At 41.2% G+C, this 278,490-nt stretch overlaps 4 protein-coding genes across 9 annotated transcripts; 2 read left to right on the top strand and 2 right to left on the bottom strand.

The window, feature by feature from the left end:
* The first annotated feature begins 13,495 nt into the window (after window positions 1-13,495).
* On the top strand, window positions 13,496-69,179 carry srpra (SRP receptor subunit alpha). Of its 2 annotated transcripts, none has more exons than XM_059957220.1 (14): window positions 13,496-13,698; window positions 28,152-28,235; window positions 31,779-31,942; window positions 32,668-32,810; window positions 37,339-37,513; window positions 38,280-38,436; window positions 46,951-47,060; window positions 47,153-47,271; window positions 47,417-47,503; window positions 54,433-54,605; window positions 61,510-61,723; window positions 63,102-63,265; window positions 67,119-67,217; window positions 68,691-69,179. In XM_059957220.1, the coding sequence occupies exons 1-14, from the start codon at window positions 13,582-13,584 to the stop codon at window positions 68,817-68,819; spliced, it is 1,935 nt and encodes a 644-aa protein (XP_059813203.1). In that variant the 5' UTR covers window positions 13,496-13,581; the 3' UTR covers window positions 68,820-69,179. The 2 variants fall into 2 exon arrangements, with proteins under 2 accessions (XP_059813203.1, XP_059813204.1); XM_059957221.1 differs by having other exon boundaries at window positions 38,283-38,436.
* Window positions 69,180-90,217: 21,038 nt separating this feature from the next.
* fam118b (family with sequence similarity 118 member B) lies at window positions 90,218-123,703 on the bottom strand. Of its 5 annotated transcripts, none has more exons than XM_059957224.1 (7): window positions 123,621-123,703; window positions 114,643-114,766; window positions 109,995-110,247; window positions 100,857-101,084; window positions 98,079-98,207; window positions 94,507-94,792; window positions 90,218-90,585 (listed from the first exon to the last, which is right to left on the bottom strand). In XM_059957224.1, the coding sequence occupies exons 2-7, from the start codon at window positions 114,711-114,713 to the stop codon at window positions 90,542-90,544; spliced, it is 1,011 nt and encodes a 336-aa protein (XP_059813207.1). In that variant the 5' UTR covers window positions 114,714-114,766; window positions 123,621-123,703; the 3' UTR covers window positions 90,218-90,541. The 5 variants fall into 5 exon arrangements, with proteins under 5 accessions (XP_059813207.1, XP_059813208.1, XP_059813209.1 ...); XM_059957225.1 differs by having other exon boundaries at window positions 114,643-114,720; window positions 123,621-123,699; XM_059957226.1 differs by having other exon boundaries at window positions 94,694-94,792; window positions 118,726-123,695.
* Window positions 123,704-143,840: 20,137 nt separating this feature from the next.
* On the top strand, window positions 143,841-220,676 carry ilvbl (ilvB (bacterial acetolactate synthase)-like). Its single transcript, XM_059957227.1, has 15 exons — window positions 143,841-144,063; window positions 145,417-145,618; window positions 150,307-150,434; window positions 156,795-156,933; window positions 163,933-164,044; window positions 186,753-186,852; window positions 192,590-192,687; window positions 193,881-194,017; window positions 195,000-195,134; window positions 197,746-197,860; window positions 205,518-205,687; window positions 206,368-206,438; window positions 209,863-209,934; window positions 211,287-211,392; window positions 215,963-220,676. Exons 1-15 carry the CDS (start codon window positions 143,947-143,949, stop codon window positions 216,139-216,141), a joined length of 1,881 nt encoding a protein of 626 aa, XP_059813210.1. The 5' UTR covers window positions 143,841-143,946; the 3' UTR covers window positions 216,142-220,676.
* A 3,339-nt stretch (window positions 220,677-224,015) lies between these two features.
* On the bottom strand, window positions 224,016-259,376 carry endou (endonuclease, polyU-specific). Its single transcript, XM_059957330.1, has 9 exons — window positions 259,313-259,376; window positions 249,305-249,424; window positions 247,201-247,320; window positions 243,462-243,627; window positions 242,233-242,435; window positions 240,838-240,951; window positions 226,960-227,066; window positions 225,543-225,685; window positions 224,016-224,130 (listed from the first exon to the last, which is right to left on the bottom strand). Exons 1-9 carry the CDS (start codon window positions 259,374-259,376, stop codon window positions 224,016-224,018), a joined length of 1,152 nt encoding a protein of 383 aa, XP_059813313.1.
* Between the last annotated feature and the right edge of the window lie 19,114 nt (window positions 259,377-278,490).

Here is a 278,490-nt window from a genome sequence, read left to right on the forward strand (position 1 = left end):
CAAGTTTTTTTTGCTCTGTCAAATCCCCTCAAATGAAGGGTCTTCGACCTGAAGCTTTTACTCTGCCCACGTTTGCAGTGTGAACAGTACTTCCAGCATCTTTAGTCTCACACTTCAAAACATTAGCAACACACAAAAATATGTTGGAACAAATCAACAAATTAGGCAGCATCTATGGAGAGGAGTAAATGTTTCCCGCTGAAACCTGAAAAAGAAGGGGGCACACCCAGAATAAGAAGGTAGGTGGATGGAGGGTAAGGGAAAGGAGTACAACCTGTTCTATTTCCCTCAATGCTGCCTGACTTGCTGACTATTTCTTACATATTCTGTTTTTTTTATATATTGGACTTGCAGCGTCTGCATTTTTTGAAACACGTTATTTTTTGTTTTACAAATGCCACCACGAGGCCAAGTTCAGGCTGAAGGAGCAACACCAACCTGATGACATGAAAATTGATTTCTCAACTTCCAGTAATGCCCCCCCCCCCAATCTCCCTCCTTCACAATTCCCCATTCCCAGTTCCCTCTCTCACTTTATATGCCCATCACATCCCTCTGATGCTCCTCCCACTTCCCTTTCTTCCATGCCTTCTGTCCTCTCCTATTAGATTCCCCCTTCTCCAGCCATTTATCTCTTTCACCAATCAACTTTCCAACTCTTTACTTCAACCCTCCCCTCCTCCAGTTTCACCTATCACCTTCTGTTTCTTCTACCCTATCCCCCACCTATCTTTTTCTCCAGTCCTGATGAAGGGTGTCAGCCCAAAATCTCCACTGTGCTCTTTTCCATAGACGCTGCCTGGACTGATGAGTTCCTCCAGCATTTTGTGTGTGTTGCTTGGGTTCCCAGCATCTGCAGATTTTCTCTTGTTTGTGATTTAAACACACATTAGACTTTTAAATTTAATAACATTATGGGAGCTTGTTCTTGTGTAGGGGCCAATCAGAGATCAAGAGCAAAATGAGTGATTCACTCAGCTTGGCGAGTGTGCATTAACAAGCAGCAATTATTAGAATTAGAACAGTTACGAAGTTAATATAGGCCAAAGTCACTTTGCAGTATAGTTTACTGGCAGGGAGAGTGAAGTTTACTGACTTAGGCTCAAGAGGCTTCAGTGAGGAGGCACAGTTGAGTAGCCAGGTAAAGCTTTTGGACTGGTTGAATAAAAATGTCATGCAGGATCAGGTGATGTGCTGTAGCTGTATGATGTGAGAGCTGGTGGACCCCATTGTGGTTCCTGGTGACCACATCTGCGGCAAGTGTTGGCTGCTCGAGGAACTCAGGCTCAAAGTTGATGACCTGGAATCGGAGCTTCAAACACTGTGGCACATCAGGGAGGGGGGAGTTACCTGGATTCTCTGTTTCAGGAGATAGTCACACCCATTAGATTAGCTGCCTCAAATTCAGTCTGTGGTCAGGGTCAAGAGGGTGTGACTGTGAGTGAGGTGGGTAGTGGGATCCAAGAGACAGTGCTGGAGGAGCCTCAGCCCTTGAGTTTGTCCAACAGGTCTGAGATTCCTGCTCCCTGTGTGGATGAGAGTGGGGACTGTAAGCAGGGTGAGTAACCTAACTGGCACTGTAATTTAGAGAGCCATTCAAGAGGAGTGAAAGAAGAGAAATGTAGTGGTAATTGGGGATAGTACAGTCAGGGGAATAAACAAAAGTTCTCTGTCGCAAGGATAGAGTGTCCGGAAGGTTGTGTTGCCTGCCTGGTGCCTGGGTTTGGAACATCTTATCTGACCTGCAAAGGAATTTGCAGTGGAAGGGGAAAGATCCATTTGTCGTGGTCCATGTGGGTACTAATGACATAGATTCTGCTGTGGGAATTTGAGCAGCTAGGGATTAAATTAAAACGCAGAACCAAAAATGTGGTATTCTCTGGATTACTACCTGAGCCACGTGCAAATTGCCTCAGGGTTAAGAAGATCAGAGAGTTAAATGTGTGGCTCAAGATTGGTGTGGGAGAAGTAGGTTTGAATTCATGGGAAACTGGCACCAGTATTGGGGAAGGAAGGAGCTGTTCCATTGAGACAGGCTCCATCAGAACTGTGATGGGACCTGGATCCTGGCGAATCGCATAACTAGGGTTGTGGTTAGGGCTTTAAACTAAATAGCAGGGTGGGGGGATGGGAGGTTCAACAGATTGAAGAAGTATGGATAAAGTAAAAGAGATAAAGCAAAAGTTAAAAAAGAAAAGTAAGGGTGGAGTGCAGAAAAGTCAAGTACATAAGAGACAAAGATTACCAGATTTTAAAGGCACAATGAGTGTAAGGGCACTTTATCTGAATGCCCATAGTATTCGTAACAAGGTCAGTGAACTTGTGGAACAAATTAGTACAAAGGGGTATATTCAGTGGCCATTACAGACACGTGGTTGCAGGATGGAGAGTATTGGGAATTAAATATCCAAGGATATCAGGTAATACGGAAGGATAGGCAGGAAGGTAAGAGAGGTGGGTTGGCGCTCTTAACTAAAGGTAAGATCAGGTTGATAGTGAGAGACAATGTGAGAGCTATGGTGAATCCATCTGGGTAGAGATTAGGAATAGTAAAGGGAAAAAAAATCACTGGTGGGAATTGTCTATCGGTCAACAAATAATAACATTACAGTGGCACAGGCAATAAACTGAAATATCTAAGGCATGTAAGAATAGAACAGCAATTATCATGGGGGATTTTAACTTGCACATAGACTGGGTGAATCAAGTTGGTCACAGCAGTCTTGAGGAAGACTTCATAAAATGCATATGCAAATGTTTTCTTGAACAGCATGTTTCTGAACCTACAAGGGAACATACTATCTTGGATCTGGTCCTGTGCAATGAGATGGGTAAAATTAGCAATCTTGTCGCAATCACTCATGGATTGAGTGATCACAGCATGAATGAGTTTCTCATACAAAAGGGGAGTGCAATAGTTAAATCTAAAACCAGTGTATTATGTGTAAACAAGAGAGATTACAATGAGATAAGGGATGAATTGGATAGGGTAGACTGGGAACACAGGCTATATGCTGAGATGGTTGAGGAACAGTGGAAGACTTACAAAGAGATTTTTCACAGTGCTCAACAAAAGTATATTCCAGTTAAAAGCAAGGACTGTAAGTGGGGGAGAGCCAGCCTTGGATAACTAAGGAAATACATGAAAGCTTCAAACTAAAATCTTGTGTGTACAAAGTCACCAAGAGTAGTGGGAAACTGGAAGATTGGAAAATCTTTTAGAAGTAACAAAGAACCACTAAGTGAGCTATAAAAAAAAGGGAAGATAGATTATGAAAATAAACTGGCACAAAATATAAAAATGGATATTAAAAGCTTTTATAATTATATAAAGCAGAAATGGGTGGCTAAAGTGACTAGGTCCCTTGGAGGACGAGAAGGGGGAATTGATATGGGGTAATAAGGAAATGGCCGAAACGTTGAATGACTATTTTGTGTCTTTTTTTTCACAGCAGAGGACACGCCTAACATGCTGAAGAGAAATGATATGGATGCGATGGGAGGTGAGGACCTCGATACAATAGCTATCACTAAAGAGGTAGTGCTGAGAAAACTTGTGGGCCTGAAGGTAGACAAGTTCCTGATCCTGATGGAATGCATCCCAGGGTACTGAAAGAAATGGCAGAGGTTATAGTAGAAGCTTTGGTGATAATTTACCAAAATTCCCTGGACTCTGAGCAGGTTCTGGTGGATTGGAAAAAAGCGAATGTCACACCACTGTTCAAAAAAGGATGTAGGCAAAAGGCAGGCCAGTTAGTTTAACATCTGTAGTTGGGGAAATGCTTGAATCTATCATTAAAGAAGAAATAGCGAGGCATCAGAAAAGAAGTGGATCCATCAGGCAGACACAACATGGATTCAGCAAAGGCAGGTCCTGGTTGACAAGCTTACTGGAGTTCTTTGAGGATATAACAATCGCAGTGGATAGAGGGGAACAGATGGACGCTACTTACTTGGATTTCCAGAAGGCATTCACTAAGGTGCCACATAAAAGACTTATCAATAAGATAAGGCTGCATAGAGTTGGGGGTGATGTATTAGCATGGATAAAGAATTGGTTAACAAATAGGAAGCAGAGAGTTGAGATACGTGGGTGTTCCTCTGGTTGGCAATCAGTGGTGAGTGGTGTGCTGCAGGGGTCATGCTGGACCTGTAATTGTTCACGATATACATTAACGATCTGGAAGAGGAGACCGAGTGTAGTGTATCTAAGTTTGCTGATGACACTAAATTGAGTGGAAAAGCAAATTGTGTAGAGGATACGGAGAGTCTGCAGAGAAATATAGATAGGTTAATTGAGTGGGCAAGGGTCTGGCAGATGGATTACAACGTTGGTAAATACGAGGTCATCCACTTTGGAAGGAAAAATGATAGGGCAGATTATTATTTAAATGCTGCTGTGCAGAGGGACTCGCCAAAGGTTGGTTTGCAGGTGCATCAGGCTATCAAGAAGGCAAATGGAATGTTGGCCTTCATTGCTGGGGAGAGATGGAATTTAAGAGCAAGGAGGTTATGCTGCAACTGTTCAAAGTACTGGTGAGGCTGCATCTGGAGTATTGTGTGCAGTTCTGGTCTCCTTACTTGAGGAAGGATAGACTGGCTTTGGAGGCGGTGCAGAGGAGGTTCACCAAGTTGTTTCCTGAGATGAGGGGGTTAGACTAAGAGGAGAGATGGAGTCACCTGGGACCGTACTCACTGGAATTCAGAAGGATGAGGGGATCTTATAGAAACATATAAAATTATGAAAAGAATAGATAAGATAGAGGCAGGAAAGTTCTTTCCATTGGTAGGGAACATAGCCTCAAGATTCAGGGGAGTAAATTTAGGATGGAGATGAGGAGTAACTGCTTTTCCCAGAGGGTTGTTAATCTGTGGAATTCTCTGCCCAATGAAGAAGTGGAGGCTACCTCAGTAGATATATTTAAGACAAGGTTGGATAGATTTTTGCATAGTAGAGGTATTAAGGGTTATGGGGAAAAGACAGGTAGGTGGAGATGAGTCCATGGTCAGATCACCCATGATCTTATTGAATGGCGGAACAGGCTCAACAGGCTGGATGGTCTGCTCCTGCTCCTGTTTTTTATGTTCTTGTGCTTGGTAGGAGTTTTGGCATTTGAACAGCGGTCATTGGGATTCATTAGCAAGTGCAAATTAAAATAAAGCAGGGGCAAGCAGAGCGGACTTTGTTGAAGTGGACAGTGTTAGAGTGGGGATTTTGAGGCTTTAGCTCTTCGAGGCTTCAGCAAGGAGAGGCTGGAGTGAGAGAAGGCGAAATGTCGTAGGTAGAAATTTTCAGTTTATTTATTGTTTCCTTCTCTATAATTGCACAATTAGAGCAGTAGTGACATCAGACAGGATAGTTGAATGCTCCTCTTGGAATGTGGGAAGACAGGGAGACCTCCAATGTCCCTGATTACTTTACCTGCATAAAGTACATCCAGCTGCAGTTTTTAACACTCTGTGTTAAGGTGTTGCAGCTGGAACTGGACGAACTCTGGATTATTCAGGAGGCTGAAAGGATAATAGGCAGGACATATAGAGAGGCAGTCACACCCAAGGAGCAGAACACAGGAAACTGGTTGACAGGATGATGAAAGGGGTTAGGGGGCCAGTACAGAGCACTCCTGTGGCCATCCCCCTCAACAACCTCAACAGCAAGTATAGCACTTTGGATACTGTTGGGGGGGGGGGGGGTGACTCAACAGAGGAAAGTCACAGTGGTCAGGTCTCTGGCATTGAGTCTGGCTCTGTGACTCAGAAGGGAAGAGGGGAGAAGTGATGAGTTGTGGTGAAAGGGGGATTCATTGGTTAGGAGAACTTAAAGGAGCTTCTGTAGATGAGAACGAGATTCCCAGACAGTATGTTGTCTCCTGGGTGTCAGGGTGAGAGACATCTCAGATCGAATCCTCAGCATTCTTATGTGGGAGGGTGAACAGCCAGAGGTTATGGTCCATGTAGGTACCAATGACATGGGTTGGAAGAGAGACAAGGTTCTGCAAAGTGAGTTCAGGAAGTTAGGTGCTAAGTTAAAGGGCAGGACCTCCAGGGTTATGATCTCGGGATTGCTACCCATGCCACGTGTGAGTGAGGCTAGGAACAGGAAGATCATACAGTTTAACATATGACTGAGGATTTGGTGTAGGAGGGAGGGCTTCAGATTTTTGAATCATTGGGCTCTCTTCCAGGGAAGTTGGGACTTCTATAGAAGAGATAGATTGCACATAAACTGGAGGGGGACAAATATCCTAATTGGAAGGTTTGCTAGTACTGCATGGGCGTTTAAACTGGAGTTACAGGGGAATGGGAACCAGAGTGCCAGAACAGTTAGTGGAGATGTTGTGAAGACCTCAGACAAAGTCAGGAAGCAAAAGGTGCACATAGTGGAACTAATATTCTGAGTTGTGTATATTTCAATGCAAGAAGTATTGAAGCAAGTGCAGATGAACTCAGGGCATGGATCAACACATAGAATTATGATATTGTAGCCATTAGTGAGACTTGGTTACAGGAGGGGCAGGACTGGCAGCTCAGTGTTCCAATCACAAACAAGAGAAAAGCTGCAGATGCTAGAAATCTGAGCAACACACACAAAATGCTGGAGAAGCTCAGCAGGCCAGGCAGCATCTGTGGAAAGGAGTAAACAGTCGACATTTTGGGCTGAAATCCTTTGGCAGGACTGGAAAAAAAAGTTCAGGAGTAGATTTAAAAGGTGGGGGGGGGAGAGAGAGAAACACAAGTGATAAGTGAAACCTGAAGTGGGAGGGTTGAAGTAAAGAGCTGGGAAGTTAATTGGTGAAAGAGACAGAAGCCACAGAAGAAAGAAAAACAGGGAGGAGTACCAGAGGGAAGCGATGGGCAGGCAAGGAGATAAGGTGAAAGAGGGGAAAGGGGATGGGGAATGGTGGGGTGGGGGAAGCATTAGCAGATGTTTGAGGAATTGATGTTCATGCCATCAGGTTGGAGGCTACCCAAATGAAATATAAGGTGTTGTTCCTCAAGTGTGGCTTCACGACATGGATGGACATATTGGAATGGGAAGTGAAATTAAAATGGGTGGCCATTGCGAGATCCTGCTTTTCCTGGCGGACGGAGCTCAGCGAAGCGGTCTCCCAATCTACATCGGGTCTCACTGATATTCAGGAGGCCACACTGGGAGCACCGGAAACAATAGATGACCCCAGCAGACTCACAGGTGAATGGTAGTGAGGGAGGAGATGTAGGGACAGGTGTAGCACTTGTTCCGCTTGCAAGGATAAGTACCAGGAAGGAGATCAGTGCGGGGTGGGGGGGGGGAATGAGTGGACAAGGGAGTCACATAGGAAGTGATCCCTGCGGAAAGCTGAAAGTAGGGGGGAGGGAAAGATGTGATTGGTGGTGGGATCTTGTTGGACATGGTGGAAGTTTTGGAGAATTATGTGCTGAACATGGAGGCTGGTGAGGTGGTAGGTGAGGTCAAGAGGAACCTTATCCCTGGTGGGGTGGCGGAAGGATGGGGTAGGAGAATACATGTGTGAAATGGAAGAGATATGGTTGAGGGCAGCATTGATGGTGGAAGAAGGGAAGCCTCTCTCTTTGAAAAAGAAGGACACCTCCTTCATTCTGGAATGAAAAGCCTCATTCTGAGAGCAGGTGTAGCGGAATTGAGAGAAGAGATTGGCATTTTTACAAATAACAGGGTGGGATGAGGTGTAGTCCAGGAAGCTGTGAGAGTCTGGATTTATAATAGATATCAGTGGATAAGCGGTTTCTGAAGATAGGGACAGTGAGATCGAGAAAGGGGAGGGAGATGTTGGAAATGGACCAGGTAAATTTGAGGGCAGGGTGGATGTTGGAAGTAAAGTGGATGAAGTCGATGAGTTCAGCATGGGTGCAGGAAGCAGCACCAATGTAGTAATCAATGTAGCGCAGGAAAATTGCGAGACTGTCACCAGTGTAGGCTTGGAACATGGACTGTTCCACGTAGCCGACAAACAGGCAGGCATAGCTGGGACCCATGTGAGTACCCATGGCTACACCTTTTGTTTGAAGTAAGTGGGAGGAGTCAAAGGAGAAATTATTTTGAGTGAGGACAAGTTTCGCTAGGCAGAAGAGAGTGGTGGTGGAGGGGAACTGGTTAGTTCTGGTGTCCAGAAAGAAATGGAGACTTTTGAGGCCTTCCTGGTAGGAGAACAAGGTGTTTAGGGACTGAATATCCATAGTAAAAAATATGATGGGGGCCAGGGAACCTGAGATCATTGAAAAGACCCAGAGCGTGTGAAGTGTCACAGATGTAAGCAGGAAGGGACTGAACTAGAGGGCATAAAACAGAGTTGAGGTATGCAGATAGGAGTTAAGTGGAGCAGGAACAAGCTGAAACAATGGGTCTACCTGGACAAGCAGATTTGTGGATCTTGATTAGGAGGTGGAAATGGGAGGTGGGGGGGGGGGGGGGTTACGAGAACCTTGAGGTTGGTGGCGGTGGATGGGAGATCCCCAGAGTCAATAGGTTGGTGATGGTGTGTGAGACCATGACCTTGTGTTCCTTAGTGGGGTCCTCTTCGAGGGGTAAGTAAGAGGAGGTGTCTGAAAGTTGAGACATGGATACAGGTTGATGATACGCGGCAGTTTAAATAGATCAACATGGACTAGATGGGCCAAAGGACCTGTTTCAGTGTCTTAGTTTTTTCTGGCTCTGTGAGGGATAATAACTGTTCATGAACCTGAGGGTGTAGGTCCTGAGGCTTCTGATGGCAGTGTTTTTAAATCAAAGAATTTTGTCTGTTTCTGAAACTAACTTTATTTCTGATCTGAAAAGAGTTCCAGGTCCTAAGATATCGACTCTCCCTCTCTCCACAGATGCTGTGACCTGCTGAGTGTTTCTACCATTTTCTGATTTTACCCTCAGCATTGGGATGCAGGACTCAGTCATCCAAAGGTGAATTCAGTGGAGACACATGAAAATGCAGATATCAGAATTCAGATTTCAAAGTAAATGTATTATCCAGCAGAAATTACAATAGCACCACCAAGAAATTAACTGAAATTTGACATAGAAATTGCAGCTGCTTTCTCTGTATAGTTTTGAATATAGCTTTTTTCTCCAGTTGATCTAATAAAACAGCACCCCCAATTACCATAGCACCCATGCAGCAAAAGTTATAAACTCTGTGCTTGTCTAAGGTCAGATCCACTTTACACTTCTGCTTATTCATTCGTTGTCAATGTCTTGCCGTTGCTGTCCTCATTCAGATTAGTTAAGCTGATCTAAGATCATTTAAGGTGGTGATATCACTCACCCTCACTCATACGAGAGATTGATAGTATACATACATTGTGCAGGATCCAGGCCCAGATCCATGGTCTCGCGAGACTAATGGATGCCACACACACACATTGTGCTTTCACAAGCTAGCATGGGCCTGGCACGTGCATTATTTTGGCCAGCGTGAAAAATGGATCGATTTTTAGTGAGAAAACTACCTCATCCGGAGGAATCAGTGGTGTCTCAGCCTAAGCCTGTCTTAATTGAAAGTGACATGCAGAAAGAAGTAAGTGGGGATGAGGACGACAGCAGTTCATCGAAGGAGTGTGAGGGCAAAGTAGAGGAACAAGAAATGGAGCGGGATTCAGAAGAGAATGTAGATGAAGCTGCTCTTAGTGCTAGTGGGAATACTGCTAGCGGTATTAGCCAGCAGCCTGAGGAAGGACCCTGTCAGCCAGCATTGACAAAGTACCCTTCGCTACAGTTTGGCAATCAGCAAAGGAGTTTTATTGGTGGCTGGTTTGACCTGTACTGCTGGCTGGGGTATTCTATCACGAAAGATACTACGTTCTGCTTCACGTGCAGGCATTTCCTGTGTGGAGGACACGGGTTCTATTCGGAGTCTACCTTCACCGTCACTGGTTACCACAACTGGCAGAAAACTACAACAGCTTTCAAAACCCACCATGTAAGTGCAGCTCATGAGTTTGCTGTGGAGGCATGGGCGGAATTTAGATTGAGAAAACAAGACGGTTCAAGATTGGGAAATATGCTTGATAAAGGACATGCAAAGATTGTCCAAGAAAATCGTGAATACATGAGAGCAGTGGTTGAGTCTCTACGCTATACTGCATGCCAAGGCATTGCCCAGCGAGGACACCGGGAGGATGACGGATTTGGCAATAGGGGAAACCTTGTTGAGTTGCTCAGTGTAATTGGGCAGTTTGATAAGACCATAGCTAAAAAAATAGAGGACAATCCTGGAAATGCAAAAAACACCCATCACAATATCCAAAATGAAATTATGGGTATTATGGCAGATATGGTCAGACATCTAGTAAGTGCAGAAATCAAGGAGGCTGGACATTTTGCCATCATGGTGGATGAAAGTAAAGACTTGAGTAAAAAGGAGCAAATATCAGTGGTGGTGCAGTATTTGAATAACGAAACAGTGCTTGAAGAATTCTTGCACTTCACTCCAGCAGAAAGGTTGGATGCAGAGTCACTTCTTAAAAGCATTGAACAGACACACGCCCAGGGTGTTATTGATAAGAATGAGTGTATAGGTCAGTGTTATGACGGGGCGGCAGTGAAGTCCGGGTGCAAGAGAGGTTCAGGAAAGAGGTCCCGCAGGCATTGTATATGCACTGCCATGCTCACAGACTTAACCTTGTTTTAGTGGATGTTGTGAGCAATGTACAACAAGCGGGTGAGTTTTTTGAAACTGTGCAGCTGCTTTACAACTTCTTTTCAAACTCTGTTGCCCACGATCTTTTCATGAAGGAACAGAGAGAACTGGAATCAACTGCATACCCTGTGGAGTTGAAGAAATTGTCAGGTACACGCTGGGCATGGCAGTATACAGCTTTGTGGGCTATAAGGGAATTACTCCCTGCCATTCTAGCTACACTACAGGATATTATAAGTCAACCAAATGCACGGAGGAAAACAGAGGCCGGAGCTGTAAATGGACCGATTGACAAGCAGTTTGCTTTATTTCTCACTCTGTTTGAGGAGTCACCAAGTTCATGTCAGCCCAGCTACTCTCTCCCAGTTTGGAGCTTTCATCTGCTGTGGACTTGGCTCGATCTGTTATTGATGCACTCTCAGCAAAACGGGGAGAGGAATCATGGAGTGAAATTCAGGCAAGAGCAAGGGACCTGTGCGTCAAGGCCGGTATACAGAGCAGACCACACGAAAGGAGACAGGCCCAGCCACCCTGCCACCTACATGATTTTGTTGTTGAGGCCCAAACCGAACACACACCTGTCACATCCTCTGATGACCTTTGCAAGCACTGTCTCTATCCAGTTATAGACAGATTTCTGACTCAAATGTAAAGACAGTTCTCAATTGAGACTGGGGTGTTCTGACTGGAGTCTCAGCAGAGTCCCAAACACAAGCTCTCCCTACACAAGAATTGTCTTTGGCCAATGGCCCAATACTATGGAGTGACGTAAGAGAACCTGACTGCAGAGCTACATCAGGTTCGGCATCTGCTGAAAACAAAACAAAAGCAAGGACAGACAGTGAATGGCACAGTGGAATTTTCAGCTCTAATGAGACCCTACCGTGATGCATTTATAGATTTATACAAACTAATCTGCATATCACTTACTCTGCCTGTGACACCTGCCTCATGTGAACGGAGGCCTCAGATGCCTCAAATGCTACCTAAGGAATAGCAGCGGTGATGCCCAGAATAGCAACTTATGCCTGTTGGCCATAAACAGCCAGAGGACCAAGGCACTCGACATCCAGAAAATCACTGATGCTTTTGCCACCGATCACAACAACAGACGGATTGTGCTTCTCTGAAAACATCAATGGTGAGTGCAGTTGATTTTTTTTTTAAATTTGGGGCTAGACTAATGTTGATTATGATTATTATTTTGTGGTGGATACCCCATTGTCCTTATGTTTCCTGAAAATCCTAAAATATTACATTTACTGCTATTAAGCCTACTGGTTTTGCTTGCACTTCCAAGCGGTGATTCTGTTGATTTTTCTTTTAAATTCAGTAGCCAAATTAATTGAGATATTGCATGGTTAGAGTACGATTTGTCCAACTCCTGGTAAAGCCTTGCATCTGTTGTTTGCCTTATTTGACTTTAATAACGGTGTATCTTTTGGCATTGTCTGTCTATGAAATGCGAATAGCAGTGGACATTGTGGGTTAGTGTTGTGTTTTTCAGTTGAAAAGCACGCATTTGACGCTGATTGCAGGATTGGTGCGTGATTCATGTTGTGCGCTGTGGGTCAGATGCTCTGTTGGTTTGTTTGTTTATGCTCTGTGTTGCCTCCGATGCTGTTGACACTGTCACAGTTCATTTCTATATTAGATCTATCAATTGCTGTTGCTTGTGAATCAACAGAGGCATTTATAGTAGGCACATAATGCTTGAAACTGACTTTTGAATGCCACGGGTCTGGCCTTCAGAATACATACTACAGTACATCCCTCAGCACCATCACTGGATAATTCAGCCCCACTGTAGCAACAACAAGAAAAAATATCTGGCACAGCCAGTGGTATTATCATCATGGACAACCCTAAGATTAATTTCCTTGCAGGCATACTCAATAAGTCCACTATGGAATAATAACCATAATAGAATCATTAACTTTTCAATTCAAGAACAGCTTCTTCCCCACTGCCATCTGATTCCTAAATGGCCATTGAACCCGTGAACACTAGCTTACTTTTTAATATGTTATTTCTGTTTTTGCATGATTTAAATCTATTCAATATATGTATACTGTAATTGATTTACTTATTATTATATTTTTACTTCTATATTATGTATTGCATTGAACTGCTACTGCTAAGTTAAAAAATTTCACGACGAATGCCGGTAATAATAAACCCGATTCTGATTCTGAATCAATGAGAGACTGCACCAACTTGGGCATTCAACCAATGTTCAAGAGACAACAAACTGCAAATACAAAAAGAAATAAATAATAATAACAATAAAACAATAAATAACGAGAAGATAAGATGAAGAGTCCTTGAATTTGGAGTCGCAAAGAATCTACTGGAGGAACTCAGCGTCCTGATATTGACTAGAATCGTTGATAACCCTTTCCCCCTACAGATGCTAAATACAAACGCAAGAAAATTTGCAGATGCTGGAAATCCAAGCAACACACACAAAATGCTGGAGGAACTCAGCAGGTCAGGCAGCATCTATGGAATAGTACCGTCAAAATCTCGAGCCAAGACCCTTCGGCAGGACTGCCTGCCCAGTTCCTCCAGCATTTTGTGTATGCCCCCTACAGATGCTACTTGATCCGCAAGGTTTCCTTTCTTGTAAAAACAATGTGGATAATATGTTTTTTTATGACTGCTGCTTAATAATAATAATAATAATAATAATAATAAGTGCCTGTGATGCAAGTAGGTTTTTTCAATGTTATTTGTGCATATGACGATAAACTCGACTTTAGAATGCAGCCAACATTCAGCATTGTGATGGAAGGGGTGGGAATAGCAACGCGGAAGTGACGATACGGCGGACCTTTCTCACTTAACAATTCGGATGTGACGACGGTATCCCTGACGTGTCCCTTGCTTCTGACTTTAATCGGTGGCTCTAGATTGTTCGGCCCGTCACGCGATGTTGGACTTCTTCACCATCTTCAGCAAGGGCGGCATTGTGCTCTGGTGTTTCCAGGGGGTGAGCAGCCCCTTCAGCGGCACAGTCAATGCGCTTATCCGCAGCGTCATCCTCCAGGTGAGGGGCGACGGGGCTTCGGCAATCAGCGCGTTCTTCTCGGCCCTGGGAGAGCAGGGCGCCTGCCGTCGGAAGGCCGACTAGTCGTCTGCGTTCCGGGGGCACCCCGGCCTGAGGTTGCGGGGTGCGCCGGTCAGCGCGTTCCCAGCCCTGCGGGTTGCAGCCTGATGTGTACGGTAGGCAGCTGGTCCATGGTCATAGGAGTTAGTGCTTCTGCCCCGGGCAGTTCCGGCGCAGTGATGGGCTCAATTCAACAGGGAAAGGTGGAGCAGACATCTGTGTTCTGATCTGCAATGTACTGTGCTGGTGCAGCAGCAAAAGTCTCATTTTTATGGTGTTAATGCCCTATGACAACAATGAACTGGAGTTTAGATCTTGAAGCCCAGAGGTTCTGTGACAGTGCAAGCTTGATGCTGTTCTTTTGACTTTAGGGACTGTCTTAGGTGAGCTATGAAGGCTTGCGCCTGTTGTTACAGTTTGTTACAATTTGTTACAGTTCTGTTTCTACTTAAAAGACTTGACGTTTAAGTTTTGGTGATCTGCTTGTTGAAGTTAAAGTGCCCCCTCCCCATTCCATACATCCTTATGAAATAGAGTCCTTTTCTATAAGGGGGTGAGTTTTTCGATACAGGTGGATGTGAGTATATAGAACAAGCTGCCAGAGGGAGAACGGTTACAAAATTTAAAAGGCATTTGGATGGGTTTAACGCGGTCAAATTGTGTTGCCACAGATAACGTCATAATTAGCGTGGTTGAGTTGAGCCAAAAGACTCACTTCTGTGTTATACAGCTGTGACTCTAAATCTACATTAGCTCGCAGATCAATTTCATTAGCCATATAACAATCTGAAGAATCTCAGCGAGTCGAGTAGCATCTGTAGGGAGAAAAACTGTCAATGTTTCTGGTCAAAATGCTGCACCAGGACTGACATCTACTTTTCATGCAGTATCAATTCAATGTTACTGATTGCTGACTTCTTCTAGAAGATCGTTTGGTGCTGCCGATTCCAGCATCTGCAGTCTGTTGTTTCTAGAATTTTCCAGATAATATATTCTCCCCATGTTGCCTCAGCCTCCTGCACACTGTTCCCTTTAAGCAGCATAGGTGTATGGCTGTGCAGTAACTTGGATGACTCAGAGCTCATGGCCTTTGTTAATGCACAGCTGGAATGGTCTTTTATACAATGTTAATATAATTTTGAAATTTGCTGATGTAATTGTGAAATACCCTGTAATTGGGTTAATGAATATCATCCAGAAATCTTCTAAATAATAAATGTATCACAATTTTAACTTTGACATGTTTTAGAGCTTGAACATATTTGCATTAAGTGTTTCAAGTTACAACATTATTACAAATTGTAACAATAAGCACAGAATGGAAGTTGGCAGCTCATTGTTAATAAGCCACTGGCCTTCTGAATGCTGACATTGTTTAGTCAAAACATTTTACTTTTGCCATTGTGCCTGGCAGTTGTTTTCACTGCCTTACATCATTTTCTTGTGTTGAGTTGTGGTTTGTGTTTGTTTGATGTACATATTATATTGTAAAAAAAAAACACACATTTAAAGTGCCATGCAGCTTTCAGGCTGTTTTTTTTTTCAAAGCAATGGTTGGTCCACATAGCTGTAAAACAAGCTAGAGGGAACATTATTCCTGCAATTTCTACCTCTCAAAGTTGATAGAATGCTCGGATTTCCAGCATCTGCAGATTTTCTCTTGTTTGTGATTTGATAGAATGTTGTGTGTTTTTGTGGCACTCAGCTGTTATAATTTGAAAGATCCAGTGCAAGGTGTACCTAATACTTGCCATGAAGGTCCTGTAAATAGGTTGTGTTAATCTGATTCACAGTATTTCTGAAGAGTATTACAGCTATTGATTTTAAGTTTTTAAAATTTACACAGGATATCCAGTTTGGAAATGTTGATTTAAAAATTCAAATCTTCCACTTTTTAATGGGGTTATGCTTTGCTGTGTTTTTGTTTTGAAAATGAGATTTGTACTTTTGCTGTGCTATAATTAGACATATGGATAGGTTGTTTGGCCCTCATTAGTACTCAATTATCACTTTAATGTATAAACTCCATAAGCCTCTGATCTCAAATAATCTAGTGATCTGTGTTGAATTTAAATGCAATTTGCAACTGAGCCTCTGTAGTTCACTTTGTAGACTATTTGAAAAGTTCACTGTCCTCTGTATGCAGAAATGTTCCCTCATCTATTTTGAATGGTTGTCCTTGTGTTTTTAGATTGTTCAACACATTCTGGAAATGTAATACCTATATCCACCTTGTCAAGACTCTTAATAATTTTCTTTATTTTAATTAGATCATTTCTGAATTCAAGGCAGTATGAGCTTGTACTTGAGTGTAATTTTTTAGTGCCTTGTAATACTGCACTATAAATTTTGGTTATGTGCATTCAGTGGACAGATGATGGCCTAAAGAGTCAATATTGTGTTCTGAGTGGATGAAAAATACAAAAGAGAAACATAGAAAACCTACATCACAATACAGGCCCTTCGGCCCACAAAGCTGAGCTCCATGTACTTGTCCAGGAGTCTCTTAAAAGACCTTATCGTATCCACCTCCACCACCATTGCCAGCAGTCCATTCCACGCACTCACCACTCTCTGCTTAAAAAAACTTACCCCTGACATCTCCTCTGTACCTGCTTCCAAGCACCTTAAAACTGTGCCCTCTCATGCTAGCCATTTCAGTCCTGGGATAAAGCCTCAGACTATCCACACAATCAATGCCTCTCATCATCTTATACACCTCTATCAGGTCACCTCTCATCCTCTGTTGCTCCAAGGAGAAAAGGCTGCGTTCACTCAACCTATTCTCATAAGGCATGCTCCACAATCCAGGAAACATCCTTGTAAATCTCCTGTGCACCCTTTCTATGGTTTCCACATCCTTCCTGTAGTGAGGCGACCAGAACTGAGCACAGTACTCCAAGTGGGGTCTGACCAGGGTCCAATATAGCTGCAACATTACCTCTCGGCTCCTAAATTCAATTCCACGACTGATGAAGGCCAGTGCACTGTATGCCTTCTTAACCACAGAGTCAACCTGCACTGCAGCTTTGAGTGTCCTATGGACTCGGACCCCAAGATCCCTCTGATCCTCCACAGTGCCAAGAGTCTTACCATTAATGCTATATTCTGTCATCATATTTGACCTACCAAGATGAACCACCTCAAACTTATCTGGGTTGAACTCCATCTGCCACTTCTCAGTCCAGTCTTACATCCTATCAATGTCCCGCTGTAACCTCTGACAGCCCTCCACATTATCCACAACAACTCCAACCTTTGTGTCATCAACAAATTTCATTACCCATCCCTCCACTTCTTCATCCAGGTCATTCATAAAAATCATGAAGAGTAGGCGTCCCAGAACAGATCCCTGAGGCACTCCACTGGTCACCAGCCTCCATGCAGAATATGACCCATCTACAACCACTCTTTGCCTTCTGTGGGCAAGCCAGTTCTAGATTCACAAAGCAATGTCCCCTTGGATCACATGCCCTTTCTCAATAACCCTTGCATGGGGTACTTTATCAAATGCCTTGCTGAAATCCATATTCACTACATCTACTGCTCTACCTTCATCAATGTGTTTAGTCACATCCTCAAGAAATTCAGTCAGGCTCGTAATGCACGATCTTTTTTTGACAAAGCCGTGCTGAATATTTGTAATCATATTATGTCTCTCCAAATCTTCATAAATCCTGCCTCTCGGGATCTTTTCTATCAACTTACCAACCACTGAAGTAAGTCTTACTGGTCTATAATTTCCTGGGCTATCCCTACTCCCCTTCTTGAATAAAGCAACAACATCCACAACCCTCCAATCCTCTGGAATCTCTCCTGTCCCCATTGATGATGCAAAGAACATCGCCAGAGGCTCAGCAATCTCCTGCCTAGCCTCCCACAGTAGCCTGGGGTACATCCTGTCCAATCCCAGTGATTTATCCAACTTGATGCTTTCCAAAAGCTCCAGCACATCCTCTTTCTTAATATCTACATGCTCAAGCTTTTCGGTCTGCTGCAAGTCATCTCTACAATTACCAAGATCTTTTTTTGTAGTGAATAATGAAGCAAAGTACTCATTAAGTACCTCTGCTATCTCTTCCCAGTTGCATACACACTTTTCCACTGTCACACTTGATTGGTCCTATTCTCTCACGTCTTATCCTCTTGCTCTTCACGTACTTGTAGAATGCCTAGGCGGTTTTCCTTAATCCTGTCCGCCAAGGCCTTCTCATGGCCCCTTCTGGCTCTCCTAATTTCATTCTTAGGCTCCTTCCTGCCAGCCTTATAATCTTCTAGATCTGTATCATTACCTAGTTTTTTTTAACCTTTCGTAAGTTTTCTTTTCTTCTTGATTAGATTTACTGCTTTGTACACACTGGTTCCTGCACCCTACCATCCTTTCCCTGTCTCATTGGAACGTACCTATGCAGAACTCCATGCAAATATCCCCTGAACATTTGCCACATTTCTTACGTACATTTCCCTGAGAACATCTGTTCCCAATTTATGCTTCTAAATTCCTGCCTGATAGCCTCACATTTCCCCTTACTCCAATTAAACACTTTCCTAACTTGTCTGTTCCTAACCCTCTCCAATGCGATGGTAAAGGAGATAGAATTGTGATCACTATCTCCAAAATGCTGTCCCACTGAGAAATCTGACACCTGATCAGGTTAATTTCCCAATACCAGGTCAAGTGTAGCCTCTCCTCTTGTAGGCTTATATAATTATTGTGTCAAGAAACCTTCTTGAACACACCTAACAAACTTCACTCCATCTAAACCTCTCGCTCTCGGGACATACCAATCGATATTTGGGAAATTAAAATCTCCCACCACGACAGCCCTGTTATTATTACACCTTTTCAGAATCTGTCTCCCTATCTGCTCCTCAATGTCCCTGTTACTATTGGGTGGGTGGTCTATAAAAAACACCCAGTAGAGTTATTGACCACTTCCTGTTCCTAATTACCTCCCACAGAGACTCTGTAGACAATCTCTCCATGTCTTCCTGCTTTTCTGCAGCTGTGACACTATCTCTGATCAACAGTGCCATGCCCTCAACTCTTTTGCCTCCTTCCCTGTCCTTTCTGAAACATCTAAAGCCTGGCATTCAAAGTAACCATTCCTGCCCCTGAGCCATTCAAGTCTGTAATAGCCACAACATCATAGCTCCAAGTACTGATCCGTGCTCTAAGCTCATCCGCTTTCTTCATAATACTCCTTGCATTAAAATAGACATCTCTCAAACTATCGGTTTGAGTGTGTCCCTTCTCTTATCACTTGCCTATCCTCCCTCTCACGCTGTCTCCAAGCTTTCTGTATTTGTGAGCCAACTGCCTCTTCCTCCATCTCTTCAGTTTGGTTTCCACCCCCTAACAATCCTAGTTTAAACTCTCCCCAATAGCCTTAGCAAACCTCCCTGCCAGGATATTGGTCCCCCTGGGATTCAAGTGCAACCCATCCTTTTTGTACAGGTCATTCCTGCCTGAAAAGAGGTCTCAATGATCCAGAAATCTGAATCCCTGCCCCCTGCTCCAATCCCTCAGCAACGCATTTATCCTCCAACTCACTCTATTCCTATACTCACTGTCAAGTGACACAGGCAGTAATCCTGAGATTACTACCCTTGTGGTCCTGCTTCTCAACTTCCTTCCTAACTTCCTGCCGAACTTTCAGGACCTCCTCCCTTTTCCTGCCGATGTTGTTGGTACCTACATGTACTATGACCTCTGGCTGTTCTTCCCACTTCAGGATATCGTGGACACGATCGGAACCATCCCCTAGCACCTGGGAGGCAAAATGATTGTGATTTTTCCATATTAACTGGGTAAATATTTTTCTTCATGAAATCCCCATTTAGGTCTAACTTATTTAGAGATCTTGACACCATGATAGTATTTTGTATGTTTTTGTATGAAGGCACAGTCTTTCTCTGTAGGGTACCGTCTGTGAGTAACCTGTTACCAGCAACTATCAGTACTCTGGAGGAGCCTCGGAAATATACATAATCTGAGCAGTTCACAAGTTGGAACTGCAGCTGTGAACCAACTTCCAGGCAGCAAATGATGCCAGCAGCAGCCAGTTGTTCTCCCAAGCAATCATTCATATGTATATACAGTATATTGCAAAAGTCTTTAAACATATATTTCTAGCTCGGGTGCCTTAGACTTTTGCGCTATACTGTAGGAATTTTATTTATTGCACTGTACTGCCACAAAAAAGAAAACAAATTTCATGACGTGAGTGATGATAAACCTGATTTTGATATGGGTCTCTATTGTGAACAGAGAGTGGGAAGGAGGCAGGGAAAAGGGGCTCATGGTTGGGGAAAGTGGAAGGGAAAGGAGATGTAGCAGGAAGCCCCAGAGAGACGTTCTGCAATGATCAATAAACCAATTGTTTGCAATCAAATTTGTCTGGTGTCTCGGGGCTGGGTGTTTCTGCCCCCCACCCCAGTACTACTTCTCTGCCACATGTCCCACACCCTTCCTGCGGGGCTCCACCCTTGCTATTCCTAACGTCCTTTGCTCCCACTAGAATTACAAACTCTCTCTGCTCCACATTGACAAATACAGTACTGTCCAAAAGTCCTAGGCAGCTTACACACACACACACACACACACACACACACACACACACACACACACACACGTGTTTAAGGGGAACATGAGAGGAGGTGTTCTCACTCAGAGGATAGTGTAGCTCGTCAGGCCTAGAGTAGTCTTGAGAATTAGAAGAAAAAATGTCATAGATAAAAAGATTTCTATATATGACTTTTCTGTTGGATGGCAGGGTACAATAAGACCAATGAATTACTTTTGATATGTCAAGAGTCAAGTTTATTTATCACGTGTACATTGGAACATAGAGTGAAATACATTGTTTGTGTTAACAACCAACACATCCTAGGGATGTGCTGGGGGCAGCCTGCAAGTGACGCCACACATTCTGGGGCCAACATAGCAAACCCACAATGTTTTGTTGTGTTTTGTGGAACAACAGCTGTAAAACTAGCCGCATTCTTCTCTCCTACCCATTGCATGTGTACAGTCCTCTAATCCCAGGACAGGCTAGGCTGTCTTATCCAACCTCCAGCAGTCTCAGACTCAGGCTCAGATATTGGCTTTCAATTTCCCCAGTTGAAACACAGAGATTCGTAGACTCAGCTCTGGCCAACAGCATCGAGTTACTGACATCCAATTCAACCCTTGTGCCTCGATCCTCTACATTGACCCCAGGACCTGTCATTCATCGAACAAGGCCTCAAACTTCAGACTTATTGATGATTGGCTTCCTGTATATTCAAACCTTGCATCAATTTGTAAATATCAATATACTTCGGAATAACCATATTGTGTGTTCTCCCTCCCTCCCTTTATTGGCTTTACTGAATAAGATGGGATTTGTAACAATCCAGTAGTTTTATCATTGTATTATTATTTGTTATTTTCCAGAATATCTCAGCTGCCATGTTGGATTTGAATTTTTCTCCATGGAACAATGGTTGCAGAAATATACTGGGCATTAATTCCTGTTCAGCGATCTTAAATAAAGCTTTTTTCACAAATTTCTTCCATTGTTTGATGTGAATACAGTACTAACTTCTGTGCTACCATATCAAATAATACAGCAGGGAAACAGGCCCTTCTGCCTATCTGGTCCATACAGAGCACAAGCCCCTGTTGCCTGCATTTGGCCCTCCAAGTTTCTCACCTCCATGTGCCTATGGAAATGCCTTATTTGATCCAGTTATGCCCACCTTGACCTCGTCTTCTGGCAGCTCCTTCCAGATATTCATTGCCCTCTTAACAAGTTACCACTCGGGTCGCATTTAAATCTCTTCCTTATTACCTTGTATCCATATAGTTTTGGACACCTCAACCCTGGAGAAAACACTATGACTGTTCACTTTATCCATACTCATTATTTTATACACTTTTTTGAGATTACCCTGTATTCTGCACTCCAGGGAATAAAGATCCGTTATAGCCAATCTCTCTCTATAATTCAGACTCTTTAGCCCATGCAGTATCCTCATAAGTCTCTTCTGCATTCTCTCCAGCTTGTCAGTGTCTTTCCTTTATATTTTTAACAATTCTTTTGTTTGGAACATGAACATTTTGCCAGCATTTATTACCCACAGGTGGCACCTTGAACCTTTGCAGTCCTTCTGGTGAAAATACAGTGCTTTTTGGGCAAGGAGTAGTTCCAGGATTTAAATTCAGCGATAAGTGATGTATTTCCAGTTGGAGTGCAGAGTCACTTTGAGAAGTTGCACAAGTAGTGTGAACTGGGGTCTTACTGATTCAGTTAGTGGTTTGTGATTCTTTTTACTTAGAGCTACAAGTCTTTGCTCAATTTTTTTGCTGCCTTGTTTTTCTTCAAGTACCTCAGAAATTTTGTCTTTAGGGGGATTATGTTTTTATTTTTTTCATCTCCAAGGGCCCTCACTCTGCAAGTGGAATATTGATGTTACAGGTGCAGAAGCATTCCCCAGTGAAGCATATTTTCTTCAGTAGCAGTTGTTATTTTATTAGCTTCAGAATCAGAATCAGGTATGTGACATGAAATTGGTTAACTTAGCAGCAGCAATTCTATGCAATAGATAATACAGAAGAAAAAATTATAATAATAGTTAATAAATAACTAAATGAATTACAGTATGCATATATTGAATAGATTAAAAATTATACAAAAAGACTACTATATATTAAAAAAGTGAGATAGTGTCCAAGGGTTCAGTGTCCATTTAGAATCAGGTGGCAGAGGGGAAGAAGTTGTTCCTGAATCACTGAGTGTGTGCCTTCAGGCTTCTGTACCTCCTACCTGATGGTAACAATGAGAAAAGGGCAACACCTGGGTGCTGGAGGTCCTTAATAATGGATGCTGCCTTTCTGAGACACCGTTCCTTGAAGATGTCCTGGGTACTTTGTAGGCTAGTACCCACGATGAAGCTGACTAAATTTACAACCCTCTGCAGCTTGTTTTGGTCCTGTGCAGTAGCAACCCCCCCCACCCCCCCCCCCCCAATACCAGACAGTGATGCAGCCAATCAGAATGCTCTTGATGTTACACCTATAGAAGTTTTTGAATGTATTTGTTGGCATACCAAATCTTTTCAAACTCCTAATGAAGTATAGCCGCAGTCTTGCCTTCTTTATAACTGCATCAAAATGTTGGGACCAAGTTAGATCCTCAGAGATCTTGATACCTAGGAACTTGAAACTGCTTGCTCTCCACTTCTGATCTCTCTATGAGGATTGGTATGTTTCCTTCATCTTACCCTTCCTGAAGACCACAATCAGCTCTTTCATCTGATTGACATTGAGTGCCAGGTTGTTGCTGCGACACCACTCTACTAGTTGGCATATCTCACTCCTGTACGCCCTCTCGACACCATCTAAGATTCTACCAGCAATGGTTGTATCATCAGCAAATTTACAGATGGTATTTGAGCTGTGCCTAGCCACACAGTCACGGTAGAGCAGTGGGCTAAGCACACATCCCTGAGGTGCACCAGTGTTGATCATCAGCGAGGAGGAGTTGTTATCACCAATCCACACAGATTGTGATCTTCCAGTTAGGAAGTAGAGGATCCAGTTGCAGAGGGATGTACAGAGGCCCAGGTTCTGCAACTTCTCAATCAGAGTTGAGGGATGGTATTAAATGCTGAGCTATAGTTGATAAACAGCATCCTGACATGGGTGTTTGTGTTGTCCAGGTGGTCTAAAGCCGTGTGAAGCGCCATTGAGATTGCATCTGCCATTGACCTATTGATATAACAGTGGGAAGGAAGAACAAACTAGCCTTTCATATCAATATATTTTGCTGCATTCATGGTAGCCAGTCTACATACTACAGAGTTCCACAATTGTGACAGAATGGAGTTTCATTGATTCTCAAAGTAAATTTGTTATGAAAGTACATATATGTCACCATATACAAACCCAAGATTCATTTTCTTGCAGGCATACTCAATAAATCCATAATAGAACAATAACTATAATAGAATCAATTAAAGATCGCACCAACTTGTGTTCAACCAGTGTACAAAAGAAAACAAACTGTACAAATAAAAAAGGAAAATAATGAATAAATAAGCAATGAATATTGAGAAAATGAGATAGTCCTTGAAATGATGGGGCAAGTGAAGTTAACCCCTTTGGTTGAAGAACCTGATAGTTGAGGGGTAGTAACTGTTCTTGAACCTGGTGGTGTGAATCCTGAGGCACCTGTACCTTCCTGATGGCAGCAGTGAGATGAGATCATGACCTGAGTGCTGGGGGTCCCAGATGATGGATGCTACTTTCCTACAACACCACTTTGTGTAAATGTGCTCAATGGTTGGGAGGGCTTTATGCACTACATCTTGTAGGATTTTCTGTTCAATAACATTGGTGTTTCCATACCAGGTTATGATGTAGCCAGTCAATATACACTCCTCCACATATCTATAGAAGTTTGTCAAAAGTTCTAGATGTCGATTTTTCTTATACTCCTAAGGAAGTAGAGGTGGAGCCGTGCTTTCTTTGTAATTGCACTTGCGTGCTGGGCCTAGGAAATAATAACACCAAGGAAATTATAGTTGCTGACCCTCTCCATCTCTGATCCTCCGATGAGAACTGGCTCATGGACCTCTGGTTTCTTCATCCTGAAGTCAATAATTAGCCCCTTGGTCTTGAGTAAGATGTTCTTGTTGTGGCACCACTCAGCCAGATTTTCCATCTTCCTCCTATATGCTGCTTCATCACCACCTTTGATTCGGTCTATGACAGTGGGTGGCGGGGGGGGGGGGGTGAAGGTTGTGGAAGGGGGGAGGTAAGCACACTGCCTTGTGGTGCATTTGTGAATGTCCAGAGGAAATGAATCTCAGGGCAGTATACGGTAATGTATATGTATTTTGATAATTAACTTTGAGACAGAGGGTGCATTATGTTGTAGTTTTGATGTGTAGCTATATACAGCTCATGCAATAACAACTTAGATTTACACAGCATATTTAACGTGAGGTATGTCATTTGATTACAGGAGTGAAATGCTATTGGCACAGCACAAAAATCAAGATTATGGGATAAGTTGATGAGAGTATTAAGTTTTAATCTTCCTGCAAGGCTGTTGTCTTTAAGTTTTCATAGTTCTTATTCAATAAGTAAATTTTTCTAGTTGTTCATCATCTGTATATCAATGATGTAGGCCGTACATAATATTTCAGCATTTGAGATGGAAGATTGTGAGCTTCATGGTTGATTGGCTAAATCAATCATTGGCACCACCCAACAGAGGGGCTGGTAGATTAGCACTTCAAGGAACATACTGATTCGGCCCACAGAACGCGTCCTGTGAGGCTGAAATTTTTGTTTGGCCCAAGCAAGATTAAGATGAAATAATTCTCTGCATTCAATTGGTTACATTGGCCTGAGCAGCTGATGTGGACACAGTTGGGTTTATTTGTGTATTGCTGTCGCACCCTTGATCTAACTACTTGATCTTGAAGAAACAGTTGCAATAACTTACCCTAGAATCATAGAATATTTACAGAGGTAGGCTCATTGGCTTATTAAGTCTTGGTGATTGAAAAATAATTTATTCTGTCTAATCCTACCTTGCAGTATTAATGTTTATAATCTGCAAGTCTAGCTTTTTAAATACATACAAGTACTTAATACAATGGGAGGCTCTGCCTCTACTTTTGTCAGTGAATTGTAAATTCACTACTAACCTCTAGGTGAATATATCTTTCTCAAGCTTTCCCCAGATCCTTCTGTAAATTATTTTAAATCTAAACAATTCAGCCTTCTGCTAAGGGAAAATACCTCATTACTACTTTTTTGAGATGCATCTTTATTTACCTTGGTTAATTCTACCCTGAGTCTCAAAGCCCATGAATTCCACAATGCCAGAGTAACGGATCTGTAATTATCTGGTTTATCTCGTCTTCCCCCGTTTTAAAGGGGAGTTTTAGCAATCCTTCAATCCTCTGGTGCCACGTCTTAAAATAAATGATGGTCATTGTTCCGCAATTTCCTTTCTTCTTTTCTCTTTTTCAGAGCAGAGCTACTTAACTTTAGGGATCCCATTCATTTGACTACCCATGCTACATTTTCTAGTAGAAAGCTGACCAGCAATTAGAAGCAAAAACTCTGCTAAGGTTTTATATCAGGTTCCAGCAAATTTGGTATTCAAAAAAAAAATTAAGCCAAATGAAAAGAACTGAGATTGAATTTGACAAGGACAGACTTGCTGTCTGTTGCATTCGTTTCTATCCCAGGCTGTTATTGAATTTCATCATCATATCTTCCAAAAGTGCTTTTTGTGGTGCACTTTCTTTCCTAAAGGAGCCGCCTCAAGAATGCAATTGCAGCAGGGAAAGTTTACATGGGCATTTGAGTCAACACATACAAAATGTTGGAGGAACTCAGCAGACCAGGCAGCATATATGGAAAAGGGTACAGTCAATGTTTCGGGTCGAAACCCTTTGGCGGGACTGGAGAAAAAAAGCTGAGGAGTAGATTTAAAAGGTGGGGAGGGATGAGAGAAACACGAGGTGATAGTTGAAACCTGAAGGGGGAGTGATGAAGTCAAGAGCTGGGAAGTTAAATGTTGAAAGAGGCAGAAGGCTATGGAAGAAAGAAAAGGGGAAAGTACCACCAGAGGGAGGCAATGGCCGGGTGAGGAGATGAGGTGAGAGAGGGAAAAGGGGATGGGGGAATGGTGGGGGGGGGTGGCATTACTGAAGTTTGAGAAATCGATATTCATGCCATCAGGTTGGAGGCTAGCCAAACAGAATTCAAGGTGTTGTTTCTCCAACCCAATGCGGCTTCATCACGACAGTGGAGGAGGCTATGGATGGACGTATCGGAATGGGAAGTAGAACTAAAATGGGTGTCCACCGGGAGATCCCACTTTTTCTGGCGTACGGAGCGTAGGTGCTCAGTGAAACAGTCTCCCAAACTACATCAGGCCCCACCAATGTACAGGAGGCTGCACCGGGAGCACCGGATACAATACATGACCCCAACAGACTCACAGGGGAAATGTCATCTTACCTAGAAGGACTGTTTGGGGCCCTGAATGGAGGTGAGGGAGGAGGTGTAGGGGCAGGTGTAGCACTTGTTCTGCTTGCACGGATGAGTGCCAGGAGGGAGATCAGTGGGGAGGGATGATTGATGGACAAGGGAGCGATCCCTGTGGAAAGCAGAAAGTGGGGAGGGAATGGGGGGTGGGGAGATGTGCTTGATAGTGGGATCCCGTTGGAGGTGGCGGAACAAGAGCTACACCTGCCCCTACACCACTTCCCTCACTACCAATCAGGGCCCTAAGCAGTCCTTCCAGGAGAGGTGACACTTCACCTGTGAATCTGTTGAGGTCATATACTGTGTTCAGTGCTCTCAGTGTGGCCTCTTGTATATCAGTGAGACCAAATGTAGTTTGGGAGACCGCTTCACCGAGCACCTACACTCCATACACCAGAATAAGCAGGATCTCCCAGTGTGCACCCATTTTAATTCCACTTCTCATTCCGATATGTCCACCCATGGCCGCCTCGACTGTTGTGATGAGGCCACACTTGCACTGGAGAAGCAACACCTTATATTCCATTTGGGTAGCCTCCAACCCGATGAGCATCGATTTCTCAAACTTACAGTAATGCTCTCACCTTATCTCCTTGCCCACCCATCATCTCCGTCTGGTGCTCCTCCCCCTTTTTCTTTCTTCCGTGGCCTTCTGTCTCTTTCACCAATCAAATTTCCAGCTCCTTACTTCTTCCTTTCCCCTCCAGGTTTCACCTGTCACATAGAACATAGAAAACCTACAGCATAATACAGGCCCTTTGGCCCACAATGCTGTGCTGAACATGTACTTACTTTAGAAATTACCTAGGATTACCCACAGGCCTCTGTTTTTCTAAGCCCCATGTACCTATCCAGGCGTCTCTTAAAAGATGCTATTGTCACCTTGTGTTTCTCTCACCCTCATCCCCCCCCCCAATCTTTTAAATCTACTCCGTAGCTTTTTTTTTCCAGTTCTGCCAAAGGGTTTTAGCCTGAAACATCAACTGTACCCTTTTCCATAGATGCTGCCTGGCCTGCTGAGTTCCTCCAGCATTTTGTGTGTTGTTCGGATTTGCAGTATCTGCAGAATTTCTCTTGTTTGTGATGAGCATTTGAATTGCAAGTTTGAAAATAACAGTTTATAATGGGTGAAATTCATAGGAAGTGAGTGCACCACATTTTAAGTATGATTGACAGTAAACTGTTGAAAAATGAGTCATCAACATGCTGATGTGGTTATTGTGTGCACTTTGCTAAAAGAAATTGACAATAAATTAATAACTCAGGACCCATTCTCTGAGCATTATTGTTCTTGATTGTCAGAAAAAAATATAAATTTGATTATTCCCTTTTGCAGGAGAGGGGAGGAAGCAACTCATTCACGCATGAAGCCCTCACTCTTAAATACAAGCTGGACAATGAATTTGAATTGTTATTTGTGGTGAGTATTTGGTGGGCCAAATATAAGTCATGATATTCTATAATTGGGATTCAAAGAAGTCCATCCTGATTCAGTGCCTTGTAAAAGTATTCAGCCCCAACCTTCTGTTTACATAGATGAGTATTACAACCAGGGATTTTGATCAGCTTAACGGAGTAATTTTATTTGTGAATCACGTGCTCCTTTTTTCACAGGGGAGCCCAAAATACGGGGAAAATTGTAAAGCATGAAAAACTAAAAATTCAAAAACTGAAATGTCAGCAGTCAAAAACTATTCATCCCCTTTTGCTCAGTACTTGGTTGAACCACCTTTCGCAGTTATTACAGCCAGTAGTCTTTTTGGATAAGTCTAAATTAGCTTTGCACAATCTGATGGAGCCAGATTTGCCCATTCCTCCTTGCTAAGTTACTCAAGTTGTGCTAGGTCAGTTGGAGTGTGCAGTGGACAGCAATCTTGAGGTCTTGCCAGAAATGTTCAATCGTTTTAAGGTCAGGAATCTGACTGGGCCACTCAAGGACATTAATTTTCTTCATTTGAAGCCACTCCAGTCTGGTCTGGGAGCGTGCTTTGGGTCATTGTCCTGCTGAAAGACTAACTTCCTCCCAGTTTAAGCTTTCTAGCAGAGCTAGCAGGTTTTTAATCCAGCATCTCTCTGTATTTAGCAGCAGTCATCTTCCCATCAATCTTCCAAATCCTGCTGGTGAAAAGCATCCCTAAAGCATAATGCTACTTCCACCATTCTTTACAGTGGGAAGGGTGTTACACGGTTGATGTGCGGTATTAGATTTATGCTACGTGTGCCACTGAGTACTGAGGCCAAAAAGTTCTACTTTAGAAACATAGAAAATAGGTGCAAGAGTAGGCCATTCGGCCCTTTGAGCCTGCACCACCATTCAGTATGATCATGGCTGATCATCCAACTCAGAACCCTGTACCTGCTTTCTCTCCATACCCCCGATCCCTTTAGCCACAAGGGCCATATCTAACAGTCTCATCCAACCACAAGACCTTCTTCTACATCTTTACAGTATCTTCTAAGTAACGCTTTACAAAGTCTTTACAGGCAGGATATGTTCTTTTAGAGCCAGGACTTTTTCCGTGCCACTCTTCCATAAATACCCTTTTTGTGTGAGCCATTAGAGATTGTGGAGCCAGGAAATTCATCTTCAGTTGCAGCCACTGACTTCTGCAGCTCACTCAGGGTGACTGTTGGCGTCATAGTAGACTCTCTTACAAGTGTTGTTCTTCTCTGGCGACTAAATTTAGAGGGGCAGCCAGACCTAGGCAGTGTGGGTATGGTTTCATATTTTTTTTCTACTTTTTCACAATGGACTGCACTGAGCTCTGAGGTAATTTATCTATTGAGATAGAACGTGGAATAGACCATTCCGGACTTAGAGCCACACCCTTCAGCAATCACCCGATTTAATCCTAGCCTCATCATGACACAATTTACAATGACTAATTAATGTACCAACTAATATGTCTTCGGACTGTGGCAGGAAACTAGAGCACCTGGAGGAAGCCCATGCAGTCATGGGGAGAACGTACAAACTCCTTACAGGCAGTGGTGGTTCTCTGCCTTTGAGATGATCTTGTACCCTTCCCTAGATTTGTGCTGCTTCGCTATTATCTTTTCCATAACTTGCCTTGAATGTTCTTTTGTCTTAATTTTGGTTTGGTCTGTTGAAAATCTACCATACTGTTGGACCTTATGGACCTTACAGAGAGATGGGGTATATATTCTTATGAATTCATTGAAAACAGGTGATCCTCCAAATTTCTACAGTACCAAATTGGGTAATTTGGTACAGTAGTATACAGTATTGCACTAAGGAAAATTAGTGTAGGAATAACAAAGGGGATGAATACTTAGCTTCAATTTTGCTTTAAACTTTTAGTAAAATGTCAGGGTTTGGAAATTTTTCTTTTGATTTGATATGCAGTATGTGTGTAGATTAGCTCAAAAAACCTGCTTCAATATATTTTAAATTTCAAGAATGAGACAGTAAAATGTGAAAATAGTTGAGGCTGAATACTTTTTTTTCAAAACACTGTAATTGGATCTGTCAGCTATTTGTGGTTAATCTCAGTAGGAGCTTACTATAAAATTGACTGAAGGTGTGTTTTATCTGGAGAAAATCTCATTATTTAGAGCATTCATTGAACTGGAGAGAGAAACTGACTATATTGGAGTGATACTAAAAGGGATGCAAAAATGGGTACCTAGGCAATTCCAATCATCTGTATTTATAATGCAAGGTGCCACTGAAGCCACAGATGTTAGGCAGATTACAATTTATGCTCTCTTTGTGTTAAGTCAATTTGTAGCAGATCATGTCAGGAGCTAATGAAATACATATTCAACGCGTAAAACAGTATCCCTTTTTATCTTGCAAAACATCTTTGGTTAAGGAGGATTCTTTCTGTGTTGAATATTGAACGAAAAGGGTGCTCTACTGAACTTGGAATTACAGCAGAATGAACAAGTTTTTTTTTCCAAATGTAGCCTCTGGATTTTTAATGGATATCTGTATTAAATTTTCCTGTGGTCCTGTGCTGTATAATACCAAGACATTTCTTGTCAGAGATCTGTAAAAGTTCAGTCAGGTGGCATCATAAATCATAAAAATTGATATCTAAGAAAGTGGCCAGTGTAGGATCACCTCACTTTTCAGAGTAATCTGATATGGGAAGGTGAATGCAAAGAGAAGGATGCTTTGAAATATGGGAAAAAATGAAATTGGGATTGTTGTATGAAGGGGGGGGGGAAGTAATAGAATGGGATTGAATGTTAGTAGGTATAAAGTTATGGAATTGTAGATTTGTGTTGTAATATGGAACAGATGAAGAAGTGGAGGAATTAGTTTAAGAACTCTTGCTTCCTGTTTATGGCAGCAAGGATTCTTAAACTAATGGTTATTAATCTGTTCGCTCCTTCAAGAAGTGTAGCTGTAAAGGGTAGAGGCTATGCTGTCTTCATTATTCGAACTTGTACAACAAACATCACAGCAGTAAAAGACTACAAAGATGGCAGAGAAGAGAAACAGACAGAGCTTGAATTATATACAAGTAGAATTTTAGAATGAGTTATCCTATGAGTGTGAAGTAAAATTGAATGTTACATTTTATGTTGCTTATCCAAGGATACATAGCTTGTGAGGTTCATCTGTGTACTTTGAAAACGAAAAAAATGTTAAGGTAAAGGATACCTAATACAGCTGCTTAGATGTGCTTTGAAGTAATTGCAATAATTGTGTTCATTCATTTACTTTATTAATGTGCAGTGCTCATTCTTGTAAAGGACATTTACACAAATGTGATGTTAACCGTAATTGTACGCTATGAATTTTGCTGATGCTTGGACTTTATGCCTGTTAATCTTGCTGCAGTATGTGAAGTGTTCCTTATTTCTGCCAGCGGAAAAAATGTAATTGTTGCTGAATGACTGGACTAGTTTACAGATTTGTAGATGTGTGATTAATGTCAGAGTAAGACTAATTTCACTAAAAGGGATTTTCTTTGTTTATTTTATCCTACAGGTGGGCTACCAAAAAATCCTGACGTTAACCTATATAGACAAGTTTATTGATGATATCCACATGTTATTTCGGGATAAATACAGAAACCAATTACAGCAGCGAGGGGTGCTTGGCCTCCTTAGTGGTTCTTTTGATTTCTTGGATGACTTCAAAGGCCTACTGAGGTAAATTATTCAAATTTTTCACTTTTCAGCTTTTCCTTTTCTCAATATAGTGCCAGTCTCACTTTCCAGTATGAAGTTATGAATCAGGACTTTTTTTTTTACATAACTGCTTTGTTACATTGGATGGGAGTATCAGTGGAACTAACTCCTTCATTTGCTTAGTAGAAAGTACAGTTTATTGTGGGGTGGGATAGTTTAAAAGTTAATGGGGTTGCTGATTTTAGTTGCAGGATGAGAATCAGTCCATATTCCCAGTCCTGATTGTTGTTCTATTATTTTCATCCTGAAAAGTATGTGTTGACCACATATTGTCATTGGCTGGCTGGTGGCGTAGTGGCATCAGCGCTGGACTTCGGAGTGAAGGCTGCTGATTTTGAATCCAGCCGGCTCCCTTGCACGCTTTCCATCTGTGTTGGGTTGAGCGTCGAGCTAAAAAAAACGCCATCACGACGGCGTCCCGATGACTCCACTCAGAGTTAAGGGCTTTCTTCATCTTCTACATATTGTCATTAACCTTGCTTTCCATTGACTCTTGCCTTACAAATGAGCACTCAAATTCCAAAGGATCACTGGGAGCTTTGGAATTCTATCACTTGTTAAGAGTAGGAGCAAGCATATTTATTTTCTTGAAACTGGAAATTCAATGGCAGTGCTGATTTTAAATTTCTGTCTTGCCTACTTGTGATTTTGGGTAATTTTTTTTTCTGTTTCCTGATGGCCTTTAGGGCTGCTGAGGAACGCACCAGAGGAAAAGCACCATCTGTCATGAAAACGTTTGAACAATCTGATAAATCAAAGAAAACTGTGAAATCAATGATAGAAACTCGAGGTGAAAAAGGGAAGGAGAGCAAGAAAAACAAGAAAGAAGGTAGGTTATGGTTCTTTGTCAGAGGAGATATATGATGTTTATCATGGTGAACACCTCAAGTGCACTGGTGGGAGATGAACTGTGTACTGTAATGTAACAAGGAACTAGGAGCAAGATTCTCAAGTGTAACCCAGATTTTTTTTGTCAATCCTCCTCTGTTTCTTTTTCGGTTCTTACATGGTTCCATTCAAGTCTAATGTAAGTTCAAAAAAAAATAACAACTCTTCTTTTGACTTGACACATTACAGGCCTCAAGACTTAGTAAATTCAACAATTGCAGATAACCAGCCTTTTTAATTTGCACCACAACTAGCCAGATCTGTTGAAACTTCTTCAATTTGAAGCATGAACTCTGATACTTGTTTCCAGCATCTACAGTGACTTGCTTCTCCAGTTTGTTTCTCAGTTCCAGCATTACTTTTTGATTATTTTCTTCTACTCTCCTCCTAGCGTTCTTTCATCTTTTTCTAATGACATCTACTCTGGGCAAATCATCTACAATAAACAAGCTTCTACTATCCTCTTTCAACCGATGCCTGCACCAGTTGATATTTCTTCAAAGGATTCATAGTTAACTTATTATCCAAGTATGTATACAGCCCTGAGATTTGTCTTCCTAAAAGACAGGCACGAAACAAAGAAGAACCATGGAACACATTCAATTTTTAAAAACACCAACACCCCCCCCCCCCATGCGCAAAAAAAAACGCGCAAACGGCAACAAAAACGAGCAAAAACACAGAATATAAAACAGAATCAAAAGGCATATTTCAGTTCAGCTAAGTGTTCATTATCTGCAAGCTGCCCTGATTCAAAAGTCACCCAAAAAATAGCAACAAAAAAAGGAGCAACCAAAAAAATAGAACAGGCCATAAACGTGAATTAAAGTCCAATTTACAATCTGTTTTGATTAAACCTTGCTCGAGCATCATCATCCTACAGTACTGAGGAAAAGAGAGATCACAGCGCAAGGACCTTCCCCAGGGAGCAGTAAGCAAGAGATACCACCACACGTAGACACCCTCTTCTGGCAGCAGCGAGCGAGTGGCTAGTAGATGGCGCTAAATGCTCTATTTCAGTCTTCCTTGGCACTTTGATCACACTTTGTTCGCAGCCTCATGGAACCCTCTCAGAGACAGCAAAGTGCCAGATCACTCGGCTTGAAAACACACCGCCAGAATGTAGATTACAGGCTCTAACAGTAGCCTCCAGCCTGTCAGGCAATCCATCCCTTTTCTTCAACTTATTATATGTTTGACATTTTATTGATTAAAGAATAACTCTTGTGTCTCTCTGTACAGATGCTACCTGACCCGTTGGGTATTTCCAGCATTTGCTGTTCAGATCTTTCCACACCTGCAGTTACTTGCATTTACTCAGTATCAGTTAATGGAAACTATTTTGTCTGCAACTCAAGGAGCCTTAGCTCAGATGATAAGATACAAACACTGTGATGCATTAAAGAAGGCAACCTAGATATTTTGTAGGAGGTACTGAGACCCCTTGGACTAAATAGCCCAGAACTGGTCAGCTAAGAGGAATAGGGTAGTGATACTGTGCATGAAGTGGGTATGGCAATCCGGAAAAAGTGTTGAAAGAGTCTTTATATTTGTTCTGTAGGTATGTCTTTTTCCCCCCCCTATCTAGATGAAACCACATCCTCCAAGACAATGAACAATATAATTACAGCCCCTTGGTTTTTGTGCCATTCAAATTGGGAAGAGCAAAGAAATGTATCAGTTGGGGAATGGAGTAGTTAAGAGGATAGATATCATTCTGTATAGCTTAAGAGCAAGTCCTGAATGCTGTGTTGCCTGCTGATGGTGAAATTAAAAAAAACAAATTCTTAATGCTTCTTTGGGGCTTGAGAGAAAGTTGGAGTGGGAAGAGAAGGCAGCAGTTGTTATCATCTATATTGGAGTCAAAAACAGATAGTACAAAGAAAGGGGATTCTGCTGATTTGTACAAGTAGCAGGGGAGCAAATTAAAAACAGCACAGCAGAAGCAATTATCTCTGGATAACCACCTGAGCTCCATACAATTTGTCATTAGTGAGATCAGAGTGTTCAATGAATGGCTGAAAGATTGGTGTGGGAAAAAGAGAGTTTGTTCCTAAGGCGGAGAATAAAAATAGCACCAATGTTAGAGAAAGAGGGAGTTGTTATGTTGGAACAGGCTGGTACCAGTGTCCTAATGATTCAAGTAACTAGGGCTGTAGGTAAGACTTCAAAATGTGCCTGTGCAAGTGCTGTAGTGCCTGGGAAACTTCTTAATAGTTAAAGAGAAAGGATAAAATGATTATACCATTTAATGAAATGTGTAATGATTACCAGAGTCTGTCAATAAGAGACAAAGCATTCAAATATAAGAGGATATATCCAATTAGAGTAAGAGCAGGGAGCTAAATAATGAAAAGGCAAAAATTCAAGTCCAATTATCTGAATACATAAAACATTTGAAGCTACCTGGATCAATTAGTGCACAAATGGAAATTAATAGCTATATGCAGGTGCCCTTTATAGCTGCTGAAATAAAGTGTCTAGGTTGCTTTTTGTCGTTTAGCCATCTCTTTATCAGTGTCCTGATGAAGGGTCTCAGCCCAAAATGTCAACTGTTTATTCCTTTCCGTAGATGCTGCCTGACCTGCTGAATTTCTGCAGCATTTTGAATGTATTTGCCTGGATTTCCAGCATCTGCAGAATCTCAAGTTTATTTCATCATCCTTGATGTATCACTGTCAATATTTCTGACTCTACCTCAGCAACTGTGAGCCAAAGTTTTTTGAGTTGCAGACACTTAGTGCATATGTGGGTCATGATGATTTCCATCAGTTTAAATGAATAAAATAATCAGTACAGAAAGTTCACGGCAAAGTGACAAAGGTTAGGAAGCAAATTTTCCAGGATAATTTTAGAAGAGGTTGTCAAATGGAAAAAGGAGAAGAGATGGCCCTGATGAAGTTAGTGGGAGAATGGATTATAGTTTAACACATCAAGAAGTAGAATCAGTTTGGGTACAACCAAGAAGCTCAAAGGACTGAAAACATTGATAAACAGATGTTGATCTCCGAATAATAGTTACAATGTAAGCCATAAGATGTATCAGGAAAATTAGTCCACATGTAGCCAGGGTAAATAATCAGGACAACTTCAGATATTTATATTCATATTTTTATACTGGGCAAACCAAATTAGCAGTAATGGTGTGAAAAACCAGTTCATGGAGTGTGAGAGCGATGATCTTCTAGATCAGTATGTTGAAGAATCCACAAGAGAATGTACTGTTTTAGATCTAGTATTGTTCAATGAGCAATACCAGATGCTATTATAATTTTATTGCGCACTTAAGAAAGCAATCATAAAATGTTAGCATTTTAGGTAAATATTGAAGTGATTAATTCAAGATCAAGCTGAGTTCTTAACTATAAACAAAGCAAGATACTAAAGATACAGTACTATTCAAAAGTCTTAAGCACATGTATATAACTAGGGAACCTAAGACTTTTGCACAGTACTGTAGTAATTCTGTGCATTGCACTGTACTGCTGCCATAAAAAAATAACTAATTTCATGATGTGAGTGATGATAAACCTGATTCTAATATGGGTCTCTTTTATGGACTGAAAGTGGGAAGAGGGCAGGGAGAAGGGAATCATGGTTAGGAAAAGAGAATGGAAGCACCAGAGAGACATTCTGTAATGATCAATAAACCAATTGTTTGGAATCAAATGACCTTGCCTGGTGTCCTGAGACCCCCGCCCCTGGCACTCCTTTGCTGCCACCTGCCCCACGCCCCTTCTGTGGTGCTCCATCTTTGCCATTCCCAACATCCTTTGCTCCTGCTAGATTTACAAACTCGCTCTCTGCTCCATGTTGGCAAATACAGTACTGTGCAAAAGTCTTGGGCACACTAGATATGTTGTGTATACTTTTGCACAGTTTTGTATGAGGTGTGAATTGGAATTAGTAGATAGGGGAATGATATCAAAAAGAATGACAAAAAGAAACAATGTTTAACTTTGAGTACATAGTTTATCTGTTTTTATGATACAAAAATCCAGCAGGAACAGTAGTCCAACTGTGACTAACAAAAAGTTAAAAATAAAGTTAGTTCAAAGTTGCCAAAAAAGAACAGCAGTCTGGGGAGTGGGAAAAAATTAGACCAAAGAGAAGAGAGGATAGTATCTGACAGTAATCCAGTAAGGAAAAATAAAAACAGGCTGTTAAAAAGTTTCTATAAATTTGTAAAAAGGAAAAAGTAATCAAAGATTATGGTTAGTTAGTACAATTTTCTGACTATGATATCAACTATTCTTAGAATGAAGATTCATTAAGTGGTATGTTAATTTTTTAGCCCTACTTTAGTTATTATTTTGTTTTTAGTTCTCTGCAGTAGGGAGAGATATAGAGGAGCTTTTCCAAATTATTTTACACCTCTTTGCTTTCTTGTGTTTTGTTTCTTTTATCCCCTCACCTTTTACTTTCTCTGTTTTATTTTCTCCCTCTGTCTTTTTCCCCCTCATATCTAGCCCCTGTACCTGAGGCACCTCCAGCAGAAAAGAAACCTACGGTCCCGTTAAAGACTCCTGTAACCTTGGCTGTAGGTGATGCTAACCAAAATGGTTTGACTCAGGAAGAAATCATCCAGAGGAATAGGGAGGAATTTTTCCGTAAAAAACTGGGGAGAGAGAAAAAAGAAAACAGGTGAGGAGTCTGCACATTTGAGGCAACAATTAGTTGGTTGTGTTTTCTAGCTTTTGCCTTGATCTGTAATTCTGGCTGCTGCTCTTGCTCATACCAGAGAGGGCGCTAATGCTGCTTTTGGTTTTTAACAACAACGTTGTTTCAAATGTTTTTTTTGAGATAAAGCGCAGAATAGGCTCTTCAGACCCTTCGAGCCGTGCTGCCCAGCAATCCCTGATTTAATCCTGGCCTAATCACGGGACAGTTTACAATGACCAATTAACCTAGCAACCAGTACGCCTTTGGATTGTGGGAGGAAACTAGAGCACCCAGAGGCAACCCACGCCGTCACCAGGAGAACGTACAACCTCCTTACAGGCAGCGGCGGGAATTGAACCCAGGTTGCCTATACTGTAAAGCATTGTGCTAACCACTACACTATCATGTTTGCTATGTTTAATTGATAGATTCTCTTATATTGCAATGCTTGTGCATATCTTACTCTATATTTTGTATACCTTGTATCTCTTTCATAATTGGTGGCCAAAATCAAAAACCTACTTTTTGTAGTTGACATAATTATGCTTGTGATTTTTCTGATGATTTAATCTTCATGTTTGCTGTGCAAGTTGAAATTATTTTGAAGCCGTACATTAAATGTCACCAAACCATTTTAATGTTTCCTCTATTAACCTTCAGCACTTCAGTTTCTCAAACTAGTGTCTTGCAGGAGGTGAGGGGAAAGTGAAATTTAATACCATATTGTGTTTCTCATGCTGAATTGCAGCAGCAAGTCTCCCAAAACAAGTAAACTGAAAGTTCGTCGTGTCTGGCCTCTGGATTCTAATAATGCTAACTCCAAAGAGCTGGATTACAGTGAGAAACTTTTGAATGGTCAGTCCAATACTGTCGCCAACAGTGGAGATGACGCCAGTGTAGATGTGGTATGTTACAATGTGCATTAACCTTTCAACAACTGTTTATTAGTGCTCTAATTAGAGGAGATACTTCAGTTTTGTGTTGCATCTTTACTAGCGAGTTCTCAAATGGAAGTGGGAACACTTGAAGTGTATGTTTATTAGCTGTAATTGCTAAAATAAATGCTTTTATTATAGAAAATGTACTGTCAAATTGAATCCATATATTGAGCACAAAGGAGGGCTGACTGAATCAAAAATAAAATAGATCTAAAATAGAACGGATAACACTGGAAATAAACAGGAATTGGAAAAGTTAAGAGAGCAAACAATTTAACTTGTTGAGAGAAGTAGAATGGCAAAGAATAGATGTAAAATAAGGTGGAGTACAGAGGAAATTGAATGTTGCAATCAGTGATGGACCTGGCTGAAAGAGATTGATAAACACTAATGAAAAGAAGCAAGTTTGGAATAATAAGAGACAAAAAAGACAAATACAATTTGAAACTTACAGAAGGAAAACAAAATGAACAACTAAAATGAGTGATACAAAGATAGAATGGGTAATCATCTAAAATTGTTGAATGCAAGAGGTTGATTTGTGTCTGGTTAGACGATGTGCCCTTGAATTGTATTGGGCTCAGAAACTGTGCAGGAGGGACTTGGCAGAGAGGTCAAGGAGAGATGGAGAATTAAAATTGACAGAACTAAAGGCTCACAGATAATGGTGTGTTCTGCAAAGTGGACTTTATTTACATTTAGTTTTTTTCAATATGGAGAGAACTATGCCATGAACAGTGTACAATTTCTAAATGTAGTATACCAACTTGGAAAGAGTACATGTGAACAACTTCCTTTAACAATTAGGTGCATGACAAGAGGAGTTGGATTGGTGTACCACAGAATCCTGGTCCCTTGGGATGCTGGAAAACAGTAGAATGATGCATCTAGAATGATATTATGTTGGAGCCATCAGAAATTACCAAGGTGATTCATTGGTGGGATGAAAAGCAGGGCAAAGTGAGGGGGGGGGGGCAATCCAAATTATAAGTGGAGGTGGGGAGATGAAAGAAGCATGGTTGAGATTTATTTCAACTTGTATTGGAAGCACTGGTGTAAAGGTGGTATTGGCAGTAGAGATATATAATATAGAAGAGGAATCTGGAAATAATGAGTTTGAAATTTTGATGCATTTGTTGTAGGGAAGGCTTTGAGTGTTCTGGTCACACTTGCCTCTCAAGTCATTCAGTAATGTCAGATGCAATAAAATAATGACTTGCAGCATTTGAAATCATGAGGCAGGTAAGAAAGGCAAGCTAACTTACAAACAGAAAACAGCGTGGAAATAAAGGGCAAGACTTCAGATGGGGAAGTAAAAATGTACAGTGGTTGATACTGGGACCACTGGGCACAATTTACATTTATTTCACATTGATTTTGTTAGGAATTTAAAGGAAAAATTTGCTAATGGGACCAAATTAGGGATATAAATCTTAACAAAGGAGAAGGATATGTTATATGCAGGATATGTTATTGAGAAAGAAATTCAATTTGCATTGCTGTGGGTTGCTGTATTTTGTTGAAAGAATAGCAATCTTTGCTCAGGTTTGAGGAGTAATTCTAATTTCTTTTGGGCTGAGACCCTTCAGGACTGGGGGAAAGAAAAGTGGGGGGGAGACATAATAAGAAGGTTCAAAGTAAATTTTATTATCAAAGTACATATGTCACTATGTATAACCTTGAGATTCATTTACTTGTAGGCATACTCAGCAAACTTATAGAATAGTAACTATAACAGGATCAATGAAAGATCAACTGGAGTGCAGAAGACAACAAACTGCAAATACAAATAGAAATAAATAGCAGTAAATAATGAAAGCATGGAATAATGACATAGTACTTAAAGGTGAGATCATTGGTTGTGAGGACATTTCAATGGTGGGGAAAGTGAGTGTAGTTATCCCCTTTTATTCAAGAGCCTGATAGTTGAGGGGTAATAACTGTTCTTGAAACTGGTGGTGTGAGTCCTGAGGCTCTTGTGTCTTCTACTTGATGGTAGCAGGGAAAAGAAGGCATGACCTAGGTGGTGGGGATCTCTGATGGATGTTGCTTTCCGATGACAGTGTTTCATGTAGATGTGTTCAGTGGTTGGGACAGTTTTTCCCTGTTATGTACTACATCTTGTAGGATTTTCTGTTCAAAGGCATTGGTGTTTCCATACCAGGCTGTGATGCAGCCAGTCAATACACTCTTCATTACACATCTACAGAAGTTTGTCAATGTTTTAGATGAAATACCATCTATAATTTTGCTGATGATACAACCATTATTGTTAGAATCTCAGCTGGTGACGCAAGGGTGTACAGGTGTGAGATATGCCAACTAGTGGAATGGTGCCACAGCAACAACCTGGCACTCATCGTCAGTAAGACGAAAGAGCTGATTGTGGAGTTCAGGAAGGGTAAGATGAAGGAACACATACCAATCCTCATAGAAGGATCAGAAGTGGAGAGAGTGAGCAGCTTCAAGTACCTGGGTGTCAAGATCTCTGAGAATCTAACCTGGTCAACAAATACACTCAAAAACTTCTATAGTTGTACCATGGAGAGTATTCTGACAGGCTGCATCACTGTCTGGTATGGGGTGAGGGTGCTACTGCACAGGACGGAAAGAAGCTGCAGAAGGTTGTAAATCTAGTCAGCTCCATCTCAGGCACTAGCTAACAAAGTACCCAGGACGTCTTTAGGGAGCGGTGTCTCAGAAAGGCAGCGTCCATTATTAAGGACCTCCAGCACCCAGGGCATGCCCTTTTCTTACAGTTACCATCAGGTAGGAGGTACAGAAGCCTGAAGGCACACATTCAGTGATTCAGGAACAGCTCTTCCTCTTTTCCATCTGATTCCTAAATGAACATTGACTCTTTGGACACTACCTCACTGTTTTTAATATACAATATTTCTGTTTTCGCACATTTTTTTCAATCTATTCAATATACATACCATAAATTCCGGTGTACAAGCCGACCCGGAGTATAAGCCGATCCCCTATTTTCAAGGTTAAAAAGGTGACCTTTTTCATGTTACCTTTATATAAGCCAACCCCTTTTGCAGATGTCTTTGATTTAACCAGAAAAGATCATAAGATCTCACATGCCGATCCTCAGCTTTGCCGGATCTGGAGCCTGGAAACTTTGTGTACTAGTACCTGCTAAGAAAGCAGGCCTACACATTGTAGAGCGTTATAAGCAAATTCTTAATAAATAAATCAGGGAGGGGAATTTTGGATTAGGTTTCCAAAGGAAAAGAATCCTCTGAAATGTAACCCCCATGAAACCATTTAACGCCCATCGTAAGCTCGTTAAAGCATAACACGGGGTAGCGGGATCAGTAAGTGTACTCAGTATTAAGTTTGTGACCACTATGTACAAAAGATGAAAACAAATGTGATATGATGCTGGCTTCAAGCTGAAGGTTGTTGATTTTGCTAAAGGAACGAATAATTCTGAGGCTGCTAAAAAGTTTACTGTAAATGAGAACACAAGTGAGAGAGTGGAGAAAGGCAGAGGACACGCCATAGACGAAATGTACAAACTGTGGGAAAACGTGCCAGTGGCCAGAACTGGAAGAAAAAGGGAATCACCAGTGATCGTCTGGATACATTGTTACCAGAGAAATGATTCGAGTTCAAGCGTTGAAACGGGATGAAAAACACCGAGAGGTCAGCGAAAATTTCAAAGCTACATGAAGTTGGTGCACCCGATTTATGAATAGACTTGATCTTGTGTTGAGACAAAAAGCAAAGTTTGCTCAGAAAATTCCCGCGGGGTGTTGTTGTTTACGTTCAAGAACACTGCTGGATGGACGAAGCGGGTTGCTTGAAGTGGGTTAAAGAGGTGCGGCATCGACGTCGCGAAGGTTTCAGGAAGGAAAAGTCGCTGCTTGTCTGGGACATGTTCAAAGTGCACTTGTCAGGTGAGACAAAAGCAGCATTGAAAGCTCAAAATACAGACATTGCAGATGTAACCCCCTGGGTCGCCTCCGGCTCGCTCAGCTCTTTCTCGTCTAGTGGGAGCAGCCTTCGGCCCCGCCAAACTGGGTAATCAGCTGGTGTGGATGCTGTGTGATGTCCCTGCCTCGCCCAAAAAACAGACAGTACACCATAAGCGATTAAATGAGTACAATTTATAAAGGTTACTATAACTAAGTGATTAATAACGATACAGTATATATGAAGAGAAAAAATAAAGAAAAGGCGCCAAACTTATCAAAGTCCAAACCACTTCGTGTACAACCGTTGGAGCTCAATTACTGAAGTCTTCTGGCCACCATTCGATCCAACTCCAAACTCCTTGACTCGCAGCTCAGGACCCTCCGAGTGGTCAACCAAGCACGTCTAGCTTCATCCCCCCCTCCTCGGAGTACCTCCTGGCCTCGGACCCCCGCTTGGGGTCCGTTCCTCACCCAGTTTACAGCATTGCGTCCTCTCTCTCAACCCCCTTGCGCCGATCTGCCCAAAAGCTTACAGACTCAGAAGAAAGAACATTAATCCCCATTTGGTTTACAAAGGAATACCATTCTCGTTATCAGTAAATTTTAACAAACAAACTTCCAGCACTCTCGCAACAAAGAAATATTCCTGCTTTTAACAAAACAAAGAAACCCTTTCCCAACAGTAACCAAGAAAAAAAGAAGAAACCCCCTTTACACAGTCATCCCTGGTGGTTTGATGCTCATGCTCCAGCCACTAGTTTAAACAAACCATTCAAAGAATTCATTAGTCGACAGTGGAAAGCATTTGACTCAGTAACAGCCAATAAATACGACCTGTCTTCCGTGTATTCATTTTTCCAAAGTTGGCACCCTCTGTATAAGCCGACCCCCTAATTTTAGGGCCAGATTCTTGGCTTATACACTGGAATTTACAGTAATCGATTTACTTGTTTATTTATTTATTTTTTTCTCTCTGCTAGATCATGTATTGCATTGAACTGCTGCTGCTAAGTGAACAAATTTCATGTCACATGCTGGTGATAATAAACCTGATTCTGATTCATGCCGAATCTCCACAGGCTCCTAAGGAAGTAGAGGCATTGCTGTGCTCTCTTTGCATTGCACTTGCATGCTATGTCCAGGACAGGTTCTCTGAAATAGTGACACCCAGGAATTTAAAGTTATTGAGCTGATTCATCACCACCTTTGATTCAGCCCACAGCGGAGGTGTCATCAGCAAACTTGAATATGGCATTAGGGCTGTGCTTAGTCTCAGTCATAGGTGTAAACCGAGTAGAGCGGGGGCTAAGCACACAGCCCTGTGGTGCACCTGTGCTGATGGCGATTGTGGAGAAGATGTTGCCAATCTGAACTGACTGGGGTCAATGAATGAGGAAATCCAGGATCCAATTGCACAAGGATTTATTGAGACCAAAGTCTTGGAACTTATTGATTAGATTTGAGCAGATGATGGTATTGAATGCTGATCTGTAGTTGATAAAGAGCATCCTGATGTAGGTACCTTTGCTATCCACAATTGAGCAAAGAGCCAATGAGATGGCATCAGCTGTGGGCCAGTTGCTCCAGTAGACAAATTGGAGTGGACCCAAGCCATCTCTGATGCAGGAGCTTGTATGTTTAATTACCAACCTCTTAAAACACTTCATCACTGTGGATGAAAGTGCAACTGGGTGATAGTATTGAAACAGGTTACCATGCTCTTCTTGGGCACTGGTGTAATTGAAGCCTACTTAAATCGGATGGGTACCACACAATGAGAGGTTAAAGATTTCAGGGAACACACCAGCCAGCTGGTTAACACAGGTCTTTAATACATGGCCAGGTACCCCATCAGGTCTGTGGATTCACCCTCTTCAAAGCAGCCCACATGTCAACTTCAGATCACCGAAGGATGTGGGGGTACACGATGGTTCCTCCATGTTCTGACGGTCAAAGTGAGCATAGAAGGCATTGAGCTCATCTGGAAGCGAAGCCCTGCCACAGCTGTCGAGCATCCTTTGTTGATTCAAGTTCGGTCTGGAATGTCCACTTTGGATGTGAGATGGCTTTCTGGAGGTCATTCCTGCATCTTTTGTAGCTTTCTTGGTTTCCTGACTTGAATGCCTTCGATCTGGCCTTCAGAAGATTTTGGATCTCAAGGTTCATCCAGGGTTCCTGATTGGGGAAGACTGAATGATTTAGTGGGGACACACTTATATACAGCTGTTTTAATATAATCCATTACAACCATGGTGTATTCATTCAGACCTCTAGATGAATGCTTGAACATGGCTCAGTCCACTGTCTCGAACCAATCCCATAATCGCTCCTCTGCCTCCTGCAACTACCTCTTTGTTGTCCTAATCTTTGGAGCTTTGCACTTTAGCCCCTGCCTGAATGCAGATAGGAGGAGGACCGCCAAGTGATCTGATTTACCAAAATGCAGTCTGGGCAAGGAACTTAACTTAGTATAGCAGTGGCCTAATATGTCGGGACCTCTGGTGCTACAAGTTATATGCTGGTGATAAATTGAGCAGGTTTTTCTTCAAACATGCCCAGTTGAAGTCCTGACTATAATTTGAAATGCATTGGGATGGGCTGTTCCATGCAGCATTATAGATTACTAGATTATAGTTGGAAGTTAGTATTATATAAACTACAGTCAGGATTACACCTGAGAGCTCCCGCGGTAAATAGAATCGACAGTATTTAACCGTTGGGTGTTCCAAATCAGGGAAACATGAGTTCAACAGAACTGCTGTGTTGGAGCACCAACAAGAGTTTACCATAAAACACACACCTTGTCCCTTTTCCTTTCCTGAGTCTGCAGTTCGGCCCATTCTGTAAATCCTTCTGGACTGACTGCTGCATCTGGCGTATCCGGAGAAAGCCAAGTTTTGATAAAGCATACAATTGAGCAGACTCTCTTCTGCCTCTGATGCAGCAGTCTTGCCCTCAGATCATCAATTTCATTCTCCAGCAACTGCACACTTACAGACAAGGTGCAGAGTAGAGGAGGCCTCATCTCTCTGCATTTCATCTTGGCTTGGGTTCCCCCTCTTCTGCCTCACTTTCAGCCATGGCAGTGAGCCTTAAAGGCACTGCACCTGACTAGTCCAGGTTCTTCATTTGATTGTGAGAGCTGAAGATCGTTAAGGTGATTAAAAGTGTTGTTTGGAGGAAAGTTACATGCTGCAGATGTTAGGTTAGTAGGGGAGGGGATGAATTCAGAATGGGCAATGGAAAACGAGAAGGTGGTGTAAGAAATTACTGGAAGGTTGGAGGCTACCCATTTAGACTATGAGGTGTTGCTCCTGCAACCTGAGAGTGTCCTCATAGTGGCAGTAGAGGAGGCTGTGGATTGACATGTTGGAATGGGAATGGGGACTGGAATGAAAATAGTTGGTTTTTTTCAAGAAAAACTGCTTGTTGTGGACAGAGTGAAGGTACTCAACATTTTTTGCATATTTGCTCATCTTTTGCTTATTTATTGTTTGTCTTTGTTTATGTATAGCTTTTCATAAATTCTATTGTATTTTTATTCCCTGTAAATGCTTGCAAGAAAATGAATCTCAAGGTAACTGATAATAAATTTATTTTGAACATTGAATCTTATTAAGTCATTTGTAAAAATGGGATAGATGTATTCAAAGGAAATCAGATATTGACAGGAGAGAAAGAATTGAAACATTGTTTTACTTAAGTGAGGGGCTGTTGGAATGGATATATCATTGGTTATGTTTTGTGGAAAATGTCTAAATATATTTGTATGGGAGTGATCTTCATCAATTCATTGATTTGTTTGTGGACTTTATTGTTCCTGGCAGTCTTGGGTAAGTTTTGTATTTTACTCTGCTTCCTGAATCAGGAGCATGACCTGTTTTCAAGCAATTATTAATGCTTCCTTAAGTAGACAACCTATCAAGTACATTCACATCATCACCTCCTACCAACCATGTGACTTAGTTTTTGCTGCTACTCCTCTGTGCCCCAAGAGATTAAAGAAAAATGTAGCAAGTATTAAATGAACAACTCAATAAATATGAGTAAGACAGGTAAATTAATAGCTGGGAAGAACTTTGTAGGAGAAAGTAGATTATACGCAAGCATATTAGGAAACTAGGCTTTGTGTAATATTGTAACATGGCAAATTTTCAAATTTGTCTGATGTTACTGAACTAGATGGATTAAAGTTAATTGTTTCGTTGTTTCTTTTAATTTGAATATTGACTATACAATTCAAAAAAAGAGTTGTGTGCCCAAAATGCCTCACTTTCTCGATGGATTAATTAGCCACTTATTTCTTCTGGGACATAGCTGTGCATCGGATATTTTCCTTTGCGTTTCCAAACATAAGTCTAGTAAAAGATGCAACTGAACACTCATTTAGAAAAGTTCATTCTTTATGATACCATGTTAAACTACAATAAATACAGGTCAATCAAGTACTTTGAACAAGGCATAATCTGCATTAATGCACCGAAGGCATGCATTGGTAGAAATAGAAAAATAATTTTGATTTATTCACAAATTTGACGATTATTTATTACAGAGCATTTATCGTGGGTCAATGGCAGGAGATCTGAAAACTGTAGATTATGATAGTTGTGATGAGGAGGAAGAGGAGGATGAAGCAGAAGTACAAGAGATTTCTGATACCAGGTATGTTCATACAACGCCATTCATAAAACAGTTAAATGGAATTTTCTAGAAAATTTATTTTTATTTATCACATGCACAATGTTACACCACAGTGTGAAGAAAGGTGGAATTGGTGGCATGTTTGGAATGTTGAAGGGTCTTGTTGGATCTAAAAGCCTTACCCCAGAACTGATGGCTCCTGTACTTGACAAGATGAAGGATCACCTAATTGGTAAGTAATAGGCATGTCCTCTTTTACACTAAACTATGACTCCAAATCATTTTAAGTTTTTTATGTAATTGCACAAGTAATGTGAGATTAAAAGCCGAAGAGGCATTCCTTAACTTGTATTCTTCTCTTCCTTTCTCTCCTGCAGCTAAGAATGTTGCTGCAGATATTGCTCTTCAGCTATGTGAATCAGTGGCAAAAAAATTGGAGGGAAAAATCATGGGAACTTTTAGCAGTAAGTTCTACTTGTGCTGTAATCTAGAATGTCTGCTCATTTGATACCATCTTAGTTTAACATGGCAACGTAAGGAATTATCTTTTCTAACTGAGAGTTAAATTTGCATCTTTCATTCCACTTCTGTTTGTCCATTTTTGTGAATCTTGTTCCAAGTACAGAGAGCCTGATTTGACTTTTCATGTTGGAGGAGAATGTTGTAGAAGTTATTATTTAGGCCCAAGTTACCACTTGCCTTGCAGATTTATATTTGAATGAAAAGGGGATTAAATTTATTGATCTAAAGTCAGGCTTCTAACTTTTCTGTATAGCTTGGCTTCTGACTAACACTTGTTGCTGTATTGGCCATCAAGGTGGATGATGTACTGTATGTATTATGTAGCCTATGTGCAAAGACTGATTAGGGGAAGGATTGGAAAAAGTAAGAGGTGCCACTCTAATGACTGTTACATATGATTAACCCTTGGATGTGTTTAGGTGATGACATTAGTGTTGAGACTGAGTGGAGAAGCCTGAATCATTCTTTCAATTAACCATTTGAGAAAAATTGAAGGTGATTTATAAGTGTATTATTCTTTGGTTATCCATGGCAGTAAAACAGACATCAAGAAATGTTGGAGTATCCACCACAGAAACTGGTTTGAATTTGCTTTATTCATGCATCAGGCTGGTCTAATTACTGGCTCAAGTATCTGCAAGGACTCCCTGCTTCTGACTTTCAGCAATAAGTGAAGCCCTCTCTTTCAGAGCACAGCCAGAATTCCTCAGACAGTATTGTAAAATCCAATGACAGATGCAGTGTTGGGATAAAATTCTATAAATTCACTTAGAGGTGTATAATTGTCACTTGCATGACTGGGAACAGGTGTAATTTTTAGGACTGCATTTAAAAAAACCCTTAATGTTGGTGGAACCTTTGCACCTGGTATTTATGGGATGTGGATAACTAACCTTCCACTTTAAATTTGCTCCCTGCTGTTGTATGATAAATGTACATTAAATTACAGCCAGTGGCCATTTTGTTAGGTACAGGTGTGGAACTACTGCTGTAGCCCAACCACTTCAAGGTTCGATGTGTTTTGTGTTCAGAGATGCCCTTCTGCACACCACTGTTGTAATGTGGTTATTTGAGTTACTGTCACCTTCCTGTTGACTTGAACCAGTCTGGCCATTCTCCTCTGACTGCTCTCATTAACAAGGTGTTTTCACCCACAGAATTGCTGCTCACTGGATTTTTTTTTTGGTCTTTTTTTTTTTGCACCATTCTCTATAAACTCTAGAGACTCACAAACAAGAGAAAATCTGCAGATGCTGGAAATTTGAGCAACACACACTAACTCAACAGGCCAGGCTGAGCAGTCACCCAATCAATGTTGGGTCTCATTGATATACATGAGACCACACTGGGAGAACCGAGCACAGTATATGATCCAAACAGATTCACAAGTGAAGTGTTGTCTCACCCGGAAGGACTATTTGGGGTCCTGAATGGTAGTGAATGAGGAGGTGCAGGGACAGGTAGAGCACTTGTTCTGCTTGTAAGAATAAGTGCCAGGAGGGAGATCAGTGGGGAGGGACAGATGGACTGTGTTTGGTGCTCCCGGTGTGGCGTCCTATATATCGATGAGACCTGACGTAGTTTGGGAGACCACTTCACCAAGCATCTATACTCCGTCCACCAGAACAAGCAAGATCTCCCAGTTGCCATTCATTTTAAATCCACTTCCCATTGCCATTCCAATTATGTTCATTCATGGCCTCCTGCACTGTTATGATCAGGCCACATTTGGGTTGGAGGAACAACACCTTGTATTCTGTTCGGGTAGCCTCCAACCTGATGGCATGAAAATTGATTTCTCAAACTTAAAGTAGTACCTCTCCACCCACCCCCCCCCCCCCCCACCATTTCTCATCCACATTTTCCCCCTCTCATGTTATCTCCTTGCCTGCCCACCGCCTCCCTCTGGTGCTCCTTGCCTCCCGCCCCCCTCTCTTTTTTTCTTTCCTCTATGGCCTTCTGTCTTTTTCACCAACTTCCTAGCTCTTTGCTTCATCCCTCCCTCTCCAAGTTTCACCTGTCACCTAGTGTTTTTTCTCCCCCCCCCCCCCCAAAGATCTTACAAATCCGCTCCTCAGCCTTTTTTCTCCAGTCCTGCTGAAGCGTTTTGGCCCGAAAGTCAACTGTAATTTCCCCCCCCCCCCCCCATAGATGCTGCCTGGCCTGCTGAAACTCTATAGAGATTGTTGTGCATGACTATCCCAGCAGTTACTCAAACCACCCTATCTGGCACCAGCAATCATTCCACAGTCAAAGTCACTTGGATGACATTTCTTTCCCATTCTAATGTTTGATCTGAACAACAACTGAATCTCTTGACTATGTCTGCTTGTTTTTATGCATTGAGTTGCTGACACATGATGGCTGATTAAATGTTTGCATTAATGAGCAGGTGTACCTAATAAAGTGGCCACTTAGTGTATATTTGAGCTCTGATCAAAATGAGAAATGACAGGCAAGTTTTCAGGAACCATCTTGCATTGTTTTTGATAAGTTGCAAACCCATCCCTTCTCTGAAGTCCATGATATGTTAAAATTTAGACTGATGTTAAGCTAGGTCCAATATGCAAACCTAGTGGTCTACTCAGCAAAGCCACAAGAATTTAATGAGGTTCTCAATATAGGGACGTTTGCATTGGAAGAAGACATTATTTTGGTTTGCTTATCAAACTAGTAAATTTGGAGAATTTTGCCAGGTCAGTATTTGTTGTCTCAAAGCATAAAGGAGGTGAGGGTTTACTGTAAACTTGTAGACCAGATGTTCTGTGCCATATTTGATATCTTGGTATTTAGAACATAGAACAGTACAGACCCTTTGGCCCACAATGTTTTGCCGACCTTTTACCCTACTACAAAATTGATCCAACTCCTTTCTCTCATATAGCCCTCCATTTTTCTATCATCCATCTACCTATCTAAGAGTCTCTTAAAATATCCCTGTATCTGCCTCTACCACCACCATTCTGTGTGTGTGTGTATATTTAAAATAACTATCTCTGACGTCTTCACCACCCCCCCCCCCATACTTTCCTCCAATCACGTTAAATTTGTACCCCCTTCCATTTCCCCCTGGAAAAAAAATTCGGGCTGTCCACTCTTTCGTCTTCTATACATCTGTCAAATCACCTCTAATCCTCCTTTGTTCCCAACAAAAAAGCCCAAGTTTACTCAACCTTTCCTCATAAGACATATTCTCTAATTCAGGCAGCATTCAGGTAAATTTCCTCTGCATCCCCTCTAGAGCTTCCATATCCTTCCTATAAAGTGGTGACAGGAACTGAACACAATACTCCAAGTGTGGTCTAACCAGAGTTTTATAGATCTGCAACGTTATCTTATGGTTCTTGAACTTAATCCCCTAATTTATGAAGGTCAATACACTCTGCACACTATACACCTTCTTAACCACTTTATCAACTTGCACAGCAATATTGAGGGATCTATGGATGTGGACCCCAAGATCCTTCTGTTCCTTCACACTGCTAAGAATCCTGCCATTAACTTCATACTCTGCCTTCAAGTTCAACCTTTCAAAGTGTATCACTTCCCACTTTTTCTGGATTGAACTGTATCTGCCACTTCTCAGCCCATCTCTGCCTACACTACCAATAGCACCATCAACTCTTTACTTATAAACTTACCAACACACCCTTACATGTCCTTATCCATTATATCAGAAATCCTTCCTGAACACACCTAACAAATTTTGCTGTATCTAAACCTTTTGCACTAAGGAGCTATCAATCAATATGAGGGAAGTTGAGGTCACCCATGACAATACCGTAATCTTTTTTTTGCACATTTATTTTCTCCTGATCTGCTCCTCAGTGTTCTAATTGCTGGGGGGGGGGGGGGGGGCTTTAGAATATTCAACAGAGTGATTGTTTCTTTCCACCTTCACAGTTTTGCTTTCACCCATCTAAGTTATTTATCAGGAGTGCTGCATAACAAGGCCCTCTGGATTGGCAAGGATCCCTCCCATCTGTCCCAACAATATCTTTGACCCCCTACCATCAGGCAGAAGATACTAAAGTGTTAGGACATGGACTGTTAGGATAGGAAACAGCTTCTTTCCCCAGGCCATGAGACTACTGAACTCCTTGCCGCCGCCACCAAGGTCTCATCATGTATGAAACACCAGTAACATTATACTGTTCACTTTTTAAATTTGTGTTGTAAATGTACCATATGCTAAATGTCAATCTTGAATATATTTTATTATTTGTTATTTATTTGTGGTAATATTACTTTACGTATGTGTGTGAATTATATGTACCAAGTTATGCACCTTGTCCAGAGGAACATTGTTTTGTTTGGCTGTATACATGCATTTAGTTGAATGACAATAAATTTGAACTTGAATAATCGCTCATTAGATGATCCGTCCCTTTCTGAAGCATTTGTTCAATCGACCAATAACTTTGATAATGCATTGAAAACGATGATAAATTTCATCAATGATGCCTGTCTTCACTGAGAAATGGTTCTTGAGATGTTTGAATTAATCCTGTTCTCCTAGGTCTTCCTATAAACTTTTGTTGTCAGAGTGCAGTATCATACAGCAGGGTCAGGTTAGTAGAGGACCTTTTGTTTGTGCAAAGGATGAGTGTAAGGCCCATAATGTTTTAGGTTTCAATGGGTGGGGGGGGGGGGGAGGAGAAAAGGTGACTGGCTTAATGTTTGGCTAGTGAATTCATAAAAATGCAAGTGTCTGAATAGTGCAGCCTGACCAAACCTCAGTAGTTCTTGAGTATACTTGCTGCAAGTTGGACAATTTCAAATTAATTATGAAATTTGGATCCTTTCAAAGGGGAGTTTTGTTGGTGAGGTACATTATTGCAATAAAAATGATTGGGAGATAAACAAGTGTTGAGACAGTGATACAACCTTATTGCCTACCCAATACCATTCTAAAGTAAAAATGGAGATACATTTCAGTGGGAAGCTCTATTTGAGAAGAGTGCTTCAAAATCCTTCCTAGCTGAAGCCAAAGCTTGTGTTGACCTGGCCTGTAAATGGATAGAATCCTTACTGCACGTTTTTATTCATTGAGATACAGAGTGGAATCGGCCCTTCTGTCCCTTCAAGCCAGCAATTCCTGATTTAGCCCTAGCCTAATCACGTGACAATTTACAAAGACCAATTAACCTACCAGCCTTAGCATCTTTGGACTGTGGGAGGAAATCAGAGCACTTGAGGAAACCCACACGGTCACGGGGAGAACATTCAAATTCCTTGCAGGCAGCGGTGAGAATTGAACCCGGGGCACTGTTACTCTGAAGCATTGTGCTAACTACTAAGCTACCATGCTACCTCTTACGGAACAGTTCTTTGGCTGTTGGAAGGATGTGGTTGAGGGAGCACCGTGGTGATGACATTTCTCAAGACAAAGATCAGGGTGACCCCACTGCAGTTGCCAGAGTCGGATTTGACTTCTTTCTTGAAGATGGTGTGAGGATGGCGTCTGAGGTCCCCTGGTATTTTCCTTTCCCAGATGTGGATGAGATAGACAATGGATTGGCAAGTGAAACACTTCACTGATGAATTTTAGAACTTCAAGGGGGTAACTTCTGCTCTCTAGACTTTTCAATTGTGATGTACCCTTTCCTCTACTTGTTGGGATCAAGCATACTAGCTGATATCATGTATCATTTCTGCTGTAGGTGTGTATGTGGTGTTATTAACTGTTGGGTATGATACCAGTGCAGTACAATACCTCTGCATTGGGTGACGCTTTCAAAGAGAATAAATCCTGAAAAAAGTACGGCTGGAATGCATGACATCTACAGCAATTGTAGACTTTAAGAAAAGATTGGGGGGGGGGGGATTTGGATGGGTGGAGCAGGAAATCAGACAGACCTTCTGCTCCTCACTTCTCTCCTTCCACCAACAATAACAGGAATGTTGCTCAGCAACATTTCTCTGGACTTGAGTAAACTGGCAACAAGGTTACTTGTACAACTGGTACTCCTCGCTTCAGAATAAAAGTTTGGAGAAATCTTATGACACAAGTAATTCTGCAGATGCCATAAATCTTGAGCAACACACACAAAATGCTGGGGAACTCAGCAAGTCAAGCAGAATCTATGGAGGGCAATAAACAATCCAGTGTCTGTCTACACTTGATCAGGAGCTTAAGCAGATTTTGTATGTCACCAAAGACTCTCAAATTTCTGCAGCTGTACCGTGGAGAGCCTTCTGACTGGTTGTATCACCACCTGGTGTGGAGGCTTCAATGCAGTGGTTTACAGATTCATCCAGCTCCATCGTGAGCACTAGCCTCACTAACCTCAAGGGCATGTTCAAAAGGCTGTGCCTCAAGAAGGTGGTATCCATTATCAAGGACCCTTACCATCCCAGGCATGTCCTCTTCTCATTACTACCAGTGGGGAGGAGGTATAGAAGTCTGAAAATGCATATTCAATCTTTTAGGAACAGCTTCTTCCCATCTGCCATTAGATTTCTGAATGGTCTGTCAACACTACCTCACTATTTTGCTCTCTTGCACTACTTAATTTTATAATTAGAAATTTTTTATATCTTGCATTGTACTGCTGTCGCAAAATAACAAATTTCACAACATATTTCAATGATAATAAATCTAATTCTGAAACAGTTGGTGTTTCAGCCTGAGAACCTTCATCAGGATTGGAGAAAAGGGGACAGAAGCCTAAACAAGGTGGTGGAGGGAGTGGGAGAAGTACAAGCTGGCAGCTGATATGTGAGAGCAGATGAGGGGAAGGTACTGTCAGAAGCCGGGAGGTAATAAGTGGAAGAATGAATCTGAGGATAAGTTTTTAACTTGTTTAAGTACTTTTTATTGATGGGGAACTTCCTGCTAACTCAGCTTGGTTTCTGTGCCCTCCAACAGCGGTGACCTCAACAGTGAAGCAGGCCTTGCAAGATTCCCTGGTCCAGATTCTGCAGCCCAAGAGACGTGTTGATATCCTGCGAGATGTTTTAGAAGCTCAAAAACAAAGGCGTCCATTTGTCATTGCTTTTTGTGGAGTAAATGGAGTTGGAAAATCTACCAACCTCGCCAAGGTAAGGCATTGATAAAATCAACTGAAGTGCAAATACTATGTTTTTACTTCAGTCCTGAATATCCTCACCATTTTATCCAAACCAAACAGCAGCTAAAACTACTGGAACCTGTTAGCCTTTGGCCAGGTGGATCCGCAGCTTTTTGCTCTGTGACACCAGTATACTATACTGTTCAACACTGGATTTCATTTCCCTTGATCAAAAGAAAACTTGCCTTTCTGCCATAAATAAAAATCCCTAACTAATGTGATCCAAGATTTATTACCCTGTATCCTTAGACAGTGTGACTGCTGGTTTTAAAAAGCCCATTCAAAGGAGATGTCTTATCTTCATTCAGCTTGTCAAAGCTGTGTCAGAATTTTGTACGTTTCTATGAGATCTCCTTGTTCTTCTCAGATCTAGTCAATAGAAGCCTAATCAATCCAATTTCTCTTCCTTGTTGTCAGAAGAACCCATTTGGTGACTCTTTGTTCTCTCTCTCCCCCCCCCCCCCCCAAAACAAGTACAACCGTTCATAGATAAGGAAGCCAAGGGAATCTTGGAGGCATTTGATAAAATTGGCTAAAGTTAGCATTTTTTTCCTTGCTTGATAAATCTATTGGAATCCTTTGAGGAAATGACAGGCAAGATAGACAAAGGAGAATTAGTGGATGTTGTTCACTTGTATTTTCAGGAGGCCTTTGACAAGGTGCCACACATGAGACTATTAATGCATATGAAACTGCACATCACACACAACCTCTCATGGTCCTAGAACACAACCTACACTGTCAGGAAAGCTCACCAATGCCTCGCCTCTACTTTCTGAGGAGGCTGAAGAGAGCTGGACTTTGTGCACATCCATACACACTTTCATTCTGCAGATGCGCAGTAGAAAGCATCCTAACAAGCTGCATCACTGCTTAGTACAGAAATTGGATTGCGGCAGACAGGCTCTACAACAGGTAGTAAAAATGGCCCAATGTATCACTGGCTCCAGCCTACTCGCCATCAAGGACTTGTATATGGAAAGATGGTGAGAGGGCCAGTAACGTGAAGGATCCCATGCTCGTGGATGGTTTGTCCCACTCCCATCAGGCAGGAGGGCACGTAGCATCCATGCCACGATCACCAGACTGGTATTCCACAGGGGTTTGTGTTGGGACTGCTTCTTTTCACATTATATGCCAATAATTTGGATGACAGAAATTAATGGCTTTGTGGTCATGTTTGTGGACAATACGAAAATAGGGGTAGGGGCAGGTAGTGTTGAGGAAGCAGGGAGTCTCCAATAAGACTTGATCAGATTGGGAGAATGGATAACGAAGTGGCAGATGGAACGTAGCGTAGGAAAGTGTATGGTTGTGCACTTTGGTAGAAGGTATAAAGGTGTAGACTATTTTTCTAAATGAGCAAATTCAGAAATCAGAAGTGCAAAGAGACTTGGGAGCCCTTGTGCAGGATTCCCCCAGGGTTAACTTGGAAGTGGCAAGGAAGGCTTATAGAACGTTAGCATTCATTTTAAGAGGACTAGAATTTAAGAGCAAGGATGTAGTACTGAGGCTTTAAAAGGCATTGGTCACACTGCGCTTGGAATATTGTAAGCAGCTCCATGCCCCATATCTAAGAAAGGTTCTGCTGTCATTGGAGAAGGTCCAGAGGACATTCTCAAGAATGATTTTGGGGAATAAAAGGGTTAATGTATGAGGAGAATTTGATGACTCTGGACTTGTACTTGGCTAGATTTTAGAAGAATATGGTGATGGGGGGGATCTTATTGAAACCTATTGAAAGGATAGAATGGATGTGGAGAGGGTGTTTCCTGTAGTGGGGGAAGTCTAGAACTAAAGGACATACTTCAGAATGGAAAGTTGTCCCTTTAGTACAGAGATGAGGAATTTTTTTTTTAGCCAGAGGATGGTGTATCTGTGGAGACCACGTCATTGGGTATTTTTAAAGTAAAGATTGATATATTCTTGATTAGTAAGGACATTAAAGGTTATGGGAAGAAGACAGGAAAATGGATTGAGAAGGATAATAAATCAGCCATGATGGAATGTGGATCAGACTCTATGGGCCTTGTGACTAATTCTGCTGCTATATCTTATGGTCAAAGCTGCACATTTGCCCACTAGGGGTGGTCTCAACAAGGCCCTGTATAATTGTAGTAAAGCATCTTCGTTCTTTTACCCAAAACTTCTTACAGTAATTGGCAACATACTCTTAGCTTTCTTAAGCACCTGCTACACCAGTATGCTTGTGTTTAGTGACTAGCGACAAGGGCAGTCAGATCACTTTGTACGTCCAATTATCAACATTTAACTAATGCTCCATGTTTCTGTGTTTTCTACCAAACTGCATTTAACCATATGATACTGCATCTCCCGCATGTTGGACAAACTGTCATTCACCTTGAAGCTTCTTTGTGTCCCCTGCACATCTTACAATCTCCCCAGTTTTGTATTGTTAACAAATTTAGACATTGTATTCAGATCCTTGATCCAAATATTATATTGTATCTAAGCACTGATTCTTGGAGGAGATGAGTAGTTAACCACCTGTCACCACAATAAGGGCCAATTCCTACCTTTTCTTATCTGTCAAGCAGTTTTTAATCAATTCCAATATATTATTTCTTGTGTACTATAATTTTGTGGACTAACATGTGGGACATTATCAAAGGTCTTTAGGAAATTCAAATCGTTAACATCCACTGGCTTCCCACATTTCTGCTAGTTACATCTTCAGAATAAAAGATTGGTTTCTCAAATGCACATTGGATCTCTCTGATCCTGTGGATGTTTTCATGATATCCTATTATCATATCTTTCACAATAGACTAGCGTTTTCCCTCCTGCTGATAGGCTAATCAACCTCCAGTTCCTTGTTTTTTTTTCCTTCTCTATCCTTTGCCTTCTTCTCTACTGCCTGGGGGAAGCAAAAGTGCAAACTAGATGAACAGCACCTCATATTCCACCTGGGCAGTCTCCAACCCAATGACGTAAACATTGAATTCTCCAATTTCAGGTAAACTGCACACTTTTTCCCATTCCTTTCTTCTGATGTACCGAGTTCTTCCCAATCCCAACCCAGCACACGCCCAGTCCGATTTTTTCCCTCCTTTCCATTTGCCCATCACCCACACACACCTACCACCGGGTTGTAGTGTTCCCATCTGTCAAACCAACTTATTTGATTCCATGCCCCCCCCTTCCTTTCTGATTGGATTCTATCATCACCAGCTCTTTGTTGCCTCCATCTAGTCTCTCAGTATTTGCACACCTCCATCTGCCTATCACCCTGGCTCATCTTGCTTGCCAGTGCTTGCTCCATCCCTTCCCCTCATTTTTCATTTCAGATGAAGGGTCCCCACCCAAAATATTGACTGCCCAAATACCTCCACAGAAGCTACCTGATAACTGACTCCTCCATTTTCTTGTCTGTTCCTGATTCTAGCATCTTCAGTGTCTTGCACCTCTGTGTTTCCCCTCTCCTTTGGGTTGAATTGCAACCTTCCAATCTGCGGGAACCATTTCACAACCTTTAAACTTTTCCCTTAAGTCCTTTTAAAACGCCTTCCTCTTGCCTTAAATTTATGTCGCCTTGCTTTTGAAATCATTACTGTGGGCAAAACTATTCTGATATCTACCATTGCAGATTGGTAAAGCCCCTTGCACCAAAGTAATCCCAGTCTCTGTTGGAAAGTTACATTCCCCCACTGCTATCACTCTTACACTTTTATGTGATTTGCTTACTATCTGTTCCTCTAATTCCCACTAACCATTGTCAGTTTCATAACCTAACACAGCAAAGTGACCACCCTTCTCTTAATTCTAACATCTACCATAGGGCCTCAGTAGACAATCCGAGATCTGGATGTCCCCTCTGCCATTATTAAGCTGACAATCCAGCCCTTCCCTCAAATGTGTGCCCATTATCACAATTCTAAGTGCTGATTCATGCTCTAAATTCCTATGACTTGCCTGTGATTGGGAAAGCTGATTGAATGTCATTATTTATTGCTAGGGGAGGTTGATTTTCAGTTGTGTGGATGGAAGCACATCCGGAATATTGTGTTGAGTGCTAGTCCCCTTATTTAAGAAGGTGGTTCTTGCAATGGAATCAGTTCAGAATAAACTAATACTTGAAATGGGAAGATTGCGTTTGGAGGGAAGGCCACAAGCAGAATTAGGCCATTTGGCCCATTGAGTCTGCTCCAATGTTCAATTATCGCTGATTTATTATCCCACTCAACCCCACTCTCCTGACCCTTGACTAATCAAAAACCTATCAACCTCCACTTTAAATACACCCATTGACTTGGCTTCCACAGCCGTCTGTGGCAATGAATTCCTCAGATTCACCACTCTCTGGCTTAAGAAATTGCTCCTCATCTCTGTTCTAATGGGTTTGTTTTCTATTCTGAGGCTGTGCCTTCTGTCCTAGACTCCCCCCATTATAGGAAAAATTCTCTTCATATTCACTCTATCTAGGCCTTTCAGTATTTGATAGATTTCAATGAGTCCCTCTGCAACTGGATCCTAGACTTCCTGACTGAGAGACCTTAGTCAGTCCGGATCGGGAGCAGCATCTCCAACACCATCACACTGAGCACGGGGCCCCCCAGGGCTGTGTGCTCAGTCCACTGCTGTTCACTCTGCTGACCCACGACTGTGCTGCAACACACAGTTCGAACCATATCATCAAGTTCGCCGATGACACAACCGTGGTGGGTCTCATCAGCAAGAATGACCAGTCAGCTTACAGAGAGGAGGTGCAGTGGCTAACGGACTGGTGCAGTGCCAACAACCTGATTCCTAATGTGAACAAAACAAAAGAGATGGTTGTTGACTTCAGTAGGGCACGGAGCGACCACATCCCGCTGAACATGGACGGCTCCTCAGTAGAGATCATAAAGAGCACCAAATTTCTTGGTGTTCACCTGATGGAGAATCTCACCTGGTCCCTCAACCCCAGCTCCATAGCAAAGAAAGCCCAGCAGCATCTCTACTTTCTGCGAAGGCTGAGGGAAGTCCATCTCCCACACCCCCCCCCATGCTCATCACATTCTACAGTGGTTGTATTGAGACCATCCTGAGCAGCTGCATCACTGCCTGGTTCGGAAATTGCACCATCTCAGATTGCAAGACCCTGCAGCGGATAGTGAGGTCAGCTGAGAAGATCATCGGGGTCTCTCTTCCCGCCATCACGGACATTTACACTACATGCTGCATCCGCAAAGGAAACAGCATTATTAAGGACCCCATGCACCCCTCATACAATCTCTTCTCCCTCTTGCCATCTGGGAAAAGGCTCCGAAGCATTTGGACTCTAACGACCAGACTATGTAACAGTTTCTTCCCCCAAGCTATCAGACTCCTCAATACCCGAAGCCTGGACTGACACCTTGCCCTATTGTCCTGTTTATTATTTATTGTAATGCCTGCACTGTTTTTGTGCACTTTATGCAGTCCTGTGTAGGTCTGTAGTGTAGCTTTCTCTGTTGTTTTTTATTACGTAGTTCAGTCTAGTTTTTGTACTGTGTCATGTAACACCATGGTCCTGAAAAATGTTGTCTCATTTTTACTATGTACTGTACCAGCAGTTATGGTCGAAATGGCAATAAAAGTGACTTGACTTGAGAGATTTCCCCCCACCACCCCATTCTTCTAAACTCCAGTGAGTATAAACCCAGAGCCATCAAACACTCCTCTTTCATTCCCGGTATCATTCTTGTGAACCTCCTCAGGACTCTCTTCAATGCCAGCACATCCTTTCTTAGATATGGCCCCAAAATTGCCCACAATATTCTCAGAGCAGGTTTAGACAATCCGCTAGATTGCGACATGATTAAAATGTTAATCCTGTGGGTTCTTGACACAGTGAATGTGAGAGAATGTTCCCTCCTGTGAAAGAATCCCAAATTTGGGGCTACTATTTTTTTAAAAAATTGTTCCCCATGTAAGACAAGAGTTTTTATTTTCTCCTGAGACTTGACTCTTTGGAACTTCCTCAATGGACAGCAGAAACAGAATGTTGTGGCGACCCACTTCCCAGCGCACTCGAACCGGCTCACAAAGTGGTGCGCGCCGGCATTTAGGCCGGTCCCAAAGAGGGCGCCAAGCCTGCTTCACCAGCAAGGGGAAAGGCCCGCGCGTGGGACGGGACTGTGAATATACAGCATTCCCACCCGGGGAGGGCGGGATCAGGAAGGCTTTAAAGTGAGGCCACGAAGTTTGAATAAACCTCTTTTGCAACTGCAGCTCACCGACTACGTGTCGTTATTTCAGCACTGCGTGTAGCACACCGCTACAATGTCTGAATATTTTAAGGTAAATGGGGGTGGTTTCCTTGAAGGCATGTGAGTAAATGATTACCAGAGGTGTGTGGGAATATCAATCTGAGACTTTCATTAGATTAGCCCCAATATTATGACTGCAGGGTCAGACTCAACATTTTCCCAACATTTTTTATGCCATGGAGCCCTACCATTAACTAAGGGGTCTGCGGACAAAGTTTGGGAACCCTTGCTCTGGAGACTGAGTAACCTGCTCCTGGTTTCATTTTTCATAGTTTAAATCATTTTGGTCTGTTAATATTTTAAACCAGTATGCTGGTACTAAAAAATTCAATCCATGTGCTGAATTCATCATGATCATCATGATGACATGCATCAATTACTTTTTATTCTAGGAATTCATGAAAGGGTATCCTTTATCACATAGTTTTTATTTCTCCTAATACTTCCCTGTTTTCTCTCACTGTTACTACAAAGTTCATTTATATCATCGGTTATTAAGGCAAAAGCATTTTGAAATCTGCAAAAATAAAAACACTCAGTGCTGTTAATCTCCAGCAAAAGTAATCAGTCAGCATCTGAATGGGAAGGTGTTATCGTTTGTGCTCTTTTCTTTGCTTCCTGCAGATCAGCTTCTGGCTGATGGAAAATGGATTTCAGGTTCTTATTGCTGCTTGTGACACTTTCCGTGCTGGAGCTGTAGAGCAGCTCAGAACTCACACTCGCCGCCTGATTGCCCTACACCCTCCAGAGGAACACAATGGTCAAAGCATGGTCCAGCTATTTGAGAGAGGTTATGGGAAGGATGCTGCTGGCATTGCAATGGAGGCTATTGCATTTGGTAATTTTTTTATTATTAAAAATCTATTTTCTATTTTCTTCACTATCTAAACCTGTTTGCACTTTGCCAAACTGTCACTTTGTATTAGTTGTTTTACTTTGTCCGTTTTTTATCTTTCTGCAGTACTGATTGAGTATTATTGTTCAATCAGAGTTGCTATTCTCTAGATGAAATATTTTCAATGTTTGAGGGTCATTCTTATTCTCCTGACCAGACCGGCATTCCACTGTTACCTAGTGATATCAAAAGCTAATTGATTGTTTATGTAGTAAGATATTGTAACAAGCTAAATGGCTTCCACAATGGCAGCTTAATGCACTGAGTGCCCTGTTTTCTGTGAAGCAATTGGAGATGCCATACAAAGAGGCCATTTAGCTTATTTGCATTCTTACTGGCCAAAAATAAGAGCTATGGATCCAATTGCATTTGTCTGTTCTTTGCCCTTAGCACATCAAGTATCTCATTAGCTATTTTTCTGATACTCTTGTACTGTCTGCTCCTTGGTTCCCAAAGAAAACAAATCCAGCCTAGTCAATCATTACTCTTACTAAAATTCTGCAGGACCAACACTACCAGAAATTTTCTCTGCACTCCTTTCCAGTGCTATTACATTTCCTATACTGTAGTGCTTTTGTACAGATCTTACATGAACTTACAGGTCTTAAATTCTGAAGCTGTTAGGACCATGTATCATCTACAAATCTTTCTGGTTTCATATCTCTGAATTAAAAGTAATTTGTTTTTAGTTTTTTGTTTTTAAGTTTCTGACGCATGTTTATAAAATTCTGCAAATCAAAAAAAAGTGTTGAGCAGAATTTTTCCAAAGCTCTCAGAAGCTATTGTAGTTTTTATTGATGCAATAAATCCAATGAACCATAGGTATTTATTTTCCAGACCATTACAAGTACATGAAAGATACTTCCCTGAAAGAAATGGGAATCCTTGGAGAAATAGGGGTTCAGTTTGTTATTCTATTTACAAACCTGGAACTTTTTTAAAATGTGCCTGTACTTAATTGGAGAGTGCTTTTGGAATTGTTACTTAGGCATAACCAAACTGAGGAACAGGCCCCCGTCTAGTAGACAATACAATAATACTCCAGCACAATGAACCAGATTTTCCTAAAGAAAGGTATAAAGTTGACTATGTCAGTACAGACAAACAATTATTGACTTCTGATCTGAAGACTTGTTGGAAACTGATTCTCAAATGACAAAATGAATTAATATTCACATGAATTTTAATTTTAAAATTAAAACAAACATTAGTTCTCTTCAGCTCAGCTTTTTTTTCTGCTATTTGGCCTGATGACTTCTAAATGTAGTTTTCTCATAGACAAGTGTTGGTTTAATGTTTAAAATGTGTATTTCTTTCACAGCTCGAAATCAGAGCTTTGATGTGGTTCTGATAGATACTGCGGGTCGTATGCAGGACAATACTCCCTTAATGACAGCTCTTGCCAAACTCATTGCCATTAATATGCCAGATCTGGTATTATTTGTCGGTGAGGCATTGGTAGGAAATGAGGCGGTGGATCAGTTGGTGAGTATTGCTTGCTCTTTATCACCCACAATAACAATTAGGCTCATTCTCTTTGCATATATCCCCATGCTATTTAATAACCAACTTGTAAACACTAATTCACTGAGTGTTGTTATGTAATTACCTTGAATTCCTTCTCCAACAGCACTTTGGGAGTACTTTCACCAGATCTGCAGTGGTTCAAGAAGGCAGTTCACATCCTTTTAAGGCAATAGGGGTGGGGGGAAAATGATGGACTTGTCAACCACTCCCAGATCCTACAAAAAAAAAGAAAATCTTAACTCTTGTTATTATGAGTAAAGTAGGCCATTTTACTTTGTATGGCTCAAAATATTCTTTCCACTAATAGAAGAGATTATGCAAATGCTAGAAATCAAGTAAAACAAACAAATTGCTGAAGCAACTCATGCCAGGTAGCATCTATAGAAATACAGATAGAGTGAAGATGCTCGACAAAGTAATTTTTTTTCTTCTCTCCCACCCCCACCTACATTGGGTCTCACCAGTGTAGAGGAGGTCACACCGGGAGCACCAGATACAGTATCACTTTTTCTTGCAAGTGGCCAAAATGCTATACCTGCTCATTCACCATCTCCCTTGCCTCCATTCAGGGCTCCAAACAGTCCTTCCAGGTGAGACAATACTCCACCTGTTATGGTTGTCTACTGTATCCAGACCTCCCAATGTGACATTCTCTGGTGAGACCTGACATAGGTCGTTGAGCACTTTCACTCCATTCATAAAAAGCAGGATTTTCCATTGGCCAACCATTTTAATTGCAATCCCCATTCTCAATCCAACATGTCAGTCCTTAGCCTCCTTTATTGCCATAATGAGACCACTCTCAAGTTGGAGGAGCAACACTTTGTATTCCATCTGGGTTACCTCCAATCTGATGGCATGAACACTGATTTCTCTCACTTCTGATAATTTTTTTTCCCCAGCCCTTCCCTCTTCTCCCACTCCCCACTCTGGCTCCCCTCTTAACTCTCCTCTTCTCCTTAACTGCCTATCATCTCCCCTGGGTCCCCTCCTCCCCTTTCTCCCATGGTTCACTCTCCTCTGCTCTCCTATCAGGTTCCTTTTTCTCCAGCCCTTTATCTTTTCCACCTATCATTTCCCAGCTTATTAGTTCATCCCTCCCCAACTCACCTGGCTACACCATAAGACGGAAGAGCAGAACTAAGCCATCAAGTCTACTCTGCTATTTCATCATGGCTGGTTTATTATCCCTCTCAACCCTAGTCGACTGCCTTCTCCCTGTAACCTTATACGCCCTGACTGATTGGGAGCCTATCAACCACTGCCTTAAATACTCTAAATGATATGGTTTCCACAATCGACTATGGCAATGAATTCCATAGATTAACCACCCTCTGGCTGAAGAAATTCCTCCTCACCTCTGTTCTAAATGGACAGCCCTGTGATCCTAAATGCCCCCATCATATGAAACATCCTCTCCAAATCCATTCTATCTAGGCTTTTCAGTATTCAATAGGTTTCAATGTGATTTTCTCCCCCCCCCCACCACCACCACATTCTTCTAAATTCCAATGAGTAAAGGCACAGAGCTATCAATCGCTCCTCATATGATAAGCTTTTCATTCCTGGAACCATTCTAGTCAACCTCCTCTGAACCCTCTTCAGTATCAGCACATCCTTTAGTGACAAGGGCCCCAAAACTCAAAACTGCTCACAATACTTATTGAGGCCTCACCAGTGCCTTATAAAGCCTCAGCATTACAACCTTGCTTTTATATTCTAGTCCTCTCAAAATGAATGCTAACATTACATTTGCATTCCTCACCTTTGACTCAACCGCAAATTAACCTTTAGGGAATCCTGCCCAAGGCCCTTTGCACCTTGGATTTTTGATTTTTTTTTTCCCTCCCTGTTTAGAAAATAGTTAATGCTTATATTCCTTCGACCAAAGTGCATGACCATATATACAGTCGAACACTGTATTCCATCTGCCTCCACCTGCCCCTCCGCCTATCTTTGTATTGTCTGCAAACTTGGTCACAAAGCAATCAACTCTATCGTCCAAATTATTGACATATAAAGTAGAAAGAAGCACTCTCAACACTGACCCCTGCGGAAAACGACTAGTCACCGGCAGCCAATCAAAAAAGACTTCCTTTATTCTCTCTTTTTGCCTCCTGCCAATCAGCCAGTGCTCTATCTGTGCTAGTATCTTTCCTGTAATACCGTGGGCTCTTGTATTGTTAAGCAGCCTCATGTGGCACCTTGTCAAAGTACTTCTGAAAATCCAAGTACACTACATCCACCGACTCTCCTTTTGTCTATCCTTGACATTTCCTCAAAGAATTCCAACATATTTGTCAGGCAAGATTTCCTCTTAAGGAAACCATGATGACTTTGGTTTATTTTATCATGTGCCTCCAAGTACCCTGAAACCACATTCTTAACAATCAAATCCAACATCTTCCCAACCACTTAAGTCAGGCTAAAAGGTCTATAATTTCCTTTCTTCTGCCTCCATCCCTTCTTAAAGAGTGGAATGACATTTGCAATTTTCCAGTCTTCTGAAACCATGCCAGAATCTATTGATTCTTGAAAGATTATTACTAATGCCTCCACAATCTCTTTAGCTACCTCTTTCAGAACTTTGGGGTGTAGTCCATCTGGTCCAGGTTATTTATCTGCCTTCAAATCTTTGTTTCCCAAGCACCTTCTCCTCAGTAATAGCAACTGCCCCCGATGCTCTTGAATTTCTGGTAAACTGTTCATGTCTTCCACAGAGAAAACTGATGCAAAATACTTTGTTCATCTGCCATTTCCTTCTCCCCCATTACTACCTTTTCAACATCATTTTCAAGCAGTCGAGTATCTACTCTTGCCTCTTGTATTCATAATATCTCTGGAAAAACTTTTAGTGTCCGCGTATATTATTGACTAGCTTAGCTCAATATTTCATCCTTTTCTCCCCCCTTATGGCTTCTTAGTTGCCTTCTGTTGGTTTTGGAAAGCATCCCAATCCTCTAACTTCCCACTAATGTTTGTGTATTATATGCCCTCTGTCTTTAGAATACTACAACTTAGGGATCTTTCATCCTGTCCCTTCTGAATCACTCCCAGAAACTCCCGCCATTGCTGCTCTTGTATCTCTGCTAGTGTCCCCTTCCAATCAACGTTGGCTAGCTCCTCTCTTGCACTTCTGTAATTCCCTTTACTCCACTGTAATACTGATACATCTCACTTTAGCTTCCCCCTCTCAAACTGCAGGGTGAATTCTATCATATTATGATCACTGCCTCTGAAGGGTTCATTTACCATAAGCTCCCTAATCAGTTCCGGTTCATTACACAACACCCAATTGAGAAAAGCTGATTCCCTCAGTGGGCTCAACCATAAGCTGCTCTAAAGAGCCTTCTTGTAGGCAGTCTAGAAAGTCCCCCTCTTGAGATCCAACAGCAACCGGATTTTCCCAAACTACCTGCACATTGAAATCCCCCATGACAAATCATTACATTACCCTTTTGACATGTCTTTTCTATCTCACCTATCATCTTTTGAATTTGTACTCCTTTGCTCCGCCAACTTTTTTATTCTGGTTTTTCTTCCCCCTTCCTTTCCAGTCTTGGTGATGGGTCTCGGCTTAAAGTCGATTGTTTATTCAGTTCCACAGATGCCAGCTGAACTGAGTTTCTCCAGCATTTTGTGTGTTATTTTTTCTCCACAATCCAGGTTAAAAAAAATTATCTGTGTTACCTTTTTTAAAAAGATACACATCTTGTACTTTACTGAAATTTGGCAATATTCCTGAGTACTTTAGTTGAACTTGTTAATATTCTGTGTTTATAAATGCTGATTTTTGTCTCTTTCTCTTAAGGTAAAATTTAACCAGGCTCTAGCTGACCATTCGATGGCTGAAAAACCGCGGCTGATTGATGGCATTGTACTGACCAAATTTGATACCATTGATGATAAGGTAATGTTAATGGGCCCATATTCACCCCCTCTAATGATAGACCATAAGATATAGGAGCAGAAGTAGGTCATTCAGCCCATTGAGTCTGCTCTGCCATTCAATCATGGGCTGATCCAATTCTTCCAGTTGTCCACACTCCCCTGCCTTCTGCCCATACCCTTTGATGCCCTGGTTAATCAAGATCCTGCCTTAAATGCACCGAATAACTTTGCCTCCACAGCTGCTCGTGGCAACAAATTCCACAGATTTACCACCCTCTGACCAAAGTAATTTCTCCGCATCTCTGTTCTAAATGGACGCCCTTCAATCCTGAAGTCGTGCCCTCTTTTCGTAGACTCCCCTACCATAGGAAATAACTTTGCCATATCTAACCTGTTCAGGCCTTTTAACATTCGGAATGTTTCTATGAGCTCTCCCCTCATTCTCTTGAACTCCAGGGAATATAGCCGAAGAGCTGCCAGAGGTTCCTCATATGGTAACTCTTTCATTCCTAGAATCATTCTTGTGAATCTTCTCTCAACCCTCTCCAATGTCAGTATATTCTTCTAAAATAAGGAGCCCAAAACTGCACACACTACTCCCAAGTGTTGTCTCACAAGTGCCCTATAGTGCCTCAACATCACATCCCTACTCTTATATTCTATATCTCTAGAAATGAATGCCGACATTGCATTTGCCGCCTTCACCACCAACTCAACCTGGAGATTAACCTTTATGATATCCTGCAAAAGGACTCACAAGTCCCTTTGCATCTCTGCATTTTGAATTCTCTCCCCATCTAAATAATAGTCTGCCTGTTTATTTCTTCCACCAAAGTGCATGACCATACACTTTCCAACATTGTATTTCATTTGCCACTTCTTGGCCCATTCACCTAAACTATCTAAGCCTCTCTGCAGGTTCTCCGTTTCCTCAACACTGAAACATTAACTGAGTTTTTCTGGTCTTTTCTGTATGTAATTGAATCGTTTGCATAAATTGAGGAAAAAATGCTGAAAAACAGCAGAATACCGTCCACACCTATGTCTGAAGGCTTCAACCAAGGCCTTTATAAATGCAACTAGAAATTCTTCATCCACCAATAGTTAGTGTAAGCATAATTATGTTAATTCTGGACTGCCTAAACTTACTGCAGTACTGCATTTTCAACATTGTGCTTATTTCTATTACTAGTAACAAACACAAAGTGACATTCATTTGTTGTAGTCCTCTTTCTCATGATTTTCAGAGTTCTTCCCACATTTTGTTTTCAATATATTTCCCTATAGAAATTGACCTCAAGTTCTGCAATCTTAATACTTTTGAGTAGAATCACATTTTTAAAAAAAGTGATTTGTAACTTAGACGAGGTTGCAGCTATTTGAGAGCTTCATATACAGAAGTCATGGAGGTGATTAGGATGCCTTTTTATTGCTATTTATTACTAAACACGTTTTAATTGACGCTCTTTAACATTTACATTTCCTCATTCAGGTTGGTGCTGCCATTTCAATGACTTACATCACTGGTCAACCAATAGTCTTTGTTGGAACAGGACAGACCTACAATGACTTGCGTAGCCTTAATGCCAAGGCTGTTGTCAGTGCTCTGATGAAGGCTTAACTATCTGCTTTACAACTCTCTTAATGCACCACAGTGCCACCAAACCCTCCAACTTCAGCTTGTCACTTACTTTCTGTGCATAATGGAGGATTATTGAATTATTATTAAGTGGCATACCTGTTAATGTCGCAACTTCTCCAGCATTGTTCAGTCTGCTGCATAACCTTCCCCAATTTTTAAAAAAATAAGAACGTAGAGGATATCATCGCCTCATCACTCAAGGAAAGAGATCCACTGCTATTCCCTTTTTTTTTAAAAAGCTGTCTTTAACTCTTAGTGCAATAAACTTGAGTATTGGCTGACTATGAATTACAGAGAAATTGTAAAGAGAATTTATTAAATAAAGCTGCTATAATTGTTGGCTGTGTTCATGTCATATTGAATTTCAAGGTGTGAATTGAATGGCTGGTCCTGTTTCTCTTATTTACATAACAATTTCTGTCACTCCCAAAAAATTTTATTTATATAGTGTATCTAATCTGGTGGCGCAGTGACATCAGTGCCAGACTCCAGAGCGAAGGTTCCCGAGTGCGAGTCCAGTCGGGCCGCTCCTGGACTCACTTTCCATCTGTGCCGGGTTGAGTGTCGAGCTCACAACTCAGCCTCATTTAAAAAAAACACTGCTGTGAGAAGGGTGGGGGGGGGGGGGGGACCACTAACAGAATCTTCCCTCCAAGACAACCACTTTGAAAAAAGTGGTTGCCCAGGCTCTGGAAGAGTATGGCACACAAAAAGAAAAATACTGTAGAAGTGAAGAGTGCTGGAAAAATGATGATAAGAAAATACTGGAAATCACAGACCAACTACCTGATATGCAGATCATCTGATGCAGCTTAGCTCAGTAGTTGAGACCAATTGGGTTTGTTTAGCTTAGTGTTAGTGCACATCTGCTGTTCTTTGCTCATCCTTGTACAGATCAATAGCATAGCTGATTTTTTTTTATATTCATTTGTGGAAAAAATTATGCAGAAATTAATTTCAGATCACCTGCGATTGAATATAGTTCTTATAGTTCAGGAAACATTGAAATACAATTCTATCAGCATTGTGAAAGAGAGCCCTATACTTAGTATAGCTTACTATTTAGATATTCTTGGATTTCAAGCTGTTAAGTTTCATAGCTTCCACCAAAGTTTTAAGCTCAGTTTGATTTAAGCAGGTTTTCTAGGCACTCGCCGCCTCCTCTGGAATTAACTTTCCTGAAAGTTGCAGTGTTTATTGGTAAGACAATTCCTATACAAGGAGCAATCTGCTATTTTGCATGCAAGTTTGTTTCTGCTATGGATATGGCTGGTCAAAAATAGAGTTGTAGAGCAAGTTTAAGTTTCTGGAGATTTTGTCAACTAATTTAATAGACCAACTTGAAATCCTCAGGTGGTTTAATACAATTAAGTTTGTTGCTGATCAGTACTTGTACCTCCTAGTATCAAAGGAAAATTACAAGGATATAATCATATTAGTGTTTTTGCATTAGAATAAAGCAATTCCAGATATGATAGAGTTTTTACTAAAATCTTTAAAGATCGTTTTGACCTTTGCGTCTATGCCTGGAAGTTAACTGTCTGCCCAGAGCATGAATTTTAAAAAAGCAAGTGCGGCCAGTTGGGACACTTGGCAGGCTTGAAATCATTGGGTAATTATGTACTTGGCAAGGGCCAATAAAAAGAAGTGAAGTTTAAGCCATTGTGAGAGTGACCATTGTTGAGTGGACTGTGTTGGAGTGGAGAGCTTGTGGCTTCGGTGTGAGAGGTGAAGGCCTCTCCTTCATTGTGTAATTAGAGCAGTGGGAATGCCAAGCAGGATAGAAGAATGGTGGTCTTATGGGATGTCAGAAGATGGAAACCTCCAGTGCCTCCGATAACTATACAGTCGACCCTCCTTATCTGCGAATTCAACCAACCGCGAATTGCGTAAACCCGGAAGTGCTCTTCCAGCACTTGTTGTTTGAGCATGTACAGACTTTCTTCTTGTCATTATTCCCTAAACAATGCAGTATAACAATGGGACGATGTGCGTGGGTTATTGTGTATCGGGATCGAAAAAAATCGGAAGTTCTCTTACTAAGTAGGTCAGAACAGGTACATCCAGTATTATTTAGCGTCAGTTAGTCAAACGTTTGTCTTAGTATATAGTATATAATTTACCTTTCTATGCATATAAAACACTTAAGAACATGTGTTTCAGCGCTGGGCTCCAGTTCGATCCAGTGACAGAATGCTCCCGAGTGCATTCTCCACCATGCCGGGTTGATGTGGAGGATCAAAAACCCAAAACCCAATAATTAAACCACTGTGTTGCTTAGTAATAATTGTAGCTTTCATCGGGGCAGAGCCTTTCTCACTTTATCCTTTAAAATTGTTCCGATCGTTGACCGACTATAGCCTAACGCTTTTCCAATGACCGATGGCGTTTCACCTCTTTCCGATTGCTTTATTATTTCCACTTCACTTTCAATCGTGATCGTGATTATTTTCGTCAACAGAAACACTGCAGATTCAGAGCTCTGACACCAGGTCCTAAGGTCCACCACATTCAGACAGGTTGAATAGGGGACTTGAGCATCTGCGTTTTTTGGTATCTGTGAGGGGTCCCAGAACCAATCCCTCACGAATATGGAAGGCAGACTGTACCTGCAAAAGGTGCAGTCAGCTGCAGCTTCTTGGAAACTGCATTAGGGAAACTGAGCTGGATGATCATTTGGGATGCTGAGGGACTGATTGACAGGTAATATGGGGAGGTAGTTGTACCAAGGGTACAGGGCCCAAGTAATTAGGTGATTGTCAGTAGAGGAAAAAGGGATAGGCAGCCAGTGCAGGGTACCCCTGTGGCTGTTCCTTTCAATAACAAATATGCCACCTTGGATATTGTTGTGGGGAGGGGGCGAAATATGAGTTAGCAGGGGAAAGCTACTGCAATCAAGTCTCTGGCACTGTCTGGGTCTGTTCTGAAGGGAAGTGGGGTGTGGGGGGGGGGGGGAGAAGTAACAAGCAGTCGTGATAGAGGATTCATTGCTTAGGCCTAGGCAGGGGAGCAGACAGGATGTTCTTTGAATGAGAATGAGCTTCCTGTATGGTATGTTGCCTGCCAGGTGCCAGGGTCAGGGACTTCTCAGATTGAGTGCTTAGCATTATTAAGTGGAAGGGTGAGCAGCCAGAGGTCATGCTTCATGTTGATACTAATGACTTAGGCAAGAACGGTGATGAAGTCCTGCAAAGTGAGTCCAGGGAGTTGGGTGCTAAGTTAAAACACAGGACATTGAGGGTTGTGATCTCAGAATTGCTACCCATGGCACATACTAGTGAGGCCAGAAATAGGAGCATAATACAGTTTAATACATGGCTAAGGAGGTGGTACAGGAGGGAGGACTTGAGATTTTTGGATCATTGGGCTCTTCTGGAGAAGGAGGGACCTGTATAGAGAGGATGGTTTGCACCTTAACTGAAGGGGATTAATATTCTTATGGGAAGGTTTGCTAATGCTGCTCTGGGGAAGGGTTGCAAACTACAGTTGTAAGAGCAGATGGAGTGGTTGTGGGGAAAGATGTTGTTAAGCCTACACACAAAATCAGGAATCAAAAGGTTGAGCATGATGGGACAAATGTTCTGAGTTGCATCTATTTCAATGCAAGGAGCATTGTCAGTAAGGCAGATGAGCTTAGAGCATGCATCAGCACTTGGAATTATGCCTTGTAGCCATTAGTGAGATTTGGTTACTGGAGGGGCAGGACTAGCTGCTCAATATTCAAGGGCTCTGTTTTAGATGTAATAGAGCAGAGTGATTGAAGGGGAGGGGGTGACATTCCCAGTCAGGGAAATGTCACAGCAGTACTCAGACAGGACAGACTGAAGAGCTCATCTGGTGAAGCTTTATGGGTAGAACTGAGGGATAAGAAAGGTATGATCACGATAATGTGACTTTATTATAGACCACCCAACAGTGAGTAGGATTTAGAGGAGCAAATTTATAGAGAGATACCAGGCAGTTGCAAGAAACAAGGTTGTGATAGGTGATTTTAACTTTCCTCATATTGATTGGGACTCCCAATGCTGTAAAAGGGCTGTATGGGATAGGGAGCTTGTTAAATGTGTTCAGGAATATTCCTTTGATCAATGTATAGACGTCCCAAATAGAGAGGGTACGACACTGGATCAGGTGACATAAGTACATGTAGGAAACACTTTGGATCTACTGATCATAATTCCATTAGTTCGAAGATTTTTATAGAAAAGCATAGCTTTTTATAAGGCTCTCGAGTTGAGATTCAAAATTGGAGAATGGCCAATTTTGATGGCATCGGAAAAGATCTGGCAAGTGTAGACTGGCATAGCTTGTTTGTGACAAAGACATGCTTGGTAAGTGGGAGGCATTCAAAAGTGAAATTTTGAGAGTACATAATTTGTATGTTCCTGTCAGGTTCAGGGAGCCCTGGTTTTTGAGAAGTAGTGAAGGCAAGTTAAGGAGGTGCATAGCAGGTATAGGCAGGTAGGAACAAATGAGGTACTTGTGGAGTATAAGAAATGCAAGAGAACACTTCAAGATATCAGGAGGGCTAAAAGAAGGCCCGAGGTTGCCCTAGCAGATACGGTAAAGGGGAATACCAAGTCCTTCTATGGATATATTAAGAGCAAAGGGATAGCAAGGGACAAAATTGGTCCTCTTGAAGATCAGTGTGGTCATCTTTGCATAGAGCTGAAAGAAATTAGGGAGACTTAAAATTCTTTGCATCTATATTTAATCAGGAGATGGACACAGAAGTGAGGCAAAACAGTGAGATCATGGACTGGATTACTGAGCGAGTGGTGCTTGCTGACTTGAGGCAAATTAGTGTGGATAAATCCCCATGGCCTAATAAGGTGTTCCCTCAACATGTGGAAGGCTAGTGCAGGGGCCCTAGAAAAGGTATTTAAAATGTTCTTGGCCACAGGTGAGGTGCTGGAGGATTCGAGGATAATTAATATTGTTCTGTTGTTTAAGAAAGACTCTGAATAAGACAGGAAATTACAGGCTGGTGAGTCTGGCACCAGTAATGGGTAAATTATTAGACAAGACCTGATTAGGGATAGTCAACATGCTTTGTTTGTGGTAGATCACATCTTAACCAATCTTATAAGAGAATTGGGGAGGTTCTCAGGAAAATTGATGAAAGAAAGGCAGTGGACGTTGTCTACATGGGCTTTAACAAGTACTTTGACAACCTCCCCAATGGGAGGTTAGTCAAGACGATTCAGTTGCTTGGCATTCAGAGTGAGGTAGTAAATTGGATTTGACATTGGCTTCACAGGAGAAGCTCAAGAATGGTAGTAGATAGTTGCCTTTTGGACTGGAGACCTGTGTGCCACAGGGATTGGTGATGGGTGTGTTGTTTGTCATTTCTAAGCTCTGGGTTGAATCAGGGTTTGTCCAATAGTAAACTCTGGTTCAATGCAGAGCTTAGCTGTGTTTGGGGAAGGAGGGCTACAGGAGTGAAGATAGAGAAGTTCAGAAAAGGCTAAATAGAAACTGGAAAAGGCAATCAGAGCTGTCAAATACTGTACAGTCAAACCACACTTTTCTGCAAATGACTGTTCTTAAGTTTGGAAAGGCCTTCAGTCCACGACTTATTTACAAAACCAATATACTCCCATGCCCTGATAACCACCTCCTTCCAAACCAGCTAAACTAGTTCTACTGCAGATTTGACTCATAGAGCACACTTAAAAGACCCCCTCTAGTGCCCATTCAACCAATCACCAATGCCCTACAAATTTTGTTGACAAAGAAAAAGAGGTGAGAAATCTCTACAGGAAACAAAATATCAAGAAGGCTGCTGGCCCTGACTCTGTCTCCCCTGTGATCATTATACACTGCTAAACAGCTGTCTACAGTTTTCACAGACATTTTCAGTCTCTTAAACTATGCACTGTCCCAGCATGTTTCAAAAAATCATCATTATTCCACTCCACAAAAGATCAAAGATCACTGGATTCAATAACAGTTGCACTCAAGTCAGTAATAGTGAAGATGTCATTTCTCAAATCTATAACTCAAAATTTTCTAGGTCTGCTGCAGCACATCTACAGAGCCAACAGATCTGTAGATGATGCAGTTACACACAGTAAATACTGTATGTCAGAATTCTCTTCCTAATTTCACTTCAGCCTTCAATACCATCATCCCTGAGCTTCTGCAAGAGAAACTCTCCAAACTTAATGCACCAGGTCCCATCTGCAGGTCGATCACAAACTTCCTCTTTGACAGGAGGCACATCTCCACATCCTACTCAGTCATCACTGGTACTCCAAAAGGGTGCCTTCACTTGCCCTCTCCTATTTTCTCTATAGACCAATGACTCTGTCTCCAGTGACACATTTGTTAGACTAATAAAGTTTGCGGAGCAGGGCAACCGTGCCCAAGGAAGAGGTACAAGAACAACCTCAAGTCAAACCTTAAGTGGGCCAAACTCCAGCCCCACAATCTCGAACACACTGCTGCTGATCGGTCCAAGTGGCGTAATCTATGCTCCAAGGCAGCAAACAACTTCCAAGCCAACTGGCGTATGCAGCGCCTCAAGGCGAGTCAAGAAAGACACAGGAAGGTGTTCGCTCTTGCCCCAACAGGCGGTGCTCCTTGCCCCATCTGCGACCGTATCTGCACTTCAGACTTCGGCCTCAGAAGTATATGCGTGCCCACAGACGTTGACTGCGCAACACATCTGTCTTCCTCAGACTTCGAGAGACTACTACTAAAGTTTGCAGATGATGCTGCTGTCATTGGACTAATCACCAGAGATGATGAATCTAAGTACGGCTAGGAAGTAAACAAGCCAGTGCAATCACAACAACTTGGAGTTGAATGCTCTCAATTACATGGAGGTGCATATTGACTTCAGGTGAAATGAGTCTCCTCTCCAACCACTCATCATCTATCTACATTTAGCACTGGTCCAACCTTCAGGACCCCTGGCATCATTATTTCATAGGACCTCGTGGGAGAACCACATCTCCTTCATTCACAAGACGTCTCAGCAGAGGATGTACTTCTTTCAGCAGTTGGTAAAATTCCATCTTCCCCAAAACATACTGGTGCAATTCTACCATCAGAGAGAGCATCCTCACGTCAGCCATTTATGTCTGGTTTGGCACAACATCCTCTCACAATATGCAAAAGCTACAGCGAACTGTCAAGTCAGGTGAAAAGGTCATTGGGTGCAGTCTACCATCACTGCAGGACTTGTATGTGTCCAGGGTAAAGAAGTGAGCAGGAAAAAAGTCATTGCACACACTACCCACTGAGCAAACTGCCTTTTCCAAAAGCAGCCTTCTGGAAAGCACTACAGGGTTATTAAAACAAAAGCTTCATACCACTTTAAAAGTTTCTTACCCCAGACAGTTAATCTGATCAACCATACTAGTTAGCCCACCCCTCTATTATGTCAGTCACTGAGTAAACCCCTTAAACCACTTTTTATAATGTTGTTTACATTGTGAACATGTGCTGGTATTTTTGTATTTAGGCACATTTTATTGCATATTCATACTTAACATGGTGAATCAAGTTGATCCTTGAATCTAATGTAAGGGCGTCAGATGGAGAGAGTTGAAAATGACTCTCAGTGTTGTATATGGTGACGTACCTGTATATGTACTGTGGTAATATATTTACTTTGAACTTTAACTCTGTGTTTAGTTCCCAAGGGGATCATCAAATATTCCTACTTAATACTATCACAGCTGAAATCTACAGTCTACTTAGGTACTTCAGTAAGCAACATTATTTCAAGATTTAAAAAAAATCTATCTAACACCCTTCAGGAACAGCACACTCCGGGACTGTAAACCACCCAGGTAGTGAGTGCAGGTAAAACTGAACACAAGGCTCTGAGGCCCCCACTCTTTACTATCCTCCTAGCTAGTCTCTGGAAAATTAAAATGGAAGACCTCAGAGCAAGACTGCAGTACCAGAGGGACACCAGGGGCTTTACTTCACGGAGACGTGGTTCTACACCCCCCTCCACCATTCTGGATACAGCACTTCAGCCTAAGGGCTCCACCTTCCACCACATGGACCAGATGGCAGTGTTTGCTTTATGATTACCTTATCAAAGTGCACCACCATGGCCATTCTGTCTCAGTCCTGCTCTCTGACCTGGAACATCTGGTGGCCAATTGTCATCCATTCAATCTGCTGAGGGGGTTTTCTACCATCATCCTGGTTGCAGTGTACATTCCATCCCTGACCAACATCAGGCTGGCACTGGAGGAGCTGAGTGGGCACTGTGATCAGCAGTCATGAGACAGCGCACCATATCTTCTTGATCATTGTGAGGGATTTCAACCTGACGAGCTTCAAGTCTCTGACCAACTACTATCAACATGTCCCTGTGGAACCAGAGGAGCTAACACATTTGACCACTGTTACACTATCATCAAGAATGCTTAATGTGGCATCCTATGCCTGCAGTTTGTCAAGTCCGATCACCCAGCTGTACTTCTACTCCAGGCATACAGGAGTACCATAGCACCAACGGTAAGGGCCACAAAGGTATCGTTAAGAGAGGTGAGAGAATGCTTACAGGACTGTTGGTGGAATATTCACTGAAGTCTTCACTGAGATCTTTAACCTCTTGCTTCAGCAGTTTGAGGTACCCACTTGCTTCAAGCAGGCTTCATTTATGCCAGTGCTTAAGAAGAACAGGGCACCAATGACTACTGTGCGGCACATCCACTGTGAAGTTTTCTGAGAGGCTGGTGCTGAAACATATCAATTTCTGCCTGAGAAGTGACTTGGATCCACTTCAATTTTCCTACACATTGGACAGCAACAGGTCCACAGCAAGTGCCATTGGCTCTTCACTCAACCCTGGAACATCTGGACAGCCAAGATGCATATATCAGGATGTTCTTTATTGACTACAGCTTGGCACTCAATACCATCATCCCCTCAAACCTAATCAATAAGCTTCAAGACCTTGGCCTCACTACCTCCTTGGGCAATTGGATCCTTGATTTCCTCACTTGCAGATGCCAGATTGGTAAAAATATCTCCTCCACAATCTCCATCAGCACAGGTACAGCACAAGGTTGTGTGCTTAGACCCCTGCTCTGCTCACTTCACGCTTATGACCATATGGCTAAGCACAGCTCCAATGCCATATTCAAGTTTGCTGATGACACCACTGTTGTAGGCTGAATCAAAGGTGGTGAAGAATCAGCATATAGGAGAGAGATTGAAAATCTGGCTGAATGATGCAACAGTAACAACCTCTTATTCAGCGTCAGCAAGACCAAGGAGCTGATTATCGACGTCAGGAGAAAGAAACCAGAGGTCTATCAGCCAGTCATAATCAATGGATCAGAGGTGGAGAGGATGAGCAACTTCAAATTTCCTCAGTGTTATCATTTCGGAGGAACTGTCCTAGGCCCAGTATGTAAGTGCAATTAGGAAGAAAGCATAGCAGCATCTTTACTTCTTTAGAAGTTTGTGACATCTAAAACTTTGACAAACTTCTACAAATATGTGGTGGAGAGTATATTGACTGGCTGCATCATAGCCTGGTATGGAAACACCAATGTCCTTGAATGGAAAATCCTACAAGAAGTAGTAGATATGGACAAGTCCATCACGGGTAAAGCCCTCCCCACCACTGAGCACATCTACATGAAGTGTTGTCGCAGGAAAGCAGCATCCATTGTCAGAGGCTCCCACCACCAAGGTCATGCTCTTTTCTCACTTCTGCCATCAGGTAGAATGTACAAAGTCCTTAGGACTCACATCACCATGTCGAGGAACAGTTATTACTTCTCAACCATCATGCCCTTGAACCAAAGGGGATAACTTTGAAATACTCCCACAACCTATGGACTTACTTTTAAGGACTCAGCTCATGTTCTCGTTATTTATTACTCATTTATTATTATTATTATTTTTCTTTTTGTATTTGCAGTTTATCTTTTGTACACTGAACACTCAAGTTAATGCAGTCTTTCACTGATTCTATTATGGACTTATTGAGTATGCCCACAAGAAAATTAATCTCAGGGTTATATATGGTGACATGTATGTACTTCGATAATACATTTACTCTAAACTCTGACTGGACTATATTCAGGGATTCATCTTTTGGATCTAAACAAATATGCCACAGTTATCACTAACTTTGTCAAGACCTGTGTGGATGAGTGTGTGCCTTTGAGAACATACTGGGTGTACCCAACCAAAAGATTAGGTGAATCAGGAGATTTATAGTCTCCTAAGGGTTAGATCTGTGGCATCTAAGGCCAGCGATCCAGAACTCTACAATTAGTTCAGGTATGACCCATGGAAGGCTATCTTAAAGAGCGAAAATGCAATTCCAACATGGCTATCTGGAGAAGACAAGTATTGTACTTAAATAATTTTATAATAAACTGAACCTTGAAGTTAAGAGGTGCAATCAGTTGAATGTGTCAGCTCTGGCAGGGTTTGCAAACCATTACTTCCTACAAGACGAAACACAATCATTAATAGCTGTGATACTTCACTCCCAGCTGTGCTGAGCACCTTTACTGCTGCCTTAAAAACTGATTGCCAGGTATGATGTTGTGGTCATCACTGCATCGTGGCTGAAAGGATGGTTGTAGTTGGGAGCTGAATGTCCACGGTTACACATTATATCAGAGAGATAGGAAGGTAGGCAAAGGGTGTGGTGTGACTCTACTGGTAAAGAATGGCATCAAATCAGTGGAAAGATGAGACATAGGATCAAAAGATGTTGAATCCTTGTGGGTTGAGTTAAGAAACCGCAAGGGTAAAAGGACCCTGATGGCTGTTCTATATAGGCCTTCCAATAGCGGCTGGGAGGTGGACCACAGGTTACAACAGGAGATAGAAAAGGTGAGTCAAAAGGGCAATGTTATGATAGTCATGGGAGATTTTAATATGCAAGTTGATTGGGAACATCAGGTTGGTAATGGATCTCGAGAGAGTGAGTTTGTTGAATGCCTAAGAGATGGCTTTTTAGAGCAGTTTGCCGTTCAGCCTACCAGCAGATCAGCTATACTGGATTCAACGTTATGTAATGAACCAGAGGCCATTAGGGAGCTTAAGGTAAAAGAACCCTTAGGAACCAGTGATCACAATATGATTGTGTTCAATTTGAAATTTGATAGAGAGAAAGTAAAGTCTGAGGTAGCAGTATTTCAGTGGAGTAAGGGAAATTACAGTGGTATGAGAGAGGAGTTGGCCAAAGTAAATTGGAAGGAGCTGCAGGCGGGGATGACAGCAGAGCAGCAGTGGCATGCATTTCTGGGGAAAATGAGGAAGGTGCAGGACGTGTATTCCAAAAATGATGAAATATTCAAATGGTAAAATAGTACAACCGTGGCTGACAAGGGAAGTCAAGGCTACTGTAAAAGCAAAAGAAAGAGCATACAACAAAGTGAAAATTAGTGGGAAGATAGAGGATTGGAAACATAGAAACATAGAAAATAGGTGCAGGAGTAGGCCATTCGGCCCTTTGAGCCTGCACCACCATTCAGTATGATCATGGCTGATCATCCAACTCAGAACCCTGTACCTGCTTTCTCTCCATACCCCCTGATCCCTTTAGCCACAAGGGCCATATCTAACTTCCTCTTAAATATAGCCAATGAACTGGCCTCAACTGTTTCCTGTGGCAGAGAATTCCACAGATTCACCATGCTCTCTGTAAAGAAGTTTTTCCTCATCTCGGTCCTAAAAGGCTTCCCCTTTATCCTTATACTGTGACCCCTTGTTCTGGACTTCCCCAACATCTGAAACAATCTTCCTGCATCTAGCTTGTCCAATCCCTTTAGAATTTTATACGTTTCAATAAGATCCCCCCTCAATCTTCTAAATTCCAGTGAGTATAAGCCTAGTCGATCCAGTCTTTCTTCATATGAAAGTCCTGCCATCCCAGGAATCAATCTGGTGAACCTTCTCTGTACTCCCTCTATGGCGAGAATGTCTTTCCTCAGATTAGGGGACCAAAACTGCACACAATATTCTAGGTGTGGTCTCACCAAGGCCTTGTACAACTGCAGTAGAACCTCCCTGCTCCTGTACTCAAATTCTTTTGCTATGAATGCCAACATACCATTTGCCTTTTTCACTGCCTGCTGTACCTGCATGCCCATCTTCAATGACCGGTGTACAATGACACCCAGGTCTTGTTGTATCTCCCCTTTTCCTAATTGGCCACTGTTCAGATAATAATCTGTTTTCCCATTCTTGCAACCAAAGTGGATAACCTCACATTTATCCACATTAAATTGCATCTGCCATGAATTTGCCCACTCACCTAACCTATCCAAGTCATCCTGCATCCTCCTCACAGCTAACACCGCCGCCCAGCTTCGTGTCATCTGCAAACTTGGAGATGCTGCATTTAATTCCATCATCTAAATCATTAATATATATTGTAAACAACTGGGGTCCCAGCACTGAGCCTTGCGGTATCCCACTAGTCACTGCCTGCCATTCTGAAAATGTCCTGTTTACTCCCTCTCTTTGCTTCCTGTCTGCCAACCAATTCTCTATCCACATCAATACCATACCCCCAATACTGTGTGCTTTAAGTTTACACACTAATCTCCTGTGTGGGACCTTGTCAAAACCCTTTTGAAAATCTAAATATACCACATCCACTGGCTCTCCCCTATCCACTCTACTAGTTACATCTTCAAAAAATTCTATAAGATTCATCAGACATGATTTTCCTTTCACAAATCCATGCTGACTTTGTCCGATGATTTCACCTCTTTCCAAATGTGCTGTTATCACATCTTTGATAACCGACTCTAGCATTTTCCCCATCACCGATGTCAGACTAACCGGTCTATAATTCCCTGGTTTCTCTCTCCCTCCTTTTTTAAAAAGTGGGGTTACATTAGCCACCCTCCAATCCTCAAGAACTAATCCAGAATCTAAGGAGCTTTGAAAAATTATCACTAATGCATCCACTATTTCTTGGGCTACTTCCTTAAGCACTCTGGGATGCAGACCATCTGGCCCTGGGGATTTATCGGCCTTTAATCCCTTCAATTTACCTAACAGCACTTCCCTACTAACATGTATTTCCCTCAGTTCCTCCATCTCACTAGACCCTCAGTCCCTTACTATTTCCGAAAGATTATTTATGTCCTCCTTAGTGAAGACAGAATCAAAGTAGTTATTCAATTGGTCTGCCATGTCCTTGTTCCCTATGATCAATTCACCTGTTTCTGACTGTAAAGGACCTACATTTATCTTGACCAATCTTTTTCTTTTCACGTATCTATAAAAGCTTTTACAGTCAGTTTTTATGTTCCCTGCCAGCTTTCTCTCATAATCTTTTTTCCCTTTCCTAATTAAGCCCTTTGTCCTCCTCTGCTGGTCTCTGAATTTTTCCCAGTCCTCAGGTGTGCCACTTTTTTTTTGCTAATTTATATGTTTCTTCTTTGGACTTGATACTATCCCTAATTTCCCTTGTCAGTCATGGGTGCACTACCTTCCCTGGTTTATTCTTTTGCCAAACTGGGATGAACAATTGTTGTAGTTCATCCATGCGATCTTTAAATGCTTGCCATTGCATATCCATAGTCAACCCCTTAAGTATCATTTGCCAGGTCTATCTTAGCTAATTCACATCTCATACCTTCAAAGTTACCCTTCTTTAAGTTCAGAACCTTTGTTTCTGTATTAACTATGTCACTCTCCATCTTAATGAAGAATTCCACCATATTATTGTCACTCTTACTCAAGGGGCCTCACATGACAAGATTGCTAACTATCCCTTCCTCATTAATCAATACCCAATCTAGAATGGCCTGCTCTCTAGTTGGTTCCTTGACATGTTGGTTCAGAAAACCATCCTGCATACATTCCAAGAAATCCTCTTCCTCAGCACCCTTACCAATTTGGTTCACTGAATCTATATGTAGATTGAAGTCACCCATTATAACTACTGTTCCTTTATTGCACGCATTTCTAATTTCCTGTTTAATGCCATCCCCAACCTCACTACTACTGTTAGGTGGCCTGTACACAACTTCCACCAGCGTTTTCTCCCCCTTAGTGTTATGCAGCTCTCCCCATATCGATTCCACATCCTCCAGGCTAATGTCCTTCCTTTCTATTGCGTTAATCTCCTCTCTAACCAGCAATGCTACCCCACCTCCTTTTCTTTCCTGTCTATCCCTCCTGAATATTGAATATCCCTGGATGTTGAGCTCCCATCCTTGGTCACCCTGGAGCCATGTCTCTGTGATCCCAACTATATCATATTCATTAATAACTATCTGCACATTCAATTCATCCACCTTGTTACGAATGCTCCTTGCATTGACACATAAAGCCTTCAGGCTTGTTTTCACAACACTCTTAGCCCTTATACAATTATTTTGAAAAGTGGCTCTTTTTGCTTTTTGCCCTGGATTTGCCTGCTTGCCACTTTTACGTTTCACCTTACTACTTATTGCTTCTACCCTCATTTTACACCCCTCTGTCTCTCTGCACTTGTTCCCATCCCCCTGCCACATTAGTTTAAAGCCTCCTGAACAGCAGCAGCAGACGCTCCCCCTAGGACATTGGTTCCAGTCCAGCCCAGGTGCAGACCGTCCTGTTTATACCGGTCCCACCTCCCCCAGAACTGGTTCCAATACCCCAAAAATTTGAATCCCTCCCCCTTGCACCATTTTTCAAGTTACGTATTCATCTGAAATATCCTCCTATTTCTACTCTGACTAGCACGTGGCACTGGTAGTAATCCAGAAATTATTACCTTTGTGGTCCTACTTTTTAGTTTATCTCCTAACTCCCTAAATTCACCTTGTAGGACCTCATCCCGTTTTTTACCTATATCATTGGTACCTATGTGCACCACGACCACTGGCTGTTCACCCTCCCATTCCAGAATGTCCTGCAGCCGCTCAGAGACATCCTTGACCCTTGCACCAGGGAGGCAACATACCATCCTGGAGTCTCATTTGCAGCCACAGAAATGCCTATCTATTCCCTTACAATCGAATCCCCCATCATTGTAACTCTCCCACTCCTCTACCTTCCCTCCTGTGCTGCAGAGCCACCCATGGTGCAATGAACTCGGCTGCTGCTGCCTTCCCCTGATGAGACATCTCCCCCAACAGTATCCAAAACAGTATATCTGTTTAGGAGGGAGATGACCTCAGGGGACTCCTGCACTACCTGCCTACTGCTACACTGTCTAGTGGCCATCCCTTCCCTTTCTGCCTGTGTAGCCTTTACCTGCAGTGTGGCCAACTCACTGAACGTGCTATTCATGACTTTCTCAGCATCGCAGATGCTCCAGTATGAATCCAATCGCAGCTCCAGACGCTCAATGCGGTCTGCCAGAAGCTGCAGTTGGACACACTTCCTGCACACATAGTCGTCAGGGACACTGGAAGTATCCCTGATTTCCCACATGCTGTAGGATGAACAAATCATGGGGCCGATCTCAGCTGCCATGACCTACCCAATACTTGCCTCAACTTTTGAAACTTTCTCCTTTGAAAGGAACTTACCCGGCCTTACCTCACTTGGAGTGAAACTCATCCTCCGCCTCATCTCGTCGAAGCCTCTCAAGTCAAAGCCTCAAATCTTCACTGGCCCATTCACTCACTGGCCGCTTTCCACAGAAAGTTTTTAAAAACCTACAGAGAACAACTAAAAAAAATCATTAGAGGGGAAAAGATGAGATATGAAAACAAACAAGCAAATAATATCAGAGTGGATAGTGTTATGAGTGATGGACAGACCTGATGGACAATGGGGTGCAGAGTTAACCATTTCCCCCCCCCCCCCCGAGAACTATGAACTATTGTTGTTGTTATGCTGCTATTGAGAAAGAGAGATAAAGCCCAGGCAAGAACATCTGCTACAGATAACAAGGGAAGAGAGACACTGTTGATTTACTGTATTATGACTCTTCCTGGATTATTTACCTTCCACTACAAGGACTGTACTTGGCTCGTTAACATTCCTCAGGAGATAGCAGGAGTGCCCTGATTTGATGGACACGGTCATTTGGAGTTGATGGATAGCTGAGACCCCGTGAGTGGGGGTAAAAGACAGGTCTGGAGAGACACCCTTCAGACACACCAGTGGACACTGACTGAGTGTTGGGAACCCACAGAAAGGTGGGGGCTTTGGAGACCGAACCAGGAGATCGGTCAGTAAAGCTCACAGTGTTACAGCAGGGCCGGTGGGGACTTGTGTGTGTGTCCAGAGTGACGAGTCCACCACAGAAGAACAGTCTAGCTGAAGACCAGACCATAACTGAATGACTACAACGATACAATTGATTAAGAAAGCCACAAAAAGGTTTGCCTGCCGCAACTGTTGCTGTTACACCTCGCTCGCTCGCTCTCTCTCTCTCCAACGATTTCAACACAACAACCATAACTACTTCAGCATTTATGAACTGAACTCTATACTTTCCTATGACAATTCATTTACCCCTAGACATTGATAGAGCTTGTTTATTATTGATTATTATTATTCCTACACTTTTAGGTTTATTACTGCTAACTTGTTTTATATGTATATTTGCATTTTTGATGTTGTATTGTGTAGTTTACTAATAAACACCTTTAGTTTGGTACCACCAGACTCCAACGGATCCTTCTTTCTCTGCTGGTCAGACACCCAGTTACGGGGTACGTAACAATAGTAAAAGTTTTTTCAAGTATGCTAAAAATAAAAGAGAAATGATAGTGGATATAGGCCCTCTAGAAACTGAGGCAGGAGAAATAAAAACAGGGAACAAGGAGATGGCTGCTGAACTAAATGAGTATTTTGTGTCAGTCTTCACTGTGGAAGACACGAGCAGCGTGCCTGATGTTGTAGTGTGTGAAGGAAGAGAAGTGAGTGCAGTTACTATTACAAGGGAGAAGATGCTAAAGGTACATAAGACACCTGGACCAGAGGAACTGCACACTAGGGTTCTGAAAGAGGTAGCATTAGAGATTGTGGTGCCGTTAGAAATGATCTTTTAAAAATCACTGGACTCTGTCATGGTGCCAGAGGACTGGAAAATTGCAAATGTTACTCCACGCTTTAAGAAAGGAGGAAAGCAGCAGAAAGGAAATTATAAACCAGTTAGCCTGACCTCAGTGGTTGGGAAGATGTTGGAGTAAATTGTTAAGGATGAAGGGATGAAGTACTTGCTGAGACAGGACAAGATAGCTCAAAGTCAGCATGGTTTCCTTCAGGGAAATTCCTGCCTGGTGAACCTGTTGGAATTCTTTGAGGAGATTACAAGTAGGATAGATAAAGGGGATGTAGTGGGTGTTGTATATTTGGACTTTCAGAAGGCCTTTGACAAGGTGCCACACGAGTCTGCTTACCAAGTTAAGAGCCCATAGTATTACAGGAAAGTTACTAACATGATAAGAACATTGGCTGATTGGTAGGAGGCAGTGAATGGGAATAAAATGATCCTTTTCTGGTTGGCTGCTGATGCACCATCAATAACTCACACTGAGACGTAAGGCGAGATATCGGCTTTTATTGACTGGAAGAAGGAACCAGGAGTGAGTGTCTATCATACTATGTCCTGGAGACTGAGGCCGAGCATCAGGCCTCAGATCACCTTTATACAGGGGCCTGTGGGAGGAGCCACAGGAGCAGTTAGCAGGGGGAGTGTCAAGACAGGCACATAGTTCACCACAGCTGCCAGTGACTAGTGGTGTTCCACAGGGGTCGGTGTTGGGACCACTTCTTTTTATGCTGTATATCAATGATTTAGATGATGGAATAGATGGCTTTGTTGCCAAGTTTGCAGATGATATGAAGATTGGTGGAGTGGCAGGTAGTGTTGAGGAAATGGGTAGGATGCAGAAGGACTTACACAGATTAGAAGAATGGGCAAGAAAGTGGCAAATGAAATACAACGTTGGAAAATGCATGGTCATGCACTGTGGTAGTAAAATGTGCAGATTATTTTCTAAATGGGGAGAAAATCGAGAAATCTGTGATGCAGAGGGACTTGGGAGTCCTTGTACAGAACACCCTGAAGGTTAACTTGCAGGTTGAGTTGGTAGTGGGGAAGGCAAATGCAATGTTAGCATTCATTTCAAGAGGTCTAGAATACAAGAGCAAGGATGTGATACTGAGGCTTTATAAGGCACTGGTGAAGCCTCACCTTGAGTATTGTGAACAGTTTTGAGCCCCTCATCTTAGAAAAGATGTGCTGGCATTGGAGAGGGTCCAGAGGAGGTTCACAAGGATGATTCCATGAATTAAAGGGTTATCATACAAGGAACATTTGTTACTCTGGGTTGGTACTCGCTGGAATTCAGAAGGATGAGGGGGGTTGTAATTGAAGCCTTTTGAATGTTGAAAGGCCAAGAAAGAGTAGCTGTGGAAAGGATGTTTCTCATGGTGGGAGAGTCTAGAACAAGAGGACACAGCCTTAGGATAGAGGGGTGCCCTTTCAAAACAGAGATACAGAAACATAGAAAACCTACAGCACAATACAGGTCCTTCAGCCCACAAAGTCATGCAGCACTTGTCCTTACCTTAGAAATTACCTAGGGTTACCCATAGCCCTCTATTTTTCTAAGCTCCATGTATCTATCCAGGAGTCTCTTAAAAGACCCTATTGTATCTACCTCCACCACTGTCACTGGCAGCCCATTCCATGCCCTCACCACTCTCTGCGTACTACTTCTGAGCACCTTAAAACTGTGCCCTCTCGTGCTAGCCATTTCAGCCCTGGGAAAAAGCCTCTGACTATCCACATGATCAATGCCTCTCATCATCTTATACATCTCTATCAGGTCACCGCTCATCCTTTGGTGCTCCAAGGAGAAAAGGCCGAGTTCACTCAACCTATTCTCATGAGGCATGCCCCCCAATCTAGGAAACATCCTTGTAAATCTCCTCTGCACCCTTCCTATGGTTTCCACATCCTTCCTGTAGTGTGGTGGCCAGAACTGAGCACAGTACTCCAAGTGGGGTCTGACCAGGATCCTATATAGCTGCAACATTACCTCAGCTCCAAAACTCAATCCCGCTATTGATGAAGGCCAATGCACTGTATGCCTTCCTAACCACAGAGTCAACCTGTGCAGCAGCTTCAAATGTCCTATGGACTCTGACCCCAAGATCCCTTTGATTCTCCAAACTGCCAAGAGTCTTACCATTAATACTATATTCTGCCATCATATTTGACCTATCAAAATGAACCACCTAACATCTATCTGGTTTGAACTTCATCTGCCACTTCCCAGCCCAGTTTTGCATCCTATCAATGTCCCACTGTAACCTCTGACAGCCCTCCACACTATCCACAACACCGCCAACCTTTGTGTCATCAGAAAATTTACTAACCCATCCCTCCACTTCCTCATCCAGGTCATTTATAAAAATCACGAACAGAAGGAGTCCCAGAACAGATCCTTGAGGCACACCACTTGTCATCGACCTCCATGCAGAATATGACCCGTCTACAACCACTCTTTGCCTTCTGTGGGCAAGCCAATTCTGGATCCACAAAGCGATATCCTCTTGGATCCCATGCCTGCAAAGGGTACCTTGTCAAATGCCTTACTGAAATCCATATACACTACATCTACTGTTCTACCTTCATCAAAGTGTTTAGTCACGTCCTCAAAAAATTCAATCAGGCTTGTAAGGCATGACCTTGTTTTGACAAAGCCATGCTGACTATTTGTAATCATATTATGTCGCTCCAAACCTTCATAAATCCTACCTGTCAGGATCTTTTCCATCAACTTACCAACCACTATAGTGAAACTCATTGGTCTATAATTTCCAGGGCTATCTCTACTCCCCTCTTTGAATAAGAGAACAACATCCGGACCTCCGGACCTCCAGAACCTCTCCTGTTCCTATTAATGAATAATTGGTTGGAGTGTTCAGGGACATCTTCAATCTCTTACTGCTGCAGTCAGAAGTTCCAAATTGCTTCAAAAGGGCATCAATCTAACCCAATAAGAGCAGAGTGAGCTACCTCGACAACTATTGCCCAGTAGCTCTCACATCTATTGTGATTATGTATTTTGAGGTTGGACATTGCTAGAATTAACTTTTGCCTGAGCACAGACCTGACCCAATGCAGTTTGCATTATTACCACAACAGGTCTACCGTGGATGCAGAATCACTGACTCTCTACTCAGTCTTGGACCACCTGGACAACAACAATACCTATGTCAGGGTGCTGGGTTTATTGCTTACAGCTTAGCATTCAGCACCATCATCTGTTCAGTACTTATCAACAAGCTTCAAGATCTCGGGCTTGTGTACCTCTCTCTGCAACTGGATCTTTGACTTCTTCATTGGGAGACCACAACCAGTGCAGATCAGAAATAACATTTCCTTGCTACACTCAACACTGACACACCTCAAGGATGTGTGCCTAGCCCTCTGCTCTGGACTCATGACTGTGTGGCTAGTCACAGTTCAAATATCAATAAATTTGCCAATTACACAGTTGTTGTTGCCAGAATTTCTGATGGTGCTGGGGAGGCTTGCATGAGTAAGATAGATCAGCTGGTTGAGTGGTGTTGCACAACCTTGCACTCAACAAGTGTAATATCAAGGAATTGTGGACTTCAGGAAGAGAAAATTGGGAGGGGACACAGCAGTTTTGAAGGGATCAGCAGTGGAAAGGGTGAGCAGTCAGAAGTTCCTGGGTGTCAACATCCTTGAGGATCTATCCTGGCCCCAACATGTTAATGCAATTACAAAGAAGGTATGCCAGTGGCTATATTCCATTAGTAGCTTGAGGAAGTTTGATATGTCACCAAAGGCACTCGTAAATTTCTACAGATGAACTGTGGAAAGTATTCTGCCTGGTTGTATCATTCTCGGGTATGGAGGTGCACAGGATTGGAAAAAGTTGCAGAGTTTTAAATTATGCCAGCTCAATCATGAGCACTAGCCTCCCCTCCATCAGAGACATCTTCTAAAAGCAATTGAGGCATCCATAATGAACCCTCACCATCAAGGACATGCCCTTTTCTCATTACTACAATCAAGGAGGTGGTACAGGAGCCGAAGAAGCACACTCATTGTTTTAGGAACTGCTTCTTCCTCTCCACAACCAGATTTCTGAACAGTCCATAAACTTCTTGAGTATGTTTGCTGTCTTTTTGCATTATGTATTTACAAATTCTTATTGTAATTTATAATAATTTTTATGTATCACACTATACTACTACCACAGAACAAACTTCATAGTATGTCAGTGATAATTAACCAGATTCTGAGAATGGATCTGAACAAACACATGTAGGAAGGGGCAGGTTATCCCACAGAATTATGCAATAGATTTGTGTATATTTTCTGGGTAGTGTGCTTGCCCAAAATAAAATCAAGATTTGTAACAGGAAACTACTCCTTCATTCATTGCATTGAGTTTCTTGTCAAACTGTGTTTCAAAATGCCATAGCTGTAATATTATTTATTGACTTTTATTAAAATATTCTGTACAGAAGTCACTTTAACAGTACAAAATTGCTACATCAAAATGAACAGTAGAATTGCAGGAGTTGTCTCAGCTGGTAGAACTCAGTGATGTTATCCAAAAAATCCAACTTATTGAGTGAAAAACAAATTCAAATTGAGGTTTGTGTTATTCAAATTGAGTGTTTTAGTGCAGTTCTGAAGTGGAACATTATGAACCGTATATTTTCCATTTTATTTGTAAGAACAAGTGTTGACCTCTGGGCTGTCAGTTACTGCGTTGTGCTTCAACTATATTATAAAGCTAAGCAAAAGCTTATTTCCTCAGTTTTATTTCGTCACCTGTTTCCATTCGTTGACCTGGGCAAGAGAAAAAAAAAGTGAATAAACACTTCCAACAGAATACAATAGTTGCACCTACATTTAAGCAGGGTGTTACATATAGTTCTTGTTCATATATCACAAAGGTCCTCAATCCCATTCTGATCCCTCTCTGTGACCTGCACTGTTAAAACAAGGGCCAACATGAGATTGAGGAACAGTGCTTCATCTTCTGTCTTGGCATGATGTATCCTTCTGGTCTTTAATGAATTTTACAGTTTTAAGTAACTTGTTTCTCCATTTGTATCAGAACTGGCCAATTCTGTTCTTGGACACTAATCTATAATGTTACTGTTTTCTTCCATTCGCATAGCCTTTTCTACATACAGCTCTGCATTTTGCAGCTTTAGCATTTCTGTGTGTTCTTTCTAACTGTTCTCATTGGTTTGTAAATCAGATGACTTCATTTACATTTCACCCGAATATAGATATTCCATTTGTCCTATCAGTTCCTCTCCCTCTCCATTAGTGGAAAATATTTAACTTTCTCTTTCCAGAGGTGCTGCCTGAGTGGCTGAAAAACTTACATAGCCGGGTAGGATATTGATCTCAGGGCTTCACATTCAAGCCTGTGGGCTTTACAAGTATTTTGGACATACTTCTGAACTTTGCAAACAACATGAAATATAATTATCAATGAGGGCAATGGTAACAGATTTCAGTATGACTTTGATAAGTTGGTCTAAAGGATAAACATGGCAGATCAAATTAAATATACAGAATGTTATTTGCAAGGAAGAATGAACAATTTTAAAGGAGTGCAAGAACACACACTAAAGGAGTTTCTGATCATTTTTAAGACAACATTTATGAAATATAATAGAACAAATGAATGCCAGGGTTTGTATAGGACAAAAACAAGCCAGGAAGTTAACGTACAGCATTGAAACAAACCCTTCAACCCAACTGATCCATGCTAACCAAGATTTACAATCTAAGCTAGTCCCATTTGCTTGTGTTTGGCCCATATCCCTCCAATCTTTTCCAATCTACATACCTGTTCAAGAATTCTTCTAATGTTGTTAATGTTCCTGCCTCAACCACTTCCTCTAGCAGCTCATTCCATATACTGACACCTCTGGGTGAAAACGTTGCCTCTTGGTTGCCTATTAAATCTTTAACCTCTCACCTTTAACCTATGGCCCCCAGTTCTTGAGTCCCCAGTCCTGGGAAAAAGATTTTGCCTTCACCCTCTCCAAAATCCTTCATAATTTTATAAAATCACCCCTTGTATTTGGCATACTTTGTTCAGGTATGGGCACCTCAAATTAGTATATGAAAGCCTTTTTGTATTGGTACAAGAGATTTATTGTTACAGTAAGGGATTTCAATAGATCTGACAAGATGTATTTTTCCCCCTTGGAGCTAAGAATAAAAGCAAATCAGAGGTTGTTAAGTTTTAGAATTATGAAAGGATCTTATAAAATAATTATTTTCAGTAACTCATAACCAAATGATTTGTGAAAGAGGTTGAGACAAAATGGAGATAAAAATGAGAAGTTAGAATTTAACATGAGTAGTTTTAAAGTAGTGCAATACTTTTGGAAGGGAATCAGATGAACATTTAAAGGGACAAAAAAATCCAGAAAAGTACCAGGAATGAGCGAATTTTCTCCTTCAAAGAACTGGTAAAGTCTCAGTGGGCCAAACAGTCTGTGCATTCTGTACTATTAATTCAACCACTGCTTAAACAATGCAACTGTTATCAAGCAGGTTCCGTTTTAAAAGGTGCAACCCTTCCTCCAACATTAATTAGAATCCTGAGAGCAAGTGGCAAATCACAGAAGAGTACAACAATGATAATAGGAATGCCTAGATTATGGAGTGTTTTCCTGACTGACTGCATTTTGCAGTGCCTTGAAACAGAATTCAGCTGCCACAACTATTTTCACATTATATTGTCTCATTTTCTAAACTTAAAATATATTGAAGTAGAATTTTTGAGCTAATCTACAAAACATTGTGCATCATGTCAAATCAAAAGAAAAATTCCAAAACCTGTCAACAACTTACTAAAAATTAAAACCAAAATTGAGGTTGAAAATGTATTCATTGCCTTTGTAATTAATTCCTACACTAACTTTCCTCAGTGCAATACTGTATATTAACTCATCCAATTTGTTGATGTAGAAATTTGGAGGATCACCTGTTTTCAATGAATTTATAAATACCCCCTCTCTCTGTAAGGTCCAACAGTATGGTAGATTTTCAACAGACCAAACCAAAATTAAGACAACAGAGCATTCAAGGCAAGTTATAGAAATGATAATATGAAGCACAAAGCTGGGGAAGGGTACAATATGATCTCAAAGGCACTAAGCATACCTCAGAGCTCAGTGCAGTCCATTGTGGAAAAAGTGGAAAAAATATGAAACCACAGCCACACAGGCCACCTATCTAAACTTAGTCACCAGAGAAGAATGGCATTTGCGAAAGAGGCTGATGTGGCTGCATCAAAGTGTGGATAATGGGGAAGGTTGTCAAAAGAATCAGTGGATACAAAAGGAAACATGGGCAGAGGAATGGCAGATAAAACTTAACTTGCTCAAGTATAAGATGCTGTACTTCTAAGAAGAAAGTATACCACAAATGGAAGGGTCATTAAGAACACTGAACTAAGAATTCTGGGGTACCCATCTATCATCATTATATGCTGTGCTGTACAATGTGGAGGACCATGGTCTTGAGCATGATTATTCTGGGCAAATTTTTCTACCCAAGTGGATTGCTATTTCTCGTCTTCTGGGCAGTGTCTTTACAAGACAGGTGACCACAGCCATTATCAATACACTTCAAAGATTGTCTGCCTGGTGTCAATGGTCATACAACCATCCACCACCTGCTCCCATAGTTAAGCAGGTGCTACACCTTGCCCAAGGGTGACCTGCAGGCTAGCTGAGGGAAAGAGCATCTTACACTTCCTTTGGCAGAGACGTATCTCCACCCCGCCACCCATAGCGTCCATTCCACCCTGAAAATAGCAAAGCAAGTCAATAAAGGTGACATGGTAAAGGAGGCATGTAGCATACTTGCCTGTATTGTTTGAGATGTTGGAATATAAAAGTCAGGAAGTCATGTTGCCGCTGAATAAAGCTTCGGTTAGGTTACACTTGGGAGTATCGTGTGTAGTTTTGGTCACCCACCGCATTACAGGATGGATGCAGAAGCTTTGGAGATGGTGCAGAAGAGGGTCCCTAGCACATTGCCTGAATTAAAGAGCATTACTAAAAGATAATGTTGGAGTAGCAAAAGCTGAGAGGTGACCTGAATTAAGAATATAAAAATTATACTAAGACTTTTCCCAGAATGGAAATGTCAAATACTGCAGTGCATAGCTTTAAGGTAAGAGGGGGAAAGTCTAAAGACTTAGTTTTTGTTTTTCCACAGAGAATGGCAGCTGCCTGGAATGCAACACTAGGGGAGATGATAGAAGTAAATATGATGCTAACTTTTAACCCATGCAGCCAAATGGAATTAGCCGTGATCTCACTGAATGGCAGAGCAAGCATGGGGGACAGATGAACTGACTGTTAATTCCATTTCTTGTGCAATAGACAAATAATGTAGCACTTCATCAATGTTTATTAGCCTTTTACTTTTACCCTGACTATAGCGATTTGGTATAACTTACCTGTTTTTTTTAAGGCAATGGGGCATTATGCATTCCTCACAATGAATTAGCTAGTATTCTTCTAATCTTAAGTTTGTCTAATATTCAGATATTCAGTTTCAGCACATTAATTAAACAATAAGAAATAGCAGCTAGTTCTCCCAAATTAACCCATCTTGAAATGGAACATCTTTCTTGAAAAATCTCACAGCCTTATTACAGTAGCAAACATCAATCCATGTGACCATTTTTTAGAATGCAGTTGAATTCAATCTTCCCCGACAACATACCTTGATTTCCACGATGACAGATGACATTAGTCAGCCGTTCAAAGTATTCTGGGAGATCACAGTAGTTATCCCCGTAAGAGATCACCTTAATACCTTTGTCTAGCATATTTTCACGAAGCTTTTTAAACTCATCCACATTATCTCTACACACCAGCATGAAGTGCTCCAGATCTGACTTATTTCTTACTGCTTCTAGAAAGAGTGACTGGAATGTTGTGTCCTCAACCGTTCGTCCACAGCCAAGGAAGACAAAGGCTTTATTTTCATACAGCTTCTGAATTTCTCTCTGAACAATTAAACACATAAATATTAACAAGAGCACAAACCCTGTGCAGTAAAAAGTAATGTCCATGTACAGAAGTTAATGTGTACTGATGTGGCAGATGTTAAGGGGAAACCTCATAGAAGTTTACAAGATTATGAGAGGTATGACAGAGTTGAAATATCTAATACAGTGGATTCTGGTTAATTGGGACAACATTGGTTAACTGGGGCAGCTGCTTACTTGGGACAACACTTAAAGAACAAAAACTAATTGAGAAAATAGCTGGGACACTCTGCCGCTTAATTGGAGCAGAAGACTGCTGCTGAACAACTTCTAACTAGTCTAAGATGTGTGCACTTGTGTGGCCATGAGACAGTACACCATGCTTAGAGCAAACAGTTTTTAAATAGCGTCAGCTATGTGTGCTGTGTTCACAAATCAGTGATTTATGTCACAGATAGTGGGTGAGAAATAAGCAGTAAGACAATTCAGACATGAGAAAATCTGCAGACAGTGGAAATCCAAGCAACACACACAAAATGCTGGAGGAACTCAGCAGGCCAGGCAATACCTAGTGAAAAGAGTACACAATCAATGTTTTGTGGCAAGACCCTTTATCAGGACAATTCAGAACTGCTTTGCTCATGGTGGTTTCAAGCATTCGGGTTTGGAGATGCCAGAAACAGCCCAGAATGAAAATGAAAATATTTCACTTCTTCAACAAATTAAGAACTAGGAAGAATTTGAAAGCATCAACAGTCATCTTGCATGTTATAATGAAAATGAAGATTTGGAAGTTGCAATCATCAAAAGCATTGTATGAAGGCAGTCCATTATCTACACCAAGTGTCTGCACTGATTTTGTTCACTTACAGTCAATCAAAAGAACGGGTACACTGGATTAATTCCTGTCGATAACTATTAGGAACTGTAGTAGAAGTGATAGCTCTAATTTGTTCTATATTTCATTTAAACACATAATTTGTTACTCAGTTAAAAGGCAGTTTGTCTTTTTTAAAAAATACCTTTTAAACTATTTCCATGGAATTTTGGCTAATTAGGACATCCACTTAATTGAGCCAAAATCTACTGGTCCCGATGCATCCCAAATAACCGGAATCCACTGTTTTTGAGGGTATTAATTTAAAATGAGAAGGGAAACATTCAAAGAAGGTAGGTGGGGCAAGTTTATTACACAGGGTAGTGGATGCCTGGAACCCTCTGCCAGGAGTGGTAATGGAAGCAAATACAACAGAGGCATTTAAGAGGATCTTGGGCAGGCACGTGAATGTGCTAAATGGATGAATATGGACTTAGTGTAGGCAAAAAATAATTCATTTAATTAGGCATTACTAATTTAATTAGTTTGACACAATATCATGAGCTGTTCCTGTGCAGTACTGTTATATAAAAGCAAAATTAATTTTATATTTTGCCCATCTTTCAATAAGGCTCTGGTTCTTACTGGAACTCGGATGCAGAATATCATTGCCCAAGTGGGCTGAATTGAGACAAATTACTAACAAGCACCTTAGGGTGGACAAAAATACGTTCTCATCTGATATGCACTCAAAACCTTTTACCCCATGGGAATCACTGCATAATATTGAAGATTAAAAAAAACTTTTCTCCCAACCCCCACTCTTCCTCCTAGAATATTACATTAAAAAAATTAATTATAGTCTGCACAACCAAATAGTTAGTCATGATACTTTTACTTCATTTCAAGTTTACATTTATCAGTGGAGGTTTTCTCCTTAATGCTGAAAGAACCGGTTGATGACAGAGTACAATATACATTTATGTTGCATATGACTATCCTTCAGAGATCAGAATGATTCTTCCACTTCTGTTTCAGGATGAATTGAATTTTGAATATGAATTGCTGGCTTCAAATGGTAAATCAAACTATCAAAAAGAATTGCTACACGTCTGCAACATAAACAGGTTACTGGGCCCAGCTGACTGCACTTAACACGTCTTTCTCTACTAATTCAGCAATAACTGTATTTTTCTTCCTAATGTGGTTTTCTAACTTCCATTTAAATGGACCTATGTTATTTGCCTTAATACCTCTGTTTTACATATTCTTAATACATTTTAGGTGAACAAGTTAATCTCATTTACCTATTGGTCAGGTTTTCTTTATTAAAGCTACATCCCAAATTGGGTGGGTTCTGGAAATACTGAAATTGTATTTCAAATTCTGGCCAAATTGTTAAATTGGATACAACAGAACAACAGAAACTCTAGCACTAATATCTGCAGAACTCTACTTCCCAACTTCTGTCAATCTGAGTAACTACCCTAATCTCCCACTGTCTATATAGACAGCTTGCTATTCAATCTGGCGGGTCTCTTCTGACATCATATGCACTTGACCTTAATTACATTCTTTTACGTAATGCTTGATCATAGCTCTGAAAAGGTTGTGAGAGAAATAATAGCCAACTTACTGGGACATCACCCATTTTTCACATAGTGTCATAAATATGCTGCATGTTCATCTGAAAAAGCAGATAGGACAGTTTGATGGATCTAAACAGCAGCATCACAACGATTTAGGATATCTTTTGCATTGTAGTATCGATCTGAATTATCTGATTGCCTCTAAAGCACAGCTGGAAGAAGCAACAAAAAAAACTACCTCCCAATTAAGACTGCCAATTAATTTACATTTAATTAATACTATAAATTTAATGCTATAATTCCATCTACCTCCAAGGGATATGTACCCAGTTTATGCTGCATCATATCTATTCCACAGCAAGAACAGCAATTTGCTGGGTTGCTGCATCAGCAAATTTTACCCTTAATATAGTTCATGTAGCAGTTTTAAATTATTGGGAAAAGGACATAAAAAACAAAGTACCCATCCACTTGACCTCCTGCTCCATATCCATCAGAATATTATGTTAAAATTGTTTTTTTAATTGTCTGGATCAAGACTTTTAACAGAATTATGCTTCCACCTTGAAATCTCACACTGCTTTGACTCACCTGTAACTATGAAGTTGTTGTAAATTGAAGATTCGTCTTTCAACAATATAAACTGAGCTAAAATAATCCATGACACTAGTTCACTGCAGAGTAACATCCCAGATGTGGATGGTGACATTTTTTGTCACAGTTAGTGGAGGGAAAAATGTTAAGGCCAATTGGTAGTTCCTTGCTAAGTTTGATTGCTTATACGAAGATCCAGCTACTGAACAGTGGAAGCCAAGAAACAGCTTAATCAGTATGCTATGATTTTTTTAAAAAAAGCATCCAACAGCACTTTGTTATTTGGTCAAGAAAGAAAACTCACCATTACTTCGGTATTACGCAACACGTTCTGGTAACCCAAAGGATGTAGAACAATCCCACTGGGATTTGTATAAACACCATGAATATGTAAAACACTCATCTTTCGTTTTTCCTGTGCCCACTCTAACACCTACCACAAACATAAAAAAAGTGGACATTAGTTCCTCCAAATATATTATGCAGAATAAACTGCAATTACCATATACATTGTAATTTTTTTGGCCAATACAATATGAAACTTTAAAAAAAACAAATCTAATTGAAACAGATTGCTGTCTATTCTTAAAGATTTGTTTTATTTATAACTACATCCCTTGCATTGCTCATTAGAAAGCAACAGGAACTGTGGAGAACACACAGAGTTGAGGCCATTCTTTTGCCTTTAAAGATTTAAAACATCTGGGAGAAAAGTGTTGAAGTGAAGCACAGCAAAGCAGCAGTGCAGATGCTGCATTTCTTCAAGGAGTCGTTGAGCATGTTTCTGATTGTTGAATCCTGAAGGGCTTTGGCCTGATACGTCAGGTGTTTATTCATTTCCATAGATGCTGCCTGGCCTGCTGAGTTCTGATTTTTTTTTAAAAAAACTTGATCAGCTCAACGACTTCTTTGTGACAGAATTAAGAAGGACTAGTGTCACAGCCTACTCAAAGTAGCCAGCAGAACCTTAATACTGGAGATGATGGTTCACTTATCCTTCCAGTGAATTTGGATGATTTTGCAGAGGAAATGATGGTGGTATCTTTCCAGTTTGCTGAGAAGACTTATTTAGCAAATACAAAATCACACAAGCATATGTGAAGGAAGGAATCACTCTTCTCTGGTAAACTGTGTGTACAGCACTTCAGTTAAAAATAAATTAAACATTATGGTTTGTGGTTATGTCATTAACTATGCCTCAAAAACAAAAAGCAAATTAACATCCAGTCCTAAATGTGGAGGAGACTGGGAGCTTAGATTCTTTGCTTTACAGTGTACATAATGTCTGAATAATATACATTTCAAGCAATTCAGATTGTTAGTTCCTACAAAACAGGCTGCAACAAATGCAATGTTATGCCAAAATATCTTGCCATTAAGTTTTTACCTAGAAAAACATTTTGATGTAAATTGCAGGAAATCCACTCTCTCGATTTGATATACAGTGCCTTGTAAAAAGTATTCAGTCCCCAGCCCTCTGTCCACATAAATGAGTATTACAACCGGGGATTTTGGTCAATTTAACTGAGAATTTTTATTTGTGAATCCCATGCTCCTTTTTTCAAAGTAGAGCCCAAAATACAGGAAAAATTGTCAAGCATGAAAAATTAAAAATTTTAAAAATGAAATGTCAGCAGTTCAAATCCACCTTTGCTCAGTACATAGTTGAACCACCTCTCATAGCTATTACAGCAAGCAGACTTTATGGTTAAGCCTCTATTTGCTTTGCACAACGTGATGAAGCAGGATTTTCCCATTTCTCCTTACAAGACTGCTCAAGCTGTTCCAGGTTAGTTGAGGAGCGGCAGTGGACAGCAATCTTGAGATCTTGCAAGAGATATTCAATTGTTTTAAGGTCAGGACTCTGACTGGGCCACTCAAGGGCATCAGTTTTCTTCATATGTAGCCACTCCATGGTTTCTCTAGCAGTGTGGTCATTGTCCTGCTGGAAGGTAAACTTCCTCCCCAGTTTAAGCTTCCTGACAGGCTTTAATCCAGAATCTCTGTATTTAGCAGCAATCATCTTCCCATCAATCCTGACCAGATTTCCAGTCCCTGCAGCTGAAAAGCATCCCCATAGCATGATGCTACCTATACAGTAGGGATGGTGTTACCTGGCTGGTGAGCAGTATCAGATTTACACCACACAGACTGCTTAGAGTTGAGGCCAAAATGTTGCACTTTAGTCTCATCTGACACAAGACCTTTGTCCACAACTTTAAAAAAAGTGATGCATTGCAAAGCCTTTACAGGCAAGGATATACTTTTTTTTAATCCAGGGTTTCTTCCTTGCCATTCTTCCATAAATACCTTTTTTGCACAAGGCTTTAGAGATTGTGGAGCCATGAACTTCAACTCCAGCTGCGGCCACTGACTTCCGCAGCACACTCAGAGTGATTGTTGGCGTCACAGTAGCCTCTCTTACAAGTGTCATTCTTCTCCAGTGACTAAGTTTAGAGGGCCAGCCTGACCTAGGCAGTGTGGCTGTGGTTTCATATTTTTTCCACTTTTTCCATGATGGACTGCACTGCGCTCTGAGGTATGTTCTTGTACCCTTCTCGAGATATGAGCTTCTCTATTATCATTTCCTTTATTTGCCTTGAATGCTTTTCTTTCATCACTTTGGTTTGGTCTGTTGACAATCTACCATACTATTGGACTTTACAGGGGGGGGGGGTACTTGTTCAGGTGATCCTCCAATTTTCTACATCAACAAATTTGGTGATTGGTAAGGTAATATACAGTACTGCATCTGAGGGAAGTTAGTGTAGGAATTACAAAGGGGATTTTTAACCTCAATTTTTGTTTTTAACTTTTAGTAAATTGTTGACAGGTTTTGGAATTATTCTTTTGATTTGACATGATGAACAATGTTTTGTAGATTAGCTCAAAAACATCCTTCTTCAATATATTCTAAATTTAGAAAAGAAGACAGTAAAATGTCAAAATAATTGTAGGGACCAAATACTTTTTCAAGGCACAGTATGTAATTGGATCTAGCTCCACCAGGTTCAACACCAATACTGAGAACCAATTTAATTTATTATTTTTTGTACATGAAGATTGTATTCCATACTTTTACCTTCTTTTCATCTGTGAGGTCTAATGACTCCAGTTTGGTTCCTTGGTGAGACCCATAAATTTCCACTAGATTGTCGAAGTTAGTGGTTAAGACCAAGGATCCGTTCTCCATCAATTTCAAAACAGATTTTAAGAGGTGCTTTCCAACATCATCCATCTTGCATTCAAGGTCATCAAAGACTTCATACAAACAGTCTTTGAAGAAACTTGAACGAACATTACTGGTACGCTGTGAGAATTGAAAGCATATTTAACACAGACACTGCAAAAATTCATGAATCAATTCATGTCTTTAATCATGTACTAATACTGCCAATCAAAGCTAACCTTGCAACATTATAATGTTTGGTTTCATACACTCTTAAAGAATTTGGTTGTGAGGTTGACTTCTTCTGCTCAGATTAACTTAAAAAAAGCTTTCTTAAAAATAATTACTACTTCTGAGAAGAAAGCTAAAAAAATCCCTTAACTTTCTGTTATTTTAAACTGGGTGAAATGAACAAGTTCTATTTACTTGACTAAGTCTCATTCAACTGGTCATGGCAAAGGATGGAACGAACCTCTGCCATGAATCTGTACTTTGGAAGCAAAGACCTATTCACTAATTCAGTTCATTACTCTAAGTCAAGAGTGCCTGACAATAATATCTGGTATTCAACTGCATTAAGGTAGTTAAATAACAAGGAGAATTTTAAAAGGAGGGATTAGATAGTGCAGAGAGGGAGGGTGTTTAAGAAAATCCTGATAACTGAAGGCACATACATGAATAAATTACAATCATAGATGCTCAAACAGGCAACAATGCTGCAATGTAGCCATCTTGGAAGGCTAATATGGCAGAGATATGAAACCACAGCAATCTGAAAAGAGTTTTCACATCAGGGATTTTAAAATCAAGAAAAATTGATATGGTGATGATGAGGTGAATTCGGAGGATGAGCCACAATGGTTTTTTGCAGAATTGTTGCAGTTGGAATTCCGATGTCTGTATAGCCGGCCCGGCAGTGAGGGTGGATCACTTTGGGCACCGAAATAAGATGTTGAGGCCTGGGCAGAGAAGTTCTGCTGCACGTTCAAATGGCCTGGGAGCAAGGTTGGATTGCTCTGGGCACCAAATGAAATCGGCACTCAGGTGAAGTTCCGTTGCTTGTTCAACTAGCTTGAGTGCGAGGTTGGATTGCTCTGAGCGCCGAGCTAATTTGAAGGGCTTGAGAGTGGCTTCAGGCTTTGGGTATTGGATTCTGGACCCAGAGCAAGTTGCTGGGCAGGATGGTCTAGGCCTGGGTCCTGGGTCCTAGTGCGAGGTAAAATTTGTTGTTTAGAGAATTTAAACACTGGCCCAGGTCGGAGGCAAGAGTCGATTTCACTCTCCATGATGTTCACTCCTCTCTCTAGGGTGCGGAGCCTTTCACTATTCCATTGTTGGGTCAATAAACACTGGCCCAGATAGACTTAAAAGACAGGGTATCAGTCATGGCTGAGAGCCGATTTCGCTCCTTCTCCGCGATGGTCATCTCCATGGCACTGAGGCTACAATGACTGTCCCTGGCTGCTGTGCTTCATGCTGCTAATATGATGAATTGATAAAGTGAGTCTTTGGGCCTACTCCGGGCTAATCTGAGGACTCCATTTTCGTTTGGAATACTGTTGCTCACTTTAATTGTTTTGTATGATTTGTATTTTTTTTCTTTCTCTTGCACATCGAGTGTTGGCCTTTTATTGCTTTTATTCTCTTTTTTTTCTTTTAATTGTTTTTTTTGGGGTTTCTTGCTTTGTGGCTACCTGCGAGCAAGCAAATCTCAAGTTTGTGTAACTTACACATTCTTTGATGATGAATGAATCTTGAATGTAGAATTGGAATTAGTTTATTATTGTCACATGTACTGAAGTACAATGAAAAGCTTGTCTTGCATATTGTTCATACAGATTCATTGCACAGTACATTGAGCTAGTACAAGGTAAAGTAACAGAAGGCAGATTAAAGCAGATCAACTACAGAGAAAGTGCAGGTAGACAATAAGGTCAAAAGTCAATCTATCATACTAGGGAACTATTCATCCAATAGTCTGTAACAGCAGGGTAGAGGCTGCCCTTAAAGCTGGTGATTTGTGCTTTCAGGCTTTTGTATCTTCTGCCCAATGGGAGAGGGCAGAAGAGAGAATGTTGAGGGTGGGTACGGTTCTTGATTATACTGGCTGCTTTACTGAGGCAAAGAGAAGTATAAGCAGAATTCATGGAGGGGAGTCTTTCATGATGTACTGAGCTGTATGAAAAACACTGCAGATTCTTGTAGTCACGAGCAGGGTAGTTGCCATCAGATAGTATGTTCTCTATCAATAAAAATTGGCGAGGGTCGACAGGGACATGCCAAATTTCATTACCTTTCTGAGGAAATAGAGGCACTGGTTAACTTTGCAGGCTATGGCATCTACATGTTTGGACTAGGACAGGCTATTGGTGATATTCATGCCTTGGAACCTGAAAGTCTGAACCCTCTCAACATCAGCACCATTGTTGTAGCCAGGACCATGTGTACCACCCTCTCACTGCTGGAGTTTTTCTTTTTAAATCTTTTTATTGATTTTAAACAAACATAAATGAAACATTGAGTACAAAGAGCTTGAGAATACATAATTAATAGGTTAAGGCATAAATACAAATAGTTGATAATCCATATATAACCTCCCAAACTCATAGTAGTTACAGAAAATGGAAAAAATAAGAAACCCCCCTCCAACAAAAAAAACTAACCTAACCAACATGGGCCATTGCATTATGTCAAATATACACAGTAGCGTCAATAACTCCGCACCTCTATCCAAATAATTAAAGATGATAAGAATAAGGTTTAGGAAAAGTCAGTTTAGCTCATATGAAAATGGTCTCAAAGTTTCTTCAAATTTAACTGAAGTGTCGAAGACAACACTTCTAATTTTTCTAAACTCAAAACAAGAAATAGTTTGAGAAAACCACTGAAATATAATTGGAGGATTAATTTCTTTCCAGTTCAATAGGATAGAGCTTCTAGCCATTAATGTGACAAATGCAATCATCCGTTGAGCTGAGGGGGAAAAAAACCAATTATCCACCACTGGTAAATCGAAAATTGCAGTAATAGGATGCGGTTGCAATTTGATGTTCAGAACTGTTGAAATAATACCAAAAATAACTTTCCAGTAATTTTGCAAACAGGGGCAAGACCAAAACATGTGGGTCAATGAAGCGACTTCAGAATGACATCTGTCACAGGTTGGATTAACATGAGAATAAAATCGAGCAAGTTTGTCCTTGGACATATGAGCCCTATGTACAACCTTAAATTGTAATAGGGCATGCTTAGCACAAATGGAAGAAGAATTAACTAATTGTAAAATTTTCTCCCACTGCTCTGTGGGAGAAGTTCTTTTTCCCATTCCTTCTTAATTTTTTTCTGATACCCCTGGCTGTATTTTCATGATCATGTTATAAATGATGGCTACTAAACCTTTCTGGCAAGGATTCAGAGCTAGAATTTTTTCCGTAATATCCATTGGACATAATTTCAGAAAAGACGGTAACATATTATTCAAGAAATTTCTAACTTGCAAGTATCTAAAAAATGAGTTTCAGGTAAATTATATTTATTGGACAACTGTTCAAAGGACATAAAGCTGTTATCTAAAAATAAATCACGAAAACATGTTATACCTTTTGTTTTCCATAACACAAAGGCTTGGTCCATAAAAGAGGGCTGGAAAAAAAAGTTAGATACAATAGGGCTTGATAAGATAAACATTCAAGCCAAAGAATTAACGAAATTGAAACCATATTCGTAATGTATGTTTAACTATAGGATTAGTTATTTGTTTATTCAATTTAGATAAGCAAAAGGAGGCGAAGGTCCTAAAATAGAAAACAATGAAAAGTCTTGTACAGATTTACACTCCAAATTTACCCATTGTGGGCAAGGTACTATGACCGATTCTTGTGTCCAAAATATTAAATATCGAATGTTAACTGTCCAGTAGTAAAATCTTAGGTTTGGCAAAGCCAAACCACCTTCCTTCTTAGGCTTCCGTAAATATTTTTTACTTAATCTAGGATTTTTATTCTGCCACACATACGAGGATATCTTGGAGTCAATAATGTCAAAAAAAGATTTAGGAATAGAAATTGGTAATGCTTGAAATAGATATAAAAACTTGGGTAAAAACTATCATCTTAATAGCATTAATTCCACCAACCAATGACAAAGATAATGGGGATAATGGTAAAAAGTTGCTCAATTAAAGGTAAAAAGTTAACTTTAAATAAATCCTTATGTTTCTTGGTAAATTTAATACCCAAATAAGTAAAATTATCTGTAACAACTTTAAATGGTGTTTATAGATTGAAACTTGCATATTTAATAGAAATAATACACTCTTATTAAAATTCAATTTGTAGCCAGAAAAGCTACCAAACTGAGCAAGCAAGGATAAAATAGCAGGAATAGATCTCTCAGGGTCAGATATGTATAGTAACAAATCATCAGCATATAATGATAACTTATAAGTCCCTTCCCTAAGGGTAATACCAAAAATATTAGGTGAGTCACGAATGGCAATGGCTAAAGGTTCCAAAGCAATGTCAAACAATAGAGGACTTAAAGGGCAGCCTTGTCTCGTACCACGGGACAACTGAAAAAATGGAGATCTTTGATTATTGGTGAACCAAAGCCAAAAGTTTATAATATATTTATTTAATCCATGATATAAATTTCGGTCTAAAATTAAAATTCTGCAATGTATTAAATAAATATGGCCATTCAACTCTATTGAACACTTTTTCCAGCATCTAAGGAAATGACACATTCTGGTATTTTAGATGGAGTATAAATTATATTAATCAATTTTCTAATGTTAAAGAATGAATAATGATTTTTAATAAATCCGGTCTGGTCTTTAGGGATAATTTGAAGTAATATATTTTCTAATCTAGTGGCCAAAATTTTGATTAAAATCTTGGAATCCATATTCAGCAAGGATATAGGCCAATAGGATGCACATTTAATAGGGTCTTTAGCTTTTTAAAGAATTAGAGAAATGGAGGTGTCATAAAAAGATTGTAGTAGGTAAACTGTGGTAGTTTACCTACAGTTAATGCATCTTTAAAAATTTTACAAAGCCAAGGATAGAGTATAGAAGAAAAGGACTTAAAAAACTAAGCAAAAAGCAAAAGCAAAAAAGAATCCCCCTCCCCCCACCCCCAGAAACCCAGGAAAAAGCCCAAAAGAGGCAAGCAGGCAAACTAATACTAATTTTACCCCCATGACTCAAGACAGCAACTCAAAAGTAAAAAAAAAGACACAAACCACCCATATTCAAAAAAAAGGTCAGTATAACAAGGATTAAACTATGAAATTAGTATTATATATATAAAAAAAGATTAAATAAAAGAAAAATACTAAATCATTAAAACCCAAAAGTGGATAACATTATATTAATATTTTAAAAGGTCTTCAGTCTTGTTCAGACACATCCAAATGGATGTGACGTATCCAAGCACTAAGGTCTTATGGGAAGAAGAAACGACATCTTGGAAAAAAGTTGTTTTTTTAAAAAACCTTAATATTTAAGCATTAAAGATATAAGACAACAATGTATGTAAGCTTAAAAAACACCTAGTTACTTACAAAACAGAATAATAGTTTAAAAAAACGAACTCAAAATAAACCAAAAAAACAGACCTTTAGTTAAGTGTGTAAAAAATACACTATCAGTCATCACATAAGGATCATCAAATTATGAAAGGTCCGAATCTCTAGACTAATTATTAGCTTAAAGGAAAAAGCTAATACGGATAGTAAAAATGCAATATGTTAGTCAACTCGTAGTGAAAAGGAGCTATTCTTCAAGAAGTCTTTGGGCATCCACTGGAGATTTGAACAACTGACAAGTCTCATCGGGAAGAGTAACTCTCAATTGTGATGGAAATAACAACACTTGTTTATAACCTTTCCGATGGATTTCCGACATAACCAGTTTAAAAGCCATTCTTTCCCTCAAAACTTTGGGACTGTAGTCTTCCAGAATACGAAATTTGAAATCTTGAAAGCCGATCATACCTTTTTTCCGGGCAGCCCAAATCAGACGTTCTTTAGTATGAGGATAATGAAGCCGGAGAATCACCGGTCGTGGTTTTGCGCCTGGAGCTGGTTGAAAATGAGAGATACGATGTGCACGGTTGATTATTGGAGGAGTATCCAGACCTTCTGAGCCGAAGACGTCCATTAAAAATTTAGAGAAAAATACAGTCGGATCTCAAAATTTTCCGGAAGTACCAATTATCCGGAGGTTCTGTCTTCGAGACCGGTTTTCAAGATCAGTAAGCTTGGATTTATAACGTTCCAGCAGTTGAGAAGTCAAGATAGCTTTTGTTCCTAAGTTTCAATTTTGTGATCTCTCTGGTGAGCGGCATCTTCGAGAACTAAAATTCTTGCTTGTTGTTGTTGAGTATCTGATGTGAGTGATTACAGTTTTGCGTTGACTGTCTTTAAAGTTTCATCAAGCATAGAAAGCTTTGGAGTGAGTTTATTCTCCAGTTTCTCAAGTCTCTCATCCATAGGTTTTGCAATTGTTTCCAAAGTTAATAGTTCTTTCGCCGATTTTGATTCCGTAGGTTCTTGTGGTTTAGACATTTTGACCAGTTGAAAAATACTTGAAACAGTCGAAAAAAAATTCATAAGTATCAACCCCTTTAGAATAGGTATATTCTAAATATAGAATAGGTAGAATAGGTCAGTTAGGGGGTGATTGTAGATAGAAGAAAAGTAAAAGGATTGGAACGAAGCCTAAAACAGCCTCACCCCATAAGCGCCAACTTGAGACCTCGCTGGAGTCAATGAACAGATAGTGGTTGTAAAAACTGATGTGACAGGAAAACGAAACTTGGTCTGAGTTAGGAAAAAGGCAGAAATTTTGTACAACCAGTCAAGTTTTACAGCAAGAAGTACAATAGTGACCAGAATGTGTTGGAATAGTCAAGGCTTGGAATAACGAAACTTAAAATAGGTAGAAGCACACTGATGGACACAACAGATAAGTGATCTTAAGTCCAACACAGATTCATGTACAAAAAGGATATAAATAGGCTGATTGTCAGGGAAAGGTTTAAAATGAAGCAATTTGATAGGATGGTGCTGCTGAGGGGAGTAGGAGTAGCAGGTAGATTACAATCCAAATTTATGTCATTTCCATTAACATTTCCAAGTTCTTCTTTAACAGGGCACAATAGGTCATGCAACCTCTGGCTTGCCGCAGGAAGTATATTAATGATCGTCCTGCCACTCAAACTGGGAGTTGGAATTATTAAAAGACAAATACATGTGGCCCCTGTTTATTGAACGTTCGCTTTACGACACCTCGCTGTTACGAAAAAAGGCAGCTCACGAAAAAAGCAGCGCGCGGTAAAAGGCAGCAAGTGAAAAAAGGCAGTGCGTGCCCCGAGCAGCCAAGCTCCTCTCCCGGAACTGCATTCTAGCCGCCACTGCTTAAACATGTGCCTGTGAGCATCTGTGCTTTATGTCGATTTATTTTGTGCATCTGTTAGCAAGATGAGTTCTAAGGTATCGGAAAAGCCTAAAAGAACTTGTAAGGGTGTAACACTTAGCGTAAAACTAGACATTAGTAAGGGTTTCGATCATGGTGAACGCATGGTGAACATTGTCCGCATGTTGAACTTGCCTGCGTCCACCATTCGCACTATTTATACGCAGAGAGAAAGAATCTTGAAAGCTGCCGATGTTACTGCTGGCTCTGCTCGTAGCAAAGTGGTCTCTCTTAGTCAGCATCCAATAATGGATAAAATGGAAAGTCTATTGCTTGAGTGGATTGATGGGTGTACAAAGCATGGTGTTCCATTATCTTATACTTAAGAAAAAATCAGTCAGTCTTTTTAATAAGTTGAAACAGAAAGCACTGGACATAGTGATGTAAGTGTTGCGAAAGTAGAATTTAAAGGTAGCCATGGGTGGTTTGATGGGTTTCTGAGGCGAGGGCAGCTTCATAGCTTAAAGTTTACCGGAGAGAATGTTTCGGCTGATACTGAATCTGACAAAAAGTTCCCAGCAGAACTGAAGAAAATAATTACAGAAGGTGGTTATTCGTATAAGCAAGTGTTTAACTGTGATGAAACTGCAATTTATTGGAAAAAATTGCCGAGCTCCCCAACCTCCGATGACTCAGCCTAACACACCGTCATCAGTGTGCTCGCTGTCTTCCCGATTCCGTTACGTCAAACTACACTGTACATACATAATTTCTACTCTATATAGGCTGTGTATTTATTTGGTATGATTTGGCAGTTTCATAGCTTAAAGGTTACTGGAGAGAGTGCTTCCAGTGAGATTGCTTCCGCTATATAGTGAGATTATACTCTACGTAGTCAGATTTTCGCTATGCTATACAGTGCTGCAATGACTGCAGAAAAGCATTTCTACTTTATATAGGCTGGGAATTTATCATATCATTCCTGCTTTTACTATATGTTACTGTTATTTTAGGTTTTATGTGTTATTTGGCATGATTTTTTGGGTCTGGGAACGCTCACAAATTTTCCCCATATTAATAAATAATATTTGCTTATACACTCTATGACATTCAGGCTTACAAACCGTTTCATAAGAACACTCTACCTTGAGATAGCGGGGGAAACTTATAGTCTTACTCCTCCATCCCTGCTGCTCTTGATCAGGGATAAATTTATGATTTTGCCAAAATACACAGGAACCTACTAAAATTCATCCATACTTAATTTAGGACAAAAGGTGGTGCTATTACCAATTATGTTTATGCACCACCATTGGTCTTAGTGGCACAAGACAATCAAGTGATCTTGTGAAAAAGCATATTGCACGAATGTTGGACTTCAACTGCCAATGATTCTGGATATATTAGTAACTACTGACATTGTTTCTAAACTATTGTAAGAGGGGAGCTATGCATAGATAGTCACACATACATTAATATTGATGTAAATGATCTATAGCTACGAACAATAAAATTGGATTTAAGTTAATTTCTAGAATTTCTTGTCTACAGTCTGTCTCAACCATCATAACTAGCAGGATCCCCAATCTGTAACAACATTTATGATAATGCACTGCAAAAATCTCACTTACTGGCGAGAGTTTCTGTATCAAATCATGCGCAACATGCACAAGGTTCTTATCTTCATGGAGTGATTTTTCAAATCTTCTGTTCTCTTCATCTTCTAAGAGGTCAAAATCATTTGCAGCATCCAGCAGGGCCTGTATTAGTCCTTTCCAGGATTTCAGAGCAGGGACCTGTGGAGCTACAGCAGCACTGACTCCAGTTCCAATTACAAGGACCAAGTCTTGAGCTCTTTTTGTCTTCAGACTGGGCAAAAGTTTTCTGTTGGACAAGTTTATTAATTGCACTTTAGTGACTTTAGTATTTCAGCAATAATTAATAATTTAATTCAGACATATAAATTGTACTTTCAATATTCAAGTAGAGTAACAGAAGCATTGCAGATGCTAGAAAGCTGAAAAAACAAAATCAGATGACTAGGTGGAGAGAGAGAAAAAACAATTAACACTTCTGGTCAATGATCTTTCATCAGAACTAATAATTAAATATTTAGAAGTTAAGCAAATGCAGAGCAAGTGCAAAGGAGAATGGAGAAGAAATGAATAAAAGTCAAAGTTTAGACAAGGATGGAGCAGGAATGGTTAAAAAGCTAAAAAGCTGATGACACAAAACAAAGAGGCATGGTAACGAGCCAGGAACTGAAAGTGGGTCAAGAAAACATACAAATACAGCAGAACTATTACCAGCACATGCTGTCCAAGAAAAATGGGAGCATGGTTATGATCTTTCATCAACACAGCACTTCACTTGACCCCTGAAGGGCAGAGGAAACGCAGGAGACCAAAGACAACTTGGCGCCATACCGTACAGGTAGAAATGAGGACCTTGAACCACACCTGGGGCACAATAGAGAAGATGGCCAAGGACAGACAGAGATGGAGGACCTTCATTGCTGCCCTAAACGCCAGTGGAGTAATGGGCAGTAAGCAATTAAGTGGTTATGATCTTTAGACTGTAAAGTGCCTAATGGAGAAATGGAATAATGTGATACATAAAATAAATCCCTGATAAGCACTCCTACCTTACACTACCAACAAGAGAATTTCTATCAATTTAATTTTAGGTCAGCAAATTATCTTGTTTCTGTAAAGTTAAAATAATCTTAAGACCATAAGACATACAGCAGGAGCAGAATTCGGCCCATCAAGTCTGCTCCGCTATTCCATCGTGGCTATTTACTATCTCTCTCAACCCCATTCGCCTGCCTTCTCCCCATGACCTTTGACATCCCTACAAATCAAGAACCCTTACTATCAATTTCCGCTGTAAATACACCCAATGACATGGTCTCCAAGGCCGTCGGTGGAATTGAATTCTACACCACCCTCTGGCTAATGAAATCCCTCCTCATCTCTGTTCAAAGGGACATCCTTCTATTTTGAAGCAATGCCGTCTTGGTCCTAGACTCCCACACTATTGGAAAAATCCTCTCCATGTCTACTCTATCTCAGTCTTTCAGTATTCGATAGGTTTTAATGACATCTCCCTCATTCTTCTGAACTCCAGTAAGTATAGGTCCAGAGCTGTAAACGCTCCTCATATGTTAACACTTTCATTCCCAGGATCATTCTCATGAATATGCTCTGGGCCAATTCCAATGCCAGCACATCCTTTCTTAGATAAAGGGCACAAAACTGCTTACAATACTCCAAGTGTGGTCTGAACAATGCCTTAAAAAGCCTCAGCATCACATCCTTGTTTTGATATTCTAGTCCTCTCGAAATGAATGCCAACTTTGCATCTGCCTTCCTCACCACTGACTCAACTTGCAAGTTAACTTTTAGGGAATACTGTGCAAGGACACCCAGGTCTCTTTGCACTTTAGTTTTTGAACTTTCTCACCATTTACAAAATCGTGTTTGCCTTCACTCCTTCTGTCAAAGTGCACAACCATACACTTCCTGACACTGTATTCCATTAGTTACTTCTTTGCCCAATTTGTTTAAGTCCTTCCTGTAGCCTCTCTGCTGCCTCAACATATATCCCTTTCCTCTATCATTGTATCATCTGCAAACTTAGCTACAAAGCCATCAATTCCATCATCCAAGTCACTGACACAGAACATAAAAGAAGTGGTCACAAAACAGACACCTGTGCAACACCCCAAGTTACCGGCAGCCAGCCAGAAAAGACTCCCTTTATCCCTCTCTTTGCCTCCTACCAATCAGTCAATGCTCTATCCATACTTGAATCTTTCCTGTAATATCATGGGCTCACTCTTAACTTGTTACGCATCCTCATCTGTGGCACCTTGTCAAAGGCTTTCTGAAAATCCAAGTGCACAATATCCACTGATTCTCCTTGTCATTTCTTCAAAATATGCCAACAGACTTGTCAGGCAAGACTTTCCTTTAAGGAAACAATGCTGACTTTGGCCTATTTTATCATGCACCTCCAAGTACTCCCAAACCACATTCTTAATGATTGACATCCTCTTGAAGAGTGGAGTGATACTTCCAATTTTCCAGTCCTCTGAAACTATGCCAGAAACTACTGATTCTTGAAAGATTATCACTAATGCTCTTCGGCCACCTCTTTCAGAACCCTGTGTTGTAGACCATCTGGTCCAGGTGATTTATCTACTTTCAGACCTATTAGTTGCCCAAGCATCCTCTCCCAGTAATGGCAACTTCACTCACTTCCGCCCCTTGACACTCTTGAACTTCTGGCATACTGCTAGTGTCCCCCACAGTGAAGACTGATGCACAATGCATATTCAGTTCATCTGCCATTTCCTTGTCCCCCATTACTTTCTTGCCAGCATCATTTTCCAGCAGTCCAATATCTACTCTCTCCTCTCTTTTACTCTTTATACACCTGAAGAAACTTTTGGTATCTTCTTTATTACTGGCTAGCTTACTTTCATATTCCATATTTTCCTTCTTTATGTCCTTTTTCGTTGCCTTCTATTGGTTTTTAAAAGTTTACGAACCCTCCAAACTTCCCACTAACTTTTGATCTGTTATAGCCCTCTCTTTTTCTTCTGTTGGCTTTGACCTCCCTTGTCAGCGATGGCTGTGTCATTCTGTCATTAGAATACTTCGTTATAATGCACCTTTCAAATTGCTCCCAGAAACTCTAACCATTGCTGCTCTGCTGTCATCCTGGCTAGTGTCCCCTTCCAATCAATTGTGGCCAGCTCCTTTCTCATGCCTCAGTAATTCCCTTTACTGCACTATAATACTGATACATTTGACTCCTCCTTCTCAAATACCAGGATGAATTCTATCATATTGTGATCACTGGCTCCGAAGGGTTCTTTTACCTTAAGCTCGCTGATTAATTCTGGTTCATTGCACAACACTCAATTAGTGGGCTCAACGACAAGTTCTCTTCCGCCTCTTGGGATCCAGCACCAACCTGATTTTCCCAATCCTTATTAAATCTTATTGACTATCATAACATTGCCCAAATGACATGCATTTTCTATTTCCTGTTGTAACTTGTAGTTCACATCTTTGATAGGCTGTTCAAAGGTCTGTATGTAACTCTCATCAGGGTTTTTTTTTACCCTTGCAGTTTCTTAGCTCCAACCACAATGATTCTGATGTCTCCTCTTTCTAATTACTTGATTTCCTTTTTTACCAACCCTTTCTGCCTACCTGTCTGTTCTTTCATACAACGTGTATCCTTGAACATTAAGCTCCCAGCTATAATCTTCTTTCAGCCATGATTCAGTGATACCCACAATGTCATACATGCTAATCTGTAACCATGCTACAAGTTCATCTACTTTATTCTGTGTACCACATGCATTCAAATATAACACCTTCATTACCCTTTCTGATTTTCCCTCCATGTTGCACTTCAAATCCCACTGACTGCAATTTTACCCTATCATCTGCTCGTCCTGCCTCACATCTACACACTGGATACTTATTTACCAACTGCTCCATCCAGAGCCCTAACATTCTGGTTCCCATTCCCCTGCCAAATTAGTTGAAACCCTCAACAGTTCTAACAAACCTGTCCACAAGGATATTTGTTCCCCTTGAATTTAGGTATAACCCATCCTTTTTGTACAGGTCATACCTTCTCCAGAAATGATCCCAATTATCCAGATATCCAAAACCTTGCCTCCTACACCAATTCCTCACCCACGTTCATCTGCTAGATGAATTTCCTTGCTATTTTTACCCTCACTGGCATGTGGGACAAGACAGCAATCCAGAAATCCCTTGAGGTGCTTTGCAGCTTTCTACTCAACTCCTTATATTTTCTCTTCAGTACTGCATCCCTTTTCCTACTACATGGTACTAATATGAACAACTTCTGGCTGTTCACCTTCCCTCTTTAAGAACCTGTGGAGCCGATCCGATAAATCCTGAACCTGGCAGGCAACATACTATCCAGGTGTCTCTTTCACGTCCACTGAATCCCCTATCTGCTCTTCTAACTATGGAATCCCCTATCATCACAGCACAAAATAGTCCATGCTCAACTGATAAGTTTAAGAGGATGAAAACATACTGGTTTGGTAGCTTTCAGTCAAAATTAATGAATGGCTTTCCTAGATTTACTCATCTTAGATATCAAAGAATCATAATTTTTTTTAGCTGTAACACTCTTTTAAAAACTTTAAATATTTCTAAAAATAATCACTGTGAAATTCAGATATTAGCTGTAATCATAGGTTGCAGAAAGGGAATACTCTACCTGTGTCTTTTGGTGTCTGTGTCTTGTGCTTCAGTCTTTGCACTCAGATCTTGCATTTGTGGAGATGCCATCCAGCTTCTGAGACATGGAGAAAGTTAGGGAGCTGACATTTCATTCAATTAACCTTTGAAATTCAACAAATTAAAATTACAGCAATATTTCCTTTGATGCATTTTAAAATGCACACTGAATTCTACATTATTACTACCCATCATAAAATTTTGCCAATGCATTCGTAAAAGGGGATACCGTAGAAAGTTGTCCACAAAACATAATCTCCTTCAACTATTGATGAAAATGTTTATAAAGAAAACTAATATACTTTAATAGTAAACGTGTTTAAATATATGGTGGCGCAAGGAAGTCTGTGAACCCTGTACTATTTTATTTCTGCATAAATAAGACCTAAAATGTGATCCGATCTTCACGCAAGTCCTAAAACTCGATAGAGGACTCAACTAAATAACAGAAAAACCATTATAATTATTTATATATATTTACTGAGAAAAATGATCCAATATTACCTGTACTTGTTAGAAAAATAATGTGAAATTTGCTTTCAGTAGCTGGTGCAACCCCCTTGTACAGCAATAACTTCAACCAAATGTTTCCAGTAACTGTTGATCAGTCCTGTACATAGGCAAGGAGGAATTTTAGACCATTCCTTCATAAAAAACTGTTTCAGTTCATCAATATTTCTGGGATACCTTGCATGAACAGCCTTCTTCAGGCCATGCCAGAGCATCTCAATTTGGGTTTAAGATCTTGACTCTGACTTCTCCATTTCAAAACATGAATTTCCTTCTTTTTAAACCATTCTGTTGTAGATTTACTCTTTGTGATTTGGATCATTGTCTTGTTGCATCAACCAACTTCTATCAAGCTTCGGGTGACAGACAGCAACCCTGACATTCTCCTGTAAAATGTCTTGATACAATTTTGAATTCGTTGTCCCCTCAATGATTGCAATGAAGGCAGAGCAGCCACAAACCATGGTGCTCCTTCCACAATGCTTCACAGCTGGGATGCAGTTTTAGGGTTGGTGTGCAGTGCCCTTTTCCCTCCAGTGTGCATTTCTGCCAAAAAGTTCAACTTTTGTCTCATCTGTCCACAGAACATTGTGGAATATCCAGGTTGTCTTTGCAAACTTGAGACATAAAGCAATGTTTGTTTTTGGAGAGCAGTGCTTTTCTCCATGGTGTCCTTCCAGGAACACCATTCTTGTTCAGCGCTTTTCTTATAGTGGACACAAGAACAGAGACTTTAGTAAGTTGGAGAGATTTTTGCATGTCTTTTGCTCTTACCCTTGGGTTCTTTTTCACCTCCTTTAGCATTGCATGTTGTGCTCTTGGTGTGATCTTCGCAGGACACCCACTCCTAGGAAGAGTAACAACAGTACCGAACTTCCTCCATCTGGAGACAATTTCTCTTATTGTGGACTGATGAACACTCAGGCCTTTAGAAGTGGTTTTGTAGCTTTTTCCAGCTTCATGCATTTCTACATTTCTTCTTCTGAGGTCCTCTGCAAGTTGTTTTGATCGAGGCACAGTGCACATGAACAGATCCTTCCTGAGAAGAGCCAGCTCTGTCAATAACCTGACTTTCTTTTTTAAAGGGCAGGGCACCTCTCCAACCCAAACCTCCAATCTCATCTGATTAATTGGAAGACCTAATTCCAAATAGTTTTTGGAGAAGGCATTGCCCAGAGGCTCACATACTTTTTTTAACTGGGAGTTTGATTGTTTAAATGGTGTATTCAGTAATGATGAGCAGTACGATTATTTTAGGCAGATTGTGTTTGTATATTATTGTGACTTACGTGAAAATCAGACCACATTTTATGAACAATTAATGCAGAAAACCAGGTAATTGCAAAGGGTTCACAAACCTTTTCTTGCAACTGTAAACTAAAACCTTACAGTTAAAGGTATTCTGACAAAAAGAAACTAGTTTTCATTGTAGTAGGAAGACACAGAAGGTAATACTTCAGAAGTGATTTTTTTTTCAGCACATTGCAAACACAGTGCAATGTAGCAGAAATAAAGGGAAGACATCGCCAGATGATTTTTCATTTAATAATACATTAGCAAAAAGACCTAGTGACAGCAACTGTGAAACTACATATGCTTATTAAGAAACTTCCTGGTTTAGTTGTGCCCTTCAGGGAAGGAAATCCTTCATCTTTATCCTGTTTGGGTCATATGTGATCAATGTTTCAGTTCAGATGAAGTAAGGAGTACCTAATAAAAATGACAGCTGTGTCAGTGACATTTACATCCTATGCATGAATAAATGAACAAATCTAGGAATAAGCATTAAATCTATTCCTTTGGCCAAAGATATTGTGGCACAGAAAGCAAAACAACATCCAGAAAACACAAATTTTGTTTTAAAAATTGGACAACCACGTTAACTGGGGATTAAATGAAATCTTTACCATATTAACTCAACAGTACAAATCCATAGATTTCAATGCATCATCTAGATTGTCAGTTTGATGATGCACTAGAGGTTCTGTATTTCCCATCCCTTCTTAACCTACAAAGGAACTTGTCATATTCACTCACAAACAAGAGAAAATCTGCAGATGCTGGAAATCAGAGCAACACATAAAATGCTGGAGAAATTCAGCAGGCCAGGCAGTGTCTACAGAAAAGAGTAAACCGTTAATGTTTTAGGCCGAGACTCTTTGGCAGGACTGGAGAGAAAAAGATGAGGAGTCAGTGTTAGAAATTGGGGGAGGGCAGGAAGAAATACAAGGTGATAGGTGAAACTGGGGGAGGGGTGAAGTAAAGAGTTGGGAAGTTGATTGGTGAAAGAGATAAAGGGCTGGAGAAGAGGGAATCTAATAGAGGACAGAAGGACATGAAAGAAAGAAAAAAGGGGAGGAAACAGGCAGGCAAGGAGATAAGGTGAGAGAGCAAAAAGGGGATGGGAAATAAAGAAGTGGGAGGGTTGCCATTACTGGAAGCTCAAGAGATCAATGTTGATGCCATCAGGTTGGAGACTACCCAGATGGAATATAAAGTGTTGCTCCTCCAACCTGTGACAGGATCCCCCCACCAAGCACACCTTCTCCCCCCCAACCCCACTTTCTGCAGGGATCATTCACTATGCGACTCTTTGCCCATTCATCCCTCCCCGCTGATCTCCCTCCTGACACTTACCTTTGCGAGCAGAACAAGTGCTACACCGGCCCCTACACTCCCTCCCTCACTACAATTCAGGGCCCCAAACAGTCCTTCCAGGTGAGGTGACACTTCACCTATTGTATCTGGTGCTCCCCATGTAGCCTCTTGTATATAGGTGAGACCCGACGAAGATTGGGAGATGGCTTCACTGAGCACCTACATTCCATCCGCCAGAACAAGCGGGATCTCCCAATGGCCACCCATTTTAATTCCACTTCCCATTCTGACATGCCCATCCATGACCTCCTTTAACGTCGCAACAAAGCCACACTCAGGTTGGAGGAGCAATACCTTATATTCTGTCTGGGTAACCTTCAACATGATGAAATTAACATTGATTTCTCGAACTTCCAGTAATGGCCCCCTCTTTCTCTATTTTCCATCCCCTTTTCCTTCTCTCACCTCATCCCTTTGCCTGCCCATCGCCTCTCTTTGGTGCTCCTCCCTCTTTTTCCTTCTTCCTTGTCCTTCTGTCCTCTCCTATTATATTCCCCCTTCTCCAGTCTGTATCTCTTTCACCAATCAACTTCCCAGCTCTTTACTTCACCCTTCCCCACTCCCAGTTTCACTTATCACCTTGTTTCTCCCTCCCCTCCCCACCTTCTAACTCTGACTCCTCATCTTTTTTTCTCCAGTCCTGATGAAGGGTCTCAGCCTGAAACATCGACTATTTACTCTTTTCTATGGAGGCTGCCTGCCTTGCTGAGTTCCTCCAGCATTTTGTGTGTGTTGCGTGTCATATTCATTGCTACCGTTCCCAGAAGAAAATAAATATTTTAAGATATGATAAATCCATGCAGATCCAACTTCTCAGATGAATTTAAAAGATACAATAACATACACCATTTCTAGTAAGAACAAATTTATTCTGCACTTGCTGTACCATAATTACCTGCAATGCCTTCGTCCAATCAACAGTAATTATACTTTAAGAGTATTTTACTGGAAGCTTTCTGAAGAAACTTATAACTAAAGGAAGTACAGTCAGCCCTCCTTATCCGCGAGTTCCGCATGCGTGAATTCAACCAACTGCGATTCGAGAAAACCCGGAAGTGCTCTTCCAGCATTTGTTATTGGAGCACGTACAGACTTTTTTTTTCTTGTCATTACTCCCTAAACAATGCAGTATAACAACCATTTTACATAGCATTTACTTTGTATTAGGTATTATAAATAATCTAGACATGATTTAAAGTATACAGAAGGATGTGCGTAGGTTATCGTGGATTGGGATTGGAAAAAATCTGAAGTTCTCTTACTAAGAAAGTTGGAACAGGTACATCTAGTATTACTTAGTGTCAGTTAGTCAAATGTTTGTCTTAGTATATAGTATACATTTTACCTTTATATGCATATAAAACACTTAAGAACATATGTTTCAGCGCCAGGCTCAGGAAGTTCCCGAGTGTACTCTCCATCTGTGCCTGGTTGATATGGAAGATCAAAAACCCCAAACCCCAAAATCCAATAATTAAACCACTGCGTTGCTTAGTAATAATTGTAGCTTTCATCCGGGCAGAGACTTTCTCATTTTATCCTTTAAAATTGTTCCGATCGTTGACCGACTGTTGCCTAACGCTTTTCCAGTGACCGATGGCGTTTCATCTCTTTCCGATTGCTTTATTATTTCCACTTTATTTTCAATCGTGATCGTGATTATTTTCGTTGAACAGAAACACTGCGGATTCAGAGCTCCGCCGCCGGGTCCTAATGTCCACCGCACTGGGACAGGTTAAATAAGGTCCGGGGTTCCACTGGGTCCTAAGGTCCACTGCATTGACAGGCTGAATAAGGGACTTGAGCATCCGCATTTTTTGGTATCCGCGAGAGGTCCCGGAACCAATCCCTCGCAGATAAGGAGGGCTGACTGTATCTACAATATAGTGTACATGAACTTCCAAAGGAACTTCAATATGTGCAGCTCCTGTATTAGTGGATAGGAAGTTGTATTCTGAGAAAATGATCTGCATTGTGATTCCCCATTACATGGAGCTGCATCATCTGCTGAGACATCAAGAAACAATTTGAATAAACTGAAGTATTTATTAATTTACTTCCCCCTCTCCCTCTACAAAATTTTATGAGAGCTAATTTTGTTTCTCATTTTTTTGCACAATTATTTGTGATTCTGTCAGAGCAAATTTCCACTACCTGAAATGTCATTAAGGCAAGGGTCACATGCAAGGTTCTACAAAAGGAACAATAAGCTTAATGTTGGATAGATCCAGTAAATGGTCAGATTAGAAATGTTTGTTGGACAATACCTCTAACTATATAATAAAGTTAGAACTGCATACACAATTCAATTATATTAAATTCTGAAGCAGTGGCAATATGAAACTACAATGTTAATCAGATTCTTATGCCTGGCAGTTAATGTAATCCCAATGATCTGTGCTGGGACCCCAGCTTTTCACTCCAATATATCAATAACTATTATTTCTAATACTGCTAACTCGGACTGATGGTGAATTAATAAGTATTGGTGGGGCCAAAAGTTGCTTGGGCAAACTTGATAGATATAGTGAACAACTTAAAGAATCCCAAATGTAATTTACTGTGGGAAGAGGCAGGCCAAAACAGTAAGATGGAAAATGCTCTATGAGAAAGAAAGAACTGTAAAGTAACAGAAAGATTTTACATTCCATGTGCAGAAATCACTAAAAACTACTGGGAAATTACATAAAAGGTAGTTTTGAATAGGTAGTGCAAGTTTAACTCTTATTCTAAGAGCTATAGAACCTTCATTTTTCTGTTAGGCTAAACCTTAAAAGATGTTGGCCTAAAACTGAACCTAAGTGGGTCGGAGAGACCTGAGAGGTTGGAAGAATGGGACGGAAGGGCTATTAATAGACAATATTTCGGCGTACAAAATCATTGCAAACACTACTCATCCCTGAAAACTGCCTTTTCCAAAAGCTCCCTCTGGAAAGCACTACAGGGCGATTAAAACAAAAACACACCTTCCCACAACTCTCTATTATCCCTGCCACTACACTTCACAGTAAACACTTTTGAGACACTTTTTATAATACAGGTTGAATATTCCTTTTCTGAAATTCCAAATTTTGAAAAAAATCCAAAATCCAAATCTTTTTCAAAGTGCTGATAATGACATCACAAATGGAAAATTTAACATGCGCTGGGAAGGTTCCCAGGTGATGCACAGGTCTCTACACACCACAGACAGTTCTGAGAAGGAGTTAATGAAAAATAGAAAAACACTGCATAAAGTGAAAAATGAAGACCTCGATTGTGTTTCGATAGAGTGGATTCGTCAGTGGAGTGAACATATGCCACTTTACATTACAGTCAGCCCTCCTCATCTGTGGATTCCGCATGTGCAGATTCAACCAACCTCGAATCGAGAAAACCCAGAAGTGCTCTTCCAGCACTTGTTGCTCGAGCATTGTTCACCTTGCATCTCGTTTGTTCACTACTTTGTTCCTGTGAAAAAATGGCTCCTAAAAAGCAATTAGGTGGTCAAAGCAATTCCTCAAAGGCTAAAGGGAGCGTAAAGTGCTATCTCCCATCGAGAAAGTAGGAATATTAAGATCTTTTGAAAAATGACATGTCACTTTCCGAAGTGGACCTTAAGGTCAGTAAGAACAAATTGAGCATTCGCACAATAAAGCAGAAAGAAGCTGAAATTCGTGTGAAGTGCTAGTGCTGCCCCTACAATGCCAAAAATGGTCTCTCTGGTTCATGATAAAGTGCTTGCAAAGACTGATAAAGCATTAAGTGTGTGGCTAAAGGACATGTCACAGAAGAATATCCCTGTCGATGGCCAAATTATATGTGAGAAAGCTCTTAGTCTCTATGAGCATTACTGTGACAGGGTTGATGAGAGCGAGAGAAAAGAGTTTAAGGCTAGTGTAACACTTACCCAACAGGCTGGTATATGTCTAGGGGAAAAGGAGATCCAGCCACTCACCAACTCCACCTCCCGTACACACAGGTGCTGTGAGAATCAAGTTTATGCCACGCACACACGCACAATATCAAACTCACACCAGATACCATTATGGAATACACTTTAAAGGTTTTACTAAAACTAAGAGTACTATGCAATAAATATATATAAAGCAAAAGAAAATAAAGTAAAAGGCGCCAACTTATCAAAGTTCAGTCAGTTTACTGCACATCGTTGGAGCTCAACCATCGAACCATTCGATCCCTCGTCACTTTCCTCCGACCTCCACGTCCTTGCACTTGGGACCACCCTGGTGATCGACCGAGCAGTGCAGCGCACGTCCACCTTCTTCAGCGTCTTCTTCCCGACTCCCCTGAAAAGACCACGAAAACCCCCAAGCTCCCAGCCTCACAAGACAAAATAACATTCCCCATTGGTCAACAAACTAATACAATCCCGATATCAGCAAGTCTAAAGCTAAACAACCGCAAGAGAAAGCACTTATCATACAAAGAAACATTCCTATTCTTAACAAAACAAAGAAGCCATTTTGATTAACATACACAGTACATTGTACACTAGTAAGGGATGGCTGGCTGGCTATGTAAAGCACTACAGCCTCAAGAACATAAAGATCATGGAAGAATCGGTGTCTCATTCGTTCGCTGCATGTACAGTTTTTTTTCTTGTCAATATTTCCTAAACAAGACAGTGTAACAACTATTTACATAGCATTTACATTGTATTAGGTGTTATAAGTTCTGTAATCTAGAGATGATTAAAAGTTTTACTCGTTGTTTGATCATTGTTCACCTCCCATCTCATTCGTTCGCTGCATGTACAGTTCTTTTTTCTTGTCAATATTCCTTAAACATTACAGTGTAGCAACTATTTACATAGCATTTATGTTATATTAGGTATTGTAAGTAATCTAGAGATGATTTGAAGTATACAGGAGGATGTGCATAGGTTATATGCAAATACTACGCCATTTCATATAAGGGACTTGAGTATCCATGTGAGGTCCTGGAACCAATCCCTCGCGGATGAGGGCCGACTGTACACATATTTATCTATATATTTACTGTAACTGTTTTTTTCTCTACATTTACCATGCATTTCATTGTACTGCTGCCACAATGTTAACAAATTTCACGACGTATGCTGGTGATATTAAACCTGATTCTGATATTTGTACGCTTAACCTCTAATTTTATTTTTATATAATTCTTTGTAATCGTTGAATGTTGTTTTCTGTTGCACATCATGCCAACACACCACAGCAAATTCCAAATACAAGTGAATAAAGTTGATCTTTGACCCAAACCAGGTGACTTTATTTACAGTATTAAGCTACTTCACATTTGATGTGTGCAGGTGTTTTGTTTTCTCCTCACACAAGCCTACTTATGTTTATCTCAGTTCATTAATTGGCATGGCTTTCTATTGCTTTGTCATATTCAGTTAGCTCCTCTCAAAGCCTAGTTAAACTCCACCTCCTCTACTCAGTTTTTCAACCTTTCCTTAGTTTCAATCCTCCACGGATTACTGTCACCCTTTCTTCCTCACCTTTGCTGAACCAGCAGGTTAGAAATCAATCTGCGGTAGTGAGCTAAACATGATTTTCATGCACTCTGCAAAGTCGTTTCTCTTCCTGCGTTAAGTGCAGCTCCAAATATTTGCGGCCCTCGTTCTGGGCCAATGGTGGGGACCCCTGTGTTTCTGAAGGTGGGATCATACACCTCACCTTTCCCTATCACTAGCAACAGCCTCATCCAGATGACGAACATTTCCATCAACTCTGAAGGCCCCTCCATGCCCCCAGCTGATTCACTCTCTCTCCCCCATGACTGTAACCCTCTTATCCTCCTTACTTTTCTCCTTCTCGGCGCCTCCAGATTCTTCTTCGTACGCTACGAGTTCACGCACGGTGAAGAGCTCCCAACGGTAGGTGCGCAGGGTCAGAAAGATCGAGTGACGCAATCGCTCAACTCAAAACTCAAGCTATTAAATTTAAGGAGACAGGGCTTGCAAATACACTACCCCATACGTTGCCAAAAAAAAAGGCCTTCACAATTCCTTATTTTTCAGCAATTGTAGTCGATGGAAACTCTGTTCAAATCGCATAAAGGCAACCCAAAGAACAGCTATCTTAACTGGAAAGATGTCTTCAAACCTAAACATCTGGATTGCCTGCTTGAAAGCCCATATTTCCCAACTGTGAGGTTTATATTCAGACTTGAAACACGTTTATTCCTTAAGCAATTCTGATTAAATATGTAGCAGTAAGAAATTAATACAAGACTTGCAGTATCATTTGTTTTATTAGGTCATTGCACAGGGCATACAGTATTCTACAACCATTTAAAAGTAACCCAGTATTTAGAGCACCAAGTCTATTCATATTTTCAGAGTACTTAAGTATAGAACATCATTCCTTTTTTGTTAGTTAAGTACATACTATTTCAACTGCAGTTTCACCAAGGTCAGACTTTATGATATCACTACTCCTCTTCTCAAATCCTCTACTAATGACAACCAATATACATACTGTACCATGTCCTGTGTATGTTACTCAAAATGGTTTTCTTTTGGTTTGTTAAGAGTAAGAATGCTTCTTTGTCTGATAAGTGTTTCGCTTGCAGTTGTTTTGCTTTATACTTGTTGATATGGTACTTGTATTCATTTGTTAACCAATGGGGAATGTTATTTTGTCTTGTGAGGCTGGGAACTTGGGGGAGGGGTTTTTTCACGGGCTTTTGGTGGAGAGCCAGGAGGATGACGCCGAGGAAGGTGGACGTGCGCTGCACTGCTCAGAAAACCACCGGGCATGGTCCTAGGTGCGAAGACGTGGAGGTCGGAGGCAAGCGACAAGGGGTCGGATGGTTGATGGTTGAGCTCCAACGATGTGCACTAAACTGACTGAACTTTGATAAGTTGGCGCCTTTTTGTTTTTTTCCCTTGCATATATATTGTATTGCCTAATACTCTGTTAATTTTAGTAAACTCTTTAAAGTGTATTTCATAACGGTATTTGTTGTGGGTTTGATACTGTGGGCGGGCGCGAGGCCTAAACTGGATTCTCACAGCACCTGTGTGTACGGGAGGTGGGGTTGGTGTGTGGCTGGATCTCCTTTTCCCCTAGACATATACCAGCCTGTTGGGCAAGTGTTACAATACTATTTGGCTTCCTAGCTATTAAAGACTTATATACAAGTATATGCAAATCCCTATGGGTAACAATGTTAAGTCTATCACCGTTAAAAATCAGTTTTGTGCATTGAAATGGATGACATTACACTTTTTGTATTATATTGCACATTGTTGCCCTCTGAGCTTGTCTACATTCCCTTGAAGCCACTGCATATTTTGCACCTACTCACAATCTGAACTAATTTTGTCTCATCAGCAGGCTTGGAAATATGACATCAAGAAGACAGTGCTTCAAGAAGGAAGCATCCATCATTAAAGACCCTTACAATTTAGGAAATAACCTTCTTTGTGGGAGCTGGTACAGGAGGCTGAAGACCAACACTCAATGTTTAGAGCTTCCTCCACTCTGCATTAGATTTCTGAATGGTCCATTAACACTACCTCATTATTCGTCTTTGCACTATTTATTTTGTTTTGTAATTTATGGTAATATCTATGTTTTGCACTGTACAGCTGCCAGAAAACAACAAATTTTACATTATACAACAGTAGTAATAAACATGATTCTGATTCTGGTCTCCCCTCACCTAAATTGTTGTTAAACATTTTAAACTGTGATACTGCCAATCCCAGTAAAACTTGCTTATACCCACTCTTTGCTTTCCCCATTTATCGCTTCTCAATGCATATCGGCATATTGTCTCCAATTCCAGGTGCACCAAGCTGTTGCCCAAACTCTTCCGTAGACTTTAGAAAACCAAATTTAATGATTCCACTTACCTATTGTACTAGATATATCTTCAAAAAATTCCAATAGATTAGTCAAATACAATTTTACTTTCATATATCAATAATTACTCTAATAGGACCTTGTTATTTTCCAAGTATTCTGTTATTAAATCTGTTATAGATTCCAATATATTTTTCCATCACTGATATCACACTAACAGGTCAGTAGATTCCTCTTTTCTCTCTTTCTCATTTTCTTTTGACATAGTGGGGTAAGGACAGCAGCAGTTACTTTGTCCAGAATGGTTCTAATTTCAGGAACCCCATTCCAGAATCTACAGAATTAGGAAAGGCTAACAAATGGTATTTCAAACAGTAATAGCTTAATCTTTTAGCTTGTCAATTTTATCAATTTTATTTCTAACTTCCACCCTGCCCTTAAATTCACGGTTCATTTCTGACACCTCCCTCCTCTTTCTTGATCTTTCTGTCTCCAATTCTAGAGATAAACTGTCAGTCGACATCTTTTATAAACCTACCAATTCCCATAGTTATCTCAACTATACCTCTTCCCACCTTATCTCCTGTAAAGATGCTACTCCTTTTCTCAGTTTCTTTGCCTTCATTCTATGAACATCAGAGATGCCCCCTTCTTTAGAGAAAGGTATTTCTCTCCATCTATTGATGCTGCCCTCACCCACATCTCCTCCATTTCCCATACATCCACACTCACCCCATCTTTTCACCGTTGTAACAGGGTTCCTCTTGTCCTTACCTACCACCCCATCAGCCTCTGCATCCAACACATTATACTCTGCAATTTCTACCATCTTTATCCCACCCCCACTCCACTTTTCGCAGGAAATGCTCGCTCTGTGGTTCCCTTGTCCATTCATCCCTCCCCACTAATCTCCCTCCTGACAGTTATCCCTGCAAGTGGCCAAAGTGCACACCTGCTCATTCACCTCCTCCCTCACCTCCATTCAGAGGCCCAAACAGTCCTTCCAAGTGAGGCAACACTTTACCTGTGAAGCTGCTGGGGTTGTCTATTGCCTGACCTGCTGAGTTCCTCCAGTATTTTGTGTGTGTTGCTTCATCTTTCAATATTGTGGGACCAGGTCTTCATGATTTATGGCTTTCAATCTCACTAGCTTCTCCAGCAAACATTTTAACTAACATTATTTTCATTCAGGTTGTTATACACACAAGACTTTTGGTTCTCCAGTATTTCCACCAGGTTCTTTACATCTTCTATAAAGATGAGAAACCACCTGGTTTCCTTGGCGGGAATATACACACCGGTCCCACCAAACCCGTGAGATTGAGATGGCTCTCCCACCCAAACCCTGATTTGTGTGGATGTTCTTTACTTTGCTACCCTGTTACAACTCAGTGCCATGAAATAACAGACAGCACACTGCATACAACTAAAGGAATTATATTTATGAATTTTACTTAACTAAAGGGTTAGTAAAGAAAATAAAGAAAAACAAAAGGCCCATTCTAATTAAACAGCTGAATGTGCACAAGTTAGAGTTCATCTTGAACTTCTCTGTCACCCATGCACAGGGCCCTCGGTCTGCATCGAAGCACACACCACCTTCAGAACGTCGCTTGCAATCCATCTTGAACAAATGGGTCTCCCCACCAGTCTGTGTCATATGACCGGTTCTCTCCAGCATCTTCTCTCTCCCTCTCACGGCAAACAAAAAAACCCAAGACCAACCTTGGTGTCCCTTACCAAAAAACCTTCCCCAGTTCCACCGTCCTAATTGGATGGCACACATTCCTCATTATCCCTTATCTTCAACAATAACCCACACAGGCTGAAAGCAGAACAGACTGCTCTTACAGAACTGTTAAATAAAATACATACAGCATAACAGTTTATAGGTGGATAAAAAGTTGTTGAATTTCCCTATTTCCACATTCCCTATTATAAACTCTATTTCTTTTCTTTATGGGACTCAGATTTCTCATTTTTATATACCCCTTCCAAAATTATTGGAAGGATATCAAGCCAGGCCAACATCTCCAGCCCTAGTTATATTCTGCCAACTGCAATGAACAACATCATCGATATATATTACATGGCTGATCACTATCTTTCCATGACCATGATTGTTCTTGGCAAATTTTTCTACAGAAGTGGTTTACCATTGCCTTTTTCTGGGCAGTGTCTTTACAAGACAGGTGACCCCCCCCCCCCACCCCAGGCATTATCAATAGTCTTCAGTGATTGTCTGCCTGGAGTCAGTGGTCTCACAAATAGGTCTTGTGATTTGCACCACCTGCTCCCATAGTTTCATGGAAACCTGATCAGGGCAAAGCAGGTACTACTCCTTGCCTGAGGTTGACCTGCAGGCTAGTGGAGGGAAGGAGTGCCTTACACCTTCTTTGGTAGAGATGTATCTCCATCCTACCACCCATTGCATTGAACAGGCCTCACCATTTGCTTCCCTCACATCTGATCACACAAAGACTTTTCTAAACTCTGTATTAGTAAAAAATTACCAGACAGAATATTTTTCAAATAGAAGATGGGTTTCTTGAAAATAAAAATGCAACATCTCCATGGATGGCTGAGAAATCTTGGAATATGACTGCTAAGAGAGAAGGAATATTTTAAGATGGAATTGGAAATCTTGAATCCATTCATCAGGAGTGCAGCTTACCCTTCAAACTTTCAAAGAGCCCCTTAAAATCTCAGTTTCAGACTAAACCGCACCATTTTCAAACACAACATAAATTTTTCATACATTATGGACATCTCTCCCTAAAGGATCCTTTGCACCAAAATTATTGAATAATCTTTTCTCATTGTTCAGTACCAGACATAATAGAGCCTGTATCCACAATGGTTCAACATTTGACCTAGAAAACCACCTTGTATACAATATATTGTATACAAGCTATGTGCAGACACCTTGTCACCACTAATTTGACAAGTGCAGACTAAGTTGCCGCATGATAACTGTATTACCCTCCAAATTCTTGATTTGCACTGCTTTCCATTTCTTAACCCCATCCAAAGTGATTCAAATCTTACATCATAGCCTATCAAGCCAAAATCTTTTCTCATGACTATATTGATCGTGTCCTTTATTTATTGTACCACATCGATGTATTTTCCTTTTTACCTCTCCTAATGTTGTAATGACAAGCTACAATATCACATCCATAAACAGCAGTTATTTTTTGGTGGTATCAAGGAAAGGTAACATTAACAGCTGGAGTTCCATGCTAAATGTAATGTCCAGACTGAACTTCCACTGCTCTTTCTCCATCTGGACCAACCTTTCTTTGCCACTCTGATCCACATTTCATCTTCAAGTTTAATTGTCATTCAAACATACATGAGTGCAGATACACGAAACAATGTTCCTCCAGGGTCAAGGTGCAAAACATAGTACCAACGGTCATACACAGCACAAGGCATATATAGCACATATAAGATAACAGCAAAATACAGTCACACAAAAAATATATAGTCCATTAATGTTGCAGCAGTCTGCAGACGAACACAATATGGCTTGTTTTCTGCCGAGTGAACACCCAGGGTGGGGTGGGTGAGGGGAGGTAGGGAGCAACTACCTTGAATGCCACGTCACACTCTGGTGGAGTGCACTGACTCTGATGTCTCACTCCAAGGCAGCTGTAAACAGGCAACATCACAGTCTGAGGCCACACAGCTCCCTAGCAGTCTGCCAATAAATCAGTGAATCAGACTTGCAGCATTCCACATTAGCAAAAACCAACAGGATCTTATGATCAGAAGAAAAGTGACTAAGATGATCACTTGCTGTTAGACTAGACTGCACACCGCTTTCATGCACCGATTACTCCGACACCTCTCTGATGCAGGCAGCAGCACGATCCACACCAAGTTCAGCTCCTTCGGCTTCTCTGCCAATGAGCAATTCACTGATGGGGTAGTACTTTACATTCTTAATGTCCAACAGGGTCTTGCAATCGTATAAAAATACCCATCAACACCCATTCCTTTTCTTATGGTGTCTCTTGATGCAATCCTTCCTTTCTTACCCTCTTCCTTCATCTCATCCAAGAGCAGCAGCAATTTACATTTGCTTCCTACAGTTTAGGATATTGTATTCAGTGTAAACTCCTTTGCATTGGAGAAACCAAACATCTAATGCATTAATTACCCCTTTGCAGAACACCAATGTTCAGTCCCCAAGGGTGGCCCCAAGCAACCAGACTCTGACACTTCAATTCAACATTCTATTGGCCTTTCACACTGCTCAACATAAGCCTAAAGAACAGTACCACATCTTCTGACTTGGCACACTAGAGCCTTCAGGGTGTAGTGCTGAATTCAACAATTTCAGATATTCACTTTTATACAAGCATAAAGCATAGGAGCAGGAATTGCAGGTATGAGGAATAGTGCCCCTGCTTTCTCATTCAAAATTGATGACCTGAATTTGGAGTGATAGATTGCAGCAGGATGTGTTTAGGCTGGTGGAATTGGCAGATACATGGCAGATGAAGTTTAATGCAGGAACTCAAGGAGATGCATTCTGGTTGAGAAATGTAGACAGACAATAGAGTACTGTTTTAAAAGAGTTGCAGGAATGGTAAAAAAAAAGGGCTTTGTGTGCACAAATCATTGAAAGTAGCAGTGCAGGTTCAGAAAGTACTCAATAAGGCAAAAATAATTTTGAGTTTTATCACTCAAGGCACATAGTATAAAAGAAGGGACTTAAAACTTTAAAAATCACTGTTCTAACCTTACTTGGAGCAATGTATTCAATTCTGGTCACATTAAATGTAGTACTTTGGAGACGATTCTCAGTGACAAGAATCAGTTGCATTTGGAAAAGCATAGACATTAGTCAGCAGGGCATTGTGTAGGGGAGGTCCTGCCTGACAAATCTGATAGAGGTTTTTGAGGAATTAATAAAGAAGATTGATGGGAGTAGTAAATGGGTGTTGTCTACATAGATGTTATTAAAGTATTTGACAAGGTTCCTCAAGGTAGATTAGTTCGGAAGATTAAGTCACCCAGGATCCATGGTATAGGAGCCTTAGGTCATATAACACCAGGTTCAGGAACATTTATTACCCTTCAACTATCAGGCTCCTGAACCAACATTGGCATCTTCACTCACTACAATACTGAACTGATAATTGAACATAACCTTACCTCCTACACCCCCACTATACTTTACTTGAATCACCTGAAAAATTATGCCTCTTCATATTAGCTATTTCCACCCTGGGAAAAAATCTCTGGCTATTTGCTTGATCCATGTCTCTTCTTGTCTTGTACATCTCAATTAAGTCACCTCTTATCCTCCTTTGTTCCACATAGAAAAGCCCTAGCTCACTCAACTTCTCCTCAAGACATTCCCTTATCCAGACAGCATCCTGGTAAATCCCTCTGCATCTTTTCTAATGCTTCCACATCCTTCCAATAATGAGGAGACCAGAACTGAACCAGTAGTCTAACCAGGATTTTACAAAGCTACAACGTTACCGCCTGGCTTTTGAACTCAATTCCTTGACTAATGAAGGCCAACACACCTTACTCCTTCAGAACAACCCCATTATAAACTTGTGCAGCAATTTTAAGGGGTCTATGGACCTGGACCCCAAAATTCCTTTATTCCTTCACATAGTTAAGAATTCTGCCATTAGCCCTGTATTGCCTTCAAATTGACCTTCCAGAGTGAATCACTTCACACTTTACTGGGTTGAACTCCATCTGCCACTTAGCCCAGCTCTGCATCCTGTCAATGTGCTGATGCAACCTATGACAACCCTTCACACTATCCACAACTCCACCAAACTTTGTCATCTGCAAACTTACTAAACTACACTTCTGCTTCCTCATACAAGTCTTTTATAAAAATCACAAAGAGCAGGGGTTCTAGAACAAGTCCCTGCATAACACCACAGGTCACCAACCACCAGGCAGAATACTTTCCATCTACAACAGGGATGGCGCATTCAATGATCAGAAGTGGTGCATTGCACCCCAGTGATAATAATAAAAAAGTAAGCCTACTCATTCAAGAAGTATTAACCAAAAACCGATTTGTAGAAAAATAAATCTATAACAGGAATTCAAGTAGCTTAGAGCTAGAAATGAGTTTTACTGAGAATAAATCTAAAACTTAGCAATTATTTTTAGTGATTTTATTATTTGGTGCACACCTTTTGGCGAGTGTTATCTTGCTTCACATTAATCTGTTTTCAATAAAAAAAAGGTTCAATGAGACAGTTTGTTCTGCAGTCATTCCATAACTGTTCAATACATGTTTGATACTTGTTTGATCCTGAGGCACCAGGTGTCTGCACCAGCGGTGTGTCACAGGTTTTTGCCAGTCAGTTTACAGTTGACACTCGTGTGCTATGGAGTTGTGCTTTGTTCGTCCTTTGTGAACATTTGCAATTTTATACTTTTTTGAAAATTAGGCCTTCCTTTTACATTCAGTTACCCATCACAGTGCATAAGAAAATGAGCAAAAGAAAATGAGCAAAAGAAAAGCAGAAGGTGATAGTAAGCATGAATTCAATGAACAGTGAAAAAATGAGTTCTCATTTATAGTGGGTCAGTCAGGAAAACCATTGTGCATTGTTTGTGAAAACACTTTCTCACATAATAGAAGACATGATCTTAACAGACACTATAAAACACAACATCAGACTGAAACAGAAGGAAAACTGAAGCTCGTGCTTGGGTCTGAGTTATGGAAAGAGTATGTGATTAAGAAAAAGGAAGAAATCAAAAGAAGACAAAATATATTTGTTAAAAGTCTCGTTAAGGTAAGTAATATTTATCTTTTTTATATTAAATCAATATATCATGTAAAATGCTAAATATGTCTATAATAACATATTTTTACAAGAATTGAATGGGGGTACAAGAGTTGTATGGCGCATCTGAACTTGTGCGTGAAAAAATTGACACATGGAATGTAAAACGTTGGCCACCCCTGATCTACAACCACCCTCTGCCTTCCGTGGGCAAGCCAATTCTGTATCCACACAGCCAAATTTTCCTGACTTCCATCCTGCTGATTTTCTGAATAAGCCTACCACAGGGAACCTTATCAAACGCCTTACTAAAATCCATATACACCACATGCATTGCTCTGCCTTCATCAGTGTGGTTTGTCACATCCTCAAATAATTCAATCAGGCTTGTGAGGTATAACCTGCCCCTCACAAATCTATGCTGACTATTCCAAATTAGACTATGGTTCTCCAATGCTCGTAAATCCTGTTTCCAATAATTTGCCCTCCACAAAAGACTCAGTGGTCTATAATTCCAAGGTTATCCCTACTCCCTTTCTTGAAGAAAGGAATAACATTTGTCTTCCTGCAATTATCCAGTGCTACTCCTGTAGCCAGTGAGTTCACAAAGATCATCTCAAAGGGTGTGGAAATCTCTTCCCTCGCTTCCCGTAGTAACCTGGGGTATATCCCATTGGGGACATCTATTTTAATGTTTTTCAAAAATTCCACAACATCCTCTTTCTTAATGCTGGCATTTTCTAGCACATTACTCCGTTCTATGCTGTCCTCACAAACGTCAAGTTCCCTCTCATCAATGAATACTGAAGGACTTCCTCTACCTCCTCCAACTCCAGGCACAAGTTGCCTTTCCTATCCCTGATCCCTGTCCTACCCTCACTCTAGCCATCCCACTGTTCTTCACATTAGTTTGTGGAATCTTACAAGAAAGCATTCACAGACGGCTCCTAACTTACATTTAAAAGTGAAAATCACTGTTTCAATGGAAACCTTAGACAGAGATGCAATTGAGTTGCAGTCAGGAATGAAAGTGAGTACAAACAAAATTGCAACATCTAAACTGAAACCAGCCTAGGCAAATTGTTGTGGCAGGGGCTCACATACACCAAACAAATGCAGATTGAAAGGTGAAACTTGCAGAAAAATTTTATGAACTGTAACGTCTTAGTAAACGAACCAGCAGCAATAGACTACACATGGAGTCTGGTTATGATGTTAAAACCACTATCTTTGTTAGTAACTACTTATAATATAGTACATTGTAAGCTTAACATCTGGAAAGACAATCAGCAATTGTATTGTCCTTGCCTTTTATACAAGTTATCATAAGATCATATTCTTGCAAAATCAGACTCCAGTTTAACAACTCCAGTTTTGTTCTTTATCTTACTCAGAAACACTAATGGATTATGATCTGTGTAAATCACAAGTGGTTTCTGAGTGTGCAAACATAAACATCAAAATGCTGCAAAACTAGAATAAGTGACAATAACTCTTTCTCTATGGTGGAATAATTCCGTTGATGCTCATTGAATTTCCTTGAAAAGTAAGCGACAGGATGTTCAACATCATCATTACCCCTTTGAAATGATACTGCTCCTGCAGCTTCATCACTGGCATCCACGGCGATAGAGAATGGCTTTGCAAAGTCAGGTGCTCTGAGCACAGGTTGGTGACATAAAATGGCTTTCAATTGATCAACTGCCTCCTGACAAAGTTCTGTCCAAACAAACATTTCACCCTTCTTCAGGAGGTTAGTCAAAGGAAGAGCAATATCAGCAAAGTTCTTACAGAACTTGCGATAATATCCGACCATTCTCAGAAACCTTCTAAGATCCTTTTTACCCGTTGGAATGGGATCTTCAGAAATTGCCTGAACTTTTGCCTGAACAGGAGCTAATTCACCTTGACCCACCACATAACCAAGGTAGGTCACAGTGGCATGGCCAAATTCACTCTTAGCTAAGTTAACTGTAAGGTTGGCCTTGGAAAGTCTGTCAAACAGCTTTTCTACTGCAAAGATATGAGCTTCCCAAGTGTCATTTCCTGTGATTAATTCATCAATATAGGCATCTTTGTGTTTTAACCCTCCAATTACAGAATTAAGCATTCTCTGTAACATTCCCAGAGCATTTTTCATCCCAAACGGCAAAACATTATATTCATTAGATTCATTGGAATCTCATGTGGATAGGGTGATGAAGAAATCTTTTGGTATGCTGGCCTTTGTAAATTAGAGCATTGTGTATAGGAGTTGGGATGTAATGTTAAAATTGTACAAGGCATTAGTGAGGCCAAATTTGAAGTATTGTGTACAGTTCTGGTCACTGAATTACAGGAAAGATGTCAACAAAATAGAGGGAGTACAGAGGAGTTTTACTAGAATGTTACCTGGGTTTCGGCACCTAAGTTACAGAGAAAGGTTGAACAAGTTAGCTCTTTATTCTTTGGAGCATAGAAGGTTGAGGGGGGACTTGATAGAGGTAATTAAAATTATGAGGGGGATAGATAGAGTTGACATGGATAGTAGGGGAGATTCAAACAAGAGGACATGAGTTGAGAGTTAAGGGACAAAAGTTTAGGGGTAACACGAGGGGGAACTTCTTTACTCAGAGAGTGGTAGCTGTGTGGAATGAGCTTCCAGTAGAATTGATAGAGGCAGGTTCCATTTTGTCATAAAAAAAAATTGGATAGGTATATGGACAGGAAAGGAATGGAGGGTTATGGGCTGAGTACAGGTAGGTGGGACCAGGTGAGAGTAAGTGCTCGGCACAGACTAGAAGGGCTGAGATGGCCTGTTTCCATGCTGTAATTGTTATATGGTTATATATACAACCCAGAAGGTGTCACAAACGCAGAAATTTCTCTACCTCTATCCGTCAATAGAACACACCAATACCCTTTCAACAGATCAATCTTTGTAAGAAATTTAGCTTTTCCAATTTTATCTATGCAATCATCCACCCTAGGGATGGGATAAGTATCTGTTTTTGTTACAGCATTCACCTTTCTATAGTTAGTGCAAAACCTAATACTATCATCTGGTTTAGGTACCATAACACGAGATGAACTCCAATCTGAAGGCCTAATAATACCATTTTTCAGCATATACTCAATTTCTTATTCAGCCAACTTACATATTTCCATGTTCATGTGATAGGGGTGTTGCTTAATCGGTTTGGCATCCCCAACATCCACATCATGTGATATGGCTGTGGTTCTGTTCGGAACATCAGGAAATAAATTTTTAAGCTTCAAAATTAATTCCTTCATTTGTTTTTGTTGCTGTGGCTGTAAGTGAGCCAACTTGTAATCAATGTTTTCTAAAACAATCGAGTTTGTTAATCTCACAGAGACAATGTTTGTCTTAAAATAAACCTCGGATGAATCAATTAACTCATTACCAGGGTTGCCCAGACTCATTGTTATTTTCCACCCTGGTCACAGCTGCTACTTGTTGCTTTTCAAAATAAGGCTTCAACATATTTATATGTACCAGCTATGTTGGCTTACGTTGGTCGAGTGTTTTGACGATAACATTTATATCATCTACTTTAGACACTATCTGAAATGGTCCACGGTATTTTGCTTCAAGTGGGTTTTTCTGAATTGGTAATAACACAAGCACCTGATCACCCACATGGAAATTCCTTACATGAGCCTGTTTATCGTACCAAGTTTTGTCTTGCTAACTCACAAACTTTGTACAGTCAGTCCTTGAATTGCAAAACTTAGTCAAGCAAATTGATATGTACGTCCTCATTAATTCACTGTTCCTTTAACAAGGTCAAAGGTCTCCAAACTCTGTGACTGATTACAAGTACAAACGGACTAAAACCTAATGATTCCTGCACTGATTCTCTTATCGTGAATAAAAGCAAATGAACTCCCTCATCCCAATCTTTTCCATTCTCAATACAATATGTCTTAATCATGGTTTTAAGGGTAGAATGGAATCTTTCCAAAGCCTCTTGTGATTCCGGATGGCACGCAGACAACGTAATCTGCTTGGCTCCCGATTCATAAACTACCTGCTGGAATAATCCAGATGTAAAATTGCTTCCTTGATCAAACTGGATTTCTTTAGGCGAACCAAATAAAGTAAACATCTTTGAGGGCTTTTGCCACAGTTTTAGCCTTGACATTTCTGAGAGGTATGGCTTCCAGAAATCTGGATGCAGTACACATGATAGTCAGCAAATACTGATGGCCAGCTTTAGTCTTTGGAAATGGGCCAACACAATCCACAATAACTTTGGAAAAGGGTTCACCGAATGCAGGAATAGGCTGGAGTGGGGCCACTGGAGTGACTGGATTAGGTTTACCCACAACTTTACAAGTATGACAAGTCCTGCAAAAGGTCACAGCATCTTTCCTCAAATTAGGCCAGTAAAATTCTTTCATAACCTTGTTTACAGTTTTATTCACACTGAGATGGCCACCTAAGGGCATACTATGGGCTAAATTTTAAATCTCGTTCCTATAAACTTTAGGAACTACAATTTTGTGAACAATCGCCCATTCCTCACTGCAGGTATAGCAAGTGGACTCCACTTCCTCATTAACACTCCATCCTAGATATAATACCTTACTGGCACTTTCTTAATCTCATCATCTGAGAGAGCTCTTTCTTTTAAAGCTTCAGTCTCAGGGTCTCGGTTCTGTTCTGTTCTGCTCTGCTATAAACTCCTTCTTAGACAGAGACAAATCTTTCTCATCAATTTAATACCTGGATTTAATACCTGGATCCTGGTGAAACAATGAAGGCAGAAAAGTCCCTGACAAGTCATCACAACCTGAATCCCGATTTTGGCTATCAGGGGTAGCAGAATCATGCTGCACAGAACTATCTGCATTGACTGACTTCTTAGCCACACTTTGAGTTACTGCGCAGGAGGGGTAAATGGTAGAGTCCATCTGTGGGTCATCAGTGATGGCTTAGTCATCAGCTGCACTGCAGGAACAACTTTACCATCTGCCAGGTCATTCCCTAACAACAAAGTAACATCTTCCACCCGTAAACTGGAGCATAGTCTTATCTTAACAGGTCCTGAAACCAACCCTGACTCTAAAGTTACCTTGTGCAGCGGCACAGAAACCATGCCACCCCCAATGCTTTTAATAAGATTTACCTCACCAGTATTAGTCTCATCACCAAACTTTAGAACACTGTCTAATATGTGACTGAGAAGCTCCAGTATCTCAAAGAATTTTCACTGGTACCGGGGTCGACCCTTCATTCACTGACACAAACCCATCTGACATAAAATGATCAAATCCTTTCCTAACTTGGTCAGACCTCTCAGTCCTTAACTGAGCCTCATCAGAATGTGCAGACTCCTGTCAATTTATAGGTGTTTCACAATGCTGAATACAAGCATTTAGAACTGCCTCCTTTTCCTTCTTCTTCTTCTTCTGGACAGAACAATTAGCCATAACATGACCAGCTTTCTTACAATAGTAACAAGTAAGACCAAAGTACTTCTCCTTCAACTGCTTCCCTTCATCCTTACTTTTGTCACTAGTCCCAGATTTAATTTCTGGTTTACCCTGGTTATCCTTGCTACTCTTTTGGAAGCTCTTACTTGGGGTAAACTTAACCTTGTGGGTTAAAGCAAACTCATCTGCTAATTTAGCAGACTCCTGCAAAGTAGCAGCATCCTTTTCATCTAAATATGCCTTTATATCAGTAGGGACGCACCTCTTAAATTCTTCAATTAAAACCAACTATTTCAAGCTGTTAAAATCATCATTCACATTTTTAGATGTGCACCAACAGTCAAAATACACAAACTTCTCATAAGCAAATTCCACATAAGTCTGGTCCACAGATTTCCTCAAATTTCTAAACCTTTGCCTATAGGCTTCCGGAACCAATTCATAGGCTTTAAATACAGTCCATTTCACTATCTCATAATCAACTGCCTCTCCAATTGATAAGGCAGCGTAAGCTTGTTGAGCCTTACCCTTAATTACATTCTGTAGCAAGAGAGACCAGCTTTCTTTTGGCCACTTTCTCAAAATGCTGGAAGTATTTATCAACCTCAGTCTCATCAAATGGAGGGACCAGTTTAACTTCCTGTCTGGCAATAATCGGTACAACCAGTTCCTTAGAGCCATCAACTTCTTTCTTGAGCCTTAACTCATCCAATTCAAACCACCTCTGTCTTCTTGCTTCTTCCCTCTGTCTGTCTACTTCTCTGGCATCAAACTGCCTCTGTCTTTCTTTTTCCTCAGCCTCTACTTTAAACATATCAAACTTCAATTGTTCTAGTCAAAACTGGATCTCCTCTTTACTCACAGGAAACCTCTTTAACACCTTCTCATCAAACACCTGCATAGATATATAGTACTCAACTATTTTCCTCTGAAACTCTGGCTTCTTCATAGCCCACTTTATCTCAGTAAGATTCAGTGCATTAGCAATAGCCAACACTTCATCCTTTTTGGCTTTTCCCAATGCCTCAGGGGTTGGCTCTTCCAGAAATTCCTCAATATTAATATCCAATCAAAAGAGAAGTGGCCAATGAGATCGATAATCAATTGCTCAATAAGCTCCAAATTTTGATCCTATCCCGGATGAGCCCATAATTTTGTTACGAACTGTAACATTTTAGGAAACGAACCAACAGCAATATACTACACATGGAGTCTGGTTTTGATGCTAAAACCACTAGCTTTATTAGTAACTACTTATAATATAGTAACTTAACCAAGATAAGAAAAGTTAACAGGGTTATATGTATATATATATATATATATATATATATATATATATATATATATATATATATATATGTGTGTAAATACAACTCCCAAATTATATTGAGCTTGAGGGTGGGGGGGAGAAACAAGGCTTAAAGTCTTGAGATAGTAAAGTAGGAAAGTTCAGTTATCCATGAAAGAAATAATAGGAGAGAGACATTTGTAATCCAGGTTGTAACAAGAGAAAGGGTAAGTACGAGATACTCCACAGGTTCCACGCTGGAAACGAGATCACAATCGCCATAGATCTCATTCATCGCCATTCCAAATCCACAGACAAATTATCATTGAAAGTGACCTGTCACAGGAATACAGTCTTCAAGTGATTTCCACACAACATACCCAGGCAAGGGTTAACACATAAGTGGTCTCCGCAGGATATCCCAAAAAATCCTCTCCTATGGATTATAAGAGGTGACAGCCACACATTCGATGTGCACTGGATTGATAATCCTTGTGGGCATAGGAGAGTTCCAGACCCCAGCTGCGACAAGCTGAAGCTTCTGGCTTTTCAGTTTCGCTCGCTCTCTCTTTCTCTCCTTCTGCTACTTCTGAAGGTCGCTCTCTCTCCATCTGTATAAAAGCCTGAAGCAAACCATTTCAGTCTGTGGCTGACATCATACTCCTGCCTCACTTAGGCACTCCCTTAAAGTGACAGTCCACAGCAAACAAAACCTATGGGTTTGTAACAAAATGCAACAAAGTAGGAAACATACAAAGACCACGTAGAGTAGACAAGAATAAATGGACTGTTCGGGGAAGAGAAAAAGATAAAAATTTACTTTGCAGTTTCACAAAGAGCACTTACCTGCATGCTGTTGATGAAAAATCTGATAATGATGAGAGTGACACAGGACTGCATAGCCTTGAGATTGATAATGTGAAAACTAACAAGAGACAAACAAAATGGTTTACCCCAGAAGTGAATTAATTAAAATGGAATTAGACACTGGTTTGGCTGTTTCAGACATTCCACAAAATGAGTTTCATCAGCTTTTCAGAGATACTAAACTGAAGCCTGCTGATATCCAAATAAGAACTTATATTGGAAAAAACATAACTTCTGTTGTATTTCACTGTTGCATCCATAACAGTGAAATACAACCAGTAAGTCACATTGAGCTCGTATGTGGTAAAAACAGGAAGGCTTGCACTGTGGGGATATGATTGGCTGAGACAACTACAACTTGAATGGACATCCATCCCCTATTTGCATGCCACATCTCCTGCAATGAAACCATCTGAAATCAAATTAAGAAAGGTACTGGATGATGCCACAGCAGTGTTCAAGGATGACATTGGAAAACTCAAACATACTCAAGGATAAAATAGCGTTAAATGAAAATGCCACACCAAGTTTTACAAAGCCAGTGAGCTAGATAGCATTGACGCAGAAGGAATTCTTTCCAAACTTGAGTGGAACTCATGGGCAACACCAGTGGTCCTAGTAGCCAAGAAGAATGGGTTTGTCAGGATCTGTGGTGATTTTAAGGGCACCATCAGCCCAGGAGTAAAAGTAGATCAATACCCTCTGTCCAGGATAGAGGATATCTTTGCAAATCCTTGTGGAGGAAAATACTTCAGCAAAGTGGAATTAGCTGAGGCCTGCTTGGAGATGGACGAAGAGTCCAAAGTGTTTCTTCATCATAAACACTCACAAAGGGTTTAATTGCTATAATTGGCTTATTTTTTGTAGCATCTGCACCCACACTCTTGCAGAAAGCTATGGAGTAGATGCTGCAAAGCTGTCCAGGTACTCAGTGTCACTTGGATGACATCATTGTTACCCGTAAGGAGGGCAAGGAACACCTCCAAAATCTCAAGATTCTGGGCTCAGAGCATGATACAAGAAGTGAGAATTCTTTAAACCAAGCATCACTTACTGTGGTCACACCACTGATGCACAAGTTTTACTTAAGTGTGATGAGAAAATTCAAGTAGTGGTGGACGCCCCAAAGCCAACGGACATGTCACAGTTGCAGTCATTTTTAGGATCTGTCAATTATTATAACAAGTTCCTGCCAAATGTGGCTAATGTGCTCCAGCCCTTGAACTCATGACTACAGATTGAGATGAATTGGCAATGAAAAAGCAATGCAAAGTGACTTTCAAAAATGGTGACGTCAGACACCGTACTAACACATTATGATTCACATTATCCAGTGAAGCTTGCATATGATGCCTTGCCTTCTGGTATAAGTGCAGTCATGTTACATGTTATGCGTGATAGAAGTGAATGCCCCATAGCCTTTTGCATCATATTCCCTGACTGCTGCAGAGAAAAAATAAGCACAGATTGACAGAGATGCCTTGAGCCTGGCTTGGGGTGTAAAATGTTTCAACCAGTACTTGTATGGGAGAGAGTTTACCCTTGTAACTGACCATCAACCACAAGTGTCCATTTTCAATCCACAGAAGGGTGTTCCACTAGCAGCAGCAGCCCAAATGCAGAGATGGGCTCTGTTTCTTGGAAGACACGATTAGAAGACTGAATTTAAGAAGAAAACTGATCATGGAAATGGTGATGGGTTGTCCCATTTACCCTTGGAAAAGGAAGTACCAGAAAAATTTATAAGGGATCATTCCACTTGATGTATTCTCCCTAATGCAAATTGAAAGTCTCTCAATTATAGCAGAGATGATCCAAAGGAAAACTAGAAAAGACCTCACAGTGTCTCAGGTCTACACGGCCACCCAAAGTGGTTGGATGGCACAACAAAAACTCCAAATTCCTCATTTTTACCAGTACCGGGATGAACTTGCCCTTGTCAGAGGTTGCCTTATGTGGGGATTGAGAGTTATTGTATCATCCAAGCCTTGAGCTAAAGTGTTGGAGGAGCTACATGCCACTCATCTAGGCGTGGTCAAAATGAAAGCATTGGCTTGAAGCTTTGTTCGGTGGTCTGGGATAGATCAGCAGATCAAGTAGCTTGCCATGCATTGTTCAGGATGCCAACACATCCAGAAGATGTCAGGACCAGTGCCTCTCCATCCCAGGGAATGGCCTGCATTGCCCGGGCAGAGGATTCATGTGGATTTTGCTGGACCATTCACAGGCACAAACTTTTTGGTAGTAGCCGGTGCGGTGACAAAGTGGTCAGAAGTGTCTCCAATAGCCTCCTGTACAGTCTTGCACACTGTTGATATGTTCTAGAATACCTAGACAGTGACAATGGACCACAATTTGCGGGGCGACAATTTCAGTCATTCCTGAAAATGAATGGATAAGACATATTACACCTGCACCATACCACCCAGCTACAACGGCTTGGCAGAAAGGTTTGTCCAGAGTTTAAAGTACACACTGCGAGCAATGTCAGCAGAACACACTGCATTAGCACTAAACCAGAAGCTTGCCAGTTTCCTCCTTGCCTATCACAATGCAGCACACATTCACAACCAGCAACTCTCCAGATATGCTGTTCCTGGGTTGTCCTTTGTGTTCACACTTGGATCTCCACAAACCCAATCTCGGACAAACAGCTGAGACTAATTGAAGTCTCCTCAAACAAGAGGGTTTGATATTTCACTTCTGGATAAGCAGCTCTGGAGAGGGACTACAAAGGTGATCAAAATTGGGTACTCGGAAAGATTAACGACAGAACTGGACCACTCTTCTAAACCGTGGATATTCCTTCTGACTTCATTTGGAGTCTACACATCAACTAGTTGAGGAGAGCAAAGTCAATTGTCAGAGAAGAAAGTTGGCTACCGCCTCCTGCAGACCCTGAGTTACCTCCTCCAATCAATGCCGAGGGGGCCACAGAACCTGAGATTGTTTCCACAGCCACAAGTCTCACCTGTCAAGCAGAAGAATCCCCCTTGTCGGGAAAGATGATATCCCACAAAAGCAAGAAATCCTCCACAGTGATTAAATCTTTAGGTCTGAATGGGATTTTAAATTTACTATGCCGTGCATGTCTGTATATAGTAGTTGTAATATATAATATACTGTGTATATAGTTGAGATTCAGTGTCTGTTGAGTTGTAACTTATAGCTTAGCAGGGAGGAGTGTTGTGTATTTAATATTTCACTAATAGTTTTTATGTACAATAAATGGTTCTATAAGTGGTTTCCCGTGTCTTCTTTTGAATTAGTTTAATGTTTTGAAGTTACAAAACCTAACAGTAACTCTGATTCAACAAACTCGCCATGGCCGCAACGCTGTTGGAAGGATTTCCCTTAGTTTGTAGGCTTGTGATTTCGACAATACCGATCTTTCTGACACGATTCGAAGCTGTTGCGCTCCACCTTCGCCTCAACGAGCCGCAGTTATGCGGGGAGTTGACAACACCCAGACATGGACTCAGACTAAAATATCAACAGTCGCTGAAACTTTAACAAATACCCTCCACGAAATTGCACAGAAACTATAAAATCTAAAATTACCGCTCTAACCTAAACCTCGCCTGTGAAGCGACAGACCAACCTGTACTAACCACAGAAGGCTTACTGCGCCGCCTCTCACAGCAGACAGATAGCCAACGGAAAGTGACTGCACAGCAGGTGATTTGTCACACCCAATCAGTAAGCCCAGCAGCTCAGAAGCCGAACTGCCTCTCCACCGCCCGCTTGAAGCCCGCCTTCCCTTACCACTGATGGGACAAAGCCGTCGGCAGTGCCCTTCTTATCTAGATCGTGATAGGTTATTGATGTCGTCGGTCGTCCTGGAAGGGTAGCGTCACTCGAACGAGAGGGCGACGCGGGCGGAAGTGAGAGAACTGGGAACTTTGGAGCTTATTTTAACCCCCAACTCTCTGTCATCGATCATGGAGGTTAATGGCGCCGCGGGATGTGCGCTATGCTGGAGCTTGGCGGTCGCCGTCATTAGTTTAGCACTGTTCGCGGCTTGGAAACTGGGACTGATGCATCTGCTCTGGTACCGGGTAAGAGGAACAGTACGGCCCGGGGCCTCACTGGCAACAGACCAGACTCCGACAATCGAGATCGGAGGGCTCCTGTCAAGTTCCAAGTTTTATGTCATCTGACTGCTTGTATAAAACGAAACGGAACCACATTCCTCCAGACCACGGCGCACCCACAAAACATATGTAGCACCTTAAACAATATATTCCCACAAATAAGTTAATAAAATATATTTCAAAGTGCAGCGCAGGTAGCCAGTAAAAAGCTCGCAGTCCTAATTACGGGACCTCGGTAGTGGCAGAGTATACATTAGTCTCACAGCCTGAGGGACGAAGCGGTTACCCAGTCTGACAGTCCAAGTACTGATGTTCCTGTACCCTGATGGTAGTGGGTCAAGGAGATTGTGTGATGGGTGGTAGGGATCCTCAACAGTGTTACGGGCCCTTCGTCTACAGAGCTCCAGGTAAATCCCGATAGAGGGAGGGAGACCCGGTGATCCTCTCGGCGGATTTTACTATCCTGTCTACAGCTTCCGTGCCTCACAACGATGCAGGACACTTTTGATGTTGTTGCTCCTGTAGAAAGTTGTTAGAATGGGAGTGGGGAGCCTTGCACCCTCAATCTAAGCAGAAAGTGTAGATGCTGCTGAGCTTTCTTGACTAATGAGGTGTTGTGGGTCCAAGTTAGATTGTCCATTATGCGCACACTAAGGAACTTCGTGCTCGCTCTTCACTCTCTCCACGGCAGAACCATTGATTTGCAATGGAGAGTGGTCCACTGCGCCTTCCTGAGGTCCACAGTAATCTCTTTTGTTCATGTTGAGACTCTGGTGGAGACCTCAGGTGGAGGCTGCTGTCTCAGGACGGTGGGCCCTGGTGGAGACCCAGTCCAGAGTGAACTGTGTTTGTGCTGCAGGTCATGCCCTTGTCTTGCTCAGATGTTGCTGGGTCCTGCCTAAGAGTTAAAGGAATCTGATGGGAATGCCTTTGGAGTTGTGGGAAGAGTACTGGGTACTGTGCCCTTGATCAATGATAAAAGATGACACACTAGCTTCTCCTTCTGGGGAATGTCATATGATTTATGTTTATTTTGTGTTCTGTGACTGAATTTAGGTACCCGTCATGCTGTTGTACCTGTGCCTCCTCATACCACATGACAATAGACTTGACTTGGAGAGGAGACCAGGTACTTTTCTGAGCCTTGACCTGTGATTCATCAGGCAGATGGGGAATCTGATTTTGGACTTGGTAGTTAGGGAGACCCTGTACTCTACATTTGTGCTTTATCTTAAATATTGCAAGTTAGTTTACTGCACAGTGAGATTTTTTTGATTTTTTTCTGATTTTACACATTGATTTTTTTTTTCTGGATAGGTGGAACCTAAGAGCACCAGACATGGTGGTGAGAGAGTTGCTGAGGTCTTGAAAGCTCATGGTGTGAAATACCTCTTCACATTGGTTGGTGGACATATATCACCTATTCTTGTGGCTTGTGAAAAGATCGGGATCCGTGTGGTAGACACCCGGCATGAAGCTACAGCTGTATTTGCTGCTGATTCTGTTGCTAGACTCTCAGGTACTTATTCAAGATAACTGTGAAATCACATTTAACCTTAACTTGCCTTTATGACCATTTTATAACCTTCCTTTACAAAGTCAAGATTATTTACATAAAAGCTTATTGTCCATTACACCACTGGTATTAGGGCAGCAGTGTCCAGGTGTTCATCACTGTCCGGTAACGGTTCAGGGTTTCTTTCATCGTGCTGGTAGCTTCTTCTCGGTTTTCATTACTGTCAGCCATGCAAGCTCCGGGTGGAGACTCAGGAATACCATTACACAGAGATGAAGAAGGATTCTTCATTGCTGGTTCCATAACAGTTTTGTTTGACCAGTCAGGGTTAACGGCCGTGAGCTGAACTGATACTTTTCAAAGTGCAGCACAGGTAAACAGTAGAAAGCTCACTGTCCTAATTACACAACCTCAGTGGTGGCAGAGTATTCATTAGGTTCAGAAGAGAAGAGAGGTGAAAAGAACTGCAGTATTGATAGGATATTCCCCAGTCAGAGGAACAGAGGTGAGGTTCTGTGGGTGCGATAGAGACATCCGGACAGTATGTCGCCTCCCTGGTGCCAGGGTCAGGGATGTTTTGGATCGAGTCCATGGCATTCTCAAGGGCAAAGGTGAGCAGCCAGAAGTTTGGTACATATTGGCACCAATGACATAGGTAGACAAGGCAAGGAAGTTCTGATGAGAGATTCTAGGGAGCCAGGTAGAAAGCTGAGAAACAGGACCTCCAGGGTAGTAATCTCAGTTGTTCAGGAGAGTTTAAACTAATTTGACAGGGAAATGGGAACTGGAGTGATGGTGCTGAAGATGAGGCAGTTGGTTTGCAAACAGAGGCAATGTGTAGCGAGGAGAGGCTGTTGATGGAGCAAGATTGCAGTCAACAGGATGAGTTGCAACATAAAAGGCGGACAAATCAAAAAGGGTGCCTACAGGCCAGGAGGTGATATATTTGAATGTGCTCAGCATATGGAATAAGGTAGATGAACTTGTAGCACAGTTGCAGATTGGCATGTATGATGCTGTAGGCATCACTGAATCATGGCTGAAGGAAGATTATAGCTGGGAGCTTATACAAGGATACACTTTGTATCAAAAGGATAGGCAGGAAGGCCGAGGGGGCGGTGTTGTTCTGTTGGTAAAAAATAAAATCAAATCATTAGAAAGAGGTGACATAGGTGTTGAATCATTGTGGATAGAGCTGAGGAACTGCGAGGGTAAAAAGACTCTTGATGGGTGTTGTAAAAAGACCTCCAAGGATGTGGCCTACAAATTACAACAGGAGATAGAAAGTGCATGCCAAAAGGGCAATGTTACAATGGGCATGGGGGATTTCAATGTGCAGGTAGATTCGGAAAATTAGGTTGGTGCTGGATTCCAGCAGGAGGTATTTCTAGAGTGCCTACGAGATGGCTTTTTAGAGCAGCTCATGGTTGAACCCATGAGGGATCAGCTGTTCTGGATTGGGTGTTGTGCAATGAACCAGAATTGATTAGTAAGCTTAAGGTAAAATAACCCTTAAGGGCAAGTGATCATAATATGATTGAATTCACCCTGAAAGTTGAGAAGGAGAAGCTGAAGTCAGATGTATCAGTATTACAGTGGGGTAAAGGGAATTACAGAGGCATGAGCGAGGAGTTGGCCAGAATTGATTTTAAAAGAACACTGGCAGGGATGATGGCAGAGCAGCAATGGCTGAAATTTCTGGAAGCAATTCAGAAGGTACAGAATATATTCATCCCATAGAGGAAGAAGTATTCTAAAAGCAAGATGACTAACAAAGCCAACTTAAAAGTCAAAGAGGGGGCATGTAACAGAGCAAATATTAGTGGGAAGATAGAGGATTGGGAAGCTTTTAAAAAGCAACAGAGGGCAACTAATAAGTCTTTAAAAAGGTAAAGATAGAATTCAAAAGTAAGCTAGTAAATAATAAAGAGGATACCAAAAGTTTCTTCAGATACATGAAGTATAAAAGAGAGGCAAGAGTGGCTGGAAAAAGATGCTGGAGAGGTAGTAATCAGGGACAAAGAAATGTCAGATGAACTGTGTATGTATTTTGTATCCATCTTCACTGAAAGACACTAGCGGTATGGTGGAAATTCCAGGTGTCAAGGGTCATGAAGTGTGTGAAGTAAGGTTCTTGGGAAACTGAGAGGTCTGAAGCTAGATAAGTCACCTGGACCTGATGATGTACACCCCAGGGTTCTGAAAGAGGTGGCTAAAGAGATTGTAGAGGCATTAGTAATGATCTTTCAAGAATCACTAGGTTTTGGCATGGTTCTGGAAGACTGGAAAATTGCAAATGTCATTCCACTCTTCAAGAAGGGAGAGGGGAAGAAGAAAGGAAATTATAGGCTAGTTTGACCTCAGTGGTTGGGGAGATGTTGGATCGATTATTAAGGATGAGCTGTCAGGATACTTGGAGGCACAGGATAAAATAGGCTGTAGTCAGCATTGTTTCCACAAGGGAAAATCTTGCAAAGGAGAATCGGTTGATGTTCTGTACTTGAATTTTCAGAAGGCCTTTGACAAGGCGCCACACATGAGCAGGCTATGAGCCCACGGAGAGATTCTAGCATGGCTAAAGCAGTGTCTGATTGATAGGGGGCAAAGAGTGGGAATAAAGGGAGCCTTTTCTGGCTGACTTGCCAGTGACCAGTAGTGCTGCACAGGGGTCTGTGCTAGGACTGATTCTTTTTACGTTATATGTCAATGATTTGGGCGATGGAATTGATGGCTTTGCTGCAAAGTTTACGGATGATACAATGATAGGTGAAGGGGCATGTAGTTTTGAGGAAGCAGAGAGGCTACAGAAGGACAATGGGCAAAGAACTGGCAGATGGAGCAAGGATGTAATGTTGAGACTTTGCATAGTACTGGAGCGAGGCCTCACTTGGAGTATCGTGAGTAGTTTTGGGCCCTTTATCTTGGAAAGGATGTGCTGCAACACTGGAGAGGGTTCAAAGGAGCTTCACAAAAATGATTCCAGGATTGAATAAGTTGTCATATGAAGAGCTTTTGATGGCTCTGGGCCTGTATTCACTAGAATTCAGAAGAATGAATGGTAACCTCATTGAAACCTATTGAATGATGAAAGTCCTTGTAAAGAGGATGTTTCCTATAGTGGGAGAGTCTAAGACCAGAGGACACAGCCTCACAATAGAGTGGCATCTTTTTAGATTGAAGATGATGAGAAACTTCTTTCGCCAGAGGGTGGTGAATCTGTGGAATTCTTTGCCACAGGCAGTTGTGGAGTCCAGGTCTTTATGTATATTTAAGGCAGAGTTTGATAGATTCTTGATTGGTCAAGGCACGAAGGGATGGGCAGGAGGCAGGAGATTGAGGCTGAGAGGAAAATTGTATCAGCCATAATGAAATGACGGAGCAGACTCAATGGACCAAATGGCCTAATTCTGTTCCTATATTTTATGGTCTTATGGTCGTAACCCAGAGACAGCCAGTACTGGCATCTAGGTATTCTTGATGTTCTAATGAACCTGGAATTCATTTGCCTCCACTTGCTTGTTCAGTAACTTTAAAGGGTTTATCACTTAAAATAAGCATTAATCTCAACACCCATGCTTAAATATAATTTTTGTATGTTCTTTTTGGTTTCTGTTGAGGGAAAATGATTGCTCTGTATGTTAAAATTGAGACTTGGCATACTGTCCATTAAGTCAATCTTTCAACATGATTTCAACCCTAGTTAGTATACTTTTCCTGCTGGATCCTGGAAGAAATTTGTTTTTTGTTATTGCATATACTAAAATCTAAATGTTGTAAACAAGCAGCAGTTCAGGCAGCAATAAGATGTAAACAATTCAGGGCAAAAAAAAACCTCTATGCCACAATGCATATATTTTTTAATGTAATCGCTGGGCTTGCTGAATGCTTCCAGCATTTTCTGTTTCTGTTTGCTGCCACTAAACTTTCATTTAATGATACAATGCCACAATTATTGCTATTAATGCATTCATTTTAACTGGTGCTCTGCACCAGGGGATCTGGTCCTGAATAAAGATAGCTTATAAACTGAGCACAACATACCATGTGTTACAGGCTCAGATTTGTTTTATGAAGGCGTAATTTCTTGAAAATATTACAGGCCTCTTAGTTTCCTGTATCTTTGTTTGAAGACGACTTTGTTCCATAACCTCTGCACCTTGCATATCCAAGTATAGTTGAATATCTTGTAACTTGAAGCTATTCTTCAGTGAATAGAATGATTAGACTTGCTCAAGAGATAAAAGAGAAAAAGAGAATAAATTGGGGAAAAATATTCCTCGTAACTCCTGACTTCTTTATTTTTCCCAGTTACACAATCTAAAGACCCGTAAAATTTACTTAGTGAATTGCAATTGACAGCAGCTGTTGTGTACCTTTTAGATTAGACTCTGGCATTATCAGCTGTGTAGATCTTGTATAGTTCTCCCACTGTTCTGCTCACTCTTTGGTCTTAATAATCTCACTGCTGTCTGCAATGCATATAACAGATCTGGCAATAATGCCTCTGACTGAAAAAAATAATTGGGCAGCACACCAATCACTCCCTAGATATGCCCCATGACCTGTAAAAAGAACAAACAGAAGTGCCCATAAACATGGGAGATGAAGTTAATGTCAGTGCCTGTGGGAGTCTGCTGTTGTTTGCGCTGTTCTAAAGGTGTCCAATAAAAAAATCTGCCTTTCTGTTTCAGGTTCAATTGGTGTTGCTGCTGTAACAGCTGGTCCTGGTTTAACAAACACTGTGACTGCAATTAAAAATGCCCAGATGGCAGAAACTCCGGTGCTGCTTATTGCGGGTGCAGCTGCAACGCTTCTGCAGGTGAACTGGATGTTTAATTGTATATTTATGGCAAGCGGTGGATTTAGTGTCACCAGGATTTAGTGTTTCATGGATAGAACTTCAAACCATGGTAGTTGTTTTAAAGAAACACACACAAAATGCTGAACAGCTCCACGGTTTAGGCAGCACCTATGGAAATGAATAAACCATCAATATTTCAGGCTGAAACCCTTTGTCAGGACTGGAAAGGAAGGGAGAAGAGATCAGAATAAGAAGGTTGGGAAAGAGGAAGGAGGACAAGCTAGACAGTGATAGGTGAAGCCAGGTGGATGGGAGAAGGGGGATGAAGAAAGAAGCTGGAAGGTGATGGGTGGAAAAGGTAAGGGGCTGGAAAAGAAGGAATCTGACAGAAGAGCAGAGTGGATTAAGGGAGAAAGGGTGATATGCAGTTGAGGAGAAGGGAAGAGATAAGAGGGCCAGAGTGGGGAATTGAAGAACAGGGAAGGAGAATAGGGGAAAATTTACCGCAAGTTGGAGAAATTGATGTTCATGCCACCAGGTTGGAGGCTGTTGAGGTGGAGTATAAGCTGTTTCTCCTTGAACCTGAGAGTGGCCTCCTTGTGGCAGTAGAGGAGGCCATGCACTGACGTGCCCATGTGTTTCCGCTGGCTGTATGTATGTATTGGCACCAACGACATAGGTAGGAAAAGGGACATGTTCTGAAGAGAGAATGTAGGGAGCAAGGTAGAAAGCTGAAAAGCAGGACCTCCAAGGCAGTAATCACTGGATTGCTGCTCATGCCACGCACCACTGAAGATAAGAATAAGATGATTTGGCAGATGAGTGCGTGGTTGAGGAACTAGTGCAGGGGGTAGGGTTTTAGATTTATGGATCATTGGGATCTCTTCTGGCGAAGGTATGAACTGCACCAAAGGGATGGGTTACACCTGAATTTGAAGGGGACCAATATCCTTGTGGGCAGTTTTGCTGGGAAGGTTTAAACTAATTTGGCAGGCAGATGGGAAACTGAGTGATAGGGCAGAGGATGGGGCAGTTGATATACAAGCAGAGACAGTGTGTCATGAAACTGTGAGGAAGGACAGGCAGATGATAGGGCAAAATTGCAGTCAGTGGGATGAGTTGCAGTGTAACAGAGGGACAAAATTGAAAAGGGTGACGAATACAGGACTGAAGGTGTATTTGAATGCACGTGGTATATAAAATAAGGTAGATAAACTTGTACAGTTACAGATTGGCAAGTGTGATTTGGGCATCACTGAATAGTGGCTGAAAGAAGATCGTAGCTGGGAGCTTAACGTCCAAGGATACACATTGTATCAAAAGGACAGGTGGGTACGCAGAGGAGGTGGCCTGGCTGTATTGGTAAAAAATTAATTCAGATCCCTAGAAAGAGGTCACATAAGATTGGAAGATGTAAAATTGTTGTGGGTGGAGTTGAGGGTCTGCAAAAGACCCTGATGGGAGTTATATACAGGCCTCTGAACATAACCAGGATTGGGCTATGCATTACAATGGAATGTCAAAAGGGCAATGCTACAATAGTCATGGGATTTCAATATGCAAGTAGATTGGGAAAATCAGGTTGCTGATTCTCCCAAGAGAGGGAATTTGCAGAATGCTCATGAGATGGCTTTTTAGAGCAGCTCGTGGTTGAGCCCACTAGGGAATTGGCTATTCTGGATTTGGTGTTGTGTAATAAACCAGATTTGATTAGGGAGCTAAATGTAAAGGAACCCTTAGGATGCCGTGATCATAATATGATAGAAGTCGTCACCTGCCAGTTTGAGAGGGAAAAGCTCAAGTCAAATCTATCAGCATTACAGTGTAGTAAAGGGAATTACAGAGGCACAAGAAATGAACTGGCCAAAGTTGTTTGGAAGGGGACACTAGCAGGGATGATAGCAGAACTGCAATGGCTGGAGTTTCTAGGAACAATTCAAAAGATGCAGGGTAGATACATTCCAAAGAACAAGTAGTCTAAAGGCAAGATGAAATAGCCATGGTTGACCAGGGAAGTCAAAGCCAATATAATATTATAAGAGAGGGCATATAGTAGGGCAAACATTGGTGGGAAGTTAGAGGATTGGGAAGCTTTTAAAAACCAACAGACTAAAACTAAAAAGCCATAATGAGAAAAAAGTTTAAATATAAAGTTTAAAGGTAAGCTAGCCAGTAATACCAAAGAGGATACCAAAAGTGTTTTGCAGATATAGAGAGGCGGGAGTAGACATTGGACCACTGAAAAATGATGCTGGAGAGATAGTATTGGGGGACAAGGAAATGACAGACGACCTGAATAAGTATTTTGCATCAGTCTTCACTGTGTAAAACACTGGCAGTATGCTGGAAGTTGGAGAGTGTCAGGGGAGAGTGACCTTGGGGAAGCTGAAGGGATTAAAGGCATATAATTCACCTGGACTACATCCCAGGGTTCTGAAAGAGGTGGCTGAAGAGATTGTGGAGGCATTAGAAATGATCTAGATTCCTGCATGGTTCCAGAGGACTGGAAAACTGCAAATGTCACTTCACTCTTTAAGGTGGGAGGGTGGCAGAAGGAAGGAAGTGTCAGGAAGCATATAGACATGCACTTTGGTAGAAGTAATAAAAGCATAGACTATTTTCTAACTGGGGCAAAAATTCAAAAATCCGAGGTGCAAAGGAACTTTAAGTGCTTGTGCAGGATTCCCTAATGGTTCATTTGCAGATTGGGTCAGTGGTGAGGAAGGTAAGCATGATGTTAGCAGTCATTTCAAGGGGACTAGTATAAAAAACAAGGATGTAATGCTGAGGATTTATAAGGCACTGGTGAGGCCTCTCTTGGAGTATTGTGAGCAGTTTTGGGCCCCTTATCTAAGAAAGGATGTGCTGACATCAGAGAAGGTTCAAAGGAGGTTCACAAAAATGATTCTGGGAGTGAAAGGCTTTTCAAATGAAGAGTGTTTAGTGGCTCTGGGCCTGTACTTGCTGGAATTTAGAAGAATGAAGGGTAATCTCATTGAAGCCTATTGAATGTTGAAAGGCCTTGATAGAGTGGGTATGGAGAGGATGCTTCCTATAGTAGGGGAGTCTAGGACCAGAGAGCAAAACCTCAGAATACAGTTACAGCCATTTAAAACAGAGATGAGAAGGAATTTCTTTAGCCGCTTGGTGGTGAATCTGTGGAATTCGTCGCCATAGGTGGTTGCGGAGGCCAGATCATTGGGTGCATTTAAGGCAGAGGTTTGTAGATTCTTGATAAGTCAGGGTGTTAAATGTTATGGGAGAAGGCAGGCAAATGGGGTTGAGAGGGAAATGGATCAGCTATGATCAAATGGCAGAGCAGACAATGGGCCAAATGGCCTAACTCTGCTCCTATGTCTTATTGTCTTATAGTCTTATGTCGGAATGGGGATTGGAATTAAAATTGTTGGCCACTGGGAAATTCTGCTTTTTGCAGATAGAGCTCAAGCGCTGGACAATGTAGAACCCAATCTAGTTTTTTTTTCAATAATTATTCCAATAATATTTGTTTCAATAATCGTTATATAGATCACTGTCCCAAGTATTTTATGTCTGGCTGGCATTAATTATGAGCTGTTTTAAGTGGTGTCTGCAATATGAATAATCTGTTTTAAATTTTAGAAGGGATATTATAAATAATGTCATTTAGGAAAACTGGATTTCTTTACGTTTCATGATGGTACTCTTGATTTATATCACTTTATTTGTCTTTAAAACCAATGAAAGTTGAAGCTGCAGTTGACAAGTGTATGCAATCATAATACATACTCTACTTTTCAGACAAGATCTTTAGAATTTTGGTCAGTTTTGTATAAAAGGTACTAAGGCTTCAGTTTCACTGGTAAACTGCATACAGTTTATATTATATAGAGCAGTTATGTTTGGAATAATACCAATGATCAAGCCATCTTCTGTGACTTTTATTAATTGCCAGGAAAGTGGGTGGCAAGATTAATATGATTGTATGTAACAACTGCAGTCACAGTTCACACAGTGTTTTTAATGCAGTGAACTGTTCAAAGGTATTTCAGAGTACTGTCAAGCAAAGTCTGTTTCTATTCTACGTTAGCATTAAGAAAAGTGACAACAGCACATGCTGTGCTTCACGCCCTTCTTTGGAATTTGACAGTGAATCAATAATTTCTTCAATAAAAACCATATATAACCTGCAGACAAATCATCGCAAACTCCGTATTATCAACACTGTCCGCATCAGAGACCGGAAAAGGAAGTGTGATTTGATCATGAAATTTACTTAACATGCCAGTGAGGTAGAGGGTGACACTCTTTTGTGTGCAGTTTAAATTCCTTTGTGTGCTAGTAGCAAAAGGTGTGTGTATGTGCACACATTAGAGGGAACATTAGTAAACAGTCAGAATCACCTGTACCCTTTAATGGCAAAAACAATTACATATTCCAGATCTGAAGCTTTCCAACTTGGTAGAAACATGAAACACCAAGGGACATTCTTTTAAGGTTGGGAAGGGGAGTTTAAAGGTGATGTGAAGGGCAAGTTGTTTGTGCTTATATCTGGAATGAGTTATCAGGGTTAGTGGAAGCAGACACTTTGGTGGAGTTTAAGAAGCTTTGAGACAAATACATGAATATAACAGCAATGATACACAGAAAGAGGGCAATTAGTATAAATCAGCATCAAGAGTGGCACAACATTATGGGCCAACTGTCCTGTCCAGTGCTGTATTGTTCCATGTTATATATAGAGATATTTGTTCAGAGAAATTAATATACTCAAAGGACAAAGGAGGAAAGAAGTGAAGAAATTTGCGAAATGAATTCCACAATTTTGCATCTACATAGCAGAAGGTATAGCAATTAAAATTAGGGAGAAAAAAAATTGTGAGTGCCCAGCTTTGATGAAGTGCAGATATCTTGGTGAAGATTGCAGAAAAAGTATGGTGAGTCTGAACATGGGTGTGAATTTTAAATTGAAGACAATGTCATTTGAGATAAAGATCATGGAAGTGATGTGTGAAGTGAATCTTGTGTGAGTTACCTGTATGGATTTGAAAATTTGGGTTTATTACAAAGAGTGGAAGGTTTCCCAAGTTTCACCTTCACTACAATGTTGCAGCATTACAGAAAGTTACATATGTTGTTTCGATGCTCTGGAGTGTAACTTGTACGAGAACTTTTGCTTCTGTGAAAATTGGTTCTAGCAGATGTTCTGCAAGAATATGCTCTTGATATAAATAATTAATGATATGGCTTCAGTGGCGCTAGATATTAGCTGAGCAGCTTAAATGGGTTGTTCTTATTGAATAACTTGTTTTCCTGAACCATCTTTAACAAAGAAAAGTCTAATCAAAATGGGGTAAACGTAATGGGTTAAAATTTGGAATGAACTTTAGAAAAATTCTTGGAGAGGAAGAAGGAAATTTGGACAATTTGGGAAAAAAATTGCTAAAGCTTGAAGCCTAGACACATGAAAAAAATTGTTAATGCTTGAAGCCTAGACACGAGAAAACAGTATTTAGTAATTTTGAAGAAGCTGATATTAATACACAATAGAATGAGTGGCTTTTAGTAGATGCTTAGGAAATTAGAGATGGTAAGGATGAGGTTACAGAAATATAAGCACAAGAGAAATTTCAGGCTTGCCCTAGGATTCAATATAGATCACAGCCCTATGCCAATAGCCAGGGTGGATAGAATAAATGTCCCTCTTTTAGTTTTAAAGAGCTGAGGGTTAAGAGGTTATCAAGAGATCATTGGTGTAATTGCCTGAAGCTCCAGAAGTCCTGAATGAAGATTTCATCAAAGCGAAGTGGAAGTGCTTGACATTATGGAAGCAAAATGAATGGAGTCAGAAACTTGAGGTCAGGACATGTTGCTATAAACAACTTGGTTTGCTCTGAGATTGTAGTCAGGGATACGGATGCAGCTACTATGGGATTTTTAAAGCACTGGCCTGAGCAAATCATTTCAGTCTACCCAATTAAATAGAGGAATCTTTAGCTCAGTGAAGCCTGGCCATCAATCTGACAGTGCACAGGCACTGGAGGGATATAAAGAAGTAGGGTGCAGATTTTAGTGCACATTATTGCTGTTTCAGTGTATTAGTGAAGTTAATCCCATGTCAATTAATGAAGTCATCAAGAAAAAAATTATTCATAGATGGAGTCCCATGTTAGCTTCATGAGAAGAGAAATCATTGCTGACATATTTGAATATAGTTAATGTAATCTAAAGAGAAATTCCCCCACAAAATTGCGTGATTATTGGTGATACAGTAAATGGTATGATCAACTGTGTCAAACTGTAGACTGTTTAAAGATGGTCATGTTTCATGGTCACAATTAGCAAATCTCAGATAAGCACTTAGTTAAGACATTGTTGGTATTTCTATTTGCTTTCTAGGGCCGAGGTGCACTGCAGGATATTGACCAGATGTCACTTCTCAAGCCACTCTGTAAATTCTGTAGTACAGTTCGTACAGTCCGGGACATTGTTCCAGTTCTCCGGAAGGCTATTGCAGTGGCTCAGTCTGGAACTCCGGGTATGAAATCGAACTAATTCATTGGCTATTAAAAACTACTTTCTCAATCACAAATGCCAAAACAGCAAAAGTAAATTTCTTTTAAAAATCACGATCTGAGGGAGAGGAGAGATAGTTGATGTTTGGATCGATACAATTCTATTTTGTTTTCTTTTTTGGGGCACAATAATTACAGTCTATTTTTCCCATTTCCGCTTCATCCAGGCAATAAAAAATAAAAGCAGGAATTAAGGCAAGGTTACGATACGATAGGGCCTTTTAAGAGTCTCCTGGATAGGTACATGGAGTTTAGAAAAATAGAGGGCTATGGGTAACCCTAGGTAATTTCTAAAGTAAGTACATGTTCAGCACAGCATTGTGGGCTGAAGGGCCTGTATTGTGCTGTAGGTTTTCTATGTTTCTATGTTAAGCTCTTTCTATTTCAAATCTACTGTAGAATATCCTGTTGTCTTAGCCCTGGAAGGGTGCAGGCTATGGGACAGGCAAGTAGGTGGGTATGCAGATGTTAGAAGTTCAATATTTAACAATTTAACTGTGAAAACCCATTGTTCATATAAATGATCATAAGTGTTGGAAAGATTCCTATGGGGAAAAATGGCTATTGTTGGTTTTAGGATAAGGTCGTATTTATGAAGTGTAGTGGTTAGCATAACGCTTTATAGTACAGGCAGCCTGGGTTCAATACCCACTGCTGCCTGTAAGGAGTTTGTATATCCTCTCTGTGACCGTGTGGGCTTCCTCTGGGTGCTCCAGTTTCCTCCCACAGTCTAAAGTCATACTGGTTAGTAGGTTAATTGGTCATTGTAAATTGTCCCATGGTTAGGTTAGGATTAAATCGGAGAATTACTGGGCAGTGTGGCTCAAAGGGTCTGAAGGGCCTATTCCATGCTGTATCTCAATAAAAATAAATAAATTCATTAAGAATGTTATTCACTTTGGAAGTCAATGAGAGAAAGGTTACTTGGTAAATTGATTTATCATTATCAAATGTACAAGGCTACAGAGAAAAGTTTGCATACTAATCATGCAGATCATTTGATTGCAAAAGTGCATTGAGATAGTACAGGGTAAAATAATAACAAAGTACAGAAATAAAATGTTACAGTTTCAGAGAAAGTGCAGTGCAAGATCTCTGTATCTGAGGTTATCAGTGTAGAAAATGTCTTCCCGGTTGACCCTATGAAAATCATCTGCAAAAGAACCGATCCGTATTCCGTACCTCCTTATGTAGTTGGACCCTCGATTTCCTCACTTGCGGACTCCAGTTTCTACTGCTTTTCTCACTTTATGCTTGTGACTGAGGCTCAGCACAGCACCAACGCCATATTTAAGTTTACTGTTGACACCAGTATCATTGGCCGAATCAAAAGTGGTGACGAATGAGCAACAACCTCTCACTCAATGTCAGCAAGACCAAAGAGCTGATTATTGACTTCAGGAGGAGGAAACCAGAAGTCCATGAGCCAGTCCTCATCAGGGATTAAAGTTGGAGAGGGTCAGCAACTTTAAGTTCCTTAGTGATATCATTTCAGAGGATCTGTGCTGGACCCAACACATATGTGCAATCATGAAAAAACATGGCAGGTTCCCTACTTCCTTAGAAGTTTGCGAAGATTTGGCATGACATCTAAAACTTTGATAATCTTCTATAGATGTGTGGTGAAGTGTATATTGACTGGCTGCATCATGACCTGGTATGGAAACCCCAATGTCCTTGAATGGAAAATCATACAAAAAGTTGTGGAGACAGCCTAGTCCATCACGAGTAAAGCCCTCCCCACCATTGAGCACATCTGCATGGGGTGTTGTCACAGTAAAGCAGCATCCATCATCAAGGACCTCTACCACCCAGGACATGCTCGCTTTTTCCTGCTGTTATCAGGAAGAAGGTACAGGAATCTGACCAACACCATCAGGTTCAGAAACTGTTATTATCCCTCAACCATCAGGCTCTTGAACCAAAGGGGATAACTTCACTCAGCTTCACTCGCCCCATCACTGAACTGTTCCGACAACCTATGGACTCACTTTCAAGAGCTGGTCATCTCAGGTTCTCGATATTTAATGCTTATTTATTTGTTATTGTCATTATTTTTTCTTTTGTATTTGCAATTTGTTGTCTTTTGTTCATTGGTTGCCCATCCTGTTGGGTGTGGTCTTTCATTGATTCTATTATATTTCTTGGATTTACTGTGTATGCCTGCAAGAAAATGAATCCCAGTTGTATATGGTGACATATATGCACTTTGATGATAGATTTACTTTGAACTTTTTCTGCACTAACCCTTAATTACCTTAAGATCCAACAGACATATACTCAGCACCTAAGTTTATGGAGTCTACTTGGGTAGAGAATTCCAAAAATTTGTTATTCTCTAGTTAAGAAATTTCTTTTCATCTCTGTTCTGAATGACCATCCCCTTATTTTAAGTCTGTTAACCTGGGTACTAGGTACTCCATTGAAAGGAAACGTTATCCCAGTATCTATTGTGTCAAGCCCCATGACATAGAAGAGTACAGCACAGGAAAAGGCCATTCAACTCACATTGTTGTGCCAAACCAGCTAATAAGCAAATCAAAAACACCCAAGCACTAATCCTTCCTACCTACATCAAGTCCATATCCCTCCATCTTCCTTACATCCATGTGCCTATCCAAACGTCTCTTAAAAGCCTCCAATGTATTTGCCTCTACCACCATACCGGGCAGTGCATTCCAGCCATCCACCTCTCGCTGATTAAAAAAAAACTAACCCATCATATCCCCTTTGAACCTACCCCCTACTCCCTGCCTACTCTATCTATGCCTCTCATAATCTTATAAACCTCTATCAGGTATGCCCTCAGTCTCCAACGTTGTAGAGCAGCCTTTCTCAACTTTTTTTGCCCTGAAGGAACCCTTGAAATAATTTTCAGGTCCTGGGGAACACCTGTCTAAAAATGATTATATCTGCAGCTCACGGTATGTTACTGTGATTAGTAATTTATAGATATAATAATCCAAAAATAATTGTCAGTGCTCTTTAGAGTAGAGAGTTTTTAGAGTAGGAATTTTTAGCCAATCTTTCTTGGAGAAAAAAATAGTTAAGCTTAGCTTACCTTTCTTAAAATTGATCTCTTTCTTCCCCATTCATGAATTTTAAAAACTCATAAGGCAAACATAATAAAGTTGTTTTAAATAACTGGCTTAAGCCAAAATGGGATTTAATTTTTCTAAAGGTAGGCTTGGTAGATTAAATTTACATAAAGGTTGTAAATTGATTTAATTAATACTGTTTGCAATATGAAAATTTATTGACAATGTTAAATAGTAAGGTTACTAAAAACCATAAGCCAAAGCAATATGAATAAAAATGTAGCCTAAGGCACAATCTTATACAAGACTTTGACAAAACATTTTCTTACTAAGTTACATGATCAGGCTCAAATATAGGCCTAGCACTGCAGCAAAATGTTCATTACTTTCCTATGAATAGCAGGATACTCTTCTTTCATAGAAATCCAGAACTTGTCCAGGGGCAGGTCAGTAAATCTCATCTTGAGTGCACGATCAGACTACAGTTCACAAAGCTCTTCCTCTTTTCTCAAAGTCAAGTTCTCAGACTGAGCAGAAGATTCAGAGGAAGGGTCCCTCACCCAGTCATATACTTGTGTTGAAAGGGAGGAAAATTACTGTTCAAATTTGTTCTGCAGTTTTTCCAGATGGTTTTCTATAAGACTTGAGACTTTCTGATATCCTTCCTCACTTTCAAGCCCAAGCAGCAATGAACATCCCTCCCCCCACTTCTTATCCCCCCCTTGACCATCCCATGTTACTTCACTCCTGATGAAGGGTTTCGGCCTAAAACATTGTCACTACCTCCTCCCATAGATGCTGTCTGGCCTGCTGAGTTCTGCCAGCATTTTGTGTTTTTATTGAAACATATCAAGTTTTCTTTTTGCAACGTAATCTTTCCAAAGATTCAGTTTCCTTTTAAATTCAACAATCTTGTCACTTGAAGTCAAAGCATTTTCTCTGGGGCCTTGCAGAGGCTTGTTCAACTGGTTCATATGATGAAAAATGTTTTAAGTAGATTAGTTTCTGCAGCTATTCTTCATCTTCAAAGCACTCAGCGAAATCTGGCCTACTATTTTCTTGAAAGTATTCCTGCAATTCATCTTTCAGCTCAAACGCCCTGTTGAGAACTCTTCCACTCTTCCTCTACTAAGCCACCGGATTTCTGTATGTAGCAGGAGATTGGTGTGCTCTTTGTCCAGGTTCTCAGTTTTTTTTAAACATTCTCAAGTGAACTGGTCTTTGTTTATTAAAGTTAACCATTTTTGTAGCCTCATGCAGAACATTTTTCATTTCATCTCCAAGAGTTTTGACATCAGCACCTCTCTGTGAAGAAAGCAGTGTGTTATGACAATGTCAGGATTTTATTTTTTTTTAAACAAGAGAAACAAAACTTCTAATGGAGCCAACCATTGATGGGGCACCATCAGTAAAGATGCCAACACAGTTCCTCCAAGACAGACCTTTTGTTTCCAAATATGAAGACAAAACATTAAATATATCTTGGCCTTTGCTTGTTTTGGGCAGCTGTTTGCATCAGAAAAGGTTTTCTTGAATCTACAAATCTTACAAATGCTACAACATGACACTTGGTGAAATCTGTTGACTCATAAACTGTTGTTTTTCAGTTCATCACACAAAACCTCTTCAGCATCATGCGACATGTTATCAATACGTCAACTTATCGTACTGTTTGAGAGTGAAACCTTTTCAATTTCTCGTATTGCATCTTGTCCTAGCATTTCATCCACTATAATTTTATATGCTGGTGTTATTAGATTCTCACCAACTGTGTGACTTTTCCTTTTCTAGGTAATAAGTTCTGCTACTAAATAACTTGCTTCCTGAGGTTTTTTTTACTGACTGTGACTTTATTACTAAAAGTTTTGTTTTGAGATTCCAATAGCTTTTTAAAATAATCAGCACTTTTACATGTCATATGGCTGTGATTTGTAGTTAAGTGTCTTTTAAATTTTGCTGGAGTCATTGCTACATCTCTGAGTTGTTTGCCACAGACTAGACACAATGGAATAAGACAACTTGGACCATCAGACCATGTAAAATCCATTTATAAGTAGATTTCATTGTAAAGATGGACTTCTTTTGTGTCCCTTGTTGCACTAGTGCAGTGAAATGATTCAGAGTATTGTAATTCTTCATTGTTAACCTTATCAGAATTGTCCTTAGCCTTAAGCTGAGACAACTCCTCTTCCATCTCACACCTCTAACAGAAATCACCACATTGGACCATCAAACTTGTCTGTAAAACACAGGGGTTAATAAAATATATAAAAGAATGGCATAATAACTAAATGAGAAAACTGCAAAAAATATGAAAATTTTACAATACAATTCACTTCTAGCTTACACAATCCACCTTTGGCAACAACAGTAAAGCAGCAAGCCAGCAGCTGAGTCATGGTGTGTAAAAATTCCTTCTTTAAGATGAAAATTTCCCTCCAATTTTCTTCTATACTAGTAGAGTTTGTTTGCTCCTATAAGTCAGTCAGTGGTGCGTAAGGGTAAGTTGGGGAGGTAATTTGTGAGGGAGAGGCTGACATCACAGCCCTAGTTGGGCGAGTCCACTCAATGCTCGGAAAACACAATTCATGCTCCTTATTAGCCTATCATCCTTCCCTCTGTGTGATACAGTGCTATCAATCTACTGTCCTCCCCTCCATGCAATACAGCGTTCACCAGTTATCAACCGCCTCCCCAATCTTGATGTCAAAAACTGAGAGTGGACTCAACCAAATAAACACAGTCCGAGTGCACACTGCTGTCCTGGGCTGAGTGACCTCCAACGAGATTGCTTACTGGGCTGCTCGGTCACTGCTCACAACTGCGAGCATTAGCATCGTACATTGCACGGTTCAAAAAGCGATGTTTACTTTTTAAAAAATCAAGACCTCTTGCGGAACCCCTAATGACGTGTTCCACGGAAGCCCGGTTGAGAAACCCTGCTCTAGAGAAAACAAGCCAAGTTTATCCAGCCTCTCCTGATAACACATGCCCTCTAAACCAGACAGTGTCCTGGTAAATCCCTTCTGCACCCTATCCAAAGCCTCTACATCCTTCCTAAAGTGGAGAGACCAGAAGTGTATATGCAATACTCTAGATGTGGCCTTACCAGAGTTTTATAAAGTTGGAACATAATTGCTTGACTAATAAAAGCAAGCACTCCATGAGCCTTCTTAACTGCCTATTGACCTGAGTAGCCACTTTCAAGAAGCTATAAACTAGGATCCCAAGATCACTCTGCTCAGCAACACTGTTAAGGTCCTTGCATTTGCCCTACTGAGGTGCAACACCTCAGATTTATCTGTCATTTCTCTGTCCATATCTGCAACTGATTTATATTAAAAAAAAACTGGCAACATTTCTTTGTGAAACCAGGAAACCAGGACACCCAGCAGAAAGCCATGTGGCCACACAGAGAATTATTCACATGTGCAGTATCCATGGTCAAGATTGAAGCTGGAGCTGTAAGGCAGCACTGTCAGTTGTCTGGCTCGGATAGAAAAATGTTTAGAATGAGCTTGGGCTGAAAACAAAGCAGAACTGGTCAAGAATATACAAATGCTCTTCACGATTTTCCACTGAATTTGACATTCCAATTAGAAACAAATGTCATGTCAGTGTCTTCTCTTGAGTGAAGTTTGACACCCGCTGTTACATACTTGACACTTTCATTTAGAGCAGCATTAAGGTTGGGAGGGGAGGAGATGAATTTCAGAGATTCTTGTACTATATGGAATTAAAATATGCTACTTGAAACTTTCACAGTTCAATATGTAATGGAAGAATGCTTGCAGATGACACCCAAAATGCTCTGCTGTCCCATACTGGCAAATATTAATGTTATTTCTGTTTGTATCTGCTACCATAAAAGAATTATTTAGTAATTAAATAACTTCTTTGTGCTCTGATTTACTGTCTGCTTAGGACCTGTGTTTGTTGAGCTTCCAATTGATGTCCTCTACCCATATCATTTAGTTTGGAGAGAGTTTACACCAAAAAGTGAACCCAAAGGAATTGTGGGAAAAGCCATCAACTGGTAAGTTTTTTTTGAACTGAATACCAGCTGTGTAGAAAATTGAAGCAATTTAATTTAATTTAGGTCATTAACCATAATTGACTGTTTTAAAAGTGACTGATGATGAATTGAAATTGCAATTAGTTATCTTTTCATTATGTGGTATAATTGCAGAGATCAGACACTACTAAAATGGGAAAACTTTGTTGCAGCAATGTTGGCAGGCTTTGGTGCAAATTAACTTGCAGGTATGAAGATGGAATTAATAGATCTCTCAGAAGGAGCTGGTGTTACTTATTTCCCCCTGTTTTTGGTTTGCTCCACTGAGCTATTATGTCCACTGACAGTAATTGAAGTATGTCCACAAGTATTGCTTTCCAATTTTTATGGGCATCTTTCAGCACCTCACACGTGGTCACTTTCTCATTTTTCCCAGAAAGTGAATGTGTATGGGCATTTCAAACGTGGAGGCATCACAGCAGAGCTGGCCCAGTCTTCACTCAGATTCCATATATTTTCCAGTACAGGTAAGCTGGCTAGGGATTGGGAACTGGAATACCGGTTGTTTTTCTTTCCCCTTTCCTAGACAGGGGTGCAGAGGTTAAGAATGCCTCCTTGTGCTGAATACACAGCCTATCAATGAACTTCAGTTAAATGATGTGGCACAGGCTACTCTGTGTACAGTATGTTGATTAGTGTTGTGGGGGGAAATAGTTAAATCGTGTTATAGTTTGTGTGGGGGGAATTTTATTGCAGTGATAAGAAATGAGTGGTGGATAGAACTGGGTGCTTCTATTCCTTCCCAGCCCCTCCCAAAATGTGAGAAACCAGCATAATTGCTTAAAATTGACAGTTTTATTAAGTGTTGGTAGTTTGATCTTGATCACTAGAACCATATCTATACAATTTGTATATTAGTCTTGCAGTGTTACTGTAATCATCTCCATCTGCATGACGCTAGATTTGTTGGCCCATAGTAATTTGCGGTTATTGACAGTGTTGTGAATAGATACAAATATTATCATATATGTTATATAAAGAGCCAGAAATGGGTATCTATCATATATTGGAGCAGGTAATGTCAACAGACTGGCTAAGTGTATTTGTATTACTTTATTTCACTCCACTCCACTCCACTCAACAATGAATGATTCCACAACCTATTTTATTTTATTTGGAAATACAGCATGGTAACAGGCCCTTTCGGCCCAATGAACCCTCACCACTGAATTATACCCTTGTGACCAATTAACCTAATAACACCTACACCTTTAGAATGCGAGAGGAAACCAACGTGGTTACAGGGAGAACGTACAAACTCTTTACAGACAGCAGTGGGAATTGAACCCGAGTCGTTGCTGTTGTAAAAGCACTGTGCTAACTGCTACAGTACTGTACTGTACTGAAGAGAATGCTAGTTTCACTTTCAGGCACTCTGTATCTCACGTCCTCGTTTTTTTTTCCTTTTTTAAAATTAATCAATGTATTTATTTATTATTTTCATTCTTTTTATATTTGCACAGCTTGTCTTTTACTCATTGATTGTATGTAGTTTTTCATTGATTCTGTTTTATTTCTTTGTTCAACTGCGAATGCCCACAAGAGAATGAATCTCAGGGTAGTATATGGTGGCATATATGTACTTTGATAATAAATTTACTTTGAACTTTTGTACTTACTTTCACGTTTGTGTGCAAAAATGAAACTAAGTAATGTTGTTCCTGACTTGTGGAGGCTGAAGAACTTGGTTACGCATGCTTTGGAGTTCTTAAGAAGGAGGAGTGGTTTTTGGAATGTATAACATTTTGAGAGGGCATAAGGGCATAACTTTTGATATGTTTCCAGAAGTGGAAGTGTCTTGAACAAGGTTACATAGTTACAAGATAAGAGGGTGATCGTTTAAAACTGAGGTGCTTGGGAATTTCTTGCAAAGGTGGGAAATTCTCTACTCTGGAAGGTTGTGGAAGCTGGATTATTTAAAATATTTTAAGAGGATATGAATATGCTTCCAATAGATTGGGGAATTAAGGACAATATGGAACTGGGGAGCAGTATTGAGGCTTGGGGCAGATCAGCCACGATGATGTTGAATGACAGGCAGGCCTGAAGGTGTGTGGGCAACTACTGCTCTTATTTCCTTGTCTTTTTGTGAGCATTTAGTAGAAATAAGAAAAAAAAGTATTGGTTTATGATTATCATCTAGTAATTCCTGCAATTCAGGATAATTACATTCCAATAAGAAAAATTCAAAGCAGAAGACTACTCCCCACTGTTATGTTTCATAACTCCAGTGACTAATCAAAAGAAAAACACAGGAGCCTACTTACCTGCCTACTTAGTTCCACTTTTTAGTGAGAAGTTCACATGTGATACGCTTAGCTATAAACTCCAACTTCATATGGAATGCATCTCACTCAGATGTATTGCTATCTATTCATCATATATATAGTATTGTGCAAAAGTCTTAGGGCACATATAAATTTTTTTTGTAAAGCCAAGATGCTTTCAAAAATAATGAAATGAAAAGTTTCTAAATATCAAAACATTTACAATAAAGAGCAGTTAACAGTAAAAAAACTAAATCCAATCTATATTTGGTGTGACCACCCTTTGCCTGCAAAACTGCATCAATTCTCTTTGGTACACTGTCATGCAGCTTTACAAGAAAGTCAGCTGGTGGGTTGCTCCTAGCATATTGGAGAACTTTCCATAGTTCTTCTGCAGACTTTGACTGTCTCGCTTGCTTCTGTCTCTCCAGGTAATCCCAGGCAGTCTCAATGATGCTGAGATCAGGGCTCTGTGGAGGCCATACCACCTGAAACTATATATAAAACTATCTGAAACTATATATAGTTGGCAGATGAGGCTTGTGACTGTGAAACAGTCTCAGGTTCCGGGGCCTCCTTTATAGGTGGTTGTAGGAGTTGATTCTGGTTCTGCAGGAAGTGGTTCTGACAGCTCTGGACTCCATTCTTCTTAACAATTGACTTTGCTTTCCTCAGCTGATTGATGTGTCATCTCCAGGTGACATCAGACACAATCTCCATTGTGTAGGAGAGTGGTCCAGTTCTGTCCTTAATCTTTCCCAGTACCACTTTTGATCTTCTCATAGTCCTTTGCCAGGACTGCTTGTCCAGGAGTGAAACATTGAACCTCCTTTTTCTGAGGAGCCCTCAATTTGTCTCACCTCTTTGTTCTGCATACTTCTTCTGAGATTGGGTTTGAGGAGATCCTAGCATTAGAGCAAAGGACAACCCAGGAACAGTTTAGCTGGGAGTTGTTGGTTGTGAGTGTATGCTGCATTGCAATATGCAAGGAGGAAATTGGCACACTTCTGATTCAGTGTTAGTGTAGTGTGATCTACTCACTTTGCTCACAGTGTGTTCGTGAGACTCTGGACAAATCTTTCCACCAAGCCCTTTGTAGCTGGGTGGTATGGTGCAGATGTAGTATGTCTTATTCTGTTCATTTTCAGGAATGACTGAAACTGTTCTGCAACAAACTGTGGTCCTTTGTCACTGACTAAGTGTTCTGGAACACCCGTCCTTGCAAAGAGGCTTCTCAACACATCAACAGTTTGCAAGGCTGTAGTGGAGGCTATTGGGAACTCTTCTGGCCACTTTGTGGCTGCATCCACCACTAGCAAGAAATTTGTGCCCATGAACAGTCAAACGAAATCCATATGAATCTTCTGCCAGGGCAATGCAGGCCATTCCCAAGAAAAGAGCGCTGCTGCTCTTGGAAATTTCTGAACGTGTTGGCATCCTGAAAAGTGCATGCCAAGCTGATCTATTCCAGGCCACCAGACAAAGCTTCGTACCAATGCTTTCATTTTGACCACACCTAAAATCTCCTCCAATACTTTAGCTCTCAACTTGGATAGTACAACAACTCTAAATCTGCATATAAGGCAAGCCCCTTCAAAGGCAAGTTTATCCTGGTGCTGGCAAAAATGGGGGAACTGGGATTTTGTGTGGCTATGTAGACCTGAGATACTGTGGGATTTTTTCTGGTTTCCCTTTGGATCATCTCTGCTGTAATACAGAGACTTTCAATTTGCATTGCGGAGAATACCTCAAGAGGAATGTCTCGTAAATTTTTCAGGTATCTCTTTTTCGAGAGAAAATGGGACAACCCATCAGCATTTCCATGATCAGTCATCCTCTTGAATTCAATCTTGTAATTGTATCTTCCAAGAAACAGAGCCCACCTCTGCATTTGGGTTGCTGCTGTTATTGGAACACCCTTCTGTGGATTGAAAATGGACACTAGTGTTTGATGATCAGTAACAAGGGTAAACTCTCTCCCATACAAGTACTGGTTGAAACATTTTACACCCCAAGCCAGGCTCAATCTGTCAATCTGTGCATATTTTTTCTCTGCAGCGGTAAGGGAACGTGTTGCAAAAGCTGTGGGGCATTCACTTCCATCATGCATAACATGTAACAGTAGTGTCCGACATCACCATTTCCTTTACCTTTTTGAAAGGTACACATTCATCCTGATCTGTAGTCATGACTTCAAGAGAAGGAGCAGATTAGCTAGGTTTGGCAGGAACCTGTTATAGTAATTGACAGATCCTAAAAATGACTGCAACTGTGACATGTACGTTGGCCTTTAGGTATCCGCCACTGCTTGAATTTTCTCATCACATTTGTGTAAAGCTTGTGTGTCAGTGGTGTGACCACAGTAAGTGATGCTTGATTTAAAGAACTCGCACTTGTTGTGTCATGCTCTGAGCCCAGACCTACTAATATTTTTAACACTTGTCTTGAGATTGTGGAAATATTTCTTGTCATCCTTACCGGTAAAAAATTATGTCATCCAAGTGACGCTGAGTGCCTGGGCAGCCTTGCAACACCTGGTCCATAGCTTTCTGCCAGAGTGAAGGTGCAGATGCTACTCCAAAAATAAGCCTATTGTACTGATAAAGCTCTTTGTGAGTGTTTATGGTGAAAAACACTTTGGACTCTTCTTCCATCTCCGCTTGTCTGCTAATTCCACTTCGCTGAAGTGTTTTCTCCAAAATTATCTGCAAAGATGCTGTCTATCCTGGGCAAAGGTATTGATCTACTTTTAGTTAGGTTGATGGTGCCCTTAAAATCACCACAGTTCCTGACAGACCCATTCTTCTTGGCTACTAGGACCACTGGTGTTGCCCATGGGCTCCACTCAAGTTTGTAAAGAATTCCTTCAGCCTCCATGCGATCCAGCTCACTGGCTACTTTATCACGGATGGTATAAGCAAGCGGATGGGCTTTGTAAAACTTGGCGTGGCATTTTCATTTAGCACTATTTTACTCTGGAGTATGTTTGAGTTTTCCAGTGTCATCCTTGAACACTGCTGTGGCATCATCTAGTACTTTTCTTAATTTGATTTCAGATGGTTTCATTGCAGGAGATGTGGCATGCAAATAGGGGATGGATCTCCAATCAAATTGTTGTTGTCTCAGCCAATCATGTCCCCACAATGCAAGCCCTCCTGTTTTTACCACATACACACTCAATATGACTTGCTGGTTGTTGTATTTCACTGTTACAGATTTAATAGTGAAATACAACAGGAGTTATGTTTTCTCCAGTATAAGTTCTTATTTGGATATCAGCAGGCTTCAGTTTAGTATCTCTGAAATGCTGATGTAACTTTTTTTGGAGTGACTGAAGCAGCTGAGCCAGTGTCCAATTCCATTTGAATTAATTTGCTGTTCACTTCTGATGTAAGCCATATTGCTTGTCTATTGTTAGTTTTCACATTGTAAATCTCAAGGCTACTCAGTCCTGTATATCATCATTTTCAGATTTTTCATTAACAACATGCAAATTAGTGCTCCATTTGAAACTGCAACTTGACTATTTATCTTTTTCTCTTAGTACATTTACTTTTGTCTGTCTGACACGCTCTTTGTGTAACTATAAGTGTAACGTTCTCCTTCGCGTGTACTAATAACGCCGAATTCAACGTCGAGATAAACCAGTCAATGCAAACCAGATCGCAGTAAGATTAACCATTTACTGTTCACTCTTCACATTAACATATGGTGAAAACTGTTGATAAAACAATACAAGATTGATACAGTATTTGTTCCTTCCTTAATATCACATTTCAATTGTAAATACTTGTAAAGGTGACTATAACTACATTACACTAAGGTGCAGTATACAGGGAGAGTTTACCTGCTCCATTGACTACTTTAAATACACTTCCATGCAAACTATCCGCAACTCTTTAACTAACGAAAGCATAAACATTATCGACCGTCGTTACTTCTAACAGGATCGGCATTAACATCTTAGTTCAATATATCGATATCTATTAACTTACAGCGTTGCTCTCACTGTGATTTCTCATGCCTGCAAAACAACTTCTGCTCAGGTGTGCCTCGTGGTGAGCCCCCACCCTCGCGTTAATTTCAAACCGGTACTTTCCCACAAGACGCGGCGAAACCGGATGTGACGTCATCGCATGCCGATATATTTTACATGCAATGAATATACTTTAAACACTTCTAATTCTAACTAGAAAACACTATCGAATGAATTACTAAGCGAAAATATTATAAACTAAATAACTGTCATAAAGACAGCACAATAAGACCATATGATATAAGAGCAGAATTAGGCCAATTGGCGGCCCATTGAGTCTGCTCCACCATTTCATCATGGCTGATCCATTTTTCCTCTCAACCCCAATCTCCTGCCTTCTCCCCGTATCCCCTCATGCCCTGACTAGTCAAGACTCTATCAACCTCTACCTTAAATATATGTAAAGACTTGGCCTGCACACCTGCCTGTGGCAATGAATTCCATGGATTCACCACTCTCTAACTAAAGAAATTCCTCCTCATCTCTGTTCTAAAAGGACGCCTCTCTATTCTGAAGCTGTGTCCTCTGGACTTAGACTCTCCCACCATAGGAAACATCCTCTCCACATCCACTCTATCAAGGCCTTTCACCATTCGATAGGTTTCAATGTGGTCACTACTAGTTGTTCTAAATTCCAGTGAGTACAGGCCCAGAGCCATCAAACACCCTACATATGACAAGCCATTCAATCCTGGAATCATTTTTGTGAGCCTCTTTGAACCCTCTCCAGTTTCAGCACAACCTTTCTAAGATAAGGGTCCCAAAACTGCTCACAATATTCCAAGTGAGGCCTCACCAGTACTTTATAAAGGCTCAACATTACATCCTTGCTTTTATATTTGAGTCCTCTTGAAACGAATGCTAACATTGCATTTGCCTTCCTCACTACAGACTCAACCTGCAAATTAACCTTTAGGGATCCTGAATGAGCACTCATAAGTCATTTGCATCTGCGTTTTTTGTATTTTCTCTCTATTTAGAAAATAGTCAATCCTTTCATTTCTTCTACCAAAGTGCATGACCATACACTTCCTGAGACTATATTCCACTGCCGCTTCTTTGCCCATTCTCCCAATCTAAGTCCTTCAGTAGTCTTCGTACTTCCTCAAAACTAACTGCCCCTCCACCTGTCTTTGTATCATCTGCAAACTTTGAAATAAAGTCATCAATTCCATCATCCAAATCATTAAAATAGAATGTACGTGTCCTACTTTGTTGCATTTTCTGCAAGTTTCACCTTAAAACCTACATAGGTCTGGCGTATGTGAGCCCTTGCCATAACAGTAACATAATTGAGTCTTTCTGAAAGGTCTCGGCCCGAAGTGTCGACTGTATTCTTTTACATAGATGCTGCCTGGCCTGCTGAGTTCCTCCACAATTTTGTGTGTGTGTGTTGCTTGGATTTCCAGCATCTCAGATTTTCTCTTGTTTGTTTGGCTAAGCAGGCTTGTGTTTAGACATTGCATCTTGGTCACATTCACTTTCATTCCTGACTGCAACTCAATTACCACCCTGTCTGCTGTTTCCATTGTTACACTGATTTCAACTGTTCTTTTAAATGTGGGTTGTGCTTCAGTTAGTTGTTTCTGAACACTTTCTTGTGAGGTGCCACAAACTAAACGATCTCCTAGTGCATCATTTAGCCCATCACTGAACTAACAATGCTTGGACAATTTCTTTCATTCAGCCAATCAGCCAATTCATTTTGATTGTGCTTATGAAACCTAAAGTTTTCTGCAATCAGCAACGCTTTCAGATCTAAATATTTGAACAGAGGCCAATCAGCGATCAGAAGTGTGAGAAGACGTAGCTCACTCAAGTTCACTGAATAAGTACATAAAGCATCGATTCACAGCAGTTTTGTTTTGAACAGTGGCTATTCAGCAATTGGAATTGATTGGCAAGAACAAATAAAAATAAGGCAGGGGCAAGCAGAGTGGCCATTGTTTGAATGGACAGGGTTAGAGTGGTTATTTGAGGCTTTAGCTATTTGAGACTTCAGGGGAGGTGGGACCTGTATCTGCTTTGCATCTGAATTGGAAGGGGACTAATGTCTTAGTGGGAAGGTTTGGTAGTACTATATTGGGGGGGGAGGGGGTCGTGGTTTAAGCTAGAATGGCAGGGGGATGGGAGCCAGAGTGCCAGAACAGATAGAGCAGAGGTTGTGTTGACAGGAGTTGTTAAGACCTCAGTCAAAGTCAGGAATCAAAAGGTTGAGCATGCTGTGACTAGTGTTCTGAGCTGCATATATTTCAATGCAAGAAATATTGTAGGAAAGGCGGATGAGCTCAGGGTATGGATCAACATATGGACCTATGATACTACAACCATTAGTGAGACTTGGTTGCAGGGGAGACTGGACTGGCAGCTCAATATTCTGGGTTTCCGTTGATTTAGATGTGACAGAGCAGGAGGGATTCAAGGAGGAGAGATGGTATTATTAATCAGGGAAAATGTCATGGAAAGCTCATTCAGGATGAACCGGAGAGCTTGTCTAGTGAGGCTTTATGGGTGGAACTGAGGAATGAGAAAGGTATGACCATGTTAATGAGGCCATATTATAGACCACCCAACAGTCCATGGGATTTAAAGGAAAAAAATTGTAGCGAGATTGCAGACTATTGCAAGAAACATAAGGTTGTTATAGTGGCTTTCCACATATTGACTGGTACTCCCATGCAAGATGGGTAGCAATTCTGAGATCACAACCCTGGAGGTCCTGTCCTTTAACTTAGCACCCAACTCCCTGAACTCACTTTCAGAACCTCGTAAGTCTTCCCTCCTATGTCATTGGTACCTTAATTTTCCTTCTGGGTCTGGTAAGATGGCAGCTTGATTGATCGCGGTGGCTTCTGGGTCAACTAAAGGTGGTATTGTTTTTAAATGTGTTTTTTTTTTATGATCACAAGGTCCTGCTGGACATTAAAAACTTAAAGTACTGCAGGTCTATCCCATCAGTGAGTTGCTTATTGGTGGAGAAAATGAAGGCACTGCACATCATGCTGCTGCCTGTATCAAAGGAGGCTTACAGTCTAATAGTGAGTGACTATCTTGGTCACTTTTCTTGTGATCGTAGGACTCTTTTGGACATTGTTAATGTGGAATACTGTAAGATCGATTCATTGATTTATTGGCAGAGAATAGGGAAGGACACCAATGGAATTGTGTGGCCTTGGTCGTAGAGATGACTTGTCTTCAAGCCATGGTATCACCAGTTTGCACCACCAGGAGAGAGGCATCGGAGCTGGTGCACTTCACTAGGAGCGATGTGTTGCAGCGTCCAGGCTGGAGACGGTGCATACTCCCAGTGTTTGCTTGGCAGAAAGCAAGCTGTATCGTGGTTGACTGCACATTTCTGCAGCATTCATGGCTCGGGTCTGGATGTTTTGTTTTGCATGGCTCTATCTTACTGATATCTTTATGTGCTTACTATCATGTATGTGCTACGTGTACTTTGTACTGTGAGTGACTGTTGTTACTATGGTTTGCACCTTGTACCACTGTCTCGTTTGTCTGTATTCATGGGTATTCATGTATAGTTGAATGGCAATTAAACTTGGATTGAATTTACCAATACATAGAAATCCTGACAAGAGTGAGTGCGATACTTGATCTCCTATTAGGGAATGAGACGGCAGGTGACAGAAGTTTGTGTAGGGGAACATTACATATAGTGATCACAATGCCATTGTGTGTGTGAGAGGCCTCTGTTGGTCAGAGTTGGCCAGGGGTATTGCATCCTAGCTGTCTAGATATGGAAGCCTGGGCAGTACAATATGGAGAGCAAACTGTTGCCCATGAAGCAAGCTCCCCCTTTCCATGCATCTGACGAACCCAAAGGAACGGCAGAGACCGATACAGTTCAGTGCCACCAGCATCGCAGGAGTTGCCAGTCAACATTGAACTCAATGTAGGATTGCCCTTAGGACTCCAGCTGTGGATATAGCTGCAAGGCAGCAGAGGTTTGAGATCAGAGTTTTCCTTCTAGCTGAGCTGCCAACCATGGCTGACAAGCCTCATCTGCCCAAGGCAACTGGTTTTAAGGTGCCAGCAGCCTGCCTTTACCCATTCTCCTGTCAGTAGAAATGGTTCCACTGGGCTAAGTAGCTAAGACACAAATTAAGACCAGGAGCTGGACTTGGTTGTCAGAGGCTATTTGAGGCGCATGCTATTGGGAACATTTAATAGGTAGTGGGAGCTTGTCTCCAATACCACCCCTGGCTATCGCAACCTTAAGAAACCATTAATGCCATTTGTTTCAAAGTAAATATGTAAAAAGATAGGCCTGGTCCACATGTTGAGATTCTAAATTGGAGAAAGGCCTATTTTCTTTCTTTCTTTTTCAATCTTTTTATTAAGTTTCATATATAAAAAAATATAACATAACATAATGAGTAGGTTATAAATACACTAGGCTTGAAGTTAAATTAGTAATAAGATATCAATATCTTATTGAGATATCAGCAAGGAACATCATAAAACAATCAATCAAACCTGTATTAATTGTATATAAAAAAAGGATAATCACAAAAAGAGAACAAAAATATAAGAAAAAATATATATTGAAATAAAACAATAAACCTAAACTAACATGGGCAATAATAATAGTTTATATATACATGATAGTGTCAAGAACTCCGGAACTCCATACCAGAACAAGGATAAAAAGAGAAAAGATCCGGAAGAGGTCAAATTAACTCATATGAAAATGTCGAATAAACGGTCCCCAAGTTTCTTCAAATTTAATTGATGGGTCAAAAATAGTACTAATTTTTTCTAAGCTCAAACAAGAAATAGTTTGAGAGAACCACTGAAACGTGGTAGGAGGATTTACTTCTTTCCAATTTTGTAATATAGACCTTCTAGCCATTAGAGTTGCAAAGGCGATCATTCGTCTAATTGGAGGGGAAAATCGACTACCATCCTCAATTAGTATACCAAAAATTGCAGTGATAAAATGGGGTTGTAAATCAATATTCCAAACTGAGGAAATGATAGCAAATATATCCTTCCAATAGTTATATAAGGTGGGACATGACCAAAACATGTGGGTCAATGAAGCAACTTCTGAGTGACATCTGTCACATTGAGGGTTAATATGGGAGTAGAATCGAGCAAGCTTATCTTTAGACATGTGGGCTCTATGTACCACCTTAAATTTTATTAAAGCATGTTCAGCACATATAGAAGAAGAGTTAACCATTTGTAAAATTTTTTCCCATTTTTCTGTTGATATAGTACATTGAAGCTTTTTTTCCCACTCTTGTTTAATTCTGCCTGACATTTCTGGTTGTATCTTCATGATCATATTATAAATAAGAGCCACTAAACCCTTCTGACAAGGATTCAAGGTAAAAATTATATCTAAAAAATCCATCAGAGTTGAATTGGGAAAGGATGGTAAAACTTTATTTAAAAAGTTTCTAATTTGTAAGTATCTAAAAAAATAAGTTTTAGGTAACGTAAATTTGTTAGAAAGTTGGTCAAAAGACATCAGACTACCTTCAAAAAAAAGATCACGAAAGCATGTTATACCTTTCCTTTTCCATACGCTAAAGGCTTGATCTATTAAGGAGGGTTTAAAAAAAAAAGTTAAATAAGATAGGGCTATCAAGAACAAAATTTCTCAGAGTGAAAAACTTACAAAATTGAAACCAAATTCGTAATGTATGTTTGACAATCGGGTTAGATATCTGTTTATTGAACTTGACTAAATCAACGGGAAGAGAAGAGCCAAGAACGGAGAATAAAGAATATCCTCGTGCATCATTACATTCCAAATTTACCCACTGTGGGCATAATGGTGAGTCCAAATCTTGTTTCCAGTATATTAAGATTCGAATATTATTCGCCCAATAGTAAAATCTAAAGTTAGGTAAAGCTAAACCACCATCTTTTTTAGGTTTCTGTAACTGCTTTTTACTTAACCTGGGGTTTTAATTTTGCCACACAAATGAGGAAATTTTTGAATCTATGTTGTCAAAAAAAGATTTAGGAATAAAAATTGGTAAAGCTTGAAATAAATATAAAAATTTCGGTAAAACCATCATTTTAATAGCATTAATCCAACCAACCAATGATAAGGATAAGGGAGACCATCTAGTAGTAAGTTGTTGAATTTGATGAAACAAAGGTAAAAAATTCAATCTGAATAAATCTTTATGTTTCTTGGTAATTTTTATACCTAAATAAGTGAAGTTATTAGTAACAGCTTTAAATGGTACCCTGTTATTCAGTAAAGTTTGCGCATTTAAAGGGAATAATTCACTCTTATTTAAATTTAATTTATAACCAGAAAAACTACCAAACTGAACCAACAAGGATAGAATAGCGGGAATAGACCTATCAGGATCAGAAATATATAACAACAAGTCATCAGCATATAGTGATTACTTATATAACTTCTCATTATGGGTAATACCAAAAATATTAGGTGATTCACGAATAGCAATGGCTAAAGGTTCTAATGCAATATTAAATAATAAAGGACTTAAAGGACAACCTTGTCTTGTACCGCGAGATAATTGGGAAAAAAAGAGGATCTATGATTATTTGTAAGAACAGAAGCAACAGGTTTATAATATATTAGTTTAATCCATGATATAAATTTAGAACTAAAATTAATTTTTTTTAACGCATTAAATAAGTATGTCCATTCAACTCTATCAAAAGCTTTTTCAGCATCTAATGAAATTACACATTCTGGGGTTCTGGGTGAAGAAGTATAAATTATATTAATCAATTTTCTAACATTGAAAAAGGAGTACCGGTTCTTAATAAAACCAGTTTGATCTTCCAAAATAATCTGTGACAGTATCTTTTCTAACCTAATAGCTAAAATTTTTGTAAGAATCTTAGAATCTACATTTAAAGGCCAATTTTGATAGCATCAGAAAGAATTAGGTAAGTGTGGATAGGGACAGGTTGTTTTCTGGCAAAGGTGTACTTGGTAAGTGGGAGGCCTTCAAAAGTGACTTTTTGAGAGTGTCTATCAAAATAAAAGGTAAAGATAACAAGTGTGGGGTACATTGGTTTTCAAAAGATATTGAGGCCCTGTTTAAGAGAAAAAAGGAGGTGCACAGCAGGTACAGATGAGTAGGAAAAAATGATATGCTTATGGGGTATAAGAAATGCAAGAGAACACTTCAGAAAGAAATCAGGAAGGCTAAAAGAAGGCATGAGGTTGCTCTTGCAGACAAGGTGATGGAGAATCCTCAGGGATTCTACAGATATGTTAAGAGCAAAAGGATTGCAAGGGACAAAATTGGTCCTCTGGAAGATCAGAATGGTAATCTATGTGTACAGCCCAAATAGATGAGGGAGATATTAAGTTGATTTTTTGCATCTCTATTTACTCGGGAGATGGACACAGAGTCTACAGAAGTGAGACAAAGCAGCAGTGAGGTCATGGACCCTATACAGATTACAGAGGACGAGGTGTTTGCTGTCTTGAGGCAAATTAGGGTGGATAAATCCTCAGGGCCCAACAAGGTGTTGCCTCAGACCCTGTGGGAGGCGAATGCAGAAATTGCAGGGGCCCTAGCAGAGATATTTATATCACCCTTTGTGATAGGTGATGTACCAGAGTATTAGAGGATAGCTAATCTTGTTCCGCTGTTTAAGAAAGGCTCTAAAAATAAAGCAGGAAGTCATAGATTAGTGATCCTAACATCAGTAGTGGGAAAGTTATTGAAAGTTTTTCTAATGGACCAGATATATGACTATTTGGATAGACAAGGACTGATTAGGATAGTCGGCATAGCTTTGTGTGTGATAGGTTGTGTCTAACCAGTCTTACAGTTTTTCGGGCAAGTTGATTAAGGCAAGTCAGTGGATGTTGTCTGCATGGACTTTAGCAATGCATTTGACTTTGTGGGAGAAACCAGAAAGTAGTAGAAGATGGTTGCCTCTCTGATTGGAGGCCTGTGACTCCTGGAGTGCTGCATTCTGGGTCATTTGATTGTTATCTATATTAATGATCTGGACAATAATGTGGTTAACTGGATCAGCAAATTTACAGGTGACACCAAGATTGGGGGTGTAATGGAGAGTAAGGAAGACTATCAAAGCTTGCAATGGGATCTGGACCAGCTGGAAATTTGGACTGAAAAATGGAACTTAATGCAGATAAGTGTGAGGTGTTGATCTTTGATAGGACCAAGGTCTCACACAGTGAATGGTAGGGCACTGAGGAGAGTAGTAGAACAAGGGGCTTTGGGAATACAGGTCCATAATTCGTTGAAAGTGGCTCAATAGGTAGATAGGGTCAAAGTATTGAGTACAGGAGATAGTATATTGTGTTGAAGTCGTACAAAACATGGGTGAGGCCTAATTTAGTGTATTTTTGGCAGTTTTGCTCACCTACCTACAGGAAAGATATAAATAAGGTTGAAGGAATAACAGAAAATTTACAAGGATGTTGCAAGATCTGGAGGATCTGCATTATAAGGAAAGATTGAATAGGTTAGGACTTTATTCTTTGTAACGTAGAAGATTGAGGGGAGATTTGATAGAGGTATTCAAAATTATGACGGGTATAGATAAGGTAAATGCAAGCATGCTTTTTCCTCTGGAAAGGAGAGACAACTAGAGGTCATGAGTTAAGGGTGAAAGGTGAAAATTTTAAGGAGAACATGAGGGAAAACGTCTCCACTCAAAGGGTTATGAGAGTGTGAAACGAGCTTCCAGCAAGCTTGATTTCAACACTTAAGAGAAGTTTGGATAGGTACATGGATGGCAGGGGTATGATTTGGGTGCAGGTCATTGGGACTGGAAATGCTTTGGCATGGACTAAATGAGCAGAAGGACCTGATTCTGTGCCGTACTTTTCTATGACTCGATGTTCCTGCATTACATTCATGATATTAGTAAACCTCATTTTGGCTGGTTAGGTTGGAGTAGTTAAACCTCTAAGTAAACTGTATGCTTTTTTACCCATTGCACTCAGCAACACTAGCAGTCATTTTTCATAGGCTTTTTTATTTGCTTCAAAACACTGTTCAATTCCTTCAGCATGCATCATCTAGTTTTCTGTTGTACAATCGAATGCCTCTATCTTTTCAAAGGAGTGAGCCATTTCTGCTTTTATTTATTTATTATTATTATCACCTGGTACTCACTGTTTATGAACCCCTGGCCATGTTCGTGCTTGTTAATTTCATCCTTTTTCTGCCTTTTTAAAAAAACTTGAATGTCTCTCTCGCCTTCTGGAGAGAAATGTGCTACACTTCAGCCAGTAGGTTTTTGCCTTGGATTCATTTTAAAACTTCCTTGTCATCACTATTATAGTTTGTAACTCCAGAAGCTAAACAAAAGAAAAACAGAGGAGACCGGAACCTTCCCCTCCCCGCTTTTTAGTGAGGCACTCACATATGACTTGGTGGCATAATGACGTTTGCCATTCACATACTTCCTATCCCATAATGTATTACGTAAGCAAACAAAGAATACTAAATCAAATGATATATTTATAATATTACTCAAATATTACTGAAATATTGAGTACATACACCCACCCCATTCATAGTTCATAAAAATACATAACTGGTTAGGATAAGTGGTTATTAAGATAGTTGTTAAGTTTATTTTAATTTTTCAAAATTCCCTGGTTTCAGGGGAAATTTTCAATTGTTTGAAAGCAGCAATTGTAATTCTGTTGTTCAAAAAGGGAGAAAGACAGAAAACAAGAAACAACAGATTACTCAGCTTAATATCCGTCATTGGAAAAATGTTAAAAGATTTTTTTTTTGAAGGTTTTATAGGAAGACACTTAGAAAAATTCTAGATAAACAGAGAAAGTCATTTTAGTATTGTGAAAGGGGAATTGTATGATCGATTCATTTAAGTTCTTTGAAGAAGTAACAGGACTGTGGATAATAGGGATATTCTATGCTTGAATTTCCAAAGGCTTTGATTTTTTAAAAAATGGTTCAGAAGTTAATGTATTGACATAGATAGACAATTAGTTGGATAACAGGGCAAAATAGGAATAAATGGGTCTTGTTCTTGTCTATGAGATATAATGTGTTGTAATGATCAGTGCTGGGATTTCAATATACTGTAAATTACCTGGATGAAGGAGTTGAAGATGTGGTTGCTAAGCTTCCTGATGAATTAAAGATGGATAGGAATTTAAGTTGTGAAGAGAAAGCCACAAAATGATCCAGATTGGTTGTATGAGTGGTGCAGTTGTGATACATGGAGAGAATGAACAAAAATGTGAAATTGTCCACTTAGCAGGAAAAATAAATAAGAGGCCCATTATCCATGCTATCTAAATATGAGAGATTGCAGACTGTTGAGATGTAAAGAGATCTGGGTAACCTAATGCATGATTTACAGTAGTTTAGTATGCAGGTACAACAATTTAGAAAGCTAATAGGATATATTTTGCTAGGGAAATTGTTTATGAATGTATGGAGAATGTAGGCTTTAATGATGTAGAGCACATGTGAAGTGACATCTGGAGCATGTGTACAGTATAGTTCTCCTTAATTAAAGAAAGTTTTAAATGCATTGAAAGCAGTTTGGAGTAGGTTCACTAGACTGGTATCTGGAACGGGAAGGTTGGGTTGATGTACTAGACTTCCACCCTGGGAATGTGGAAAAGTAAGAAGGGATTTGACAGGGTGAATATGGAGAGGATATTTGAAGCATGTCTAACAATCATAACAGTTCTCCAGTCATAGTTTCCGTAGCACCAGTGTTCACTTTGTTAATTTTTCTTTTTAAGTATCCATGGAAATATGTCAGCTTTAGGCCATAAGTTATGGGAGCAGAATTAGGCCATTTAGCCCATCGAGTCTGGTTCGCCATTTCATCATGGCTGATCCATTTTCCCTCTCAGACAAAATTTCTTGCCTTCTCCCCATATACCCTCATGCCCTGACTAATCAAGAATCTGTCAAGCTCTGACTTAAATATACCAAATGACTGGCTTCCACAGCCACCTGTGGCAAGGAATTCCACAGATTCATCACTGTCTGGCTGAAGAAATTCCTCCTCATCTCCTTTATCAAAGGACGCCCATCTATTCTGAGGCTTTTTCCTCTCATCGTAGACTCCCCCACCGTAGAAAACTTCCTGTCCACATCCACTCTGTTGAGGCATTTCAATGACATCATCCCTCATTCTTCTGAACTCCAGTGGATAGAGGCCCAGAGCCATCAAATGCTCTTCATATGACAAACAAGAAAAAAATCTGCAGATGCTGGAAATCCAAGCAACACACACACACAAAATGCTGGAGGAACTCATCAGGCCAGACAGCATCTATGGAAAAGAGTACAGTCAGTGTTTCAGTCTGAGACCCTTTGGCAGCACTGGAGAAAATCAGTCCTGTCTCCAGTCCTGCTGAAGGGTTTCGGCCCAAAATATCGACTGTACTCTTTTCCATAGATGCTGCCTGGCCTGATGAGTTCCTCCAGCATTTTGTGTGTGTTACTCTTCATATGACAAGCCTTTCAATCCCGGAATCATCTTCATAAATCTCCCACCATTGAACCTTCTCCAATGTTGGCATATCCTTCCTTAGATAAGAGCACCAAAGCTGCCCATAGTACTCCAAGTGAGGCTTCACCAGTGCTTTATAAAGTCTCAACATTACATCCTTGCTTTTATATTCTAGTCCTCTTGATATTAGAATCAGGTTTAATATCACCGGTGTATATTGTGAAATTTGTTAATATAGTGGCAGCAGTACATTGTAACACATGATAAATATAGTAAAAAAGTAAATCAATTACAGTAAGTATGTATATGTATATTGAATAGTTAAATTAAAAATAGTGCAAAAACAGAAGTAATGAAAAGTAGTGAGGTGGTGTTCATGGGTTCAATGTCCATTTAGGAATCAGATGGCAGAGGGGAAGAAGCTGTTCCTGAATAGCTGAGTGTGTGCCTTCAGGCTTCTGTACCTCCTACCTAATGGTAACAGTGAGAAAAGGGTATATTCTGGGTGATGGGGACCTTAATGATGGATGCCACCTTTCTGAGGCATCGCTCCTTGAAGATGTCTTGGATACTATGGAGGCTAGAACGCATGACAGAGCTGACTAGTTTTACAACTTTCTGTAGCTTCTTTCGATCCTGTGCAGTAGACCACCCCCGCCAGACGGTGATGCAGCCTGTCAGAATGCTCTCCACATCTGTGGAAGTTTTCGAGTGTTCTAGGTGACGAACCAAGTCTTCTCACACTCCGAGTGAAATACAGCCACTGTCTTGCCTTCTTTATAGCTGCCTTAATATGTTGGGACCGGGATAGATCCTCCGAGATCCAGGACCTGAAATTGCTCACTCCCTCCACTTCTGATCCCTCTATAAGGGTTGGTTTGTGTTGCCTTGTCTTACCCTTGCTGAAGTCCACAATCAGCTCTTTGGTCTTTTTGATGTAGAGTGCAATGTTGTTGCTGCAACTCCACTCAATTGGCTGTTATATCTCACTCATGTACACCCTCTCGTCTCCTTCTGAGATTTTGCCAACAATGGTTGTTATCATCAGCAAATTTATAGATGGCATTTGAATTATGCCTAGCCACGCATTTGTGGGTATAGAGATAGTACAGCAGTGGGCCAAGCACACATCCCTGAGGTGCACCATTGTTAATCACTATGGATGTTAATATCACATTTGTCTTCCTCACCACTACCTCAATCTGCTAATTGACCTTTAGGGAATCTTGCACAAAGGCTCTCACAATACAGTGATGCCCATACCATTATACATGCCAATCCATAACTTTGCTGCAAGTTCATCTATTTTATTCTGTATACTGCATACATTCAAATATACCACCTCCAGTCCTGTATTTGCCCTTTTCGATTTTGCCTGCCTTTTACATTGCAACTCATTCTGCCGACTGCAATTTTGCGCCTATCTTCAGCCTCTCCTTGTTAGCAGTTTCATTACACACTACCTCTGTTTGTAAACTGCCTCATCCCCAGCACTATCACTCCGGTTCCCATCCCCCTACCAAATTTGTTTAAACTCCCAAACAACTCTAGCAAACCTACCCACAAGGAAAAACACAAAACAATGGCAGAACTCAGCAGGCCAGACAGCATCTGTGGGAAGAGGTAGTGACGACGTTTCGGGCCGAAACCCTTCATCAGGAGTGAAGTAACATGAGATGGTCCAGGGGGGGATAAGAAGTGGGGGGAAGGATAAAGTAGAGAGCTAGGAAGTGATAGGCTGGAGGGAAATGGGCTCGGGGGAAGGTGGAGAATTATGGGAAATAAAAGAGAAAGAAAGGTAGGGCTGGGGGAGAGATTATAGTGAGGGGGGGAAAAAGAGAGAGAAAGAGAACCAGACTAAAATAATAGATAGGGATGGGGGTGAGGGGGGGGGCAGGGTTATCAACGGAGGCCAGTGAGTTGGATGTTCATGCGGCAGGTAGGAGTCTACCTAGGCGGGAGATAAGGCATTGCTCCATCGACCTGCGTGTGGCCTCATCTTGATGATAGAGGAGGCCATGGACAGACATGTCGGAGTGGGAGTGGTCTGTGAAATTGAAGTGTGTGGCCACAGGGAGATCCCGCCACTGCTGGGGGACTGAACGCCGGTGTTCGGCGAAACGGTCTCCCAGTCTGCGGCGGGTCTCCCCAGTGTATAAATGGCCACATTGGGAGCACCAGATACAGTATATCACCCCAGTTGACTTGCAGGTGAAGTGGTGCCTCACCTGAAAGGACTGTCTGGGGCCTGGGATGGTGGTGAGGGAAGAAGTGTGGGGGCAGGTGTAGCACTTCTTCTGTTTGCAGGGATAAGTGCCTGGAGGGAGGTCGGTGGGGAGGGATGGGGGGGATGAATGGACAAGGGAGTCGCATAGGGAGCGATCCCTGCAGAAAGCAGAGAGTGGGGGGGATGGGAAGATGTGGCTGGTGGTGGGATCACGAAGGAGGTGACCCATCCCTTTTGTTTTAAATAATTTTTATTGAAGGAATAACACAATACAGAAGACGTAATACATTACATTTTCCTCCATTTTGCTTTTATATCTTACCCCTAAACAAACCTCCCCTCATCCGCCCTCCCCGAACACACATGGCAGCTAATGTATTTACAATACAACAATTCACAAATACAAAGTACGGACATTTCACAGCCACACCCCCACACTACTTCAAGACGAAGGCCCACACACATCCACAACATGTCAGATGATCCAGAATACACTCGTATTACAACCACCCTGTGAGGTAAACCATACGTGTGCTAAAAGGGAGGCAACTTCCCAAGTACAATCAAATGCCCTCAACTAGTAGGTAATTCCTTAAGACTCCCAAAATATGACAGGAAAGATCCCCATTTTGAATAGAACTTTTTCACAGACCCCCTCAAAGTGAATTTAATCTTCTCTAATTTCAGAAAAAACATTACGTCCTCTAACTAAGTAGCAGCAGATGGGGGAGTGGCAGATTTCCAGACCAGCCAGATTCTCCTACGGGCCAATAACGATGTAAATGCAATGATATCCGACTGGCTTGCATTTAAACCCAAAACATCATCCACCACACCAAATACAGCTATAAGCAGGCAAGGTCTCAGTGTCACCCCCAAAACCTCACTGATAATATATGTCAGCAAGCCTGGCTTTTACTCAAATGTACCCTGTGTAAAACTTTAAATTGGATGAGCCCCAGTCTAGCACACGATGATGAGGAATGAACCCTATTCAATGCTTTTGCCTAATATTCCTCAGCCAGATCCACACCAAGGTCATCCTCCCACCTAGTCTTAGTTTTGTTTAGATCTTGAACTCCCAATGACATCAGCTGAGAGTACAGTACAGAGATCAGCCCTTTATCATTAAAGCTAAGAGTGAGTTTTTCCCACAAATCAGGAAAAGAGGGAAACTTTTCCTTGACAAAGTGGCGAATCTGTAGGTATGTAAAAAAATGATTATGCGGAAGGCCATATTTACTGCACAGGTTATCAAAACTATCAAATATGTTATCAATGTACAAATCCTTAAAGCACATAAGACCATTCAAACCCCATTGTCTGAAAACTGAATCGAGTGTGGAGGGAAGAAATAGATGGTTTCTATGAATGGGACCCAAAACTGAAGCTGATGTGAACTTATAGTGGCAGTGAAATTGATTAAAAATCTTGAGGGTTAGATGTGAATTGAGAGGATTTCAATGGTGAGGAAGAATACACTAAAGCTGGGAGAGATGAGGAGTGGCAAGACCGTGTCTCAACCAGGCACCAGTTTATATCTGGACCCATCCCTTTTGTACAGGTCATACATTCACCAAAAGAGACACAGTGGTACATAAATCTGAACTCCTGCCCCCTGCACCAGTTCTCAGCCATGCATTTATCTACCAAATCATCCTATTCTTACCCTCACTGGCATGCGGCACAGGCAGCAATCCATAGATTACTACCCTGGTGTTCCTGTTTTTCAGCTTTCTACCTATCTCCCTAAAATCTCTCCTCAGGACCTCCTCATCTTTCTTACCTACAGTATGTCATTGGTGCCAATCTGCACCCAGACTTCATCCCATATTATAAACTTTCAGTACTAATTAATCTTTGATCCTTCCTTCCTCGTGATTTAGAGAGGATAATCAGAATCAGAATCCAGTTTGATATCACCGGCATATGCCATGAAATTTGTTAACTTTGCAGCAGCAGTACAATGTAATACATAATAATAGAGAAAAAAGCTGAATTACAGTAAGTATGTATATTAAATAGTGAAATAACTATTCCTCTTGTGGACTCTAGAACTAGGTGCTACTATTTAAAATTGACATGAGATGCAGATTCTTCTTAGAGTTTTAAGTCTTTGTAAGTCATTGCCTATTGAAGAAAAGGGCTTTAGAATACATTCAAAACATATTTGACATATTCTTCTTAAGAAGAATATTCTTAAGGGGCTTGGTGTAGAAGGTTACCATGAGTCAGTGGAAACATAGAGTTCAAGTTGCAATTGTCTTTCATGATGTTGAATAACAGAACAGCCTCCTCCTGCTCCATTTTCACATACTTACATGTATATTTTCATTTAAGTTTGCTTACAATATTTTGAAAATTTGTTCAGTATTTAGGTACAGATGTTATATTACATAAAACTAATATGGGACCTTGGCCCTTTGACAAATTGCACAATTTGATAGTCATAATGTAGGGTGTTTGTAGTTTCATTATTCACCATGTAGACTGATTGTTCATACAGTCAAATAAATACCCAATGGCTGATCGTATTAGTGGAAGTCTTATGTAGGAAGGTGAGCCTGTTTGATATTAAAGGGGATGCATATGTTTTGGTTTGACTCTTGGTGAGGGATGAATTTTAAGATACAAATAAGGTTCCTTGTGTGCAACAAAAATCACTGATCTCACTGCTTCATTCCTTAGGTATCTCCAGAACCATCTACGTAATCTGTTTGCTGGAGCCTGGGATGCAAGAGATGTGTCGCCTTTGTCAGTGGATTTTCCCATGGCCACAGCTGCAGAGGTAGATTTTTGAAACTTGTTAAACTTGTTATGGAAGCTAACATTTATGTGGCATCAAAAGAATTATGCCAGTAACAAAAAAAGTAGATCAAGCAACACACACTAAATGCTGGTGGAACACAGCAGGCCAGGCAGCATCTATAGGGAGAAGCACTGTCGACGTTTTGGTCTGAGACCCTTCGTCAGGACTAACTGAAAGGAGAGAGAGTAAGAGATTTGAAAGTAGGAGAGGGAGGGGGAAATCCGAAATGATAGGAGAAGACCGGAGGGGGTGGGGTGAAGCTGAGAGCTGGAAAGGTGATAGGCAAAAGGGATATAGAGCTGGAGAAGGGAAAGGATCATGGGACGGGAGGCCTAGGGAGAAAGAAAGGGGGAGTACAGGCAAAGTGATGGGCAGAAAGAGAGGAAAAAAAAGAGGAAAAAAAAGGGAGGAGGGGGAAAAAGCTAAATATATCAGGGATGGGGTAAGAAGGGGAGGAGGGGCATTAACGGAAGTTAGAGAAGTTAACGTTCATGCTATCAGATTGGAGGCTACCCATCCGGTATATAAGGTGTTGTTCCTCCAACCTGAGCGTGGCTTCATCTTGACAGGAGAGGAGGCCATGGATAGACATATCAGAATGGGAATGGGACGTGGAATTAAAATGTGTGGCCACTGGGAGATCTTGCTTTCTCTGGTGGACAGAGCGTAGTTGTTCAGCGAAACGGTCTCCCAGTCTGCGTTGGGTCTCACCAATGTATAAAAGGCCGCACCGGATGCATTATACCACACCAGCCAACTCACAGGTGAAGTGTCGCCTCACCTGATGAGTGATTTTTAGTAATAACTAGTTCAGGTCTCTTTAAATCTTTTAAAAATTGACATGATTTTTCAAAAGTATCAAAGGTACATTTTAATGTCAGAGAAATGTATACAATATACGTCCTGAAATGCTTTTTCTTTGCAACCATCCATGAAAACAAAGGCATTCCCCAAAGAATGGACGACAGTCAAATGTTAGAACCCCGCAAGCTCCCCTCCTTCCCGTACATAAACGACAGCAAGCAATGATCCCTCCTCCCCCCACCCGCAAAAAAAAAAGTATTGGCACCCGCCACCGAGCATTCAAGCGTAAGCAAAGCAACAGAAAAGACACAGACTTGCAGTTACCCCAGAGACTACATTGTTCACCTGGCAGTCGACATACCACAGGCTCTCTCTCTCCCTAATAAGGGAGAAAGAGGTGTCTCTGTTTCACAGCAAGAGGGGAGACCTAACAAACAACTGGCTGGTTTACAATGTTAATAGTACGCCACATGGCTTTTATTTGAGCTCTGTGCCCAAAGATCTCTGGGCATACAGCCACAGATATTGCGACTCACCTGATGACACATGGGCCATGACACCGACCCTCGATCTGCCTGTCTCCGGAGCCCCAAGATCCCAGGCTTCGGAATCCAAGCCGGAGCCCTTGGCATGCTGAACAACACTGGCCAGTCGTGAAACCCCGAGAGCAGGTCCCATTCCCACAAAGAACCGAAGTTAATGCGTAACTCCTGGTCAGGGTGTTTAAAAGAACTCTGAAAGGGAAAATAGAGACATTAAAGATGGAAACAGAGCTGTTTCTGAAGATGCAAGCAAAGGAGTCACCGTTTAGCATCATCATCACTCTTCTCTGCCTTCTTTTACTGGAGGGTGAAATGACATTTGGCACTCAGTGATGACTTCTAATTTTTCTATTGATGGGGTAGTTGAGATTTCACTCATTCACTGGCAGTATAATATTCTCATTACTTGAAAAACAGTTTTTACCTTCTTAACACAGAACGGAGCCAGTGTGGTCCTGTTAAGCCAGATTGCTCTGTTCTGCCTTACCATGACCATCTTGGTTCCCAACAGAGCAATTTTTTCAATCTCAGTTCTATCTTCCAAATTTCCTTGCAACCTTTATCTTTTACATTTTCATCAACTCTGCATTTGACTTATTTTTCGTTTAAACCTACCTATATTAATGGGTAATTTACAGTAGCTAATTAAACTATTAGGATGTCTCTAGATAAATAAAAACTTATTTATAGAGCACTCTTCATACCGATGATGTAGTTTAAAGTGCTTTCAATAGGATAAAGTACAAACATGAAAATAAAAGACAAAAAGCTGTTGGTTAAAAGCAAGGTTAAATAAATGATTTTTGAGCTGGCATTGAAGCATCAACTGAGCCTGCAACCCAGTATTGAATTCCACAGTTTAGGAGCATAGTCAAAAAAGCTGACCTGCCAACTATCTTTTGAGGGAGATTATTTAAATTTAAGAGGCCGGTGGAAGAAGACCTGAGAGCTTGAGCAGGATTATAAAACAGAAGTGATTCTGTGATGTGCTATTGAGAGCTTTAAAAACAAGTAAGAGAACTTTAAAATCATTTCTAAAATATACAGGAAGCCAATGCAGAGTAGCTAGTATGGGAGTGATATGCTCACTCATCCTGGTTTTAGTTAAATGTCTAGCTACGGCATTCTGAATAAGTTGAAGTTTGTCAATAGATTGCTTTGGAAAGCTAGTAAAAAGTGCATTGCAGTACAAATAATCTCTTCTCGGGCTTCCAGCTGGGTACAGATGTTGTTTATAACCGATGTTTCGATGACAAACTCTGCCATCTTCATCAGGGATGATGATTGGTTAGTTTACATCCAATCAGGTTTCCACTCTCCCTCTTTGTTTACACTCGAATTCCAGTTCTTACTTGGAGCGAGACCTTCATCTTTGTTAAAATTTGTTGCCAGCTATTGCTAATTTCTACATGGAAGACTTTGGGTAGAAGGCTTTTGAGTTCATCACCTTTGCGCCCCAAATGCTTCTTCAAATACAATGACACCTTCGTAAAGTGGTCTCATAGACTCCAGGCACTCCAACAGTTCCACAAACATCAGTTTATCATTGAGACATCGGTTATAATCAATACCTGTGCCTGGCTGAAAGCCCGAGAGGAGTTTATACGTCATATACGGTGGGAAAGCACTAGATCCTTTTTTTGCATTGCAGTAATCTAGTCTATTCAATATAAAGGTGTGAATTAGTTTTTCAGCATCATTACATGACAGAAATGGATGTCCTTCGCAATATTTCTTAAGTGTAGAAGTGCTGCTGTGGTCACTTTCTTTATGTAGGATTTAAAGTTCAAATTTGAATCAAGCGTAACACCCAGGCTTGTTGCTTCTGATTTTACAAGTTACCAAGTTTATCAAGAATTTTATTTCTTTTAGCTTTGGGACCAAACAAAAGTATTTCAGTTTTATCTTCATTTAAGTTTATGAAAATATTGCTCATCCATTTGCTTATTGCAGCCATTCAGAAGTCAGAGAAGATAAGGTGTTATCATCATCAGGCTCAACCGAGATATACAATTGTGTGTCATTTCCATAACTGTGGAAATCAAGCTTATGCCTTCCAAAGATGTCTCTTAAGGGGAACATGTATCAGGAGAAGAGTAGGGGACCAAGACGGCTGTGGGAGAAACCCAGAGCACCTGGTAGAAACTCACGTGGTCACAGAAAGAGAATGCCAACTCCACATGGATGACATCCAAAGTTGCTGTAGAATCCAGGGCTCTGGAGCTGTGAGGCAGTAACAATACCTGTTATGTCTCCTGAATGATGCATAACAGGTCCAACGGTAGGATTTGTGTAAATCCTATCTTGCAAGTTAATTTCATCATAAATCTTTTAGTTGAAAGGCAAATTCTTCTTATACTGACTGTGTAGAATTTAAGTACAGATGCTAGAGATGAGAAAAGAGTGTGTACATTAACAAGTGTAATCCAGTCACTCCTTGTTGAATTTACCTGATTTTCCATAATATCATTACTTTATCAAAAAAGAATTTGCTATACCTTGGCACTTGAAGGAACTGCTGCACCATCAGTTCAAATAAAAGCACACAGCAAGCAGTGAATGATATTATTGTATTTCTCACCTGAACTGGTACTATTCCCACAACTAATTAGATGGATTCTACTCATCTGTCCTTGACTAGTCTAAACTGTTACAAACTGACAATTCTGGAAATACCCAGCAGGTCAGGTAGGATATGTGGAGAAGAAATTAAGCTAGCATTTCAAGAACTAGAAAGACTGATTTAAATATGTTTTAAGTTGTAGAAAAAGGAGAAAGGGCCAGTGAGAACAAAAGTCAATAATGTAGAAGCAGAAGAGAGGTTGTGACAAAAATGATGGGGATGCTCTGAAAAAGGTGACAAGGCTTGTGAATATCTGAGGAGGTATTTGCCAGAGAAGATGAACAACATGTGAAGTTAACTGAAGAGAAAAGAAAATGAAGTGAAAACGTAAGATAGTAAGCTGGAACTGCTGATCATCTGAAATTGTTGAAATATCATTGGATATCAAAAATAGCAGGGATGCAGAACTGGGTATTTCCAGTGTTTTCTGCTCCACTTCATACTTCCAGCATATGTAAGATTTTGCTTTTGAGCCAGCTGAGGTTTGTGCTCCTGGAAGGTGTACTGACATTCAAATGCAGAGTCAATGGATTTGGCTGTGATTCTCATAGTTGAAAAGCATGCCTATTTAGGCATTCTAAAACTAGACAAGGAGTGATCTCCGTTGGAGAAATCACTCGTGAGCAAATGATCAAGGTCTTCAGGAAAGCAGAAGATTAGAAGAAAGGGGGTGGGGGGGGGTGAACTAAAAGCATAATGGAGCTAGTCTTTTTTTGTTTGACATTGGTAATGTTGCTTACTTTTCCTGTTGTGCAACATATCACAAATTAAATCATTGCATTTCTGAGCTGATTGTTATAGATTTCTCTATTCCTTTCAGCACTCTTTCTCAAGTGAAGGATGTTCAGATTAATTGAAACCTTCACAACAGTAGCATGATGAAACTAATTAAGAACGCAGAGATGGAGCTGGACTGCACTGATTGGCCCTGCTTTCTACATCTTATGTGAGCACCTACTTGACCTGGATAGAGAGATCCTACCTCTTTAGTCTTCCACACCATGGTGTCTAGCTATCTAAATGACTGGGAGTTAGATAACATGGGTCAATTCCACTGACTTAAAGGTTTCTGTAACAGGTCATTGCAGCTGGCATGTTTGGGAATTGAGGTTTGTCAGCAATAAGGCGTTTAAAAAGTTACAGTTATTAGTAGAGATGGTTTTAAAAACTATCAAGATTGCATTAAATATTTAACAAATTGTATAAATTTCAAAAAGTTGATTAAACACAAAATACTTTTGAGTATTTTTAACACTAAACTGAATCAAAATAATAAAAATAATCATTTCTCTTGCCTCTTAATTCAAAGCCCTAGAATCCCCATTGCCATTTGTAATTGGGACTTGTATCAAGGCTTGGCAAAATACTACCTGTTGTCAAATTTCTATGGTCTTTATAGTTTAACAACATTTACTAGTAACCAATAGTACATCAGCTGAATGTTTCCCGTTTGGTGTTTTTAAAAAAAAAAAATCATTGAGTAGGTCAGGCAGCATCTGTGAAAAGAGAAACCTAATTAACATTTGATTTTGAAGAACTAAACTGTCCCTTTGGTAATCTCTTTCTCTTTCCACAAATGCTGTCTGTCTGATTTTTTTTTTCCTGAGCATTTTCTATTTTTACCTCAGATTTTCAGCACCAGCAGTTGTTTTTTGATTTTCAGTTTCCATTTAGGTACTCTGCTGTTACGGTATTTTACATACTCTGCTTTTTGAGTGATTTCTGGCTATATTTTTTTACTTTATAGGTACAGTGCTGCATGGAGATGGTAAGCAGGTCTAAAAAGCCACTCCTTTTCCTGGGAAGCCAAGTAACACTCCCACCTACACCAGTGAATAAAGTCCGGTAAGCTGGTATACATGTAACTGGTATCCACGGGCTAACTTTGAATTTATCTTCCCTGTTCCAGTTTAGTAACTCATTTGGCATGTGAAAGATAAACATACACTCAGTGGCCACTTTATTAGGTCACCTGGGCACCTGCTCCTTAATGCAAATATCTAATCAATCAATAAAAGCATGCAGATATGGTCAAGAAGTTCATTTGTTGTTAAGACCAATCATCAGAATGGGGAAGAAATGGGATCAAAGTGATTTTGACTGTGGAATGATTGTTAGTGCCAGACAGGATGGATTGACTATCACAGAAACTGCTGATCTCCACGAACAATAGTCTCTAGGGCAGGAGTTCCCAACCCTTTGATGTCAGATCAATACCATTAAGCAAGGGGTCTGTGGACTGCAGGCTGGGAACCCCTGCTCTAGAGTTTACAGAGAATGGTGCGAAAAACAAGAAACATTCAGTAAGCGACAATTCTGTGTGAGGGAAGACAGAGGAGAATGGCCAAACTGGTTCAAGCTGACAGGAAGGTGACAAATAATGCCAATAACCACGTGCTACAACAGTGGTGTATGGAAGAGCATTTTTGAATGCACCACATGTTGGATTTTGAAGTGGATAGGCTACAGCAGCAGAAGACCTTGTGAGGTTCCTCTCCTGTACCTAATAAACTGGCCACTGAGTGTAAATGGGAGTGCTTAAGATGCTCTGCTGGTTGAAATTTGGCTATACATGAAACTGATAGGTAGCTTTCATCTTCAGAAACTTGTTTAAATTTGCTGTCAGAGTCCTCTCTTCTGGTTGTAAAGTTGAAACATCACTCCCAATTTTGCATGAAAATAGATAAGACTTCTATAACTGAGGGAGGTCAAGCAGTACTTCAGAGGAAGGATCACATTGAAACACACTTTTCTATCCTTTAAGCACTGCAACCTATTGGGGACACATTTAAAAATAATATCCAAGTATTTTGCACACATGTATCCAAAAATATGACGATTTCAAGTAAATAGTAACAGCTTAGAACTTGGAATCATGCTTCAGGTGCTGTTGGTGCAAAAGAAGGCTCTGCATGCAATGACATGGTGTTGGAGAACAAGCAGCATTGTCAGATCAATGATGACATTTCGTGGTGAAATTGCACAATTCATGGTCAACAGTTATTCAGTAATGTCTGATATAAAAATTTTCCAATTAGGTCAGCATTGGAATCTCTAGCAATTCCCTGTTTCCTGGGAGGCATGGCTCGAGGAATGCTGGGAAGGGACAGTCCTATTCATATCCGACAGAACCGAAGGGATGCTCTAAAAAAAGCTGACTTGGTCATTCTTGCAGGTGAGTAATATCCTGGCTAAATGATAACTTGAGATTTTCAACCATGTTGTCTCAACCACATCATTAAATCTGAATGAGAGGACTTGTGGCTATTGTGGACATGTCACATATCATATAGCACTTCACGTCATGGTAAACAGAAGAAATTAGTAATGTTTACACATGATGTTATGTGATGCATCTCTTTTTGCAAGCAAACTGGTTGGATTTGCCATTCTACTAGGTTCCGCGATTTCTGGCTTCTGTTGGCAAGGCTCTCTGAAATGTCTAAACACAGGTTAGGTGTTTTCTTAAATGATGAGAACATGGGAGAGTTGGAGCTTATTGTACTTACCAGCAGGTTTTGCTGGAACTGTGAAGGTAGCTTCAAGAGTGAACGATGAATAAGCCTGAACAGTTGTGATGGGACCAAAAGTCATTGACTTTAAAAAGAAAATTAATTTTGTTGTTTCTATTTGATGTATGATGAAAAAGGGAAGGCCATTGAACCCTTCAATCCTGTCAAGTGCATTGTGATCTCTGCCAAGACTTCTTTCTTCTACTGTGATTCCTTCATCTTTAATATCCTTGCCTAACAAATCAATTGTAAATGGAAATATTTAATCAACTTGGCCTCAGTCAGTTTAAAACTTTCACGTAAGTTCCTTTATTATTAGTAGCGTTAAAATAGGATACCACAGAAACTAAACTGGCATTGTGCTAATTGGGAAAAATAATTGAGCTTATTTCTTTTCTTTTATACAGTGGGTCACTTCTAAGTATTTAGCTGATTATTGCCAGTGTCTCTGGAAAAGAATACGTATTTACTGGAGGAAATCTGTATTTAAAGTATGCAGTCCAGAAATATATGGAATCATAACTACAATAAAATTCTGGTATTAATCACGCCTCCTATCAGTTGGGATTTTCTGTGGGGTTAATTTGCTTTCAGGTCTGTGATTACTGTTCTCCCTTTTCTGAAAGCTTTGTTTTGCTGAACTAGGTACTGTGTGTGATTTCCGCTGGTCCTATGGGCGCATCCTCTCTAAACACAGCAAGATAATCGCTGTCAACCGTGATCACTCACAGCTGCTAAAAAACTCTGATATCTTCTGGAAGCCAACACTTGCTGTGAAAGGTAAGTTGTGATGTTGCAGAAAATAAATACTGCAAATACTCCATTGGCCTGGCAGCATGTTTGGTGGTTTAAACATAATTCTGAAAGGTGCTGTGGAATGTGTTAGGGATGAGAGCCAAAATATTGGTTTCACCTCTTCTGATTCATGTTTATTGTTCCATGTTGTAAGATAACCATTCTTCATCTCCATAGTAAATTGAATGTTCTTCTGATGTACAGTATGTCATGAAATTTGTTGTTTAGGCAGCAGTACAGTGTAAGACATGAAAAATACTACAAATTTAAAAAATACTGTTCATAAACCAGTACTAAAGAGGAATAGTGAGGTAGTGTTCATTGACTGTTCAGAAATCTGATGGCAGAGGGGAAGAAGCTGTTCCAGGCTTCTGTGCTTCCTCCCTAATGGTAGAATGAGAAGAGGGTATGTCTTGGATCGCAAGGTCCTTAATGATGGACTCTTCTTTATTGAGGCATCATGTTTCGAAGATTCCTCGATGGTGGGGAAGTTTATGCCTGTTAGTATTTCAAGTCAATGGATAGGTGAAAAAGACAAGCAAATTTAATGTTGCAAAAAGATAAGTTAAAAAGGAATGTTTGTGATAGGGTGGAGACCAGGGTTGCCTAGTTAACATAATTGCTTTTGGTGACTATCTAGGAAAGGGAAAGGAATGTTTACAAATTATAGCTGATCCAACTGGAGGAGTGTAAATGGAAAACAATAACTGAGGATATTGAAAAGATGAAAATGTTCTGAAGCATGAAATGCAGAACTCAGCAGTTACTGGAATTCGAAAAAAAGAGAAAGTTGTAAGCCTTCAGCAGACCATATTGCATCTGCGGAGAGGTAGGAAACTACAGTTAATGTTGCAGGTGAAAGATTCATTTTAGATCTGGCTGGCACTGACACAGTGAGAAAGACAAATTATCTGAATTGATTAAATTCAATTTTGAGTCCTAAAGGCTAAAATGTGCCAAGATGGACAGTGGGGTGCTGTCCTTAAAGCCTACATCAGATTTTGTTAGAACAGTGTAGGGGACCAAAGACAAAAATTGGAATGGGAGTTTGCTGGATAATTATAGTAGAAGGCAACTGGTTACTCTGATACTCTCACAACTGAATGGCAGTGTTCGGCAAAGCCCTCACCCAGTGTGCATGTGATTTCTCTGATAAAGGGGAGACCACATTCTGTCCACTGGGTGCAGTTGGATAGATTGGAAGAAGTGCAAATGATTGCAGCTGAAATTACACTGAGAAAGTAATTTCCATTCAGTCCTCAGAGCAATTCTGAATCTCCAGCCATATTATTTCAATTTTTTTGTACTCTTAGTTTAGCCTCCAGTAGTATTCCAGCAAAGCACTACCTAAGTTTGAGAAACAACATTTCATCTTCTACCTTGCAGCCTTTGGTACTCCATATTCAACAATTTTGAATAACCAGCTTGTCCTATTTATTTGACTGGTCATTCCTGATACAAGATCCGCTGCAATATTAATCGAGGTTTTCTCTCTCTATAGATATTAAGTGGACTTGTTGGGTATTTCTCATTCTCATTTATTTTGACAGTCACTTTATCCTACATCTCACAATTCTCTTACTTTTTACCCCTCTCTTGTTTCATTGCATTTGCTCATTATTCTGTGATTTATCCTCCTTCAGACATCAGCTATAATTCTCAAACATTAACTCTCCTCCAGACATTGACCACAATTCATAAACATAATCCTCCTCCTTGTTGGTTGCCAAAAACAATTCTTTCACCAGGACAACCTTGGTCTATCAAGCCTATCACAGACATTCCTTTTTTTCATCCCCACCTTTCCCTTGCTTTAAGAAAAAATGTGTTTCTCAGCTTTCCAGGCTTGAAGAAAGGTCATCACCCTGATACATTAACCATTTTTCTCTCCATCTTCTCATAAGCCAAGAGTTCGTAGTTTTTTTGTTCATGCATTGTTTAAAGGAAGAGTAGTTCTTTTTATTAATATAAGGTGTTGAAAATTGTAAGTTGTGTCTATGCTATGTTGGTGTCAGAAACGTGGTGACCCTTGTGGGCTGCTCCCAGTACAATCCTTGTTGATTTGATTTGATGCAAATGACAGATTTCACAGTATGTTTCGATGTACGTGTGACAAATAAAGCGGATCTTTAATCTTTATCTCTGTTTCAAAGTAAACAGGACATAAACTTGTGTTCCCTCCCACCCATAGGGGATGCCATTCTCAGGGGAGAAATACTATACTGCTTTATCCCCATTTCCTCTCAAGACTGCTCTTGAGGCATTTATGATGAAGGAATCTGTACAAGAAGCTGAATATAGCAGTGGAGACATTTTCAGTGCCCGTTACATAAGCAGTACTAATTGTTACTATTCAATATGTAATGACTATAGTTTGTAACGTATTTAGATCAAATTGTTTATATTTCAAAGGGATGTACTCCCTTTAGGCCATTGAAGTCAATAATTTACTGATTTTTGACTAAGTTACAGAGTTTTGTTAGAAAATTGCTTGACCCAGTCAGAAGTCACTGTTCTGAGAATTTGATCTTATTGAGATTTTCAGTTGTAGCTCCCCTTACAATATATCTAGCTGTTATGTCTTTGTTTCTTTCAGGAGATGCTGGTTCCTTTTTGGTTCAGTTGGCAGAAGGGCTAAAGGGCTACCAAGCTCCCAGTGAATGGACACAGTATCTGAAGGAGGAAGATATAAAGAAGGAGAAGGCCAATGGGTAGGATTATAAAGACAAAGGAAGCTGAATTCCCTGTAAATCTATTGGGACCATTTTTCTTTCTAGAACATTAATTACAAGGAATTATTACAAATGGCTTAAGTTAAAGGGATGAGGAGGAGTAGGTTACATGTTCTGAGTTATTTAGGATGACTAGAATGAAGGGTAAAGTTTAATTGTAAGGAGGTTTGTGTGTTTGCAATTTCAGATATGTGAAATCTTTTAGCTTCAAGATAACTGACGTGAAGATGGGTGGAAAGGCACATTGTAAAGAGCACTTTGTGATTCTACAGCGGGATAGGGAATGAGTGATTGGGCAAAAGTATGGTAAATGCAGTTTAATGTGTGGAAGTGTCAAGTCATTTCCTTCAGTGAGAAGAATCAAAAAGGATTATCTAAACAGAAAGAGACTGCAAGTGAGTGAAGTTTAGAGAGATCAAGGATTGAAGTTCAGAAAGATCACAAAAAGTTAGCAAGCACATCCAACACATGGCTAACAAAGCATATGGCTTGTATCAGATCATATGACATTGGAGTAGAATTAAGTCATTCAGCTAACTGCATATGTTTTGCTGTTTCATCATGGCTGATCCATTTTCTCTCAACCCTATTCTCCTGCCTTCTCCCCATAATCTTCCAGGCTCTGATTAATGAAGAACCTGTCAGCCTCTTCCTTAAACACGCCCAGTGACCTGACCTCCACAGTTGCCTGTGGCAATGAATTCCACAGATTCACCATCCTCTGGCTAAAGAAATTCCTCCTCATCTTCATCCTAAATGGATGTCTCTTTATTCTGTGGCTGTGCCCTTTGGTCCGAGCTTCCCCAACACTGGAGCTTTGATCAGTGACCAATCGGGAGATCAGAAGCTTGAGACGAGGGAATTTCACTCATGCTCACTGACAGAGTAGAAGGAGGCAGCAAATCGCGGCAGTTTTTTGGAGATCTGACCAGTGACCAATTGGTGGTTGGGATTGATTAGGAGGAACAAATTAAAGGAAGGCAAGGACAAGCACAGTGGTGGTGTGGACAGAGCTAGAGTGGTGATTTTGAGGCCTCAGCTCTTTGAAGCTTCAGCCAGAGATGGGAAAAAAGAAAAGCTAAAGGTAGAGTTCTTATTTATTTAGAGCTGCCTTTATGTAACTCTCAGTTTGGCTAGTAGCTTAATCTTGGGGAAGGGAGCCCTCAGCCCGGCCAAACTTAAGAAATCTTGTTTGGGTGGATGCTGCATGATGTGTCCCCTGTTACAAATCAGTACCACGAAATATCAAACCGTACACAATAAGCAATTAAATGACTGAGCTTTATAATTCTTAATTTGACTATATGGTTAGTAAAGGAACAAAAAAGAAAAGGGCCCATTCTCATGAAACTGTCTCGTGCGCAACGTTGGAACTCAAAGTTCAGTCCACTGGTTTCCTGTCAACATTCTCCAAGTGTAGCCAACCCTCGGACCCTCGCTCCAAGTCCACCTTGTCCAGCAGTCTACCAGCTCTTTCCATTTGCGTCTTTTCTCCTCATCTCTCCCCAGCAAAAGACTGCAAAATCCCTGCTCCCAGACCCACACCAACGAACAACATCCCTCATTGGATGACCCCACATTCCAAAGCCTGTTATCTCTAGACATAACCCAAACATTGCTGCTACAGAGAAGCCATTACATTAGCAGTGAAACCTTACAGTGCGTTACATTTACACTTGCTCAGTTAGGACGGTAGGAATGCCAGGCAGATTAGCTTAACGCTCCTCTCTCGGGATGTGGGAAGGCAGGGAGACCTCCCGTGTTCTTGACTGCAACTGTGAGAAGTGCATCCAGCTGCAGCTTCTAATAATCCACAATATGGAGTTAGGCCTGAAACTGGATGGACTCTGGATCATCGGGAGGCTGAAGGGGTGATAGATAGGACATATAGAGAGGTAGTTATACACAAAGACACAGGAAACTGGGTGACAGTCAGGAAGGGGAAAGGGGTTAAGGAGCCAGTGCAGTGTATGTCTGTGGACATCCCCCTCAACAACAGGTTTGGATGCTGTTTTGGGGGGGGGGGTAGGGGGATGATCAGACCGAGGAAAATCACAGCGGTTGGGTCTCTGGCACCGAGTCTGTGATTCAGAAGGGAAGGGGGTGTGGGGGAGGAGAGGTGTGCTCTCGTGATAGGGGATTCAATTGTGTGGGGAACAGAAAGGAAGTTCTGTGGGCGAGAACAAGATTCCTGAATGGTATATTGCCTCCCAGGTGCCAGGGTCTGGGACATCTTAGAACGATTCCTCAGAATGCTGAGGAAGTGGGAAAATGAAAAGCTAGAGGTCGTGGCCCATGTAGGTGCCAATGACATAGATAGGTTGAGTGACAAGGTTCAGGGAGTTAGGTGCTAAGTTAAAAGGCAGGACCTCCAGGGATGTGATTTCAGGATTGCTACCCGTGCCATGTGCTAGTGAGGGTAGTACTAGGAAGATTATACAGTTTAACATGTGGCTAAGGAGTTGGTTCAGGAGGAAGGGCATAAGATGTTTGATCATTGGGCTCTCTTCCAGAGACCTGTAGACAAGGGATGGTTTGCACCAGAGCTGGAAGGGAACCAATATTCCAGCGGGAAGGTTTGCTAATGCTGCACAGTGGGGTTTAAACTGGAGTTACAGGAGAATGGGAACCAGAGTGCCAGAGCAGTTAGTGGAGAGGTTGTGGAGGCAGATGTTGGTAAGACCTCAGACAAAGTCTGGAATCAAAAGGTTGAGCGTGGTGAGACTAGTGTCCTGAGCTGTGTATATTTCAATGCAAGAAGTATTGTAGGAAAGGCAGATGAGCTCAGGGCATGGATCAACACCTGGAATAATGATATTGTAGCCATTAGTGAGACTTGTTTGCAGGAGGGGCAGGACTGGCAGCTGAATATTCCAGGTTTTGATTAATTTAGATGTGACAGAGCGGGAAGGATTCAAGGAGGAGGGGTGGCATTACTAATCAGGGAAAATGTCACGCTAGTGTTCCATCAGGACAGACCGGAGAGCTTGTCTAGTGAAGTATTATGGGTGGAACTGAGAAATAACCATATAACAATTACAGCACGGAAACAGGCCATCTCGGCCCTTCTGGTCTGTGCCGAACGCTTACTCTCACCTAGTCCCACTGGCCCGCACTCAGCCCATAACCCTCCATTTCTTTCCTGTCCATACTCCTATCCAATTTTACTTTAAATGACAATACCGAACCTGCCTCTACCACTTCTACTGGAAGCTCGTTCCACACAGCTACCACTCTCTCGGTAAAGAAATTTCCCCCTCGTGTTACCCCTAAACTTTTGCCCCCTAACGCTCAACTCATGTCCTCTTGTTTGAATCTCCCCTACTCTCAATAGAAAAAGCCTATCCATGTCAACTCTATCCCCCTCATAATTTTAAATACCTCTATCAAGTCCCCTTTCAACCTTCTATGCTCCAAAGAATAAAGACCTAACTTGTTCAACCTCTCCCTGTAACCTAGGTGCTGAAACCCAGGTAACATTCTAATAAATCTTCTCTGTACTCTCTCTATTTTGTTGACATCTTTCCTATAATTCGGTGACCAGAACTGTACACAATACACCAAATTTGGCCTTATCAATGCCTTGTACAATTTTAACATTACATCCCATATAAACCATATAGCAATCACAGCACGGAAACAGACGACCTCGGCCCTCCTAGTCCGTGCTGAACTCTTAATCTCACCTAGTCCCACCTACCCGCACTCAGCCCATAACCCTCCACTCCTTTCCTGTCCATATACCTATCCAATTTTACCTTAAATGACACAACTAAACAGCCTCTACTACTTCTACAGGAAGCTCATTCCACACAGCTATCACTCTCTGAGTAAAGAAATACCCCCTCATGTTTCCCTTAAACTTCTGCCCCCTAACTCTCAAATCATGTCCTCTTGTTTGAATCTCCCCTACTCTCAATGGAAACAGCCTATTCACGTCAACTCTATCTATCCCTCTCAAAATTTTAAATACCTCGATCAAATCCCCCCTCAACCTTCTACGCTCCAATGAATAGAGACCTAACTTGTTCAACCTTTCTCTGTAACTTAAGTGCTGAAACCCAGGTAACATCCTAGTAAATCGTCTCTGCACTCTCTCTAATTTATTGATATCTTTCCTATAATTCGGTGACCAGAACTGTACACAATATTCCAAATTTGGCCATACCAATGCCTTGTACAATTTTAACATTACATCCCAACTTCTGTACTCAATGCTTTGATTTATAAAGGCCAGATTTCCAAAAGCCTTCTTCACCACCCTATCTACATGAGACTCCACCTTCAGGGAACTATGCACTATTATTCCTAGATCACTCTAATCTAATAAATAAGAAAGGTATGACCACATTAATGGGGCTATATTACAGACCACCCTAGGGATGGTCTAGGGATTTAGAGGAACACATTTGTAAAGGGATTGCAGACTGTTGCAACAAACATAAGGTGATTTTAACTTTCCACATATTGACTGGAATGCCCATACTGTAAATACCTGCATGGGAGTTTGGTCAAGAAGGTTTTGTCACTCAGCATTCAAGATGATGCAGTAAATTGGATTAGACATTGGCTTTGTGGGAGAAGCCAGAGGGTGGTAGTAGATGGTTGCCTTTCTGACTGGAGGCCTGGGACTAGTGGAGTATCACAGGGATTGGTACTGGGTCCATTGTTGTTTGTCATCTATATCAATGATCTGGATGATAATGTGGTCAACTGGATCAGCAAATTTGTGGATGACACCAAGATTGGGGGTGTAGTGGACAGCGAGGAAGACTATAATGGATTGCAGCAGAATCTGGACCGGCTGTACAAATTGGCCAAAAAATGGCAGCTGGAATTTAACGCAGACAAATGTGAGGTGTTGCACTTCAATAGGACCAACCAGGGTAAGTCTTTCACAGTGAACGGTAGGGCACTGAGGATTGATGTAGAATAAAGGGGTCTAGGAATACAGGTCCATAATTCCTTGAAAGTGATGTCACAGTTTAGATAGGGTGGTAAAGAAAGCTTTTGGCACATTGGCCTTCATATATTAATGTACTGAGTATAGGAGATGGGATGCTATGTTGAAGTTGTATAAGGGTGAGGCCTAATTTGGAGTATTGTGTGTAGTTCTGGTCACCTACCTACAGGAAAATAAGATTGAAAGAGTACAGAGAAAATTTACAAGGATGTTGCCGGGTCTGGAGGACTTGAGCTATAAGGAAATATTGAATAGGTTAGGACTTTATTCCTGGAATGTAGAAGATTGAGGGGTGATTTGATAGAGGTATACAACATTATGAGGGGTATAGGTAGGGTTAATGCAAGTAGGCTTTTTCCACTGAGGTTGGGTGGGACGACAACCAGAGGTCATGAGTTAAGGATGAAAGGTGAAGAGCTTAAGGGGAACATGAGGGGGAAACTTCTTTACTCAGTATGTGGAATGCGCTGCCAGCACAAGTGGTGCATGCGAGCTTGATTTCAAAGTTTAAGAGAAATTTGATAGGTACATGGATGGGATGGGTATGGAGGGCTATGGTCCCGGTGCAGATTGATGGGAGTAGGCAGTTTAAATGGTTTTGGCATGAACTAGATGGGTTGAAAGGCCCATTTCTGTGCTGTACTTCTCTATGACTATGATTCTAAGAAACATCCTCTCCACACTCACTCTATCTAAGCCTTTCAACATCCGATAGATTTCAATGAGATCCCCCTCAATCTTCTAAATTCCAGTTAGTACAGGACTAGAGCCATCAATGGCTCTTCACATGATAAGCCTTTCATTATCGGAAGCATTCTCGTGAACCTCCTGTGAACCCTCTTCAATATCAGCACATCCTTTCTTAAATAAGCGATGCAAAACTACTGACAATACTCCAAGTGAGACCTCACCAGTGCCTTATGAAGCCTCAGCGTTACATCCTTGTTTTTATATTCTAGTCCCCTTGAAATGAATGCTTACATTGCATTTGCCTTCCTCACCACTGACTCAACCTTGAAATTAAACTTTAGGAAATCCTGTGGGCTCCCAAGTCTCTTTGCACCTCAGATTGTTGAATTTTCTCATCATTAATTAGATAGTCCGTGCTTTTATTCCTTCTATCAAAGTGCATGTTCAAACACTTCCTTACACTGTATTCCATCTGCCATTTCTTTGCCCATTCTCCTAATCTGGTGAAATCCTCCTACAACCTCCCTGCTCTTTCAACACTACCTACCTCTCCATCTACGTTTGTATCGTCTACAAACTTGACCACAATGCCATCAATTCTGTCGTCCAAATCATTGACATACAACGTAAAAAGAAGTGATTCCAACACTCACCCCTGTGGAACAGTGCTATTCACTGGCAGCCAATAAGAAGCTCCTTTTATTCCCATTCTTTCCCTTCTGCCAATTAGCTAGTGCCCTATTCATGCTCGTAGCTTTTCTATAATACCATGGGCTCTAATCTTGTAAAGCAGCCTCATGTGTGACCACTTGTCAAAGGCTTTCTGAAAATCCAAGTACACAACATCCATCGATTCTCCTTTGTCCATCTTGCTTGTTATTTCCTCAAAGAATTCCAACAGATTTGTCCGGCAAGATCTTGCCTTAAGGAACCCATCCTATTTTATCATGTGTCTCCAAGTACCCCAAAACCACATCCTTAATGATCGACTCCAATATCTTTCCAACCACTGAGGTCAGGCTAACTGGCCTATAATTTCCTTCCTTCTGCCTCCCTCCCTTTTTGAAGAGTGGAGTGATATTTGCATTCTCCAGTCCTCCAGAACCATGCAAGAATCTATTGATTCTTGAAATATCATTACTAATGCCTCCACAATCTCTTCACCTACCTCTTTCAGAACCCCAGGGTATTGAAACAGGGTTGGATTTTAAGAATAGGGAGCTTTTATACAAGATGTTTGCAAGACCACATCTTAAACTTTGTGAAAAATTCTGGTCCCCTTAACTAAGAAAAGGTTTTGTAGCATTCAATTTCTGGGTGCTTTATCAAGTGAGTGAGTGAGTTAGTTTGGGTCTGTATTCCTTGAAGTTTAGAAGAATAGGGGTAATCTTATTGAAATGTGTAAATCTGAGGGGACTTCTACAATATAGATGTTGAGATGTTTTCACTAGTGGGATAGTCACAAACAAGGGGACATAGCTGCAAGTTAATGAGCCAGTCATTTAAAACTGAGGTGCATAGAAGGGAGTGGGAGTGTATCTCTAGAATTTTGTGCTCCACAGGCTGGTGGAGGCCAGATCATTAGATATATTTTAAGTAGAGATCGAGGAAATAAGGGCTTGGGACTCTGGCACAGAATAGGAATTAGGTCATCCGTAATAGTTTTGAATGGTGGGGCTGATTTGGGGTCTTAATGATTATTGCTCCTGTTTTCTTGTGTTCTTGTTGTTGATTAAAAATATCTTATAAAAACGTAAAATGTTGGAAATATTCAACAGGCTGGGTTTTGAATAGGAAGAGAGGACATGTGTTTCTGATCAGTGACACTTTGATGGAACTGTAATGCATCCTTTGGGATTTTACTTGAACTCTACATATTGCCAGCTGAAAATGTTATCAAATTGTTGTCAATTGAGCTAGGCAATGTTTAATGTTTTTGAGAACTTGATGAAATGTTCCTAAGGTGCTTTATTTTTCTTCCAGTGAAAAGTCAGAGGAGAAAGTGGAAAAAAATCTGAACCCTTTGAAGGTACTGCATCATGTTGAACGTTTGTTGGAGGAGGATAGCATAATTGTGACCGATGGTGGTGATTTTGTGGGCAGCGCTGCCTATATCTTGAAACCTCGAGGGCCTCTTCGATGGCTCGATCCTGGTAAGTGGTAAATGGATCATCCTAGAAGTTTCTAAGGTAGAATTGTGGGCAACAGGAATCTACCAGTGTTTTTTTTTGTGTGGGATGACTTTTTTTCTTGAAGAAATTTGATATTGTTCAGACCTGTGTGGAGCTGAGAAATGATTTGTTGTCTGTATATAAATACCAATTGATGCTAATTAGGAAGAGCTAATTCAGCATAGCTCACAGGGACCTCAGAGAGATAGTATTTCTCAGTGCCTCACATATAACCTGCCAGCATGTAGCCTGCAACTTGTGGGCTGTTCTGAAGTACTTGTGAAGAGGCACTTGGCTTTTATGTCAAGAAGAGGCTCAATGAGAATGACGCAGGAGATCAAGAAGCTAATTATCCATAAACGTAATATGTTCCTTGTTTAGAAGCTTCATCTTTCATTAAGGGGAAAGAACCTACTCTCTAAAGACACCTGAAGACTTAAGTCCAGCAGAAAACCCAGGAACTAAAGAGCAGACAGTGGACAGAGAGAGCACAAGAGTCTCAGAAACTCACTGGCAGCCGTGCCCTGTTTATTTTCTATAGTGTAAATTCACTTATGGTGTAAATTCTATTAGGAAGCAAGGATAGGAGTATACATATTTTTAAATTTGTTCAAACTATTTTGCATTTCTAATTGTTCAGCTCTCTAATTTTTCTGTTCCAGGAGCTTTTGGGACACTTGGAGTGGGTGGCGGGTTTGCACTAGGGGCCAAGCTTTGCAGACCAGAGTCTCAGGTCAGTAGAACTTCTTGTGTTTTTTCAGGGACTATGTGATAGTAGCTATGATACGGTATTTTGCTCTAGTTTGTGAATGTGTACTGGTCTTACACTTTCAGAAGGAGGTGAAGGGAGTCATAGCAGCTGTTTAAAAAAGATCTAATTGAAAGTTTAACTTGTGTGAAATAAATTATTTTTACCAATGACTTGATTCATTAGTGTCATGTTAGGAATATGTTTCCGGTCCTGGCTTTTCATTTCCTAGCTTCTGTATTCAAGCTCCAACTTGGGCTCAGCTAACTTTAAAAGTTCTGTAAGAGGTGCTGTCTAAGCTGCCAAAGGGGCATTTTATTATTTTGCTACTGACGCACTCCAATTGGAAACCCAGTCTTGTATTTTTGGAATAGTGAACTGAGCTGCAGAAATTTCTTCCAGTACAATACTCTTTTTAAAAAAAAAAAGTGAGATTGGACAATCTTAAACCATTTTAGGGAGTGTACCTACAACATTAAACCACTTACATTTTCAAAACTCTTTCAAAGCACAAGGATGGCTGGGGTTGATATAAATGTTTCTGATTCTAAGATTGGTTTGGAACCTGCTGAGAAATGTAAGCCAGATTCTTGGCACACAGGCTCATTAGTTTATGGAAAGCATATCAATCAAATGTTTTGTAGGCAACGTATTGCAAATTGCCATAGTGTTTAGCATATATACTGCTTTGCCATTAGCCCCGCAGGAGCAAAAGAGAATAAGTTTCTCTCTTAATTCCTTTGGTTTCAATAATTTGTTATAAATATGTCAGAAATTTAAGTGTGCTGTTTCCTGCTCTGAGTTTTATAGTCCCAAAACGAAACTCAACCTTGGAGGCTTACCACAATTAAAAGTGTGATGTCATATTCCTGCTAGTAGCAAATCCAAAGCCAAATTCAAAGTAATTATTTATATACTATCCTGAGATTCATTTTCTTGCAGGCATACACAGTAAGTACAAAGGAGCACTATAGAATCAATGAAAAATGCATGCTAACAAAGACAAACAACAATCATCCATCCCCATTACTCCCTCTACCTAACTTCACCCATCACCTTCTAGCCTGTACTACTTCCTCTCCCTCCATCTTCTTATTCTGACTTCTTCCCTCTTCCTTTTCAGTTCTGATGAAGGGTCTTGGCCCAAAACATCAACTCTTTATTCCTTTCCATAGATGCTGCCTGACCTGCTGAGTTCCTCCAGCATTTTGTATGTGTTGCTCTGGATTTCCAGCATCTGCAGAATCCCTCGTGATTACAGACAAGCAACCAATGTGCAAAGGGCAACAAATTATGCAAATACAGTACTGTGCAAAAGTCTTGGCCACACATATATAGCTAAGACTTTTGAACAGTACTGTAGTAATTTTATGTATTGCACTGTACTACTGATGCAAAAAAAATGTTTTGACGTAGGTGAGTGGCGATTAACCTGATTTTGAAAAGGGTCTCTATTGTAGACTGAGAGTGGGAAGGGGGCAGAGAGAGAGGAGTCATGGTTGGGAAAAGGGAAAGAGAGAGGGGACGGAGCAGGAAGCACCAGAGAGACATTCTGTAATGATCAATAAACCAATTATTTGACCTTGCCTGGTGTCTCAGGGTTGGGTGTGTCTGCACCCACGCCAATCCCCTGCCCCTGTCACCCCTTTCTGCCACCTGTTCCACACCTCCCCCTGTGGCGCTGAAACCTCGCCATTCCCAACATCCTTTGCTCCCACCAGATTTACAAACTCGCTCTGCTCCGTGTTGACAGATACAGTATTGTGTATCCTGGCTAATATATATGTCTAATATATATAGTATTGTGGCACCCTGGCTAATATATATGTCTAAGACTTCTGCACAGTACTGTAGTCAGGTATTCTAAAGCTGGGGAGGACATGTATGAGAAATTACTCTCTTCTCACTACCACTGGGAATAGAGGAAATTTACTGTAACATTGAGTGTATGTGTTCAGGCTTCTGTACCACCTCTTTGATGGTAGCAATAAGAAGAGGGCTCGTCCTGGGGTCCGTAGTGATGGATGCAGCCTTTTTGAGGCATCGCTTTTTGAAGATGTCCTCAATGCTGGGAAAGCCATTGTCCATGAAGGTGCTGGCTGAGTTTGCACCTTTCTGGAGCTTTTTCTGATCCTGTGCAGTGCCCCCCTCTCCATACGAGACGGTGATGTAACCAGAAGAGTGCTCTCCACGGTACATCTGTAGAAATTTGCTAGTCTTTGCTGACATACAAAAGTATGAAGTACATTTATTATCAAAGTATGTGTACTTATACGACCTTGAGATTCATCCCCTTAAAGAAACCCAACAGAACCCATTAAAAAGACTGTCAAACACCCAGTGTGCAAAAAAGAAAAATCACGCAAAGAATAAAAAGTAAGCAAATAACATTTAGAACTAAAGTTCACGAAAGTGAGTTGACATCCAGGAAGCCAGTCACAGCCAAACTGGGAGCCCGTTAGTTGCAGTCCACAACCTCAGTTCAGCACAGAAACGAATAATGGCAGATGGAATTTAATTCTGAAAAATACAAGCTGATGCACTTTGGTTACTAAAAAATGTAGGATATACACAATAAATGACAAATCCTTGGTTAGTATGAGGAACAGAAAGGTACCTGTGTACATATCCGAGGATCCTTGAATATAATCACACAGGTAATATGAAGGTATGCAGCATCTGTGATTTCATTAGCTGGAGCAAGGAATATAAGAGCGGGAGGTTATGTTACAACTATATAAATCACTTGTTAGGCTACTTCTGGCTGCCCCGCTATAAGGATATGATTGTACTGGAGAGAATGTAGAGGGGATTCATCAGGGTGGTGGCTGGGATGGAGTATTTCAGTTATGAGGAGGGAATGGATGGGCTGGGTTTGTTTTTCTTCTAGGAGAGGGGTGACCTGATAGATATGTAGATAGGACACATGGAAAAGAACTGTTCCCCTTAGCAGAGTGTCTAAAACTAGCAGTTATGGTTAAGGGTTAAAGGTTTAAAGGAAATACGAGAAAGAATATTTTTACCTAGAGGGTGGTTAGAATCTGGGACGCACTGCCTGAGATGGAGACTCTCACAATATTTAAATAGTATCTAGATGAACACTTGAATTGTCAATTTATGGAAGGCTATGGACCAAGTGCTGATAAATGGGATGAGTATAGCAGTATACTTAAGTACTTTATGGTTGACATGGATGTAGTTTGCTTTAAGGCCTATACCTGTACTGTATGATTCTACAACTCTATGCAAGGTATGCTTGTGCTTGCTGAGAGATCGATTGACTTAATTTACAAACATTAACATCAGAATTTTAAAATATAGACTCAGTTTTACAATTCTTGTTGCATTCTCTGTCTAAGGTAATGATGCAAGGCTCTGCTCTACGGGAATCTGTGTTTAATTTTTCTAGGTTTGGATCATTTATGGAGATGGTTCCCTGGGCTACAGTATTGCAGAATTTGACACTTTTAAACGACACAAGGTAAGTGTTGTACTTTCACTAAAATTAACCAATTTTATTCCAAAAACTTTGGGCTGAATGCTGAGTGCAGTCTCCCCCTAAATGATATCTTACCAGCATGCCACCATTGGGCATAAAAGTACAGGTCTTGATGCTGCCTTTTTGTCAGCCATCTCTTTGCACTATACTGTATTAGTTTTCTTAGACTATAAGACATGGGAGCAGAATTGGGCCATTCGACCCATTGAGTCTGACCGCCAGGTGTTTGTGGCTGATTTATTTTCCACTATTGGGAACAGCCTGTACACATCCAGCCTATCTAGGCTATTCTTGTCAGAATTGTTTCTGCTTGGGTTTCCTGGAACATAATTGAGTCAGGCCTGGGAAAGCTTGTTCTTAGCTTTTGGAAGTATGTACATTATCTAAAATTTCCTTTCAGTCAAGTCAATTTTTGTCCAATTGCAGTCTTGTGGCACGTTGAGATATTTTTAATATGTTAAAGTTGCATAGTTATTTTAGTTTTAGAGTTAAGATGTGAATAATCAGAATGAGGCAGGTCTTTCTTTCTCCTGGAGTTGTTTGCCACTTGTTGTTGGACCACGTATTTGTTTCCTGGTGCAGGTTTCAATTGAGAGCCAGACTCCCAACATATTGGTATGACTGAGTGCATTGTGGGCGCTGCCTCAGCACAGAAAGCTGGTTGAACTGCCTGTACCATTTTGACAGCCAGTGCATCTCCAAGCCCCAGATACACAAGCCATTGAAGCTGACAGTGTGGTTGAAGCCTATGCTATTTGTGAATGCCTTTGATATTCACAAGTATTCAGTTAGAAATTTGAATGCCAAATTATCAGCTTTCTTTTAATTTAAAGTACTTCAAATTTTGTGCATCTAAAATTGGAATGAATCATCAAAATAGCTTGTCTTTCTGCAGAACTCCAATTTCTCCCATCAGTTTGTATGATAATTGATTTGCTTGTGCCAAGATTAACTGTTGTAGACTCAACTAGCTGATTCCCCTGCCTGGAGTCTGCAAACAAACACACTGCTCCATTGGAATGTAGGAGAAGGCCATAGCTGAAGCTGACTGGAGTAGGCTGGAATGTGCATTGCTGACCGGCACTCTGGGATGAAGTCACAGTATAGGTGCTGGTGTCGGGGAGGGAGATCTATCTCAATAGGTTCACTAGCTGATATTAATCAAAGTCTCTCATATAATCACATGGTAACTGCTTCTTCACTACTCTACATTACTAGTTTGTATTTCCAATAATTTTAAAGCAAGACTTGCAGGGGTCTTAATGCATAATAGCCAAATAGTGTATGCATCAGAATTTCTATTTTTCCTTTTCTTTATCTGCTGTTTTTTTCAGACTCCTGTAATCGCTGTAGTGGGTAATGATGCGGGCTGGACCCAGATTTCTCGAGAACAGGTTCCGTTGCTAGGTAGCAGCGTGGCATGTGACTTGGCACACACTGGTATGTAGCTGGTTGTTTGACAGTGGAATTTGGAATTCATTTCAAATGTGTTTTCTTCTTCTCAATAGGATTTTTCAATCCTCTCTCCAGTCACATCACTACTTGCTGTTCTGTTGTATGAATAGGAGGTGGGGGGGGAAACATTACAACACAAGAAAATAGGAGCAAAAGTAGGCCACTTGGCCTCTGAAGCCTGCTCTGCTGTTCAGTATGACTGCTTAAAAACATAGAAAATCTACAGCACAATATAGGTCCTTTGGCCCACAAAGCTGTGCCGAACTTGCCCTTACCTTAGAACTACCTAAGCTTACCCATAGCCCTCTATTTTTCCAAGCTCCATGTATTCATCTAGGAGTCTCTTAGAAGACCCTATCGTTTCCACCTTCACCACCACTGGCAGCCCATTCCACGCACTCACCACTCTCTGAGTAAAAAACTTACCCCTGACATCTCCTTTGTACCTACTTCCAAGCACCTTAAAACTGTGCCTCTCATGTTAGCCATTTCAGCCCTGGGAAAAAGCCTCTGACTATCCACATGATCAATGCCTCTCATCATCTTTTACACCCCTATCAGGTCACCTCTCATCCTCCGTCACTCCAAAGAGAAAAGGCCAAGTTCACAACCTATTCTCGTAAGGCATGCTCCCCAATCCAAGCAACATCCTTGTAAATCTCCTCTGCACCCTTTCTATGGCTTCCACATCCTTCCTGTAGTGAGGCGACCAGAACTGAGCACAGTACTCCAAGTGGGGTCTGACCAGGGTCTTGTATAGCTGTAACATTACCTCTCAGCTCTTAAACTCAATCCCACGATTGAAGAAGGCCAATGCACCGTATGTTTTCTTAACCACAGAGTCAACCTGCACAGCAGCTTTGAGTGTACTATGGACTCAGAACCCAAAATCCTTCTGATCCTCCACACTGCCAAGAGTCTTGCCATTAATGCTATATTCTGCCATCATATTTGACCTACCAAAATGAACCACTTCACACTTATCTGGGTTGAACTCCATCTGCCACTTCTCAGCCCAGTTTTGCATCCTATCATTGTCCCGCTGTAACCTCTGACAGCCCTCCACACTATCCACAACACTCCCAATCTTTGTGTCATCAGCAAACTTACTAACCCATCCCTCCACTTCCTCATCCAGGTCAGTTATAAAATTCACAAAGAGTAGGGATCCCAGAACAGATCCCTGAGACACCACACTGATGACCGAGCTCCATGTAGAATATGACCCATCTACAACCACTCTTTCAAGACGTACCAAAAATGCTGGATGAACTCAGCAGGTCGGGCAGCATCAATTGAAAGAAGCAGTCAACGTTTTGGGTCGAGACTCTTCGTCAGGACTGAAGAGGGAGGGGGCAGGGGCCCTATAAAGAAGGTGGGGGGAGGGTGGAAAACCAATCAGAGGAAAGATCAAGGGGTGGGGGAGGGGAAGCAGGGAGGGGATAGGCAGGAGAGGTGAAGAAGGAATGTAAGGGGAAAGCACTATGGGTAGTAGAAGAAGGCAGAGTCATGAGAGGTGATAGGCAGCTGGAAGAGGAGACAGAGTGAAGGTGGGATGGGGGAAGGGAGAGGGAGGGAGTTACCGGAAGTTGGAGAATTCAATGTTCATGCCAAGCGGCTGGAGACTACCCAGATGGTATATGAGGTGTTGCTCCTCCAACCTGAGTTTGGCCTCATCATGGCAGTAGAGGAGGCCATGTATGGACATATCCGAATGGGAATGTGAAGCAGAGTTGAAGTGGTTGGCAACTGGGAGATCCTGTCTGTTGTGGCGGACGGAGTGTAGATGCTCGAAGAAGCGGTCCCCAATCTGCGTTGGGTCTCGCCAATGTAGAGGAGGCCCACCATTCAGGGCCCCAAACAGTCCTTCCAGGTGAGGCAACACTTCACTTGTGAGTCTGTTGGGGTAATCTGTTGCATCCGGTGCTCCCGGTGCGGCCTCCTGTACATCGGCGAGACCCGGCGCAGATTGGGGGACCGCTTCGTCGAGCACCTCTGCTCCATCTGCCACAACTGACAGGATCTCCCGGTTGCCACTCACTTCAACTCTCCTTCACATTCCCAATCGGATATGTACATACATGGTCTCCTCTACTGCCATGATGAGGCCAAACTTCGGTTGGAGGAACAACATCTCATATACTGTCTGGGTAGTCTGCAGCCCCTTGGTATGAACATCGAATTCTCCAACTTCCGGTAATTCTCCCTTCCCCCACCCCACCTTCACTCTGTCTCCTCTTCTAGCTGCCTATCACCTCTCATGACTGCCTTCTTCTACTACCCATAGTGCTTTCCCCTTCAATTCCTTCACCTCTCCTGTCTATCCCCTCCCCCACCCCTTGATCTTTCCTCTGATTGGTTCTCCACCCTCCCCCCACCTTCTTTATAGGGCCCCTGCCCCCTCCTTCTTTAGTCCTGATGAAGGGTCTCGACCTGAAATGTTGACTGCTTCTTTCAACGGATGCTGCCCGACCTGCTGAGTTCATCCAGCTTTTTTGTACGTCTTGATTTGACCACAGCATGCATCTGCAGTGTACTTTGTGTTTACAACCACTCTTTGCCTTCTGTGGGCAAGCCAGTTCTGGATCCACAAAGCAATGTCCTCTTGGATCCCATGTCTCCTTACTTTCTCAATAAGCCTTGCAAGGGGTACCTTATCAAATGGTTGATCTGCCTCAGGCTTTAATTCCTCTTCTATGCAGTTTCACATTCCTGAATTCCCTGACTTTTTGAAAATGTATCTACTTCTCCTTTATATGCCTCCAATGATTTTGTTGCCATAATCTTGTGTAGAGAATTTCAGAGATTCACTACCCCCTGAGAGAAGCCGTCCAGTGTAAAATGACCACTCTCTTGTAACTAAGTCTCCTGTCGGAGTCTCTCCCACTACTGGAAACATTTTCAGCATCTGCCCTGTCATACCCTTTAGATCATTAATGTTTCAATAAGGTCTCCCACCATTCCCCTGTACTCCAAAGAATACAAATCCAACTTCTTCTGTTACTCATAACCAGCGAATGTCATTTGGGATTCCATTGCTAGTCTGTTCTCCCTTAATAAAGGGACCAAAATTGTGCATCTGACGCCATGTGTGGAGTCATCACCACCCAATTGTAACAAAACTTCCTGTTTCTAAATTCCAACCTCCTTGGAATGAAGGCTAATATGCCATTTGACTTCCTAACTTCTTGCTGCACCTGCCTACTGCCTTTTTGTGACACATGCTCAAGGACACCACACCAAGGTCCCTGTAAAATTCACCCATGTACAATTTGTTTCCATTTAGATAGCAGTCTGCCTTTTAAATTCCTCTTACCAAAGTGCATATTGTCACACCTGCACTCATAACACTCCAGTTGTCAAGTTATGCAGCATCCACACCAGGACCTCCAGACTCAAAAGTAGTTAGTTCCTCCAAAATATCAAGCTGATCAGTTCTTCCACCCGTTACCCCACCCACTACCATTACATACACATCACCTAGCATCACTTTATGTACATACACTTGGTTATTTATTTTATAGGATTGCTTTTACATTTATATTCATTGTGTTATCTTTGTTTTTTTTATTCTGTTCTTTATGCTTATTGTCTTTTTTAAATTCTGCATCGGATCTGGAGTAACAATCATTTTGTTCTCCTTTTCACTCGTGTATTGAAAAATGACTATAAACAATCTTGAATCTTGATTCTTTAGTCCACTCACTCAACCTATCTAAATTCTGCAAAGTCCAAATTTCCTCATTGCAACATAATATTAAGTTGATTTTAGTGTCAATAGCAGACTTGGATACCTTGTGCTCTGCTGAATCTTCCAGGTCATTAGTTTAAATAATAAGTAACTGAGGGCCAATAATTGACCATTGAGACACCCCACGAGTTACATCTTCTCAGTTGAGAAAAGACCCATTTATGCCATGTGATAACACATCTGCAATCCATGCTTGCATATGTTTATATCACAAATTTATAGAAGTTAATCCTATTCAGATGAAGAGTTGGAAGATTCTTTAATTATAAATAAACATTTTGCAAGTGCCTAATTCAATTTAGAACAAAAGTGAGAAGAGTAAACTGAAGAGATTTTTGTTTTAAATTATCAGTAAATACCTATTCTTTGCAAAGTATTTCATTTGTAAAACAGTACATAGTTTAAAAGTGAAGATGAAAGTGTATGAGTTATGGAGAGAGGTTAAGTAGGTTGGGATTTCATGTGCTGGAACGTAGCAGAGTGAGGTCTGATTTTATCAGGAGGGGCATAGACAGGGTGAATGCATGCACAGTTTTCCCCAGGGTTGAGGAATCAAGAACTAGAGGACGTCGGAGAGGGAGGCGATTTAATGGGAACCTGAGAACAATTTATATAAATAACAAATGGCATATGAGGAAGAAACATGCATTAAATTGCATACAAGAAATCTATGTTGAATTCCAGTATGCATCCATAAAAAAGCCACATTCAAAATGAAATATAGGTGCAGTAGCCTTTGGAAAATGGAAACTTACCTATGCCTTTTGTTTTTGATCATAGTTTCCTTTCCTGATTTCTTCACAGATTACCACACTGTTGCTCAGGGATATGGCGGGAAAGGTTTTTTACTCAACCTGGAGAATGAAGAGCAGATAGATGATATAATAAGAGCTGCACAGAAGGAGTGTCAGAATGGGAATCCAACGCTCATAAATGTCCTAATAGGAAAAACAAATTTCAGGGAAGGCTCCATCTCTGTGTAATAACAAGTTTCATGTGGATCACGGGTTTGATGTTTCACGTGTGCCTTGACTCTTTGCCCTACTGGGTATAAACATATAGAAAACAAAGTGAAGAGTTTTCTCTAAAATCATGCAATAGCATTCAATGCAAAGGGTACTTGATATGTAACCTACCAAATCAAAGACTAATTACACCAATTACCACTAGAAATTTCTCTTAATTAAAAATAATAATCATTGCAAATTTTATGAATTTTTAGATTTAATCTCTCTGATTTTCCTAAATTTCTGTAGAATTTGGAATCTTGTTAATCAGTCATGAATAATGGCTTCATTTACACTGTCCTGAGAGCTCTGGAAGACTTCCTGTCGGTGTTTTTTTTTTGGTTTGCTAAGGTTTGCTGTGAGCTTAAGCACTGTGGTGGTCCTTCCCTGGCAAAAGAAATTATAGGAATGTTAATGAGGAAAAAAGGTGATCTTAGGTTCTACATAATTCACGGGAGTGGCTAAAAGTGGATCAAAGATCTTGTTTTTTTAGTTTCTGTTTTGGTTTTGCTCAGTAAGTGCCTGGCCTCTATTTTCCACAATAATGTAAAGAAATATAGGAAATAGCTGTTGAACAGCAGACATAGCTTGCATCCCATTTTTCTGTGGGATTGTCGGTTATAGCACTTATGAAAAAATAATTCCTAGCGCTTATTGCACTTCAGCTGGATGTGATTAAAATTTTCTTCTCTGTCCTTTTCCTCCATTCTCTTATATTCGTTTTATAATATGAGACATTTAAAGAAGGAAAATGGCTTTAGTTTCATTAGAAATGTGGTAAAACCATTGACTATTTAAAATAGGTTACTCCCAACTTTTTCCATTCTACTTTAGTGATGAATTTCAAGTATCTTGATATTGGGAATTTCCTGCCATTTAGTACAATCTTTCACCAATTATCATGAATATAGAACAAAGAGACAGATGCACTGTAACTTCTTGGTCCTTATGCAGTTTGAAAAATCACAGAAAGAAAATGTAAGAAATAGAAGCAGAGGTATGATTTCCATGCCTGTTCCACCAGTCAGTAAGATCATGATTGATCTTTTACCTCAGCACACCCCTGCTCTAGCCCCACCTGTTAAATCTCTAATTTCCTAAAGATACTACTTGTTATCAAATGAAGCTGTTTTGAGGGGAGAATTCCAATAATTCACTACTATTTGGGTGAAGAAGTGTCTTCTCATCTCAATCACAAATAGCATCCGTTTATTTTATTAACATGATTCCTGGTTCCAGTTACCCTAGGGGAAATGTGAACTCTACAATATCATGTACATTTCAATGGGGTCACCTCTCAGTCCTCTAAAGTCTGGACCTTATAAACTGTCTACTTAATCTCTTATGTCCATTCCAGAAATTAACCTGATGATCATTTGCTCCATTCCATCTATTGCCAGTATACTGGCCTTTGGATAGGAAGATTAAGCTGGTACAAATGGAAAGGGCCAGGGTCTGAAATAATTGGAGCAAGGCAATTCTACTCTTGTAGTAACCCTAATGAAGCTAAAGCCTTAATAAAAGCCAACATTACCATGTATCTTCCTAATTACTTGCTGTACCTGTCTGTAGACTTTTAGTGATCCATATTTGAAGCACTTAAATCTCTTATTTAAAAAAGTGTTTTTCTAATGAAGTGGATAGCCTCATGTTTTCCATATTCCATCTTTCATTTCCTTGCCCATTTGCTTAGTCTGTCTATATCCACTTGAAGCACTACTCTGTCTTCTTCAGAGCCTGCATTGCTGTGTCATATTGTATCATTGGTAAATAATGAACAGAAGTTTTTCCAATAAGGAAGGATCTTGCAAGCAAAAGCTTATAAAGGACAATAGTTTTCAGTCTCTAGAGGCTAAATGTATAATCCTTCGCCTTTCAATTACGTAGCTATTGTTAACTGTATCTGTATGAAATTCTGATATTTTTAGCTGTTTATAGGACTTGATGCCTTTTGATCAATCAGGTTCAAGTTCTGATCCATGTCTTGTATACTCATGGAATTTCACTGTTTAAATGCCTCTAACCCAAAGACTACCTGGACAAGTGACAAAATAGGAAGCATCTGGAGGCCCTCTGAAGGCTGATCAGAGTTTATGGGAGGCATGGTTATTCCTGCTTTTATTTTGAAAGGTGTTGTGGGATGTGTTAGGGTGAACCAAAATATTGGTTTTGCCCCTTCTGTGATGATTCATGTTTATTGTCCCATGTTCAAACCCACATTTTCTTTTTGTGTACATTTAAAAGGACATCCATGTCCTTATTTTTGAGTGGTAGGTTGATTGGTTCTTCCACCCTTTTGAGCAGCTCAATGAAGTAGGCTTATTTTTAAGATTCTTTCCTCTATTAAATAAAAGTATACATTTTGCAGAATCTGGACATTGCTGGAAAAATATATTTCTAATTAACCATGGAATGAAAGGCAAGCTAAGCCTTTTCAGAAGGCATTTAATAATAAATCATATTGCTGTGATTCTGTAGTCATATGTAAACCAAACTGGGTAAGAACAGCAAATCTCTGCCCTGAAAGACATCAGTAAATCGGATTTTTTTTTACAAGGTTCTGATAGCTGGTCTTGGTAACAATAAAACTTTTTTTAAAATGTCAGATTACTAATTCTATTTAACTTCCACGGTGCCAGACAGACGATCGCTAAAGAGTATTGATAATGTCTGGGGTCACCAGTCTTGTAAGGACACTACACAAAAGAAGGCATGGTCATGAGACCATGATTACCTATGTCAGATGACACTGCACATGATGATGATGATCATGGTGGGGACTCAGTTCTCTAGATTGTTAGTTCAGATCTCTGGGTTACTTGTCTCATTACCTAACACTAATCCACTATCATACCTGTTTGACTCTACATTAATCTGTACATGGTAACTTCATTCTTCCTGCAACACTAACATTCTACCTCACAAATTTCCATTTCTCTTAACTTAGCGGAGTTTGACTCACTTCCCATATTAATTATAGTCCCACTCTCTTAAGTAATCCTGATTTTGTCAGTAATGCTGTGTAGGAAATGTGAACATGCATTTTCCCCAACAAGTGTACACGGTGGTGGTCTGAAACTTGCTGTCTGAAAGGGTGGTAGAGGCAGGAACTCTCATTTTAAAAGAACTGAGGAGTGTACTTTGAGAGCTTTGACCTGACAATCAAGTGCTTGAAGATGAGATTAGACTGGACAGATGTTTATTAACCAACACTGATGCAATGGCTTCCTTTGATATAAATTTTCGACTACTCTGAAATAGGTGTAATAAGGATGCTTTGCTTTTAAATGTCAGCAGCATTTATCTGTTTTTCATTCTTGAGTTAATGCTTTGAATTCCTTTTTTGTGATGTTGACCACCTGAAGAACTATAGAGAGATGGCTGAAGTTTTCATTTTTTTAATGGTTAAGCATGAGAGCAGCAATAGAATATCTTTGACTGTAGTAGTTAGACCTTTCAACTTTTCCTATGTCATGCAATCCTAAGGGTAGATCACACAAATTGATTACTGAACGACTCTTTCTGAGGGTTTCCATATTTTCTAGATTTTTTTAAGTTCATCAGGCATAAATTATATCATATTGCTAAACATTTCAAATGTACAAAATCAGTTTGAAATAATGATTTTCTGATTATCCATCAAACTTTTTATGTGACGGAGGATTAGTTGATTGTAAGACAATCTGAAATCAATCCTATAGGATATTGATGGACTTGATCATTTTTAAGACTTTTTGATGGAGGTGATAGAATTTGCTCGTGGGTTAGTCATTTACAAATTATTAAGTGTTGTAATACTTTTGATGTAGTGCATTTGGATGAAGTTTGTGGCATGGAGAATAGCTGGTGTAACTAGAAAATGGTGAGCAAATCCCCAGTTACTCAGGTTGCCAGTCTTGAAAGGACTTCTCCCCTCACCCTGGGTTCCCACTACATGTATCTGGTCTCCTGTTAAGTACAAGTGAGATCCCTGGGTTGCACCCTGCCTTAATCTAATGAGATCCTCTAAGCTCCTTCTGTTTCAGTTGAGACAGCTTATCTTGGATTGTGTCATCTGCAACATAAGATTGAGATTCTTCCCGAGCCAAGATCCCTCAGTTAAGGGAGTAGCCAGCACCCCTTGCCTAACAGGCATTATGACTCCGGTACCTTTTATCATGTCTCTGGTTGGCCTGCATTTCCTCAATAAGACTGAAGTAAAGCATAACTTCACCCATGAACTGGGTTTTGCCTTCTTTGGAAGGGCACCAACTTGGATGAGTTTAAATCTTGGTATATGGCTTCCAAATGCAACGTTAACACAAGAAACTAAGGTTAATAATAAAACGTTGATTATTTCTGAACCTCTTATCAGTTTTATTAGAACTGAATTTTATTTTAAAATATCTTGCTTTGTCTTAATACTAGGAAATTGTGAACCGAGTTGTTCTACCTCTATTTAATGGTAAATGCTGTCTTTCAGTACTGTACAGTACTTTTACTGTATATTAAAATTGTTTAATTCAATCTGAGCCTCAGAGTATCTCATCTTTTTAACTTGAAACTCCTGTCACTGTCACAAGCCATTAATGTACATGCAGTGGTCATTAGTATGTCACCTGTGTTTCCGCTTTGCATTAGCCAGACATACATAATCTTGGTTGGGATATTTTTGCTGTTTGGTTAATTTACATGTGAATAATTGGAACATAAAATATGAATAATTGCATTCTTTGAAGTAGCAATTGAGAGAGCGACATCTGAATAGAGCAGGAGTCATTAAAAAAAACAAGACTCATTGGGAGTGAGTTTTACTTGAGCCAATAAAAAGAAATGAGCTTTAAACAGAGCGGCAATTGTGGGAGTAGCCATTGTTGGAGTGGGCAGTGTTAGAGTGGCTTTGGCTCAAGGGGCTTCAGCGAGAAGAGACAGAGGCACAGGTGAGTAGCAGATAAGACCAAGTAAGGATTTTTTTTTTGTTACGTACAGTATAGTTTTATATAACTAAAAAAATAGCAACTCAGAAAATTGAATAAAATAGTTATGCAGGAATCTGAGCTTCAAATATTATGATACTTTAGGGAGGAAGAATGTTACTTGGGCACTGTGTTTCAGGAGGCAGTTGCACCCATTAGTTTAAATCTATGACAAGGGACAAGAGGGTGTGATTGTCAGAGAGACAAGTAGCAGGATCCCACAGGTAGTGCAGGAGGAGCCTCAGCTCTTGAGCTTGCCCAAAGGTCTGAGATTGTTGCTCCCTGTGAGGATGTGCGTGGGGTCTGTAGGAAGGATGAGCAACTGAACCGTGGTACTGTGGTTCGGAGAGCCATTCAAGAGGGGGAGAGAAGAGAAACGCAGTTGTGATTGGGGTTAGTACAGTCAGGAGAATAGTCACAACTCTCTGAGGTAAGGATTGAGAGTCCAGAAGGCTGTGTTGTCTGCCTGGTGCCCAGATTCAGGACATCTCATCTGACCTGCAAAGGAATTTGGTGTGGGAGGGGAAATGATCTAGTTGTTGTGGTCCAAGTGGGTATCAGCAACATAGGAAGAACAAGGAAAGAGGTTCTACTGAGGGAATTTGAGCAGCTAGGGATTAATTCAAAATGCAGTAGCAAAAAGGTAATCATCTTTGGATTGTTACCTGAGCCATACACAAATTGATAAAGGTTTAATAGGATCAGAGAGTTAATTGAGTGTTTCAAAGATTGGTGTGGGACAAGTGGATTTCAATTTATGGAATATTGACACCAGTATTGGGGAAGGAGGGAGCTATTCCAATGGAATGAGCTCCACCTGAATCATGCTGGGACCTGGGTCCTAGTGAATTGTATAACAAGGGTTGTAGACAGGACTTTAAACCAAAGAGTAGTGGGTGGGTCCAACAGTTTGCAAAAGTGGGGATAAAGTAAAGGGAAAAGAATGCAGGGGAAGTTACAAGAGTCTCCAGAATAAAGAAAAAGACAAAGCTTAAAAAGGGACAAGAACTTAATTTCTGGTACTATGGGGACAACATTGAAAAAGGTGGTGAATACAGGACTGAAGGTGTTATATTTGGATGCACAAAATAAGGTAGATTATCTTGTAGCGCAATTAGAAATTGGTGGGCATAACATTGGTGGTGTCACTGAGTGTAGCTGAAAGAAGATCACAATTGGGAACTTAAAAGGCAGGTGGGTGGCTCTGTTGGTAAAATATGAAATTAAATTCTCAGAAAGGGAAGATGTAGAATTCTTGTGGATAGAGTTAAAAAACTGCAAGGATTTAAAAAAAAAACCCAGATGGGAATTGTGTACAGACCTCCAAACAGTACAATTTACAACAGAAGATAGAAAAAGTATGTAAAAAGTGTAATGTTACGTTAGTCATGGGGGACTTCAATATGCAGGTAGATTGAAAAAATCAAGTTGGTGCTGAATCCCAAGATAGGGATTTGTAGAATGCTGTGGAGGTGTTTTTTTTAAAGAGCAATTTGTGGTTGAGCCCACTACAGAAAAGGCAATTCTGGATTGGGTGTTAGGTAATGAACCTGTTTTGATTAGGGAGCTTAGGGTGAAGGAACCCATAGGAGACAGTGATCATAATATGATCAACTTGTTGTTTGAGAGGGAGGAGCTAAAATCAGATGAACCAGTATTGCTGTGGAGTAAAGGGAATTACAAAGGTATATGAGAGGAGCTGACCAAAGTTAATTAGAAGGGAACACTAGCAGGGATGATGGCAGAACAGCAATAGCTGGTGTTTCTGGAAGCAACTCAGAAGGTGCAGGATAGATTCATCCTAAGGAAGAGGAAATATTCTAAAGGAAAGATGAGACCACCATATCAATAAGTATTTTGTGTCAGTCTTCATTGTGGAAAACACCCCAATATGCCATAAATTGGAGAGTGTCAGGGGGCATATGTGAGTGTAGTCACTATTACTAAGGAGAAGGTGCTTGGGAAGCAGAAAACTCTAAAGATAAATAAGTCATCTAGACCAGATGGACTACCCCCCACCAGCATTCTGAAAGATGTAGCTGAAGAAGTTGTGGAGTAGTGATCTCTCAAGAATGCGAGATTCTGGAATAATTGGGGAAGACTGGAACTTTGCAAATGTCACTCCACACTTGAAGAAGGGAGGAAGGCAAAAGGCAGGAAATTTTAGGGCAGTTATTCTGACTTCAGTGATTGTGAAGATGTTGGAGTCCATTATTACGGATGGTTTTGGAGTACTTGGAGGCACGTGATAAAATAGGCCAAAGTCAGTCAGCATGGTTTCCTTGAGAGAAATTCTTGTCTGACACATATATTGGAATTTTTTTTGGAAAATAACAGGCAGGATAGACAAAGGAGAGTCAATGGATATTGTTTGCATGGATTTTCAGAAAGCCTTTGACAGGATGCTGCATATAAGGCTGCTAAACACATTAAGAGCCTATGTTATTACAGGAAAGAGGACTAGAATTTAAAAGTAAGGATTTAATACTGAGGCTTTATACGGCATTGGACAGAATATACTTGGAATATGGTGAGCAGTTATAGGCCATCTTGGCTAGATTCTCTGGTATCCTGTTGAAGTTAATCCTCCAATTCAGAAGTTCAACTTCACATTGCTCTTCACATCGTGCAAAATAGATATGAACAGCAGAATCTGGGCAGCAAAGGGATGGATAATAAATTGTGCATTGCTAGAATAAAAGTGCTGTTGAGTTTAAGCAGTGGAATGCAAGCAGGAACTAATCAACTAATGAACTAATCAACTGTAAGTAGATAATGCAAATTAATTTCCTTTATTTCATAACAGATAATCTTGGAAGCACAATTCTGGATCACTGACTCTTCAAGAAGTCTTGAGTTCCTCACATGGAGTCATAGAGAAGACTGATGGTTTTCTCAAGGTGTCAGTGGGAAGGTTGATGCTACATACTTCTTCCCATTTCCATATGTGGACTTAGTCCAGGTGTAGGTCTGAATATTTATGGTCTTCCCACCAAGGCTCACTGTGCATCTGCAGAGTCAACAGAATACATAACTGTTGCTGAATCATGCAACCCCGACGATCGCCCCTGGTCTTAGATTCTCTATACCACCTAGGACACCCCAACACATCCAAAGGTGGTTATAATTGGAGCACAGCAAGCCAGAGATAATACATGTTTTGCTACAATAATGAAGTAAGTCTTGAAATTTTAATCTCTCTGATTACAACTTTCAACACCAGCTTCATGATTGCAAAACTTTAAAGCCCGTGTTTGGCTAATGAGATAAGATTACATTGAAAGGAACCTGAATTGTTCTTTTACTCAGTGGTTCTTTCTACACTGGAGAAGCAAATTTTAGATTGTGTGATTCTGAAGCACCTGCATTCAGCATGCAGTGACCCTGAGCTTCCTGTTGCACATTTTGTTCTCCATTCCACTGCCACACTACCTATCAGTCTCTGGCCTCCCATGTCATCATAACAAGGCCCAATGCAAGCCTGAGCAACAGCATCTCGTCTTCCATTTTGGCAAGCTACAAATGAACTTAATATTGAATTCTACAACTTCAGGTAATTTGATTAATGTCTGTATCAGTTGCCTATCTGACTCAGCATGTTTGTTGTTTCTTTCTCCCCTTTTTCTTTCAGAGTAGAGTGTGCCCAACCTAACCTGCTGAGCCTGTCTTTTTGCTCTGCATTTTGCAACTCCTACATTCTTTTGTTGTTATTCTCACTTTGATTATTCCTATTCACTCATTGACTAGATGCCCATTTACAGTTTACCCTACTAGAAACATCACACCCTGTCCTCCCTGCATTTTAACAAATTTCTTTTGTGTCTTTCCTGGTTTTGATGAAGGATTTTTGACCTGAAGCATTTGCGCTGTTTCTCTTCCCACAGATATTAGCCTGACCTGCTGAGTATTTACAACATTTTCTGTTTTATCTAAATGAAACACACTGCTGCAGGATATTTATGTCCTTTTACAGCAAGCCTGATTATGACACAGGATACAAGTTTGTTCCTCTGTGGTAAAATGAGCATCCTTCTCAGAACCATTTAAGTGGACTCACATGACAGCGCTGGAGGCTATTCACCCCATTGTTCCTATGTTGGTTCTTTGAAAAGCATATAAAAATTAGTTTTAGCAGTATACTCATAATCATAGACATATTTTTCTTCAGCATACTTTTCAATTTCCCTTTTTATCACTGAATACAAAAAGCATTCAGGGAAATCCTTTAGAATTTGTTGATTCAGAATGTTCTCTGTCTCTCACTTTAAGCTTAATTCTGTCTCAGTTAGCTACCTTACTTTCTGATAGTGGAATCAATTTTTCCTTGTTTACCCCCCTTCCCAATCTGCCTTTTCTGTTGTGGAAACATGTAGAAACATGCATTACTCAAAAATCTACAGAGGAATTGACAATAGCACTTACGATTTGTCAGGCTTTGCAATGAAGCAGAGAGTATAAATGGCGAAGTCAAACTCGGGACTGGAACCAATGATCTCTGAGCCCACTTCTTTGTAATATCCATTCCAATTGAACTGCATTGCTAGAACCTCAGGATAGTTGGTCCACTGTGGAGACAGGGTAAGCTGTCAACTATTGAACCCCAAGAAAATGAAAACAGAAAAAATTATGCACCAGATTCTTGTCCCAACACTTTGACTGGATCAACTCCTTTGGGTTAGTATTCACTTGATGCAAGTACAACTGAACAACAATCTGCTGTGGTATTCCTCTACCCAAGGCTGGCAGTGGTCAAGGCCCAGCTTGTAAAGAATTCACAGAACCCCATAAACCAGCCCTGGTTTAATTCTGGGAATTACCAATAAGGATGCAGGCATTAAAGTCCACTGACTACTTTTAGTGAAAAAAGATTTGATAAGAACTGGAGATAAAGCATTCTCAATCCCAAATCCTACTGGTTTGATTCACACAAATGACCCAAGGGAGTAGGTATTTGCATTAAGGTTCAGAGGAGGATTTTTATAATATATTTTCTTACAACCTATTGAGCCCATCAGGCCCATGCCATATCTCTGTCAATCCCATTCCCTTGCTATAGTCCATCAATTTACTAATTACCACATCTCTGGAATGTGGGAGGAAACCCACATAATAACAGGAGGTTTCTTCTGGGTTCTCCAGTTCCCACCCATGTTCCAAAGAACAGGCAGTTTGTTAGATTAATTGGCCACTGTAAATTGCCCCTAATGTGTAAGTGAGTGGTAGAATCTGATAGGGAGTTGATGGGAATGTGAGGAGAATAAAATGGGAGCAAGACACACAAAATGCTGGTGGAATGCACCATCTACAGGGAGAAGCGCTGTCGACATTTCGGGCCGAGAACCTTCGTCAGGACTAACTGAAAGGAAAGATAGTAACAGGTAGCAACAGAATGTGTGGATACTATAACTGAAGGAGCTCAGATATCATAGAGGGTGTCAGACTAAGGGTATTTGCACTGTGGGCAGAGTCATGGCTGTGGGGGAATCAGAACATAAAATGATAATTTTAAAACTCTGGCATTTAGTGACAAGGAGACATGGTTCCATAAGCATGTGGCTTTTTATCAGTCAGTTTACTGGAAATTATGGAGGAGATGATGAGAGGCCAGGGAAGCATTAGAACGTTCAGGTCTGGAGATAATAAAGGCATGGGCCAGGATTTTACAAGTAAATGAGGTGGAGGCAGAAGGAGGAAATGTTATTGAAGTGAAATTGTGCTGATGCATTTTATACACAGGTCAGGAGCTCAGTTCAGGCTTTCCCAAGAATACTCCAACATTCTACATCTTCATTGTTGATCCTGCATCTCAGTACATCCCAGATTCCAAATAGGTACTTACCGGACCATCATAGTTGTAACTATAGTAATTCAGCTCCTTGTTTTTTTCTGCAAAGTAAAACCGCACCCAGTTGTGGAATCCGGACACTTTCCCTCTCTTCACTTCACCTGTTCTCAGAACAAATTTGGAGCAAGTGAGCTCAAGCACAACCAAGCTCAAGCTGTTACTTACAGCAACAGAACCAAAATCAAAACCAAGTGGTCATTTTTGGATTCAGACAAGGGCTGATGTAAAACCTTGTTATTTCTTCCTCATCATTCTACATGTGACATCTAGCAATTATAATGGCCCTCTGGAATCAATGCCTTCCTCTGCCACTAAATTCTTGACTTCCTAACTAACAGACCACAATGAATAAGGACAGGCAGTGCCACCTCTGCAATGATTATTCTGAAAACTGGTGCTCCATAAGGTTGCATCCTCAGACCCTACTCTACTCCTTGTGCACTCAGTACTGAGTGGCCCGATTCTGCTCAAACTCAATCTACAAATCTGCCAATGACACCACCATAGCAGGTTTTATCTCTAACAACAGTGAGTCAGAGTACAGGAACGAGAAAGATAGCTGACATGGTTTTATGACAGTAACCTTTCCCTCCATGTCAACAAAACAAAATAGTTAGTCATTGACTTCTGGATGGAGACAGTGCACCTGCTCCTGTCTACATCAACGGTATTGATGTTGACAGGATTAAGAGTCAAGTTCCTTGAAGTGAACAACACCAAACACCTGTCCTGGTTCAATTACATAAACACCATGGCCAAGAAAGCTTACCAACACCTGTACTTCCTCAAGATGCTAGAGAAATTTGGCATGGCCCTGTTAACCCTTGCCAATTTTTGTCAATGCTCCATAGGAAGCAATCTATTTGGATGCATAACTGCTTGGTATGGCAACTACTTTGCATGTGACTGCAAGAAACTCATCACATAATGGAAATGAGCCTCCACTCTACGGACTCTGTCTATCTCAATAAAGTAGTCAGAGTACTCAAAGACCCCACCCACCCTGGACATTCTCTCTTCTTCCCTCTTCCATTGGGCTAAAGATGCATTAGCCTGAAAGCACATACCACCAGGCTCAAGCAAAGCTTCTACATCAATGTTGTAAGACTATTAAATAGTTCCTCGTACAAATAAGATGGACACTTGACCTCACAATATACCTCGCTATGATCTTGCACTTTAATGTTTGCCTGCACAGCACTTTCACTTCAGTTGTTGGACTTTATTCTAGATTTTTTCCTTCTCGTTTTACCTTGTTCTCTCACAATGCACTGTGTAAATAATCTTCAGGAACTGTATGCAAGACAAGCTTTTCACTACATCTTGGTACATGTGACAAGAATAAAGCAATTACAGTTCATTCAGAATAAAACAAATCTGAGCATCAGCCCATCTCCCAGATCCAGATGAGGTAAAGTTCCTCATAGCTTGATCGACCTTGCAGTAAACTGTATTCCTCACCCCACCTTACCTGGTGCAGACATAAACGGAGTTCTTTTGAATCATCTATCTCTTGCAAATCTGCTCTCAGCCCCTCTCCTCTTGGGTGGACTTTGAACAGAATTCCACTGGTCATCAGCTTCTAACTTGCCCCTGCATTCATTGGACTATCCTTGATGATTTCTGCCAGCTTCTAGCTTCACCCATGTGCACATTTGTTTTATTCACTTCATGACTGTTTTGTTCTCCTGTGTCTGCCTATCACTCCTTGATAAGGAAAAGGGAAAGTGACTGTGTACGATCATGAAATATACCTAACATGCCAACGAGGTAGAGGCACACCCTAGAGGGAACATTGGAAGTGGGGATATTCAGCTCCACTCCCTGAACGCTTGTAGATCACACCTGCCTGTTGCAAGTCTAAGAAGATGTTCTGGCATGGTTTGTCTAGAGACAAGTTATATCCACACCTCACCAGTAACAGGCAAAAACCTTCCTCAGCAAAAAATCGCTTGAACATCCTTGTTATTTGGTGGCTTCATCATCCCCTCTGTATTGATATCCTGAGGGTAACCATCCAACAGAAAATCATCTGGATCAGCCACATAACCCAGCTGCTACAAGAGGTCAGAAACTGGGTATCCCGCCTCTTCCTGACATCCCAAAACTTTTTTCACAACCTGCAAGCCGCAGATCAAAAGGATGATGGGAAAAGTAAGCAACTTTCTGCAGAGGAGTTCACATCCTCTTCTCTCCAAGCAATGAATACCTGTTCATATCAATCTGCAGTGTGCTTGCCATTCTTCTAACATTCCATGTGCTTGTAATGCCATGCTCTTCTTATGATGGTGAAGTCATTGTTTGCCCAGCACGATACTATCCACCCTCACTGCACAGAGAAGTAGTGCTTCACATTGCACCTGAAACTACTGTGGGGGTGAAGTGGCTGGATTCGAGTTGAGTGGTCCACGTGGACTGGAAATGACAAAAGCAGGCCGTGCCAGTGACCTGGCTACCCACTGTACCATCCATCAATGACAGATACTTCAAGCTACAGGAGCCGATGGGCAGATTTCACTTTGGGTGTAGTGAGAAGCCAGCCAGAATTGTAGTATTGCAATGTGGACTGCAGGCGGCAGCTTGCTGGCATTCAAGTACCGAAAAATACAGCTCAGGTACAGATTGATGGCAGCAGAAATCAGCCTGATTCTCTTCAGCAGCAGAGTGACAATAACCAGGGCGTACTGCCCCCTGTAGGGTTTCGCAAAAAAACTGATGTGAAGTGTTTCATATTTAAGAAAAAAACGTAACAACTTATTATTGAACTCCAAACACTGAGCACAAGGTGCGGTAAAAGTACTTTGCGTAATTACGTCACCACATCGGTGGTTGTGAATTCTACACATTTCCAACAATTACATTACCCCCAGACCGCTACTACATTTCAAAACAACAATTGGATGAGCGGTATTACAGTTGAGTAAAGGTAACTACTGAGGTATGAGAGAGAAGCTGGCCACATTTGATTGGAAAGGGATACAAGCAGGGATGACCATAGAGCAGCAAGGACTGGAGTTTCTGGGAGTAATTTGGAAGACGCACGATCTGTTCATCCCAAAGGAGAAGTGTTCTAAAGAGAGGATGAGGCAACCGTGGCTGACAAGGGAACTCAAAGACAGCATAGTAGCAAAAGAGAGAGCATATAATAGAGCAAAAATTAGTGGTAAGCTAGAGGATTGGGAAGCGTTTAAAAGTAAACAAAAGCCAAATAAAAAAGTTGTAAGGAGAGAAAAAGTGAAATATGAAGGTAAGCCAGCTAATAATATAAAAGAGGATACCAAAAGATTTATTTTCAAAAATATATGAAGAGTGAAAAAGAGCTAAGAGTGGACTTCTTGTCACTGGAAAATAATGCTGCAGACTTAGTAATGGGGGTCGAAGAAATAGTGGACGAACTAATTAAGTATTTTACATCAGTCATCATTGTGGGAGACACGAGTAGGATACCAGAACTTCAAGAGCATCAGGAGTCAGAAGTGAGAGTCGTCACTATTACTATAGAGAATGTGCCTGGGAAGCTGAAAGGTCTGAACGTAGATAGGTCTAGACCAGATGGACTACACTCCCAGGGTTCTGAAAGAGGTGGTTGGAGAGATTGTGGAGGCATTAGTAGTGATCGTTCAGGAATCACTAGATTCTGGAATGGTTCTGGAGGACTGGAAAATTGCAAATATCATCCCACTTTTTAAGAAAAGATGGAGGCAAAAGAGAGGCGATTATAGGTCAGCTACCCTGACTTCAGTGGTTGGAAAGATGTTAGATTCCATTATTAAGGATGAGGTTTTGGAGCACTTGGAGGCACAGAATAAAGTAGGCCAAAGTCAGCATGGTTTCCTTAAGGGGAAATCTTGCTCGACAGATCTGTAGGAATTCCTTAAGGAAATAACAGGCAAGATTAACAAAAGAGAATCAGTGGATGTTGTTTACTTGGATTTTCAGAAGGCATTTGACAAGGTTCTGCACATGAATCTGCAAAACAAGATAAGAACCCATGGTATTGCAGGGCACCCTCTTTGGGATCGGCCTCAATGCCGGCGCGCGTCGCTTTGTGAGCTGGTTCAAGTGCGCTGGGAAGTGGGTCGCCACACAAGCATGGATAGAAGATTGGATGATTGGCAGGAGGCAAACAGTGGGAAAAGGGGGGCTTTTTCTGTTTTTCTGTTTTCAGTGACTAGTGGTATTCCACATTCAGCTGTGTTGGGACTGATTCTTTTTACATTATATGTTAACGATCTGGATGATAGAACTGATGACTTTGTGGCCAAGTTTGTGGATGATACAAAGATAGGTGGAGGGGTAGGTAGTGATGATGAAGCAGGGAGTCTGTAGAAGGACTTGGACAGATTAGGAGAATGTGCAAAGAAGTGGCAGATGGAATATAGTGTAGGGAAGTGAATGGTCATACACTGAAAGAAATAAAGGCACTTAGAAGAAATAAAGGCATAGGCTATTTTCTAAATGGAGAGAAATACAGAAATCGGAGGTGCAAAGGAACCTGGGTGTCCTCTTGCAGATTAATTTGCAAGTTAAGTTGCTAGCAAGGAAGGCAAATGCAATGTTAGCATTCATTTCAAGCAGAATAGAAAATAAAAGAAAGGATGTAATGCTGTGGCTTTATAAGGCATTGGTCAGACAATATTTAGATTATTGTGAGAAGTTTTAGGTGCCATATCTAAGAAAGAATGTGCTGGCATTGGAGTTATGCCATTATGAGAATAATGAGAATGATGGGAGGGGTCCTCAATGACGTCCATGGTTTTCCTATATTTTATGGCTATCTGCAGAAGACACATCTCAGAGTTGTATTTTGCGTACATGCTTTTAAAATTGAATGGTTAATGTATAAGGAGCATTTGATGGTACTGTGCCTGTGCTCACTGGAGTTTAGAAGAATGAAGGGGGATCTTATTGAAACCTATTGAATATTGAAAGGCCTAAATAGAGTGCACATGGAGAGGATGTTTCCAGTTGTGGGGGAGTCTAGGATCAGAGGGCACAGCCTCAGAATAGAGGGTTGTCCATTTAGAACAGAGATGAGGAAAAATTCCTTTAGCCAGAGGGTGGTGAATCTGTGGTATTCATTGTCACAGACAGCTATGGAGGCCTAGTCATTGGATATATTTAAAGCAGAGTTTGATATGTTCTACAGTAAGTGCATCAAAGGTTATAGGAGAAGGTTGGAGAATGAGGTTGAGAGGGAAAATAAATCAGCCACAATTAAATGGTGGAATAGGCTCAATGGGCCAAAGGGCCTAATTCTTTTACTGTGTCCTATGTGCTAGAGTCTTTTGCTGTGTCCTATGGTGTGCTGGTGCTGATCTGAAGGAAATGATTCTAGTTCACACAGGATCCTCAGCCCATTAGATCCCAGTCCCATTCTGGAGATCTTTTCCTCACTGTCACAATCTCTCTTCCCATTTCTGTTTTTTTTTTCTAACGATGCCCTCACATAGGATCTATTTTTCATTCTTCTTCAGTAGAGTGCAGGCCCAGTCCACTGAACATCTCCTCATATTACAAACTCACCTTGAATCAATCTGATGAACCTTAATTATACACCCTCTACTGTAGGTATACCCTTCCTTATGTAGGTGAGGCGAGACATATAATCATTGATCAACGTGCAGTCTCATCAGAGTCCTATGTAACTCCAGTAAGATGCCTTTATCCTTGCACTCAAATGCTCTTGCAGTAAGGGTCAACATACTATTTTGTTTTCTAATGCTGTATTGCATATCATCTTTCAGCTTCTGAAAATCAATCTTTTAATATTTATAAAACTCACTTTTTTCCACATAAATACATATTCATTTCCATAGATGCTGCCTGCCCTGCTGATTCCTCCAGCATTTTGTGTGAATTCACTTATTTTTCCTCATTATGTTCCATTCCTTGAGCCCATATTCCCTTATAACACACCCTTCTTACTTCCACTCTGCCATCCAGATTAGTATAATCAACAAACCTGGATATATTACCCAAGTATCTTTGAAGTAGCAAATGAGAAACAAGATTGTTGCAGAGCAGAAGCCATTTACAAACAACAAGGCTTATTGGGAGTGCGTTTTATTTGAGCCAATGAAAAGAAGCGAGGTATATGCAGAGTAGCAATTGTCGGAGTGGGCCAGGGTTTGAATGGGAGAATTTGGCTCAACAGGCTTTGGCAAGAACAGGTGGAGGCTAAGGGTGCTGAGTCATTTGGAATTATTTTATTTGATTACAGAACTGTAGCTTAAGAAGTTAGAGCCAAAAGTATAATGAGCTTGCAGAGAGGAAGCTGAGAATTGACCTAGGTAAGTTTCAGAAAGAAGGCACAGGTAAGAACAAGTTTTCTTGTCTGTAAATCCATAGTCCTTAAATTCAGTGTAGGCAGGATGGTAGTAAGGTCAATGGAATGCTCCTCCTGTGAGATGTTGGATTCAAGGTACCTAACTGATTATATCCGCCGGAAGTGTACCCAACTTCGGCTCCTGACTGACACGGTCAAGAAACTAGAGTTGGATGTACTCAAGGCCATCCAGGAGGCTGAAAACCTCATCGATGAGACTTTTCCTGAGGTGGTCACACCCAGAGTGTAGGCTCCAGATCATAGATGGGTGTCCACCAGAAGTAAGCAGTCAGTGCAGGATTCTCCTGTGGCCATTCCCCTCAGCGACAAAAACACCCCTTTAGATACTTCTGAGGTGATGACCTATCAGGGCCCAGTGGCACTGTGGCAGGCTCTGAGGCTCAGCAGGGAAGGAGCGATAGTGATAGAAGACTCTATAGTTAGGGGAATGGACGGGAGGTACTTTGGCTGTGACAGAGTTCCTCCCAGGTGCTAGGGTCCAGGATGTCTCAGAGCAGCTGCAGAATATTCTCAAGAGGGAGGGTGAGCAGCCAGAGGTCGTAGTGTATATTGACACCAATGACAGGTAGAAAGGGGGAAGAGGTCTTGGCCAGTGAGTATAGGGAGTTAGGGAAGGCTGAAGAGCAGGACCTCAAAAACAGTAATCTCAGGATTACTTCCAGTGCAATGTGCTAGTCGGGCAGGAATAGGATGACAGTACAGATGAATGAGTGGCTGAGGAAGTGGTGCAGGGGGTAGGACTTCAGGTTCTTGGATCATTGGAACCTCTTCTGGGGCAGGGGTGACCTGTGCAAGATGGACATGTACCTGAACTGGAGGGGAACCAATATTCTGGCCAGGAGTTTCGATAGTGCTACTCGGGAAGGTTTAAACTAGTTTGGCAAGGGGATGGGAACTCAAGCACTGAGTCAGAAAGTGAAGGGATGGAGACGAAGGTAGATGTCAGGGCCAGTAAAAAACAGACAGGGGGGATGGATAGTTTGAAATGTGTGTTCTTTCTTGTTAGCAGTATTATGGGTAAAGGTGATCAATTTAGAGCATGGATCAGTTCATGGAACTCCGATGTTGTGGCCTATACAGAGACTTGGTTGAGAGAGGGAAAGGAATGGGTGCTTAATACACCAGGGTTTTGATGTTCTAGGAAAGTAAACGAGGGGGGAGGGAGGAGCTGCACTCAGAAGGGACATAATGGAGGGTTCATATACTGAGTCTGTATGGGTAAAACTCATAACAGGAAAGGTGAGATCACATTCATGGGATTGTAACACGGACCTCCCAGTAACCACCATGAGATTGAGGAATAGAAATGCAGTAAGATTAAGGAAATGTGTAAAAACAATAGGGTTATTTTCATGGGGGCCTTCAACTTCCCTAATATAAATTAGGACCTACTTAGTTCAAGAGATTTAGATGGGGCAGAATTTGTTAGGTGCATCCAGGAGGGTTTCCTAAATAAATACTAGACCTGGTGTTGGATAATGAGCCTGGTCATTATCCAACAGTTCAGTTGGGGAACAGTGACTACAACTCCTTAATTTTCAAAACAGCGATAGATAAGGATAATTATAGAGCTTGCAGAAGAGTATTAAATTGGAGCAGGGCAAACTATGAGCGTATTCAGCAGGAACTAGGGAGAGATAATTGTGAACAGTTGTTTTGGGGCAAGTACACATCTGACATGTGGAAGGTGTTTAAAGACCAACTACACAGAGTACAGGACAGGTTTTTTTCTAGTATGAATGAAGGACAGGAATGCAAGTTAAGAGAAGCTTGGATATTGGATAAATTATAAAAGGAAAAGTATGAAAACCTTAGGCAGCTAAAATCAAACAGTGCCCTTGAGGATTACAATGAGGCCAGAAAAGAAATCAAGAAGGGAATTATGAAAGCCAGGAAGGGCCATGAAAAGTCCTTAGCAAGTAGGATTAAAGAGAATCCCGAGGCATTCTACACATACATCAAGAACATAACTAATGAGATGGTAGGGCCACTCAAGGATAAAGTGAGAACTTTTGCTTGGATCTGGAGGATGCAGGTGAGGTCCTTATTGAGTACTGTGCATCAGTATTTATCAAGAAGAAGGACATGGAGGATAGTGAAATCAGTGCAGAGCATATTGATGTGCTGGGGCATTTGAAGTAAAGAAGAAGGTAGAGTTGGGTCTCTTAAAAAGCATTTAAGTGGATAAGTCCCCAGGGCCTGAAAGAGTATACACCAGAGTATTGAGAGAGTCAAGAGAAGAAATTGTTGGGCCCTTGATCAATATCTTTGTGTCCTCTATCGTCACAGACGAGGACTCGGAGGATTGGGGAGTAGCTAATGTTTCGTTGTTAAGAAAGGGAACCAGAGATAATCCTGGAAACTACAGACCGGTGAATCTCATGTCAGTGGTAGAGAAGTTACTGGAGAGAATTCTTAAAGATAGGATTTATGAATATTTGGAGAACCATGGCCTAATTAGGGAGAGCCAACGTGGCTTTGTGTGGAGTAAGGCATGTCTTACTAACTTGATTGATGAGGTTAATTGATGAAGGTAGAGCTCTGGATGTTGTCTACGTGGATTTTAATAAGGCATTTGACAAGATCCTTCATGGAAGACTCATCCATAAGACTATAAGACATAGGAGTAGAATTAGGCCACTCAGCCCATCGAATCAGCTCCACCATTCCATCATGGCTGATATATTATCCCTCTCAACCCCATTCTTCTGCCTTCTCCCCATAACCTTTGACACCCTTCATTCAACCCTCAGACCTTTCAGCATTTCAAGCACCTTCACCTTAGTTATAGAAACTACTCTCACTTTTGCATAATGGCACTCTTGAAGTTCTGGCATAATACTAGTGTCTTCCACAGTGAAGATTGCCGCAAGATGAAGATGCATGGGATCCATGGTGAATTGGTCATTTGGTTTCAGAACTGGCTTAACTATAGAAGCCAGAGGGTATTGGTCAAATGGAGTTATTCGAGCTGGAGGTCTGTGATAAGTGGTATTCCGCAGGGATCTGTACTGGGTCCTCCGCTGTCTGTGATGTATATAAATGACCTGGATGAAAACGTAGATGGGTGGACCAATAGTTTGCAGATGATACACAGATTGTTGGTGTTGTGGATAGCACAGAAAACTGGCAGAGAATACAAATCATTTGCAGATATGTCTGAGAAATGGCAGATGGAGTTTAACAAGCCCAAATGTGAAATGTTGCACCTTGGTTGGTCAAATGTGAAGAGACAGTACACTGTTAAAGGCAAGACCCTTAACAGTATTGACGAGCAGAGGGATCAACAGGTTGATAGGGTGGTTAAGAAGGCATATTGCATGCTTGCAATCATTAGTCAAAGTATTGAATTCAAAAGTCAGGAAGTTAGATTGCAGCTTTATGAAACTCTGGTCAAGCTGCATCTGGAGTATTGCATACAGTTCTGGCTGTCCCATTCTAGGAAGGATGTTGAGGCTTGGAGAGGTTGCAGAAGAGGTATATTATTGCACCATTTAATAGAGAGGTTTATCTCTCTTTAAACAAATAGACCAAATCTCAAGTGTGTGTGTGGTCTCACCAACATCCTGTATAATTTCAGCAAAATGTCCCTACTTTTGTACTCCATCTTCTTTGCAGTAAATTCATTTCCCTTCCTGATTACTTGCATTGCTGATGCTACTATCCTGTTTGATGAGCACAGCCAGGTTTTTCTGTAGATCAACATTCTGTAGTCTCCCTTCATTTAAACAGCACCCTGCTTTTCCAGCCTTTATTCTGAAGTGGATAATCTCACAGATGTCAACATTATATTCTACCTAACAATCTTTCCTTCTGTCTATGCACTGGTATAGATGGGATGGGATCCAGGGAAATGGCTGCGTGGATACAGAACTGGCTTGCCCATAGGAGGCAGAGGGTGGTTGGAGATGGAGAGTATTCTGCCTGGAGGTCGGTGACCAGTGGTGTTCCAATGGATCTGCTCTGGGATCTCTGCTCTTTCTGATTTTTATAAATGACTTGGATGAGGAAGTGGAAGGGTAAGTTAGTAAGTTTGCAGATGACATGAAGGCGAGTGGAGTTATGGATCGTGTGGAGGGTTGTTGCAGGTTGCAATGGGATATCGGCAGGATACAGAACTGGGCTGAGAAGTGACAGATGGAGTCCAACCCAGAAAAGTGAGAAGTGATTCATTTTGGAAGGCCAAATTTGAAGACAGAGCATAGGGCTAATGGGAGGATTCTTGTAAGTATGGAGAAACAGAGAGATCTTGGGTTTCACGCCCATGGATACCTCAAAGTTGCCCCGCAAGTTGACAGGGTTGTTAAGACGCTGTGAGGTGTGTTGGCCTTCATTAGTCAGGGATTGAGTTTAAGATTCACAAGGTATCGTTGCAGCTCTATAAAACTCTGGTTAGATCACACTTGCAATATTGTGCCCGGTTCTGGTCACCTCATTATACGAAGGATGTGGAAGCTTTAGAGAGGAAATTTGTCAGGATGCTGTCTGGATTAGAGGGCATTTGCTATATCAAGAGTCTGGGCAAACTTGGGTTGTTTTTTCTGAATAGGTGGAAGCTGAGGGAAGATCTGGTAGAGGTTTATATGGTTATGAGAGGCATAGTTAGACAGACAGAATCTTTCTCCCAGGGTTGAAATGTCTAATACCAGTGGGCATGCACTTGAGGTGAGAAGGGGTCATTTCAAAGGGGATGTGAGGGACAAGTTTTTTTTACAGAGAGTGGTGGGTGCCTGGAATGCATTGCCTGGTGTGATGGTAGAGGCAGAAGCATCTTTGAATTTTAAGAGATATTTAGATGGATACATGAATGTGAGAAAAAAGGAAGGCTATGGACATTGCGTAGGCAGAGAGGGTTAGTTTAGCTGGCTATTTGATTACTAATTTCTGGGCCATAGGACCAGTTCCTATGCTGTATAGTTCTATGTTCTATGTTTAAAGTGCCATGTGTGGAACTTATCAGTGCCTTTTGGAAGTCCAAATGCACTACACCCATTTCACTGACATTACTGTCAACCCACTAACTCCTACAGCAATCCAGACTACATCTCTTCCTACCGTGTCCCCTGTAAGGATGCCATTCCTTTCTCCCAGTTTCTCTGTATCTGCTCTCAAGATGAGGCCTTCCATTCCAGGAGATAAGCGATAGGAGCAAAATTAAAGCCATTTAGCTCATTGAGTTTGCTCCGCCATTTATTCATGGCCATTTTTTCCTTCCATTCTCCTGATCTCTCCCCATAGCCCTTAGCCACTTTACTAATCAAGAACCTATCAAACTCTACCTTAAATACACTCAATTACTTGGTCTCTACAGCCCTCTGTTGTAACAGATTCAACACCTTCTGGCTGAAGAAGTTCTCCCTCATCTCAGCTTTAAAGGGATATTCCTTTATTCTGAGGCTGTGTCCTCGGATCATAGATTCCCCTGCCAATGGAAACATCCTTCCCACAACCACTCTATTCAGGACATTCGGAATGCAGCAAAATTGGTTTCCTCTCTACTAAGGTTGATGAAGTTCTCTCTCACATTTTCTCAAACCTTTGCTCTCACCCCATCTCCCACAAACAGAACAGAGATAGAGTTTCCTTAGTCCTCAACATTCACTCTACCAGCCTCTGCATCCAGCACATCTTTCATCATCGGTCAGTCACAATGTTCCCACCACCAGCACATCCTCCGCCACCCTTTTTTTTTGCATTCTGCGGGGAGTCCTCCCCCTGCGATGCATTGTTACATCCCTGCCTGACCCCTGGCACTTCCCTCGCAGTCGCACGGGTTCTTACTCCACCTTCCTGACCACCATCCAGGGGCATAAACATCCCTTCCAAATGTGGCAAAGATTCACATGCACTCCATTCAAACTTGCCTACTGTGTTTGCTGTTCCCAATATGGCCTATCCTCCATCGGCGAGACTAAGCACAGACTAGGTGACTGATTTAGAGCATCTGCACTCTGTCTTCAATGGTCATTCCAAGCTCCCAGTTACATGCCATTTCAACTCCCCTTCCCATTCCCATTTGACCTGTCCATCCTTGGGTGAGGCCCAACAATAGCCAGAGGAAGAACAGCTCATATTCTACCTAGGTACACTACAACCCATTAGGATGAACATTGAATTTTCTAAGTGGAGATAACCCTTACCTTCTGTGTTTTCCTGCCCCCCTCCATCCAATCCACCTCTGGTTCACCCATAGCACCTTCCTCAGAGGTTCAACGGACTCAGGTTGCTTTCATGGGATGGCGAGTCTGTCGGGACCCTGGGGACTTGTGGAAACTGTGGTGATTTCTTTTGAACTTACAGTCCTTTAACATCTTGGACTATTTTTACTGTGTCCATAGTCTATTTTTTTATCAATTATGCTATTGTTTGCACTGTTGTAACTATATGTTGTAATTATGTGGTTTTGTGCAGGTCTTGTAGCTTTAGTTTTTGGTCTTATTTTTGTCTGGTGGATTTGGAGCTCCTTTCCGGGGAACGCGCTAGACGGTTGCGCGATATTAATACGCAGCAGTCTCTCCGGACTCTGGATTGGGGATTGCCAAACATTATGTGGATTTTCTGGTGTAGTCTGTTTTGTCATATGCTTTTGTGATATCATTCTGGAGGAACGTTGTCTCATTTTTTAACTGCATTGCATTGGTGGTTTCTAAATGACAATAAATTGAATCTGAATCTGAATCCTGCCCCCTTCACCAATTTTCTTCCCCTTCCCTTTATTTCTCCCTCGTTCCATCAGCCTATAACCCACACATTTCACTCACTGATACTCCTGACCTGCTTCTGCCCCAGCTGTCATGATCACCAATTTTGTTTCCATTAGCACGTTCCTTACTTATCAGAGTCCAGCACTGGTGTGATTTTTGTCCCTGCTTTTCACCCTCCAACCCCTGTCTCCACCTTCAATCATCCCTCCCCCAACTTGGCTTCATTTGCCCTTTTTGACAACCTTCACCTATTATCCACCTGTCTATCATATCCGAACTCCACACACTCCTCTTCTCAACCTGGCTCCTACCCCTCATCCTTCTCCCCTTCTCAGTCTATTTATCACTTACCAATTCTGGTCTCATCCCTGCCCCATTCCTCTATACTGTTGCATTTGAAGGTTCCCACCTTCTTAAAAAGGGCATCAATCATATCAGTGCCCAAGAAAAGTTGCCTCAATGACTATCACCTAGTTGCACTCATATTTACTGTGATGAAGTGTTTTGAGAGGTTGGTGTGCCAATAATCAGCTCCTGCCTAAGCAAGAACCTGGTCCAACTGCAGTTTGCCTACTGCTGCAACAACTCCACAGCGGATGCATTTTCACTGGTTCTGCACTCAGTCTTCATCTACCTGGACAACTGTTGTTGTTTATTGATTACAGCTCAGCATTCAACACAATCAAGCACTCAGATTTAATCAACAAACTACAAAACCTGGGCCTCTGTACCTCCCTCTGGAACTGGATCCTTGACTTCCTCATCTGGAAAGCATGTTCAGTGCTGATCGGAAATAACATCTCTAGGGCTATTACTCACCTGAAAAAACATGCTCAAAACCACTGGAATCTAAGGCAGTGTTGGCTCTGGAGTAAAGACCAAACCACATCTTCTTCAGGTCTTCTTTAAAGTCCGTAACGGAGTTGTACAAATCTGTGAAGAGGGAGAGCAGCATCACATGAAAACGTAACCTTCAGAATGTGGGCATGGGACCATGTCTGTGTGTGTGAAACAGCTTGTGTGTATAGAGCTCATGTGTACATTTATGTGGGAAAGGCAAAATTGTATTTACACACCATTTATTGCCCATGACTAACCACTGCTGAGAAAGTGAGGCTGAGCTATCTTTGGACCTGCAATGGGTGGGGAGTTCTTTGTACACATCGAGTTCTCTCTGCATATCCCATTTGCCTCATATGTGATATATGAGGTACCTCGTTACCTTAATGGTGGCTCTGTATGGAGTCACGATACCTCACACTCCCTGCATATACTATATATTTGCTACTTTACACACTTACCTTTTGTATTTTTTATATTTTTCATGTCCTCCGTATCTATCTTGTACCCTGATGATTATTGTATACCTTCTACCTACATATCCTCAATGTCATATGATCCCTGTATATATTTTGTATATTGACCCTTTACACATTGGAATCTACACATAACATATTGACCCAACAAACTGTGCACATCATATGCTCTGCAACGGATTCTGTGAACTCTGTGCATCGCACACCTTGAAGATATCAAATCTCTGGAGCTGGATCACATTCTGGCCTCGCTCCCAGTTGTATCCATGCTAACCCACAATCAAGTTAGATCTCTGCAACTGGGTGGCTGCTATGGTCCTTCCAATGTCACTGCAGTTGCCTTTCTCCGAGGCATAGCGACCAGATGATAGACAGTAGAAATGAAACCTTGTCCATGGACTGTGCAAGTAGGTTATGACTGCTGTTTCTAAGTATCTATGATTATCAGAGACATTTAGAAACCTTTAGATAAAACTAAATAATAACATCAAAATTATATAAAAAGAACAACATCTTAAAAATGATACATTTAAAACACATGAAAATACTATTAATTCATAGAAAGTAAAATTGAAATAAGGAAAAATAAACAAAAATTAACTAAATTTTCCTTTAGAATGAAGGTCAGTAATTTGAGTGGAGGGGTCAGATGCCTGTGTATTTGACCTCCAGTGTAGTCCTGACTCCTGTGTTGGACACCAGCATTGGATGCAATACTTATATATACTCTGGATGAGTATTACTGCTGGAAATACTGCCTCACACTAAATAATTTGGTGCAATACAACCATGCTCAGTGTCCATTTCTTATGATATATTCCTCAGGGCAGAATCACATCCGACACACAAACGACAGCCACGCACCCACAGGCAAAGGATTGAAATGTAGGGTACCTACTCTTTGAGTGGAGGACACTATACAGCTTGTTCATGATGGGGGTCTTCATAATCTCGTTAAGAAACGCATCTTCTTCTCTGAGCTGCTCTGGCGTGAACTCCTCAGGGATGCCTGTCATTCGGTTGTAGTTGTCTAAGAGTGCAATGAATTTAGCGAATGTTGGCTTTGTGAACAGGACATCTTCATTCACATATGTATAGAGCCTACAACAAAAATACCAAAGAGCTGTGAGACACTAAGAGTTGAGGGCTTAAAGCATCTGTAACTTGTGACTTACTGCTGTGTAGATCATTCTGATGTTTCTGCAGTGACTGCCCGGGACAGTTCATGGGCCACACGGTTTACTTCTGCTGTTCAATCTGGTGAACAACAGAATTCCTTATTTCTGCTTCTGGTTAATAGTGAGGCAGACTGGCTGGGAATGCTGAAATGGAGTCACAAAACAGTTCTCAAACAAAATGCTGGAGGAACTCGATGGGTCAGGCAGCATCTGAGGAGGGAGCTGGGCAGTTGCCGTTTCAAATCAAGACTCATCTTGTGTGTTGCATCTTCATTCCAGTTGAAGGCGCTCAACCCCGATAACTGACTGTCCATCTCCATAGATGCTGCCTGACCCACTAACTTCCTCCAATGTTTTATGTATTGTTCCAGCTTCTGGCATCTGCAGTCTCTAGTGCCTCTAGCTATTAAACAGGCTCTAGACACTCCTGGCCTGTGCTGTATTGCATCAGATTGTAGCATCATCGATGGTGTTGTGCCTGTGTAATACAGAGTCAGGTTACAATGTCATTTATTATGATGCCCAGACTTGTGCTGATAATTCTGTTCAGTGGTGCATCGTACAGACTCATAGCAATTCACTATGGGGCAAAAAGGGATGGAGGTGAGAAGGATAACATTTTATTGAGCTTTGGGGGGGGGGGGGGGGTGAAGTGAGTCAAGAAGAAATTAAACCTAGATCCTGTGGTGTAAGTCCATCAGCCACCAGGGGAAGTGCAACTTTAAGATTGGTGAGTTTACTGTGTCAACCTGGTTACATTTCAGTATGTTGTTTGTACCATAATTGTAGACTAACTGACTGCACTGAGGGTTGTGTTTACTTCTCAGTTTCCATAGCAAAGAGAAGAAGCAAGTGACAATGACATCCAACTGTAGAAGTCAGTTCAGAAGACATCCAATTTGGTCACAGATAGCAGAGTTTCAATGACCCAGGGATTTGCAAGCCCTACCTGAGCTGAGCACGATCGATCTCATCTCCAGTCTGGGAGTTCGAAATAGGACCCTGAAGGTTCAGGCGAATGTCATTCTCAGTGGCCTTGTTGACATCCAGTGAATAGATCTCTTCAGAAATTTGTAGAATTTCCTGATTGGTGAAATCACCCCCAGGATTGCTAACTGCAAGACAGTGAAATTCACCATCACAAGCTGTAAGACTGTGAACTTCTCCCAGTGGTAGCAAGAGGGCATATATGTGTGTCTGTGTAAGAGTGTGCAAATGTGTGTATGTATGTGTGTGTGTCTGTATGAGAGAGATACAACTCACATATAGGGAGGAATATGCCAACTTGCCAACATTGTAAAAACAAGAAAGCAAACTACCCTTCATTCGTAAAAACTAGTTAGATGAGGAAGTAGAAGGGTGGGTTAATAAGTTTGCTGATGACACAAATGTTGGGGGTGTTGTGGATAGTCTGGAGGGTTGTCAGAGGTTACAGTGGGACATTGATAGGATGCAGAAGTGGGCTGAAAAGTGGCAGATGGAGTTCAACCCAGATAAATGTGACATGGTTAATTTTGGTAGGTCATATTTGAAAACAGAATATGATATTAATGGTAAGACTCTTGGCAGTGTGGAGGATCTGACAAACCTTGGGATTGGTGTCTATGGGACACTCAAAGCTGCTGCACAGGTTGTCAGTGTTGTTAAGAAGGCGTATGGTGTGATTGCCTTTATCAACCATGGGATTGAGATCAAGAGCCATGAGGTAAAGTTGCAGCTATACAAGACCTTGGTCAGACCCCACTTGGAGTACTGTGTTCAGTTCTGGTCACCTCATTACAGGAAGGATGTGGATACTATAGAAAGAGTGCAGAGGGGATTTACAAGGATGTTGCCTGGATTGGAGAGTGTACCTTATGAGAATAGGTTGAGTGAACTCGGCCTTTTCTCCTTGGAGTAATGGAGGATGAGAGGTGACCTGATAGAGGTGTATAAAATGATGAAAGGCATTGATAGCCAGAAGCTTTTTCCCAGGGCTGAAATAGCTAACACAAGGGGGCATAGTTTTAAGGAGCTTGGAAATAGGTACCGAGGGGATATCAGGGGTAAGTTTTTCACACAGAGTGGTGGGTGCATGGATTGCACTGCTGGCAGCAGTGGTGGAAGTGGATACAAAATTCTAGGTAGTTTGTAGCGTAGGCCACATGGTTGGTACAACATTGTGGGCCGAAGGGTCTGTAATGTGCTGTGGATTTCTATGCTTTATAAAATGTTATGATATCATTATGATACAATATTATGATAGTCGATTGTGATTTGCAGCCTTCTCCTCGAGGGAACAGTACAGTACTGCCCTCTTTTGGCTGAAGGAATAAGTTACTGCTTTCCATTTTCTACTCAGCACAGAAAAAGTATGTGAAACTTTGCACTTCATTTGAGTTAAAATCTTGAAAACTTTGATCAAATCATTAATTGACCTTGTAAATTAGAAGAACCACAGCTATAGCTTGTGTAGTTTCCTCTTGCGCTGCAAGGCTTAAAGTCTAGGTAAATTCACATTAAGTTCCTAGTCTGATACTGATGTCTAATACTTAGGCCATAAGACATAGGAGCAGAATTAGGCCATTTGGCCCATCGAGTCTGCTCCGCCATTCAATCATGGCTGATCCATTTTATTCTCCTCATCAACCCCAGTTCCCGGCCTTCTCCCCATAACCTTTGATGCCATGTCCAATCAGGAACCCATCAATCTCTGTCTTAAATACATCCAACGACCTTGTCTCCACAGCTGCCCGTGGCAACAAATTCTACAAATTCACCACCCTTTGGCTAAAGAAATTTCTCCGCATCTCTGTTTTGAAAGGGCGCCCCTCTATCCTGAGGCTGTGCCCTCTTGTCCTAGACTCTCCCACCATGGGAAACATTCTTTCCACATCTACTCTGCCTAGGCCTTTCAACATTCGAAAGATTTCAATGAGATCCCCCCTCTAAATTCCAGTGAGTACAGACCCAGAGTCATCATACATTCCTTGTATGATAACCCTTTCATTCCTGGAATCATCCTTGTGACCCTCCTCTGAACCCTCTTCTGGGCACACTTCTGACTGTCATGGTCCCGACCGTTAATTCCCTGTTTTGTTCCTAATTTCCTTTGATGGTGGCACACCTGGTTTTCATCAAGGCCTTCAGTATAAGAACTCCAGCTTTGCACCCACTCGTTGCCAGATTGTTGGTTTTGCCAGTGTGGTAATTAACATTTCCCGGCCGCTTAGGATTGTGTGTTCTAAGTTTTGCTTCAATACTGAGATTTACCTGTGAGACTCAGTCTCTCCGTGGTCAAGATAGTATCCTAAGTTTTACGTCAGCACCGAGGTTTACCTGTGTAACTCTGTCTCTCTGTGCTAAGAAAAGCTTTGTCTGCCGCTTCCCTTTCTACGCTCTGTGTCAAGATCAGTGTTGCCTGCCTCCTGCTTCCCTGCATTCTCTCCTGTTTGCCGTTCAATGCTCACCCACGTCTGCATCCTAACCCAATCGCTGTGCCTGGGTCCTGCGTTTGGGTTTGCCTCATTCGTTGCAACACTGACCATACTTCTAGTATGCCAGGTGTGATCTGGACAGGTTTTATATACCTGTAGCAGAATTTTATCCCCCTCTGTTCTAATTTCATTGATGTAAAGGCTATCAGGATGTTCAGGTGCACATCCACAGAAATCCACCTATCCACCTTTTAGCCACTTCCTTCAAAAGAATCAATTCTTGCTCTGTCTTTAATTATAGATTCCTGTCATGTACTGACAATAGATGTTCAGCTACCCCATCTGTCATTCTTTGGTTGCTATCCTTTCCTTAAATAGCAGCATGGTACATGTAGAAGTTACATGTACAGGTTACAGTTATTTGGGTTTGCGGGAATTCATCCTCACAGAATTCAGAAATTCATGTAATTTTTATTCAGAAATACAGCTTGGAATAGGCCCTTCTGCCCTTCCAAGCCATGCTGCCAACAGCCTTTGATTTAACACCGGCTTAATTTACAATGACCAATTATCCTACTAACCAGTACATCTTTACACTATGGGAGGAAGTTGGAGCACTGGAAGAAACCCACACAACCCACGGTGACGACATAAAGAGTCTTTACAGATGACGTCGGAATTGAACTCTGAACTCTGATGCCCTGAGCTGTAATACTGTCACGCTAACCATGATGGTGTCCTTCCTTACATTCACGTTACACCCATCATCTACTTGTAAACCTGCTGGCTCATCCCCAGCTCTATCATTCTGGTTCCCATCCCCCTGCCATATTAGTTTAAACCACTCCCAAACCTCTCTTAAACTCTCTTAAACCTGCTCGCAAGAATATTGGCCCCCCTCAGATTCAAGTGCAACCCATCCCTTTTGTACAGGTTGTACCTGCCCCAGAAGAGGTCCCAATGATCCAGAAATCAGAATCCCTGCCCCCTGCTCCAGTTCTTCAGCCAAACATTTATCTGCCACCTCATTCTATTCCTATCCTCACTGTCAGAAGGTGAGACTACAAGAGAGGGAGAATAAGAGACAGAAGACTGAAAGAAAGTGATGATGGAGAGAGAGAGAGAGAAAGGGGAGAGAAAGTGAGAGAGAGTCTCTAATCCAGTCACTGAAAAAGATGGGTAGAGGCTTGCAGATAGAGGGAGTAAGGAATGGAGAGAGATAGAGAAAGGGGGAAAAAAAGGCTGGAAATCCAGCCTGCATCTCGCACTTACCCTGGCACTGAGAATGATAATCCTGACAGCAGTTGTTGTAGTGGTCACACTTGGAATTGCAGTGACAGGGATTGCTGTGGTCGTAAGCCTCACTGCATCTTCCCTTGCAGGACATCCTTGCTGCAATGATTGTGAACACCAAGTTTAATGCTCTCTTTGCTTGAGACTTGACCAGCATCTTGGTATAACCTAACTATTCTGTTAGTTTCAAAAAATTCCAGTGTATTTGTGAAAAATAATTGTCCTTTCTTAAATTCACATTTACTTTGTCTAGCCCCACTTCCTTCATTATGGATCCCAACAGTTTCCCTCTGATTAACGCCAAGTTGATGAGACTTTTTTTCTCATTCCCTTTCCTCTTCAATAGTAGCATTACATGTATTATCTTCCAGTTTCCGGGAAACAATTTGGGATTTGTTGAAATTTGTAAGAAACGGCCATTCTATTATCTTTCTCAGAGTTATACAGCACAGAAATAAGCCCTTTAGCCCAATTCATCCATGCCAATCAAGCTGACTTCCTGAATTTGTTCAATTTGCTAATACCCTCTAAATGTTTCTACCCATGCACCTACCCAAATGTCTTCTAAACATTGTAATTGTACCCACCTCTACAGCTTCCTCTGCAGCTGGTTCCACATATGAACCACCATGCGTGTGATCAACTTCCCCTTCAGGTGCCCTTTAACTCATTGCCCTCTCAACTCAAACCTAAGACCTCTATTTTTATGCACCCCTTCCCTGAAAAAACAAAAAGTGACTGTTCATCTCATATATCGTGTCTATGACCTGACACAGCCAACTTCTTCTAAGTAGGAATGTCCTTGGACTGGTTTAGACTATATACCCAAGAGTGTAAGTGAGATAAAATGGCCATTTGGCCCATTGTGTCCATGCTAACCATCAAATATCAGTTTACATTAAATCTATGCAACTCCCATTTTATTACAGACATAGAGTCATACAGTTCTAAAGCACATAAACAGGCCCTTGGGCCCATCTGGTCCAAGCCAACTGTTTCTCTGCTTAATCCTATCTACCCACACCTGGATTACAACCCTCCATTCCCCTCTCATCCATGTTCCTATCCAAACTTCTCTTAAATTTTACAATTGAACCCACATCCTCTATTTCTGCTAGCAGCTCATTCCACATTCCACCCTTTTCTGAGTGAAGAAGTTCCCCCTCAGATTTGCCTTAGGGTTAGAATATTTCACCTTTCATCCTAAACATATTATTCTAGTTCATTCACCTTGAGGGGAAAATCCTGAATATATTTACCCTTCCTATACCCCTCATGATTTTGTATACCTCTATTAGATCTCCCCGGATTCTTCTGCACTCCAGGGAACCTATTCACCCTTTCCCGATAAATCAGGTCATCAAGTCCCAGCAATATCCTTGTAAATTTTCTCTGTACTCTTTCAAGTTTATGGATATCTGTCCTGTTGGTAGGTGACTAGAAATGGAAATAGTACTCCAAATACAGCCTCACCAACACCTTGTGCAACGTCACCATAACTCCTCTACCTATTACTCTGATTAATGAAGGCCAATGTTCCAAAAGGTCTCCTTATGACCCTATCTACCTGTGACACAACTTTCAAGGATTTGTGGATCTGTGTTCTAACACATTCTTCAGTGCCCTATAAACATTTTCCCATCATTCCCATCAGCTATTACTAGATTCTGCCAAACATTGCCATCCTAGTGACAATTTAGAGTGGTAAATTAACTCAACAAACTGCAAATATTTGGAAGGTGAGAGGTAACCAGACCACCCAATGGAAACCCAAGGAGAATGCACAAACTCCACATAGGCAATATGAGAGGTCAGGAATGACCTGGGATGGAGACAGCTGTGAGGATGCGAGGCTGATGCAAAACCTGGTGCAAATTAGGATCTGGAGACCAGACCTTGGGATTAGTTACGGAGGATGGAACATTAGAGGCAGCACAGGGGCATTATGGAGGTAGAGATGGCTTGCGTTCAAGGGAGGCTTCAGGAGCCAATGCTCAGACAGGAGGTGAGGTCCTGCAGGCGGCCTGCCTTCATAAACACTCAGCTGCTGGACTGGCTGGGGGGAACTATGTTTGTTACTTACAGTTGCACATGTTGTAGTCTTGACAGCAATCTCCATGTCTCACACAGGCGTGGTTGCATTGGCAGTTATAATTGTGGTTCAACTCCCCCCCACAACGGCCGGCACATGAATCTTTACTTCCTGCAATCAAGGGAAGAGATTAACGGAAGGACTAAATGCCCCTTTTCCTTCTGTTCCAAAGCTCCTAAGGGAACTAGAACCTCACATTGGCCATTGGCCAAAGTCTTCTTCTGAGATTGAAAATTTAATCATGCTTAGAAAATGATACCAGGATTACTCAGGATGTAAGGGACATGATGTAGACTTTCGAGTCCCACCGCATCCATACATATGAGTGCATCTCCATTTGACTCCCAACTTAACACCCTGCTGAAACTGTCCAGTAAGCAGCACAGTTAAATGGTCACAGAACAGAGAGCAAATACTAGGGTTGCCATCTCATGGACAAAAAAAATCTAGTTCAGCAGTTCACATATTGATAAATTAATAAACTACTCAATTTATGGTCTCTGTGATCAGCATTATTTATGGAAAACTTTGCAGTTTTCCTCAATTATACTTGTCAACATTTTCACAATATTTTTGCCTTCATAATTTTCTTTCTAATTCCCACCCTTTAACTTTACCCTGCCCTATTTGTTCTGCAGCATCTATGGAGATCCAGAGATGAAGTCAGCAGACTGTGGGAGCTGGGCCACAGATGGGGAGGGGGAGGGGGAGAAAAGCAGGTGGAGTAAGGTGCAAGGAATGGAGAGTAATGGCTGGAGACAGCTGTTGGAGGGAGATAAGCAGGAACACAAACGGCTGCCAGTACTGGACTCTGATAAGACCACAAGACATAGGAACAAAATTAGAACAATCAGCCCTCTCTCTCCTGCCTTCTTCCCATAACCTTTGATGTCTTACTAATCAAGAACCTGTCAACCTCTGCTTTAAATACACCCAATGATTTGGCCTTCACAGCTGGTGTGGCAATTAATTCCACAAATTCACCATCCTCAAGCTAAAGAAATTCCTCCTTATTTCTGTTTAAAGGGACATCCCTCTGTTCTGAGACTGTGCCCTTTGATCCCAGACTCCCTTATGATAGGAAACATCCTTCCCACATCCATTCTATCTAGGTATTTCAATATTCAATAGGTTTCATTGAGAGTCACCCCCCCCCCCCCCACCGCATTCTTATAAACTCCAGTGAGTACAGGCCTAGAGCCATCAAATTTTTTTTTCCCATTTTGTTTCAGAGGAATAAAGAACATGTCTGTAGGGTTAGTACTTTGCTCTGGGTATCAGACGTGGGAACCCTGGGAATCTTCCAGTCTCCCAGATGGCCACATCTGCGCCAGGTGCACCAAGATGCAGCTCCTGAGAGACCGTGTTAGGGATCTGGACCTGTGGCTTGATGACCTACAACTTATTAGGGGGAGTGAGCAGGAGATAGACAGGAGCTACAAGGAGTCAGTCACCCCAAGGCTACAGGAGCTAGATGAGTGGGAAGGGAAGGGAAAAGCTCAGATAGTAGAGAGCACCCCTGTGGCCATCCCCCTCAGTAATCATTATCTCGTTTTGGATGCAGTTGAGGGGGGTGACCTGACAGAGGACAACCACTGCAATCCGGTCTCTGTCACTGAGCCTGCTTCCGTGGTGCAGAAGGGAACGAGGAAGATGAGGAATGCGGTAGTCATAGGGGATTCCATAGTGAGGGGAATAGACAAGAGGTTCTGTCAGCCTGATAGAGATACCTGCATGGTGTATTGCCTCCCAGGTGCCAGGGTACGGGATGTCTTGGATCGGGTGCAGAGTATTCTGAAGGGAGAGGGTGAACAGCCAGAAGTCTTGGTACACGTTGGTATGAATGACATTGCTAGAAAAAGGGAGGAGGTCCTGAAGAGAGAATTCAGGGAGTTGGGTAGGAAGCTGAAAAGCAGGATCTCCAGGGCAGTAATCTTGGGATTGCTGCCTGTGACACGTGCTAATGAGCACAAGAATAGATCAGGCATATTAATGCGTGGCTGAGAGACTGGTGTAGGGGGCAAGGCTTCAGGTTCCTGGATCATTGGGGCATCTACTGGCGGAGGTAAGACCTGTACAAAAAGGCCGGGTTACACCTGAACCCAAAGGGGTCCAATATCCTAGCAAACACGAGGAAATCTGCAGATGCTGGAAATTCAAACAGCAACACACACAAAATGCTGGTGGAACACAGCAGACTAGGCAGCTGTGTTCTACCAGCATTTTGTGTGTGTTGTTGTTTCAATACCCCAGCAGGCAGGTTTAATAGAGCTGTTAGGGCGGGTTTAAACTAATCTGGCAGGGGGATGGGAACTGGAGTGATAGGGCTGATGAAGGGGAAAACAGAAATAAATCAAAGATAGCATGCAATAGAGATGATAGAAAGGACAGGCAGGAGATGAGGCACAATCACAGCCAGTGGGATGAGTTACAGGACAATAAAGGTGTGGTGCAGTTAAAACAGAAAGCAACAAATACTGGACTGAAAGTGTTGTATTTGAATGCATGCAGCATAAGAAATAAAATGGACAATCTTGAAATTCAGCTACAGATTGGCAAGTATGACGTTGTGGCCATCTCTGAAACTTGGCTAAAGGACGGCTGTCATTGGGAGCTGAATGTCCAAGGATATATGGTGTATTGGAAAGATAGGTTAGTAGGCAGAGAGGATGGTGTGGCTCTGTGTATAAGAAATAATATTAAATTATTAGAAAGGGATGACATAGGATTGGAAGGTGTAGAGTCTCCATGGGTTGAATTAAGAAATGGCAAGGGTAAAAGGGCCCTAATGACAGTTGTATACAGGCCTCCAAACAAGGGCCGGGATGTGGATTACAAATTACAGCAGGGGATAGAAAAGGTGTGTCAGAAGGGCAATGTCATGATAATCGTTGGGATTTCAACATGAACGTGGATTGGGAAAAACAGGCCAGTACTGGATCTCAAGAGAGAGAATCTATGGAATGTCTAAGAGATGGCTTTTTAGAACAGCTTGTTGTTGAGCCCACTAGGGGATTAGCTGTGCTAGATTGGGTGTTGTACAAAGATCCAGAGGTGATAAGAGAGATTAAGGTTAAGGATCCAATGCCAGCTCATCTTTTCTTAGAGAAGGGGTTCAAAACAGCTCACAATACTCCAAATGCAGTCTGACCAATGCCACATAAAGCCTCAGTATCACATCCTTTGCTCCTTTATTCCAGTATTCTCAAAATGAATGCTAACATTGCATTTGCCTTCCTGACTACCAACTCAACCTGTAAGTTAAACTTTAGGAAATCCCTTTGTACCTCTGAAGTCCCTTTACACCTGATTTCTGAATTTGATCCATTTAGAAGATAGTCTAAATATTTATTACTTCTACAAATTTGCACGAGCATACACCTTCCCTACACTGTATTCCATCTGCCACTGCTTTGCCCATTCTCTTAATCTGTCTAGATCTTTATGCAGACTCCCTGCTTCCTCAACACTGCTCCCTGCTTGTTCTCCACCTATCTTTGTATCATCCTCACACTTAGCTGCAAAGCCATCAATTACGCCATCCAAATCATTGACATATAATGTGAAAAGAAGCGGTCCCAACATTGACCCTGTGGAACACCATTAGTCACTGCCAGACAACCAGAAAATGCAATTCTTCCCATTCTTTGTCTCCTGCCAATCCCCCAATGCTCTATCCATGTCAGTATCTCCCCTGTAATACCCTGGGCTCTTATCTTGTTTAGCAGCCTCATATGTGGTACCTTGTCAAAGGCCTTCTGAAAATCTAAATATACAACATCCACCGATTCCCCTTTGGCTATCCTGCCTGTTATATCCTCAAAGAATTTCAACAGATTTGTCAGGCAAGATTTCCCCTTAAGGAAACCCTGCTAACTTTGGCCTATTTTATCATCTGTCTCCAAGTACCCCAAAACCTCATCCTTAATAATGAACTCCAAAGTTTTCCAAATCACTTAAGTCAGGCTAATTATCCAAAAATTTCCTGTCATTTGCCTCCCTCCTTTCTTAAAGAGTTGATTAATATTTGCAATTTTCTGGTCCTCCGGTACTATTCCAGAATCTAGTGATTCTTGAAAGATCATTACTAATGCCTCCCAAATCTCTTCAGCTGCCTCTTTCAGAACCCTGCAGTGTAATCCATCTGGTCCAGGTAATTTATCTATTTTCAGACCTTTCAGCTTCCAAAGCACATTCGTAGTAATAGCACTCACTTCTGCCTGATGACACTCTTGAACTTCCGGCATACTGCTCATGTCTTCCACTGTGAAGACTGATGCAAATAATTATTGAGTTCATATGCCATTTCCTTATCCCCCATTACAATCTCTTCAGCATGCTTTTCCAGTGGTCCAAATCCACCATCACCTCTCTTTTACTCCTTATATATCTGAAAAACCTTTTGGTATCCCCTATTATTGGCTAGCTTACCTTCATATTTCATCTTTTCTCTTCTGACTGCTTTTTTTAGTTGCTTTCTGATGGCTTTTAAAAGCTTTCCCTGGCTTCCCACTAAGTTTTGTGATATTTTATGCCCTCTCTTATGCTTTTATGCTGTCTTTGACTTCCCTTGTCAGCCATGGTTGCCTCATCTAGAATACTTCTTCTTTGGGATATTTTTATCCAGTGTCTTCCAAATTGCTCCCAGAAACTCCAGCCATTGCTGTTCCATTGTCATCCCTGATAGTGCCTCTTCCAAACAACTTTGACCAGCTTCTCTCTCATGCTTCTGTAGTTCCCTTTACTCTATTGAAATACTGATACATCTGGTTTTAGCTTCTCCCTCTCAAAGTGCATTCCTCTAGTCATATGTCTCTTCAAAGATCATCTTGCTAAACTCTTAATTCTCCTCAGAATCCACATCTTTAGACCCCCAACTTTGTATCCAGTTAGATAGTTCATTCAAGTGACTTCATCTTCTAGACCAACCTACCACCTGGGACCTTGTCAAGAGCCTTGCTGAAGATATGTAGAGCTACCACCTTGCTCTTGTCAATCTTTTAGGCTACCTCTTCAAAGATATTGATCGAATTCTATTTTTAGTGATGTTGACTTATAGATGAATATCACCAAATTCACTGTGGAGAGTTTCCTCCTCTGTCTCCATTTAGTGCCCTGGGATCATTTACATCTACCTGAGTGGGCAGACAGGCACCTGGTTTCACTGTAAAACTGATACCATGCATCACTGCAGTGGAGTGTCAGTCTAGATTATTCAGTTTACACTGTGGGACTTGAACAGTCAAGGGCTGCTGTTAAGCCCCAGTTAGAACATTCAAAGCAGGATACATATATTTATGCTTCAGGCAGTCAATTGTAATTCTACACACTGGTCATCTTCAATACTTTTCAAGAACATTTACATTTTAACAGTGCATTTTGATTGCTAAAACTGTAGCAATATCCACATGCATCAGTTATCTCCTTTTATCAACATCACCCGTTCAGACACTCCTACAACTCTCAACAATGTCCATCCCTCTGGCCTTTGACCCTTCAGTAAAAAACTATCTATTCATTTCTATTAAGTACGTCAAAGCTCATTGCTCAAGTTTCCTCACTCTAATCAATATTATCTATTGACTTTTAGCTTTCATGCATTCATATAATCCTCATCATCACCCACCTTTCCCCAACAAGACATAGTGCTACAGAGGGAGGGTAGTATAGACTTTGGGAGGTCAAGTTCAAGATCATTTTTAGTCCACCATTTACATGTATACCACCAAATGAAACAATGTTCTTCCGGACCAACGTGGAATGAGTGTACTGGTGGAATGGGTGGATGTGTAGTCAATTAAACTTAAGTAAGAAAGACAATAGTGGCAATTTAAACCAGAGGGCCCTGTTCTAAAAGTACAGAAACAAGCAAACCTAGGGGTATGCCTGCATCAATCATGTTGACCATGAGGTTAATCAAATGTGAGTCATAAATGTGACAAAGTCTGCAGATGCTGGAAATTTAAAGCAACACACACACACAAAATGCTGAGGGATCTCAGCAGGTCAGGCAGCATCTGTGAAAATGTATAGAGAATCAATGTTTCAGGCCAAGTCCCTTCTTTAGGACTGAGAAGGAAAGGGTAAGATGTCAGAATAAAAAGGTGTGGGAGGATGGGAAGGAGGCGAGCTGGAAGATGATAGGTGAAGCCATATGGGTGGGAAAGGTAAAGGGCTGAAGAAGATGGAATCTGATAAGAGAGGAGAATGGACCATGGGAGAAAGGGAAGGAGGATGCAATCCAGGAGAAAGTAATAAGCAGATGAGAAGAAGCGAAGGTCCAGAGTGGTGAATAGAGGAAGGGTGGGGGGGATTTGTTTATTGGAAAGAGAAATAGTTTTATAAATAGAGCCATGGAAGAAGGATATCGAGATACTTTCTAAAACATTGGTGCAGTTACAAATTGAGTATTTGCCTCACTTTTGAGGAAAGGTGTAAAGGCATTGGAGAGGGAACAGAAGTGGTTTACTAGAATAATTCCAGGGATGAGAAGCTTTTGTTCTCCTTAAGACAGAAAAAGTCATGGAAGGTTTAGACAGTAGATTAATCAAATGGTTAAGATCAGATGGTATAGAATGCAAGCTACAACCAAAAGAACTAAAATTTACTACAAGAAAAACTTCTTTATGCTTCTTGTGGTTAGGGCCAGAATGTAATATCAGGAAATTAGTGGGACCAGAAGCAATCATGGCATTCAAGAGGGAACTGAATTAGAACTTGAAAGGGGGGGGGGAAATACAATGATATAGAGAGGGGGGTCAGCTGGATTCCTCATGCATTAAACCAGTATGGATTTGACGGGCTGAATAGCCTTCTTTCTTGCTGTACCTTTTGAACTTCTGTGAGCTATCATTGTAGACATTATGGCTGGTTTCCTAATTTTCTTCAAAGGCCACTTTTCTGGTCTCCAAACTAACATGAAACTGAACCATGCAGATCCCCAACTCTCAAACTCAATCCCTCCAGTTCTTTCACTCCATCCTTTCCCTTAACTACCTTTATTGCAGCCAGAACAATGTCTAATATCCCATCATGCATTGGGAGGACACTCTGTTGCTAAGGAAGAGATGCTGAAAACAAAGTGGAGTAGTGAAGGAAGGTCATGTAATTAACTCCTGGTCAGTCTCATTTGAGAACACAGATGAGACAGCTTTATAGCCCTGTGGACAATCCACAGTGAGCTATCTGGAACACTGGACAAGTAGGTGGGAGTATTTGGGGCCTGACATCTTGTGGAAAAGGGCATTCTGATCACAGGTCTCAAATACACACTCAGGAAATTGACAAATTAAATAGTTAAGATAATTGTAGGATAGCACTAGCAGGACTGTGTAGAAGTTAAGGAAACACATACTCATATGGATAACGACTGGAATCAAGGATGTTTAAAGGCAATAAGGAACTAAACAATATTTGGCAGGTATGCAAAGAAATGAATAAAAAGTTGCTATATGAGATGACTGCCAACAGTGACTCCAAGAGACCAACCACTGAAGGAAAAAACAGAGTCAAGGACTCAGAGAGTTGAAACCTGGCCAGGGTCATCAACAGTGGGTAATATTTCAATACAGATGGAAGGCATGAATGTAACTATAAGAGTTGTGAAACAACAAAAACAACCATTTGAAATTATTCAGTGGATCTTTTGAGTTGTTTGAACTAATAGTGAACATAGGAGTGGGAGGTTATGTTGTGAATGTGCAAGACACGAGTGGGGCCGTGCTTTCAGTAGTGTGTTCAGTTTTGTTCTCCCTATTATAGGGAGAATGTGAATAAACTGGAAGGAGTGCAAAGCTGGGGCAGCACGGTAATGTAGTAAGGGAGCTAGGGCTTACTCTTTGGAGAGGAGGATGAGAGGAGACATGATAGAGGTGCACAAAATATTAAGAGGAATAGACAGAGTGGGCAGCCAGCTCCTCTTCCCCAGGGCACCACTGCTCAGTACAAGAGGACATGGCTTTAAGGTAAGGGGAGGGAAGTTCAAGGGGGATATTAGAGGAAGGTTTTTTACTCAGAGAGTGGTTGGTGCATGGAATGCACTGCCTGAGTTAGTGGTGGAGGCAGATACACTAGTGAAGTTTAAGAAACTACTAGACAGGTATATGGAGGAATTCAAGGTGGATGATTATATGGGAGGCACGGTTTGAGGGTCGGCACAACATTGTGGGCCAAAGGGCCTGTAATGTGCTGTACTGTTCTATGTAGTGGTTTGCACCATGCTTTACAGTACCAGCGACCCGGGTCAACTCCTGTAAGGATTTTGTATGTTCTCCCCGTGACCACGTGGGATTTCTCCAGGTGCTCTGGTTTCCCACAGTCCAAGATGTACCTGTTGGTAGGTTAACTGATCATTGTAAATTGTCCCGTGATCAGGCTAGGATTAAGCTGGGGAATGCCGGGTGGCTCAGCTCGAAGGGCCGGAAGGGCCTATTCTGTGCCGTATCTCAATAATATTGAAAAGGATGTTGCAGGGACTTTAGGGACTGAGTTTAGACAGGCTGGGCCTTTACTCCTTGGAGCATAGGAGACTGAGGGTGATCATGTAAAATCATAAAGGGATATAGATAGGGTAAGCAGTCATTTTTGCAGGGTCGGAGGATCAAAAACCAGAGGACATAGTTTTAAGGTTAGAGTTGAAAAGTTCAATAAGAACCTAAGGGGCAACATTTTTCCACAGCAGCTGCCACAGGAAGTGGTTGAGGTACAGATTAGGCGGGATTAGTTTGAATATATATCTTGTTCTGTATCAGCACACATGAGCAGAAGGGCCTTTCTCTGTGCTGTGACTCCATGACTCTATGATTAATGAAGAAGTATAGATGTTAGGCAAAGTCATTGTCTGGTGTATTTTATCGTGTACTATATCGAATAGTTAACACATTTATAATCCATTCCTATAATTCTCATCCAAGGCCATCCCTTCGGTTCTCCTGGTTAACTGTAAGACCATCTCTCTGGTCCCTCATTAAAGCTCCAAATGCTTTTTAAATTTTGTAACCATATCTGCCTCTGCTACCTCCTCTGGAAGTTCATTCCTCACTATTCCTATTTTACATTATTTGCTTTTTAAAAGATTTTATTGTAATTTATAATTTTTTTAATGTCTTGCACTGTACTACAGCCACAAAACAACAAATTTCATGATGTACACTCAGTGGCCACTTTATTAGGTGCCTGCTGTAACTAATAAAGTGGCTGCTGAGTGTATGTCTGTGGTCTTCTACCCCTGTAGCCCACCCTCTCCAAGGCTTGATGTGTTATTTGTTCAGAAATGCTCTTCTGTACACCACTGTTGTAACATGTGGCCATTTGAGTTCCTGTCACCTTGAACCAGTCCAGCCATTTTCCTCAGACCTCTCTCATTAACAAAGCATTTTCAATCACAGAACTGCCATTCACTGGATGTTTTTTTGTTTCTTGCACCATTCTCTGCAAACTCTAGAGACTGTAGTGCATGAAAATCTCAGGAGATCAGCAGTTTCTGAGATATTCAAATCACCCCATCTGGCACCAACAATCATTCCACGGTCAAAGTCACTTAGGTCACAATTCTCCACAACTGAACTTCTTGATCATATCTGCATGCTTTGATACATTGAATTGCTCCCAGATGATTGGCTGATTAGATATTTGCATTAATGAGCAGAGTACAAGTGTACCTAATAAAGTGGCCACTGAGTGTATATCAGTGATAATAAACCTGATTCTGATTCTGAAACCGTTCTCCCCAGACCTCCATCCTGTTCACGTCCTAGCTGTTCTTTTCCCTTTCCTTTCTGGTGCTCATTCTCAAAATCTCGTTTAAATATTACAGAGTGTATCATGCACAGTGTGATACTGTCTGCTTTTAACCATCTCCTTTCTCTGCCAGCTGCCTCTCCTCCTAATAGTAGGTATCAGCGAAGCCCGAACAGAGAGAACTCATCTCCCACCCAAAGTCAAAAGGAATAAGGATCAATGCCAACTATCATAAATTTGAGCAGAAGAGCAGGCACTTACTACCATTGATGTTCCTTGCAGTAGCTGAAGCCAGGAGCAGAGATAGGACCACAAGACGCATCATTCTGACGAGCTTGGGATATCCCGAGAATGGGCTCCAGTGCTTTGGCATGATGTATAAATGCACAGTCCTAGCCAATCACATTTAGCCTTGAAACACCAGCCTTGTATATATCCCGGGATTTCACACTAACCCCAATGTTATTTTCTGGGAAAGTAATTAGTTGGCAGTGTCTACACTTGCATTTGTGTAATTTTATAAAAGTTGGTTAAAGCTCCTGAGAGGTAGAAAGTGACTGAAACAAACAATAATATTTACAGTAACGATAAAGGATTAAACAAGAATGAGAAAGAGTCCTGCAGCTACACCTGTGCTGACAGCAGGGCTTTAGCCTAAAAGATTTGGCGTGCTGGCTTAGGTCTACAATAGAAATTGGATGCAGTAGCAGCCCCAAGTTATGACCTTGCAGTTGTTCTTCAGCTTCAGGGATGTTGTGCTACCTCTGCATGCCTGACAGCTTCTGTCTTTACCTGGTGTTCTGTAAAGGACTGGGCACCTGGACTGGTGTACATCCAGGTGTGCAACATGGGGTTGGAATCAGTACCAGAGTTAGGGGGTGGAGTGGTGGCGGATCACAGGGAGAAGAGATGTAAGGGTTGGAAAGGAGGTTTCAGGGATAGTGGGTTGGAGGATTAAAATTGAGAAGGGGTCAAGGGGTGAATGTGACTGTGAGAGTGTGTGAGTATGATTATGTGAGGGAGAGCTTGAGTGTGACAAAGTGAATATGAGTGAGAGAACGAGTAAGAGTGAGTGAGTGCAGAGGCCTACTCACCGATTAGTAAATGTGCAGCAGAGCCTAGTGTGCAGCTGTCCTGGCACTTATCACTGCAATAAGTCCTGGTTCTGCCAGGCCACATAGTGACTGGTGTCCGATGCCACCTCAGGCTGAAGAAAACCACGCAGGGTTGATTCCTACACCTCTGAATTCCATGGTGTAATCACACACCGAGTGTGAGTCTTGACGCAGGTGGTGTATCTGATCCACTGCTGCGTTCCGTTTCCTGGATGCTTGAAAACCTGCCGCATCTCAGGGTGAATTCTTCACACTTGCTGCAAATGGTGGTTTTATTGTCCCAGTTAGTGGCACCCCAGGCCAGAGCTCGCCCAGTCAGGAGAGAGGTGACGAAGTCAATCTTGGCTCAGTCTGTAGAATACAGAGATGGCCGGAGCTCATGGTGCAAGGTGCACTGGGACAGGAAGCTGCGGCTTCGAGTTGATCTGTTGAAGTGTCCTGGCACCAGAATTCAGGGCTCCAAGAGAGGTTGACGGTGACCCCCTGGTGTGGGGTTGCTGTATTGAGACAGAGCGCTGGTTGAGAGTGGCGAAGCTTCCTGCTTCGGGACAATGTACTCCTGTCGACAAATGTCGTTCTTTAGATGAGTGTACTGTGCTGTGTCAATTGTTGGTTCACTCATCCTGTCAGGAAATGTACAGCAGGTTTGACCCAAGCCAGAACAGCAGAAATAACTTAGTGGTGTCCGATAATTTTAATAATAACTGGCAAAGCATATGCCACGAGGGGCCACAAAATAAGAGAGAGGTGGAAGTACTGGCGCTTTTAAGAAATTTAAAAGTGGATAAATCTCCAGGTCCTGACAGGATATTCCCCAGGACCTTGAGGGAAGTTTGTGTAGAAATAGCAGGAGCTCTGACGGAGATCTTTAAGATGTCATTAGAAACGGGGATTGTACCGGAGGATTGGCGTTTTGCTCATGTGGTTCCATTGTTTAAAAAGGGTTCTAGAAGTAAGCCTAGCAATTATAGACCTGTCAGTTTGACATCAGTGGTGGGTAAATTAATGGAAAGTATTCTTAGAGATAGTATTAATAATTATCTGGAGAGACAGAATCTGATTAGGAGTAGCCAGCATGGATTTGTGCGTGGAAGGTCATGTTTGACAAACCTTATTGAATTTTTTGAAGAAGTTACGGGGAATGTTGACGAGGGTAAGGCAGTGGATGTAGTCTATATGGACTTCAGCAAAGCCTTTGACAAAGTTCCACATGGAAGGTTAGTTAAGAAGGTTCAGTCATTAGGTATTGATGCTGGAGTAATAAAATGGATTCAACAGTGGCTAGATGGGAGATACCAGAGAGTAGTGGTGGATAATTGTTTATCGGGATGGAGGCCGGTGACTAGCGGGGTGCCTCAGGGATCTGTTTTGGGCCCAATGTTGTTTGTAATATACATAAATGATCTGGATGATGGGGTGGTAAATTGGATTAGTAAGTATGCCGATGATACTAAGGTAGGAGGTGTTGTGGATAATGAGGTGGGTTTTCAAAGCTTGCAGGGAGATTTATGCTGGTTGGAAGAATGGGCTGAACATTGGCAGATGGAGTTTAATGCTGAGAAGTGTGAGGTTCTACATTTTGGCAGGAATAATCCACATAGAACATACAGGGTAAATGGTAGGGCAATGAGGAATGCAGAGGAACAGAGAAATCTAGGAATAACAGTGCATAGTTCCCTGAAAGTGGAGTCTCATGTAGATAGGGTGGTGAAGAAGGCTTTTGGAAATCTGGCCTTTATAAATCAAAGCATTGAGTACAGAAGTTGGGATGTAATGTTAAAATTGTACAAGGCATTGGTATGGCCAAATTTGGAATATTGTGTGCAGTTCTGGTCATCGAATTATAGGAAAAATATCAATAAATTAGAGAGAGTGCAGAGACGATTTACTAGGATGTTACCTGGGTTTCAGCACTTAAGTTACAGAGAAAGGTTGAACAAGTTAGGTCTCTATTCATTGGAGTGTAGAAGGTTGAGGGGGGATTTGATCGAGGTATTTAAAATTTTGAGAGGGATAGATAGAGTTGACGTGAATAGGCTGTTTCCATTGAGAGTAGGGGAGATTCAAACAAGAGGACATGATTTGAGAGTTAGGGGGCAGAAGTTTAAGGGAAACACGAGAGGGTATTTCTTTACTCAGAGAGTGATAGCTGTGTGGAATGAGCTTCCTGTAGAAGTAGTAGAGGCCAGTTCAGTTGTGTCATTTAAGGTAAAATTGGATAGGTATATGGACAGGAAAGGAGTGGGGGGTTATGGGCTGAGTGCGGGTGGGTGGGACTAGGTGAGATTAAGAGTTCGGCACGGACTAGGAGGGCCGAGATGGCCTGTTTCCGTGCTGTGATTGTTATATTGTTATATGGTTATATGGATACATAATATGACAAGGCAACAAAGTTGCGTGATTCGATGCTGAGGTGAGTGATGAGCGAACAAGGACTGTGGATGAGAGCTGGGTTTAAATAGGCTGCCGGTGATGAGTTGGAAACGAGTGGCAGATGACTCCTGTTAGCTGGGTGAGGAATGGAGGGTGCCTGCCTGTGCAGGCTGGACAAGAGGTTGATAGACAGGAGACAGAGGGATGGTCTAGCAGAGGAAAGCCATAGCAGTCATGTCTCTGGCTCTGTAACTCAGAAGGGAAGTGAGAAGAAGAGGTAACCAGAGGTGATAGCGGATTCAATGGTTATGCAAACAGATGAGAGCAGACAGGAGTTTCTATGGAAGAGAACAAGATTTCCAGATGGCATGTTGCATGCCAGGTGCTAGAGTCAGAGACATCTCAGATTGAGTCCCTAGCATTCTTAAGTGCTTGGTTCACATTAATCATGAGAGATTATGGAACATCCTCCTCAATATTGGTTGCCTGCAGAAATTTGTGCTTAATTTACCTTTGCTATATGACACAACAAAAGCCTTGGTCATGATAGGGTGAAGGTAGGACCAATCAGGTATAAAAGAGGAAATGTGCCTGGAGCCGGAGGAAGCTATTAACCCTTTGATCTGTACAAAGCCGGAGGAATCAAAGGAGCACAGGAAAATTTCTATCAAGTGGATGAGAGTGTTTGTGTAGGGGAATTCACTGGGTCTTTGTTAGAAAAGAAATAGAGGGCCTTAAGACTTTACAGATGAAGTTGGAGCTGTATAGGAGCTACAAGTCTGTGGTAAAGTTAAGCTGGTTGAGACCAAGGTATTCGGAGTTATTGAAATGGTGGAGGGCATGCAAAGTGTCCCAGACGTAAGAGGGAAGGGATGGGACATTGGGAGGCAGGATAGAATCCAGGTACAAAGAAATGAATTCAGTGGAGCAAGAGCTGGCAGAACCAATAGGTCTAGCAGGACAGTCCTGATCATGGATCTTAGGTAAGAGATAGGTGCAGAAAGTGCAGGGTTGGAGCACTATGAGGTAGGAAGCTGTGGAGGGGAGATCTCCTGATATGATGAGATCTGTAATAGTCTGAGAGACGGGGGCTTGATGTCCATGAGTCGAGTTATAGTCCAGAGGAATGTATGAGAAAGTATCAGAAAACCGGTGTCTGGCCCTTGCAAGGTAATCATCTGAGTGCCAGACCACATTGGCAGTGCAGTTATCTGTGGCTTGATGATGAGGCTGGGATTGGGTGGAAATGGCTTGTTAATGAGAGAGGTCAGAGGAGAATGGCCAGGCTGGTTCAAGCTGACATGAAGGTGACAGTAACTCAAATTATCACATTTTACAGCAGTGGTGTGCGGAAGAGCATCTCTGAACACACAACACATCAAACCTTGAAATGGATGGGCTACAGCAACAGAAGACCATGAACGTACACTCAGTGGCCACTTTATTATGTACAGGGTGTACCTAATGAAATGGTCACTGAGTCTAGGAAATAAAGTGATTAGTAACCCAAATATTTAACTTGATTGACAATATACTTACTTTCATACTCAATCTGTAGGATGAAACTTTTTTTGGTAGATAACAACCATGGAAATTTTTAAGGACATTTGATGGTTACAGGAGTTAGACTGGGATCCTTTGTCAACTCATCAAGAGTAATAAGGAATCTTTAGCAGGTCAGGCAGCATCTGTAGAGGGTGAAACATAATTAATGTATCAGGTAATTGCCCTTCAATTAGAAAAGTTGTGATGTAAGATTTTCAATCAGAAACATTATCCATTTTTCACTCCACAGATGCTGTCTGATTTGCAGAACCTGTTCAGTATTTTTTTGCTTTTATTTCAGATTTTCAGCATCTGGCCTCTGAATGGAAATCAAAACAGCTTGTGCACTGGTTAATCAGTTAATCTGGTTTGTTATTTAGTTTGGTTTACTGGTTAGGACCTTATCGATCTGCCTGACAGTTCCACAGCTGGTTCTGACATTGAAAAGAAACCAATGATAGCGGAACGGCATTGATGGTCTGTAATCTATGGGAAACATTCATTCAACCACATGATATTCAAACAAATTAATCCCACAGCTGAAGATCATGTGCTTCTTGGAAATAAAATATCTGAACAGTTATTTAGAAAGTATAAATAACTGCATGTGAATTTCGTGTCTGTGCACATGTGACAACACAGAGATCTCATAGAAAGTATCCCAGACACACCTGTTCATGCAAATTACTCTTAATATATCTGAGGATCACCTAGACAAATAAGAACCTACAAATTCCCAGACACACTTTTGTTGTGCAGAGATACAAATTCCTACCTTAGGAAATCTCATCCAAACGGAGACAACACAATCTGATCCACACACTGTAATCCTCACAAAGTAGTGCCATCACTCGAGTTGAGTAAGATATTCTCTTAGGGGTTGTCAACTGGTGGGCCTTCAGGTGGCTGTAGAAGACATGTTCTGAGGGGCTTCCAACCTTCAGAATCCTGCCCACTTGATGATTGCCACAGGACTTAATCCAGGACGTAGGGTGTATTCCCTTAATGGAGAATGCATGTGATTGACTTTGCTTAACATGGTGAGGCTGATGCACGGGCAGCCACCACACGGTCATTGACAGATTGGGGTCAGGCGCCAGTGGTGTGGCGTGCAAGATAACTGAGGACCATTCACTTCTGCAGCCTTCCTCTGCCTTCACTGTCGTTATCAGACCATAAGACACAGGAACAGAATTAGGCCATTTGGCCCATCGAGTCTGCTCCACCATTTCATCATTGCTGATCCATTTCCCTCTTAATCCTGCTCTCCTGCCTTCTCCCTGTACCCTTCCATGCCCTGACTAATCAACAATCTATCAACCTCTGCCCTAAATACACCCAATGACGAGGCCTCCATAGCCACCTGTGGTGACGAATTCCACAGATTCACTACCCTCTGGCTAAAGAAATACCTCCTCAATGCACACAAAATGCTGGAGGAACTCAGCAGGCCAGGCAGCATCTGTGGAAAGAGTACAGTCGACTTTTCGGGCCGAGACCCTTTATCAGGAGTCTTGAAGGTCCCGATGAAGGGTCTCAGCCAGAAATGTCGACTTAACTCTTTTCCATAGACACTGCCTGGCCTGCTGAGTTCCTCCAGCATTTTGTGTGTGTTGCTTGGATTTCCATTCAGCGCATCAATTGTGCTCCACCATTCCAGCATGACTGATGTATTATCCCTCTCAACCCCATTCTCCTGCCTTCTCCCTGTAACATTTGACACCCTGATTAATTAAGAGCCTGTCAATCTCAGTTTTAAATATACTCAATGACGTGGCATTCACAGCAGTCTGTGGCAATGAACTTCACAGGTTCACCACCCTCTGGCTAAAGAAATTCTTCCTCATCTCTGCTGTAAAGGGACATCCCTCTACTCTGATGCTGTCCTAGACTCCCCCACTATAGGAAACATCCTCTTCACATCTACCCTATCCAGGCCTTGCAACATTCAATAGGTTTCAATGAGATCTCCCCTCATTCTTCTAAACTCCAGCGAGTACAGACCCAAAGTCATCAAACACTCCTCATATGTTAACTCTTTCATTCCCAGAATCATTCTCATGAACTTCCTGGACCCTCTCCAATGCCAGCACATCCTTTCTTAGATGAGGGGCCAAAAATGGCTCACAGTACTCCACGTGAGTCCTCACCAGTGCATTATAAAGCCTCAGCTTTACATTCTAGTCCTCTCGAAATGAAAGCTAACATTACATTTGCCTTCCTTACCACCTACTTAACCTGCAAGTTAACCTTTAGGGAATCCTCCATGCAGACTCCCAAGTCCCTTTCCATCTTTGATTTTTGAATTTTGCTCGCATTTAGAAAATAGTCTACATTTTTATTCCTTCTACCAAAGTGCATAACCATACACTTCCCTACATTATATTCCATCTGTTACTTCTTTGCCCATTCTCCCAATATGCCTAAACCTTTCTGCAGATTTCCTTCTTCCTCAACACTATCTGTTCCTCCACCTATCTTTGTAGCATCTGCAAACATGGCCTCAAAGCCATCAGTTCTATCATACAAATCATTTGACATATAACGTGACAAGAATTGGTCCCAACACAGACCCCTGTGGAACATGACTAATCACCAGCAGCCAATCAGAAAAGGCCCCATTTATTCCCACTCTTTGCCTCCTGCCAATCAGCCAATGTTAGTATGCTAGTATCTTTACTGTAATACCATGGGCTCTTATCTTATTAAGGAGCCCCATGTGCGGCACCTTGTCAAAGACCTTCTGAAAATCGAAGCACACAACATCCACCGATTCTCCTTTGTCTATCCTGCTTGTTATTTCCTCTAAGAATTCCAACAGATTTGTCAGGCAAGATTTTCCCTTGAGAAAACCACACTGACTCTAGCCTATTTTATCATGTGATTCCAAGTACCCTGGAACCACATTCTTAACAATCGACTCCAACATCTTCCCAAACACTGAAGTCAGGCTAACTGCCTATAATTTCCTTTCTTCCGCCTTTTTCCCTTCTTAAAGAGTGGAGTGACATTTGCAATTTTCAGTCCTCTAGAAACATTCCAAAATTTAGTGATTCTTGAAAGATCATTACTAATGCCCCCACAATGTCACAACCACGACTCACAGGCTGTGGAACAGGTTCAGCAATCGCATGTGTGAGTGTGCACATTACAGCTAATTACTGTTTCATTATGGTGGTAATTAACTCCTTTCTTTTCATTCTTATCTTTTGAAGATTCGATTAAAGGTTCAGGTTATGCTCCCTGCTTACCCTCATCCTTGTCCGGGGAAATGGACTACTGTTTTGACAGACGCTTAACGGAGTGGTAGTCATTTCGTATTTAGTTATTGCTTCCAGCTGCAGTGTTGGCATTTAACTTACAGTTTTAATTAACAGCCCTGTTGGCCTAGCATTTATTGTTTTTCTTTTCCTTCCCAATCTTTCAGCTTCCCAAGCACCTTCTCCTTAGTAATAGCAACTATGCTCACTTCTGCCCCCTAACATTCTTGAATTTCTGGCACACTGCTACTGCCTTCCACAGTGAAGACAGACGCAAAATACTTATTAAGTTCTCCGCCATTTCTTTGTCCCCCTTCACTATCTTTCCAGCATCTTTTTCCAATACTTACTAAGTTCTTTGCCATTTCTTTGTCCCCTTCATTATCTCTCCAGTGTCTCACCTTTCTCTTACTCTTTATCATTTTTTCAATAACTCTTCATATCCTCTTTTATACTATTTGCTAGTTTACCTTTGTATTTCATCTTTTCTCTCCTTTTTTTGTCTACTGCCAGTTTGCAAAAACTTCCCAACCCCCACTTCCCACTAATTTTTGTTATATTATATGCCTTCTCTTTTGCTTTTATGATTTCTTTGACTTCCCTTGTTAGCCACAGTTGCCTCATCCTCCATTTAGAATAATTCATCATCTCTGGGGTGTATCTATAATGTGCCTTCCAAGTTGCTCCTAGAAACCCTAGCCTTTGCTATTCACCATCATTTCTGCTAGTATCCCCTTCCAATTAACTTTGGATAATTCCTTTCTCATGCCTCTATAATTCCCTTTACTCTGCTGTAATACTAATATACTTTCGCTTTAGCTTTTCCCTCTCAAACTGCAGGGTGAATTTTATCATATTATGATACTGCCTCCTAAGAGTTCCTTTACCTTAAGCTCCCTAAACAAATCTGGTTCATTACACAACCTCCAATCTAGAATTGCTTTTCACCGAGTGGGCTCAAGCACAAGCTGTTCTTAAAAAGCCGTTTTGTAAGAACATAAACATTTATGTTTATATGTTTACATATTCATATGTGCATCTAACAATAAAGTCAACTTTGACTTGATTTAAAACAAATGAAGTGTGAAGATATCAGAATCAGACTCGGAAACAGAATACCGTAAATTCCGGACTACAGAGCGCACCTGATTAAAAGCCGCACGCTCTAATTTTAGAAAGAAAATCAATTTTGTACTTGTACAGGCCGCACCGGATTTTAAGCCGCAGGTGTCCCACGTTGTAATATGAGATATTTACACAGAAAGATATTACACGTGAGGATTTTTTAACTTTTAATTAAATCCGTATGGTAACATAAACAAATACATATTGCAAATGCTTTTTCTCGAACAGTGCCTGTAACACAGCTACTTTTAAATATACATACATATCGGTAACACACAAATTACGTTGCGTATACTTTTTTACTGAACAGTGCACGAACAACATTCCAATATCTCCTAACGACTGGTAAAAAAAATATATATACTGCAGCCTACCAGGAAAAGTTATTGATCGCCTTCTTCATCTTCCTCCTGCGCACTAAAACCATCAAAGTCCTTCAGTGTCCAAATTGAACAACCTCAGGATCTCGTCACTCACTTCAGTCTCTTCGTTGTCGCTCTCACTTGAGCGCACGCGGTCCTCTTCATCACGCAGCAGTCCAGCCTTTCGAAACCTGTTGGTGATGGTGGATGTTGTGACACGGCTCCACACATTTAGGATCCACTGGCAGACTTGAGTTAAAGATGCTCTTCACATGCGTCCTGTTTTGGTAAAGGATTTCTCGCCGCTCGTCATCCAAGCCTCCCACTCAACGCGCAGCGCCACTTTAAATGCCCGGTTCACGCTGATGTCCAGTGGCTGCAAATACTTCGTGGTGCCCCCAGGAATCACAGCTGGAATTGAGTTTGTACTCTTGATGGCAGCTTTCACTGAATCTGTTATATGGGCCCTCATGCTGTCCATAACGAGCAATGCTTTTTTTCTGTGAAAAAATCACCCTGGTCGCTTGGCGTAGCACTCTCTCAGCCAATCCTTCATTAGACTCTCCATCATCCAACCTTTCTTATTGACTTTCACCATGATTTCTTTTGGGAATTTTTCCTTTGGCATTGTCAGCCGCTTAAAAATCACCATCGGTGGAAGCTTTAGTCCGGATGCTGTGCAGCTCAGAACACAAGTAAAATGCGTTCTCTCATGGCCACTTGTTTTCAGTGTGATGGACGAGTCACCTTTTTTATTAACAGTCCGAGTGAGAGGCAGGTCAAACGTCAAAGGTACTTCATCCATATTTATGATATCATCTGGCCTGATGGAATTCTCCGCTATCTTTGTTTGAGTGAATGTGCGGAAGTTAGCAAGTTTTTCCTCGTGGTCGGGAGGGAGCTGCTGACACAGAGTCGTGTGTACCCTGACGGACAGGCCTTTTCGTCTCATAAATCTAAAACACCACGTTGGCCCACCTCTAAAATCTTCGATTTTCATTTTGGTGGCGATTGCTTTAGCCTTCAGTCTGATCGGCACAGTGGAAACACCGCGGCCGCCTGCTCTTTGTGTGTTAACTCAGTCTTCAAGAAAGTTTTCAAGTTCAGGCCGTCTGCTATGATTACCTCTGAAAGCTTTTGTCGTCTTTTTGCATTGACTCAGTTCTTCACGCTGGCGTCTCCACCGTCTCACCATCGATTCATTTATGCCAAGATTATGTGCAGCAGCTCGATTTCCTTCTTCAACCACCAGATTGATCGCCTTTAACTTAAAAGCTGCATCATATGCTTTTCTTCGAGTGTTTTCCATGTTGATGAGGGTGAGTACAAATGACTGATTTACAATAATTTAATTGTGAAAGTGCGCTTGATTTATCGTACAATTTCATTGGACCTCTGTGAACTACTCATCAATTTTATTGGTCTACTGTTACGAGGCAAAATGTTTTTGGCGGCATGAAAAAAAAAACATGCATTAGCCGCACCGTAGTATAGGCCGCAGTGTTGCCGCAGTGTTCAAAGCGTGGGGAAAAAGTAGCGGCTTATAGTCCGGAATTTATGGTAATTTATTATCGCCTACTTAAACAGCATGAAATGTATTGTTTTGTGGCTGGTGTACGGTGCAAAGACATGAAAATTACTATAAGTACTGCAATAAAAAGGAATAACAAAGTGGTGTTCTTGGCTTCATGGACAGTTCAGAATTCTGGTGGTGGAGGAGGAGAAGTTGTACCTGAATTGTTGAGTGAAGTTTTCAGAGGTTTGATAGATGAATAGGTGAATCATTGTGCTTGCCTTTACAGAGCACTGACTCAGACAGTGATACTATATGGACTAATCACAGGGTTAAACACTAATCACTAAGTAGTTTGACACAGGAGAGGTATCTACACTCAGTGTTCACTTTATTAGGTATACCTGTAAACCTACTCATTCAAACAGCCAATCATGTGGCAGTAACTCCATACATAAAAGCACGCAGACATGGTCAAGAGGTTCAGTTGTTGTTCAGACCAAACATCAGAACGGGGAAGAAATGTGATCTAAGTGTCTTTGACCAGGGAATGATTGTTGGTGCCAAATGGAGTGGTTTGAATATCTCAGAAACTGCTGATCTCCTGGGATTTTCACACACAACAGTCTCTGGAGTTTACAGAGAGTGGTGCGAGAAACAAAAAACATCCAGTGATTGGCAGTTCTGTGATCGAAAATGCCTCATTATTGAGAGAGGTCAGAGGAGAATGGCCAGACTGGTTCAAGCTGACAGGAAGGCGACAATAACTCAAATAACCACACGTTACAACAATGACGTGCAGAAGAGCATATCTGAATGCACAACACCTCAAACCTTGAAAGTGGATGGGCCACAGCAGCAGAAGACCACACAGGGTTTCACTCCTGTACCTAATAAAATGGCCACTGAGAATATGTAAATAAGTGTGGAAATGACATAATGATATCGGGCATATGGTGTTAATATTAACTGTTGCTGGTTTGGACTAAAGAGTCCACCCATATTTTGAGGTTTCTGTGATGTCCTAGAGATTTATTACTGATAGTACTCACCAGCTCTTCAAGATGAGTCAGAGATGACCCCCAGATATATGGCAACAACTGATGTGCATTAGTTCCAAAAATCAAATGGTAGTTTGAAAACTTCTGTTAATTAGCCACTGGCCATAGCTGAGTGACAGCACTGACCACAGGGAACTCAGTCTGGGGGCAGAAGTTGTCAGGGTGACAGAGTGAACTTGAGTCAGCTGCAGTAATCTAAAATGTCAGACAAGATGGTCTGCAACAGGGAGTTAAATGGTGACAACAGAAGGGGTACCCACACCAGGGGTGTCATTGCAGCACAGAGGAGCCTCAAAAGTAGCAGAGGAATCACAGATAGGTTCTAGAGGCAATCGAAGAATGTGCAACAGCTTAACCCCTTCACCGAAAGAAAATGCCCAACAGACAATACAAAGAGGGCTTCAGCATAATACTGTGGTTAATTCAAACAGAGCAGTGAAGAATGTAGGAAGTAATGTCAAAGTGTGGCTGAATAACCAGTCAGTAGAAGTGAATATAGGTACAGCAGTGGGCTCTCCCGTCATGGGTAGAAAGACTTGATGTGCTAAATGGACTAATTCTCCTCCTATGTCTGTGCCTTATGGTCTTATGGAAAATGTCAAGGAACAATCATGGCACCAACTTATAAAGTTACAGTGAAAGCTCTATTCATGAAACAAGGTCATCACCATGTGCTTCTCCCATGCACGCTTGCTAATAAGGGATGCCTACAACTAACTGGCATCGAACACAGATATTCTGAAATACACTATATTGCAGGTTCAACTCCCATATGAATATTCTTTCCTTGTTTGCTCATGGGACTTATTCTCTATCCTTAGTGTACACTGAAAGGCAGATCTCCAGGAACAATTTAGAAGGCTGTTAAGCATCAGCAACTTTGTTGTCTGGAGTCATATATGGGCTCGATTGGATGACATGCAACCCCTGAGAAAAATCCCTATTATAGAGACCAGAAAAGTTTCTGAGGGTGCCTGGCTTTTTTTGTAAATGGGCACCAACTTATGATCAGAAATCTGAAATTATTGAGACTCCTATGAAGCATAGGAGGTGAAGGATCTTTGCTGTCACTAACTAATAAGTTTGCCAGGTAGATTATTGCAGCCTGGTTAGGTAAGCCTGATATGAAATCAATATTCCTCAAGGACAGATTCCACCAATGACACATATAGTGTATGTTCATGGTTCTGGCATGAAGTTTGCAGAACAACAGATTTGGTCCTAACAAATAATCACTTGGAATTCAAAGTTCAAAGTAAATTTATTATCAAAGTACATATATGTCACCATATACAATAGTAACATTTATTTTCAGTCCATAATAGAATAATAACCATAATAGAATCATAGAAAGACCACACCAACTTGATGTTCAACCAATATGCAAAAGACAACAAACTGTGTAAATACAAAAAGAAAGAAATAATAATAATAGAACACAGAAAATAGAAAGCCTACAGCACAATACAGGCCATTCAGCCCACAAAGTTGTGCTGAACATGTCCTTACTTTAGAACTACCTAGGGTTACCCATAGCCCTCTATTTTTCTAAGCTCCATGTACCTGTCCAGGAGTCTCATAAAAGACCCTTTCGTTTCTGCCTCCACCACTGTCACCAGCAGCTCATTCCACACACTCGCCACTCTCTGCATAAAAAGCTTACCCCTGACATCTCCTCTGTACCTGCTTCCAAGCTCCTTAAACCTGTGCCCTCTTGTGCTAGCCATTTCAGCCCTGGGAAAAAGCTTCTGACTATCCACACAGTCACCCCTCATCATCCTGTACACCTCTATCAGGTTACCTCTCATCTTCCGTCGCTCCAAGGAGAAAAGGACGAGTTCATTCAACCTATTCTCATAAGCCATGCTCCCCAATCCAGGCAACATCCTTGTAAATCTCCTCTACACCCTTTCTATGGTTTCCACGTTCTTCCTGTAGCGAGGCGACCAAAATTGAGCACAGTACTCCAAGTGGGGTCTGACCAGGGTCCTATATAGCTGCAACATTATCTCTCGGCTCTTAAACTCAATCCCACAATTCATGAAAGCCAATGCGCTGTATGCTTTCTTAGATCACAGAGTCAACCTGCATAGCAGCTTTGAGTGGCCTACGGACTCGGACTCTGATACTCCACACTGTCAAGAGTCTTACCATTAATGTTATATACTGCCAACATATTTGATCTACCAAAATGAACCACCTCGCACTTATCTGGGTTGAACTCCATCTGCCACTTCTCAGCCCAGTCTTGCATCCTATCAATGTCCCTCCGTAACTTCTGACAGCCCTCCACACTATCCACAACACATCCAAGAAGAGCAATTAAAATCCCAGAGGATCTCTGTGTGCAAAATCAGATGGGTAGGATTCCACAGAAATGGAACAATGCCTTTTGACAGAAAACACATATCTGCTTCAATACTGACACTTCTGATGGAATATACATGCACAATTGTGCAAGTGGTCATAAGGGTTAAACTGAACTAACTGTAATTCATAGCCTAAAATAAACACGTGCAAAGCTGACATTCTGGTTGATGAGATACTTCAGTTTGTTACACATTCTGGTTTATGAGCTAGATCCTTATTGATCTGCCTGACAGTTCCCCAGCTGGTGCTTAAACATTGAAAATAAACCCGTGATAGTGGAACACCATTGATGGTCTGTAATCTATGGGAAACGTTCATTAATCATTATTAATATCTGAACAAGTTGAACTCAAGGCCAGGATAACTAGAAAATAAAAAGAACTCAACAGATGTTTAAAAAGCGTAAATAACTACATGTGAATTTAGTGCCTGTGCACATGTGACATCACATGAATCTCCTAGAAAGCATACCCAGATCCATCTGTTCATGCAAATTACCTTAAATATGTCCAAGGATCCTCTAGTCACACAAGAACTTTCACATGTCCCAGATCCATCATTATGTGCAAAGATTAAATATCTGAATATGCACTCGAGAACTAGAAGCAGGAGTTGATCATTTACCACCTCTTTTGTCTTATGCTCCATTCAGGTTGATCATGGTTGATTTGTTATCTCTGCATCTCTTAATCTCCATAAATATAACAGGAGATTATATTCAATAAATTACTGATGGCCTTAAACACAAGAAAAATCTGCAGAGGTTGGAATTCCAAAGCAGAACACACAAAATGCTGGAGGAACTTAGTCCAGGCAGTGTCTGTGGAAATGAGTAAATAGTCCACCAGAAAAAGCAGGATCTCCCAGTGGCCACCCATTTCAATTCTACTTCCCGTTCTCACTCCATACATGTCAGTCCATGGCCTCCTCTAATGTCCCAATGAGGCCGCATTCAAGCTGGAGGAGCAACACCTTATATTCTGTCTGGGTAGCCTCCAACCTGATGGCATGAACATTGATTTCTTGAACTTCCAGTAATTGCCCCCTTTCAACATTCCCCACTCCCACTTCCCTCTGTCACCTTATCTCCTTACCTGCCCATCACCTCCCTCTGGTGCTCCTCCCCCTTCCCTTTTTTTCATGGCCTTCTGTCCTCTCCTATCAGATTCCCCCTTCTCCAGCCATTTATCTCTTTCACCAATCATCTTCCTAGCTCTTTAGTTCACCCCCTTCCCCTCTCCCAGTTTCACCTGCCAAATGTACATCTTCCTCCCCTCCCCTTACCTTCTTACTCTGACTTCTCACCTTTCTTCCCAGTCCTGATGAAGGGTCTCAGCTCAAAACGTTGACTGTACTTTTTTCGTACATACTGCCTGGCTTGCTGAGCACCCCCAGCATTTTGTGTGTGTTGCTTTGATTTTCTTGTGTTTATGAATAAATAGTCAATGTTTTGGGCCAAGACCCTTCTTCAAGTGATTATCTTAAATATACTCTGTGACCACTTAGACATGTTCAAATATTTTAAACATGTTGAAATCCAAATATAAATGCCAGGATACTTTATCCAAACACACATATTACAATATGACCCATGCCCACAAGACCCTCCAGTTCCCCTACAATGTGTCCCAGCAATGTGTGATGAAAGACAGAGGGCTGACAACTTTAGGGATATCTGTTCACACACACCTTCTGTACAATGTATTCTAGTCTCAGCTAGTCAAGTGTATATGTGGGACAGAGCATTTCAGGATGATTTATCGCTGGATAATACCTAGATTAACCACAAATCTTTCCAAATATTTGTGTTATTTTTGATTTATTCATTTCCTGTTATTGCCACCAAGCCAAGATTTATTGCCCATTCCTAAGTTCCCTAAAGAAAGAGGTAGTAAATGTCACTGTTTGGAAATATGCAGTCCTTGCAATGAAGTATTTCTGCAGTAAAAGGCAAACTCTGGAGGAACTCAGCAGGGCAGGCAGCGTCTGTGAAGGGAAATGGATAGTTGATGTTTTGGGTCGAGACCTTTCCTTTGGTATTCCTGCAGTTATGTAAAATTTCCAGGATTTATATCCAGCTACAATAAAGTACCAGAGCTATATTTTCAAGTCAGGATGCTACAAGATAGGGACCTGTAAGAAGTGGCATTCCCTTCTGCCTGTTGTTCCACCATAAGACATAGGAGCAGAACTAGGCCATTCTGCCCATCGAGTCTGTTCCACCATTCCATCATGGCTGATTTATTTTCTCTTTCAACTCCATTCTCCTAGCTTCTCCCTGTAAGATACTATTTGATACTATTACTTATCAAGAACCTACCAACTTCTGCTTTACCCAATGACTTGGCCTTCACAATCACGTGTGGCAATAAGTTCCACGGATTCACCACCTTCTGGCTAAAGAAACCTCTTCATCTCTGTTTTAAAAGGATGTCCTTTTACTCTAAGGTTGTTTCCTCTGGTTCTAGACTTTCCCACTATTGGAAACATTCTCACAAGGTTCACTCTATCTAGGTCTTTTAATAGTCAGTATGTTTCAATGAGATCCCTCTTCATTCTTCTAAACTCCAGCGAGTACAGGCCCAGAGCCAACAATGCATCTCATAAGTTAACCCTTTCATTCCCGGGATCATTCTCATAAACCTTTTCTGGACTCTCTTCAGTATCAGCGCATCATTTCTTCAATATAGAGCTCAAAATTGCTTATAACAAAGACCTGTTCCTTCAACCCCACACTCAGTGTCAGCAAGAGAATTCTTGTTCAAGTTCAATTTCCAGTTTGGCATTCCACCATACACATATATACAGCTAAATGAAACAACGTTCCTCTGGGATCAAAGTGCAAAACACAGTACGAGAGAGAGAGAGAGAGAGAGAGAGAGAGAGAGAGAGAGAGGGTAGGGCGAGGGAAGTAGGGTGGGGGAAAAGAGACAGACATAAGATGAATCAGAAAGAGATGTTTGCCATGAGATGATTGACTGACTCTACCTGGAGAACCATTTTAGTTGCATTAGGGGATGGAGCCATAATGGCGTGATCCTGGCTAGATTTACTTTGAAGAGCAAGCCCATGTAAGTAGGGAATAATGTTAAGAAGTCTTTCTTCCCAATTAGTTTTAGAGTAGTAGATACCTGCTGGTGTAATTACGCGCTCTTCAGCAGATGCTGCTCTCTGAGTAAGACTGACCCTGTGTTCAGTAAATAGACATACTGTTAACTTGCACACAACTTGCAGTTACTTGTGCTTGTCTGGCTTGCTGGCAGCAAATGGAACAGCACTCTCTTGTTTTAGAGCTGTGGCTATGGGTCCATTTCTTTTTGTGGTAATCTTTGGGGAAAATTAGTTCAACATGATAGGTATCTCTGAACGGACTGGAAACTGGCAGATTGTACACATTAATATAACTAGTGCTCTGTTAGTCAATCCCTGGCACTGCCTCGAATAGAGTCTCCTTTCTCTGCACACTCAGCTGCTGCTGGCATGTACATTGGATGCAGATGATAGTGACTCCCCCCCACCCCCCCGCCTTCCTATCACACTGCTCTCAGCTGGAACCTCAGGTAAGGGATCTGTTTGTTTTTCTTACAAAGTTCTATGTTAAAAAAAATCACAGAAGGTGGCAAACTAGAAGATTCTGTCTGTGAGTGATTGAGAGAGTCTCTAGTCTGATGCAGAACAGTAGGTGTCATTTTGATTAGCCAATAGTGACCCCTGAAAGCTCCTTGGGGTTTCATGACACTGGTACTGGTACTGCACTACAGAGGCAGGACAGCCTACAAAGCGAAAAGCCAGGTAAGTGGGGAAAAGATTGCATTCCTTAATATCCATTGCAATGAAGGGTCACATGAGCTCAAAAGATACTAGGCAGGAAGTCCCTCTGATAGCCAACCACTACTTGTACGCTGAGGGAGTGGGAGTTCTTGAGATTCAAAGGTCAAAGTAAATTTATTATCAAAGTACATACATGTCACCATATACAACCCTGAGATTCATTTTCTTGTAGGCATTCACAATAAATCCATAATAGCCTATTAACCACAATCGAATCAATGAAAGTCTGCTCCAACTTGGGTGTTCAACCAGTATGCAAATGACAACAAAGTGCAAATACAAAAAGAAAGAAATAATAATAATAATAATAATGATAATAAATAAGCAAAAGATATCGAGAACATGAGATGAAGAGTCCTTGAAAGTGATCCCATAGGTTGTGGGAACATGAAGTTAAGTGAAGTTATCCACTTTGGTTCAAGAGCCTGATGGTTGAGAGGTAGTAGCTGTTCCTGAACATGATGGTGTGAGTCCTGAAGCTCTTGTACCTTCTTCCTGATGGCAGCAGCAAGAAGAGAGCATGACCTGGGTGGTGGGGGTTCCTGATGACGGATGCTGCTTTCCTGCGACAACGCTCCATGTAGATGTGCTCAATGGTGGGGAGGGCTTTACACATGATGGACTGGTCCATATCCACTACTTTTTGTAGGATTTTCCATTTAAGGGCAATGGTGCTTCCACACCAGGCTGTGACGCAGCCAGTCAATATAATCTCCACAACATATCTATGGAAGGTTGTTAGATGTCATGCTGAATCTTTGCAAAGGAAGTAGAGGCACTGCCGTGCTTCCTTTGTAATTGCATTTACGTGCTGGGCCCAGGCTAGGTCCTCTGAAATAATAACACTGAGGAATTTAAAGTTGCTGACCCTCTCCACCTCTGAT

Source organism: Hypanus sabinus, chromosome X2 (genome assembly GCF_030144855.1).
Source record: "Hypanus sabinus isolate sHypSab1 chromosome X2, sHypSab1.hap1, whole genome shotgun sequence".
Classification (NCBI taxonomy): Eukaryota; Metazoa; Chordata; class Chondrichthyes; order Myliobatiformes; family Dasyatidae; genus Hypanus; species Hypanus sabinus.

Bases quoted from the DNA above. Each gene is read 5' to 3' on its own strand.
- srpra (XM_059957220.1), top strand. From the start codon at position 13,582: ATGTTGGACTTCTTCACCATCTTCAGCAAGGGCGGCATTGTGCTCTGG. The intron at 47,272-47,416 runs GTAAGTAATAGG...TCTCTCCTGCAG, and splicing joins GATGAAGGATCACCTAATTG to CTAAGAATGTTGCTGCAGAT. The intron at 47,504-54,432 runs GTAAGTTCTACT...GCCCTCCAACAG, and splicing joins AATCATGGGAACTTTTAGCA to CGGTGACCTCAACAGTGAAG.
- fam118b (XM_059957224.1), bottom strand. From the start codon at position 114,713: ATGGCATCTCCACAAATGCAAGATCTGAGTGCAAAGACTGAAGCACAA. The intron at 110,248-114,642 runs GTAGAGTATTCC...CTTGTCCAACAG, and splicing joins ACAGACACCAAAAGACACAG to AAAACTTTTGCCCAGTCTGA. The intron at 98,208-100,856 runs GTAAAAGTATGG...TGTTTGTGGTAG, and splicing joins ACCTCACAGATGAAAAGAAG to GTGTTAGAGTGGGCACAGGA.
- ilvbl (XM_059957227.1), top strand. From the start codon at position 143,947: ATGGAGGTTAATGGCGCCGCGGGATGTGCGCTATGCTGGAGCTTGGCG. The intron at 164,045-186,752 runs GTAAGTTTTTTT...TTCATTCCTTAG, and splicing joins GTGGGAAAAGCCATCAACTG to GTATCTCCAGAACCATCTAC. The intron at 195,135-197,745 runs GTAAGTTGTGAT...TGTTTCTTTCAG, and splicing joins GCCAACACTTGCTGTGAAAG to GAGATGCTGGTTCCTTTTTG.
- endou (XM_059957330.1), bottom strand. From the start codon at position 259,376: ATGATGCGTCTTGTGGTCCTATCTCTGCTCCTGGCTTCAGCTACTGCA. The intron at 243,628-247,200 runs GTAAGTGCGAGA...ACTGTCTTGCAG, and splicing joins TTATCATTCTCAGTGCCAGG to TTAGCAATCCTGGGGGTGAT. The intron at 224,131-225,542 runs GTAAGTGCTATT...TTGACTCTGCAG, and splicing joins ATTGCAAAGCCTGACAAATC to ATGCACAGTGAGCCTTGGTG.